This window comes from Saimiri boliviensis, chromosome 2, assembly GCF_048565385.1.
Source record: "Saimiri boliviensis isolate mSaiBol1 chromosome 2, mSaiBol1.pri, whole genome shotgun sequence".
In the NCBI taxonomy this organism is placed as follows: Eukaryota; Metazoa; Chordata; class Mammalia; order Primates; family Cebidae; genus Saimiri; species Saimiri boliviensis.
The window spans coordinates 143,107,391-143,389,752 of NC_133450.1; the positions used below are offsets into that span (position 1 = coordinate 143,107,391).

General features: G+C 49.5%; 5 protein-coding genes, 2 long non-coding RNA genes, 2 other non-coding genes and 1 pseudogene across 56 annotated transcripts in view; 5 read left to right on the forward strand and 5 right to left on the reverse strand.

Moving 5' to 3' along the window:
* Window positions 1-19,879: 19,879 nt before the first annotated feature.
* RAPGEF1 (Rap guanine nucleotide exchange factor 1) lies at window positions 19,880-177,689 on the forward strand. 21 transcript variants are annotated; one of them, XM_039461291.2, is made up of 27 exons: window positions 19,880-20,141; window positions 104,478-104,617; window positions 105,189-105,302; window positions 112,011-112,189; window positions 116,712-116,868; window positions 124,863-124,951; window positions 125,929-126,081; window positions 126,500-126,623; window positions 127,095-127,278; window positions 128,964-129,464; window positions 133,699-133,901; window positions 136,424-136,582; window positions 150,549-150,806; window positions 151,604-151,696; window positions 153,474-153,562; window positions 156,746-156,857; window positions 158,750-158,825; window positions 162,831-162,915; window positions 165,555-165,647; window positions 166,531-166,716; window positions 167,540-167,624; window positions 167,713-167,807; window positions 169,496-169,574; window positions 170,209-170,310; window positions 171,892-171,989; window positions 174,156-174,284; window positions 174,886-177,689. In XM_039461291.2, exons 1-27 carry the CDS (start codon window positions 20,081-20,083, stop codon window positions 175,034-175,036), a joined length of 3,795 nt encoding a protein of 1,264 aa, XP_039317225.1. In that variant the 5' UTR covers window positions 19,880-20,080; the 3' UTR covers window positions 175,037-177,689. The 21 variants fall into 21 exon arrangements, with proteins under 21 accessions (XP_039317225.1, XP_039317226.1, XP_039317230.1 ...); XM_039461292.2 differs by having other exon boundaries at window positions 136,427-136,582; XM_039461290.2 differs by lacking the exon at window positions 19,880-20,141 and adding an exon at window positions 20,203-20,541 and having other exon boundaries at window positions 136,427-136,582.
* Window positions 47,885-72,698, forward strand: LOC141583705 (uncharacterized). Its single transcript, XR_012516506.1, has 2 exons — window positions 47,885-69,244; window positions 70,050-72,698. It is a non-coding gene; the product is annotated as an uncharacterized LOC141583705 (long non-coding RNA).
* Window positions 177,690-187,779: 10,090 nt separating the features above from the next.
* Window positions 187,780-197,010, reverse strand: PRRT1B (proline rich transmembrane protein 1B). 2 transcript variants are annotated; one of them, XM_039461424.2, is made up of 4 exons: window positions 196,795-197,006; window positions 190,944-191,452; window positions 190,270-190,413; window positions 187,780-188,958 (listed from the first exon to the last, which is right to left on the reverse strand). In XM_039461424.2, the coding sequence occupies exons 1-4, from the start codon at window positions 196,832-196,834 to the stop codon at window positions 188,809-188,811; spliced, it is 843 nt and encodes a 280-aa protein (XP_039317358.1). In that variant the 5' UTR covers window positions 196,835-197,006; the 3' UTR covers window positions 187,780-188,808. The 2 variants fall into 2 exon arrangements, with proteins under 2 accessions (XP_039317358.1, XP_074250696.1); XM_074394595.1 differs by lacking the exon at window positions 187,780-188,958 and having other exon boundaries at window positions 189,653-190,413; window positions 196,795-197,010.
* On the forward strand, window positions 191,429-199,291 carry LOC141583706 (uncharacterized). The gene is made up of 2 exons (XR_012516507.1): window positions 191,429-195,918; window positions 196,165-199,291. It is a non-coding gene; the product is annotated as an uncharacterized LOC141583706 (long non-coding RNA).
* Window positions 199,292-206,416: 7,125 nt separating this feature from the next.
* UCK1 (uridine-cytidine kinase 1) lies at window positions 206,417-216,026 on the forward strand. Of its 2 annotated transcripts, none has more exons than XR_012516509.1 (7): window positions 206,417-208,855; window positions 209,336-209,495; window positions 210,391-210,487; window positions 210,693-210,835; window positions 210,925-211,019; window positions 212,772-213,462; window positions 213,883-213,931. XR_012516509.1 is itself a non-coding variant. In XM_003920885.4 (7 exons), the coding sequence occupies exons 1-7, from the start codon at window positions 208,748-208,750 to the stop codon at window positions 214,796-214,798; spliced, it is 834 nt and encodes a 277-aa protein (XP_003920934.1). In that variant the 5' UTR covers window positions 207,470-208,747; the 3' UTR covers window positions 214,799-216,026. The 2 variants fall into 2 exon arrangements, 1 of the variants encoding a protein (XP_003920934.1); XM_003920885.4 differs by lacking the exon at window positions 212,772-213,462 and adding an exon at window positions 214,617-216,026 and having other exon boundaries at window positions 207,470-208,855.
* Window positions 216,015-237,578, reverse strand: POMT1 (protein O-mannosyltransferase 1). 8 transcript variants are annotated; one of them, XM_003920879.4, is made up of 20 exons: window positions 237,417-237,578; window positions 235,970-236,121; window positions 234,428-234,534; window positions 234,192-234,242; window positions 232,522-232,668; window positions 231,187-231,298; window positions 229,797-229,862; window positions 229,613-229,706; window positions 229,199-229,354; window positions 228,151-228,281; window positions 227,478-227,573; window positions 226,327-226,419; window positions 224,186-224,282; window positions 221,215-221,307; window positions 220,796-220,916; window positions 220,268-220,365; window positions 219,569-219,682; window positions 218,329-218,455; window positions 217,596-217,773; window positions 216,015-216,927 (listed from the first exon to the last, which is right to left on the reverse strand). In XM_003920879.4, exons 2-20 carry the CDS (start codon window positions 236,089-236,091, stop codon window positions 216,753-216,755), a joined length of 2,178 nt encoding a protein of 725 aa, XP_003920928.2. In that variant the 5' UTR covers window positions 236,092-236,121; window positions 237,417-237,578; the 3' UTR covers window positions 216,015-216,752. The 8 variants fall into 8 exon arrangements, 7 of the variants coding, with proteins under 7 accessions (XP_003920928.2, XP_074250699.1, XP_010339827.2 ...); XM_074394598.1 differs by lacking the exon at window positions 237,417-237,578 and adding an exon at window positions 236,850-237,394; XM_010341525.3 differs by having other exon boundaries at window positions 216,921-217,773; window positions 237,417-237,547.
* Window positions 237,579-240,554: 2,976 nt separating this feature from the next.
* Window positions 240,555-282,362, reverse strand: part of PRRC2B (proline rich coiled-coil 2B) — a 118,527-nt gene continuing 76,719 nt past the window's right edge. For 6 of the 19 annotated variants that reach the window (XM_010341451.3, XM_074394603.1, XM_039461244.2 and 3 more), the window contains 23 exons: window positions 281,169-281,361; window positions 276,001-276,316; window positions 273,643-273,866; window positions 270,784-270,979; window positions 265,944-266,160; window positions 263,175-265,256; window positions 261,755-261,960; window positions 261,081-261,226; window positions 260,314-260,455; window positions 258,243-258,325; window positions 257,472-257,663; window positions 257,154-257,351; window positions 256,297-256,383; window positions 255,467-255,541; window positions 254,955-255,059; window positions 254,608-254,800; window positions 253,601-253,698; window positions 252,451-252,578; window positions 251,662-251,902; window positions 249,152-249,310; window positions 248,483-248,574; window positions 246,294-246,375; window positions 240,555-245,064 (listed from right to left, as the gene is read on the reverse strand). In XM_010341451.3, coding sequence (XP_010339753.2) covers window positions 244,930-245,064; window positions 246,294-246,375; window positions 248,483-248,574; window positions 249,152-249,310; window positions 251,662-251,902; window positions 252,451-252,578; window positions 253,601-253,698; window positions 254,608-254,800; window positions 254,955-255,059; window positions 255,467-255,541; window positions 256,297-256,383; window positions 257,154-257,351; window positions 257,472-257,663; window positions 258,243-258,325; window positions 260,314-260,455; window positions 261,081-261,226; window positions 261,755-261,960; window positions 263,175-265,256; window positions 265,944-266,160; window positions 270,784-270,979; window positions 273,643-273,866; window positions 276,001-276,316; window positions 281,169-281,361 — 5,590 coding nt within the window. In that variant the 3' untranslated portion in view covers window positions 240,555-244,929. The remainder of the gene's footprint in view (window positions 245,065-246,293; window positions 246,376-248,482; window positions 248,575-249,151; window positions 249,311-251,661; window positions 251,903-252,450; window positions 252,579-253,600; window positions 253,699-254,607; window positions 254,801-254,954; window positions 255,060-255,466; window positions 255,542-256,296; window positions 256,384-257,153; window positions 257,352-257,471; window positions 257,664-258,242; window positions 258,326-260,313; window positions 260,456-261,080; window positions 261,227-261,754; window positions 261,961-263,174; window positions 265,257-265,943; window positions 266,161-270,783; window positions 270,980-273,642; window positions 273,867-276,000; window positions 276,317-281,168; window positions 281,362-282,362) is intronic. The other 13 variants (XM_074394607.1, XM_074394606.1, XM_074394605.1 and 10 more) reach the window with 13 other exon arrangements.
* LOC104651831 (uncharacterized) lies at window positions 240,622-241,355 on the forward strand (annotated as a pseudogene).
* Window positions 250,113-250,198, reverse strand: LOC120360746 (small nucleolar RNA SNORD62). The gene has a single exon (XR_005577172.1). It is a non-coding gene; the product is annotated as a small nucleolar RNA SNORD62 (small nucleolar RNA).
* Window positions 254,007-254,092, reverse strand: LOC120360747 (small nucleolar RNA SNORD62). The gene has a single exon (XR_005577173.1). It is a non-coding gene; the product is annotated as a small nucleolar RNA SNORD62 (small nucleolar RNA).

The following is a 282,362-nucleotide window of genomic DNA, read 5'->3' on the forward strand; positions in this document are numbered from 1 at the left end:
CACGGCAGGACTCCGCCAGTAGCCAGGCCCGCCAGAGGGCCAAGCGCCCTTGACCGCCACTGTTCCCCTCCTCACCCTAGAGCTGCGGACACCGCATGTCGTCCACACGAAGGCCCCTGCCCCACTCAGAAGAGATGGCAGCCATTGCCCGAGCAGCCTACAGGCCTTGCCAGGCACCAGGGCCACGGCGAAACCAGTGCCACCCTCCCAGCGGTTGGGTCAAGGGGCAACATGGAATTCCCACTTAGGTGCCTTGGCCCAAGTGTGCAAGGGTGCATGAGTGTGTATGAGTGCATGTGAGTGTGTGTGTGTGCACATGCGTGTGTGTTCCCGCATCGGGACCCTTCGAAGGTGGCATAAATAGGTAAGAAGGAAAACAGAAAGGCGGGATTCCAGGCAAACTGTGTACCCTGTCACCTGCAAATTCAGTGCCACACTGAGCAGGGATTTAAGGAACTGTTGGGACTCTTTCCTGGTGTATGTCTTGCAGCTACCAACATCATCATTGCACGTTTTTAAAGCCAAGGAAACACACAGGAGTGGAAATTGGTACTACTCAGGAAATGTTTGGCGGCTAAAGTGAAATATACATGTGCCCTGAGACCCAGCAGCTCCATGCCTGGGTGCACATACGGAAATCTGGACACACACACACACACACACACACACACACACTCTTAGACAGGCATGGGGATGTTCATTGTGGCTGTATTAGTAATGACCCAAAGCTGGAAACAACCCAAATGCTCATCAACAGTAGAATGGGCCAGGCATGGTGGCTCATGCATCTAATTCCAGCCCTTCAGAAGGTGTAGGTGGAGGCTCACTTAAACCCAGCAGGTGGAAACTGTACTGAACCAAGATCTCACCACTGCACTCCAGTCTGGACAACAGAGAAAGACCCTGTCTCAAAGGAAAAAAAAGAGTAGATTGGAAGATAGGAAGAACAAATTATGGTAGTCATAGACAGTTCATATAATGAACTATTACACTGCAGTGAAAAAGAACTACATATTGCCCACATGCAGTGGCTCATTCCTGTAATCCCAGCACTTTGGGAGACTCAGGTGGGAGAATCACCTGAGGCAAGGAGTTTAAGACCTACCTGGCAACCTAGTGACAGCCTATCTCTTAAAAAAAAAAAAAAAAAAAAAGATTCTAATTAGCCAGGTGTGGTGACATGCACATGTGGTCCCAGCTAGTCAGGAGGCTGAGGTGGGAGGAAGTGCTGGAGCCCAGGAGATCAAGGCTGCAGTAAGCTATGATTGCACCACTGCACTCCAATCTGGGCAACAGAACAAGACCCTACCCGCACCCCCCAACCTCACCACCAAAAAAAAAAAAAAAAAAAAAAATCAGGCCAGACACAGCGGCATAAGCCTGTAATCCCATCACTTTGGAAGGCCTAGGTGGGTGGATCACAAGGTCAGGAGTTCTAGACCAGCCTGGCCATTACGGTGAAAACCCGTCTCCACTAAAAATACAAAAATTAGCCAGGCATGTTTTTGTGCACCTGTAATCCCATCTACTCGGGAGACTGAGGCAGGAGAATCGCCTGAACCCGGAAGGCAGAGGTTGCAGTGAGCTGAGATCACGCCATTGCATTCCACGCTGGGCGACAGAGCAAGACTTCATCTTGAAAAAAAGAAAATCAAAGAAAAACTTTAAAAACCTTCTAGAGGGCCGGGCACAGTGGCTCAAGCCTGTAATCCCAGCACTTTGGGAGGCCGAGGCGGGTGGATCACAAGGTCAAGAGATCGAGACCAGCCTGGTCAACATGGTGAAACCCCGTCTCTACTAAAAATACAAAAAGGTAACTGGGCATGGTGGCGCGTGCCTGTAATCCCAGCTACTCAGGAGGCTGAAGCAGGAGAATTGCCTGAACCCAGGAGGCGGAGGTTGCGGTGAGCCGAGATCGCGCCATTGCACTCCAGCCTGGGTAACAAGAGCAAAACTCCGCCTCAAAAAAAAAAACCTTCTAGAAATAAAAGAAAAGCCCAGAGACAATGAAAGAAGGCGGGGCGGGTAGCGGAGTGTGCTGGGCTCATTGCTGGCAGCAGCTCTGAGCAAAGGGGACTTAGGTTTGTGATCAGGTGGAGTTAAGGTCGCTGCAGGGTCTCGCAAAGATAATGCTGGTGAAGCAGGTGAAGTATAGGCACAGAGGAGTCCCAGGCATACTGGCTTCTGCTCATTGTTTACGAAACCCCAGAGGGTGCTCCTAGAGATCTTCCTTTTATGAAACATACTTAATTTCCTAGTTCAAAGCTACAGAATAAGATTGTAGCTTCCCCACTTCCTCCCTTCTTTTTGCTTTTTGCTTGTCTGTATTTTTGCATTTTCTATAATAAATGTGTTACAACTTTTGTGATATGAAAAAAGCTGTGTGTGCAGATTCCGATTTGTGGAGTTTGCAGAAAAGCAGACACTAAGAGCATTAAGGTTATTTGAGTCGGGGAAAGAGTGGGGGGTTTTGAGCTTTTGGCCAAAGCTGCCTCTGCCTGCTTCTCCTGTCTAGGAGATAGCAGCCTTTTTATTGATACAAATGCAAGAGCAGCTACCTCCATGAATCATCAGATTGTGCCCTCCCTTAATTGCTTACTCAACTAAGTGCTTTGCAGACTTTTCCTTCTCTGCTTTGTAACAGGTTAGAAGACAGGTACTACTATCAATTTCATTTAGAAGAGGAGGCAACTGAAACATGGTGTGGTGCACGCCACACGGTTAGTAAATGCCTGGCTTAGAATGGCTTTGGTGACAGTGGCTTAGATGGCTGGCAGGCTCCACTGTCCAGTCCTGACCCTTCTCTTGCCTGGATGTTCTGTAGACCCCCACCTCTACCTGGCTTATCCTTCCTGGAAGCTGTAATAAAAGCAAATATTAGTGCCTTACAAAATCAATCACTTATTATCCCCATTTTACACTCAAAAGCACAGATTTAAGAACATTTAAATAACTTCCCCAAGACCCCCTAACCCATAAATGGCAGTGCAGAAAGTTACAGCCAGAACCTCCTTCTCTAGAACACAGCTCTCACCATGGAGCTCATGCCTCCCTTGGCATTGACTGTTCAAGTTCTTTTGTTCTAAGCTGGCACATTAGACTGTGAAAATCAACTTTTTCCTCCCTAGGAAATAAGAGGTTACAGAGTTTATTTTTCAGAGCAGTGGAATCAAGGATAGAAAGTATTTCAAGAAGGCTTCTTTTAGATGAAGATTAAAAGAAATGTTACAGCAAAACTAGGCATGGTTGATCTTTTTAAGTCTACAGCATTGTCTTTTCATCATTAAAAAAAAGTCTGTGTGATGAGTTGATGTATTTGTGTTTTAGAAATTCAGTAAATAAGGAAACTATGCCTTTGTTTCCCGTTCTGACTCCCTGGTTTGTATGTGATACTACAGAGAAAGGTTTATCCAAGATTTTTACTGGTTACCCTTTCTAATTTAAAGTGCGGATTAGTGGGGAAGAAAAGTATTAATATCTTGTTAGAGTCAGAAGACAAACCACTCAGGGAAAGTGTAAATTGATACAATCTTTGTAGAGGACAATATGGCAACATGTATCAACATTTCAACATTTCACACATGCATATTTCTCCACCCAGAAATCTCACTTCTAGCAAAGATATATACAAGGATGCTCATAATAACACAGTTTGTAATGGTGAAAATTAGGAACAACCTAAACATCTAACAATATGGAATTCATCCAATAAAATATGGCACAGCCACCCAGAGAAAAACAGCACAGCTTTCAGAAGCAAGGACGCAGAAATTGAGCACGGTGGTTGCTCCCACAGAGGGTAAGAAATGTACTTTTCATCATCTAAATAATTTTGTAATTTAAAAAAAAAAAAGCTTTACTTTGACATCATTGTAGATTCACATGCAATTGCAAGAAATAATAGAGAGAGATCCCTGGTACCCCTTACCCAGTGGTAACATCTTGCAAAACAATAGAAAGCTATCTCACCCAGGTTATTGGCACTGATACAGTCAAGATCCAAAACATTCAATCACCACAACTATCCTCCCTGGTTTCCTTTTCTAGCCACGCCCACTTCTCTCCCACTCCCGCCCCCTCTTTAGCTGCTGGCAACCACTAACTAATCTGTTTTCCATTTCTACAATTTTATCATTTCAAGAATTATATATAAACGGAAAAGTACAGGGTATTACCTTTACAGGATGACTTTTTCCACTCAGCATAATTCTCTGAAGATTCATCAGATTGTTTCATGTATCAATAGATCATAGTTCATTCCTTTTTATTGCTTTTTTTTTTTTTTTTTGAGACAGGGTCTCACTGTGTCACCCAGGCTGGAGTGCAGTGGTGCAATCTCGGTTCACTGCAAGCTCCGCCTCCTGGACTTAAGTGATCCCTCAACTTCAGCCTCCCGACAGCTGGGTCTCCAGGTGCATGCCATTACACCCAGCTAACTTTTTGTATTTTTTATTTTTTAGTAGAGATGGGATTTCACCATGTTGTCCAGGCTGGTCCTGAACTCTCCTGGGCTCAAGTAATCCCTTGCTTCGGCCTCCAGAGTGCTGGGATTATAGGCATGAGCCACGTTATTGCATTCTTTTTGCATCATTGCCAACGAATGAGTTGGGCATAGTTGGAATCTCTTTCTGGGTCTGCATGTACTATCAAAAATTCATTTAAAATCTATACTGATGATATACAGCTATACTTATTAATATGAAAAAAATGCCAATATATTAAGTAGAAAAAATCTTACAAGAGGGTTATTTGGTATATTCTATTTTTTGTAAAACTTTTTTTTTTTTTTTTTGAGATGGTGTCTCGCTCTGTCATCTAGGCTGGAGTGCAGTGGCAAGATCTCAGCTCACTGCAACCCCCGCCTCCCAGGTTCAAGCGATTCTCCTGCCTCAGCCTCCCAAGTAGCTGGGATTACAGGTGTGCACTGCCACGCCTGACTAATTTTGTTTTTCATATTTTTGTTAGAGACAGGGTTTTGCCATGTTGGCCAGATGGGTCTCGAACTCCTGACCTCAGGTGATCCACCCTCCTCAGCCTCCCAAAGTGCTAGGATTACAGACACGAGCCACCATGCCCAACCAAAACATTTTTTTTTAAAGAATGTGCTTTTGTGCATATACATGGGGTCAACTCATAGCAAATAACATTTTCCAAGCTGCACTCCCAGGGGTTCCCCCGAAGGATTCTGAGGGAGTCACTGATTTGGACAAAGCTGAACTCTGTGCCTTTGCTTTGCTGATGTGTGATGCTCAGTGAGACGAATGAGATATTTTGACTAAGGAATCCCCCACGTTTTCCCCCTGAGGAGCATTTCTCAGGGCTGGTATTCAAGGGAACATACTCTGGGAAACTGGTCGGGAAGTCTCTCTGCCAAGATGTTAACAGTGGTCATCACATAACTGTGGGATTCGGAGTGGGTTTTACTTTCTCCTTCTAACTTTTTCTGTTAACTGAAAAAAATCCATAACAATGTTATTCAATTAAAAAACTAAAAAAGGCTGGGTGCGGTGGGCCATGCTTGTAATCCCAGTTCTTTGGGAGGCCAAGCAGGGTGGCTGGCTTGAATCCAGGAGTTTGATACCAGCTGGGGCAACATAGTGAAACCTTGTCTCTACAAAAAATACAAAAATTAGTCAGGTGTGGTGACGTGAACCTGTAGACAGGAGGATCACTTGAGCCCCAGAGTTCGAGTCCAGCCTGGACAACATAGCAAGACCCATCTCTAAAAAACAAACAAAAGAAGTAACGCAGTAACAAGTGTTTCTGTGACAGGGAGAGGGTGGGGGTGGGGGCCGCAAGGTGCCAGAGGATAGAGAGGCGGCATAGGAGCAGGAAAAAAAAAAAAAAAAAGCCCAGCTGGCCAGAATCCCCGGGAGAAGGGGAGAAGCAGAAAACACACAGCACCCGCAGCTCATTCACAGGAGGGGACGTGAGGAAAGCAGGGACCAAGAAGCAACACAGGGCTCCACAGCGCTACCTGGTGACGGCGAAGGCTTCATCCACAGCACTCAGTAAGACCTTACTGTACTGCCAGGGAAGGCAGCAGGGTTCCAGGGAGGAAGAGCTGGTCGGGGGGTGAGAAAGAAGGGATGTGAAGTCACTGTAAGGCTGTTGGTGGTTACATCCTGGAGACTTCAAAGAGATTTTTTATTAAGTCAACGTATAGAAGAGACTAGTTACATCCACAGACGGCAATGGCACGATCATGGCTCATTACAGCTTTGACTTCCTGGGCTCAGATGATCCTCCCATCTCAGTTTCCCAAGTAGCTGGGACTACAGGCGCACTTCACCACATCTGCCTAGTTTTCTGTATTTTTAGTAGAGAAGGGGTTTCACCATGTTACCCAGGCTGGTCTTGAACTCCTAGGCTCGAGCAATCTTCCTGCCTCGACTTCCCAAAGGGTTGGGATTACAGGTGTGAGCCACTGTGCCCAGCCTGCTCTTTTGTCAATTTCTCATTTATTTATTTATACCCTCCTTGTTCTGGGAGAAGTAAAACAATTAAGCATGTCTCACAAGCGCTCATAAAAATAAGACAAGAGAGTATAAAATTAAAAGCAGTTGGCAGAAGAGAGCAAGGCTGGGTGCCAACCAGAGGCAGCAACCAGGCATCTTCTCACCCCTCCTCGATATCCAGGTGAGCAAGAGGCCTTGTTCTGGAATTCCCAGTGGTGGGGGCAGGGAGAGGAATGAAGCAGGAGCTGGGGTCAGCAGGCAGCGCCCCAGCCGGGTGGTCCAGAACAGGCTCTCAGATACATCAAGTAAACGCATATTTAACACTGAAAAGTCCAGATGGCCCCAGGTTTCCACTGATAACTCTCAGGCTAAGGAATTGCTGTTGAGACAGAGCTGAGATTTCCAGTATTGAGATTTGTGTGACTTAAGGGACCAGGGTTCTTGGGGAAGGAGACCCTGCAGAGGTAAAAAGCCAGTCCTCAGAAGCCGGCTTTCCCTCATATCCATTAGGATAGCTATTATCAAAAAGCAGAAAACAGGCTGGGCACGGTCACTCACACCTGTAATCCCGGCACTTTGGGAGGCTGTGGTGGATAGATCACTTGAGGTCAGGAGTTCGAGACCAGCCTGGCCAACTTGGTGAAACCCTGTTTCTACTAAAAATACAAAAAATAGCTGGGCATGGTGACATACGCTTGTAGTCCCAGCCATTCAGGAGGCTGAAGCAGGAGAATCCTTTGAAACCAGGAGGCAAAGATTACAGTGAGCTGAGATCACATTACTGAACTCCAGCCTGGGTGAGAGAGAGAGACACTGTCTAGAAAAAAAAAAAAAAAAAAGCAGAAAATAAAGTGTTGAGGATGTGGAGAAAATGAAACCCTTATGCACTGTTGATGGAAATATAAATTGGTGCAGCCACTGAGAAAACAGTACTGTGGTTTCTCAAATAATTAAAAATAGAATAATCTGCCAGACGTGGTGGCTCATGCCTGTAATCTCATCACTTCAGGAGGTCAAGGTGGAAGGATCACCTGAGCCCAGAAGGCTGAGACCCAGCCCGGGCAACATAGCGAGACCCTGTCTTTGTAAAAAAATTTAAAAGTTAGCTGGGTGTGGTGGCACATGCCTGTAGTCAGTCCTAGCTACTCAGGAGGCTGAGGCAAGAGGATCACTTGAGGCCAGGAGGTTGAGGTTACAATGAACCAGGATCACGCCACTGCCTTCCAGCCTGAGCAACAGAGTGAGAACCTGCCTCAATTAATTAATTAAGGCTGGGCATGGTGGCTCACACCTGTAATCCCAGTACTTTGGGAGGTGGAGGTGAATGGATCACTTGAGGTCAGGAGTTCAAGACCAGCCTGACCAACATGGCAAAACCCCATCTCCGCTAAATACAAAAAATTAGCCAAGTGTGGTGGAGCCTGTAATCCCAGCTACTTGGCAGGCTGAGGCAGGAAAGTTGCTTGAACCTTGGAGGCAGAGTTTGCAGTGAGCTGCGATCATGCCAGTGCACTCCAGCCTGGGCAACAAGAGCGAAACGCTACCTCAAAAATAATTAATTAATTAAAAATAGAATTATCATATGATCCGGAATTCCACTTCTGTGTGTGTAGTCAAAAGAATTGAAAGTTAGGCCGGGCGCGGTGGCTCAAGCCTGTAATCCCAGCACTTTGGGAGGCCGAGGCGGGTGGATCACGAGGTCGAGAGATCGAGACCATCCTGGTCAACCTGGTGAAACCCCGTCTCTACTAAAAATACAAAAAATTAGCTGGGCATGATGGCACATGCCTGTAGTCCCAGCTACTCAGGAGGCTGAGGCTGGAGAATTGCCTGAACCCAGGAGGCGGAGGTTGCAGTGAGCCGAGATCGCACCATTGCACTCCAGCCTGGGTAACGAGCGAAACTCCGTCTCAAAAAAAAAAAAAAAAAAAAAAAGAATTGAAAGTTAATTCTCAAAAATATATTTGTACATCCATGTTCATAACAGGATTATTTACAGTGGCCAAAAGGTGAAATAACTGAGTGTTCATTGATGGACACATTGATAAACAAACTGTGATCCATCCATCCATGCAAAGGAATATTATGCAGCCTTGAAAAGGGAAGGGCACTGTGACCCATGCTGTGACAGGGAAGAACATTGTGGATGTGTGTTGAGTGAAATAAACCAGTCTCAAAAGGACAAATACTGGATGATCCCACTGAGATGAGGTACTAGAGTAGTCAAATTTGTAGACACAGGATATAGAATGCCGGTTGCCAGGAACCAGGGAAGGGGAAAATGAGGAGTCAGTGTTTCATGGGGGCAGTCTCCATTTAAGATGATGAAAACATTCTGGAGATGGATGGTGGTGATGATTGCATAACAATATTAGTGTACTTAATGCCACTGGACTGTACACTTAAAAATGATTAAAATAGCCAGGCACGGCTGCACGTGCCTGTAATCCCAGCTCTTCTAGAGACTGAGCCAGGAGGATCACTTGAGCCTAGAAGTTTGAGGCTGCAGTGAGCTATGACCACATCACTGGGTGACAGAGAGAGACCCTGCCTCTTCAGAAAAACAGAGGGTTCGCCAGGCGCGGTGGCTCACGTCTGTAATCCCAGCACTTTAGGAGGCCGTGGTGGGTGGATCACAAGGTCAGGAGATGGAGACCATTCTGGTCAACATGGTGAAACCTCATCTCTAAAAAAAGAGGCGGGGGTCAAGATTGTAAACTTTGGGGGTTTTTTGAGACAGAGTTTCACTCTCGTCACCCAGGCTGGAGTGCAATGGTGCAATCTCAGCTCACTGAAGCCTCTGCCTTCCGATTTCAAGTGATTCTCCTGCCTCAGCCTCTCAAGTAGCTGAGATTACAGGCACCTGCCACCATGCCCAGCTAATTTTTGTATTTTTAATAGAGATGGGGTTTCACCACGTTGGCCAGGCTGGTCTCGAAATCCTGACCTTATGATCCACCTGCCTCGCCCTCCCAAAGTGCTGGGATTACAGGTGTGAGCCACCGTACCTGGCCTAAGATAGTAAATTTTATGTTGCGTGTACTTTATCACAGGGAAAATTTTTTTTTAATTAAAAAAGTGGTTGATTTTCAAAAGGGTGCCTCGTGCTGAGAACTGTGAGCCTAGCAGCTGTTACGGGGTATGAGTGGGAGCGGAAGCCTGGGCTTCCAGTCATACTAGACCCCTGAAACAAGGATGTCCAAGAAGACACCGTTTGTTTGGTTTGGTTTGGTTTGGTTTTTGAGACAAGGTCTTTATCTGTCACCCAGGTTGGAGTGCAGTGGCGTGATCACAGCTCACTGCAGCCTTGACCTTCTGGGCTCAAGTGACCCTCCTGCTTCAGCTTCCTGAGCAGCTAGGACTACAGGTATGTACCACTACACTTAGCTAATTTTAAAACATTTTTGTAGGACAGGTTGCCTCCAGGTTGCCCAGGTTGGTCTCAAACTCCTGGGCTGAAGCAACTCTCCCATTTCAACCTCCCAAAGTGCTGGGATTACAAGGTGACCCATATGACCCGGCCAGAAGGCACTCTTCTGCTAGCAAGTGCTTTGTCTCTTAGCTTGCTATAAAGATCTCCCTGATCCAAATAGCTCCTGCCCCAGATAAACTGAGTGAGTATTTACGAATTCACTCAACATGTGTTCACTGAGCAGATACTATGTGCCAGGCACTGTGCACAAATGTGCATATGACAGACACTGTCCTTGCGTATCTTTTTTTTTTTTTTTTTTTTTTTTTTTGAGACGGAGTCTTGCTCTCTCGCCAGGCTGGAGTGCAGTGGCGTGATCTCGGCTCACTGCAACCTCCGCCTCCTGGGTTTAAGCGATTCTCTTGCCTCCGCTTCCTGAGTAGCTGGGACTACAGGCACACACCACCATGCCCAGCTAATTTTTGTATTTTTAGTAGAAATGTGGTTTCACCATGTTGGCCAGGATGGTCTTGATCCCTTGACACTATGCTGGGGGAGATACTCAACCCAAGAAATTCTAGACCAGGCTCAGTGGGTCACACCTGTAATCCCAGCACTTTGGGAAGCCAAGGCAGGTGGATCACGTGAGGTCAGGAGTTCAAGACCAGTTTGGCCAACATGGTGAAACTCCACCTCTACCAAAAATGCCAAAATTAGCCAGGCGTGGTGGTACACATCTGTGGTCCCAGCTACCCAAAAGCCTGAGGCAGGAGAATTCCTTGAACCCGGGAGGTAGAGGCTGCAGTGAGCCAAGATCTCACCACTGCACTCAAGCCTGGGTGGCAGAGTGAGACTCTGTCTCAAAAAAAAAAAAAAAAAAAAAAAAAATTCTAAAATGGAGATATGACCAAAAAAGAGCACACCTGGATGATTCCACATTATCACATTCTAAAAGATGCAAACTCATCTAGAATGCCAGAAAACACGGTCGTGGTTGTCTGGGGCTGGTGGAGGAGGAAGTTTAGGGACCCAAAGACAAGAGGAGACCCTTGGGGGAATGAAATGTTCTACATCTTGACAGTCAGCCATGGTTTCATCCGTGTAGACATCCGTCAAAATGCATCACGTTGTATATTTACAACGGATGCTGTTTACTGGCCATAAATTAGACTCCGCTTGATAAAAGATTGTTTTGGTTGAGTGATGAGCTAAAGTGATAGGTTTCTCAAAGGTCACCTTTAAAGTGAGCCCTGGCCAGGCACAGTAGCTCATGCCTGTAATCCCAGCACTTTGGGAGGCCGAGGCGGGTGGATCACAAGGTCAAGGGATCAAGACCATCCTGGCCAACATGGTGAAACCACATTTCTACTAAAAATACCAAAATTAGCTGGGCATGGTGGTGTGTGCCTGTAGTCCCAGCTACTCAGGAAGCTGAGGCAAGAGAATCGCTTAAACCCAGGAGGGGGAGGTTGCAGTGAGCCGAGATCATGCCACTGCACTCCAGCCTGGCGACAGAGCAAGACTCCATCTCAAAAAAAAAAAAAAAAAAAAAAAAAAAAAAAAAAAAAGTGAGCCCTATGGGAAGAGAAGGGACCATCCAGACAATGACGGAAGATGGGAAAGAGGTGCTGGGGGTGGGCCAGCTCAGAGAGCTCCACTGGTGGAGCATGAGCAGGAGGAAGAGCGGAAGCCTCCTGAAGTTGGAGTGGGAGAGGAGGCTGAAGACCACCATGGGGCTGGGCTCCGTGCTGTGAAGATGGAGAGCATCTGAAGGCTCTTTAACCTGGACATACCACTCTCGGTTAGCGTGAAGACCCCTCTGGCTGCAATATGGAGAAGACATTGTGAGAAGGCAAGAGGGAGTTGGAGCCACATTAGGAGTGACTCTGATAGAAGATCACAGGGGCCCGATATGCAAGGAGAGTAGAGGTAGGGCTGGAGGGAAGACCAATGGCTTGAGGCATTGGTGACAGAGTAGATCCATGCCCAGGCTGCTGAATTGAGCAATGTGGAAGGAGGTGCATTTCCTGAGAGAAAACCCCAGAGGGGAACTCCTCCCGTGTCAAAACGATTCTTGTGCCTCAGACTCCCAGATAGCTGGGATTACAGGCATGCGACACCACACCTGGCTAATTTCTGTGTTAAATATTTTTAGTAGAGATGGGGTTTCATCATGTTGGCTAAGCTGATCTTGAACTCCTGATCTCAAGTGATTTGCCTGCCTCGGCCTCCCAAAGTGCTGCGACTGTGGGACTAAGCCACCAGGCCCAGCCCCAAAAAACTTTTTTAAAAATTAACTGGGTGTGGTGGCACACATCTGTGGTTACGCTCCAGCCTGGTGCCAGAGCAAGACTCCACAGGCTGAGATGGGAGGATTGCTTGAGCCCAGGAGTTTAGGATAAGTATCCATCAAGAAGAGAATGAGAGACTGGGCGCAGTGGCTCACACCTGTAATCCCAGCACTTTGGGAGGCTGAGGCAGGTGGATCATTTGAGGTCAGGAGTTCCAGACCAGTCTGGCCAACATGGTAAAACCCTATCTCTACTAAAAATACAAAATTTAACCAGGCATGGTGGTGTGCACGTGTAATCCCAGCTACTGGGGAGGCTGAGGCAGGAGAATAGCTTGAACCCAGGAAGTAGAGGTTGTAGTAAGCCGAGGTTGCACCACTGCACTCCAGCCTAGGTGAAAGAGTGAGACTCAGTCTCAAAAAAAAAGAAGAAGACAATGATTAAATACATTTTTATACATTCATACATTTGAATAACTTAAAACATCCAACAGATTTATATGCACTAGGATAAAAGATGTTCAATATATTAATATATTTAATGAAAAATGCAAGTTGTAGATTGCACTGGACAGGGTAGGTGAGCTGCTATAACAAATTCAGTTAAGCTACATTTCTTTCTGATGTCACAGCCCAAAGCAGGTCTATTGGGAGGGGCAGCTCTGCTCCATATGGTCATACGGAGGCCCAGGCTCCCTCCTTCTCCACACATCATCAAAGCAGAAAGAGAAAGGAAAATGTCAGCGATCAGGTGTTGGAGAAATTTATGTGTGGGGCATGGAAGTGGCGATCATTATTTTATCCACATTCTATTGTTCAGAGCACCTGGCCACACCTACCTGGGAGAGGAGTCCAGCTGTGTGCCCCAAAAATAGGTTTGATGAGCATTTAGCCAGCCTCTGTCTCGAAAACTGATGTGTACCATTTAAACCCATTCATACAAAATGCCATAAGTGTGTCCATGGGGCTGGGCACGGTGGCTCACGCCTGTAATCCCAGCACTTTGGGAGGCTGGGAAAAGAAGATCACCTTGAGTGCAGGAGTTTGAAACCAGCCTGGGCAACATAGTGGGACCCCCTCTCTACAAAAAATTTAAAAATTAGCTGGGCAGGGTGGCGCACACCTGTAGTCCCAGCTACTCAAGAGGCTGAGATCGGAGGATCGCTTGAGCCTAGGAGGTCGAGGGTGCAGTGAGCCAAGATCGCACCACTGCACTCCAGCCTGGGAGACAGAGAAGACCCTGTTTCAAAGGAAAAAAAAAGTGTACATGGATATATTTTTAATGGAGAAAAATCTGGAAGGATGTACATTAAACTGTTAATTCTCATGAGTGAAAGTGGGACTTCCAGTTTTTATATTATATATGTATTTGATTTTATTTTTTAAATAATGAGCACATATTTCCTGTGATATTCAACAACTTAAAGAATTGTAGAATGACACTACATTGCAATTTTCTTTAGACTTTAAGCAAATAGAGTTTAGAATTCTGAACGCTCACTAGGGGGCAGAAGAGATGTGTGTATGTGTGTGCTCGCTGTTTGCTTCTCACTCTTTACCAGGTTACTAGCATGACTTCCCCACCCATCAGATCATCTGTAAGGCTTACAGACTTCTTTAAGGAAATGACAGCATCCAAGCCTCTCACACTAGTAGACATCAGCTGTGGACCCAACAGTCTCATATTTTCCCCAATTTTTGTTTACTGTGGTAAAATACATACTACATAACATTCGCCATCTGAGGCTTTTCATTTGTTTGTTTGTTTGGTAGTGATGGAATTCCACTGTATTGCCCAGGATGGCCTTGAACTCCTGGGCTCAAAGGATTCTCTTGCCTCAGTCTCCTAATTAGCTGGAACTACAGGTGTGCACCACCCCCAGGTTACCTTAGTCATTTTTTGTTTGTTTGTTTGTTTCTTTTTTGAGACAGAGTCTTGCTCTGTCACCCAGGCTGAGGTGCAGTGGCACAATCTCAGCTCACAGCAACCTCCGCCTCCCAAGTTCAAGCAATTCTTCTGCTTCAGCCTCCCGAGAAGCTGGGACTACAGGTGCCTGCCACCAGGTGCGGCTAATTTTTGTGTGTTTTGGGGGTTTCACCACATTGGTCAGGCTGGTCTCAAACTCCTGACCTCAGGTGATCCACCCTCCTCGGCCTCCCAAAGTGCTGGGATTACAGGTGTGAGCCACCATGCCCGGCCTACCTTCGTCATTTTTAAATGTATAGTTCTGTAGTATTAAGTGCACTCGTGTTGTACAACCATCACCACTATCCATCTCTGGAACTCTTCATATCTTGTAAAATTGAAACTCTGCCCCTATTAGCTAGTCCCTCACCATAGTCCCACGCCCCCAGCCCTGGACAACTACGGAGTTACTTTCTGTCTCTCTATAGGAATGGGGTAGAATATGTGACCCCCAGCCTTGGACATAACTACAATATTACTTTCTCTCTCCATGAATTTGATTATCCATTTTAACCTGACCCTCAAGGTTCTGCGGTTGCCTTATGGGTCATTATCAAAAATGTGTCTGTTTCATACCGGCTTTTGAGCACACAGAAATCTAAGAGGTCTTCTAATTGGCCTGAATCCCTGCTTGTGAGAAAAAAGGCCAAAGCTACCATGAAGTTGATCTGCTGCCTGTTCTGCTGGAGTCAGCCTGAAAGATCCCACATATAGATAGTGGAGAGATGACCCAGACATCTGTCCTGGTCTTTCCTTTCTGTGTGTGTGTGTGTGTGTGTGTGTGTGTGTGTGTGTGTGTGTGTTTAATTTTACAAAGCTACCGCAAATCAATTTTTTTTGTTTTGTTTTAATTTTACAATGTCCTGGCCTTTCCAAGGCTCTCTGTGGACATCTCCCCAATTTCATGGACACGGACACCAAATCAGGATTTAGCTGTTTGGAGGCCAAAGCAGGAGGAATGTGGTGGCCTCATACTCTCCGTAATAAACAATGAGCAAAATCTCCATAAAAACATAACATTGGTCAGGTATAGTGGCTCATACCTATAATCCCAGCATTTTGGGAGCCTGAGGTGGGTGGATCACCTGCAGTCAGGAGTTCGAGGCCAGCCTGGCTAACATGGTGAAACCCTGTCTCTACCAAAAATACAAAAATGACCTGGGCATTGTGGTGCATACCTGTAATCTCAGCTACTTGGGAGGCTGAGGCAGGAGAATCACTTGAACCCTGGAGGCAAAAGTACAGTGAGTCAAGATCGTGCCACTGCACTCCAGCCTGGAAGTAGAGGTTGTAGTAAGGTGAGGTTGCACCACTGCACTCCAGCCTGGGCGATAGAGTGAGACTCAGTCTCAAATAAAGAAGAAGATAATGATTAAATACAACTATCTGGCGACAGAGTGAGATTTTGTTTGAAGCAAACAAACAAAATGACATCACTGATCCTAATTAAAGCCACTGAAACTTTTGTCCCCTCTATTTGAACCTGCCTGGTGCTCCAAGTTGAAATGAATACCTGCACACTCAGACAGCACGGCAGGAACCCCCCTCTGGAACATTCCTCATAGCTGGTTTCCTGGAAGAGTTGGTTGAGACTTGAAAGCTCTGCCCGCAAACCCCCCTAAAGCTCTTGGAGACCAGCATGTAGGTCTTATTGTCTTTCTCATGAGGTCCAGCACACTAAAGACATACAATCTATGCAGATTGAATTGAATTGAACCCAAGATCAAGCATATATGTAAAACACTGTTGGGAGAGGGTATAAGGAGAAGTTTGAGCTGGAGAATTTGTAGTACACTGGTCAAAACACGAGCTTGGAGTGGGCTGAGCCATGTGAGTTCCAGCCCCACCACTTACTAGAAATGTGTCTTCATGTCTCCCACTCATCCACGTGGAGTTAATATGAGCCATGGAGGATGCAGGTGTACGCCCAGGCTAAGCCCTCCTGTGCTGAGAACTGGACCTGCAAGTGTAGACTCTAGAAGTTGTGTTTGTACTGTGTAACCCCACCCACCTAGCCAGACCCGATTGGACCGGGGTGGACCACTGACCCCAACTGGGCCAATCAGCTCATCTCTCCCGGAACCTAGGTTTGGATGGAGCATCCTTAGCGGATCTGGTCTGACGGCTGAGCTGGGGGGAGGAAGCAGCCTGGGGGTGTGTGGGAAAGTGATTGTTGTGTGCAGTTCAGCTTCCGGCAAGGTGTTAAACTTCCTGCCCTTTGGTTCTACGTAGGAGACATTTGTCTGTTTTCCAATAAATTCCTCTTCGCCAACATTAAGTAGTTATCTACAACACGTGACCAAACAAACACTCTCTTATCTAGACCCCGCCCTCCCAGGATTCTAGTAAGGACTGAGGCAGTGACTGAGCAGGGGTCAGCCACAGGCAGCCCTCCAGAAGCATCAGCTCTCATTCCCATGACTCCTGTTAGTAATGGATTCACCTCTCTCTCTGATCTACAATGGTAATATAATGAAGCAATACTCTCCGTTCACAGGGAACGGGCAGTGGTGTCTAGCAGTTCAGTCAGGTGCATGCTAACAGATCCTATCAATCCAAGCTGAGGTGGGCCCGGGACCACCAGCCTCACTCTGGCTGTTTTCTACCCTAGTCTCGTGGAATTCCTGTTGTCTGAATAGCTGAGTGTTGCCTGCAAATGCAAGAAGACGACGTGGTGCTGTTTGTAAGGGCACTATCTAAAACAGGCTCTGTGAGCAGGCTCAGGCCCACCTTGCTGTTTCCTCCACCTTCCGCCGTGGAGTCTGATGACCCCGTGGAGGGGTCACCCGGCTCACCCCATCCTTCCCTGGAATGTTGGGAGAAAGGCTGACAGCACCTGGCCAAGTGTTGACTGAGCCCCTTCCCTCTGCTGGAGTTGGTGCTGCTCCAGTACAAGAGCCCAGCATGACCCCTTGTATTAATAGGGTTTCATTTTCTGTGTCCTATGATTTATTTTGGTTTTAGATACAGCTTTCATTCGATTGCCCAGGCTGGAGTGCAGTAGCGATTCGTAGGTGTGATCACAGCACACTACAGGCTTGAATGGCCAGGCTCAAGTGAGTCTCTTGTCTCAGCTTCCGTAGTAGCTAGGTGGTTCCACAGCCTCTGCTCCTAAGCTTTCTTACAATTGGCACAATTCCTAGGCTGGCCAAGTTACATGTTCTTTTTTTTTTTTTTTTTTTTTTTTTTTGTCTTCTTCTTTTTTTTTGAGACAGAGTCTTGCTCTGTCCAGGCTGGAGTGCAGTGGTGCAATCTCAGCTCTCTGCAACCTCTGCCTCCCGGGTTCAAGTGATTCTCCTGCCTCAGCCTCCTGAGTAGCTGGGATTACAGGTGTGCACCACCACATCCAGCTAATTTTTGTATTTTTAGTAAAGGCAGGGTTTCACCACATTGATCAGGCTGGTCTCAAACTCCTGACCTTGACATTCACCTGCCTCAGCCTCCCAAAGTGCTGGGATTACAGGCTTGAGCCACTGCATCCCGCCCCCAAGTCACATATTTTACCCCATTTCTGCAGTCATTGGCTCGGGGATAGATGTGTGACTCAAACTGAGCTAAATTAGAGCCTGCCATGGAACAATGAGGAAAGAGATCCTCTTTGTCCACTGGGGTTGTCAAGCAGGCAGGTAACAGGCCCAGGAATGCTGGTGCCCAGCTTCACCTTTTGCCACCTTGTAGAGAGAGAGAGATGGCCTGAGGATAGAAACAACACAGAAGACCAACGGGCTTGTTTCAGAGCCTGGGATTAGCTGCATTTGGACCTGGCTGTATACCTAGTTTATTAATTTTTTTTTTTTTTTTTTTTTGAGACGGAGTTTCGCTCTTATTACCCAGGCTGGAGTGCAATGGCACGATCTCGGCTCACCGCAGCCTCTGCCTCCTGGGTTCAGGCAATTCTTCTGCCTCAGCCTCCTGAGTAGCTGGGATTAGAGGCACGCACCACCATGCCCAGCTAATTTTTTGTATTTTTTTTAATAGAGACGGGGTTTCACCATGTTGACCAGGATGGTCTCGATCTCTTGACCTCATGATCCACCCCCCTCGGCCTCCCAAAGTGCTGGGATTATAGGCTTGAGCCTCCGTGCCCGGCCTACCTGGTTTACTAATTATGATCTTCCAAAAATTCCTTTCTTGCTCTAACCAAGCAGGGCTAGCTTTCTGAGAGTGAAATCAAGCATCCTAACCAGTACAGGAAGCTGGTCCTGCTGGGGCATGTCAGGGAAGAATTCTCCATAGAAGTGACAGTGAAACTGGAAAGTGAAAGATGGCTGGGACCAGCCAGGTGGAGAGAAGGGGAGAGAACATTCTAGACAGTGGGAGCAGCTCATGAGAAGGCTCCAAGTTGTCAAGAACTGGGCTTTTGGAATCCATTTTCTTCATTACCTTGTGTGTGTTCTACTATAGCTATAAACATCTTTTGTGAATAGCCTTTATTAAATAAGATCTGTGACCCTGATTTACCATAATGTCCATTTGCAAAGTACTTTATTGTTTGCAAATCTCTTGTCATTGGATGTCATAATTTATTAAATATATTTAACTTTGTTCTTACAAACCCCTGACTGCCTTAGTATTCATGCAGTCTAATTTTCTACTTTTCACCCAGGATTTTGGACTTAAAATATTGGCTCTTCTCGGCTCAGAAGCCTAGAAGGATTGGGGGCAGCACTGAAAGTGTTTCGGAGTTGGGCCTCAGGCCAGGGGCCAGTTTTGCCTGGTGATGCAGCTGCCAAGAGGGCAACAGGGCCACCCTTGCTCAGAGCATCCATTCATCAGCTGGAAGAGGGAAATGAATTTGGCCTCCCGAGTAGCTGGGACTACGGGCACGTGCCACCACGCCCAGCTAATTTTTGTATTTTTAGTAGAGACAGGGTTTCACCATGTTGGCCAGGATGGACTCGATCTCTTCACCTCATGACCGGCCCGCCTCGGCCTCCCAAAGTGCTAGGATTACAGGCATGAGCCACCGCGCCCAGACCACACCCTTCTTAACTGGAGACCCCACACCAGGGCCTGGGAGTGGCCTCATAGCACCTCCTGCCAGCCCAGAGACTACAGGCCGGGTAATGACTCCACTCTGGCATCAAAGCCCTCTGCGGGCCCAGGGCCCATGCCAAGGAGGAGGATGCATTCCCCACCTCCCCACCCCCGCCCCATGCCGGTGGCCGGGGCACAATCCCATCAGGGGAAAAAAAAGGGGGGGGGTGCTGCTGGTTTGGGGGGGAGAGTCAGGACAGCCAGCAGAGCTTGTTGAGTGCTGGTGAGGGTGAGCTCCTTGGAGTGGAGACTCTGGCCCACAGGGGATGCTGGGCCCGGGATGATGGGAGGATGGGGTAGGCGTCCGTTCCACGTCTTGGGGTGGAAAATCTGGCCCAGCAGGGGTCTCTGTGTCTCGGGTGAGGGGACAGGCCAGGCTCTGGGCAACCGAGGAACCTGGGTTGGAGCTGTCAAGTCGCAGGCCTGGAGCTGGTGACTGGTCCCAACAGCAGAGGAATGCGGAGTCCCGGGTGGAGTCGGTCCCGGGTGGAGTCGGCCCCAGGCCCCGGCGTGAGGACTCCGGCTCGGCAGGGGGCGCTGCGTCTCGCGCCTCGCGCGCGCGAGGCTCGGGCGGCTCCGGGCGGACAGGGGGCGCTGTGGCAGCGCGGCGGGAGCCCCGGCAGGTGGCGCTGTGGGCCGTGGCCGCGGCCGGGGCCCGGCGGGCGGGCGGCGGCGCGGCGCTGCGGCCGGCTCGCGGGCCGGGGGAACGGCGGCGGGCGCGCGGGAGGCGGAGCGGCGGCGGCGGGCGCGGCGGGAGCGGCTGGGCCCGGGCGGGCTGGAGCGCGGTCGCCGAGCGCAGGGCCGCGGCCGCGCGGAGCCCGCCATGCCGGCGCGGGTCTGAGGCGTGGCGAGCCAGGGCCGAGGCGAGCGGCGGGCGCGCCGCCCCTGTCGCCCCGCGGCGGCCCGGCCCGGGCCCGATGAGCGGCGGCCTCGGCCTCCGGCGCAGCCCGGAAATGTCCGGCAAGATCGAGAAAGCAGGTGAGGAGCGGGCGCGGGGCGGCTCCCTCCGGCCGGGCGGGGCTCGCGGGCTCCGCCGCTCCCCGGCCGAGCGCGAACCCCCCGGGATGCGCGGCCCTGCGTGCGCCGGGGCGGGGTGAGGCCACCGAGGCCTCGCCGGGGCGCCTGGCAGCGGCTCCTCCAGGCCCATTCCCGGCCGGGCGCGGGGGAAGCGGCCGCTGCGGGGGCGTCAGGGGCCGGGCCGGGCGGGGCCCTGTGACCCGGGGTCGGGCGCGCAAGCCGCTCCGCGGTCCCCGGGAACTTCCGAAAATGGCTCGAGCCCCGGGCAGGGGAAGAACCGCCCGGGCCGCGTGCTGCGGCGGCTGCGGAGGCTGCGGAGGCTGCGGAGAGCCGTGCCCGGCCTGGGCTCGGCGCTCGGAAGGTGAGCCGCGCCGAGCTGTAAAATGTGTCATTTCTAATGAGCCCCGAGTTTAAATTTAACCAGAAGCGTCCAGTTCGGTTGCTTCAAAGGAAGCAGGCTGGATGTGTGGGGGCGTTTCGAGGACGCAGTCAAGTTTCCCCCCAACCCTGATCAAGCTCAGACGGGCAAGGAGGGCAGGTGGGGGACCGGTGGGTGTGAGTAGATAAATCTTGATGCAGACCTTATCTCTTTGTGTGTTCCTAGAAATCTCGGGGAGTTACCTTCTGAGTCCCTGGGTTTGCCTGTCCTGGGAATAGAGTCTCCAAAGAGTCAATGACTGTCGTGCATATGAGACCTCGGGCTTCATTAGCCTGCGGCACCTTTGGAGTCCAGATGCGAACCCTTGGGTGTTAGGTGAAGTGGGCGGGTGTTCCGGGGGTCCTGTACTGAGGGCATGGCCTGTGGTCATAACCCAGGTACCAGGTTAGCTTGGCGGCTGACTTAGGGAAAGTAGATTTTTAGAGAGCTGCCAGGGAGGTCTGTGGCTTTGATTGTGGAAACTGCTTATGTTTCCCGGGTTGAGTATGGGATATTTCTGTGGGCTGCACCCCTGCAGCGTACCCACGAGGCAATGTGACATTTGCAGGCTGTGGCTGAAGCACAGAAGGACGTATTTGTAGGCTTTATTGAGGGGTTACTATATATCTGACTCTTAGTACCTAAAATGCATTGCTTCTTAAATTTTTGAAGCTCATCTGTGGGAAAGAATATGGTCCCAGTTTTACAGGCTCACAGAGGTTCCGTGAGTTCCAGCTGTCCAGACAGCAAGAGGGTAGCAGGTGGGGTATTGATTCCTGGGCCCTCTGACCGGAAGCCGGGGTGCTTTTCTCAGGGGCAGGACGCTTGGGTGCAGGTGCCATTTCTTGGGTATTTTTCTCACTGATCTTGAGTGCCCACAGTCTTGCCCAGTGACCATGAGTCGCTATCCTGTACACCTGCTGCTCCAGAAATATCTTGGGTTCATCCGTGCAGCATTTCTCAGGAACTTCTTGTACAGTGTCTCATCAGAATGTACTGTTGGGAAACTTGGATAATTTATTTTATCCAGTTATACTGCGCTCTTTGATTCTAAGAATATTCGACGTTCATTGTCAAAACTTGGAAAACATGGAAAAGTAAAATGAACTGGATTGAAATATCATCTGTGAGCCCAGCACAGTGGCTCATGACTGTGATCCCTGCATTTTGGGAGGCTGAAGCAGGAGGAATGCTTGAGCCCAGGAGTTTGAAAAAGGCCTGGGCAAAATGGCGAGACCTCATCACTACTTAAAACAAAAGAAAATTCTGTTTTTTAAACAAGGAAAAAGTTATCTGTCATCCCATAAGCTGCTTTCCCCAGCCCAAACCGCTGGGAGGGAAACGACTCTTGATTTGAGTTCTCTGCTATTGGGAGAAAGACCTGAGGCCAGTTCATTTCAGCGTAGGTTGTCCTTGGGCCTTCTCTAGCCACCGCCTTCTGCTAGGTGTTGTGGATGCAAGTGCCTGCTCCCAGAGAAGCCTGTCCGGCCTAGCACAGTTCCTAGGCCACCCCAGGCTCCAGACCTAGTGACTGTGCTGCCGTGGACACAGGTGAGAGAGGGGCGTCATCAGTGCAGGAACGAGGAAGACTTTGGAGGGGGCAGTGTTTGTGCTAGGCTCTGAAGAGAGGGCTGAGTTACCCCTGGTGGAGACAGAAGAAAGAGGAGAGAGGGGAAGGGGCTGACCAGGGGCTGTGAAAAGTGTGGAAGGAAGATGTGTTTTGTGAGAAGCAGAAAAAGTAAGTTCTGAGATTGTCAAGGCCAGGGTCGGGACCTCACCTGGAGATTGGGCATCACAGATGTGCAGCTGGCCAGAGGTCCAGCCTCCTAAAGGTCTTTTGCTGTGGCTCATAGGAATTATAGCAAAATATTACTCCAACTGCCAAGGAGGACTGGAATCCTCCTGGAGTGAGGATGACCTTTCCTGGTGGTCTCTGCTGGTCATTCGGAGTCAACTTCCCTCTACATTTTAGAGGGAAACCTAATGACAAGATTTCATTAGGTTTCTGTTGGAGTTTTTTAAATGGACCTCCCACAATTAAATCTCCAGGGGAATATTTGATTCAGAGGGGAGGCCCTTAGGTGAAGTGGTGACAGAGTCTAACACCTGGCAGACAATTGTGATTAGAGTTTGACTGTCTTCTGTTGTCTCAAAGCAACAGAAATGTTGCTTAAATATGTTCATAATCTTTTCTCCCTGAAAGTAGAAGGACCACGTTTTTAGTTCTCAGTGCTTAAGGCATCCAAGATTTTTTGGGTGAACAGGAAACCCCTTCACATCCTATATGGTGTGCGGGTCTGGCCTGTTCCTAACCCCTCCCCCTTGCCTTGCCTGATGTCTCCTTGGTGTGCAGGGCTCTCCTTAGCCTCTGGGGGAGATCTTTTGAGTCATTGCTGCTTTTTGGGATGGGTGTGCTCTTTCTCATGCAGCGGTGCCTGGCTGGGGCAGGCCCTTGAGAGGTTCATCCATACCTATGTACATCCTCAGAGGACACACCAGGTCATAGGCCTCACGTTCCATGGTCCCAAGTGCCTTGGGGAATCAAGACAGTCTGGGCCAGAGGGCAGCACAGGGACAACCTGCTGGGCTGGTGGGGACCTGTCAAGTGAGGCCTGGTGGAGAAGGGTTGAATTTGGAGGGCCAGGAAGAAGCTGGGGTGCCGGAGAGGCTTTTCTAAACTCCACAGCACTTCCAGAGATGATGAGAAGGTGGGGAGTAGAACAGAGCTGGGTAGATTAGGGAGCGCCCGGGATGAGCTTGTGAGCAGGCCTGCCCAGAAGAGGCTCTTCCCTAGGAGCTGAGAGGGACTTGTTCTGGAAGACCAATGGGAGATGGGAAATGGATGCAGCTGTTTGGAGGCTGCTTTGGAGAACAGATGAACGTGGTTCTGCTTGTTCCAGCAGTCCTGTGCTTCTGTTTGCTCACGTGTCTTTCAGTAAAGACATTGAGTGAGGAGAGTTGATACCCTCATGTTTCTGGAGATTACATGCAAACTGGTCGCTGCGTGCTAGATTCAGTCTGCAGATATATTGGGTTGGACCTGCATGTGTTCTTGAGGAAAAAATAAAAAGAGTCGATGGTCAATATTGAAAAATCAGGAAGTTACTCAGAAATCTCAAAAACCAGGTTCCTGGTTCCCTTGAAAAATAAGAATCTCTGATAACCCTGAGCCCTTGTCCCTGCACACAAGGCAGCTACCGGCAGGAGTCAGGTGGCGGCCACTCCCACAGCCAGCCACACCTCCGACTGCCTGCTTGGACTTTTGACCTCCGTGTTTGCGTCCCCTCCTCGGAGAATTGATTCACGTTTGTATGTTTTTATCTGGACTTGGAAACCTTTGCCCCATCCCTTCATTGACTCTTTACTCCATCCCTCAATCATCAGGGATTGAGCACCAGCTCCGTCAGGCTCCATTCAAGGCTCTGGGAACTCAGTGGTGAACTCAGCAGATGTCTCGCTGCTTGACCTGAATACAGGCGTCCTCTGTGTGTCACAGGGTGGGCAGGAAGGTTGCCAGGGATCAGATATGTAGTGGGGAGGGATGGTCCGGAAACTCCTATGCTCCTCTGACGAGTTGGAACTTAAGGTGAGAGGCAAACTATGGCTTCAGTTAGCTGGGCACAGGCAGTGGGGTAGGGAGTCTCCTGGGGTGGGAGCAGACTGAGGCCGCCTCAGCTGGAGGGAAGGAGGTCCTTCAACTGCACATGTCAGTCAGTCTCGCTCATTCCTTTGTTCCTTCAGTGGCTTCGCTTATCACCTGCTTCACGGAGCAACCTCCTGAGGGCCTGGAGTTGTTCTAGTTCTTGAGACACAGCAAAGATCCCCGCCTCTTGGGCCGTACCTTCTAACTGGGCCAACTGTAAATGAAGCAGTTTTGTATATATATTTTTAAAGTCCCTTGCCTCTCCCCCTGTGCTCCCAGCAAATCCCAGGCTGTCTGGGAGTTTCATCATTTACCGGACCCTCCTGCCAGCACTGTAGCTCCCACTGCTTTGGAGCCGTTCACTGGGGCTGGTAAAGTGGCTGCAGGCTTGCCCAGCGCGCTACCTGAAGACAGAAGAAATATGGTGTCTCACACTCAGTGTGCTGTGGGTTCAAATGTGTGAAGCTGCTTTTATTGTAAATTGAAAAGAAATTTACAATGACTGCATTCGTAGTGACGTTTCTGTCATGATATATTTTCTCAGAACAGATACTGAGAGTACAAGTCCTATCATGTGGGGCTGCACATTTTTGTGGCCTAAGAAAGAGGTCCTCTTAGATTGGCAGTCACTTATTTCAGTGAATTTTAAACTCTTCAAATGTGTGCTTCCTTTTCCCCCCATAGTTAGGAATTTCTGTGGTCAGAGTGTACTCAGTCAAGCAGTGCCACACTTTGATGGCACCTGCTCCTCCTCCATTTGCTCACCTGTTTTAACACTTACTGAATACCACCTCATTGGCAAACACCAACCGATGCCTTGTGTCAGGGAGCCGGCAGGAACCTGTCTCTGGAGGCCACAGTCCAGGGGTAGAATCAAAACAATCTTGAACATTTCTGCAGTTTCCGGTGGTTTTCAGAATGCATTTATAGACTACCTCATTTGATTTCATCCTCAGGACAGCCCGGGGGTGAGGGCAGGGGTGAGTATCCCTCTTTTGCCCCTGAGGGCAGCTAAGGCCCAGGGAAATTTAGTTGCTTGACCAAGGTCACGCCCTGGAGAAGTGGAATGGGGAACCAGCCCCCTTTCTTGCCTTTACAGAGCACTGGTCAAAACCTCCCTGGTTGCTGGAGACCCAGTAGCTTTCTATCTTAATTCGTCTTCAGGCTTCTCAATCTCTTTTCTGATCTTTGAAAAAAAGATCTACCAGCTAAATTAAGGGAGGCCCACTACAGTCTTTAGGCTGCATGTGATACTCATAATGCTAATCATATTAACAGTGCTGGAGAGAGATAAGAAATAGCACTAACGCCAGTTAAATGTGTTTTTAGAAAAAATCAACCACAGCAACCCCAAATGTTTCCTGGTCTCCAGAGCAGCTGTTGGCAAAGCCAGTTTGAATGGGATTCCTTGTAGCCAAGAGACCTTGTAGGAGGTCTGCAGAGATGAGTCATGTGTGAGCTTGCAGAAAAATCATCTCCCAAAGTAGCCCAGATCAGAGATTGCCTTGAGTGCCAGGCTGGGTCTTACCTCAGTCGAGCTGATCGTGTTCCCCGTAGCTAGGATAAGATCACGCTCTGGAAAGAGGAGAGGCCTGACGACCTGCTGCCTGCCCCACCCCGCAGCCGCCTCGCCGCCGGGCCAGGTGTTCCTCTGACTCCTCACCCATCTTGCCCCAAAGGCTGTTTTATGAGTAAATAAATAAAACCCACCATTTGTGAATTATTAAGGGATCTGTCATCCAGCAGGCAGTCATCTTAGTTTCTGGTCATGTGTTTGAGACTGTCTGAGTTGTGTCCTTGGGTGATTCGTCCCCTTTCCTGGGGATTACTTTCTTTATCAGTGCCAGGAAGGAAGGAGTGGGACTCTCAAGTTAGTGCTCCTCTGTGTTTTTAGGCTCCAGACCCCCGGCCCCTTTTTAAAATTTTAAGTTCTGGAATACATGTGCTGAAAGTGCAGTTTTGTTACATAAGCATCACATGTGCCGTGGTGGTTTGCTGCACTTATCAACCCATCATCTAGATTTTAAGCGCATGCCTGACTGCAGGCCCTTTTTTATACACAAGAAGGCCATTAGGTAACCACCCATAGGGAAGCCACTTTGAGCGCAGTCCTTCCTGCTTAGCTGTGGCCCGAGACTCTTCCTTGGACCCTCCGCCCCAAACAGTGTGAAAACCCACTTCCTGGATGCTCTCACAGGCTCCTCTATCAAAACCAACTTCCTCTGGGCTCTTTGTGCCTTCTCTTCCTCTAACAGAGAGTAAACTCCATGGAAATGCCCCAGATCGGTGCTTGAGTAGAATGTTTAACTCATTGAAAATTAAAGCCCTAGTTTCCTTTCTGCAAGTTAAAAATCAACAAGTGTTAAACAGATCATTAGCTTAGTGAGGGAGTGTGCCTGTCTACCACTGTGGTGCCATTACGGTGCCCTGAACACTGTAGGTGCTCAAAAAATATTCACTAAAAGAATGAGTGAATCGAGTTAATATTATCATAGAACGAATTTCAGTTTCTGGTTCCGTATCTCAGCTTATCTTTGGATGTAGCTTATTCTGGTTTTAAACAGCCAGTTAGGACGTTTCGTGGTGCATGAATCGGACCAATATCTGATCAGTGGTGCTCAGTTATTTGGGGGTTCTGTGTTCACGATACACCTTGCTCAGTGTTTTCCTGTAGTCCTCTGAAAATTAATGAGGTTAGGATCAAATTCCCAGAACACCGTTGGGAGAATGCCGGGACACCATGAAGGCTAAGCCGCCACTTGGCTCTGACACTGCATCTGTTGGTCAGTTGATGTTCTTTGAGCTTTCGCTTACATGACTGCCTGGTTCTGTGGCACGCGCAGGAGCAAAGCGCTCTTAGGCAATGCTTATTTTACCCTGTGTTTACAAACCAAGTCACATGCCACCTCTGCTCAGCCTGACACCTATAATGAGCACCATCCCAGGAATCCCGCTCCCTACTTGTTATTTTGTTTTTTTCAATTGGCCTTTGAATGTGATTTAGGACTAGCTTCCTGCAGCATTACTCTCTTCCCGGAATGACTGTGCGGTGTGTGCTGTCGGGGCCTGGGGCACTGGCTGTTGTGTGCCTCTGGCTCCCCCTTCGTTCTTTGTCAAGAGGCATGGGCAGTCTTTCTTTCTACCTCCCCCTCCTTCGTGAGCTAAGATACAGGGGAGAGGCTCACCTGAGTGTATTAGAAATCTGCTGTCTGCTGGTCACAATGCCTCTTTCTCCTGCTTTCTTCTTCCAGGCTGTAGTTTGAAAGACAAGTGACAATTCTTTGAACCCACGTCCCACCCTGCAGTCTGGACTGCTGCTTCCCGGAACACCATGACTCCTGTAACAGCTTAGACCTCTGTCCCCATCAGTCTCTTAGCAGCAGGCCTTCTCTTTGCTTTTCACTGGCTTGCTGGAACCACACAGTGACTTGACTGCATGTTAAGTTTTGCGCTCAGGCAATTCTGCAGTGTTTTTAAAGCATAGAAATGGAGCACCAAGCACAGGATGCTGTGTGGTTTGCCCAGGGCTGGGTTCAGAGGCGTGGATTTCAGGCATTTGCCCTATAGTTTTTTAAAATTTGTGCCATTGGTGTGGACCTGACAGATGCAATTCCCAGCCACACACTATTGTTAAAAATGGAGCAGGAGGCCATGCGCGGTGGCTCATGCCTGTGATCCCAGCACTTGGGGAGGCTGAGGTGGGCGGATCACCTGAGGTTAAGAGTTTGAGACCAGCCTGACCAACATGTAGAAACCCCGTCTCTACTAAAAATACAAAATTAGCCAGGCGCAGTGGCGCATGCCTGTAATCCCAGCTATTTGGGAGGCTGAGGCCGGAGAATTGCTTGAACTAGGGAGGTGGAGGCTGCGGTGATCCGAAATCATGCCATTGCACTCCAGTCTGGGCAACAAGAGCGAAATTCTGTCTCAAAAAAGAAAAAAAAATGGAGCAGGAGTGTGAGGCTGGCAGTATTTGAGAGAAGGGAGGACATGGAATTTGAAGAGAGGACAGCTGACATCAAGTGGAATGTGACCATGTTAAATAGCCACTTAGCTGACCCCAAACAACCAAACAAACAGAACGCCTGGTTGGAAACAGTGGTTGTATTTATTTGCTGGTTATCACATGCACCCATCCTCCGTCAAGTGATGGTTCTAAGTAAACAGATGGATGATTGTGCATGGGGCATGGAACTGGCTACTCGCAACCTCTCCTTTAATCATAAAAATAATAGCAGTAGCTGATGTTCATTAGGCACTTACCACGTTCTGTACCAGGCTCCTTTCTGTGCATTTTACACTAGTGGTTGCATTAATCCTTACAATAGGAGAAAGGTACTGTTACTGTCCTCGTTCTACAGAGGAGGAAACTTAAGACACAGAGCTTTTCTGGGAGATCTGAAAGAGTTAACATTTGCCCACAGTCATATACTGAGTTGGGGCAAAGTTAGGACTAAAGCCTATCTGACTATTCCCCACGCATCTATATTTTCGTTGATTCTGATAGTATTCTCTTGGCTATGTGCCTTGAGTGAAAATGAGCCTCTGCATTTTTTTCAGGGACCCCTCTGCCACAGAGATGGCTGCTGCACTAACAGGACACCCCATCATCCTGAGGGGTCCTTGGGAAGACTGCTCTCCTCCTGTCTGTTCTGCTGGAGCTCACCGACGGCTCCAGAAGTCTGGCTTCTGGCTTTGACCATGGGCAAATTGCTTATTTCTCTGAGCCTCAGGTGCCTTTGTTGTAACTTGGTGGGGTAGATCAACCCACCCCAGAGCCCTTTCTAATGCTGGTTCTTTGTGAGTCTAGATTGTAGTACGTGGGGTGGACATATTAAGTGTTGTTTTGTTGATGGTTTTTAATGGCAGTAAATGTTGGACAGCACTTTACTCATCATCAGAGTAGCTTTTGAAACACTTTTGTACACAGTTTCTTTGTTGTTTTGGGCTTTGCTAATTTGTTTCTTATCATAAGGTATTGGAGTTGCACAAGAGTTTTCCCAGATGAAGACAATGGCAGTTCACATGTATTATTTCCCGTGTGCCAGATCCATGTGTGATTTAATTAATTCTGTTCTTATAAAGGGTCAGCAGTGGCAGGTATTGTGCCCATTTGACAGTTGAGGAAAGGGAGGCGGGGAGAGGGAAGTGACTCGCAGGGTTGGGTGGTGTCTTGCTGAGAATTGGAGTTTCACTTCTCTTCCCTTCCTGGGGTCTAGGGCTGACTCGCAGTACCACCACTGCCTTGGAATGTACTCTGGGGTTCCCCTGGGGCTTTCCAGCCTCTGGTTTCTCCATTATCGAAGTGGCTTAAAAAGTACATTTGCTGAAAATATAGCATGAGAATCTGCTTTGGAGAAACCTTTCACAGATGGCACAACAGTGGGAAGTGGCCCCTACAAATTAAAACAGTTCCATCCACCCACCCAACACTGGCTGTCACTGAGTGTCAAGCAGCCTGCCAGGGCAGGAGAGGGTACTGAGAGGGCTGAGGCATCAGTGCCCTTAGGGAGCTGACAGTCAGCCACCACCTGTGTTGTATACAGGAAACTTTTGATCTTGGCTCTCACACCCTCACCCATGTTAGAGATGGCATGAGGCTGAGCTGGGAGGTGGGAGACCTGCCTCATGGTCCCCAGGTCTGGACCAACCCTGTCTCTCCACATGTGCAGAGAGCTTGTACAGAGCAGTGACTGAACGCCTGTGCTTTGGGTCCTCTCGCTGGGGCTTTAGATACCAGTCCTCCTGTGTCATTGTTGCGGGATCTTGGGCATGTTACCCTGTCTTGTCTAAGCCTCAGTTCCTTATCTGTAAAATGGCAAAAATCCTAACAGCACCTACCTTATGGTATCGAGGGAGAATTAAATGAGATGATGTACATAAAGCACTTTATCAGAGTCAGGACACACAAGTGATCGATAAACCTTAGCTTTTGTTCTCTCCTCAGACCTCCTTCTGCTCTAAAGTAACCATTTCTTTGAAAATGGTAATCTGGTAACTAAAATTCAAACCTCAGCACTCACAGAGAAGGGGAGGTCCCTGGCTATTGAGGTGTTTCCTTTTAGACTGATTTGTTCTTTCTCTCTCTCTCTCTCTCTCTCTCTCTAAGAAGGCTGAAGTCCAGGGAGAAGGTTTCTACAATTAAGTAATAAACGTTTGAACAGATCACTCATAGGAAGAGTAGAGGGCAATTCATTTCAGCTATATGTGTCCCAGTGCATGCAGATAGATCAGGAGGCCCTGATTTTAATTTGAGTCTCTCTCGAAGGAATGGGCCTGTGCTTGCAGTCTGTGGTGTATGTCAGAGCCACAGCAGGGCTGATCCACCAACAGGAATATTTTTAGACCTGTCCCAAGAGACACCTCCCCAGTTTCTCCTTGCAGGGTGACTCTTGGGGATTAATTAAATCATCTCCATTCAGCTCTGGGGGTGAAATGATCACAGGGTTGCTTTTGTGACAGTTAAAACACCGTAAGACATTCAAGGTACTCGTGTATAAGTAACTTACAAATTGCATTGAGTGCTGGAAGCAGGGGCATTTCGTACCCTTTATTTTTCTTCGTTGATTAACTTTCACAGTTAAGATAAATTCAGAAATTCTGTTGTGGTGTTCTGAGTCTTCCTTAACCCCTGCTCCCCTGGGAATTTCTGATACGTGAAAGTAAATGTGTGTAGTCTCCTTGCAAATTTGTCAGTGCAGCTAGCATGAAGCACAGTGCTATTTGTAGAGAGACCAAAGCCCAGTCAACCCTCTTCGCTTTCTGTAGTCATTTGGTCCTGGAGCTACACAACCTCTCAATTAGCATAACCACGCTAATTTGTGCTTCTGCCTCAGCTTGTCAAGAGTGCCTTACAAATATTAATTCTCTGAGCTCATCAGAAAACCAAAGGCACAGATCAAAAGCATGCTTTTCTGCATGATCTGTCCTTGTTTTTTCTGTTCATGAGGAGCTTTCTCTATTAATTACCCTAAGTATGCAAGGTTATAGAATGAAGCTTTTATATTTGCACAAGATAAGAATTGGGCTAAGGACCTGGATTACAGGGACTCAGGCTAGGGATTGCCCATGCTGCAGGGTGCCAAGTACCCTGGCCTCAGCTTGGCAGAAGAAATGCATTTACTGCTGGAGGAAATTCTGTAGGCGAAAGTCATGGGGAGCGTGTGAGTCATGATCTCCCGAAATGCTTGGACCTGTGGCATCTTTGGGCAATGAAGAGGGAACCAGCTTGGCACTGCCACAGAAATACCGTGTCCCCTGGAGCAAGCCAGGATTCCTTCCTGGACCTCTGAACCCCACTCCATAATTTGAGGGCCTTGAACTGGAACGGAGGTTCCTGAGCTTTTTCAGATCATAGGTCTCCCAAGAGTCTGATGGAAGCTCTGTGGACCTTGTCCGCAGGGAGAAAGATTTATTATGTATGGACATGTTTCTGCCAAGCCGTAAATTCCCACTACTGTGTGATAAATGAGAATTTGCAAATAACCGGGGTCTTGGAAAGATCAAATAGAATTTTTGTTGTCTGAAACAATCAGGGCTTAGTTCAGTCAGATCTGAGCCCGAGTGATAATTGTGCATTCCCGGAGTTTGGTGAGGATTCTGTGAAATGGGGCTTGTTAGTTGCTGGGTATAATGCCTGCATGGATAAAAGGAGAACCTTCCCCTTATGGGTGAGGTTTAAAATTTTACATAGAGTAAAATTGATGTTTTGGGGATATATAGTTCTATTTTTTGTTTTTAATTTGTGATGGGGTCACACTGTCACTCAGGCTAGAGTGCAGGATGCAGTCACAGCTCACTGCAGCCTCGACCTCCTGAGCCCAAGTAGTCTTCCCACTCAGCCGCTTGAGTAGCTGGGACTTAGGTGCACACCACCATGACCTGTTCATTTTAAAAATTTATTTTCATAGGGACAGGATCTCCCTATGTTTTCCAGCTAGTGGGGTATAAAGTTTTGCGCATTTTAATACGTGTAGATTTGTATAGCCACTGCTACATTCAGAATACAGGCCAATTCCATCACTCTAGGGAAAAAAGCCTTCTTGCTGCCCCTTTGTAGTCATACCCTTCTGCCACCCTGGCAGCATGGATCTGCTTGCTTGCCTTTTTTTTTTTTTTTTTTTTTTTTTTTTTGGTGAGACAGAGTCTTGCTCTGTTGCCCAGGCTGGAGGGCAGCAGTGCCGTCTCGGCTCATTGCAACCTCCCCTTCCCAGGCTGAAGCAATTCTCCTGCTTCAGCATCCCAAGCTGGGATTATAGCACCTGCCACCACCCCCTGGCTAATTTTTGTATTATTAGTAGAGACAGGATTTCACCGTGTTGGCCGGGCTGGTCTTGAATGCCTGACCTCAAGTGATCTGCCCACCTCAGCCTCCCAAAGTGCTGGGATTACAGATGTGAGCCACCGTGCCCAACCAGCATTGATCTGTTTTCTGTCTATATCTATAGATTTGCATTTTCCAGAATACCATGTAAATACAACCATAGAATATGTGTGATTGGCCTTTTTACTCTGTACTGACTGAGAGATTCATCAAGTTGTTCTTTTGATCACTGGTTCATTCCTTTTTATTGCTAAGTAGTACTCTATTGCGTGGACAATAACTGCTTATCTGCGGGAGAGATTGACCTTGGCTAACTGTATGTCCGTTTGCTAGAAATAGACAAAGATGGCACAAGACCAACAAAAAACAACTCAATTTTTAAAATGGGCAAAGGACTTGAATAAGCATTTCTCCAAAGGAGATATACAAATGGCTAATAAACATGTCAAAATGTACTCAACACCACTGATCACTAGGGAAGTGCCAGTCAAAGCTATAGACAGAGCTGGGTGCAGTGGTGCATGCCTGCAGTCCCAGCCAACGGAAGGCTGAGGTGTGAGGACTGCTTTAGCCCGAAAGGTCAAGACTGCAGTGAATTCTGATTGCATTGCTGCACTCTGGCCTGGGTAACAGAGTGAGACCCCAAAAAAGAAAATTAGCCAGGCACAGTGGGGCAAGCCTGCAGTCCCAGCTACTTGGGAGACTGAAGCAGGAGGATTGCTTGAGCCCAGGCGTTCTGGGCTATAGTGCACTGTGCCTACTGGGTGTCTGTACTAAGCTCAGCACCAATATGGTGACCTCTGGGACTACCAAGTTGCTTAACGAGGGGTGAACTGGCACAGGCTAGAAGTGGAGTAGGTCAAAACTCCTGTGCTGATCAGCAGTGGGATCACACCTGTGAATAGCTGCTGCACTACAGCCTGGGCAAAATAGACCTCATCTCATTCATTCACACATGCATATAATAAGTACGTAACCTACCTACCACAGGGAGATACCACCTCACACCCATGAGGATGGCTGTTTTCAAAAACAGAGAAAATAGAGCTTGCGGATAGCTGAGCAGGTGGAGGCTTCTGAAGGTGGCACACCCAGGGAGGGCTTGGAAGCTCCGCACCCCTTCTCGCAGGGCCTGCCCAGTGCGTCTCTTCATCTGTGTCCTTTGTAATATCCTTTATAATAAATGGGTAAACACGGGGCAGATGGAATTAACAGACTGTGGCTGCTGTTTTTAAACCATGTTGGCCAATATCTGTGTGTCTCTTCAGAGGATGGGCTGTCTTTCTGCAACAAGGGAGAACAGAATCACAAAATCTTTTGAAGGGACCTTGATATTTCCTGTGGCAGATTTCAGTATTGCTGGTCAGAACTCATTTCATCCGTCAGGGTTGCTATGGGCTTTTCTAATTATCTTTAGTCTTCCTTGGATTTACCAGGCCGTGGAAGCTGAAAATAACAATCCTGGTGTTTTAGGAGAGGAGTGGACTTTTTTCCCATGAACTCTATGGGCAGTCTGCTACTTCATATGTGTATATGGCCTTCCTGAAAGCATGTGTGAAAATTGAATATCAAACCTGTATCTTAACAATACACACTCACTGGACACTCACTCAACTGGACACTCACACAGTCGGATGAGTTATCTGAGTAAGGATGAAGATCTATACTTTTGGCATGTCCACTGAACTCTGTCTTCTCTCGGCAGTAGGATTTTATGAAACATGTTTTTCACTAGTGTCAGCTATTCCATTTTCTCACTTTCGCTACTTTTTATAAAATATTAACGGCAAACTATAACAAAGCAGTCAGACTCTTTCCACAACAATCACTGACACCACAACAAAAACAACCCACAGAAAATAAGTGTTGTTGAGGATGTGGGGAAATCTGAATACTTGTGTGCTATTGGCAGGACTGTAAAATGGTGCAGCTCTGTGGAAAACAGATGGCATCTCGCCAAAAAACTAAAAATAGAATTACCACGCGATCCAGCAAAGTATATCCCTATGGGTGTATACACAAAAGAAGTGAAAGCGGGGTCTGGAGGGGATGTTCCTACACCATCTTGGTAGCAGCATCATTCACAACAGCCAAAAGATGGAAGCGACCCAGGTGTCCATGGGTGGGTGAATGGATAAAGAAAACGTGGTCTATTCATACATGGAATATTATTCAGCCTTCAAAAGGAAGGATGTTCTGACTTATGTTCCAACGTGGATGGACCTTGAGGACATTATTCTAAGTAAAATAAGCCAGTACAAAAAGACTGATTGATTTCGGACCAGATGATTTCACTAGATAGTGAGGTGTGTACACTAGGCAAAATTACAGCAACTGAAAGGCGCTGAGGTGGCTGCCAGGGGCTGTGTGGAGGGAGTAATGGAGACTTTCAGTTTTGTATGGTAGAAAAGTTCTGCAGATGGCTGCTGCTGCTGCTGGTGGCACATTATGAGTGTTACTTATTACCATTGGAGTGTACACTTTAAAATGATTACGATGACAAGTCTTATGTGTATTTTACCATAATTTTAAGAATTTTCTGTGGATTCCGAATATTTTTCAGTGTTTATATAATTACATTATTTAATCTAAAGTATCTTTTCAAAATTTTTGTTTATTTATTTGAGATGGAGTCTCACTCTGTTACCCAGTCTGGAGTGCAGTGGTGTGATCTTGGCTCGCTGCAGCCTCTCTCTTCCGCGTTCAAGTGATTCTCCTGCCTCAGCCTCCTGAGTAGCTGGGGCTACGGGCATGTACCACCATGCCTGGCTAGTTTTTGTATTTTTAGTAGAGATGGGGTTTAACTATGTTGATCAGGCTGGTCTTGAACTCCTAACGTCCAGTGATCTGCCAGCCTCAGCCTCCCAAAGTGCTGGTATTACAGGCATGAGCCACCATGCCCGCCCTCCTCCTTTTTAAATAGAGATATAATTTTGCTTTGTTATCCAGTCTGGAGTACAGTGGTGTGATCATGGCTCACTGCAGCCTCAAACTCCCGGGCTTAAGGAATCCTCCCGCCTCAGCCTCCCAAAGTGCTGGGATTACGGGTGGGAGCTGCTGCACCCAGCCCATGAAGCTTTTAATCCAGGGCAGATCTCACACCTCTGGGTGGGAACCCAGTCATCTTGGACCTGGGCTTTTCAGCTCGGCTGGGTCCCTGCTGTCCCCTGGCAAGCTTCCATTCCCATCAGGGACTAATGGAAGTCTCTGAGAGCCTAAATGTCTAGTCGAGCTCCAGCCCCTGGTGCTGATGTAGCTTGGCACATAGTTAGTGCTTGACTCACGTCGCTGTTAGTAAAGACTCTCAGGCTGTGCTGTGGCTTTCCTCTGAGGGCTCTGCCTGGATCCGTCAGCGGCACTTACTCTCTCCGAGTTGACAACACAGATGGCACTTATTCCAGCGCTGTTTGGCAGGATTCCAGGCTATCGCCACATTCTTGAGAAGGTATCACTGGCTTGGGGGAAGGGAAAAGAGAGGGTGATCTAGGCAAAAGCGAGATCAAGTCCCTCTCTGAGAATTTTCCTGCCTGGTAGGCCCTGTTAGGTGGTATGGTGCCGCTGTGTGAGTGGGAGTGCCACCTGGAGATGGCCATGATAGGGTCGCTGTTCCCACAGAGTCATTAACACATCTCTGTACGAATCTGGGTGATAACCAATTACCTTGGGGTTTTTTGACACTAAGGTACCAACACATGTAAGACGTGTTATTGATTTAATGTCTCTCAGGAAACAAAGGAGAAAATACACTAGCGAGTGGGTTATAAAACACAACTTGATTTCAAAATCGAAGCTGTGAAAAACTACAGTACCCAACAGAGAATGATTTTGAGACCCCTGGCGGATACCAAAATCCACAGATGCTCAAGTCCCTGATACAAAATGACATAGTACTTGCAGATAACCTATGTACCTCCTCCTGTATACTTTAAATTATCTCCAGATTACTTGCAATGCCTAATACAGTGTAAATGCTACATAAATAGGTGCTATATCATCTTATTTAGGGCATATTGACAAGAAAAAAGTCTGTACCTGTTTAGTTGTAGACACAACCATCCATTTTTTTTTCCTGAGTATTTTCAGTCAGTTGGTTGAATCCACAGATGCAGAACCATGGCTACAGAGGGCCAACTGTATGTGACTCAGAATCAGGGAGACACTGACCCATCTTCGAGCTGATTTCTTAGGCACCTCCTATATACAGTCAGTGGCAATAGATGCTTGGAACATGGATATAGAAGTCAGGGCTCCTGCCCTCGTGGAGCTCAATGTGACTGGGTCCAAGTGCACCCCTCCAAATGAGACTTAGCCATTGACTAAAGGACTCTGGACTTTGGCTTGTAAATGCACCTCTATTCTGGCCTCTCAGTTAGATATCTGGACACTAGAGGAAAATTACTATGAGGATCACCGTGCTGACAGAGCGCGTGACAGATGGAGTGATGATCACACTTCCCGGTTTCCGCCTGCTCTCCTGGCATCATTATTAATAGAGCCCTCCCTGCCCCATTCGAAGTGTCCTGGTTTGGGTGAGAAAACACTGAGGGGGAGTGATTATTGATATCTATCACATTCCACAAATTTGTATGGGAGAGGGTCTGGGTTTGCAAAGAGAGAACTGCCCCAGGTCCACAGCCTGTTCTAACGCAGGTCAAGCCCATGGAGTCTGCGGGAGGGTCGGTGGGGTTTGGCTGGAGCTCCGTTCTTCCATGGGCATCTGCTACTTGGCATGTTCCAATCACTCAGCTCCCAGAAGCATCAAAATCTGGGATGGTTTGGTTCAAGAAGCATAAACATGCACATACAGCAACCAGAGCACAATTTTATCCTAAGGTAAAAATCAGATCAACCAAATCTCAAATTGGCATTTTTTGGAATGGGCGGAAAGGATATGAGTATTTTTGTCAATTTAAGTTTTATGGAGAAAGTTGGAAAATAATTATATAGGGATATTAGTCTTGGTTAACTTGGACAGAAATTTTTTTTTCTGTTGCTATGGAAAAGGTACAGGCATAGGATTTTTCTCAGAAGTTTCATTTTTTATACAAGTGATATATTGTGGAAGGAGGTTAAAGGAAACAGCCAGAAAGACAGGTAGGAAACTTTATGTTTGTCACAGATTGATAACTTTCTACCTGTGATGGCAGGTGTTTCTGACAGGGTCATCAGGGGCCAAACAGTCACTGTCCTGAGGACCTGCCGGGTACCCAGAATGCTGCCTGCCTGTTTGGTGGCTCTCAGTCATTAGCACCTGGAGGTTGCTGGGCTCCAGTGCCTGGTTTCTGATTCAGTAGGTCTGTGGTTGGGCTGAGAATGGGCATCTCTAGCAAGTTCCCAGGTGACACTGCTGGTGGAGGTGGGGGTATCTTTGGAACCACCACTCAAAGTCTAGAGAGGAATTGGAAGGATCCTACAGACTTGACCTATGAGATAAAAGGTTGCCCTTATAGTGATGATGATGATGACAACGATGACATTAACAAAAAATTTCTGTGCATTAATGACAGGTGCTGTGATACATGTATTTAATCCTCCCAGCAGCACTGGAAGGAGGTAACAGTAGCCTCATTTTACAGATGAGAAAACTAAGGCCTAAGGCTAGACATGGTGGCTCACGCCTGTAATCCCAGCACTTTGGGAAGCCGAGGCAGGCAGATCACCTGAGATTAGGAGTTTGAGACCAGCTGGGCCAATACGTTGAAACCTTGTCTCTACTAAAAATACAAAAATTAGCTGGGTGTGGTGGCCCATGCCTGTAGTCCAGCTACTCGGGAGGCTGAGGTGGGAGAATCACTTGAACCCAGGAGGCAGAGGTTGCAGTGAGCCAAGATCACGCCGCTGCACTTCAGCCTGGGGTGGAGTGGGGGGACAGAGTAAGACTCTTGTCTCAGAAAAAAATAAAAGGAAAGAAGAAAATATAGATGCATGGGGAATCATCAAATGGGCTATTCCCCTAACTGCCTCAACTCAGTATATGACTATGTGCAAATATTAACTCTTTTAGGTCTCAAAGAAATGCTCTGTGTCTTAGTTTTCTCCTCTGTGGAATGAAAACAGTAACAGTACCTACCTCTTCCTGTGAGGATTTAGTGCAACCACAAGTGTAAAATACACAGAAGGGAGCCTGGTACTGCACATGCAAAGGACCTAATGAACATCAGCTACTACTGTCTCTCTGGGCAACAGAGCGAGACTTTGTCTCAGAAAATAAAAAAGGAAAAAGCCCTGAAGGGTTTATGTGACTTATCCGTCTAGGATGAAGAGCTAGGTTAGGAGAGCTAGGTTGAAGTCACTGCCCAGTATTGAAACAAACACTTACCAAATGGAGAAGTAGCTTAATAATATTCCCAAAAAGACATCGCAAACTGAAGATGATTCTGGTTCACATGTATAAGTACATGTGAACAAGAAAATGTTGACCCTTCTGCTTCCAGTTCATGCTTTTTGTTGGCAGTATCAACAGGGGAAAAAAAAAAACAGCGATCTAATGGGCCCTGACAAGAGATGGCCAGAAGCCGAGCAGCAGGAAGAAACTCTTCCGTGAATCTCACTCTGAATGTATATTGTGCCTTGGGATATTAGGTGATTAATTTGGGTGATACACTAGACATCATGATAAGCAAGACATGTACAAACGAAACATCTAGAACGTGAAGACAAAAATAAAATTTTGCCAGGCTCTGTGGCATGTGCCTATTGTTCTAGCTACTCTGGTGGCTGAGGTGGGGGGAGGATCACGTGAACCCAGGAGTTCAAGTCCAGCCTATGCAACATGGTGCAACCTTGTCTAAAAAAAAAAAAAAAAAAAAAAACCCACAGCCTCTAAAATTTAAATTTTATCTGAAGTCATGCTGTACTTTCGTGAGTCATTTCAGAGCATAAAGTATAATTGCTCTTACAGAGCTTCATCTCAGCCCTCTTTTCGAGGCTCTTTTCTCTCCTGAATTCTCCATTTGGGAACAGGCAATCTAGTCCCGTGGGTCGAAGCCAGCTAGCTCAACACTGGTCATTCTCAAACGCATGTTTCCAGCCCCTCTTTAGGACTTTGTGTGCCTGAACAAGAGCTCTTGATTCTCCACCTCACTCTCTCCCTGGTGACTCCTCTCGGGTTCCCCCATTACAGTAAATAATGCCATTTTTGACCCAGTTGTTCAGGCTCAGAAATCTTGGTTTGGATGAGAAAACAAGAGAGTGTCCTTGCCTCCTTCTCCCAGCACACATCCAGTCCCTCAGTAATCCCCTGCGATTTACTTTCGTAAATCCTGACCAGCCCCTCTCGGCACCTCCTCTGCTGACCCCTTACTCTAGGCCACCACCATTTCTCTCTAGACTGCCCGCTACCCTCCTAACTGGCTTCTTGGTTTCTGCTCCCGACTCACAGCCATCCATTCCGCATTCCGCATTCTGCATTCCACAGCCAAAGCGTGAACTGGATCACATGGATCCTGTTTATGATGATCGCCCAGGGCTTCCCTAAACATTTGGAGAGATCCGAGGTCCTCGGTATGGCCTGTGTGCGCCCTGTCCCCTGGCCCTTGGCTCAGTCCCCGACACCCCTCTCCCCTGTTGCTGTGTCCCAGCCACACTGGCTTGTATGCTCGTCTTCCAGGTGTTATTTGGCCTCAGAGCCTTGGCACTTGACATTCTCTTACTGGAACATTCATTCCCCAGGTATTGTAGGACACCTGCTGAGAAGCCATGAACAAGATTCAAAGGCTACTGGTGCCACCGTTTGCTTATCATGTGACCTTGGGAAAAGTTGCTTACCCACCTCCTTTTAAAAATGAGTTTCTTATTGATAAGATGGATCCCGTGGCAGGGTTGTGGTGAGTTCGTGCCGGGCAGTACTGGATCATAAGCACTGGGGAAGCATGAGCTACTCTTCCTGTGTCCTTTGCTTTCTAACTCCCTCATGTCTCTGTTCAGATGCCACCCAGAGAGGTCAGCCCTACCCACTGGGCCCAGAATAGCAAACAGGGCTGCCATCACTTTCTGTCCTTCACCCTGCTCTTTTCCCCCCTTTAAATGTAGCATTTATTTGCTTGTTTTTGTTTTTGTTTTTTTGGAGACAGAGTCTTGCTCTGTTGACCCAGGCCGGAGTGCAGTGGTGCAGTGTCGGCTCACTGCAACCTCTGCACCCGGGTTCAAGCGATTCTCCTGCCTCAGCCTCCCGAGTAGCTGGGACTACAGGCAGACGCCACCATGCCTGGCACTAATATCTTGTGTTTTTAGTAGAGATGGGTTTTCACCATGTTGTCCAGACTGTTCTCACACTCCTGAGCTCAGGCAGTCTGCCTGCCTTGGCCTCCCAGAGTGCTCGGATTACAGGTGTCAGCCACCGCGCCTGGCCTATTTGCTGTTTTTTATGATTTTCTCCCTCATTGGTAGGTAAGCTCCCTGTGATGCTCACTAATTTTTGTTGAATGGATAGTGAGTATCCATTGGGTATGGAGTCCAGACCTCTTAAGGGAGACGGGTACATTTTACAAGCTTGAGGAGCACAGCCAGAGTCCAGGCTGTGACCGTGTTTACACTTGTGCAGCTCAGTGCAGAGGGCCATCGGCAGTGAGTGGCTCGGTCAAGTTCTTCTGGAGGCGGGGAGTTGTAAAGGGCAGGAGGCATCACAGCCTGGAGACTGAGGCTGGCAGCGTCGGAAGGGAGAGGGGCTGGAGTCTTCCCCAGAGCAGGCATGGCCTCTTCCAGTACTGTCATGGTCCAAGTGAAGCAGAGGCTGTGGGACCCTCAACACTTGTCTTTGAGAGTCCACTGGATGTTGGCTGTTAGGTTCCATTTGACTCTGTGGAGAGGAGGGATGCAAGCTACAGCACAGGCAGGCAGTTGCAGGGCTGTGCACAGTGTCCGGTCTTGTGAGAAAGTGGGAGATGAAGGTGGGAGAGGTAGTTTGGGGCCAGACTCCAAAAGGCTTTGAGTGCCAATCTATGCACTTAGGACTTCCACCTTTAGTGTTATAGGAAGCATCAAGGAGTTTTTATTTTATATATATGTTTTTGAGACAGGGCCTGCCTCTTGTCGCTCAGGCTGGAGTGCAGTGGTGCAGTCTTGGGTCACTGCAACATCTGTCTGCCAGACTTAAGCCGTTCTCCCACCTCAGCACCCACCACGCCCTGAGTAGCTGGGACTACGGATACATGCACCACCATGCTTAGCTAATTATGTTTTACTTTGTTTTTTAGGGACAGAGTCTTTTGCCATGTTGTCTAGGCAGGTCTCAAACTCCTGGGCTCAAGTGATCTACCCCCCTCTGCCTCCTAAAGTGCTGGAATTACAGGCATGAGCCACAGTGCCTGACCATATCAGGGATTTGGGGAGCATTCTCTGTACATATTTAGACTTTCCTCCAAGTCTTCCACATTGCTCCCTTTCCTATACGGAGGGCTATGTTTACTTCCTGGCCAAGTCCTGACTTTGTAAAGAACAACAAGTAAACAGCCTCTTCAGAAGGCTGGATGCTGAGCCCTGATTGCCCTTCAGTGAACCAGCCTCATCCATGAAGGTCCTCAAGCTGTCTCATTGGGGGTCCTTGATATTTGAAGCAAGGGACAGGTTCTGAGCCCCTGTGTTTTGCAGATTAGGTTAGCCCAAGAAAGATGGGTTGGGTGTCTTTGCAGTTCATTTCTATAGAGTGTCATTCTAGGTCTGCCTGGATAGAGAAACGAAGCAGCCTCATGTGGCATCCATCAGCATTGGCCAGTGGGAGTCAGCATTTGTAGTTATTGACACATCTCCTGCAGAATTGGGGCGGTGGGCTAGCTGTGGGAGAGCACTGCACTGGGAGTCAGTGTCTTGGGGCCTCTAGCCTCCTGTGAAAGGTCTTTTTTCTCTGGACTTCAGTTTCTCCATTTTGTTATAATGAGCTGGGCTAGCTCAGTAGTTCTTAACCTCTTGACCTCCTTAAGTTCTTAACCTCCTTAAGACTTTCATGAAAGCCATAAAGCCGTAGACCTCTATTCCTAGAAAAATGAACACACATGGTTTGCCAACACCTTAGGAACCCCCAAAGCCCACGACACAAAACCCTGGATCTGTAAGGCCCTGTCCCATCCAACCGCCGGCCTTCCCCTGGGCATGTACCTCCAGCTACACAGGGCCTTCATTCACGCTGCCCTTTGCCTGGTCCAGCTCTGCTCACCCTTCAAGTCTCACCCTTACCTGATTTCCCAGATTAGATTAGGTCACCCTGCTAAACATGCATCTCCCACGCTGAATTTAGCGCTGATCACAGTGATAAATAAGCGATTCTTCGTGCACGTTATCTGACCCTCCCCATGCTCCATGTTGGTATTTGTTGAGTAAATCTCTGAGGCCCCTCCAGATATGAGGTTCTGAGACTGATCTGTGAGTTTGCAGATGTATCATAAGAGAGTCCCTGAGCTTGTATTTCCTGACACTTGACACGTGTTGGCCTTTTCCTTCCATGATTTCCTCCTGGACTGGACAGGAGAGTCACTTCAAAGCAGTCTAGGCCAGACTCAGTGGCTCATACCTATAATCCTAGGACTTTGGGAGGCTGAGGCTTGAGGATCACTTGAGACCATGGGTTTGAGACCAACCTAGCAACCAAGTAAGATACTGTCTCTACAAAAGATAATTTTAAAAATTAGCCAGCCGTGGTGGCAAGTGTATATATTCACAGCTAGTCAGGAGGCTGAGGCTGGAGGATCACTTGAGCTCAGCAGTTGGAGGCTGCAGTGAGCTGTGATTGCATCACTGCACTCCAACCTGAACAACCGAGGCTCTGTCTCAAAAAAAAAAAAAAAAGAAAAAAAGCAGAGTCTAGAGGACCCAGAAGATAGAGAGTCTAACCCAGACTTTCTGCCTCAGTGCTCTGCTGGGCCTGACCTCCAGGCTGGTCATCGCCTTGTTTATGTTCTGGGCTGAGCTGAAACTCCTACTTGGAACATTCCCACAGTGCTTGGCGCTTCCTCTTATTGTTGTATTTTTCTCCAGGAGGGAAGTGACCAACATCAGACTTTCCTCCCAGCAGACAAATTCCATACACAAAGCTTTGTGTCAGCTACCGGGTACCCGCCTGAGAGCCCAGCCTCTGTTTCTTTGGTTCTGGGTGGGTGAATGTCCACCTTACAGGGATCCACCAGCCCTTCCCTTCTGAGCCATTTCTATCTTAAAAAAAAAAAAAAATCGCCTTCAAGAAGTGAGCAGCGCCGTGAAGGATTCTGACTTAGATCAGAGTTTGTCTGAAGCCAACAGCATCTTGCATGTAGGGGCAGGCGTTCCTTTAAATGTTTCATACTTCAGTGGCTGCAGTATTACCTCTCTGGCTTATGTCATGTGCCACAATCAAAATATCATTCCTTCTGTAGTCCAGCTACCTGGGAGTCTGAGGCAGGAGGATCACTTGAGCCCAGTAGTTCGAGGCCAGCTGGGTAATAAAAGGAGGCCCTGTCTCTTAAAAAAAAAAAAAAAAAAATTCTGAGGTACAGATGTTTGTAAGATAAATTTTATTTTAATTATACTAAGAGAATGAATTATTCAGTAGAATAAACATCTTTATTTATTTTATTTTTTTAAAGATGGGGGTCTCGCCCTGTGGCCCAAACTGGAGTGCAGTGTGCAGTCACAAATCACTGCAGTCCTGACCTTCTGGGCTCAAATGATTCTCCTGTCTCAACCTCCCACATCAGCCTCCCGAGTCTAAATATCTTATTTAACCTTTAAACTGCCCTATGAAGTAGATAGCGTAATTGTACACATGAACATATGTGAAAATAGGTGCAGAGAGGTGAAGATTCTATCCCAAAGTTGCTCAGCTAGGAAGTGCCCACAGAATCAAACCAGGCCAGAGGGCCTTCAAAGCTAGTTCCTTCACACTGCCCTCCTGCCTCCTCTGGTCATGGGGAAATGGGCAGCAGAGGTTTTCCTAGCCAAGCGTAAAGATTTGGGAGCTGGATCTGGCCTTCAAACTAAATGCCCAGCCTTGATCCCTACCCATTTCTGAGGAGTCTGTGAAATGGAGGATTGGCTAGTTTGGAGGAGATGATCTTGTAAATCTGCTTGGGTTTTACAGAGATGTGCGGCTTGTGGCAGTCATACGTGAAGGAGTGACCTTGATAATACATGGTCAAGTCGGGTCTTATTGAAGGCAATTCATACAGCCACAGCATTCTCTACATATTTGTGCAAGGCTTGGAAACTCAATCACAGTGGCTGTGCAATCAGCCTTCTGCTTCTGCTAACAGCTCACTTTTGATTCTTCCCATTTGTGAAGCATCAAAAAAGTCTTGTGTTGTCTCCCTGAAATGTGGGCTGGAGATGGGTCACTTGCCCATCTTCGATTGCAAGCATATTAGTCTTGAGGGATGGCTCAATTTTGTTTTTTTGATTGTTTGTTTGTTTGTTTTGCTTAGTCGGTACATTGCAGAAGGGATGACTATAAAAGACACTTTCTGAACTGGGGATTAGAGAGGAGTTCTTAAGATTAGATTATTCTGTTCCTCTCCCCTTGAACAATTCCCATTGGAATAAGTGTGTGGGTGAGGGGAGGGCGTGATCACCTGAGAAGTGGTTGGACCACAGGGGTCTTGTTTCAGAGCTGTTCTTTCAGGGAAATGTCCAGTTCATGCTAAAGGTTCATTCATAGTTAGTTGTTTGGAACCTAGGATACGTTTTCTCCTGGAAACACCGTTACGAACGTGTTGGCCCCTAGCTAAGAAACAACAGAGCACACACCAGAGCCCAGGTTCTGTAACTGTGACCCATTGTTCTGTGTGTGCATAGACGCCGAGAGGAGCTGCCCCAGACATGGCTCCTGACTTCAGGGGCTTCGCACACTGATAGGGAGGAAACTCCAGGGCTGGGAACACCCTCTGACTCTTGCTTGGAGAGGAGAGTTTACTTATGGATTACTTGGTTAACACATTCCAGGGGGTGGGGACAATCAGTGTGTGTATGTTGGGGATAATTCTCATTGGTTTATTTCATCACCTATCCACCCATTTGTTCAACAGAGTTAGTAAGTACCTACTGTGTACTTGGTATTCTGCTGTACAACTGTTAGGTTTCACAGGACCCCTCTTGGTGTGGTGGGGGTTCCCTGTGCTTTGTTCCAGTTTGTGGCTGCAGTTTAATCTGGGGAGGAGCTTGGGGGCTCTGTGAGGGAAATGGGGAGCCTCTGCATGCGTGCTGTTTCCTGCTGCCTCACTGGTGACAGTGCAACAGACACGTGCTATTTTCTTTGCCAAGTTTGGAATCTCTGACTGTGATTTTGCAAAAATTATCTCTGATTGGTAGATCAAAATAGGAAGCCTTTCCTAAGTGAAATATTTCATATTTTCATATGAAAATAGGTGGAGTACAGTGGCTCACATCTGTAATCCCAGGACTTTGGGAGGCTGAGGCAGGAGGGTCACTTGAGGCCAGGAGTTTGAGATCAGCCTGGACAACATAGGGAGACCCTGTTTCTACAAGAAACTTTAAAAATTAGGTGAGTTGGCATGCACCTGTAGTCCTAGCTCCTTGGGAGGCTCAGGCAGGAGGATTGCTTGGGCCTGGGAGGTTGAGGTTGCAGTGAGCCATGATTGTGCCACCACACTTCAGCCTAGGTGACACAGCAAGACCCTGTCTTCAAAAAAAAAAAAAAAAAAAAAAAGATAAATATTCACCAAGGATTTCCTGAGTTTCAGGCAGCATGCTAAATACTTTACAAATGTTCTTACAGCTGAGGAGGTAGAATTGGACTTATGCCCAGTTAACAGATAAGGAAACTGAGGCTGCTGTGCTCAGTTGGCAGAGCCAAGGGCAGAGCCAGGATTTGCACCCAGGTGTTTGGGCTCCAGAGCTTGCGTTCTTTTTTTATTTTTATTTTCCTTGGAGACATAGTCTCGCTCTGCCACCCAGGCTGGAGTGCAGTGACGTGATCTCGGCTTACTGCAACCTCCGCCTCCTGGGTTCAAGTGATTCTCCTGCGTTCAAGTGATTCTCCTGCCTCAGCCCCCGCCCCTTCCCCCCCATGTAGCTTGGATTACAGCTTAGTGCCACCATGCCTGGCTAATTTTTGTATTGTTTGTAGAGACAGGGTTTCACCATGTTGACCAGTCTGGTTTTGAACTCCCAGCCTCAAGTGATCCACCCACCTCGGCCTCCCAAAGTGCTGGGATTACAGGCATGAGTCACCTAGCCCGGCCCAGAGCCTGCATTCTTACCTATATTATGCTACGGGGATTCTTTAGGAGTTTTTATAACCTCAAACTCTGGGATTGAAATAAATGAAATCTTTTCATCTACCTCGGCGTTGTCTTCCTTTTTACCAAGAATATATGATTGATTTCATTCCCTTCTTTTCTTCCAGAAAACCCATTGTTCAGAATTTATGTAGTGTAGCCCTTTCTCCAGCAAAATTGTTCCCAAAGTGCAGTGGAAGTCTGGAACTTGAGGTTATAAATTCTTAGCTGTGTTTGTCCCCATGGTGTTTTCTTCTTTGGAGACTGAGGTGTAGCATGTGTTTTGATGTTTTGTTTTGTTTTGTGTTTCCCTTGGAAACACAGTATTAGTGAAATCAGCTTGTTTTCTCTGACAGTACTTGTTGCGTGGTGCACACTGGTCTGAGCATGGGACTCTGAAATAGAAGGTGTGGCATAAGGGACTGTGTGAAAATATTTCTCCTGGCATGCCGCAGAATGGTTCATTTATGACTTTCAGCTTTTTGATCACCTGATTCCCCACTTCTCCCCTGGGGAAAAGTGGTATTAAAAGTATTTGGAAATAAAATTCACCCTCCAAGCCGCTACTATGCTGATGAGCAATAAAGTGTCAAAAGAATGCTGAGGAACAGCTTCTTAATATAGACCATTACTGAGACGCACCGGTAGGGCGATAACAAGCCTTTTCTTCTGATTTCCTCCCTGGAGCCAAAGGGATTTTGAAAGGCAAAGACTGTTTAGAGTGAAATTCCTCAAGCTTCTCTTGTGAGGGCTGCATGGGCTCTGGCGCTGGGTGGTTTGGGATGTCCAAGAGATGATCCCCTTTCAGCCAGTGACTCGGCCCTCAATTGCCATTCAGGAAAGACGCCGGGCTCGGGAGGGCCCTGTGATCCTCTGGCTTTAAAATGGGCAATGCTATTGAAAAACAGAAGCCCTTGAAACGAGGCCATCTGTACCCCTGGAAACAAGGTAAGAAAGCCCTGGGCTTCCTTTCCAGGAAGAAGCAAGGAGGCAGTCTTCTCTGAGAGACTGGCCGAGCACCAGAGCCGAAGTGCCTGGGGAATCACCTTCCAAAGCAGAAAGCACTGGCAGTCCGACATGGTTTCAAGGAAATTCACAGTTCTCCTAAGGAATAAGGTGATTCCTCTCTCAATATGATGGCTTGGTTTGGCTGAGGGTTTAGTTCAGCTTGAGATGTTTCATTCAGGGCAGTATGTGTCTACTGAAAATTTTTACTTTTTATGAAATATTCCAAGTCAGCCACGTAACGGGGCTCACATCTGTAATCCCAGCACTTTGGGAAACTAAGGCGGGTGGATCACTTGAGGTCAGGAGTTTGAGTCCAGCCTGGACAACATGGCGAAACCCCATCTCTACTAATAATACAAAAATTAGTCGGGCATGGTGGTGGGTGCGTTTAGACCCAGCTACTCAGGAGGCCGAAACAGGAGAATTGCTTGAACCTGGAATTTGGAGGTTGCAATAGCTGAGATCATGTCACTGCACTTGAGCCTGGGTGACAGATTGAAACTGTCTCAAAAAAATGAAATAAAGTAAAATAAATATTCCAAGTCAAAGCTTTGGTATCTAGGAGTTTGAGACTTTTGTGGTATTTTTGGTTTAGAGAATGTTATTAACAGCTTTTAAGTATATAGCACTTCCAAAAGTTCCAAAGTAGTTCCAAAGTACTTTCAAAGTACTTTCTGTAAAATCTTACATTTATCCATCCTGGACACCCAGAAAGTGGGACAGCAGCCTCTCCTAACACCTGCTCTGTCTCTCTAGGGCTTGGGGTCATGTCAGCTGGAGGAGGAGGAAGTTGGCAGTGGTACATTTGAAAATCCAGGACCTTTAATAGTGTCTCTGTGCAGGGCAGTCTTCTGACCCACTCAGCGGCCTTTTTTCATAGTTATTGACTTACTGACCCAGGAGGCTGGCCGGCCAGCAGGCATGCCAGAGATGACGTGGGAAACTTCACCAGGTCTTTGCCTCCTCTCGCCAGAAGAAGTTGCAGTAGCATTTGATCTGTAGCAAGACAGTTTGTTCACAGCTGCATATATTATGGATGTGTTTATGAAAAGAAAAACTAGCTGGAAGAAAATTCATGGAAATGTTAAGAGCAGTTGTTGTTTTGTCAAATAATAGATCTTTTTCTTTTAAAAAGAAGGTAGGTTGGATGCTAATTTACTGTCAGGTTCAAGCCCTTCTGACTGTCCTCGAGTCATTCTTTTGTCTGACCTGTTACTTTGGAAAGGGTGCCCCTTGGCATTCCTTGATTAGATCCTGATTTGAACAATTAAAGACAATGGGGGACAGTTTGGAAAATTTGAATATGAACTCCATGGTGGATTAGAATGAGGAACTGTTGCTCATGTGATTTTGTGTGATATGGTGCTGAGTCATGTAGGAGTATGTGCTTTTTTTGAAGAGTCATGCTGAAATATTTAGGAGTGAAGAGCTATGCTGTCTATCATTTACTCTCTAAAATCATAATCATTCTCTGGCTTTCTCTGTGTACACCTTAATAAATCTGTATGCCTTTTCTCCAATTAAAAACAATACTGTAATCTTAGCACTTTGGGAGGCCGAGGCAGGCAGATCACATGAGGCCAGGAGTTTAAGACCAACCTGGCCAACATGGTAAAACCCTGTCTCTACTAAAATACAAAAATTAGCTGGGCTTGGTGGTGCTCATCTGTAATCCCAGCTACTCGAGAGGCTGAGCCCTCACACAAGAGAATTGCTTGAGCCCAGGAGGCGGAGTTGCAGTGAGCTAAGGTCATGCCACTGCACTTCAGCCTGGGCAACAGAGTGAGACTCTGTCTTGAAAAAGAAAAAAATAAAATGGTTCAGCAAAATATACTGTATAGATAAATGGGGACCTAAGATAAGCAAAATGGGATAAGTTTAACAAGTGTTAGAGTCCAGGTCATCAATATATGAGATTTGTTCCACTTTTAGTATTTTTACACATTAAAATAAAGAACCAGGCAGGGCCTGGTGGCTCATGCCTGTAATCCCAGCACTTTGAATAGTCATGCTAAAATAGTAGTACCAGCTACTCAGGAGACTGAGGTGGGAGGATTGCTTGAACCTGGGAGGCAGAAGTTGCAGTGAGTTGAGATTGCACCATTGCACTCGAGCCTGGTGACAGAGCAAAACCCCCATTTCAAAAAAAAAAAAAAAAAGAATCCCAGGCCACCAGCATGATCCTCCCAAGCACTTTGGGAGGCTGAGGCGGACGGATCACGAGGTCAGGAGTTCAAGACCAACCTGGCCAACATGGTGAAACTCCGTCTCTACCAAAAAAATGCAAAAAAGTTAGCCACCTGTAATCCTAGCTACTCAGGAGGCTGAGGCAGGAGAATTGCTCGAACCTGGGAGGCAGAGGTTACAGTCAGCTGAGATTGCACCACTGCACTCTAGCCTGGGCAACAGAGCAAGACTCTGTCTCAAAAATAAATAAATAACCAGTTCTGACTTAGTCATAGTACTGTGTCCTTCAGAATGAGGCTCAGCAGACACTAGTATTTACTGAAGCCAACCAAGAGGCAGTACGCTTCTGAGTTGAGCACTGTGTGGGCCGGTATCTCCAGCCACCCAGGAGAAAATCAGCATTAATCCAGCTACTTAAAAGTACCACTTTTCGGATAGAAATTTAATATATTTATTTACTTTTGGATTGTCTCTGGTTCTCCTTAGAAAACCAAGAGTTAAAACATCTGAAAATTTTCATTGGAAGCGGCCGGGTGTACAGACAAAAAGAAAGGTTTTTTGTTTAGTTTAGTTGTGTTCAGTAATTTAAATGAGAGGAGTGATAGGACCACTGTTGGTGATTTCAAGATCCCCAGTGAACTGCAGATTAAAAAAAAGAAGAAGAAGAAGAACAGAACAACTCATGGCCCATGGTTTTTTAAATCTTCACAGGTCCCGTTAACCAGGCGCACATCTTTGGCACATAGTGTTTATTTGTTTATTTATTTATTTATTTGTTTATTTGGGCTGATAGACCCAGGGACTGAGTTTGTCTCCCCAGTTCAAAGTCTGTCTCAGAAGGAAAAGCCATTTTCATATCGTACCATGCTCTGCTGAGGAGTCGAAATAATAGGGCTGGGGAGTGGGTCCTTCACAGTTGTTCTGTTTGTCTTTGTCTTGAGAGGTTGCTTATGTTTTGGAAATGGGATTATAAAATAGTGTTTAGGAACTGGAATTAAAGATTCCCAGTAAGGCTGGGTGTGGTGGCTCACACTTGTAATCCCAGCACTTTGGGAGGCTGAGGCAGGCAGATCACTTGAGCTCAAGAGTTTGAGACCAAGACCAGCCTAGGCAACATGGCAAAAACCCCACCTCTACCAGAAATACAAAATATTAGCCAGGCATGGTGGCATACATATGTAGTCCCAGCTACTCAGGAGGCTGAGGTGTGAGGATTGCTTGAACCTAGGAGACAGGGGGTGGCAGTGAGTTGAGATTGCACCACTGCACTCGAGCCTGGTGACAGAGCAAAACCTCCATTTAAAAAAAAAAAAAAAAAAAGAATCCCAGGCCACCAGCATGACCCTGATCTGCATACCACATTCAACGTGGTTGTGAAATCTTAGTGGATGAATGATCGCCCCAGGTTTTAGGGCAAGTAGCACTCTCTAGTTTAGGGACAAGTAAATGGGAACCCCGGGCATATCATGTGGATTTGCTACAGGCAGTTGGGGCAGCCCAGGCCAGCCCCTGATTTCTGCCCACCTGTGTTAGGTGCTCCGGAGAATAAGACTTTAACCAGAGCCAAAAATGATCATTAGGAAGGGCAGGCCCACAGTGCATTCCAGAGGCAAATTTAAAGGAAACTGTTAACTGCCATTTAGGTCATTTACGTGTGCTTCCATGTCATACACCTGGGGGGTTGAAAAGCCACAGAGGCAGAACGCCAGTGTGAAAAACGTGAATCTCACAGCCTCTACCTGCGGTCGCCCTACAGAGCACTTTATGCCTGCTAGAGAAACTTCTCTAGTGATACGAGACAGTGCAGGACTTGTACCCAATGAGGGGACCATTATACTGTCTGACTTGTGGTTCTGGTTTTTGTTTTTTGATAGCTCTCAGGACAAACCCCAAACATAAGAAAATATTTTTTACAATAATGGATGCTTTTCGTAGTCAAGAAATCTGACTCATTTGCATTACCATAGTGAGTTTTAGCAGGCCCCAAACAAAAAAAAAAATAATAAGATGAGAAGTGGGATGAGGCAGTGGCTCAAGTGTGATCCTGAGAGTTTCAGCCAGAGTTCTGTCCCAGCCTGCTTTCTGACCTTGAACAAAGGCATTTTCTAATGCCGAATGCTCTCACTTTCCTTGTCCACAGTGGCCTGTTCCAAATGACTGCATCATATTGTGTTGTTTAATTCACATCCATGGGATTTTTTTTATTGATCTGTTTACCACTTGATTGTAAACCACCTAAGGGCTGGCAGTTGTGGGGTTCATTGTTTTGTCCTCAGCACGTGCACAGTGCCTGGCACATGTGCTCTCTGTGAGTGCTCCCTGGCTGCAGTGTCGCCGCTGGTATAAAGGAGGGTAGGCATATGCAGGGCGTGGTGGTTCCTGGTGCACAGTGCACAGTGGACATGCAATAAATAGTAGTTACCAGTGCCAGCAGGTGGATTTGGGACTTGGAAGGTGGCAGGTGGTTATTTGGGACCTGGAAATGTTTATTCTTAGCCTTTCACTGCCCAAAGTAGAAATACTGGAGAATGAAAATAGGTATACTATACCTTTCTCTTTCCCACAGCAATTCTGAGTTTGCAAACAGTAAATGTATTGATGATTGTTCAGTTGCAAATATTACTTCACAAAAGCCCCTCTTTTTTTGAGACGGAGTTTCGCTCTTGTTGCCCAGGCTGGAGTGCAATGGCGTGATCTCGGCTCACCGCAACCTCCGTCTCCTGGGTTCAGGCAGTTCTCCTGCCTCAGCCTCCTGAGTAGCTGGGATTACAGGCACGCGCCACCATGCCCAGCTAATTTTTAGTATTTTTAGTAGAGACGGGGTTTCACCATGTTGACCAGGATGGTCTCGATCTCTTGACCTCGTGTTCCACCCGCCTCGGCCTCCCAAAGTGCTGGGATTACAGGCTTGAGCCACTGCGCCTGGCCAAAAGCCCCTCTTAAAGAGTCAACATTTAGTTGTTGATTCAGACAGCTGGGGGAAACTGAAATTTAGAGCTAAATTAAACTTCTCTGAAATAGGCTTATAATCCTGCCCTCCCAGAGGCAGGCAGGCGGGTGGGCAGGCAGGTGGGCAGGTGGGCGGGCAACCTGGCTCTTTTCCTTCCTTTCTTTCCTTTTGTTCCTTCCTTTTTTCTCTTTTTCTCTCTTTCAACATAATTTGGAGAGTTGCTCACAGTATTCATTTTGGCTCATGGGAGTACACCACTGACAGAAGTTTCCTTGGGAATTAAAAATTGCAGCAGTAATTGCAAATTGAATTGTTATCTCCTTTAAAAATCCCAACAGCTCGGGGCCATACTAGCCTGGTAAATGGAAATGTTAATGATTTGCGTGTTTGTACACAGTGTGGGTGTGAGCGAATAAAATTAACACCCTTAGTAGAAGAGCTGACTATAAAAAGCTTCAGCCCGCAGACCTTGGAGGACTGTGGGGTTTGCTGTGCTGGCAGCAGATTGGCAGGCCCAGGTGGGACTGGGGGCGGGAGGGTGAGCTGAGGATTTGCCTCACTTCTGAATGCCAGTGTTTGCTCTGCCATAGGGGCAAATTTAGAAATGTTTGGATTCCAGTCAGCAAAGGTGTTTAGACTCGCCTCTGCACGCTAGATAGTGAAGTAGCATCTGGGGCAGCTGGATGCTCGTGTGCTAGCTAATTAATATTGATCTGGAATGCATACGGGCTGGGTGCTGCAATAACCACAGGCTCAGTGCCTTCTAGCTAATAAGTAAGGCAAGACAAATTACTTCACATTTCCAGGCCTGTTTCCTGATCTCTAAATGAGATTAATAATAATGCGTACTCTGAAGGACTATTGTGAGCACTAAATGAGATAATTCACATAAAGGGATTACAGTCCTTAGCGTACGGTGCACATTTAATGAATAATAGTGATTCTTGTTATCATGCATTACATAGTAGAGAGAACTCTGGATTTACCAGGTCCACGAACATAGATCACAGGACTGGCTTCATCGCAATCCCAGTGGCTGTGTGAGTTTGGGTAACTGTCCACCTGTTTCCTTCTCTCAGTTTAAGGTATCACATGCCTGTGGTCTTGAAGGACCCCTGGCGGGCCATGCATCAGTGACCGTCAGCATTGGTCACTGCCTTTCATATCTGCAAGCTCCTGGAGCATTCAATACCTGCTTAGATGGCATCAGTTTGGTGGCTGAGCTGAAGGATCACAGAGTGCTTTTAATTGTATTGAATTTCTTTGAAAATTTCTTTTGGACTCTGAAGCCCAGATGCCAGGGTGGAGTGTTTGTTCTCCCACTTTCTAGTTGGCTGATCTTGGGCAAGTTACTTAATTTCTGGGCCTCAATTTCCTTATCTGCAAATAGTGCCCACCTCATAGGGTGATGTGGGTGAGGATGAAGGAGTCTGTATGTGTGCAGTGTTAGAACAGTGCCCGGCATGCAGTAAGTATTCAGTAAATGTTTATTATTGTTACTACTATTAGGTCACATATAGAGAAGTTACGTTTAATTTTGGTTGAAATGATGTTACATTATTAAAGAAGAACATTGCAACAAATGGACAAAATGCAGACACGAAAATGCATGTTGAGTGGCTAAGCCTAAAAGACGGGCATGATGGCTCACACCTGTAACCACAGCACTTTGGGAGACTGAGGTGGGAGGATCAATTGAGCTCAGGAGTTCAAGACCAGCCTGGACAACATAGTGAGACTCTGTCTACAGAAAATTTTTTAAAATTAAATAAAACTAACTGGGTGTGGTGGCACACATGCAGTAGCATGATCACGACTCACTACAGCCTCTGCCTCGTGGCCTCAGGTGCTCCTCCCTGCATTCCAGCCTGGGCAAAGCGAGACCCTGTCTTAAAGTAAATGAATGAAAGAATGACCTAAAACATAGTGAGCCAGCAAAAGTGTTAGTAGGTGTCATCATTATTTTTCAGAGCTGCTGCACATTATGCGTATTTTTCTAGAGTTGTCATGTGCAAATAATTTTGTTTTCTTCTAATTTTATGTCTCTGTGTGGTCTTAATAGCTGCACTGACTGTGACATTCCGTCATGTTACTGTTCCATAACTTATGAAATCATTTACCTGCTGTTGAATATTGAAATTATTTCCACTTTTTGCTGTTACAGGTCAGATAGCAGTAAGTAGCTTCATTAATACAGTTTTGTGATTCTGTTGGATGATTTCCTTATGATAAGTTCCCAGTGTAAAGTTCCCAAGCCGGGAACATAGAAATAGCTTTAAGGATCTTGCCTTGTTGTTTTCCAAAAGCAGTGCATTTCATGAGTGATGCATGAATTTACCAGTTAGTCACAAGCACATCAGCATTTGAAATATTACCATTTTGAAATAATTCCTCTTGTCAAACTTAAACTACACTTACAAACACCGTTTTGATGAATTATCTGATGGCATGGGACTCAGAGAAGCAGTATGAGAAGTTCAAAAGCCATTATCAGTGTTAAGAATCCCATTTTGTTATAAAATTCTAATTTCCCATAGTCATTTGCTTTGAGTTTGACTCAATCTCATTCAAGTGCTGAGTTTCATAGAAAAGAGAAATGAGCCTTTATTTAAGTGTACCCAATTACCATCACAACTTTTATCTTCTGCCTCCCAGAGAGCAATGATTATTAAATACTTGAATTTCTTCACATGAAAGAGACAGAGTGAGCCGAGAAGTGTTATTAACATTGTTAATGTAATGCTTACTTTAGGCAGCGTGACTAATGACCCAACAATCCCTCTTTGGCGCACTTCTGTAGAGGGCTAACTCGTCACGATTTCCCCACCTGCTTATGTATGACTAGAGCACCAGTTTGGTTGTTAGGAAAATAGAGACATTAAACAGCTTGCTGGGAGGGCTGTTTGAATCAAGTGCAGAGTGTCAGGATGTCGGAGTGAATGTAATGGACAAGGCCATTGGTTCATCAGTGAGGTTAGAAGCCATATTGGGATGTAATCATAAACTGGTTCAGGGTGGGAGAGAAAGGTAAACAAAAGATTATTTAATGTGACTTTGGAATCACAGACACCTTGAGCTAGAAAAGAAGAGTAAACATCTCACATTATTCCCTAATTTTGCCAGTGAAGACACTGAGGCTTATAGAAGTGAAGTAACTTGTCTGAAGCCCTGAAGCTAGTGTGTGGCTTTGTGTCTCCTAAGTTAGGATAGCAATATAACAGTGATATAATAATGCGTGTAATAATATAAAACCATACAACATACTGTATATATTATGATTTTATATTTATATTTACATGTTACAGAATATTCAGTACATTGTATATGCAATCCATTATGTATTGTATCATATATAATAAGTGACATGATACAATAATATATGTAACAAGGATACAGTCATGACATTGGGATACAATATTATGATGCCAGTGGCTTCCTGTTTGCTAGGCATGCCACTGAAAGGTCTGTGTATATTAGGAGCTTCCGTTTGGGAGCAGTTTTGACATTACTGTAACTAAAGTGTCCCAGAAATTGTTTTTTCTTAAGTGAATGATCAGATGTTAGAAACTCCAAGTGTGACAGAATTTTTCTCATGAGAAGTGTGGGTGTAGCTTTGGGTGTGGGTAAGAAAAGGGAAGGAAACTTCATTCTGTCATCAGATATCTCCAAATTTAGAACAATATCTATCCTTAGCCATTGGCTTTCAGATATGCTTTGCCCTGGGAACATGCGTAAAATACATTTCCGTGTATGGCTATTTCTTTCCCAGCTGTATAGAGAGTATCACCATTATTTTAGATAATAACCATGGCCAGTGGCCACTTTATCTCTAATTACTTTTCCAATCGCTTTTTGCTGACATACCTGGGTAACTGTTTCAGGGGGTCTCGTAGACTACCAAGGAGTTTGCCCCCAGGGGTTGGTAAACTTCTACAAGCGCCAAGTCATGAACATTTTATGCTTTGCAGGGCTAAGAACCAAAATTAAGGCTATTATGTAGATACCCATAAAATCATTTAAAGTGAAATCATTTAAAAATATGAAAACCATTCTTTACTTGCAGGCTACGAACAGGCAGTCTACACAGACAGGTGCTGGTGGACTTGGGCTGTGGGCAGAAGTTTGCCAACCCCTGACCTGCAGTGTGTCTTTGGTGTTCTCTGCGGTCATTCCTACCCTGGAAACCAGGAGCAGGTCACTCATCAGTTTAAAAAGGTTGAAGAATCTTGTGATTTTCAGGCCAGACAGGACTGAACCGTGGCTCCCCGACTACCTTGTGTTTGATTGGGGTTGCTCAGCACACCTTTCAGCTTGGCCATCACACACACATTCAGGTCTCCATCTATGCAAATGGAGACCTCCTTCTCCTTCTCACCACCGTAATAAGGAGAAAACAGACGGTGGAAGGTTTGTAGAACCTCATGATTGACTATAGAGGCTTTCAGTATTTTTCCTTTACCATTAAATGGGACACTACTAAAAAAATTGTTGTTTCTATATTTGTTCGTTTATCGATTGGATGTTCATTCATCCAACAAATGTTTATTGAACAGGTCCTATGTCACCACTGTTCTGGGCATGGGGGATACCTTAATGAGGAAAATAAGACATCTCTGCCCTCTGGAGTTTTTAGTATACATATAAACATGTACAATATGTAGGCTTTTGGATGATAGGCATCATATAGAGGAGGCAGGGAAGGGGACAGGATGTCCAGGGCCTGGGAAGATGGTTGTTTGTTCTGTGTGTGATGCAAAGGGAGGGTGATCAGAAATAAGGAGCAGAAGCCTGCGTTGCAAATGTCTGGGCAGCAGCACTCCAGAGAAGGAAGGGCTGGCGCAGAGTTCCTGAGCTGAGAGTGTGTGATTAGGGCAGAGGACACTGGAGACCCCTGGCAGATGAGTTCAGGCCTTGAGGTGACTGTAAGGACTTGGAAGGGAGAGCCAGTGGGATTTCCTGAGGGGTTGAGTATGGGGTACAAGAGAGAAAGAGGAGTCTAGAACGACCCCAGTGGTTTTGGCCTGAGCGTTCGAAGGTTGGCTTTAGAAGCAGAAGAGCTCCAATGGCACAGGTTGCGGGGGACGATTGGGGGCTGTGTGGGTACAGAGTAAGTTTCAGGTGCCTGTCAGAGATCTACAAGGAGATGGCTGTTAGGCCATTAAAATCTGGAGTTCAGAAAAGAAGTGTGGGCTTTTTTGAGAGTCATTGACATAAAGATGGTGTTTAAAGCTATGAGACCGGGTGACATTGCCAGCAAATAAGTCAGAGAAGAGCAGGGGCCAAGGCCAGAGCCCCAGAGCACTCCAGTGTTAGGAGGTGGAGGAGATGAGGGAGCAGCAGCAGAAACCTGGAAAGACCTTCCGGGAAGGTAGCAGGGAAGCAGGAGATGGTGTCCAGAAGCGAACTGCAGAAAGTGTTACAGAGAGGGAGCTGCGGTGGCACGTGATATTAACTGGGTCAAGTCACATGAGGACCAAGACTTGACTTTGGGATTCAGTAACATAGTGGTCACTGGAGACCTTGACAAGACATGTCAGTGGAGGGTTGGGTGTGAAAGTGTAAAACAATGAGTGGAGAATTGACCACAGGGAGCCTGGACCACTCTTTGAGTTTTGCTGGAAGTGGGAGTGAAGACACGAGGTGGTAGTTGTTGAGGGTATTGGTGTCAAGGGAAAGTATTCAGTAAAGGGTGAAATAATGGCAGGATTGAATGCTGATGGGAATGACCTGGTAGAGAAGGAAACATGGCTCAAGACCAGAAGAATTGCTGAACAAGAGAGAAGTCCTGATTATCAGCTGCAGTTCATTGAGTATTACTCCTGTCATTGCTGGCAGATCACCCCGGTATTTAGGGAGCTTAAATAGCAACTGGGCACATAGTTTACACTTCTGCAGCTGGCAGTTCAGGCTGGGCTGCTGGGCTCCTGGGCTCCTGGTCTTGCCTACGGTCCCTCAAGTGTCTACCATTAGCTGCTGGGAGGGCTTATCCCTGTGCCTCCAGCAGGCTAGCCCAGGGTCCCTCCCTTGGTGGGGTTGTTCACCTGAAGGCCAGCAGGTTTCCCAGGGAGCAGGAGCCATGCAGGCCCCAGGTCAGAAGCAGCACAGTCACCTCCACTTCATTTCATTGGCTAAAGCAGGCCACCGGCCAGCCCAGATTTAAGGAGAAGGAAGAGAGAGAGACCTGCCCCCTCCCACCTATGGCCCTCCTAACAGGAGAGAGCAAAGTCATCTTGCCAAGCTGTGGATATGAGGAGCAGGGGATCGTTTGGCCATTACCATAAACAATCTAGTACAGCTGTTTGTGAGCTAAGCATGTAGCTTTTGATTGTCACAAGAGTTCTTTGGGGTAGGTGTATGATTTTGATTTCACAGATGAGAAAACCAGGTCACTGAGCATCCAGTAACTTGCTCAAGATCTTGCAGCTAGTAAATGGCAGAATTGGGACCTAAACCTGGTCTCTGACGTCAAAGCCCCTTTCTTCCCTGTTCTCCCTTCCTGTGAGTGTCTGTTTACAACGGCAGACTAGAAGGCCCTTCCTCCCTTTGCTTGTTAAGCATGGGAATAATGTTTTTATAGATGATTATTATCTCAATCAGGGTGGACTGAGGGAGGTGATCATCTTGTTGTGGCTTGCATGTTTACTGTGTGGGGATTGGACAACTGTATTTATCGGAATTCCATTGAGGTCACAGTGGTGTGTTTAATTAGGGCTTTATTGACACAGATTCATGTCTCTGGTCTCAGCTGGTCCCTCGGTGCTTTTTGACAGTGTTTGCCCTTGTCCTTGGTCAGCTGACTCTCCTGTCCAGTTAGTCACACATGTTCCCCTTCACGCACCACTTTGTTCCAGGCCTCTGACTTCCTGTCTTCCTTTACCCTGGCCCCTCTCTTTCTGTCCCTGACACAGGGACACTCAGCCTCTAGTCCAGGTTCCCTCTGCTCAGGTCCTCTTCCCTCCAGAACCTGTCATAATCAACTGTCTTTTCAACCAACTGGACTTCATGCTTTCCAAGAGCAGAACCCAAAATGTGGAACCATTTGAATTAGCATCAGGGAACTTTGTGCCACTGGTTGTATAGCCTTGAGCAAGTCCTGTACCCTCAGGTTCATGAATCTGTGAAGAGTGGGCACATTGAGCCATCTCCAAGACCATTCAGGGAGAGTTGAGGTCTCTTTATGTCCACCTAGGAAACCCTGGGCTGAGAGCTCAGTTTTGTGTGCGGTAGCTGCGGCGTGTCCTGGGTGTAGAACTGACAACCCTGCAGTTTGCTGCAAGAGCTGCAGCCTTCTCTCTGCTCTCTCCTAATTCAGGTGTCAAAACCTTGCTTCCCCCAGAGCTACAGCAGCTGCCAGCCACTTACTCATTTAGGAAAGCAGGAGGCAGGTACTGTGCTGAGTCCACAATCTTAGCGAAGACCTCAGTGAAGGTGTGTTTTAAAACTCTGGATAGAGGGAGCAGATCAGTGAGTAATTAGGTTCAATCACCCATTTCAAGTCTCTTTGACCTTTCTTATATAGGGAACCTGGAGCCATGCCCTTCTTGGAGTTCCTGGGTTGGGATCCCAGCAGGCTGAGTGGGAGGGAAGGAGGGAAGGAGAAGGGATGGAGGAGAAACCTGGCCCAGTGGAGGGCGGCTGTCCCTGCTGCGCTTGCAGCAAGCTGATCTCAGGCATGACATTCAGGATGCAGAGTTGCTCTTTATTTTTTTTATGTAGTTTGCTGAGAGAAAATCGTCATGCTACTTATGTATCATGTAATCTTGGGGAGATTGCTTAATTTCTGTCAGCTTAAATTTGCTCATCTGTAAAACGAAGGCAACTAATTCCACCTGCCTCAGTGTGTGAGGCGTGAATGCAAGAATACTTGACAATACTTGGTATAGAGTTAGCCCTCGAAAAATTTCAGCTATCATTGCTGTAAATTATAACACATTCATATTTTGTTTTGTTTAAATTGTAAATCGTTGGTTAAAGTTTTTTGGTTTTTTTTTTTTGAGACAGAATCTTGCTCTGTTGCCCAGGCTGGAGTGAAGTGGTGCAGCCTTCGTTCACTGCAACCTCCACCTCCCAGGTTCAAGTGATTCTTCTACTTCAGCCTCCCAAGTAGCTGGGATTACAGGTGCACGCCACTACGCCTGGCTAATTTTTGTATTTTTAGTAAAGACGGGGTTTCACCATATTGGCCAGCTGTTCTCGAACTACTGACCTCAGGTGATCCACTTGCCTCTGCTTCCCAAGTGCTAGGATTACAGACATGAGCCACCGTGCCCAGCCAGTTAAAGATATTTTTATTGTCATGATAGCTCCATACTTTTTTTTTTTTGCTTCTTCCAAATTCATGTTGAAATCCTAAGATATTTTTATTGTCATCATAGCTCCATACTTTGAAGATGCGTCCTTGTAGTATTTCTTATTCATTTAGTCATTCACTGAGTTTATATTTATCAATCATCTACTTATACACAAGGAACTGTTGATTATTATCTTTCTGTTCAGGTTATGATGAGTTGTTCATTTCTTAGCATTTGCCACTATAATATTCAGAGCTACAGTTTGCTGAGCACCTGTCTCAATAGAGTTGTTCATTGGGAGATAGATTCTAAAGTCAGAGCATAAAGGGAACATTGTACAGAGTCAGAATTAGCCTTGAAAGATCCCTTAAATCATCTGCAAGTACAGTGTACATCAGAGGTAATCAAACTTTCTCTGTAAAGACCATATAATAAATACTTTAGGCTTTGAGGCCACTCACATATGCTTCTTTATTTTCCTTTTTATAATCCTTTAAGATGTAAAAACCTTTTGTTGGCTCTGGGCCCTTCAAAAATAGGCCTTGGTCTACACAGACTGTGGTATGTATGTCTTCTCAGGGATGGCGCAGGGGTCGCCACCTCCTAGTATTCACACGCAGATGTCATTCTCTCCCTCTCTGGATCAGGGCTGGTCCCGTGACCAGTAGAATACAGCAGAAGTCATACGAGATGTTGGGGCTTCTGCCAGCCTGTCTCTCTTAGATCCCCTGCTCTAGGGGAGACCAGCTGTCCTGTGGTGAGGCAAGGCCACAGGTGAGGATCTGTGGCTCCAGCCAGCAGTCCACAGGGAAGGGAAGCAGCTCTTACAGCCCCAGTCAGGTCTCGGGTGACTGCTGCTTCATGAGACATCCTCCTGAGCCAGAACTACCCAGCTCACGTCAGTCACTCTGCCTTTCAGGTCATTATAAAATCTGCAGCAGAGAACGGGGGCACGGTGAGGAAGTCTAAAGAATGCCTACTTGCCTGCAGAGTTACATTGATTTTTTATTTTTTATTATTATTAAATGTCTGTGCTATTTATACTTGTCAACAAATCTGTTTATGGAGAGGACAAGATGGGCACGCGTCATTCATGGGTGTTCTCAATATCATGCATTTCTTGGAGTTTCCATCATTCCAGCCAGAGAGAGAACATTTCCCATTCAGCAGATGGCTGCATGCGGACGTTTTAAGTTTCCTGAAGGAGTGATGCACCTCTTCTGGTGAGCCAGACATTGAGGTACACCACTCAGTTCCAGCAGCAGCCCTCACTAAGGTCAGGATTGGGCACGAAACGTCCAGCTTGATCCAACTCGTTCCTGCTTCCACTGATACCCAGTGTGGCCTCTGCTGTAACAAAACAGTGTGCTTGCGATCTGGGGAGAGCTTTTGCTTCCACATATGAATAGCTCCTGATGGCTTTGCTCTTTTTTGGTTATGCCGAGAGGCCCTTCTGCATGAAATGGCTCATCCATGGGCAGCTGCTATTGATCTCTGTCGCATGGCCTGCTTTGGGAAGATGAGCTGGGTCAACTGGTTCTGCTTCAGGAATTTGAACGAGGACTCAGAGGCGTTCTAATTATTGGCAGGCATTTGAGCTAAAGTCTTACAGAATTGGAGCCAGGCAGTCTCTTTGTGCTTCCAAATTATGAGAGAGTAGTAACTCAGAAGAAGCATGTTCGTGCATTTAGCTAATAAATATTGATTAGGCACCTGCTGCATGCCGAGCATTGTTCTAGCCACTTGGGTTACAGATATCCTCATGAAACCTATATTCCTAGTAGGGGAAAATAGGCAAACAATCAACATTATCCACTGATGAATTGCATATAAAGAATGTGTGACGGTAATAAGTGCTGTAGGAAGGAGGATTAGGGGGCATCAGGAGTACCAGGATTAAGGAATCAGGTTGCAGAGTTAAAATAGGATGTCCAGCATGGCCTCATTGAAAGGTGAGAGCTGTGTCAAGTCTTAGAAGGTGAGGGAGTTGGCCAAGCAGTTACCTAGGGCACAGGCATGCTAGGCAGGGGGACCAGCTGGGTATTGAAGGAATAGTATGAGGCTGGAGTGACTGGAGCAGAGTGAGCAAGAGCGTGCCAGCCTTGGGGGTCATTGCAAGATTACATTTCTGTTTCAGTTTAACTCAACAAACCTTTGAGCACCTACTCTGTGTCAAGTTGTATTTGGCACAAAGCTTTTCAAACCTGGGTTCCCCATCTGAACCACAGAACACAGAACTCTGTGACTTTTTGCTAAGCTCTTCCAAGACTGGGACACAGCTGGTACTGTTCTGGATGTGTGGGAGAGAAGTTCATTCAGTACATCCAGTGCATGCCCTAGGGTATTAGGCCTCATTCTCTGCTGGAACCATGATTGAAAAAGGCAGAATTCATCTACCCCCAACCCCTGCCCCATAATTACAGACTAGTAAATACTGTGAAAGATCAGAGCTGAGATCTGAGGGATAAATCAGAGTTAACTAGGTGAAATGTGAGGTGGGCCCTTGGGAATGGATAGGATACTGTCTAGGGGAGAAAACAGTGGGAAGAGACCTGAGGCAGAGGTGGGAGAAGGGGTGAGATGCCTGAGTTTAAGAGCCTGCCAAAGCCTTGAGTTTAAAAGCACTTAAACTTGGCCTGGCGCCGTGGCTCAAGCCTGTAATCCCAGCACTTTGGGAGGCCGAGGCGGGTGGATCACGAGGTCAAGAGATCGAGACCATCCTGGTCAACATGGTGAAACCCCGTCTCTACTAAAAATACAAAAAAATTAGCTGGGCATGGTGGCGCGTGCCTGTAATCCCAGCTACTCAGGAGGCTGAGGCAGGAGAATTGCCTGAACCCAGGAGGCGGAGGTTGCCGAGAGCCGAGATCGCGCCATTGCACTCCAGCCTGGGTAAAAGAGCGAAACGCCGTCTCAAAAAAAAAAAAAAAAAAAAAAAAAAAAAGAAATGTTTATAAAGGGGCCGGGCACGGTGGCTCAAGCCTGTAATCCCAGCACTTTGGGAGGCCGAGGCGGGTGGATCACAAGGTCAATAGATCAAGACCACCCTGGTCAACATGGGGAAACCCCGTCTCTACAAAAATACAAAAAAATCAGCTGGGCATGGTGGCGCGTGCCTGTAATCCCAGCTACACAGGAGGCTGAGACAGGAGAATTGCCTGAACCCAGGAGGCGGAGGTTGCGGTGAGCCGAGATCGCGCCATTGCACTCCAGCCTGGGTAACAAGAGCGAAACTCCGTCTCAAAAAAAAAAAAAAGCACTTAAACTCAACCTCAATAAGCTAAATAGCCATTAAGCGTTTTAAGTGTGGGGAGAGAGAGAGAGAGAGAGAGAGATTGAGATTGAGAGGATATGAGATCTGTGCTTTGAAAAATTGATGAGATTGTCCTGGCTGCAGTGGGAGAATGCCTTGGAAAGGCAAGAGTAGAATTCATAGGCTTCCTTGTATTTGCAAGCAGATGATGGCAGCTTGGATAAGGGTGGTGGCAGTGGGACAGAGTCCCTGGATATTTGGAAGGTAAAATAGAAAGAGGATATGGGGGCCGGGCGCGGTGGCTCAAGCCTGTAATCCCAGCACTTTGGGAGGCCGAGGCAGGTGGATCACGAGGTCGAGAGATCGAGACCATCCTGGTCAACATGGTGAAACCCCGTCTCTACTAAAGATACAAAAAATTAGCTGGGCATGGTGGCACGTGCCTGTAATCCCAGCTACTCAGGAGGCTGAGGCAGGAGAATTGCCTGAGCCCAGGAGGCGGAGGTTGCGGTGAGCCGAGATCGCGCCATTGCACTCCAGCCTGGGTAACAAGAGCGAAACTCCGTCTCAAAAAAAAAAAACAAAAAAAAAACAAAAAAAAAAATTAGCTGGGCATGGTGGCACGTGCCCGTAATCCCAGCTACTCAGGAGGCTGAGGCAGGAGAATTGCCTGAACCCGGGAGGCGGAGGTTGCGGTGAGCTGAGATTGCGCCATTGCACTCCAGCCTGGGTAACAAGAGCGAAACTCTGTCTCAAAAAACAAAAAAAAAAACAAAAAAAAAAGAGGATATGGGAATGGATGGGATCTGGGGTTTGAAAAGGTATTGTCAAAAGACAACATTACAACAAATTTAAAGATCTTAATTGGCTTTTACCTGTGATTCTAGAATTGGGCAACACTGGAATAGAGTGAGTGTTCTGATGGGCCAGCAGAGGAGGTTGGTTTCATAGAAAGAAAAGGACTGGGGGAAGCAGAAACATAAAATAAAAAGCAGATTGGTTGTTTCAGCGTTACTTCCCTTAGAAAGGTTAAAGCAGAGGGGACTTTCTTATTATGTGAGCTACAACTGGCCTGTTTGGGGATTTGGCTGTTCTCTCTTCTGATTTCTCAGAAGGTCAAATAAAAATCTTATTTTGGCTTAGTGCTATGGAACTTCAGCTTGAGTGACGCCATTTTGGTTTGGTCTATTGGGCTTATTGCAGGAGCTCAGTTCGAACCAATAACCTCCTCTAAAATGAATTTAACGATCTTTCCCTTTTGGTCATGCTCTCACCTAGGAGACAGCATGACCAAAACTTAGGGCATTAGCACTACTCTCTCATTATTTTGGGGTTTGAGTCTTAACATATAATTCACAGGTGTCCTCATTATCATGCATTTCTTGGAGTTTCCATCATTACAGCTAGAGAGAGAACATTTACCGTTCAGCAGATGGCTGCATGTACACATTTAAGACTTTTTTGAGAGAGACAGTGCACCAGGGAGAAAACTATTGTGGCTGATGACCATGAGGATGATGATACCAACAGTTTAGAGTATGCCTCTTAGCCAGGGTCCCCCTGAACCAAACTGAAATCATTTAGATCAAATAATGAGCCAGATGGGGAATCTACCTGTTTTAGCCAAGCAGCCTGTTTCTTCTGTTTATCCATGTGCAACAAGAAGCATGAGCAACTGTGCAGATTATTTCCTGTTCAGCTAGAAGGTAGCATTTCTGTTACCTACCATCCCGTGGCTAGGTTTGGCCTGACAGATCCGTTGTTTCGTCAGGTCTCTATAGGAGCTACTGATTGTGCAGTTCAGCAATATAGTTTATTCTGCCGAGTGAAAAGGGTAGGCATAAGCAAGGAATAATTAAGAGGAGTAAGAGTCTCATTATGATAAAGAATCTTGTTTTGATGTCTTGGGAAAAGCTGTCCACAGCATGAAGTTGTCAGCTTCTTGTCCTGGTTTGCAGTTTGAGTGCATCTGATTGTAACATCGGATATTTGGGTGAACTCTGTGTGGCCCACGTATCAGGTATGAGGCTTGCCCCTTGTAATATACATGGAGTCGTCAAGCTGTAGCTTATAGGGCTTTGGGGCCAGAGCGGTTCTTGTTCATATTTGGAGAGTTGTAGCCAGATGATGTTTCCAGATAGGAAAGTAGAAGAATTCCAGATCCAGTCCAGTCTACAAATAGTAAAAACTCAAAAACAGCGAACAGGGCTACAATCTAATAACAGGTATACTGTAAATTTTCTTCTGAAACATAATTTTTCTCTCTACAGTTACCTTCATTTCTACTAAAGATAATCAAAGCAAGCTGAATTCTTTTTTGCAAAATAAGCTTAGTCTTGTCAAATTTGACCTAATTATTTACACAACTGCAGTAAGACGAGTGATTGGTCACAGAGTTTGCTTTGCTGGAACTTTGGATAAGAAATCTCATATTGGACTTTTAAAGATAAATATTTCTATTTTTGTTCATAGGAGTACAACTTTACCAAATCGCTGAAAGCTAATACAAAGAAAAATGATTTTTTTTTCAGTCTAAGAAATAAAACACCAGCAATGTGTTCAATTAAAAAACATAAAAACCCGTAATTATTATTTATCATTTTATTCAGTCTTATGTAATTAATTTTTGTTCTGCTTGATCCTGGTCAGTAGTTTCACAAGCCTATCAATTTCTTTGTTAGAGTTCTGGAAATTTTTACCCAGTCTGATGATATGATCTTAAAGTTTTCAGAGACCTCTTCTTGTCAGAGTCCTTTCCATCCTTTCCATGAATCTCCTTGAAAACACAACATTTTGGGCCGGGTATGGTGGCTCATGCCTGTAATCCCAGCACTTTGGGAGGCTGAGGCAAGTGGATCACGAGGTCAGGTGTTCAAGACCAGCCTGTCCAACATGGTGAAACCCCATCTCTACTAAAAATACAAAAATTAGCCAAGCATAGTGGCACATGCCTGTAATCCCAGCTGCTCAGGAGGCTGAGGCAGGAGAATTGCTTGAACCCAAGAGGTGAGGTTGCAGTGAGCCAGGATCACACCACTGCACTCCAGCCTGGGCAACAGAGTGAGACTTAATCTCAAAAACAGAAAGAAAGAAAGAAAGAGAGAGAGAGAGAAAGAAAGAAAGAGAAAGAAAGAAAGAAAGAAAGAAAAGAAGAGAAAGAAAAGAAGAGAAAACACGACATTTTAGGATTATAGTCGCTTGCAAAGAACATTGAGAAAAGCATCAGAATAAAGCAATTAACTGGATAACAAGACTTAAAGCAACCATGATTAGAGATCTGATGAGGGTTCATTAAAATAATGATTCAGTTGACAAGGAAATTTGGTTGTTTCTGTGGCATACAACAATTTAATATGATAACCAAAATTATGGCTGACAACATATCAGATGATCAGATAAGCCTAATCAGAGTAATGTCTTTCTTTTTCAAGGTGAGAGACTTATCCTTTGTTGTTTTCTATGCTAGCCAAACTGAGAAACCTTAATGTGAATTTGAGGTCAGAGAGACTTAATCTAAAATTTGATTTTGGGAAGTTGTAAAAAAAAAAAATTTTCAAAAAGTTTAAAACTTTTAATTAAAATAGTATCACAGGTCATTGCAGAAATAACAGTTGTTCAGTTAACCAGTAATAATTAAAAGACTTTAGAAGCAAAGTAAGTTACATAGTTGTCAAAGGCAAGTAAAGTAAGTTACATAGTTGTCAAAGGCAAATAAAGTAAGTTACATAGTTGTCAGCCAAAATTTAGCTCTTTTAATATTAAGAAGACACACTTTTCTTAAGTAATCAAAGGCCTAAAAAAACACAAAGCACAAGAAATTGTCTTGATAAAACACAAAATCTTTATTTCCTAAGCCAATTACCCAGAAGGAAAGAAAAAGCTTCACTATTTCTTATTAAGCATAAATCAATACTCCAAGAAAGTGTCGAGAAAAACATCAGAATAAAGGAGTTAACCATAGATAGCAAGACTTAAAACAACCGTGATAACTTCGTGTTAACAGAGAGAACCAAATTCTATTTTGCATTAGCATCTTTTTATTTTACTTACTTATTTTTTTGAGACAGGGTCTTGCTTTGTCAGCCAGGCTAGAGTGCAGTGCACAGTCTTGGCTTACTGCAACCTCCACCTCCCAGGCTCCTACCTCTGCCTTCTGAGTAGCTAGGACTAAGGTGTGCACCACCATGCCTGACTAATTTTGTATACTTTTTTTTGGTATAGTTGAGATTCTGTCACGCTGCCCAGACGGGTCTCCAACTCCCAGGCTCAAGCGATCTGCCTTCCTTGGCCTCCCAAAGTGCTGGGATTACAGACGTTAGGCACAATGCCTGGCCCATCAGTGTACTTTTGATATTAATGCTCAATTTTTAGGGGGAAAAAAAAGTTTTAGGAAAAAGTGGACTTTACAAATGATTTTTTAAAATTATAGCTTGATCAAACATAAACTTCTTTTCACAAGATTAATCTTCCACAAACCTTTTATAATTTCCTGATCTATTCCATTTTTGTCCTTTAATGTTCGTCTTTCTCATTTTGGAACAACCATCACTCTACTTTAGAGAGAAAAAAATTACTTTCTCTTTCCCTTAACAAAAATCTCATGCTTTATAACTTCCTATTTAAAACATATCTTATTTCCCTCACATACAGAGTTATTTCCTTTCTTCTAGTTTTAATGGTCATCTATTAATTAGACTTTTTAACTCTTAGTAACCTTAATTTTTTTTAATTTTTTTATTTTTTTATTTTTATTTTTTTGAGACGGAGTTTCACTCTTTGTTACCCAGGCTGGAGTGCAATGGCGTGATCTCGGCTCACTGCAACCTCTGCCTCCTGGGTTCAGGCAATTCTCCTGCCTCAGCCTCCTAAGTAGCTGGGATTACAGGCACGCGCCACCATGCCCGGCTAATTTTTGTATTTTTAGTAGAGACGAGGTTTCACGGCGTTGACCAGGATGGTCTCGATCTCTTGACCTCGTGATCCACCCGCCTCGGCCTCCCAAAGTGCTGAGATTACAGGCTTGAGCCACCGTGCCCCCCCGTAACCTTAATTTCTAGTAAAACTAGGGAGTGAGTAAATTTAAACTGTTTTATATCAGCACTTTGTACATGAGCACCATTTCTTAACTTTTAGGAACATGTGTCCTAATAATACAGTTTTTTCATGTTTATTCACAGACCCACAAGACCTACATGTACTTAATTTATACCATATAAAAACAAGATGCCAAAATACATATACTTTACATTTATATTCAGCAATTAATGTTTCGGTATTTTAACTTATTTAGAAATAACTCAGACATTTCATAACTATTACTTAATTTAACATGACTCTGAGATTTCAAGTTACTGAAAAGGATTTTCAAAACTGTGATTTAGCCCAGCCACAGTGGCTCACACCTGTAATCCCAGCAACTTTGGGAGGCCAAGGCAGGCGAATCGTGAGGTCAGGAGATTGAGACCATCCTGGCACATGGTGAAACCCCATCTCTACTAAAAAATACAAAAAAATTAGCTGGGCATGGTGGCGCACGCCTGTAGTCCCAGCTACTCGGAAGGCTGAGGCAGAATAATTCCTTGAACCCAGGAGGCAGAGATTGCAGTGAGCCGAGATTGTGCCGTTACATACAGCCTGGGCGAAAGTGTGAGACTCCATCTCAAAAAGTAAAAAAGAAAGAAAGAAAGAAAAGAAACAGTATTTAATTCATCTATAAACCTTTATCCCATTTACATTCACCTAATTTATTATTAATATTTCTGCTGAAATGCTTCTTAAAACGAATCAGTGAAGGAGTTCAGGAAATGCCATTCCAAAATATGTCGCAGTAGTATATTGATCACTTCCAGCTGCATGTGCTTGAAGTATAACAAATGCAAGGAGAGGCATTCTCTGAACTCCTCTTCCCTGCCCACAGATTTTCCAGAAGAACTCAGCTGTCATTAGTCCCTCCTCTGCCCCATCATCTTACATTATTTTACTTTTGTTGACAAACAAGACAGGTATTTAAAAAATCACAGAAGCAAAGAAATAGAAGTTAAACATTTTTTTTAAACTTATTTCAAACTATTAATCTTTTCATTTTCTGTTCCATCACCCTAAGCAGTTGTTAGCTAGGCAACCCTGAATCTGTCCTTCCAAAAAGATGACCCTTGGATGAAATGAGGATAAAAATTGATGTCTCAGAGACATAGAATTAAACACCGTTACTTGTCAAGACAAAGAAAGGGGTGAGGTAGGAAGCGCAGTTAAGACACAGTGGCCCAAGGTGAGGCTTATTATTTCTTTATTTTAATTTTTATTTTGAGACAGAGTTTTGCACTCCCAGGCTGGAGTGCAGTGGTGTGATCTTGGCTCACTTCAACCTCCACCTTCCAGGTTCAATTGATTCTCCTGCCTCAGCCTCCCGAGTAGCTGGGATTATACCACACCCGGCTGATTTTTATATTTTTGGTAGAGACAGAATTTTGCCATATTGCCCAGGCTGGTCTCGAACTCCTGGCCTCAAGTGATCAGCCCACCTCGGCCTCCCAAAGTGTTGGGATTACAGGCATGAGCCACCATGCCCAGCCACAGGCTTGTTATTTAGATTTGAGTCTTGCCTTCTTCATTGTAATAGTTTCTAGTGATTCAGGGTGCAGAGAGGCAGAGCCCTTACAAAATGGAGATTTCCTTTATAGATGTAAATTTCTTACAGAGTTTCAAAATAGCCAGCTGAATACCAGAAATGTAGCCTCTTGTAGCCACATTTTATTTATAAAGTGAGTCAAGGATGCCACCAGGTTTCTTGCTTATGTTAATGGGTAGTTAACATCCACTGAGATCAGAAATACAGACGGACACTTGTTGCTGTTTATTTGGGTTTATGTGTAAACAGTGAACTGTGGTTCTTTTAGGGCTTTTTCTATTTTTATTAACCACAAGAGTTTAAACCATTGACTGGAGGTGTTCACTGACTCAGAATAATTGACTTCAGTTCTTCCCAAAGTTTTTAACTTGTTGGATTTGGGGTCTTTTAAAGGGAGTGGCTTGGAGGGACAATTCTGCATCTTGAGAGAGGTCTCCCTTTTGTCTGGCACAGCAGTAACTGTGCACAAACTCACCTTGGAAATGAGCTGTGGCTAATTTTTCTTTCTTTTCTTGGGTACTTGGGCTCCTAATGAAAATGCTTCTCATTCAGAGGCTCCAGGAAGCCTCCATCCATGAGCAACTCCCATGATTTCCAGAGAACTGCTGTGCTGTGTATCTTCATGTGGGTAGCACACAGCCTGCAGGGTTTTTTTTATTAAGCTATTGGGACCCATGTGATGGTAGAGTATCAAGACTGACAGATTAAGTTTCCATTTATATAGAAAATTAGATGAAAATTGATTTTTTAAGGCATGAGGGTAGAGGATCCTGGAATGTGTGGCATGGAGGGAGAGAAGATGGAGCATTAAGTGTTTGTCAACTACATGTAAACTTGTCCTCCTTGGCACCAACCTAGGGGCTGCTCTGAGTTCTAAAGGAATCACAGGAGGCTGGTTGTACAAGTGGTTGCAATGCCTCCATGCGTTTCCTTTGCTTCTTCCAATTAAAAGCCAAGGATCATCTCACTCTTGAGGCATTTTAAAAACTGAAATCTAAGGAAAACATACTCAGTTGAGAACAGACTTCTGGGGAGGAGTGAATGGAAATTCTATGCAAGGCTGAGTGTGGTGACTTGTGCCTGTAATCCCAACACCCCAGCACTTTAGAAGGCCAAGGTGTGTGGATCACTTGAGGTCAGGAGTTCAAGGCCAGCCTGGCCAACATGGTGAAACCCCATCTCTACTAAAAATACAAAAAATTAGCCAGGCGTGGTGGCGTGTGCCTGTAATCCCAGCTACTTAGGAGGCTCAGGCAGGAGAAATGCTTGAACCTGGAGGTGGAGGGTGAAATGAGCTGAGATGTCCCTGCCACTGCACTCCAGCCTGGGCGACAGAGCAAGACTCTGTCAGAAAGAGAGAGAGAGAGAGAGAATGCGAATGAATATGAATAAATAAATTCTATGCAAGTTACTTGATTGACCACTTAGAAACATTACTGATTAATTATTAATTGAGTCTGTTGTCCAGGCTTGCCTTCTCAAATTTTCCAGTATTGTCAAGAAGCCAGAGGCTGGTATTGATTTGATTTAACATAATATTTGATTTAATATAATGGATCCTATAGGTATTTTATTATCTTTTTTTTTTTTTTTTAAGCTGGGGAAAAAATAGAGTAAAAGCACAGCAAATCAAAGAATTATTTTAGATAGGGTGGTCCCCCTGAGGAGGTAACGTTTGAACAGAGACCTGAATGATGTGAGGAAATGGGGCATAAGAGTATCTGTGGAACCAGTATTTTTAAAGTAAACAAGTATTAAGGTCCAGAGGCAGCAATGTGCTTGGCATATGTTTGAGAAACATCAATGAAGCCAGTATGGCTGACGTACAAAAAAAGGGAGGGGAGAAAGGAAGGCTATAAGGTCAGAATGTAGCAAGAGGCCAGATCATGAAGGCCTTGCAGATTGTGGAAAGAATTTTATTTTATTTTATTTTATTTTATTTTTATTTTTATTTTTTTATAAGAAAAAGAATAAAGAAGAGGAAGAAAGAGAAAGAGGAAGAGAGAGAGAGGATGGGGGTATTGCTTTATTGCCCGGGCTAGAATGCAATCTAAATATGGGTATGCCTATAATTGTCCTTAATAATGGAGATATAAAAGAAAATGAGGGAAGAGAATAACAAACAAGGAGCCAACCAACATTTCGTTTAAACTTCTAAGTTGATATGATGTGGTACTGAGAAGAGTGTATATTTTGTATATTTAAAGTGGAGAGTTCTATAAATGTTTATTACATTTACTTGTTCCAGATCTGAGTTCAAGTCCTGAGTATGGTTGTTAATTTTCTGTCTCATTGATCTGTCTAATATTAATGTTGAAGTCTCCCACTATTATTATGTGGGAGTCTAAGTCTCTTTATAAGTCTTGTATGTCTGCGTATTCCTGTATTGGGTGCGTATATATTTAGGATCTTTAGCTCTTCTTGTTGTTGCATTGATCCTTTTATCATTATATAATGTCCTTCTTTGCTTCTTTTGATCTTTGTTGCTTAATTGTAACTTCTGCTTTTTATTTATTTATTTTAGCTCTCTGTTTGGTTGGTAAATCTTTCTCCATCCCTTGTTTTGAGTCTTTGTGTATCCTTGAATGTGAGATGGGTCTGGATGCAGCATACTGATGGGTTTTAGTTTTTTATTCAAATTGCCTGTCTTTGGATTGGGGGATTTAGTCAATTTAAATTTAGAATTAATAATAATATATGTGAGTTTAATACTGCCATTAGCTGGCTATTTTGTCCATTAGTTGATGTAAATTCTTCATTATATTGATGCTCTTTTTGATATTTTTTTTAGAAAGGCTGATACTGTTTGTTCCTTTCTATGTGTAGTGGTTCTTTCAGAAGCTCTTGTAAAGCAGGCCTGGTGGTGATGAAATCTCTGAGTGCTTGCTTATTCACAAAAAACTTTATTTTTCCTTCACTTGTGAAGCTTAGTTTGGCTGGATGTGAAATTCTGGGTTGAAAGTTCTTTTCTTTAAGGATGTTGAATATTGGCCCCAACTCTCTTCTGATTTGTAGGGTTTCTGCTGAGAGATCTGCTGTAAGTCTGATAGGCTTCCCTTTTTGGGTAACCTGACCTTTCTCTCTGGCTGCCCTTAGTATTTTCTCCTTCATTTCAACCCTGGTGAATCTGACGATTATGTACCTTGGAGTTGCTCTTCTTGAGGAATATCTCTGAGGTGTTCTCTGTATTACCTGGAGTTGAATATTATCCTGCCTTACTAGGCTGGGAAAATTTTCCTGAATAATATCCTGAAGCGTATTTTCCAGCTTGGATTCATTCTCTTCGTCACATTCAGGTACACCTATCAAGCGTAGATTAGGTCTTTTCACATAGTCCCATATTTCTTGGAGACTTTGCTCATTCCTTTTTATCCTTTTTTCTCTAATCTTGTCTTCTTGTTTTATTTCATTGAGTTGGTCTTCGACCTCTGATATCCTTTCTTCTGCTTGATCAATTCGGCTGTTAAAACTTGTGCATACTTCACGAAGTTCTCCTATTGTGTTTTTCAGCTCCATCAATTCACTTATATTCCTCTCTAAATTGTGTATTCTTGTTAACATTTCGTCAAATCTTTTTTCAAAGTTCTTAGTTACTTTAGATTGGGTTAAAACAAGTTCTTTTAATTCACAGAAGTTTCTCATTATCCACATTTTGAAGCCTGCTTCTGTAATTGGAACACACTCATTCTCCATCAAGCCTTGTTCCGTTGCTGATGAGGAACTGTGATCCCCCGCTGAGGGAGAGGCGTTCTGATCTTGGGCATTCTCAGCCTTTTTTGGCCGTTTTCCTCCTTTCGTTATAAATTTATCCATCTGTGGTCCTTGTATTCACCGTCTTTGTAATTGGGTTTCTGAGTGGACGTCCAACTTACTGATTCTCAGCGCCGAAATCTGAGCAACCCACTGCACCGACCAAATCAGCGGCGTTAAGATTGATGGTGCTTTTCCGACTCTGCACCAAGAACCGTCGCTCCAAGGCGCCGGCAAAACCGCCTCGCCGGTCACAAGAGTCGCGCTGGCGACCCGTGGGGCTCCTCCGCTGGGAATCTCCTGGTGCGTGAGCAAGAAGAATTCATGTGAAGGTGTGGCGTCCTCTCATTCTTTGCGCTTTCACTGGGAGCTACAATCCTGAGCTGCTAGTGATCAGCCATCTTGGATCTCTCTCCGGCGGTATTTTATTATCTTTGCATGGTTTTTATTACTTTGCAAGCACCTCAACAGTTGTAATGTTCACCTTGTTTTAGATCTTCCCCTTCATCAGAACTCCATCATAGTTCAACTAAATCATTGTAGTATGAATATGTAGTTACATTTAAGTATTATGAATGTAAAGTACTTGGGGCCTGAGAAAACATACTCTGAAACCTGGTTTCCTACTTCATCAGCACATGTTAATGAGGACTTTCTAAGTCTTCAGCACTCTGCTAGGCATTGGGGATACAGCAGTGAGCCAAATGGAGGCTTTGCCTGCCTTTTCCAGGAGGCATCCTCTCAGTGCCTGGTGGAAAACAAAGGCGGTAAATGTAACCTGCAGTACAGAGAGGTGAGTGCTGTGCAGAAAGCTCTGGCCTAATTACCCAGTTTAGGAGGTCAAGGAAGGTCTGTGGGAGAACCAGAGAGGGAACCCAGCATCTTGTGGACGGCCTGAATGGTGACTTTGTGTTGATTTCTGCAACTTCTTATGTGGCTGCCCAGTTGTGTAGTGGAGCTGCATTCCGTACAGGTGGTAGTAGCAGGGTGGGTCTGCAAAGTCCACGCAGCACCAATTGCCGATAGTCAAAATCACACGGAGAATCCCTGTCGGAGACCAGCAAAGCCACTTGTCATTTCAGTGTTGGAACAGCATGCTGTTTCTTAAAAGCGAGGCTAGCAAACTGGCCAAATCCAGCTGGCTGACTGTTTTTGTAAATAAAGTTTTGTTGGAACACAGCCATGCCTCTTTAGTTACATATTATTGGTGCTGCTTTCTCACCTAAATGGCAGAGTTGAATAGTTGCAACAGATTGTATGGCCCACGAAGTCCAGTGATTTTTTTCTCTTGCCCTTCAAGGAAAGTTTGCTGCCCTCTGCTTTGGAGCAAATGAAGGAATTGGTTTTATATTCAGGTACTATGTTGTAAAAAGAAAATCGTTATTTTTAAACACCATAGTCCAATCAGTGAGGTGAGATATTCACACCCCAGAATGCATGAAGGAACTGAGGAAGCAGTCGTGTCACCTCTCCATCTGACTCTCACCTAGGATCATAAGCTCTCTGACTAAATCGGAGAGTGATTTCGCTAAAAATGTGTCTCCTTCCTCCTTTTGCTGCCCTCTGTCTCTCTGTCCAAATGGGCGCAACTGAATTCACCTGAATTTACTCCATACTCCACTGTATGCTCCTCCTCCTCCTTTAATTGCAGTGGGCAGGTTGATAAGAAAAACAGAGGTAAGCTTCATTATGTGGATGAGGCACTTCTGCCAACGGAAAGCTACAACAATGTCTAGTGACTCAATAGAAAAAAGTGGTGAGAGAATGAGTTGTCACTGTGACACACAGTTAAGCATATTGAACCCCCATATAACTTTAAGTCTCCGATACTGGATTCACACTGGAACTGACTGTGCAGTCTCAAGAAGACATTGTCCTTATCGTCCATCAATTAGCATTGTTAGTCAAAATTTGGGGATGAGAGTTAGTTTGAATTGTGTTTAGTTATATCTGTGGTTTGATTTTATAGTTGTAAAGGGGCTGGATGCATATGGCAGACTTTAAGGTGACCCCTAAGATTCTTGCCTCCTGCAGTTGACACTTCTGTCTTATTGTCTCCCCTGGAGTTGGATGTGGCCTGTGATTCAGCTTCTAACTCCTCTTGCCAGCTGACCCCCTCTGGGCCATTCTTCCTGGCTAGCTCTGAGGAAGAGGCCCCTGTGGCAGGGAGCTGAAGGTGGCCTCCTGCCTACATCCAGCAAGAAGCTGGGAGACCTTAGTCCAACAGCTTAGAGGAAATCAGTTCTTCTGCCCACACCCCAAGTGGGCAACTTGAATGAAGACCCTTCCCTGCTGTGCAGTACCCTCATTGCAGCCTTGCGGGGACCCACGTGAGCTATGCTTGGACTCCTGACCCACAGAAGCTAGGAGAGGATAAATGTGTGTTGGAAGCCATTCAGTTTGTGGACCTCGTTATGCGGCAATACGAAACATTTAAGGACTTACACAAGTTGTTACCGGTACTTATTTCATGTTATTAAAATCCAAGCCAAGTTAGATCACATTAGGATGGGAACATCCGAATCAGCCTTGGTGAGCGTCTAATCCACTGTTCCCTTTTTCTTCCTATCAGGTAAAGCCAAAAGTGGCTCCTGGGGTCCTTTTTGTAGCACTGACAGTTTCCTTGGTCATAGCGGAAGAGAGGGGTATCCCACATCATTTGGCCCAGTGTTCTTTTACAGAAGGATACTGGAGGACAGGGGCTGGCCCCTTGGGCTTGTCTTCCTTGAAATCAGCTGCAGCTTCCAAGGAGGCAGCATCTTGAGATATGGTATAATCCATCCTTTATACAGCTACTTATGGGCCCCCCACCGCTTGTCAATAATGAGTTCCCCACTGGGAGCCTGATTTCCTCGTGTGAGTTTCCAGCACCCTGGGGCCATATTTGTCCTAGGATTCTCATCATGTCTTCCCACCGCTAGTCACTGCTGCCTCTTAGCCTTTGCTTCTCTGGGCTGAGGAGCTCCTGCGTTTTTTATCTGTCCTGCTCCTGCAGGCCTGTTTTGTCTAGCTACTGCCCTTCTAAACCATATCCAGTTTCACTCATAAAAAGCAGGGAGAAATGGTCAAACCAAACCCTCCAGCCTCCGCTGTGCAGCCCTGGCTCCCTTTTCATTGTTGGTTCTCTAAAGAAAGGTGCTCTGAGGAGGGAGAGGGCTGCCTGTGCCCCCGGCACTGCCCCCCATCGCAGAGGCTGGCCTCTTGGTATGTTATTTGATTGGGTGTCCTTTTGCACCCTGAAGTCCTGCTAGTACTTGCAGTGCCGACAGTCCCCGTGGGCAGGGGTGTGTGTCACGCCTTAGTCATCAGCACTTCAGCCACTCTGAGAGGCAAACACTGGGCCTCAGAGCTCAGTGTTGATGTGACTGCCATCTATCTCACTTCTGCCAAAAATAGATGGGGAAGAATATATTTCTGTTAAGTTCTTGAAGGGTTATATCTATATTAAGTTAGCGCTCCTGAAAACGACACACTGGGCCAGGCGTCCCCAAACTATGGCCCGTGGGCCGCATGCGGCCCCCCACCGCACTTCAGGAAGGGGCACCTCTTTCCTTGGTGGTCAGTGAGAGGAGCACAGTATGTGGCGGCCCCCCAACAGTCTGAGGGACAGTGAACTGGCCCCCTGTATAAAAAGTTTGGGGACGCCTGCACTGGGCTATATCAGTGGTTTAGATTCTCTAAGAAATACATATTGATATTAAGTTATCAGACTTGATTTTTTTATAGAGCACACATATTAACTCGTTATTTGAAGAACATCATAGATCTTGTAAAAGCAAAGTTGAAGACCAGATTCACAGTTACTTTACATACTTCTTGAAATTGCTTCTGGGATGTTATGCTAGGAAAAGTCCCTCTTCTGGTGAGTTTATTTACTTTCTTTTAATGGACAAAATTAACCCATCTTATTTAGCTTTTTACCTTTGCCACTAGGAAACTTAGAGCCAAATGAATACAACTCCGTTGTAGTAAATCTTGAGTTCTGAGCTTCTGACTCTGTTTGCTTTTAAAGTGTCTTATTCTGTGTGTTTAGTGTTGCCTAAATAAATACCTACTATTACGGGAGGGATTGCATTGTAACTTTGCACGTTAGTAGCTCTGTGGTTTGCATTGACCTCAATTCTAAGCAGAAACAGCTGTGTGTATTAGGTGAGTTGTTTTAACTAGTGCAGAGAAGAGTTTGTTGACCTGTGCTCTCGATGAGAACTCTGATTTCTGCTTCTACTCGAAAGGATCTAATCCCATGATGTAGTTTTTGGGAGAATTTAGTTTTGGCTTGGAATGAATCTTTGCGGGCTTGGTGCAGACCGAGACTCTTGTTAACGTGGAGCTTTGCAGCAGCTGGCCGCTTGTTTGTCTTCTGAGCCTGTTTCATTTGCCCTCACTGGTCTGCTTGGGCAGAGGAGAGAGGAAGAAAAGCTGTTGGCAGATGTTTTTAGCAAGACCTTTAAGCGTAAGGGAGGAAGCTAATTTTAGTCCTGTTTTGAATATTATGGTAGTTTGGTTGCGTCTTTCCTCTTAGGGTAGAGCATTTTAGCTTTTGTTTTTGCTTTTGCATTTCCTGTGTGTATGTCCTGAAGCAAAATGGACTGCTAAAAATGTCACTTGGTGTTTGTTATTTTGTGCCTAGAATAACATTCAAGACCTGTGAGCACTGAGAGTCACTAAAATAGTTTTAGGAGAAAGGAATGTTATCTATGTTACTCTTCTATATTTCCTTCTAGAAATTTTCCAGTTGACTTTCTGTGCTTCTGTTAATTGGAAATAAATAATCTCTTTCTTTCATCAACAGCAATACAGTAACATTTTATTTACTAGCACATTGCATCTCTACTTGTTTTTTTTTTTTTTTTGGAGATGAAGTTTCGCTCTTGTTACCCAGGCTGGAGTGCAATGGCGCGATCTCGGCTCACCGCAACCACCGCCTCCTGGGTTCAGACAGTTGTCCTGCCTCAGCCTCCTGAGTAGCTGGGACTACAGGCACGCGCCACCATGCCCAGCTAAGTTTTTGTATTTTTAGTAGAGATGGGGTTTCACCGTGTTGACCAGGATGGGCTTGATCTCTTGACCTTGTGATCTGCCCGCCTTGGCCTCCCAAAGTGCTGGGATTACAGGCTTGAGCCACCGCGCCTGGCCGCATCTCTACTTGTATGCAGAGCTCTTTAATTTTAAAAGTACAGTAAGTTTTGGGAGATCATGGCTAAAGAGGAAAGTTGCTGGAAAATACAGTTGTGCTGTTAACTCAGTCAACAACCAGCCAGCAAGCTATGTACACATTCATTGTGTCGAGTGCTTAAACACAAAGCAGACATGAGTTTATTCCCCTGGTGTCCCCAGTTCCTAGCACATAGTAGAAACTTTGTAAATACGTGTTGAATAAATGAAGTCAGCATCACAGATAGGAGACGGTATGGAAGGATGGTTTATAAAACAATCAAAAGAGACATTAGCTAGGCCAGTGATCTTCCAACTTCGTGTGTATTAGAATCACTGGGAGAGCTTGTTAAAACAGATTGCTGGGACTACCCCCAGAGTGTCTGCTTCTGTAGGCATGGCATGGGGCCCAAGAATTTGCATTTCTAAGAAGTCTCTGGTTGAGGCTGCCACCAATGCTGGTTCAGGACCACACTTTGAGAACCACTGACTAGGCTAATGCCTGTGGAAGAGAAGAGAGGCTTGGAAAAATGGTGTTTTGCCTAAGTGACAAAACCAATTAGTGGCTGAACCAACACAAAAGGCCAGTTCCTCTCACTTCCTAACTTGGGGACAGAGAAATGTATTCTGATGTCCCAACTGGCAGTCTGCTATGGTAGTGATCACATGCCCCGGTTTCTTTCTTGGGATTTCATCCCAGCCTGACAACCTTGGGACAGAACAAAAGGACAGGAGATTTGTTCCAGGTATGTGTTAGCTACACCAGCCACCCTTTGTGACTGGATGGCATCTGCTGCCTATCAAAGGAAGTGGTTGGATTGGGAGCCAAGTTAAGTCTTCTCGTTGTTTGGCAGTTGTGTCCCCAGATTTTCTTGTCCGTCTCGGAGATCTTAGCACAGCCAGGGTGCTTGGGGTTCAGCTGCCTTGAAGGGGAGTCAGTCCCTCACACAGGTGTTTTCCATGTCCCATGGTGGGCACTGAGATTGGGGTAAGGGGAGCACATTGAGGGACACTTCGTTTCCTCACTGACCTTGCCCCTTTCTTGAGGTTGCGCTGGGAAGAACCCCCAGCAGGTGCCCATGCCTACCTCAGAAGATGCTCCATTTGGGCAGAAGGTTCTTATGGCTGCCTCCTGTCCACGTTTTTCTTTTCTATCCCTTCTATTGCACTGTTGCTGTCCACCTCCCCATTCTAAAAGACATGGCCACTGTCTCCACTTAAGGAAGGCACTTTAGGGTCATGATTAAGACTGTGAGGCTAGCCTATAATTCCAACATTTTGGGAGGCTGAGGTGGAAGGATCACTTGAGCCCAGGAGTTTGAGGCTGTAGTGAGCTACGACCACACCACTACACTCCAGCCTGGGCCACAGAGCAAGATAAAAAAAGACTGAGTTTGTTGTCAAACTGAGCAGTCCAAGTTCAGGCTGTTTCCCAGTCACACTGACTTTACACTTAAGTTCTTTTCTCTGAGCTTTAGTTTCTTCATCTGCAAAATGGCAATTAAAATAATGTCTGCCTGTCAGGGCTGGCGTATAGTAAGTGCTCAGTAAATTACAGGCTATCTTTCGAGGGGCAAGAGGTAGACTAGCTCCTGACTAACCCTTGCCTTAAATTCCTCTTCTCTACCCTCACTTCCCAAGGACTCTCCTGATACTGGGCAGGATAATGGTACGTGCATACTTTGGGTTTTGCCTTGTGGCAAGTTACTGTAACACAAGGTTGGGGGAGTTCATTTTTATCTAAACGTCAGGACTACCGTACATTAGTTATTTGTCCCTTAGCGGAAGGTGGCTTGTGGGTGGTTGGCTTCTCAGCCTGTTGGGGACCATTTTTACATTTATGAATTAATCCTTTCTCATGGCTGGTGAAAACACATTGTGAACCCTGTGGACGGCAGGTCCCAGCACCCGCAGGAAGCCTCCGGACTCTCTGCTCCTGCAGAGCCCTCCTCCACATCCCCGCCCAGCCCCTGGCTCTTGCCCTCCCCAAGTCAAGTCCTTTGTCAGCTGATGCTGCTGGGCTGGGGCCTTCCAGACGTGCTTATCCCTCGGTCCACACCTCACCCCCACCAGAAATACAGTGCAAATCCAGCCAAGTGCAGCAACTCTTACCAGCTTCCATTTCAGCCAGTTTCCTCCTGGCGATAGCTCAGTTGCCACCACCCTCTGTGGAAAGGGCTGGAAAGGGCTGTGACGCTTGCCTTCTCTGCACTCCCTCCCTCCCAGCTGCTTCTCTGCAACCCCCAGTGTCCCTGCACCTCCCAGGAGTCTGCTTTGGGGAACCCGACCAAGGTTTAAGCATTCACCTTGGGAAGGCCACCCCCGCCCCTCTCTCCAGACTTGGTTAAGGGTCTTTGGCCTCACTCGTGTAGCGATGCTTCAGGTCTGCTTTCCCAGCGTCTCCACAGGGTTTCTTGTTCTCTGAGGAGTTGAGGGGACGGGACACAGGCGTTTCCTCAGCAGGCAGCCAGCTCAGATTGGACTTTTCTTCTAGGGATCTCTCTTCAGACTGGGATGGTGGGAAGGCAGGAAGGCCATCTGAACTGGAGCAGGTGAGCTGTGTCAGGGAGGCAGTCACCAGACTGGACTCTACCCCCAGTTCCCACCCCCACGTGCCCACCAGGCCCAAGCAGCCAGAGCTATAGCCCTGGCCAGCGAAAATGATGCAGGGGAACAGATTTTTTCTGAGCCAAGTGCAGAGACCTAGATCTCCTTGTATCTGAGGGAGAGAGACCACAGTGGTGGCTTCTCACACGTTGGGGAGCTGGACCAGGGCCCGTTCATAACATAGACGTCTGAGCTCCTTTTCATTTCAGGCTGACTGCTTTGGGTAAGAGGCCAGAATTTTAAAGCAAGACAGTGCTCTGCAAGCCGCCTATTGCAGCATTTCGGACTGGTCTTTTCGTAGGTGATATTGGCTCATTGCCGTCAGAATGAATGTTGAAAGTGGCAAGTCCATTTGAAGCAGCCCAGATTTTAACCAAGCTTCAGGACACATAGTTCTGTGCTAACATTTTTGTTTTGATGAAAAATTTTAAAACACTGCTCTCAACCCTCACCACAAAGAACATGAAAATATTATTATAAAGAAACTAGATATTTCTCAATCCCTGCTCTGTGGTGGTGCTGCAATTTGTAAAGCAAGTTAGAACCCAAAATGCTTTAAAAGGTGACTTCAAACAATATACATAACTTTCTGCCCCCATAATTCTGCTTTTTACAGACTCTTTTATAGATTCTGTCCACGGATTGTCATGCATTTGCAAACACATCTACTAGCTCTCCGAGTTCCATATTTTTATTATCAAGGGACCCTTAGATCTAAGCACATGGGGACTGGCAGACACCAGCTACAGAACACAACTGTCTTTTAGGAAACAGGCCGTGATGAGTACACAGTGGGCCCTTCTGCCTGGTGGAAAATGAAGCGGCATGTTTTTCTTCATGGTCACTTTGTGGCTCTTGGCAGTTTCTGACTCAACACCGCTGGGCTTTCTGCTGGCCCCTCCTTCCTTCTGTGAGGGAGGGGCTTTTGCAGCCCCACATAGATGGAGCTGATAGGAATGTCCTGCATACTAACCGTCTGGGGAGGACCTGTGCTTTAGGTCCCAGGGTTTTTAGCAAATTCCTTTCTCTTCAAATCGATTTACAATTAGTTTTCCTGTTTAGAAAATTCCAGGTCCATCTTAAATGTAAAAGGTGATTATCATCTTAGAATGTCCTCAGAGAACTTTAAAGATACTGCTTTCCACTGAGGACACGGTTCATCCACAGGGCAGGGTCAGCAGTGCAGTTGGGACCCCAGCCTCTCGCTTTTGGGCCTGCTCCTAGCAGAGCCAGCCCCTTAGGCCAAGTGGCATGGTGCCTTTTCACCCAGTCCTGATTTGGGACACACTGATGTTTCAGCCTGTCCCTCTTAGAAAGTCTGATTTGAAAATCACTGTATCTACTCTGTATTCCAGTGAGAGAGACAAAAATATTTTGTTCAGATTTGCTTTCTTCTGATTATAAATAGAAACATGTGTGGGGTTTTTGGTGGGGGGGTGGGTGTGTGCTTTCTCGGACCAGACACCAGGTCATTCTGACCCACCACCCTCCTCTCCTGAGAATCACTGACTTAGAGCAGTTATTTGAGGGCAAAAAGCACTTTTTTTTTTTTTTGAGGCGGAGTGTCACTCTGCCACCCAGGCTGGAGTGCAGTGGTGAGATCTTGGCTCGCTGCAACCTCTTCTCCCAGGTTCAAGCAATTCTCCTGTCTCAGCCTTCTGAGTAGCTGGGACCACAGGTGCACACCACCACGCCCAGCTAAGTTTTGTAGTTTTGTTTTGTTTTGTTTTTTAATAGAGATGGGATTTCACCCTGTTGGCCAGGATGGTCTCGATTTCTTGACCTCCTGATCCACCTGCCTAGGCCTCCCAAAGCGCTGGGATTACAGGCGTGAGCCACCATACCCAGCCAAAAAGCACATTTGTTCCCAGTACAAAGTAGGTGCTACACAGTCTACAGCCAAATATAAACAAGCAAGCCCTGAAGCAGAAGAGCAGGGGTGGGTGGTGGCATTGGCCCCCTGGTTCTTATGCCTGTCACTCCACCCATGCAGTAGGGCTTCATGAGATACTGGCTGACTGGTGCTCTGAGCCTTATACCAAAAGAGCCTGATTCAGCTAAATTTCCTTGGTAGGGGTGACTGCTTAGTTGGAATTTGGTGGCTGGAACTGGTGATCACCCCCGTCCCCCTACGTGGGTTGTTTCCGGGTTCAGCATTTACAGATTTGTTTCCCAATCAGGAGGGACTTATCCTGAGGAATGTTCTGATCTGAAATGAGATTAGAACTTCCTCTGCTGTCGAAGTCAAAGGGTCCTACCTGCCTGTCACTTCCCATGTGCCCTTGGCTCTGCCGGGCTTGCCGTCAGCCCCTCCCTGTCTTTGGCCCGAGATGTGGAAAATCTTAATAGCTCAACCTGCTCCCTCAGACCTTTGTCTTCAGAAACTGCTTCTTATACTCTAGCGCTGCAGGGCCACCAGGGGGACTTGTTAAAGCCCGGTGTCCTGGGCCCCTTCCCCAAAGACCCCAGTTCATCAGATTCATTAGGTTTGGACCAGGCTAAAGAGCTGGCATCCAGACCCCTCCCACATGATGCTGATGCCACCATCCAATGCCCAGTCCTCTCTTCTTAGCTGAACAAAGGATGAAGACACTATGTTTTCCTAAATTCTCCCTTTCAGTGAAATAGCAAACAGTGGAAAAGTAAAATAGAATTTAAATCTTTAGATTTTTTATATATTTTGGGTACTTGGTTGTATAAAATATGTTTCTTACCGGGGTCAAAAAGGTTTTAAGCCTCTGCCTTAACTACTTCTCCTTCTCTGAAATGGTCCACCTGTGTCTTTGCACCTGTGCATGGTCCTTAGTTCCAGGCTCAGGAGGGGAGGCTAACTAGTGTCTTGGCAGCTTTTGGCTAAGGGCTAGGTTTGTGGTCTTGACCACCATACATGACCCCTAATCTACAGCAGCACCTATTGGCCCAGTGAGGGGGTTTCTGCACCCCACACTCCAGGGAAAAAGGTCTTCAGTGTTTCAAGTTGGTTGTGACTGCAGTAAGTTTCATGAAACGATATTAGGCTTAATGCATGGCCTCTGAGATTTTCTGTTTCATGTTTTCATCTATGACATTAATTTGGGGAACTGCTGAATGGGTTGTGCATTGTAAATGTCAGCAATGGGAATAATCCACAAATCCACCCTCTAAGTGGCCAGAACCAGTTCCCACAACTCTCCAGGGCGCTGACCTCCCCCAGCTCACCTGCCCTACATTTTTCACAGCCAGACCCTATGCCGTCTACCAGACTCGCTTTTGGGGCCTCCACTCATGAACTTTTCCTGCATCTCTCAAAGTGACCCCTGTATGTCCCCAGCATTCGACTCACCCCACAGTGTGCCAGAGCTCTGGGTTTGTGGCCTGACTTCCTTGGCAGCTGCAGACCACCTGAATGCAGGGCCTGCTTTTCTGTGTCTCCCAGAACCCCCATGGCAGCAAAGGCTTTGCATTGTCAGGCTGGTTGGAGGCGCTCAGCCACATTGAACCCCAGTCTTGCAGGTGGACCTAGAGCCTGGACTTGGTTTTTAATTGGAAACAATTGACTTGGAAAAGACAGATCTCTGCTTTGCCTCTCCGCCGTGTGGCCAGTGCCTCCTCCCTGGCGGGCTGAGATGTAGGCCTTCAGACAGACGGCAGGAGGCTGCCTCCTGTGGGAGGATTTGGGCCTTTAAAATAGAACTTCCTTTCCAGGAGACTTAAAGGATACAGCTGCTGAGGGAGAGCAATGGAAAGTGAGATTCCCTCTTGAAAAACAAGCATGGTTTCTTGCTCTGAAGATTCTAGAATGAAGCAACTGAGTTTTTTTTTGTTTTGTTTTGTTTTGTTTTTAGAAAGAAAAAAAGAATAAAGAAGAGAGAGAAAGAGGAAGAGGGAGAGAGAATGGGGGTATTGCTTTATTGCCTGGGCTAGAATGCAGTCTAAATATGGGTATGCCTATAATTGTCCTTAATAATGGAGACATGAAAGAAAATGAGGGCAGAGAATAACAAACAAGGAGCCAACCAACATTTTGTTTAAACTTCTAAGTTGATATGATGTGGTACTGAGAAGAGTGTATATTTTGTGTATTTAAAGTGGAGAGTTCTATAAATGTTAATTACGTTTACTTGTTCCAGATCTGAGTTCAAGTCCTGGATGTCGTTGTTAATTTTCTGCCTCATTAATCTGTCTAATATTAATGTTGAAGTCTCCCACTATTATTGTGTGGGAGTCTAAGTCTCTTTATTAGTTTTGTATGTCTGGGTATTCCTGTATTGGGTGCGTATATATTTAGGATCATTAGCTCTTCTTGTTGTTGCATTGATCCTTTTATCATTATATAATGTCCTTCTTTTTTTCTTTTGATCTTTGTTGCTTTAACGACTATTTTATCAGAGGCAAAAATTGTAACCTCTGCTTTTTATTTATTTATTTTAGCTCTCTGGTTGGTTGGTAAATCTTTCTCCATCCCTTGGTTTGAGTCTTTGTGTATCCTTGAATGTGAGATGGGTCTGGATGCAGCATACTGATGGGTTTTAGTTTTTTTATCCAAATTACCTGTCTGTCTTTGGATTGGGGGATTTAGTCAATTTAAATTTAGAATTAATAATGATATATGTGAGTTTAATACTGCCATTTAATATTAGCTGGCTGTTTTGCCCATTACTTGATGTAAATTCTTCATTATATTGATGCTCTTTACTTTCTGGTATTTTTTAGAAAGGCTGATACTGTTTGTTCCTTTCTATGTGTAGTGGTTCTTTCAGAAGCTCTTGTAAAGCAGGCCTGGTGGTGATGAAATCTCTGAGTGCTTGCTTGTTCACAAAAAACTTTATTTTTCCTTCACTTATGAAGCTTAGTTTGGCTGAATGTGAAATTCTTGGTTGAAGGTTCTTTTCTTTAAGGATGTTGAATATTGGTCCCCACTCTCTTCTGGCTTGTAGGGTTTCTGCTGAGAGATGTGCTGTAAGTCTGATAGGCTTCCCTTTTTGGGTAACCTGACCTTTCTCTCTGGCTGCCCTTAGCATTTTCTCCTTCATTTCAACCCTGGTTAATCTGATGATTATGTGCCTTGGAGTTGCTCTTGAGGAATATCTTTGTGGTGTTCTCTGTATTACCTGGAGTTGAATATTATCCTGCCTTACTAGGTTGGGAAAATTTTCCTGAATAATATCCTGAAGCGTATTTTCCAGCTTGGATTCATTCTCTTCATCACATTCAGGTACATCTATCAAGCGTAGATTAGGTCTTTTCACATAGTCCCATATTTCTTGGAGACTTTGCTCGTTCCTTTTTATCCTGTTTTCTCTAATCTTGTCTTCTTGTTTTATTTCATTGAGTTGGTCTTCGACCTCTGATATCCTTTCTTCTGCTTGATCAATTCGGCTGTTAAAACTTGTGCATACTTCACGTAGTTCTCATATTGTGTTTTTTAGCTCCATCAATTCACTTATTTTCCTCTCTAAATTGTGTATTCTTGTTAACATTTCGTCAAACCTTTTTTCAAAGTTCTTAGTTTCTTTGGATTGGGTTAGAACAAGTTCTTTTAATTCACAGAAGTTTCTCATTATCCACATTTTGAAGCCTGCTTCTGTAATTGGAACACACTCGTTCTCCATCAAGCCTTGTTCCGTTGCTGATGAGGAACTGTGATCCCCTGCTGAGGGAGAGGCGTTCTGATCTTGGGTATTCTCAGCCTTTTTTGTCTGTTTTCTTCCCTTCGTTGTAGATTTATCCATCTGTGGTCTTTATAATTACCGTCTTTGTAATTGGGTTTCTGAGTGGACGTCCAACTTACTGATTCTCAGCGCCGAAATCTGAGCAACCCACTGCGCCGACTAAATCAGAGGCGTTAAGATTGATGGTGCTTTTCTGACTCTGCACCAAGAACCGACGCTCCAAGGCGCCGGCAAAACCGCCTCGCCGGTCACAAGAGTCGCGCTGGCAACCTGTGGGGCTCCTCTGCTGGGAATCTCCTGGTGCGTGATCAACAAGAATTCATGTGAAGGTGTGGCGTCCTCTCGTTCTTTGCGCTTTCACTGGGAGCTACAATCCCGAGCTGCTACTGATCAGTCATCTTGGATCTCTCCACAACTGAGTTTTTAAAGTTAGGTTGCCCCTAATTTTTCCTAAGGGTACTCCCTGGATAGTGTGGGGTTTAGAGAGTGTTAAATGAGAGAGGTAATTTGGAGGGAATCAGAGGAATGCTATTTGGCTGAGTGCAAGATCCAGGGAAGGGCGTGGCTGTCTTTTAAAAGCACTTGGTTGAGGAGCCTCTGTAATCAATATGGCGAGGCCATTTTGTAACTGATCACAGACTGCTAAGGCATAAAGGCCGTGAGAACAGGAGGCCTTTCTGACTTAGGAAGATGCCCTTCCCCACTTTCTAGCCAAATGTCGGCAGTTCCAGGCATCACTGAAATATATGTTCCTCCCCAACCCATAATTTTTGGGGCTGTTTAAAAATAGTGTCTTGGTTCCACTCATAATCTCACCTCCCAAGTTGAGTGAGCCAGTGTGGCCTCTTCCCTGAGGCCAGGAAACTGTCCCGAGGTTTTGCACTGAGAGTATTTTTAGCCCAGGTACTATCGCAGCCACAGCTGGAGGTCTTTGATGTGCGCCTGCTGTGAACCAGCCATCTTGGTCCTGGGCTTTTCCAGAAGGGTGTGATTCACTTTTACAAGCAGTGCTGGCCAGAAAGTCTTGTCTTCTGCTCTTGCAGTGACTTGCTCCCCTGGCGATCAAGGTTGTGAACACGCTTAATAAACAGCGTATTTGCTAGGCTTTGGCTTCAAAAGGGGGAAGAGGAGCCTACCCCAAGATTGTGGCATCTGCGTGACATCTGCGTCGGAAGCCAGGGTGGGGACAGGGTGGTGGTGACCCTAGCCAAGCCCAGTGTCCCGTGCTGAGTGGGTGCTGACTTAAGTGGAACACTGACCTGAGGAAATAAGAAAATTCCGCCGGGCGCGGTGGCTCACGCCTGTAATCCCAGCACTTTGGGAGGCCGAGGCGGGTGGATCACGAGGTCAAGAGATCGAGACCATCTTGGTCAGCAAGGTGAAACTCCGTCTCTACTAAAAATACAAAAATTAGCCGGGCATGGTGGTGCGTGCCTGTAATCCCAGCTGCTCGGGAGGCTGAGGCAGGAGAATTGCTTGAACCCAGGAGGCGGAGGTTGCGGTGAGCCAAGATTGTGCCATTGCACTCCAGCCTGGGTAACAACAGCAAAACTCCGTCTCAAAAAAAAAAAAAATTCCCCCAGGGACAAGAGCAGACATGAGCCCTCTTTCCTCTGAACTTGGCTTCTGCTTTGTTTTAACCATCCTTAGGGTACTTATTCACCCCTCCCTCTGCTAAATTAGACTGTGTGGCTGGTGTGTGAAGCAGAACTGATTCAAATCTAGGGTCTGTCACTTCCTGTCTGTGGCATGAAGACAGTGGTACCTGTATTGGAGGGTCCCTGGGAGGCTTCAGTGAGACACGAGACCTGTTCAGCGCCTGCCGTGGGTTCTGGGTGCTCCCTGCACAAGAAGGCGTCCTAGTTGTGGCTGTATGGACATTGTCATTGCTGCCAGCTCCACGTGAACAGGGCCTTGTATTATTCAGCACCTGATACAACCCCCTATAGTATAGTGGGGGCCAATACATTCGACTGGACATGAAGTGTATTGAATTTTAGGCCCTAAACCATTGAAATTCTGGTTTTGCCTAAATGAGCAGGACCTTTGATTTTAGTCCCAGAACCTCAAGGGCCCTCAGGAGCCTCCCGTGGGGATTAGGCCAGTAGCTCCATAGTAAGAGTTGGCGGGTATCAGTAGCATTGTGGTGAGCTCTTCTATCCTGACCCTCTGCACGCTTGGGTGTCATGTCAGAGCTGACTCAGGAGGAGAAAGGGTTGGGGGAGGCAAGTTGACGCTTTCTCAGCCAGTTCGGAGGAAGGAGCCTGGACTGCCCTCGTTTTGGGGGTGGGGGGCGGTGCTGGGTGGTAAACTGGGCTTCCTTCTGATCCTGACACCTTGCGAGTACTCAGCGTGGAAATGTTTATGAAGTGAAGGGGTGGATGAATGAGGATGCCGCACAGTGCCTGCCCTGCACTGTCTGGTGCAGCCTGCCTCCCTAAAGTGATAGGGAGGGAAGGGACTTTTCAGGTGACTCCTGTCCCTTCACTGTCTTCTTTCTCTGCCCATCAGCTCCTGCTGCAGTGTCCCAGGCTGCTGGGGATATGGCTGCCAGCTCCTTTACATGTTGTCTGGGAGATAAATACATGAATATGTGCTCACTGACAAGTGAAAATGTTGTTTTTCCTCTGGAGGCCCAGAGGATGGTCTGACGGATTGTGAGTTCTCAGAGTCTCTGAGCAGGGCTAGTGCAGCAGAGGTGGGCTGATAACCATTTGCTGCTGCCTCCTGCCCACCATCCCACAGGGCTCCATCGCTGTGGCCCAGACCCAGCTAAATAGGCCTTCCCGCCCCCAGACTAGCTGCTTTGCTGGTGGCACCGCACCGGAGAGCAGGAGACTGTGTCCCCAGCGGAGCACCGTTGGAGTGCTGAGATGGCGTGCTGCCTCCACCTGTCCCTCCCAGGCTGGCAGCCGTCCTTAACATGCAGGTTCCTCTGAGCCAGGAGGCTGCCCCAAACAACTCCATCTAAAAGATCAAGGCCAGGTGTGGTCTCTGCCTCCAGGAGATGAGATGTGCCCTGGCCTCTGCTCTGTGGTTTACTCAGAGCAAACTGTATTTTACCATCACTCGTTTTTTCATTTTGTCACTGGAAGTAAAGCTGAGAGATGACTAACTCACATCTCGGGAAGCCTGTGAAGGCTGTGGTTTTCATCTCTAGGTCAACGCCTAACGGTGATGGAAAAGAAACGCTTCCTTGGGAATAGGCCACCATGGACACAGGCTGCCGTGAGTGGTACTGGACACCTGCTGGGGCCACAGTCATCTCATCTGTGAAAATGGGAGGGAAGGGAAGGTTTAAACTTAACCCTGTGAGCGTGGCCAAGGTCCGTGACTCCCGTGTGACTCGGTCTCCTCATCTGTCGAGTGGTATGAGAATACCTCCCTCTGGTGTTAGCATGAGGACCGAGCATATGCCTAGAGCTCCCCACATGTTTAAAGCCCTACTCCTGGCTTAAATTGTAAGTTTTTAACAGTCTAAATTTTTATGTCTAATTAAAAAATTTCTGAGGGGAAGTTTAAAAACAGCCGCCGCTGATTTAACCACTTGATTGGGCTCTAGGAGGGAAGCCGCTTTGAGTCCCGAAGGCTTTCCTGGCAGGTAGGGAAGGGGCGCCCAGGATATCATCTTCAGACTTTGTTCACATGGAAAAGTTTACCTGACAGGGGCTATGGCTTCTGTTTCAATCATATGAGACGCTTAAGTTACTGGAATTTTTCTCTATGTTTAAAGCCAGTTGTGTTAAGAAATAACAGCTTTTTACTCAGAGTAAACTGTTATTTTACCATCTACTAAAGATGGTGGCATTTATCCCAAAGAGGGGTATATCTTTGAAATATCTGGTGGCGGCAGACGACATTTATAAATGTTTTAACTGAGTGCCAGGACTGGGCTAAGTGACTGTATGTACAGTACTGTATGATGTCCTCCCCACGGTCCAGCGAGGTAAGGATCACGCTCCCAGTTTACAGCAGAAAAACACGAGGTCCAGGGAGGCCAACTGACTCAGCGTCACACAAGATGAGGGCCTTTCCCTTCCATCTGAGACATGGGTGGGGCAGGAATACGTGGGTAGACTGTTCTAAGCCCAAACAGAGATGATGAGCACTGCTCCTATTTGCCACCATGTCATAGCCATAGGACGTGGCAGTACCACTTTGAACGATCATGGTCCCTGCCTTCAGAGAAAATCAGTTTGCATTGTTGGGAAGCTGTGATCGTAGAGATTTCTTCCCTTCAAACAACAGAAGACTGCCTCTTCTTCCATACATTCCATCTCCAGACCTTGCACAGTGACATTTCTTGAGGCCATTGCCCAGCAACCTCTGTCCCTGTACCAGCTGCCATGGAGGAGGAAAAGGGGTAACATGTCTGTGTAGGAAGATGGTCCCCTCCATAGCTTGGGACTGCAGTGCTGCCGTGAGGCCTGCCCAAGGTGAGCAGGAAGCCACCTGTGACTCAGTCTCCTCATCTGTTGAGTGGCAATAAGAATGCCTTGGCAGGCCGCAGTGGCTCACACCTGTAATCCCAGCACTTTGGAGGGTCAGGCGCGGTGGCTCATGCCTGTAATCCCAGCACTTTGGGAGGCTGAGGCGGGTGGATTATGAGGTCAAGAGATCGAGACCATCCTGGTCAACATGGTGAAACCTCGTCTCTACTGAAAATACAAAAAATTAGCTGGGCATGGTGGCGCGTGCCTGTAGTCCCAGCTACTCAGGAGGCTGAGGCAAGAGAATTACCTGAACCCAGGAGGCGGAGGTTGCGGTGAGCCAAGATCGCGCCATTGCACTCCAGCCTGGGTAACAAGAGTGAAACTCTGTCTCCAAAAAACAAAAAACAAAAAGAATTAACAGGAAAGGAATTGTAGACAGCATATATAACCTAGTCTTTCAAATGATTTTGCTATTTAGAGAAACAAATGTGGGAGTAACTGAAGGAGAAGGTGGGCTGAAAAGGATTTGGGTTTTTCAGATGGGGGAGATCTACCGTGTGTATGTGCAGACATGAAGGGACACACAGCAGAAGAAGACCTGGTGGTGGGGAGAAGAGAGAATGGCTGGTGTAATCTGTTGAGTAGGCCGGGTGGGTCGGGCCTCACTGCACAGATGAGATGCCCAAAGATTCACTGACTGAGTACTGGTTTTAATTCTTAGGTTAACCTCATGAAATTGATACTTTTGTTAAAAATATATTGATTCAATCTTGGTTAAACATAAAAAATTATAGGATTCGATTGTATTTATATTAAGTTCCTAGAATTTTTCATACAGTAAGGGAGAAGAGATGGAAAATGTTTACTTACTGGTGATTTGGGAGGCCGAGGCGGGTGGATCACAAGGTCAGGAGTTCAAGACCAGCCTGACCAAAATGTTGAAACACCGTCTCTACTAAAAATACAAAAATTAGCTGGGTGCGGTGGCACATGCCTGTAATCCCAGCTACTCAGGAGGCTGAGGCAGGAGAATCGCTTGAACCTAGGAGGCGGAGGTTGCAGTGAGCCGAGATCGTGCCATTGTACTCCAGCCTGGGTGACAGAGTGAGACTCTGTCTCCAAAAAAAAAAAGAATCTTAGACCTTTTTTTTTTTTTTTTTGAGACAGTCTCGCTCTGTCACCAGGCGCCAGGCTGGAGTGCAGTGATGCGATCTTGACTCACTGCAACCTCCACCTCCTGGGTTCAAGCAATTCTGCCTCAGCCTCCTGAGTAGCTGGAACTACAGGTGCACGCCACCGTGCCCAGCTAATTTTTGTATTTTAGTAGAGACGGGGTTTCACCATGTTGGCCAGAATGGTCTTGATCTCTTGACCTCGTTTTCCACCCGCCTTGGCCTCCCAAAGTGCTGGGATTACAGGCATGAGCTGCTGCGCCTGCAAGAACCTTAGACCTTTGTATCTAGTTTATTTCACCTTTTTATTAGAATATACTATACATCAGAAAGTGCATACACATATCTTGGCCAGGCTCGGTGGCTCATGCCCATAATCCCAGCACTTTGGAAGGCCAAGGCAGGCGGATCATCTGAGGTCAGGAGTTTGAGACCAGGCTGACAAACACGGAGAAACCCCATCTCTACTAAAAATACAAAATTAGCCGAGCGTGGTGGCACATGCCTGTAATCTCAGCTGCTTGGGAGGCTGAGGCAGCAGAACTGCTTGAACCTGGGAGGTGGATGTTGCGGTGAGCTGAGCTCACGCTATTATATTGCATCCTGGGCAACAAGAGTGAAATTCCATCTCAGGAAAAAAAAAAAAAAAAAAAAGGAAAAGAAAATACACACATATATCTTAAGTATATAGCTTACAGGATTTTCACAAGTTGAACACGCTGGTACAGCCAACTCCCAGATCAAGAAACAAGCCATAAACTATCACCTCAGAAGCCCACTGCCTCATGTCCCCTGCCACTTAACCACCCCACTACTCCCCATTTGAATCTGGCTTCTCTCTATATTCATGAGAACCATCCATGTCATGTGTGTAGATTGCATGGTATTCCACTGTGCGAAGGTGCCATGGTTCACCCATCCTGCTGTCAACAGGCATTCGCAGAGCGTTGCTGTGATATTCTGGTACGTGTCTGATGGTGAATTCACACAGGCGTTCTTTGGAGTGGAGTTACTGCGCTGGAGAGGAAGCATATGTTCAGCCATAGTGGGTGGCTGTCAGTCAGCAGCAGGGGAGAGAGCCCCCTTCTCTTCGTCCTCACCAATAGTGTTTCCTGTTTTTTATTTTATTTTATTTTATTTTATTTATTTATATTTTAAAGACGGGGTTTCACCATGTTGGTCAGGCTGGTCTTGAACTCCCGACCTCAGGTGATCCGCCCACCGTGGCCTCCAAAGTGCTTGGATTACAGGCATGAGCCTTTTTTAAAATTTTATTTTATTTTATTTATTTATTTTTTAGTGTTCCCTGTTTTGTTCCTTTTAATGTACTGCTTCCTGATGAAAATGTCATTGAGCACCTTGTTGTATGTTTATTGGCCACTTGAATGTTGCCTTTTGTGAGGTGTCCAATTCTGAATCTCTTTGTAATGCTTACCAGTTATACAAGTAAAATGTAAAGGGTGGCTCTGTCAGATCTGAACCCAAATCCAAGGCAAAGCTTGGTTTCCTGCATTAGCAAGTAGGCCCCGGGGCTCAGACTCCCTCCTGTGCCTCACCCCTTCTGCCACCATCCAGGACCCCACTCTTTGGGGCAGGTACTGCTGGCAGCATTCAGCTCAGTGCGGGGCAGTTGGACCATATCGCATCAAGCGCCCCGAGCTCATCCTCTGGACCTAACAACTCCATCCCTAGGAGTCTGTCTCATCTCATCATACAAGAGCGCAGACTGGCCAGCATTAGGGTGTTTGTCAATGCAGCATTGTTTGAAGAGCAGAAGTTAGAATCTATTCAGTTGGGGGCCTGACTGCCTAAATATACTGTGGTCGCCGTCCAGCAGAGCGTCATGCAACCATTAACTGCACTCACATGGGAAAATGCCCACAATGGCTTGTTGTTTAAAAAAACACAATGTGAAGGCCGGTCACAGTGACTCACGCCTGTAATCCCAATACTTTGGGAGGCCAAGGCGGGTCGATCATGAGGTCAGGAGTTTGAGACCAGCCTGGCCAACATGGTGAAACCCCATCTCTACTAAAAATACAAAGATTAGCCAGGTGTGGTGGTGGACGCCTGTAGTTCCAGCTACTCAGGAGGCTGAGGCAGAAGAATCACTTGAACCCGGGAGATAGAGGTTGCAGTGAGCCAAGACCATGCCATTAAACTCCGGCCTGGGTAACAGAATGAGACTCCATCAAAAAAAAAAAGGCGGCGGGGGGGGGGGGAGGAATAGTTCTACTGTATGTGGAGTTATGAGAAATTGTTACCTTCTGCATTATATATTTTTACAGTGCTTGGATTTTTATAATGAGATTGAAAAATTTTTTTAAAGATAGGCTTAATATTTCCATTAGCAGTGTCATAAATATCCAGCAGACTTCCTCAACAATTTGGTAGTAGGAACGGATTTTCATGGCAAAAGACCCTTTGGAATTGCAAAACTTCAAATATTGTTTTCCCTCTGTTTTAACAGGAATAGTTCTATATTAAGTAAGACAGGATCTTTTTAATGTGAAAGTCATTAGAAAAATATAACTCCAGTTTGCTTTTGGCTTGACTAGACTGGAGTTATTTTTAGCTTTTGCCTTTTTAAGTGTTGGCAGAGACCTGGTGAGATTATCTCATGACAATAGTAGCTGCCATTTATTAAGTATTTGCTATGTAGCAGGTCCTTGGCTACACGCTTTACACACCGGTCATGTTTAATCCCCATTAACCTACGGAAGGAGCTGGGTCTGTGGCTGTGCCTTTTCTCTAGGTGAGGAACCGAAGGCTCAGGTGAAAAGCTTGCCCAGGTTAGTGGCCAGGCTCAAGTTAAAACAAAGACACACAGACCTGGCGTGATGGCTCATGCCTGTAGTCTCAGTACTTTAGGAGGCTAAGGCAGGAGGATCACTTGAGCCCAGGAGTTCAAGACCAACCTAGGTAACATGGCCAAACCCTGTCTCTACCAAAAATATAAAAATTAGCCAGTCTCATAAACTGGTCTCAAGATAAATAGATTTAAAACAAAACAAAAACACCAAAAAACACAGACTTCAACTGTGCCGCCTGTCATGCCCACAGCCCTCTGTCTCCATCTTTATATTGCAGTCCACAAAATCCTAGACAAGTGAACTTTTAAAAAATCTGAAATTCTCATCTTTAAGAAAGCCCTTCCTAATGTCCCCAATCACACCACCACTCCGTTTGTCCTTTTTATGCGTTTGGAAAATGGAGACTGTGGATTAAGTAAGTGATCTCTAAATCCTTCCCATTGCCCTACTTCCGAGCCCAGTATAACATAGGGAGTGAGGAATTAAAAGCCACAGCGTTTCTCTAGATTGGCTGCCTCAAAGTTGTCCCTGTTGCCCTTGACTTTGTGATCCCATGTGTGGTTGATGTTTAGAGACCCACCCCCATCCCTGGTGAGAGATTAGGCTGAGACAGAAACCACTGCTAAGTTGGGATCCCAGCTGCTGCTACAAGTGACACAGAAAGAAGGCCAAGTGATAGCCACATTTGTCAGCAACAGGCAGAGACCATCGTTCAGCCTGGCCAAGGGGCAAGTTAAAAATCTAAGAATGAAATGTTGGCACTTGGCAGACCACTTTGGAAGAAATTGGGTTGGCTTTGGTGTATTTTTGTTCTGTTTGGTTTTCTGGTGTTCTGTGAGCAGGCTACATCCTCTCCTCCAGCTATCCTCTTTCTCTCGGTAGAGAAGGACATCCATCCGACAGCCAGATCTGCAGCCTGCGATGGTTACCCAAGAAAGTGGCCGCTGTTGGTAACATCACAGTCATTTATACAAAAATGGCTTGTGAGCTCATGTAAGCCACCCTTCCTCTGGAAGAAATGACTAGCAGATTAGTCATTGGGAGTCTCTGACCTTGGGGTAAATGCCACATAGAGCAAGAGTCTGAGGCTTCATGTCTGTAAGTTCAGGTGAACTGGAAGTTGCTCTCACGGATTGAATAGATCACAATAAAATACACCAGCTTATGGCATTTCCAGGTGAAGCAGGACTTTTGTGTCCTTGCTTAGACATGGCCATGTGGGAAAGTGTAAGCGTCTGGCAGCCCCAGGTGCTGGGAGGAATATGGAGTAATCTGGACTCTCCTAACCTTGCTAGTGGGACTGGAAAGTGGGAGAGCCACTTGGGAGAATCGTTTTGCAATATCTGTAAGAATAAATGTGGCATATGGCCTACAATGCAGCAATTCCACTCTTAGAGGACTCTTGGCATGTGTTCCAGGAGACATATATGAGACAGGTATGAACAGCATTGTTTATGAAAGCAAAAATGCTAGAAGCAACCCACTGTCCACTGACAGATCAGATATAAAGCTGGGATTATGAAATCTATGGAATTTCTCAGCATTGAAAATGAAAGCACTGCCTGCTATTGAGTAAAAAAACCAAGAGCGTGAGAATCTTTACAATATGCCATCACTTATGTAAAGTTCAGACTTAGGAATTACAGTGTATATGTCGATATAAACTATCCTGAAAAGTAAGGGATGGTGAGTCCGAAAGTCAGAGTCGGGCTACCCATAGGGAAGTGATGTGGCTGCAGAGGAGCACATGGTGGCACCAGTGGAATCCAGCTGCTTCTCAAGCGGCACTGTCCAGTATGCCAGTCATCAGCCCCGGAGACTGTTTAAATTACACAAGTTAACTCACAGTTTGGTGCCTCAGCCACAGCAGCCACAATCAGGCCTCAGTAGCTATCAGTGTCTGTTGTGTTAGACAGTGCAGGTACCAGCCACCTCCATTACTGCAGAAAGTTCTGTTTGATAGGCCAGGTGGTGGATGCATGGATTTTATTCATTCCCTGTAACTTGTATATGTGTTTGTATGAAATCTTTACATTTTTTGTTTTAATTTCAGTTCTAGAGAATTACTAAAAAGGCGCATACACAAAATCTGCAGTGTAACTCCCTAAGTGTGAAAAGCAGGGGAATAGCAAGAGAGTGGTCGGCGACACTGCCTGAGATGCTGGAGTCATGTGGGAGCACTCCCTTCGCATCCCCCTCCACCCCAGGTGGTTGGGGCAGGGAGACTACGTCTGTCTGTCTGTGTGTCTGGAGCTGTTAAGATTGCCCTAATAGGGCCGGGCGCAGTGGATCACGAGGTCAAGAGATCGAGACCATCCTGGTCAACATGGTGAAACCCCGTCTCTACTAAAAATACAAAAAATTAGCTGGGCATGGTGGCACGTGCCTGTAATCCCAGCTACTCAGGAGGCTGAGGCAGGAGAATTGCTTGAACCCAGGAGGCAGAGGTTGTGGTGAGCCGAGATTGCGCCATTGTACTCCAGCCTGGGTAAGAAGAGCGAAACTCCGTCTCAAAAAAAAAAAAAAAAAGATTTCCCTAATAGTGTTCATGTGAGGTCACTTGTTGTTTCCTCCCACCCTGCTATCACAAGGCATTAAAGAACTTCCTCAACACTCAGAGGCATAGTGTGAATGACTTTGAAAATCACCTGAAGCCTGTGCTGCTAACCCAAGGTTTCAAGAAGAAGGTGACAAACATACTGTTCTACTTAGTGCTGTCCTCAATTTCCATCGTTGAGAAGGTTGGTTGTCATTTGAAAGAATGTCTTCTCTCTGCCTGATTTATGGCGTCTTGTGCTAGATCTGGCTGTTCTGAGGCTGATACCCTGAGGAGGAAGATTTATTGGTAGGTGCTGACATGGTTTCCCAGCTGTGCCCAAGGCAGACTAGAATTGTGAGTGCAATAATAAACCTCCTGAGTTCCATCAACAGCCCATAGGCAGAGGTGCCCTTAATTGGTCCCTGCCCTTGCAAGAACTCGAAAGGGCTTTTTGGTAATCAACCTCCACACCTCAGTTGTCTACCCTAGTTCCACCCTGATCATGATGGTGCAGTTGTGAATCTTGCCAGCTCCTCAACCCCATGCCTGCCCAGACAGCATCTCATGTCGGCAGACAGTGGAGAAAGCGGAAGTTGGCTCACCAAGCCTGAAGATCTTTGACCACCAGAGAACTCGTGCATCCTGCCCAGACTTCCCCATTTGTTCTGCTTTACCTACTTTTGGGCTTACTTAACAGGGTAGAAGTCGCATGGATTAGAAAATTGCTCTGACAGCCCATCTGACTTGGGAACCTGCTTGGTGAGGGAAGAGGACACTGTGGGGCTGCTATCAGAAGACATGGGGTAGAGACAGCGGTAGGATCCATACACAAGGAGGCAAGTTAAACCCAAGAGGGAAATAGAGTAATAGGCTAAAGGCCAGATTGAGACTTCTGGTTCAGTGCCAAAGGAAGAGAAGAGTGGGCATTTATAAGGTCCTCATTTACTCACAATAGTGAGTTAAATGTTCAGTGCTGCAGAATAACTGGATGAAGTTCTGGAAGCAGTTGGGAAATAAGAATTAGAAACTGATGAACCTTGCTTTGCCTCCAAGCTCCTTATGTTGAGCAGGTGCCATGTGCCAGGCATTTTGTGAAATAACCTTACTGCATTATCCACAATCAGTATCTCATTTAATCTATATCACATCAACTGTCTCAAGAAGGAGAATGTTATCTCACCCATTTTTCAGACAAAGGAAAGATTTAGAGGGATGATGTCTAAATATTTTAATGTAAGCATTCTGACTCCAGTGCACACCCCTCTTTAAAAAACTTTTTTTGAGAGATGGGTTCTTGCTACGTTCCCCAGGCTAGTGTCTAGTGCAGGCGTCCCCAAACTACGGCCCGCTGGCTGCATGCGGCCCCCTGAGGCCATTTATCCGGCCCCTCGCCGCACTTCAGGAAGGGGCACCTCTTTGATTGGTGGTTAGTGAGAGGAGCACAGTATGTGGCGGCCCTCCAACGGTCTGAGGGGCAGTGAACTGGCCCCCTGTGTAAAAAGTTTGGGGACGCCTGATCTAGTGGCTGTTCATAGGCACGATGATAGCACACTACAGTCCTGAAATCCTGGACTCAAGCAGTCCTCCTGCCTCAGCCTCCCAGGTAGCTGGGACTACAGGCATATACCACCAAGCCTGGCTACCAGTGCACACACTCTTAAGCACCACATGAAGGATTAGACTGTTCACATAAGTGTGGAAGTATAAAGAAGAAAGTATAAACTGTAAATGGGACCCACCTTGCTTGGGTAGGGAGAGGAGAGCTGGAGAAGTCATGCCATCCCAGTTTACCTGAATGCCGGGGATGACTACTCACACAGGAGGGCTGCTGTTGAGAGCCTCCTGACCTGTTGAGTTGTTCCAGGTGAGCTAACCAGGTGCAGCAGCTTCCTGTTGATTTGCGGCCTCATTTGGGGACTAAGATAGGCTTTTTGCAGCTCTGCCCAGCACACAGCTGTGAAGCTGTTTGGTTTGACCACACGTGAATGCAGGTCAGGCCCTGGCTTTCTCTCCGGCGCAGAATGCAGTGGGTGCCTAGGTAATTTGGAAAGGGTAGATAGTTTACCTGATCCTGCCTGGCCACCTGGAAGGTCTTTAACAAAGGAATTGTACTTTGGCCTTGTTAAGTCACGTGCAGCAATAGTAGACACAGTGAGCGCCCTGTAGTACGAGGTGCTATGCTATTTATTCTGAGGGTTGTTTTGGTTTGTTTTGTTTCATTTTGTTCTATTAAATTGCTGAAAAAAACTTGACAGAGGGAGTGCTTTTTATTTTTTAAACTCCAGGTATTTATTTTTCCATTGAGTAGGACAGTGTTTTGTTCCTTAATTTTCTGCCAATTTCAAGTATTTTCTGCTGTTACTAAAAGAAGCCATCTTCTTCCTGGGATATTTTTGTTTTTGGTTGATTTGTTCATTTGTTGAATATGTGTTTACTGATTATCTTCTATGGGCCAGCTACCATGTCAGCACTGGGAAAACAGACATGAACAACACAGGTACAGTCCTCAGGGAACTTGCCCAACGCACCCCTCCCCGGCCCCCGCCACCTTTTTTTTTTTTTTTGAGACAGGGTCTCACTCTGTTGCCCAGGCTGGAGTGCACTGCTCACTGTAGCCTCTAACTCCTGGGCTCAAGCAGTCCTCCCGCCTTTTTGTCATTATTTGAGACAAATAAAAAAGTTAACTGTACCACAGCCTCTGGCAGGCCCTTTCAGAGGTGTTATAAAAGAAGGCATTGTTATTACGGGAGATGACAGCTTCTTGTATGTTACTGCCCTGAAGACTTTCCCGTGGGACAGATGGGGAGGTGTAAGATGATGATACTGATGATGCTGCCCCTGTAGACCTACGCTGATTAACGTCTTCTTTGTCTTTAATGAAAAGCTTTTAAAGTAAAAAAATAATTTTTAAAATAGAAAAAAGCTTAAAGAATAAGGACATAAAGAAAATATTTTTGCCAACCTGGACAATGTAATGAAACCTTATTGCTACAAAAAGTTTAAAAATGAGCCAGGCATTGTGGTGTTTGCATATAGTCCTAGGTACTCCAGAGGCTGAGGCAGGAGGATATCTGAGCCCAGGGATTCAAGGCTATGGTGAGCTGTGATCATACCACTGCACTCTAGTCTTAGCAGTAGAGTGACACCCTCTCTCAAAAAAAGAAATGAAAAATATTTTATACAGCTATAGTATGTGTGTATGTTTTAAGTTATTACAAAAGAATAAAAATGTTTTTTAAAAATTAAAAGTTTATAAGGTAAAAAAGTTACAGTAAACTAAGTTTAACTTAGTAACAAAGAAAATTTTTTTTTTTTTTTTTTTTTTTTTTTTTTTTTTTTTTTTTTTTTTTTTTTGAGACGGAGTTTCGCTCTTGTTACCCAGGCTGGAGTGCAATGGCGCGATCTCGGCTCACCGCAACCTCCGCCTCCTGGGCTCAGGCAATTCTCCTGCCTCAGCCTCCTAAGTAGCTGGGATTACAGGCACACGCCACCATGCCCAGGTAATTTTTTGCACCTTTAGTAGAGACGGGGTTTCACCATGTTGACCAGGATGGTCTCGATCTCTCGACCTCGTGATCCACCCGCCTCGGCCTCCCAAAGTGCTGGGATTACAGGCTTGAGCCACCGCGCCCGGCCAAGAAAATTTTTTAAATCCATTGAGTATAGGTTAAATCTGCCATAGTTAAGAAGTTTACCTTGGCATAGAGTAGTGTCCTAGACCTTTACATTCGCTCGCTCAATCTCTCAGAGCAGCTTCTAGACCTGAGGCCTCCATTCATGATAGTGCCCTTCACAGGTGGAATTTTTATCTTTTATACCGTATTTTTACTGTACCTTTTCTACATTTTGGTATGGTTGGATGCACAAATACTTACCATTGTATTACAGTTGCCTGCAGTACTCAGTACAGTACCATGCTGTACAGGTGTGTAGCCCAGGAGTAGTGCGCTATGCCATATAGCCTAGGTGTGTAGTAGGCTATCCCATCTAGGTTCATTTGAGTCTCTGTGACATTTGTACAAGCAAGTCGCCTAATGATGCATTTCTTAGAACTTGTTCCTGTCCTTGAGCAACGCGTGACTGTGTTTTCTTGCATCCTGTGGATTTGTTCACTTTTTTAGTAGTGGTATTTGCAGTTCAAAAGTTGTTAATTTTGATGAAGTTCAACTTTCTATTTTTTGTTTTGTCACTTGTGCTTTTGGTTTTGTATCTAAGAAAACGTAGTCAAATTCAAGGTCACAAAACTCCTGTTGTTTTCCGAGAGGTTTACAGTTTTAACTCTTACTAGGTCTGATCCAGTTCAATGTCAAATAGGAGTGGTGAGAACAGATGTCCTAGTCTTAATTCCTGATCTTTGGGGCGAGTCATTCAGTCTTTTACCACGGCCCAGAGGGTTTTGAACACCTTACTTCTAGTTCAGTCACCACGGCCAACTCTGGAGCCTTGCACATGTCACTTGTTGCAGTTTCCTAAATTAAAGAATGAAGAGGTTGATCCAAAAGGGCCTTCCTCGCAGGTTGTGGTGAGCCAAGGTTGCGCCATTGCACTCTGGCCTGGGCAATAAGAGCAAAACTCCATCTCAAAAAAAAAAGGCGGGGGGATGTTTCCTTCCCAGTTCTCACATCCTGCACAACTATGATTTGACTGGGTGTTTTTTATTCTTAGCCAGCTCCCTTGGATGTTTGTTAGATCATTACACAAACTCTGTAAGGACATTTGGGAATATTTGCAAGTTTTGTTTCCATATTTATTTGGACTGCCTTTGATTTCTACAATTCTCAGCAACCCAACCTTGCTGAAAATTGCAAAACTTGAAGCATATAAGCAAAAATGTTTTGTAATGGATCCATATGTCCCTTCCTTTGAAACTCCGAACAGCCAAGGAAAAAAAATGGGCTTGGGGACATTGCTCATTTCCACAAATGGTCAATGGGCCATGCGCGGTGGCTCACACCTGTAATCTAGCACTTTTTAGGAGGCTGAGATGGGCAGATGACGAGACCAGGCGATCAAGATCATCCTGACCAACATGGTGAAACCCTGTCTCTACTAAAAGTACATAAATTAGCTGGGCGTGGTGGCATGTGCCTGTAGTCCCAGGCTGAGGCAGGAGAATGGCTTGAACCTGAGAGGTGGAGATTGCAGTGAGTTGAGATCACGCCACTGCACTCCAGCCTGGCGACAGAGTGAGACTCCATCTCAAAAAAAAAAAAAAAAGGTCCATGAACCGTAGCTTCTTCCCACTCCTCTCTAACAGTCAGTACCCTCTTTGTTTTCAGACTCTCAACGTTCTCATCTCTCTTCCTTCACCATGAAGCTGATGGACAAATTCCACTCACCCAAAATCAAGAGAACACCATCGAAGAAGGGAAAACCAGCTGAGGTGTCCGTTAAGATTCCAGAGAAGCCTGTGAACAAAGTAAGCTGACTCTCGCTAGGTGTTCTGGCCTCACCTGCTTCGAGCAGTATGAGTTTGTGTGATTTGTATGTTCCCTCCCTGGGGATTCAGCTTTCAGTGCATCATTCCTACTTTGTAGCATTCCATGGGCAGGACCTTTGGTGTCCTTGTAAAATAAGAACCATTAGGATGGTGAGTGCTTGCCATGTTAGTCAGCGAAGCTCAGTTGGCTGGGACAGTTCTCCTTTTCCAGCTGTGTCATCCTCTGGGCATTTAAAACAGCTCAGCACATCATGTTCACACCCCAGGCTGCTGCTTCCCTGCCCTGCAGTTCCCTACGTTGCCTTGGCGCACACTCAAACACAGGGAGCTTTGTGATGTCCAGAACATCCATCATTCAGCTTTAAGGCCTGCGTTCTGAAACGTGCAAACCCCTTGAGACCCAGCCAAAGATGTCCTCAAGAGTTAGTGGCCTCAGCAGGGCCAGTCGAGCCAGATATGTTGAAATAGCTATTGATTTTCATCAACCCCTCCCTTCAGCCTCAAACAGCCATTTCAAGCTCTGTAGGAATCCAGGTTTCCTCTCTTCCAGGAGGCAACAGACAGATTTCTACCAGAGGGCTACCCTCTCCCCTTGGATCTGGAGCAGCAGGCAGTAGAATTTATGTCCACCAGTGCTGTGGCTTCCAGGTCTCAAAGGCAGAAGGTCAGTGTAACATTAAGAACAATTGGGTTTGCCTTGCCTTCTACTGCAGAATCCTGGTCCATGGTTTTGGGGATGGAAAAAAAAATCTCTTGCACTATTATTATGTTCAACTGGGTGGTGACCGTGGGCTGTTGTTCAGGAAAGAATCCAAGGGACCTTGGATAAAAGTGAGAGTTTATACAAGCTCCCTCCCATGATCTTTGGAGGAAGCTTTGTGGCAAAAGCTCAGGGATTCTTTCTGGGGTTGGTTTGGGTGTGCTGCTTGGGTCCAACGGGTTCCGGGCAATGTGGGCGAGTCTCATCTCAGGACCAGCTGTTCTTGAATTGCTAAGATGATCTGAATAGTTTAGAAGGGGAAAGGCTTCTGAAGCTTTAGAGTGCTTTCTTAGCCATCTCGCAAGGCTGGTGGAGTGCAGTGAGACCGCCACGTAACCAAGTGCCCTTCAGAGCCACAGACACCTGTGTCCCTAATATTTATTGAGCCTTTTCTTGGCCCAGTGCTGAGTGCTTCACACGTGTCCTCTGACTTATCTTCATAGCAACCCTGACATGTGAAATCTTATTTTGCCAAAAAAGAAACTGGATTTATAGAAATATTAAACATTTATCCAAAGTCACACAGCAAAAAGGTGGTGAAGTCAAGATTTGAATGCAGGCTATCCAGTGTCAGAGTCTGAATTCTCGAGATGCTACATTTCCTCCTTATGAAAGACAGAATTTTTATTTCACAAATTTAATTATTAATCCCAACTCATTACATAAAAATAAAACTAGGCCAGGTGTGGTGGTTCACACCTGTAATCCCAGCACTTTGGGAAGCCAAGGCGGGTGGATCACCTGAGGTCAGGAGCTCGGGACCAGCCTGGCCAACATGGCAAAACTCCATCTCTACTAAAAATACACACACACACACACACACACACACACACACACACAAATTACCCAGGCACGGTGGCAGGTGCCTATAGTCCCAGCTACTCAGGAGGCTGAGTCAGGAGAATCACTTGAACCCGGGAGGTGGAGGTTGCAGTGAGCCAAGATCGAACCACTGCCCTCCAGCCTGGATAACAGAGTGAGACTCCATCTCCAAAAAATTAATAAATAAAGCAAAAATAAACTTAACAGTGTAATAAAACAAACCTTATAGACAGATATTCTTAATTCTTTAAGTATAATTTATATGTAGCAGAACTACCATCACAGCCATCAATTTGATGCAGCCAGTAAACCCTAGCCTGTTATTTAAATATATAATTCTTGAATTTTGCAATTCAGCTATTTTTGGTTTTTATGTTGACCAGCATAATATCTTACAATTTTAGTTAAAAATAGAGGAAAATAAAGGTCTTAAATCCAAAAGTCTTTTTTTCAAAAATAACTTTTCCTGTCGCCTCTTTCAACAAAACGTGGCTGACAAGCAAGAGGGGAATAGTCAGTGTTTGCCAGATTGATCAAAATTCCAGATTGAAAAAGAGTAATACAGTAGATCTGGTCTGTGCCACCGTTATTGTTTATTACAATCTGTTTAGTAACCTCTTATAGCTGAGTTGAGTATTAACTACAAGGAGAGTGAAATTGTCATCCAACACTAGTCCAGGCAGTTTAGAATAAAATGATTTACTAACAACTTTGTTCTGCTAGTGAACTCTGCTATGAAACTGTTCAGCCCACTCCTTTGTTGTTGATGTTGTTATTGTTGGTGTTTTGTGGGTATTTTTTGTTGTTTTGTTGTTGTTGTTGTTGTTGTTGTTGTTTATTTTGAGACAGAGTCTCACTCTGTCGCCCAGGCTAGAGTGCAGTCGTGCAATCTCAGCTCACTGCAACCTCCGCCTCCCAGGCTCAAGCGATTCTCCTGCCTCAGCCTCCCAAGTAGCTGGGACTACAGGCAACCACCACCACGCCCAGCTAATTTTTGCATTTTTAGTAGAGACGGGGTTTTGCCATGTTGGACAGGCTGGTCTCGAACTCCTGACCTCAAGTGATCTGCCTGTCTCATCCTCTGAAAGTGCTGGGGTTACAGGCATGAGCCACTGCACCCAGCCGGGATTTTCTCTTTCTTTATTTTTCGAAGAGAGGTCATAGAGAAAAATTCAGTAAAGTACCCCTTATTTAGTGGGGTGCCTGTAAACCCCAGGGGCCATTTGGAGACATTTTTGGTTGTTGCCATAGGAAGGCAAAGCAGATGTCATTAGCTTCTAGTGGGTAGGAGTTGGGAGGCTGCTAAACATCCTACAGTACACAGGACAGACAGCTCCCCCACAACAAAGAATTCTCTGCCCCAAAATGTCAGTAGTGCCGAGGCTGAGAAACCTATTCTGTAGCAAGGAACTGTAGGTGTGATCTTTACCCAAGGAGGAATGTTAATCCCCTTTTTGCTCATTGCCCATTAGGAAGGGTTCGATGACTCTGCTCTGTCCCAAGCCACCTGCATGAGACAAGTAAATGCAAACCTGTGGCTTCATGGAGGCCCATGGACAGAACCAGAAGCATTGAGAAACCTGCCAGAGCATGTGGACTTAGAGGATTATGTCCAAGAAACCTTGCAGTGGGTCTGTCATCTGCTGCCCTCGTTTATTATTCATTAGCTCACTTACCACTTAAGAAGTGACCGCATCCATTCTTATTTTACTTTGGGTCATATGCCTGGTTTTCCCTGCTCAAATATGAAGGAAATGGAAGTGCCGGGAGATGAAAGTACAGATTCAGATTCGCTACCACTTCCCGAGGGGTCCTCCTGTCCCCAGCCCTGTCCTGGATGGTTTCACACATACTGTCTTACTCTTCACCATAACTGCGTGGGGAAGCTTTTATTATTCCCACTTTGCAGACAGTGTTGGCCCTGGTGCATATTTTCTTAATCAAAATCTGTTTTCCTCACTATATTCTGTTGTCTTCCCAGACTGATTCCATATTAGCAGTCTCTTGCATCTTCTTAGTGAATTTAAAAATTCAAAGTACATTGCGATGAACTTCTAAACTCTTTTGCAACCTTTTAACAAATCTAGCAGTGAGCTGCAGTGTTAAAGTGGTAGAGAAAATTTAGCCATATACTGGGAGTCCAAAGGTACAATTACAATTACAGCGAGCAGGGGGTCCTGGGATGTGTCAGTGCCTCATTTCTGAGGGCATTTGGACAGAGGTTGCATTCAAGGGCTCTTGAGTGGATTCCTGAAAGCCTTTTCCTTTCAGCTCTTCAGATCTTAGGATGAAATAGAAGCAGGGAGATGCTGCCACACAGCCTGGTGGCAGCTAGTGATTTGGAGTTCTCTTCTTACTAGGCCTCCCTATTCTGGTCTAATGGAGAGGAATAATGTTGCATTGCCATTTTTTTAAAATACTGCAATTATAGTTTTTTATTATACTGATTGTGACTTGCCCTCCCGCTCACTCCCCGGCTTAACCCAAATTTTCATGGTACGCTGTCCTATAGTGTGGCAATGAGGCTTGCATTACTGTGGAGAAGGGTGGCACCAGGGCTGCAGATGGGACAAGGAGTAACAGGGCAAGTTGAGGTGTCCCAGACGCTGCTCAGCTGTGGGAAGAGAAGTATCTGGAGAGGAGGGCCAGTTTTCCTCACCCTCTCCCCAGTCTTCTGTGGCAGCACATGGCTGTGGAGCCACAACCTGGGCATCAGAATGAGCATGGCCCACGGGGCGGAAAAGGCAGTGGGGGTTTTCTGTCCACCTCTGCCATCTGGGTCTTATTTTACTTGTATGTTAAATGAGATCTTTAGACCAGGGAATCTCATGTAAACTTTTTTATTTCAGCACATTTCTGATCTGGTCTTTCTTTCTTCTCCTCTCCGTCTCTCCAGGCTCTGGACTCAGATAAACCAAGTTCAGATTCCATTTCTGTACCTACCGCTGTGTGGCCTTGGGCAAGTTGCTTAACCTCCCCTGCATCCCGCCAAGCCTCAGTTTTCCCACCTGTGAAATAATAGTATCCACTTAACAGGATGGTTGTAACCTTTAAACAAAACAGCCTACATAAAATACCTAGCACAGTGGGCGCCTCAATGTCCCCAGTGAGTGACAGCTGTGATCTGGCTTTTCTCCGCTTTCAGATGTTTCCGTCCTAGGTCCTCTTTCTTTGTTTTGTTATTGGCAGGTATATGGTCTCCGCTGCTGCTCTAGTGCCTGGTAAATGTTTTGAACTACTCCCATGTGCATTCTCATTCAGTCCCCCCAGTTACCTCTTCAGTTACACGGGGAAGATGTTATTCTCCCCATTTTGTGGGTGACAAGCCCAAAGCCCAGCAGTTGGCCTTGTGTCTAAGCCATCCCTAGACACAGACAGCCCCATTAGTTTCCAGGCTTATGTGGACCAATGATGGCAACCCATCCTCCACAGCAGGATGGGTGCACAGGTGAACACACGTGCCCTCAGGTTATGCAACGAGACAGTTTCAGCAAAGCCAAATATGGAGTCCCCACTCTGAACCAGTGCTGGGTGTGGGTGTGTGGCTGTGAACTCTGACTGCTTGTTGCATTCACAAGGAGCCTGGTTTGACAGCTGAAGGGCTGGAGAATGCACAACACACAGAGGCCATTAATTCTGGGAGTGGAATCTCAGTTAATGAAGGCAACCAGGCTGTGCTACATTGTAGACTCCTTTAGGAGGAGCCCAGGGCAGCCTGACTCTTAAACGGCTGATGTGATCTCTCTGCAATGACAGAAAAACTCTATGCTCTAAAGTGCCTTGCTGGTTTCCAGTGCCTCCCATCTTCAGATTAGCCACTTTCTCCTCAGCAAACCTGATGACACATTTTCTTCAAATGTTTCCTGTTCCTCACCAAATTTCATCATTGCTGGCCTCCAACACTTTCTGATGTGCTAAGGTGGCAGTGTTACTGCCATAGCCTCATCTTGCCTGGCTAACCGTGGCTTTAGGCACATCTGATCTACATCTGATCTGTTGGCACCACGAACTCCTTCATACTCAGGTTCCTCCCTGCCCCAGGCAGGGGACATGAAGCAGAGAGCTCTTGTCCATGAGGTGGAGAAGGAAGCACCCAGCCTCTTGGAAACAAATCTGTCAGGTAGTGAAAAGAGAAATAAAGCCAGGGTGCAGGACCCAGGGATAGGGGTGAGGAAAGGGCACTTCCCCCACCACCAGAGGATTGTATCTTCTGGTGTGTAGGACACCTTCTGGGAAAGACCCGATGAAAGAAATGACTGGGTCTTTTGCACATTGTCTGACTAAAGTAGCTACTTACTTGGTGATACCATCCTTTTATATATTTTTCTTTTGATACTCCCATGAAATAAAAGCCTCCACTGTTTAACTTTTTTATATTTAAAATGATATTCTACACTTTTAAAACTTTATTTTTTTTAATTGAGACAGGATCTCAATATCTTGCCCAGGCTGGTCTTGACTCCTGGGCTCAAGTGATCCTTCCACCTTGGCCTCCCAAAGTGCTGGAATTATAGGTGTGAGCCACTGCACCTGGCCAACCTGTACTATTTTGGAAGAAAGGAGCTAGTGTTCAGAACCACAAGCACTTTTTATTAATTTGTTTGTATATGCATATTGTTTAAATCATCTTTTTCTAGAAGTGATCTTCTTGCCCTCAGTTGTTTCTGTTTACATCCTCTGGACCTCTGAGAGCCAGCAGGTGGCTATTTGCCTCATACACACCCCTCCTAATTTGCCCTGGACATGTAATCGACTGCTTGAGTACATTGTCCATTTGGGGATTTATCCATTCCGTACACTACTCCTTTTTTTTTTTTTTTTAAGGACAGCCTCCCAAACCAGAACAGTTCAGAGACTCCATTTCTTTAGATTACTCTGAGCCTCCTTCTGTCAGCCAGCTGAGACCAGGATCACTGACATCAGGGCAAGTCAAGGGGAAATTGGAGAAAAGAACGAAAGGGGTGTATAGACCCACCAACTGGATCCAGCGCCTCCTGTAGTCAGGGAGAAAAACCTGGGGCTGTGGCTTCACCACTGGAAAGTGCAGGGCTCTGTATTTTCTTTCTCTCAGGTGGGCTTCTCTCAGGAGCAGAGGGCCCATGAGTGCTGTTAGCACCCACTGCATGAGTAGTGATTGAATCTTGAGAATCACTGTCTCCTGCTCTGCCTTTTCCCCATTTTCTCCCCGAATTTCCTGCCCCTTCTAGCCCTGGGAGCTTCCAGGCCCTTTATGAGTAGCATATCATTTCCTTGAGTGGGGGCTTCATGGGGGTAAACAATCTGGGAACCTAGTGAGGAGTCCTGAGGGAATGGGTTTCGGCCCCTCATGGCCCGGACCGGTCTTACACAGTCTCGCAGATCTTCAAAACAAAAGCCTGGAGTTTCTGGATGTGATTTACAGGATCCAGATGGACCATGGGCCTTGACTGCTGCTTCTCCAAGTCATCAGCAAATTAGTCTTCATTCTACTTAACGGGGTTAGTGGTGGTATGTCAGTGTGGCTGATGAGGACAGACAAGAGGAGAAGTGGTTTCTAAGGCCTCAAGGTCCGGGAAGGGAATTGAGAAATTTTTGAATGACCTTTCTTGGTCCAAGCCCCCTTCTTCCTTCAGCTCTAGCCTCTGCCTCCTGATTACAGTCCTTAGAAAAATGATCTGGCTTGGTTTCTATAGCAAGAGCCTTTCTATTCCCCTCTAGCTCAGGCTGGTTTAAAGAAAATGTTCCTTTATTTTTTCAAAATGGCTCCCTTTCATCTCTCTCCTCCTCCTTATGCTTGACGTCTCCTTTCAGAACCTGAGCTGGCTGGAGGAGAAAGAGAAGGAAGTTGTCAGTGCCCTGCGCTACTTTAAGACCATTGTGGACAAAATGGCAATTGATAAGAAGGTACTGGAGATGCTTCCAGGGTCAGCCAGCAAGGTGCTGGAGGCCATCTTACCCCTGGTGCAGAGCGACCCTCGAATTCAGCACAGGTGAGTGGCTCTGAAGTCCTTGGCTGTGTCAGAGCAATGGAAGCCTTAGAGGCATCTTGGTTCAGGGGCACTGAAAACTCAAGGTTTCTAGGAACAGCCAGGAAAAAGACTCCATTACCCCTCCTCCTTCCCCCGACCAATCCCCCCACAGCTCTCCCTTGATGCCATCCCAAAATTGAGGTCACTGTTACTCCTGAAGCCCAGGACACATCTCTGCCATCCCTAGGGATGTGGCCACAGTGTAAGTTTATGGTCATTTCTTTGCTTTAGCTCATTGGCAGTAATCACATTGGTTTGGATTCATTTCTCATGATGCCCCTGAGTCACCTAACGTGTCCACTGGATCCTATCCGTGTCCAGCTGCTTAGATGATTAGGTCAAGAGAGGCAGGTAGGGAAGTCTCTGTTAGAGCGTGGGCAGCACAGCACTTAAGTGTGTCAAGCCAGGACACCTCCCAAACACGGAGCCTACATTCGCTGGGTGTGGCAGGAGCCTGTTTGGAATGAAACTCTTTGAGTTTCATTATCTATCAGGTGGAAGCTACTGTTTCCAGTCATCACCAGAGGCCCGGACTAAAGAGCACCAGCAGGGCCTCCACCTGTATGAGCCTCTTTGCAGGCTTCACTGTCAGGGACCGGATTACAGGCTGTAAAGTTAAGAGTTTTTTAGTACCTTAGACCTCGGGGATTACACAGCAGCCTGGAGGCCACACACTGAGGCGAGGAAGCACAAGCTGGGAGAGAGAAGGGACCCGATGGACCAGCACCGTTATTGGTGTTACTGGGTCCAAGCTAGCCTTATCCAAACAGGCCTCCTGCAGGGAGCTTTAATTGGTGGGTTTAAAGCAATCAGGCACGAGTTCAAGAGGCGAGGCCTGTGACTAAGAGGTGGTTACTTGAAGTTCTGAGGCAATTGGTCTGTTTAAAGGAGCAGTAGATAAACCAGGAGCCAGCCTACTAGCAGGGAGAAAGGCCTGTACGTTTCTGTCTCTGGCCACCAGCTAGAGCCAGTCGGGTGGGATGTAGTACTAGAAACCTTGTTGAGGGTTCGTGAGCCCTACTTCTGGTATGAGAAAGCTAAACATATTTCAAAACAGATGCTGAGGCAACATAAAATTACAGGCACTCCCTGCAGGGGACATGGAGCCAGCCTTTGCCCCAAGAAGCTTTTGTTGGGTAACGCTTTTATTGCTGGAGTGCACTTTCCTCTTAAAGGTTAGCTAGCAGCTTGTCCTGTGTTTATTGTTAAATACAAAAAGAAAAGCAGTACCAAATGTAATCTTAAATGAAAGCCTAGCAGGAGCTTTTTCTGAAGAGGCTGGCGCATTTTTTGTTTTTCTTCCATGGTACCTGTTCAGGATAAATGCTTCTCTGTCGCAATTCCCCAGGATAACTTAATGTTCATTTAGCCCCATGCGGCTAAGCTTTTATGAACTGCTTTCAGAACTTGGCAATGAAGTTCATAGTTTTTTTCTTCTGAGGGATAAAGCAAATAGTGTCTTTATTTATAAGAAACTCTCTCTACCCTGGGGCTTCCGCCCTGGAGTTTCAGCTGACCCGTGGAGATTGTGGCCTTCTGGCCAGAAGCTCGCTGGTGCTGGTTGGTGAGGAGTATGGAGCAGGGCGTGCCGGTCTTCACTCTGTCTTCCCCAGAGTCAGTCCAGGGAGCGAATGTGCCTGACATCCTGCGGCGGTCAGATACGTAGGTGGCCTGGTAGAAAATGTTCTTGTGGACCTAGTTTCAGGTGGTGATCTCTACCTTGGAAGAGTTAAAGCCTAGTTGAAACAAATCAGCTCCCTCTGTTCTATGATAAAGCACTTATTTTATGGTACAGAGAGGAAGCTCTGTTGGACTTTGAAGAAGGGAGAGTTAACGGGTGTTGGAGTTGGTCTGATGAAACCTCCTGAATGAGTAGTTACTGGAGCCCAACCTGAGGGAAAGGCAGTAATTGGATTGGCAGTGGAGGCAGGAGAACAAGAACAAAGGAACTGAGGCCACTGGGCCTGGTGTGTCCCACAGAGGGGAGGGCGGCCCTCATGGGCAGAGGGTACACGTCCTAGAGCGTGGACGAGACAGGGATCAGTGGGAATAGGGGACTGATCACTTCACCCTGCACCCTCAGGCACTGAGCCTCTTTGGGACAGAGTCCAGGAGTCTCCCCTGGACCCTCACATCCAGAGTATGTTGCTGCTAGGAGTGTTGCTTCCCGGAGCCAGTGCTCTGCTTGCAGGTCACCTGCAAACCCTGGGTGAGAATTGGTCAAGTCACATGATAATGGCAGGGTATTTTTTTGTCTGTCGAGGGGTGGCTTTTAATTGACATTGAATGTCTATAACTATTTCCTAGAGGAGAAAATGGGAAGTGCCTGGGTGTGGCTGTAAGGAACTGTGAAATATGGTTTGTTTTCTGGTAGTCCTTTAATCCCATTGAAGGGATTTTCCTTCTGAAATTCTTCCAGGCTAGCGGTGGTAGTTTTTTGATCTCCTGCAGTGATTGGAAAGACTTCCTCAGATGCTCCTTTTAAATGCTTTGCATTCTCTCTTTCCTTCCTAAGTGCAGTTTGTGAGCTGGAAGGTCCTGTCCTGTTTCTTAAGCAGGGCGGGTCCTCGCAAGCAGGCCCTTTGCTGCCCTAACCTGGATTCCTGGGACGGTGATAAGCTGACCTCAAACAAGCAGCTGGCTCTTAGCTTGAGGTGTGAATGGAGGATTCTCCTGGTTGAGGCACCACCCAAAGGCCCATGTGAGAGCAAGAGTCGCCGTCTTCACACACACAGGGCTTTGCTCCATTGTGGAAACGAGCCAGCAGCTGCGCCTCAGGTGGCATTTTTATAGTCCTCAACCCTCCTCCTTTCTTATATCTCAGCCCCTTGATACAGAAATACTCTGTTTCTAAGCTAATGACGGGAAGGCTGGACATAATCCTAGCACCTTCAGGGAAACATTAGCATCCAGTGCAGGTAGGAAGGAAGTAGTGAATGAAAGTGTTTTCCCGCTTTCACCCCACTGTTGCCAGCCCTGTAACGGTGAGGTGCTTTCTTCAGTGGAATCCTCCAACAGCACATCAGGGGAAGGCAGCAGGCTTCTTTCAAGAGGCCTCACCTGGCCTTGTGGGAAGCAGAGCGAGGTCCAGCTGTAGAAGCACATTCCTCTGCAGGATGAGGTCAGCTCTGGTCCAACCCCAGGAGAGACTGCAGGCTTTGTTTTCCCCCCTCCATCCTTTTTCCTAGGAGAAAAGTTCCAACAGCAAATGCTTTTCACCCATATCGTCTCCTGAAACAGCCCAATCCTGGCTTTCCCAGGGCTCCTTTGGGAATCTTGTTTGTTTGTTTCTGATGGGACTTGAGAAGTTTGCTTTCATTCCTGTCGACCCTCTTCTCCTGTTGGAACATGCAGAGTGGAACGCCTGGCTAAATGGAAACTTTAGATCCCTTGCAAAAATTGTTTCCTCCTTTCCTGATTCTGAAGAGCTTCTCATTAAAGCCCTGTTTGGTGCAGGTTTTTGTATTCAGTGGCTTTGTTTTTAGAACCTGTTTTAATCATACCATACAATAGTATACATTTTCCTCAAAGTTCTATCTTTGGCTCCTAAATGTCTGCATCATTTTGGGGTTTTGGGAGTTTTTTGGTGTAGAGGAGATTGCGGCACATAAATTTTCTATATTTTTGTTCTTCACCTGTTATGCATAATGTTTGAAATGGAAAAATAATCCTTTCCATTAATTCCTAAGGAAAATTATCTTTAGTTATTTAAAAATATGTGGAAGATGTAGAAATTCTCCATTTAGCTGCTACTGTGCAGTCGCTGAGGCACTCGGGGCTTCTGTTTGCATGTGCTGGCATCACAGTGTAGCTGGTAGTGTGGTGCCACACACACACAAACACACTCACCTGCATTCCCACCCTCATGTCCCCACCTCTGTTACGGGCCCCCTTGCCCCTGATTTGCTATTATCAAAATAGTCTTTATTCATGCGCTTCTGACATTTCATGGTTATAGTGTGGAGGATGATGAAAGTTGGGCTTGTGGCGGAGGAATTCTAATAAACTACAGACCTGTTTGAGCTCATGACTGTTAAAATTCCACAAACCTGTTGGCTCCTTGTGGCACATCTGAAATAGATTTTATTCTAATTCTTAACGATAAGTGTGCACTGCTTGGACCTAGCCTAGTGATAAGCAGCTAGAAGGAGAGGAAGATGGGTCACTCCTTGAGAGATGTGAACAGAATCCTGTAGTAGGATGTGAAGTTTGAAAAAGCATCTTAACTATCGTAGTAGAATTTTTGTCATGTTATATTTGGGAAATGAAACAAATTTTGTAATGCGGATTAGAATATAAAGCTCCACAAAATCTTTGTTGGATGTAAGGAAAAAGGCTCATGGGAGAAGCTTGCTTATTAAAAGGCAGTATAGATTTTGCAAAAAGAAAGAGGGAAAAGCACACCCTCGTCACCGAGAAGCTGGTTCTGTGCTAAGCGATGGTAATGCTTTAGATTTGTTTTCCATTCTTCTCTTTCCTGTAGCTCAGCCCTCTCTTCCTGCTATAGCCGAGTGTACCAAAGTCTCGCCAACCTCATTCGCTGGTCTGACCAAGTGATGCTGGAAGGTGTGAACTCAGAAGACAAGGAGATGGTGACGACTGTGAAGGGAGTCATCAAGGCTGTACTGGACGGAGTGAAGGTACCACTGCAGGTTCCAGACAGTCCCAGTCAGGAACTTAGAGCAGCCTGCTTCATGGTGCTTGTCACATAAGAGCTTGCTCCTAACCTTAAAACATTAGAATGTCTTTTGATGTCTCTGGTGTTGGTGTGCTCTATCCCGTGACTACTTACTTCTCTCAGGACTGGTGCAAATGGCTTTTATAGAAAAGCTGCCTAGAGCAGTCAGCTCTTACTGAGCATTGTATTAAATCTTCGGTGAGTCTTCGTAGCATCATGCTGGTGGGCATGCTTGCCAGCTAGACAAAATGCAATGGAGATCGTTTTCACAATGACTTTAAGCAAAGCTCCCAGCATGTCAGCGCTACCTCTTCATCTTCTGGAAACTTCTAGGATTCTTGGTAGAAAAGCAGGAGTGAGATGAGTAAGAAATAGAACTTTCTGTATTTACTTGATATCCGTGATGTGATCTGTGTGTTTGCTATCCAGAGAGGTCAGAAACAGCATAAGAAATTATGAATCACAGTTAAGATGGGAAGCAAAGGCCATAGAGGGTCTGGAATTGGGGTCAGGGGACAAATCCTAATAGAGAAAATAAGTCCTGGTGGATGAGGAGCAAGACAGAATGTTGGACATGAAACAGGTCTGGGTGTTTGGGTCAGGACCAGGACTGTGGGCAGCAGGACAGTGGGCACCAGGACCGTGCTGTTGTGTGTGGCCATGTAATGTAATAGAAAGGGGGCTGACCTCAGCCCCTGGCTAGATTTGAGTCCCAAGTTCACCACTTGCTAGTCTATGAACTTGAACAATTTACTCAACTGCTCTGCTCCTTAAGTAACTCATTCATAAAATAGGTATAATACTAGCATCGTGCATCACAGGGTTATAGGAAGGATTGAACTAGTCAATACACATAATGCTTCTAGAACAGCACCTGGCACATACAGAGCAGTCAGGCCTTAGCTGCTATTTATTATTAATTATGTGGTGCTAGATACATCTTTGTAAACAGATCTCTTGGCTTGAAAAACCTGTATCCCCCTCCTTTCTAGACCCCTCAGTCCAAAATCATAGCTGAGGTATTTACCCTAGGTCAAAAAAAAAAAATTCCTTCCCTACTCAACCAGGCTAACAAATTCCTGAAAGCCGCCTCCTTGGCCTAACATTCGCTAGCCACTCTGGAGAGTAGAATAAGGACCCTCAAAGGGCTTAAATTACAGGGAGAAGCTTAGAAAGCATTGCTCAGCATTGCAAATTGCTCCGGAATAAAATATGTGTTTGCTAGGACGTCTGGGTGGCCCTCCACCCCCAGCAGCATTTAGGGGGAGGCTGACGTGCCTGCTGGAGCCATGGAACTCATGTAAAGGGGGCTTGCCTAAATGACATCAGTATTTTCTTCCCAATGCCACCATATTCTCTTTTTTTTCTTTGAGACGGAGTCTCGCTCTGTCACCCAAAGCTGGAGTGCAGTGGCGCAATCTCAGCTCACTGCAACCTCTGCCTCCCGGGTTCAAGTGATTCTCCTGTCTCAGCCTCCCAAGATGCTGGGATTACAGGCACATATCACCACACCCAGTTAATTATATATTTTTAATAGAGATGGGGTTTCACTATGTTGACCAGGCTGGTCTTAAACTCCTGACCTCAGATGATCTGCCTGCCTCCACCTCTCAAAGTGCTGGGATTACGGGCGTAAGCTACCTCGCCCAGCCTCTCTTTGTTCCTGCATTCAAGAAAGTTACTAGTATCTCTTTAGGGCAGCGAGACTCAAGGGCATAGCCCAGGGTAGCTGTGGTGATCAGACCTGATGGCTCTTTCCAGAATTTGGAGGACAGACACATGTCATCCTGTCTGGTCCTCAGTAGCACATTGGCATCAGCAGAGCCTAGTGGGATGTGGCCTGGGGCTTTATCAGCAGCCCTGAGTCACTCTGGCTCACCCACTGCTGTTCCTGTCCAGGCTTCTGAAAATGCCATTATTGAAAATTGTTATTTTTCAGGTAACATGTTAAGGTTTCCTTCTATCAAATTGATTCCGATGAGATATTCACAACAAGTCAGAGCAGCCAAAAAAGAGGAGAGTGAGTTTCCACTCGTAAAGCTTTGTGACAGTCCCAAGTACATTCCCTCTCTGGAGTCATTGCAGCACCACTGTATTAGTTGAAAGGCATGTCTGAAAGAAAAATTTCCTTGATTTTTCAAAGTGACTGGGACAAAAAAAAAAGAGAGAGAGAAACCTTTAGATTATGAACCTGTCAATGTCAGAGCGAATAACTTTTCCATAATTGCATTAAAAATATTTTAGCTAGAACAGAGATTCTCTAGGTGAGAAGCTTTACAAATTCCATTTTGCTTCATTTATTCAAGAAGCATTTAGTGAGAACCTTCTATGTGCCAGACAGTGAGAGATAATCAGGAATATGAGCAAAGCTGGCACAGGCCCTGCCCTATAGAGCTTACAGTCTAAGTGGGAAAGGACTATAAACACAGAGGCACACCATGTGGTACAGCACTACCAAGGGAGCTGGCACATGGTGCGATGAGAGTGTGCGATGACCTTCCTTTTTCAGGGTGGTCAGAGACGTTTCCCCAAGGAAGAGACAGGCCAGTGTCTGGAGGATGGATAGGAGCTGCCTGTGGCTGGAAGCTTTTCCTGCTGGAGTCATTACAGGCAGCAAGAATGATTGAGACACTGTGATGTTGGTGTTCATTGTTGTTATCTGATAGTAATAACAGATAACATTTATTGGGTGCTTTTTATATGTTATCCGAACTTAATACTCAATGACAACCCTCCGTAGTAGGCATGAATGGCTGCCCCTTGCTCCTTTCATAGGTGTGGAGACTCAGAGACACGGGCTTAGGTAGACCAGGAGTCAGTGCCAAGGGTGTGTGGTTCCCACCCCTGCCTGCTGCCCCACTCCCAGCTCCTCCCTGAGCTGCCTCCCATGGGAGGACAGGATTCTCTGTGCTCCCACCTCCAAGCCAGCTGGCTCCCAGCCTTTCTCGCCATCTCCATCAGGCCTGAGACACCTTATAAGCCCATGCCCTGGTGGTGTGAGAGAGCCTCCCTCAGCTGGAAGGGACTGGAACTGTGCAGAAGAGAATGTACCCATGAAGATGTCGTCACCCCACTTGGAGGAGGGACATTGGACGTTCCTTTACACTGATGCACCATTGTTTAAGTAACTCATTCAGTTGTTCAAGAGAGTCTTGTCTTTTTTTTTTTTTTTTTTTTTTGGCTGAAAGATTGAAAACGTGTTCTAAAACGGGACAACTTTGGTTTTGTCCCTGAATGAGTAGTAGCATTTATCATTTAAACCCCCACATAAATGCCACTTGTTCAAGCTGTATAACCTTGGACACGTTCCTTCCCTGAGTTTCAAGTAGGTTTTATAATATTTATCCTGATGATCTGAGGAAAGACTCAGTAAGATAAAGTATGTAAAGTACCTGGTAAGAGCTAGGTGACCAGGAGGCCATGGGGAAACAGTGTTACCTAGAGAAGTGTTCATTGCTAACGGCTCACAGTGACCAGTTTTTGACAGTGATTATGGCTGTTTTCCAGGTAGTCTTATAATCTCAGATAAAAGATAGATGCCTGTCACCTCATCTGGCTCTGGGGCTCTTTTCTACCGGGAGCCTGTAGTTCAGAGCTGATTGAGGAAGGATGTCTGAGGAGTTTAAAGACTCTCACTTTTTTCTCTGAGAACCACACCCAGCCTAGCACCCATGCTGGGATGCTGAGCCACTCGAGGTCAAAGAGAGATCCCAGTATGACCTTTTAAAATCAGTTCCCCCACCTCTTCCCAACTTCACCAGTTAAATTTCCTCTCTTACGTGAGCACCAGAGCTGTATTTTAACTTGTCAATAGTCATTTAAGCCTTTCCTTCTCTATGTTCGTTTTCCTTTTTTTGGAGACAGAGTCTCGTTCTTGTTGCCCAGGCTGGAGTACAATGGCTGATCTTGGCTCACTGCAACCTCCACCTCCCAGGTTCAAGCAATTCTCCTGCCTCAGCCTCCCAAGCAGCTGGGATTACAGGCACATACCACCACGCCTGGCTAATTTTTATATTTTTAGTGGAGACAAGTTTTCACCATGTTGACCAGGCTGGTCTCAAACTCCTGACCTCAAGTGACCCACCCTCCTAGGCCTCCCAAAGTGCTGGGATTACAGGCGTGAACCATCGCGCCTGGCCTGTGATCATTTTCAATATGAATAAAATGAACGTGGAAATAAAGTATTACATATTTGGAGAGATACTTTTCTAAATACCATTTTCAACTTTTGAAAACTGATTTTCAGTGAACCTGTCAGCAGTTTACAGTCACTGCTGTAGACAGAGTCTAGAGTAGACTCTTCCAGTTTGTTTCGTTTTTTTTCCTTCTCTGAAACAGTCTCTCTCTATCACCCAGGCTAGACTGCAGCAATGGCACAACCTCTGCTCACTGCAACCTCCACCTCCTGGATTCAAGTGATCCTCCCACCTCAGCCTCCTGAGTAGCTGTGACCACATCCCACTATTGTGTGTGTGTGTGTGTGTGTGTGTGTGTATTTTTTGTAGAGGCAGGGTTTTGCCATGTTGCCCAGGCTGGTCTCAAATTCCTGGGCTCAAGTGATTCATTCACCTCAGCCTCCCGAAGTGCTAGTATTACAGGCACGAGCAGCCACATCTGGACTTTTTCAGTCTTTTCTAACTTGTGCTTCAAGACAATTAAAAAGTCTGACATCCCTCTCAAAAAAATTCTGCCTTCAGTAAGAGGTGTTGGGCTCATGCCAAGTTATATATGGTCAACTTTCAATGAGATTCAGGTGTTAGCACAGTAGCCAGATATGTGCACATTTTAAGATTTCTCCTCTGTAATAGTTAAGGCAAGTTGAGACTAAAGACCTTCTGTTTAGGCAGGAAAATGGGTGGTAAATTTAAAAAGCAGCCTGCCCCTTTTATACGCTTTACAAGCCTAGGCCGTGCGAGCTGGCATTAGGGAGCATCACTGGGATTGTGACGTTCTCTTTGAATTCGGGTGTGTGCCTGCCCATGTGTGCCTGTCATTCCAGGATTCTTTTGCCATCATTCATTAGTTGAGTTCACAGCTGCCTCTCCAGAAAGATGACGATCTAATTATAATTGCTCATGAATCAATGAAGAATCGGGAATGTTTTCCTGTATCAACAGATGTAAACAACGCAGACTTCTCTCTGTTCCTTTTGCCCTGCTCGTAAAGGAGAGTGAATCTGAAAGTGAGGTGTCCAGGGCGCTGTGTTCTGGTGCCCTTTAACTTGCTCCAAGTCTGTGATGCTCTTCTTTGGGGCCTGGTGTTGTGCTTTCAAGAAGAGCTGCCTCTCCCACCTTCCTCCTTCCTGCAGGCGATAGGGTGCAAGGGAGCTGCCTCCGTTCTAACTGCTGTCTTTGCTGATTGTGTGGTCTCTCATCCTCCATCTTGTCCTGTTTGTGATCATCAGCTAGATGGCTGCTCCTTAAATATTAACTTCTAAATTGCGCTAACATGCAAGTATTAAGGTTCTCCTTTCTTGCGAGTACTTGGCTCATAGAGATTTTGCTTCTCCACATTTCTTTGAGAATAGGCATTTGAATGGGGTAACAGCTGTCGCAGAGTGGGGTAACAACTGTCGCAGAGTGGCGTAACACTGAACCTGCTTCTGTGGATATGCCTGGCTGGGTGTGGTGGCTCACACCTGTAATCCCAGCACGTTGGGAGGCCACAGTGGAAGGATCACTTGAGCCCAGGAGGTTGATATATGCATTTAGTTTTGAATAACTATTATTTCAGAAGTAATATATGTTCATTTTAGAAAATTTAGAAAATAGAAGAAAAACAAGATAAAGATGTGTTTCATAGCCGTATTTTTTCTGTTGCATATGTTCTTGATTTGGCTTTGTTTATAAAACATGCAGTATGTACCAGCATATCACCTGAACTATTTTTCCACTGTATTATAGCATCTTTTCATGATGTATCGTGTATTTTTGTTGTGACTTTGTTTTTAATGACAATGTGATGGCCCGCCCATTGTCTGGTTCTATCATGACTTGTATAATCAGTACCTATTATCAAATATTTAATTGTGGGGTATTGGACTATTCAAAATTACCACATGAATGATACATAATCTTATGTATATTCTGTGATGACCATCTTCTGTGGCTTAATTTTTGCGTACATTCTTGACATTTTTCTTGGGCAAGATTCTTTTTTTAAGAGACAGAGTCTTAGTCTCTCGCCCAGGCTGGATGATGGTGGCATGATTACAGTTCACTGCAGGCTCAAATTCCTGGGCTCAAGCCATCCTTCTGCCTCAGCCTTCCAAAGCGCTAGGATATTATAGGCATGAGCCACTGCACCCAGTGGAAAATCCTCTTAATGCAAATATTTAAGGCTCTTGATGCATACTGATAAGTCATCCTCTAGAGAGGCTTTCTGAAGCAATATTCCCACACCATGTCTGGAAGTTTCTATTTTATTACCATCCCGGGTAGTGAATCTCTTAGTGACCACTGGTATCTAAATTTCTTGTTTGATCTTTTTTTTTTTTTTTTTGGCATGTTTATCTTTCTTCTAGTTTTTGTGTTTTCAAAAGAACTCTTGCACTAGGAAGGATGGTAACTGACTCTTTGCCTCATTTGCAGCATATGCTGCCATTTTTGTGTGTGGTGCTTTCTGAGTCTGGAGAGACTTGACAGCCTCTGGTTCAGGGTCTCTGGTTGCTGTGTTGCCCACTGGCATCTGTTGCCACCTCCTCTGTAACTTGAAACAGCTTCCTGCTGAAAGCCTGGAAGCCCCTCATCACACACACGCAGGCCCTGCCCAGATGTCCATTGACTGGAAGGTGGAGGGAGAAGTTGTGGCGCATCCACACGTGGGAACACTGCTGGCAGCGAGCAGCAGGAGCCTCTTCCACACAAAGCCACAGCTGTTATGCCGAGCTCAGGGGACGGAGCAGGCAAAGCTGTGTGGACAGGAAGTGGATTGGCGGTTGCCAAGGGCTGGGGGTCTAGGGGAATACAGAGAGTTTCCTTTTGGGGTGATGAGAAGTTCTAAAATTGGTTATGTTGTCACACAACTCTGTGAACAGACTAAAAACCACTGAATCATACACTTTAAATGGGTGAATTTGATGGCATATGAATTATATATCCATAAAGCTGTTTTTAAAAAGAAGATGGACACAAAAGTGTATGTATGATATGGTTCCATTTATATCCAGTTCTAGGACAGGCAGAAGTAGTCTATGATTAAAAAGCCATTGGGGTGGGGCAGACTGGCTGGAAAAGGTGATGGAAGTGTTTGTGTGTGTGTGTGTGTGTGTGTTTTTTTCTTTTAGTGCGCTTACTTGGGTATATGGGATTGTCAAAACTCATCAAACGAGGGGAAAATGTGCTCTATTATTTAAAAAAGAAACAAATGGGCCTTGATCCCTTCCTTTTTTTTTCTTTTGCTATGATTTGGAAAAGGCTGGGGTTTTTTTCTGTTTTTCTCAGTTAATAGTTCTAAAATTATTTCTTTGCTGGGTTATCTCACCTTAACTCCTTCTCCATTGACACGGATCCCAACCAGCCCCCACCAGCTAGCAGCTCCACCATACCTGAGGCCAGCTCGCCTTGGGAAACCACCCAGGGCCGTCACTGGCTTCAGAGAACTAAAAACAGAGTTCTTCCCCAGCAAACAGACTGGGAATCTGTTCTGCCGGATATTTTAATTTGCGTGAAAACAATCATTTTGAGACTGTGGGGTTTGCCATTTCCCCTTCCAAGAGGAAGTGCCTTTACGATTAAACTTCTTGACATGCCATGAAGGTACTTTTGGAGATCAGGGGACATTTGGAAAGTCATGCAGATAACCTCAGGCAAGTGATACTTGGTTTATGGTACATGGGGAATCTACAGACACAGAAATGAGACTCAGCAGTAGAGGAGAGACAGCACCTGCCTGCTTTCTTGTGGAAACTCAGTGGTGGTGGGAGCTTTGCTCATTGCCTTTTTCTTGTGGGGGTAGGAGCTGGTCAGGCTCACCATCGAGAAGCAGGGACGTCCGTCTCCGACGAGCCCCGTGAAGCCCAGTTCTCCTGCCGGCAAGCCTGATGGGTAGGTGCTGACTAACCCTCCCGATGTGGGGGTCACGCCCAGTGACAAAGTCTACACTTGACAAGGATAGGTCCTGGGGGGTGGGCAGCACAAGGGTGGGCTACTGGAGGCCCATTTTCTTTTTTCTGGGGTGAGCAGTGTGTGTCTGTTTCACACAGGCTTGAAGTATTACCCCATCTCAAGTTTCCTCTTCATCGTGATCATTTCCAAGGACCGTGTGTGAGCGCGTCCAGTGACATACCCCAGTGCTTTTGCTGGGCAGCTTCGTTTCATAATTACAAAGAACTTTAATGGCTTGGGCTTGGGGGCTTTGACTGGAGAGCACCCTTGCTTGATCAAGAGTAAACTGAGGGGGTGACGAGGATGCTTTTTAGAGTTTATATACATTTCTACTCCAACCTCCTAGTAAAAATAGAAAACATAAATTCGGAGCTGCTTTTTTTTTTTTTTTTTTTGAGACAGAGTCTCTGTTGGTCACGCTGGAGTGCAGTGGGGCAGTTTGGGCTCATTGTAATCTCCTCCTCTCAGGTTCAAGCGATTCTCCTGCCTCAGCCTTTGGGACTACAGGCATGTGCCACCATGCCCGGCTAATTTTTGTATTTTTAGTAGAGACATGGTTTTACCATGTTGGCCACACTGGTCTCAAACTCCTGACCTCAAGTGGTCTGCCCTCCTTGGCCTCCCAAAGTGCTGGGATTACAGGTGTGAGCCACCACTCCTGGCCTAGAGCATTTTAGAGAGTCCTTAGATCATCTTCAGATGAGGAAACTGAGTGCAAAGTTGGGGGCACAGCCAAGCACCAGTAGCTCATTAGGAACCAAACCAGGACCCCACAGCTCTGTATCCAGGGAGCCTGCTTCTCAGCCCCACCTCACCCATCGTGTTCTCCCTGGTCACATCTTCACCCTCTCAGGGCCTGTGTGTGTTCTGTCCCGTCTTTGACATTTCATAACCCCAAGTTCTTCCCAATTCTCCAGCCCAGCAGAGCTCCCCCTGACAGACCGAGAGGTAGAGATCCTAAACAAGACAACCGGCATGTCGCAGTCAACAGAGCTCCTCCCAGACGCCACGGATGAAGAGGTCGCACCCCCCAAGCCCCCTCTGCCTGGCATTCGGGTGGTTGATAATAGGTAATTACCTTCCTGTTTGTCTAGCGCCTCCATGGCAGAATGAGCAAGAAAGGGAGGAAGGTAGGGCTTGGGTCCTTGCTTCTTAGTGCTGGGGGCTTGGCCCTCCTTGGGAGGCTGCTCTGGAGGTATCCCCACGCTGCCTGGCCCTCTCTGGCCACACTGAGCTCTCCTGAAGGCTTCCTTGTGGCTTCAACCCAGGGACACCTGGTATGATTTATTGTGAAAGGAAAAGAAAGGGTTTTTCTCTTTGGTTCATTTGGTATTTACAGGTTTTATTTTGGTGGAGGGGAGTAGGCAAGAGTTGAAGTGTGAACATTGGATGTGGAGAATCTAGTAATGAAAGAACCCCACATCCTGTACCCTATTATCGCTTTGGTGAGTATGGTTTGGTCTGCCTGGACGTTTTGGTCTGTTTCAGTCCTCCACCAGCGTTGCCACCCAAGAAAAGACAGTCGGCGCCGTCCCCTACCCGAGTGGCTGTGGTGGCCCCCATGAGCCGAGCCACCAGTGGCTCCAGTTTGCCTGTTGGAATCAATAGGCAGGTAATGCAGCCCCTGTTCCCTGCATGGGAAGGCAGGGGAGGCGGTGGGGGTGTTCAGGGATTTGGCTCCTGAAGCTGAAAGAAACCCATGGTCTTCAGGCTGGTGTTTGTCACATCAGGGGTGTGAGACCTTGTACCCATCCTTCTCTCTCCGGCACATGGTCAGAGTTCCCATATGGGTATGAGGGTCAGCGCAGGGAGGCCAGAGGCAAAGGCATCTCCTGGGGACAGCTGGGCCACAGCTGACCCCAGCCCCAGTGCCTTCCCTGGCCACACCCCCCACAAACTCCAAATGGCTGCTTCTCAACTGTACATGTCCTTTGCTTGCTGACGTTAGAGGTGGTTTCTGAGCTGGCCTGGCAGTATTTCCTCCTCTAAGTAAATGCACTTAGATCAGGTGGTTGCCTCACCCCTGATCTCTGCCACTGGTTCTCAGAAATGACTTGGCTTTGTTTCTCTTTTTCCACTTGAGGATTTTGACATTGACTGTTACGCACAGAGGCGACTGTCAGGAGGCAGCCACTCGTACGGTGGAGAGTCGCCCCGCCTGTCACCCTGCAGCAGCATAGGCAAGCTCAGCAAGTCGGATGAACAGCTCTCTTCTCTGGACAGGGACAGTGGGCAGTGCTCCCGGAACACAAGCTGTGAAACACTAGGTGAGCCGCCAGCATCCTGTTCTGTCCTTCTCTGTGGCTTCTTTGGGGCCATACAGTCCTGGGTGGGAGTCCCAGGTCATGCGATCATTGACTGCGTGACTTTGGCCAACTCATTTGAAATCTGAGCCTCAGCTTCCTCATCTGCAAAACCAGGGTAACAGTACCTGCCTCCCAAGGAAGCTGTATAAATGAAATTACAATGTAAAACCACAGCCTGGATATTCAAGTGGTAACTGTTGTTACAGTTCATCTGTCGGTGTGTAATTTGACTCTCTTTACCAAAACTAATAGCCATTTGTGTCAAGAGCTTTAAACGAAGGGGTGGGAGGCCTGACAACACTTGACAGAGGCTGAAGGTGAGGAAGCTGCACCAGCTGGCCGTCTCGTTTCGGTGCTGAATGTCTGCTGGGCAGGGGGTTTAGAGAGCAGGAAGCTCTTTGTATCCTGTGAACTAGATATTTTCACTTCTGAGAATGTATCCTAGGAGCATAATCAGAGATTAATAGCAAGATTTCATTGGTAGGAAATCAGATGAATTATGGTACACTCATTTGCTGGAATAATCTGTAGCTATTAAAAATCACTCATATTGATAACTAGAATACGTATGAGACCATTTACATAGTATTCTCAATTGTTTCTCTTTCTTTTTTTTCTTTTTTTGATACAGAGTCTCACTGTGTCACCCAGGCTTGGGTACAGTGACGAAATCTGGGCTCACTGCAACCTCCACCTCCTGGGTTCAAGTGATTCTCCTGCCTCACCCTCCCAAGTAGCTGGGATTACAGGCATGCGCCACCTTATCCGGCTAATTCTTTTTTTTTTGTTTTGTTTTTTCTTTTTTTTGTTTTTAGTAGAGATGGGGTTTTACCATGTTGGCCAGGCTGGTCTCAAACTCCTGACCTCAGGTAATCTGCTTGCCTCAGCCTCCCAAAGTTCTGGGATTATAGGCGTGAGCCACTGCACCCAACCAATTTTTGTATTTTTAGTAGAGACAAGGTTTCGCCACATTGGCCAGGCTGGTCTCGAACTCCTGGCCTCAAGTGATCAGCCTGCCTCAGCCTTGCAAAGTGCTGGAATAACAGGCATGAACCACCACACCTGGCCCTCAGTTGGGCTTTTTTAAAAAGGAATCCCAAAGGCAAAAAGGGCATTTAAGGAAATACATCAAAATGTAAATAGGGGCTGGGCACAGTGGCTCATGGCTGTAATCCCAGCTACTTGGGAGGCCTGAGGCAGGAGAATTGTTTGGACCCAGGAGACAGGTTGCGGTGAGCCGAGGTTGCAGCACTGCAATCCAGCCTTGGCGACAGAGCGAGACACTGTCTCAAAAAAAAAAGGAAATAGAAAGTACAGTTAGAGTACAGGATTGTGAGTGATTTTTATTTTCCTGATGTAATTTGCCACGGCTTCTGTAATGGTTATGTATTTTCCTTTCTTTTTTTTTTTTTTTTTTAAGTAAGAAATGTAAAAAATACAGAAAAGTATAGCAAAACAGCCATATTCCCATCTGGTTTGCTTTTGTAATCAGGGAGAAGAATGAAGACTATAACATGTAAATATTAAACCCTGGATACAGGTCTTTGTCACGCACCCATGAGCCAGCCAGGGAGAGATGGGTGGGCCTGGCTGCTCCTGCAGGGCCTGTGGCTAACAGGTCTTTTTTTTCCTGTTTGTGACTGCAGACCACTATGATCCCGACTATGAATTCCTCCAGCAAGACCTCTCTAACGCAGACCAGATACCTCAGCAGACGGCCTGGAGCCTTAGCCCGTTGCCAGAGTCCTTGGGGGAGTCTGGGTCTCCATTTCTTGGCCATCCTTTCCAGCTGCCTCTTGGCAACCATCCCCAGCCAGACGGAGCACTGGCCCCAGGGCAGCAGACAGACACGCCGCCTGCTCTCCCCGAGAAGAAGCGCAGGAGCGCAGCCTCCCAGACAGCGGACAGCTCTGGCTGCAGGGTGTCTTTCGAGCGGCATCCCTCGCAGTATGACAACATCTCTGGGGAGGACCTGCAGAGCACAGCCCCAGTCCAGCCCGTCACCTATGCACCCTTCGCTGCTATTCTCCCCTTTCAGCATGGAGGTTCCTCAGCCCCTGTAGAATTTGTGGGTGACTTTACTGCTCCTGAATCAACGGGTGATCCAGAAAAACCGCCTCCTCTACCAGAGAAGAAAAACAAACACAGTAAGCTTTTGTTGCACCGTTGTCAGGAAGTGTATTTTATAGCCTGAAATGGCAGCATGTTTTATTTCAGCATTAGACCAAAGTCAAACCAGTGGCCTCATTATTTCATAAAAGATAGGCCAACCAGGTACGTAGACACTTCTGGGAGCCTGGTTTTGTCATTCCAGGTGATCATTTTTAAAGCCTGATCAGCTGACCTCTCCTTTACACTTTCTATAAAATCTCAGGCCTGGTCTCCACGAAGCCTGAGGGCTTCTCCTCTTTAGATGGCAGCAGTTGACCTTCTGGCCTGTTCTCGGTGACAGAGAACGAGTTTCCTGGTCTGCAGGACAGCCTTGCAGCCATATCTGCATGGAGTGAGGTGGACCTGTGAATTTCAGCAGAACTTACCTAGTGTCCAAGGAGTGATGTCTTAAAGATCTCTGTCTAGAGCACGCTGTCCTCTGTTCATGCTCTCAGAATGACTTGGGAGCTGAGATTGCCCTGCAGGAGTAATTGAGGACACTTCTTACATCAGACATTTTAATATGTGATATTATTGGAGCCCAGGAGTGGAGCTGAAATTTTGAATATTTTCCAACTGTAAATCTGCCGTAAAAGTACTAAGAAGAGTTCTAGCAATTGTTTTCTCCTCGCTCCCCTAACTGCTCCACACTTTCGTGAGTTGCCTGGCTTTCTCTGCCCCCGCCCTCTCCCCGCTTCACTAGCATAGTTCTGCTTCCATTTTCTTGGCAGCGCAGCTGTCACCGTTTCAATGTGTGTGGCCACATTAGCCACACAGCCCCAGGCTTCCCTGGCCTCAGTTGACACATCCAGCAGAGAACTTCTTTGAACTAGAAATGGAATCTCTACTCCAAATTCCCAAAATGAGAGCATCTGAGCCAGCCTCGAGCTGGGCCCTGTTCTCAAAGAACGGAAGACCTGACTTGGTTAAATCCAGCAAGGATAACCCTGAGGGCCGGCTGTGTGGGCCACAGAAGGCGGCTACAGTGGTGTCCTGCATTTCCCAGCTCCTGGGTGGGTGTTGCCCAGCTTGTGCAACTGCCTCAGCAGTGTGGCCCCCTAGCTAGAGGGGGAGCTGGCTCTGTGGGACTAATGATGTCATCCCCATCTGTCGTGTACATTTGCTCATCAGAAACCAGGGCTCCCGCAGAGGGGTGTGCAGTGGCAGTGCTAGAAGCATTTCCTTCTCTGCCCCTCCCTTTGCATGGACAAGTGTTTAAAGAGCTGTCGGCCTCCCCCTCCAACCCTGTTATCTTGGGCAGCATGCCATTCAGGCTCACCCCTGTCCTTCCCTAGGGGAGGGGTCCTCTGAGCTCAGACACTGGGCAGGATAGCATCCTTGCAAATGCAGCAGATGCCAGAGAGCCTTCCCCTTCCAGCCCCTAAAACAAGTGTGGGCGTTGATCCTCATGCAGGGTCTCTAGAGAGGAGAAGGAAAGGGAGGGGTAGCCATTGTTTCCTTTCGAGCAGTCTCAAGTGGCTGAAAATGCCTATTAATTTAGGCCACCATTTTGAGGCTTTCGCTCATTCATCAGTGTCTCCAGCACTAGAGACTGCAAACATCTAAGAAACTCCCGAGTTGCAGGTGTGGCCTGCCCTGAGCTAAAGCTGCACATGCCCCATCAAAGGTGGTCCTGACAGCCACCCGCTAGGCAGGCCCTATTAGGTCTGGTTTCATAGGCAGAGAAACTGGAGCATAGGTAGAGGAGCTGAGTATTGCCCAGAATCAACGAGCAAGTGGGGCACAGATCTGGGACTAAGAGCACAGCCTGAGTTGTACCAGCCTGTTACGCGTCCTCGAAGCCGAGGAGGAAGAAGGGATTTTGCCCTCCTTCCTTCAGATCCCATCCAGTTTTCAGTGTTGACCCCTATGCAGGGGGTGGTCTTCTCTGTACCCTCTGAAAGCCCCAAACTCAAGGCACCCTGAGCCTCAGTCCTCTGACTGCTCTTCACTCCCCGAGAGGACCCTCAAGTGACATTGTGGAAAATACCTCACAAAATTGCCTTGAGGGAAAGAAGGAAAGAATCTTCACCCTGGACATGTGGCTAATGCTGGCCTGAGTTCGTGCACATTCAGTCCCAGCGTCATGGCGTGTCCTCATCATTTGGGATGCACTGACATCACGAGAGTCCCCAAGCCTCCTGCCAGGGGCAGCCCCATGAGTCCCTTGAGCCAGACGAGCCTTGTGATCATTGTCTGCCACCTGAAATCCCCAGTCCCAGGCCCTAAGCACTGGCGGCTGAGCCTTCCCAGCAGTGCTGGCTGCCTGGTCTCTGGGCTGCCACCAGGCTGCTTTTGAAATGGACCAGGTCCTCCTCATTTCTAGAAGGCTAGGAACATCACTGCTATTCTGTGCTTGGCTAGCAGGTCTCTATAAGGACTTCAACATCAAGAGTTCAGAAAGCCCTCCTGAATAGAACACAGTTTCACAGAAGTCAGGCAGAGGTGGTTGTGTTTAGTCTTTTTTTCTTCTCCATAGTTCACTGCAGCCTTGAACTCCTGGGTTCAAGGGTTCCTCCCATCTCAGCCTCTTGAGTAGCTGAGACCATAGGCACATACCAACATTGTTAATTTTTTTCTTTTCTTTTTTCTCTTTAGAGATGGGGATCTCACTATGCTGCCCCGGCTGGTGTGGCCTCAAGTGACCCTACCGCCTCAGCCTCCCAAAGCACTGGGATTATAGGCATGAGCCACTGTGCCTGGCCATGTTTAGTCTTTTTAGGGAGCAATTTGTGAGTGCTTGGGATCACCTTCATAGGCTTGCCTCTTCCTCTGGAGCCTGGTGATGTTAGTTGTGCAGCATTAAAGAGGGAGTGTTGGGGTCGGCACGGTCGCTCACACCTATAATCCCAGCACTTTGGGAGGCTGAGCCAGGTGGATCACCTGAGGTCAGGAGTTCGAGACCAGCCTGACCAACATGGCGAAACCCTGTCTCTACTAAAAATACAAAAATTAGCTGGGCATGGTGGCGTGCATCTGTAATCCCAGCTGCTTGAGAGGCTGAGGCAGGTGAGTCACTTGAACCCAGGAGGCGGAGGTTGCAGTGAGCTGAGATCACGCCATTGCACTCCAGCCTGGGCAACAAGAGTGAAATCCCATCTCAAAAAAAATGAAGGGGCCGGGCACGGTGGCTCAAGCGTGTAATCCCAGCACTTTGGGAGGCCGAGGCAGGTGGATCACGAGGTCAAGAGATCGAGACCATCCTGGTCAACATGGTGAAACCCCGTCTCTACTAAAAAAAAATACAAAAAATAATCTGGACATGGTGGCGTGTGCCTGTAATCCCAGCTACTCTGGAGGCTGAGGCAGGAGAATTGCTCGAACCCAGGAGGCGGAGGTTGCGGTGAGCCGAGATCACGCCATTGCACTCCAGCCTGGGTAACAAGAGCGAAACTCTGTCTCATTAAAAAAAAAAAAGGAAGTGTGGGACAAGCTCAGGGGGCTGCGAGCTGCCCTTTCAGCAGCAGCAGCTGCCCCCAGGGGGAGGCATCTCTTCCTGTGCATCTTTTACAACCAAGTTCTGCTCGGTGCTTGTTGGAGCTAGTAACAAATTCTTACATATTCTTTTAAAATAAAAAGGTGACTTTTGAACCCTTTTCTTCAGTAACACCACTCTTCCCTGGAGAGGGAGCATCAGAAAGACACCCCTGGAGAGAGAGCATTTCCTATATACCTGGACCCCCAGTACAGCTCAGGGAAGAAATAAACTCCCTACCTCTGTGACTGTCTTCCTCAGCTCAGTGTCTGGCCTTCCTTGCTTTATTGACTAGTTTAGGTTTGCAGAGAAGCCTCTGGCTTTGTGCCTATTTGAAGATACAAAATTTAGCACTGCAGAGCTGCCAGGCCTTTTTCTGAGCGTCTGAATGTCAGCTCCACCTGGCAGGTGCTCATGGCACTTGTGACCTGCCCCGAGGGGAAAATGCCTGCTCAGGAGGAGGCTGAGACCTGCCGACCCTGTGCCCACCACGTGCTCTCACTCGAGTCCCGAGTTCGCCTTAGGGTTCCCCCTTGGTGTTGCGCATCTGCCAGTCTGGATGCGCCTCCTCTGTTAGCACAGCAGACAGAGTTTGATTTCACTGTCTGAGAAGTCCTCTGCACCCCACTCATTCATCCTTCCCTGAGGTGCTTTCAGTGGAAAGCCCCCTAGCTGCTGTGGGAAGAATGTGGGGTCGGGGCTCCCTGCCGGGACAGCCCCCAGCCCTACTGCAGCTTTGTCCCTCGGTTTCACAGTGCTGGCCTACATGCAGCTGCTGGAGGACTACTCAGAGCCGCAGCCCTCCATGTTCTACCAGACGCCGCAGAACGAGCACATCTACCAGCAGAAGAACAAGCTCCTCATGGAGGTGTATGGCTTCAGCGACTCCTTCACTGGGGCGGACTCTGTGCAGGAGCTGGCCCCACCGCCTGCCCTCCCCCCCAAGCAGCGGCAGCTGGTAAGTGGCACCCTCCTTTGTGACTAGAACTTCTGATCCTAGCGGATCTCTAGGAGCCAGAATGACCCTCCTCGGGGGCAGGGTTTACCATCCTCGCAGCTGTGGCAGGGCCCTGGGTTTGGGTATAGAAGGCACTGACTCCCACACAGATGCTTTCTTTTCCTCCTGAGATGCTCACCAGCAGCCCAGCTCCCACTCCGCCACCTCCCCACCCTGGGGTGCAGGGACCTTTCTTCTCCAGAGCAGCCCAACGCAGCAGGGACAGGCTTGTACTCAGGGTGTTTGCTCTCTCTGCTGACAGTCTCTTGTATTTTTTATTTCTTCTTTGGCTTCAACATAGACCTCCCAGAAAGGAGGGACTCAATCAAAGCACAGGGCATGGTCTGTGCACGGCCATCTGTGGAGTTGATTGGCATAATGGGCCTAACTGTGTAGAGTGACTTACATCCCAGCCCTGGCCGGGGAGGGCCCAAGGAAAACAAGCACCATTGAAGCAGAGGATGGCTTTAAACAGAGCCACTCTGTTCCAGACACATCACCTCCCTCTTCTAGAAAACACTCCTGTGCTGAGGACTCCCGTGCACGTAATGAAGCACGAGTCAGCACAGAAGGCAGGCTGTTCCACCGCGGGTACCCTGTGAGGCTCCGGAACTGCCCAGGCACTGGGCGGGTGGGCAGATTAGGGATGCCTGTGGCTTCTCTCTTTGCTGCCAGTTAATGAATGTGGAGGGCCCTAGTCAGGTTTGAGAATCTGAGCCTCCTGTCCAGCTGTGCTCCCCAGGAAGAGTGCACCCCACAGGGAGCTCCAGGCTTGTTCAGAGCTCCCTGGACTCCTGTGCTCTTGTGCTGGCCAGTCTGGTCGGTTCTACCAGGAGGGGACTGGTGTGCACTGGGCCGTCTTTTATCCATTGTGAGAGGACATCAGGGACCATCTGATTTTTCTGGAAGGCAGCTGCAGACTGGAGGACAAATGTTCCTGGGTTACTCCCTATACCTGAGCCTTCCTACACTCAGTAGGCTCTGGCTGACCAAGCAAGCTGTTTGGTTTCCACTCAAAAACCAACTCAGCCCCTTTAGAGGTGGCCATGTCCCGTAGAGGAAAGGCCAGGCTTGGAGTTGGGAGCCCTGGATTCCAGTCCTGACATTCATTAGCTGTGTCACACTTGATGCATTCAGGGTCTCAGATCTTCACCTGCCCTGCCCACCCCACAGACACAGTTGAGAATATGAATCTCACTTGCTCTGAAGACATCTCAAAAAGGGTTTCCACCACGGAAACATAAATGCCTCATTTAGAGACCCCTTGCCTAAAATGTTTGGTTAAAACCGTTGCCAAGTGCCAGGACTGGTGGTGGCACATGCCTGTATTCTCAGCTACTTGGGAGACTGAGGTAGGAGGATCACTTGACCCCAGGAGTTCAAGACCAGCCTGGACAACATAGCAAGACCCTATCTCAAAAAAAGAAAAAAACCATTGCTGCGCCAGATGTATTGAAAGTATTTTCAGCCCATTGCCCATCCTTGGGCATCTTCTACGTGCTGTGGAGTCCACAGGCTTCTGAATATTTGGGGAGACACCTCTAGTGAGTGCCCAGAATCAGAATCTATTCTACCATGCCTGCAGGGCAGTAGTGAGCTCGGCCCCTATAGGCCTGTTAGGAACACCTGTGTTGAACACCTCCCCAGGTAAGTACCAGGGCTCTCATCTGGCTCTGCATGGTCCTTGCCACAGCTCCTGGCATCCCCATTATAAATAAATTGAGGCTGACAGAGCCAAAGAGCCTTAATCCAAGCCTGCAGCTAGAAACAAAAGAGCTGGGAGCCTCACCTAGCCCTAACGGCAGCCCAGGCATACCACCTAACAGACCCTGCCAGCTGCTGGTCACACCCTCTCTCAAATGCAGATGCAGGAAGCATTATCCACACTTCACAGACAAAAATGTTGCTCATTATACACACCTGTTGGCCCATGTACAGTGTGGTAGGCAAGATTCCAGGTGCTTCACACATATCCCATTTCATTCTCCCAATAGTCCCATACAGGAGGCGCCAGGGTTACCCCTGTTTTACTGATGGAAAACCTGAGGCACGGAGACCTTTAAGTAGTGCCCAAGGCTAAACAGAAATGGCAGGGTCCAGACTCAAACCCAGGCAGCAGGAGCCCCATCTTGAGTTCTGAAGATGTGTGAATGACACATGGATCTGCTCCCCACAGAGGAGCAGCTCAGTCCAGAGTCAGCCCAGGTCTGTGTGGCCCCAGCCCCCTCACCTCCTCCTACCCAACCTGCTTCCAGTGGACACGATTTCAGGATACAGTGTAAGGAAGAGAAGGAGGGTGCCCTTTCATGCGGCTAGCCTTCGGCAGCTGGTTTAGTCCCTAAACTGAGCCCAGAAGCCATCCCTCTCCAGGACGTCCCTGCGCGATGTGGAGAGCAGCCTCCATGGCCTTTCCCTGCACATACCTGACTGTTCTCTGCTTCTCTCCCTCCTTCCCTGCCTTCTCTCTTCTCCCCTCTGTCCAGCAGGCCTCCTGTGCTGCTGCTTCCTTCTCCTCTGTCTCCTACTGTGTCCAGCAAACTAAAGTGGCCTTCACCCCCGAGGACGGCAGTGCCGCTCAGGGCCTCAGTGTGTCCGTCTCTAACTCCTTTCTCAGCCGGCATGGCAGCTTGCCTGTGCCCTCGGTGAGTCGCTTCCTGCTGTTCTTTACTTGGAAATGCTTGAACAGGGCCATTCCTTGGTCGCGTGTGCCTCAGCCATGTGTTCTGCTGTCCTTCTGCGGGTCCCTACATAGATGGGAAGGCTATAAATAGTTGGTCCTCTGGGGCCTTAAAGACCGTGAGACATGTCCGGGTGAGGCAATCGGCATGGGAAATGTTAGTGGCCACCGCTGGAGCATCACCAGTCTGGCATAAAGTGACAGAGACATTTTGGTCTCTCTATCTCAATCTCTCTTTGGGCCTTGGATTGGCCTGCTGTGTTCCAGGATTAAAAAGGAATATAGCCAGGTGTGATGGCACTCACCTATGGTCCCCCCTCCTCAGGAGGCTGAGGCAAGAGGATCGCTTGAGCCCAGGAGTTCAGGTCCAGCCTGGGCAACATAGTGAAACCCTGTCTCAAAATAAATAAATAGAAAGATTAGATGGGTATGGGTGGGTAGATAGATTAGATGGATGGGTAGATGTAGAAAGCCAGGTGAGGAGAGCAGGCTTCACCAGTGCGTGATGCTTTGACTTTGAGGGCTGCATTCATTTTCTTTTGCTGCATAACAAACCAGCCAAAACTTGGTGGTTTAATACAGTAGTGACCATTTGGTAGCAGGATGGTTGTCCTGTCCCAGACCTGGCTGATTTTGGCTGAACTCACTGACATCCCTGGGACCTGAGCTGGGACAATTGGGCTGATTTGCCTGTGATCCATGTGGTCCGTCACCTCCATCAGGCTGGGCTTGTTCACATGGCAGTTGGCAGGAATCCCCAAAAAGAAAACAAAAACAAATGGAAGCATACAAGGCCCCTTAGAGCCTGAGCTCAGAAGTGGTATGGTGCCTGTTCCATTGCAGTTGCGCAGCTAAGTGACAAGGCCAGCCCAGATTCAGGGAGCAGGGAAGCTGGTTCTGCCTCTTGATGGTAGTTGCTGCTAAGTCATGTTGCACAGGGACGTGGATCTAGGAATGGAAGGGGGCGCAGCCATTTGTGTAAACAGTTTACTGCTGAAGCCTAGGGCCACCGACCCTGAAGTAGGCACAGTCTTTCACTGGCATCTGCAAATTTCCAAGAACCTCAGTGGCCACCATTCTCCCTTTCATCTGTTAGAATGAAACTAAGCACAGGGGAAGGAACTCTAGAATGATATCGAGTCCCACTTGAAGGACGTTTGGCCTTGGGTGGTGCCCCATGGTCCCCCCATGGCCCCCGCCAAACCCACTTCAGCATCTTCCCTTTGGGACTGGATTTTACCTGCCTCATATTTTGTAATTGTGAAAATTAAGTAAAATTATGTGAAATGGCCAGATATGTAGTAATCTTTGAAAGCTTATTACTGTTCTTGAGCTCATTACCTTAGTAATAAGACTCCTGGAGTCTAGCCTTGTTCTGCTTCTAACTTTACACATGAGAGTTGGGCAAACGGCTTAACCTATTTGGCTTTTTCTCCCCCTCTGTAAATGATGACTTTGGACCAGGTAGCTTGTAAAGACTTATCCAGACTCAGGTTCCCAGTTTGGTTTTGTCCGGTTTCCATCTGTGCCCAGGGTGGACAGTCCACTGGGTACTGAGGCCTCACACCTTAGAGCCCCCAGCAGCCCTACTCATGCTGAGGAGACAGCCTCCCTCACCCTGCTCTGGCCACACAGAAGCCCCTCGTTTCCTCAGAGGCACCTCTGGCAAGCTCCTTTCACAGATCTTGAGAAACTTGGCCTTTGGACAATCCTAGCTCTTGACTGAGTTGGTTTTTGTTTTTGTTTTTGTTTTTCCCCCCTTAAAGTTTCTACAGTATCCCTTTTGAGCAGTTAGGGGTTAGAGGACTATGAATGAACTGGACTGTTTGCTACAAAATTAAATTTGAGAGCATTTCAATTAAGTTTGGTTAAGAATACGTCATAGTTTTTATCCCTGGGACATACAAGAGTCTTAAGACATCTTATATCTGAAATGCTGCATTCTTAACAACAAGTCCACCAAGGAGCCCGAGGGTAGGACCTAATAAGGTACTTTATATCATTAAAAGGAACATGCCTCAGGAACCATTAGTAATGGCCAAGTGTTTGGGACATTCGACATCCAGTATGCTTAAAGCCTCAGAGAAGTGATTTAGTATAATGCCAACATGTTCTTCATCTATCCTTTGGTTAAATTCTAAGATGAACCCCAGACACAGGGCTTTGGATTACTATAAGAGCAGAAATTATTCTTGAATTTCTTCATTCCATTGCTCCTGGGCCTGTGTCATTTGTCCAGCATGGAACTCTGAAGGATTGCCCCTTGGAAACACAGCAGTTGTCAAATCTGAAGACACCTCATCTGGTTCTTGGCACAGTGGACGGTTACTTCTACTAAGAGATTCTAACCATTGGAAACCTCTTGCCAAAGGAATTTATAGGGCATAAACCTGTGTTGAACAATTTAAATGGAAGTGGATACTGAGAAGTCTTCTCATTCAGTCCTCCCCTGATCCCTGGGATAGGTTTAACTCAGCAAGCCCAGCACATCAGCTTTTCCAGGTCAGGTTGCAAAGGGCATGCAGTTGAGGAAGATGGCCCGGCCAGAGCAGGGCTGCAGGTCAGCAGGTGGAGGAAGACAGGCACGCAGCCTGCTGCAGAACCAAAGAACGTTTGCGCACATGCATTTTAATTAATTTTGGGTCTGAGTACGTCATGGTTCTGTTGTTGTTGTTGTTTTGGCGGGTTTTTTTGGTGATGGGGTCTTGCTCTGTCACCCAGACTGTAGTTCAGTGGCGCCATCTCGGCTCACTGCAACATCCGCCTCCTGGGTTCAAGCGATTCTCCTGCCTCAGCCTCCAGAGTAACGGGGATTACAGGTGTGCACCCCCACACCCAGGTAATTTTTTATATTTTTAGTAGAGACAGGGTTTCACCACGTTGGCCAGGCTAGTCTTGAACTCCTGACCTCAGGTGATCCGCCCGCCTCAGCCTCCCAAAGTGCTTGGATTACAGGTGTGAGCCACTGTGCCCAGCCACATCGTAGTTTTTATCTGTGGAATATACGGGAGTATTAAGACATCTTGTATGGAAAATACAAGTTCACACCACGTTAAGGCACACATGACAAATGACATGAGAGTTGTAGTCATAGAAACCTTGTAGTTGGTGGAGCAAGGACACAGTTGTGGGGACTAGGGGTGGAGCTTGAGCTGTGGCTTGAAGGACAGTTGGGATTTTTAGGAGATAAAGGGGAGAGAAAGCAAATAAAAGATGTTCCAAGCAGAGGCACCTGCCAGAGGCATGGAGGCCAGAAAGTCCAGGGTCCATTCAGGGAGATCATCTCAAATATAAGCACTTAGAGTAAGGTCATGAGAGGGATGATGACAGCCAGCCCTCCCCTGTCTCCCCCAGAACCTCCGCTCCAGGGAAAGCCAGCCCTCCCCACCCACAGGCTCTGCCGGCCTTGAACTCTGCTGTTTCTTGGGCTTCTCTCTCATCAGCACCACACACAAGTTGGTCCCAGGGGGTCCTTCCTACCATCCCCTGCACAGGCTTCAGCCTGGTCTGCTTGGCCCTTCATTCACTGGAGGTGTTAGCTCCTGGTCCCGAGACTCCCCTCTTGCCTGACTTAGGCTGGGACCCCAGGAGACTTTAACACAAACAAGACTCCAAACCTTGGCACATGGTCTCGGGGGCTTTCAGACCACCTTGGTAAAAGAAAGATGTCAAGAAGAATATATGCATGACTGTGAGAAGGGAAAGATGTGGAGAGGAGGGTGCAGCCTTCACAGTGCCCCCAGGCTGTCTCTGCCCTCCTGATTGGGCCAGGCCCCGTGCCTGCCTGCTGTGTGGGGGTGTAGCTCTGTGTCTGAGTGACGGCCTCACTACCCCTCCCGGAAGTAGCTGCGCTGTCTGTGCTTTCTCCCTGGACTACTCTCCCGGCTCTTGCTCCCTGGGCTGACTCCCGTATTCTCACGGTGGCCCTGCCTGGTGGCTGCCCATCTCCCTTCTCTGCCCCACTCCTTCCCACCTTCCACAGCTGACTGCCACGGCCCTCTTCTCTGCATGTCCCTTCTCTGGCTTGCATTTTCTCTGCTTCTGCACATCTTGAAAGTTTTAGATGAGGTTTCTATTCACGGTGCCCTTGAATACAAGATATGCAGAATCCCTCAGTAACTATTAGGGCTGCCTGTGTCCTGCCAGTGCTGCAGGATTGGCATTGGAAGAAACACCTTCCTCCATTCCCCACACTACTTTCTTATATGTTCTTTTTTTGCTAACTGAAAGTTATGGGTACTTACTCTTACTAAGAGATCTATTTGGGTGCTAGAAATCTGTTGAAATATTTCTTTACCATCTTGGCTTCTGGATAATTAAAACTGCTAGCAGACCCAAGTTGTGAGTAGAAGTTATATTGAAATGCCTATAATAACTGTCATGTTTTTATAAATTTAAAAAAAAAACACACACACTTCAGGCTAAAAGAGTCAAGTGTATATCATCTTGAGGACTTTAATTTTTTGTAAAGGGTCTGCAGAGCAGCTGGCATCCCATTCTAGGCAAAACAGTCATTTTCTGAGATGGGCCCAGGTTTCTGTGCATCAGCACATGTGCTCTCAACAGAAGGCCTGAGCTTCGTGCAGATGCCTGGTCCCCGTGCCACAGCATCCCCTCACCGGGAAATGCCAGGCCAAGCTCCTCAGGACCCGTGGCAGCCTCCTAGCCACAAACTGTCCCCGAGGATGAGCCGTCACAGAGACTGTGGGCACGCTGATGGGCCTAAAGGCCAAACAGGAAAGAGGTGGAATGGAGAGAGGAGGAGGAAAATGGAGTGGCCCACGGGAGGGAAGTGGAAGATAGTCCCATGGGGCTCTCGGCACCTACTGGAAAAAATAAGTTTCTGCCATCCTGGCCTTTGTCCCTTGGTCCTCCCTGATGCCATCTTGTCTTACTGGCTTCCTGTCTTGGTCAGAGCTAGATCACACTGAGAGAAAAAGAGCAGAGAGCATCCGTGGCAGAACCCGGTAGCCAGGGGCAGGAGAAGCGTTTCTCAAGGCTGCCCCTCCCTGGGGGGTGTTGGTGCACAGGCTGGTCTGACCCCCTCCCCCTTGCACGGTCCGCATGGAATGCCCCTCTTTGGGGGAAAGGACAGTGCCCTGTCCCCATCTTACAAAGCCTCCATGAGGCCTCTTCCTCCCACTGGTGCATGTTCCTCCGTGACCTGGCATAGCTCAGTATTACCTGAGTGCTTCAGGCTATTTCACACTGCTGCCTCCTAGACTCTTCTCCATTCTTGAGGGTTTAGCAGCACAGTATAGTCTACATGTCTGTACCCTTAGTGGTGTGGTTTACCACTCCTTGCCCTTAGGGGTGTAGTCTACCAGTCCGTGCCCTTAGGGGTGTGGTCTATAGTCTGTGCCCTTAGGGGTGCAGTCTACCAGTCCATGCCCTTAGGATAGGGGTCTATTCTACAGTCCGTGCCCTTAGGGGTACAGTCGACCAGTCTGTGCCCTTAGGGATGTAGTTTCCCAGTCTGTACCCTTAGGGGTAGCATCTACCAGTCCGTACCCTTAGGGGAGAGTCTACAAGTTCATACCCTTGGAGGCAGAATCTGCAAGTCCAAGGCAGTCTCCACAGATCTCCAGCTATTTGCATGTAGGCTTCTCTCCTCACCAGACCCTGGGCTCCCTGAGGTCAGAAATTAGTCCCATGCCTTGCAGATCGGCAGGCGGTGCTCATTGACTCTTGTCCTGCCCTTCTTCTCCCCATCCCAGCATGTCCTGCTGATACCACACAGGGCATTAGCCTTGGGCAGCCTGTGGCCACCCACTTCCTCCCCACCCCCGTGTCTCACCTGGATGGCCACTGTGGCTCCTGACTGGCCTTCCTGCCTCTGCAGTCAGAGGCCCTCCCCGCTTCTCAACCCTGCAGCCAGACTAAAAGTGTCACCACATCCCTGCAGCACCAGGGCCAGCTTCCCTGGCGCTTCTGAGGCCCTTGCACTGCTCCTCCCTACCCTGCCACAAGCCTGTCCCCCGCATACCTCCACTGCCTTCCCTCATCCCCTCCCCACATACGAGTTTCTCCCTCTTGTACCCCCTCTTCCCCACCCTGTTTTCTCCTTACTTGCTGTATGAACCTAAGCACACCACCCCACCCCAGTGCCTTGGGCCTCCCTTTCCTCATCTGTGCAATGGGAGCGCAAGGTTGTCATAAGGACGAAAAACACACATGATGGAGTGTATGACGCACAGCCAGCATCTCATGAAAAGGGAGGCCTTAGCGTCAGATCTGTCACCACACGGGGGAGGCCGCTGCTTTCCTGTGTAGTGCTGCGGTGTCTTCTCAGGATTGCATTTCCTCTGAGGGCAGGGGCTGAGCTGTGAACTCACAGCTGTGGTGCGGCCTAGCCTCTGGTTCCCATGTAACAGACACGTTAGTCCCAGGCTCTGACTGAGAATCCATTTTCTTCCTCATTTTCCGTCTCTACTGACTGACCTGAGGCTCTGGCTGCTGTGTCTAGCTTTAGAGTTTCCCAGGTAGTTCCTGTCTGCAACACCCTTGAAATAGTTTGGCTCCTGCAGTGTGTTCCCCCTGCACTTCTCCACCCTTCCTGAAAGACCCAGTGCTGCTCTGAAGTGTGAAGGCTGGGTTAGAGCCCACTCAGTGTGACCAGGTCTTGTAGAAGGAGGTACATGCAGACCAGAGCCCTTTTCAGTTCCCTGCGACCCTCAGGGGATGATGTAGAGGAAGGTCCAGCTCTGGAGGAGATGAGGTTACCTCCTGAGCCCAGGAGCAAGCCTGCCTTGCCTTACTGTCGGCAGCAAGGAGTGCGCCCATCTCAAGAGCAGGAATGGCCACAGCCCTGACAGCAGGAAGAGAGCCTAACAGTGCCTTGCATTGGAGGCTTTCGAACGCAACCACTCGGATGCAGCTGTTTCCACCCCCTGGTTCTAGACTTGGAGAATCTTTATTGTTTACAGCCTGGCATTTTGGCTGGTCATTGCCCCGGACCAGCTTCAGGCACATTAGTGTCACTGTAGCACCTGGCCATGGCTGTACTTCTGACTCCATCTGTGACTGTCAAACTCTCAGGTACCAAAAGGACCCCCATTCCTTGTGAAGGTTGTACACTGACACGCACCCCAAGGCCCAATTCCACATCCAGTGCCTCTTGCCTTTACTTCCATGTCGGGCTGCTGTCTCCCTGTCGAGGGCCTTCCTTACTGCTCTGTGATTGAATGGTTCTAGAGACGGAGAAGCCAGGAGAGAAAAGCTGAGCCGTTTGTTCCAAGTTAAGCTAGAACCAGGGTGGAATCCAGATCCCCATCATGAAAAATACAGTGTTTAACATTTTCAAACTGCTTAATTATCAAATAAATTTTGAGACCTCATAAGGCTCAGTCAAAAGAAAAGTGAGTAGGCTGGACGTCAAGAGGCGTGTATTTGTCCTTCATGTTCTGACATGTTACGAAGTGTAGCTACAGGCTCTAAATAGAGTTCTAAGAATAAGTGTAAATTAGAGCCCCTGTCAGGCTGTTGAAATGCAAACTGAGTAAAAATAGTTGTCAGACTTCTAGAACTGAATTGGAATCATTTTTCAATCTGTACTAAATCTTTCTATAAAGGGTTGATGCTATTCAGATCAACACTTAGTGTATTATGGAGCGTCCTAGAATGTATTGGAAGTTTTTGCAAGAGTGTAATTTGCCATGAGGCCATTGGCCAAAATGTAGTATTTTCAAGGGAGATAATTGTGATTCAGGTTGCAAAAATATGTCACATGAGAAGGAACTTAATAAGGAACTTTTACATTCACCCGTCTTCTCCCAAGCAACACATTTTTGTTCTTTTACATCCATGTTCTCTTAGGATAATCAAGTGGTTTTAAAAAGTAAACTCCACTAAGAAGTTTATTTGAAAAGGAAGAAGACATTTTTGGACCCAACATAAGGCTAATGTGGCCCTTCTTTGATGAGAAGAATGCCATCTTATTCACACAGTGTGACCCACAGGACCGCCTCCTTACCGGGACCAAAGACAAGACAGTCTGTGGCAGATCTCAGTTCAGGTGCTGTGGCATTGGCCTCAGAACCTGCCACTTGGCTTTGGAGCTCATCTTTTGACACTATTTAAAGTGTAGTTATTGTTATAAATTAATACAAGGTCATCAAAGAAGAGGAGTTGCCCCTGGGCCTGAGGTAGACCCTACCAAAGGAAGGTAGACCCTGCTATCAACCAGTAGTTAATAGCACCATAAGGAAAGAGAAGACACAGCCAGAAGTCTCCCTAACAGTCTGCCAAATGGAGTCACAAGTAATGTCACCCAGTACCTTTCCTGGCGCCCGAGGGTGTCCTGAGAGAGGTCATACCTCATCTCTGTAAGAATCAAATCAGAATAGCTTTTCTCCCCAGGCAATCATGGGGGTGTCATCAGCAGTGAAAAGCTCAACTTCTTTCCAGAAGAGATAAATTAGGCCCCCACACAGTGGGGCTCACAGTCCCTGGTTGAAGGACATGTGTGCTCTGAGCCCAGCACCAGTGCTGAACTGTGGCTCCTGTTGATTCTCCACTGAGGAAGGAAGCCCAGACCACACTAGAAAAGCAGCTTCCCCTGAATGTGTTTTCTCACAAATGAGGGATAAAAATTTAAGCCTGCAAACCAGCTGTCCAATAGCTTATCTGTTTTGCTAAGTAGCATCCAAAAATTCTGAAGTCATAAGCCTTGCTTGAGCCAAGATTTTGCAGTAATGACCAATTTCTGGCAACTTCTTTTCTTCCCAAACACTTCACAATGCCAGTGAATCCATTCATTTACATGATCACATTTCCCTGTAACTGGTGGAGCTGACAGTTCTCCAGGGCTTGGAGCTCAAGTCACTATGGAACAGCAATTCTGATCAAGGTCCCTCGGCCTGTGTCCCTAACCTTCAGCTGCTGATGACCAGTCGGCCTCCTCTGGTACGCGGTCTTCCTGATCAGAGGAATGAAGTGGAATGGCTGTTATATTGAGGACTCAGAGCTGTTCCTTTAAAGATCTACTTTGCTGCAGTGGCTTACACATGTAATCATAGCACTTTGGGAGGCTGAGGCGGATCACTTGAGCCCAGGAGTTCGAGACCAGCCTGAGTGACACAGCAAGGATTGGACCTGGGTGACATGTGCCTGTAGTTCCCCCCATCTAAGAGACTGAGGCAAGAGAATCAGTTGAGCCCAGGAGGTCGAGGCTACAGTGACACATGACTGCACCACTGCACTCTAACCTAGGTGACAGAGTGAGATCCTGTCTCAAAAAAAAGGAAAAAAAAGATCCTTCCTGCTTTCTTGCCAAGGCAACACAGGGCCCATCCCCAGTCCTTTTTCCATGCCAGGACTATAAAAGAGAAGGTGTCACTGAAAACTGGTGCCTTTTCTAAGTATTTTACTTGTGAGGAAAAAAAAAAACTAATGCCTGGCCAGCTTCAAGTAGGTTTGCCTTTTAATGAATTGACCACACGCTCATAGATGAGGTCATCAGCCTCCCACATCGTTTGGACTCGGGCCTGGTAGCATTCAGGGGTATGTTTCCAAAGGAGCTGGTTGCTGATTCCACCTTTCCCCTGCCTGTCCTACAGCACTCTGGCCCATGTACCTCTGTCTGCGTCCTGGCCTGTGTATCAAGTCTCAGCTCATTGGGCTTTGCATTCCTGGCATCACAAAGCACTCAGCTAAGGAACTCTGAGCAGAATTGGCGAGGCTTTACCCTGCAGAGCTGTGGGATTGCATGGCTAGGGCCTGTCTCATGTCCAGGATACACCTCAGTATTTCAGAAAACATGAACTGGTTGTGATATCAGCCATCCCCACACCACCTCTTGCCAGCTGCGTTATTAGGCACATGGTCTCCCTGCCTAGCCTCAGTATTTTCATCAGTAATAAGCCTCATAAGGCATTGTGTGTAGGTGAGTTGATATGATCCATGCCCAGCAGGAAGGATACTGTAGGAGTAGTTGTTCTCGTCCTCATGAGCCAGTCCCTGCTGTGTTCTGACTCACTGTGTGACCAGGGCTGACACTGGGGGCCAGGCACTCCCTCTCCTAACTGGCACCCCTGGATCTTCTGCAGAAGTTTGCAAGTCTCAGACAGGCAGCCATTCCTGTTCTAAAATCCTCAGCCCAAACAGTCTTATTCTGGCTATAAATAAAAGTTCCTGCTGCACAGAGAGCAGCAGCTCGTCAGAAGCAAAGCCGGGCACGAGCCAGATCCTAAAATAAACTCCAGGCTGTGGTGAGGCGGTGTTTCTATGGAATGGCTCGCCCTGCCTTTCTTCTTGCCCTGTGGGTAAGTGTGATCATAAAGTGCTGGAAGTATTCCTCTAGGGAATCAGTAGAGACCGAGCCTGTTGAAAATGGTGTGACCTAAGCCCTGATGCAGCTCTTGGCATGTGCAGAACCCAAGGGGGCACAGCAGGGGCTTCGTGGTGATCAGAAGGCTTTCCCTGTGTCTCCCTGCCCCATGAAGGTACCTTTCCAGTTTGGCTTTTGTCCCAGCATGACTGCATAGCTTGAATACCAGAGCATGAGCTCAGAGCTGCAGAGGGAGGGTCACGGCAGGCCAGGCCAGGCCCCTTTGTCCAAGAGAGGCTGACTCTCCTTCTTTTCTCCTTGGTAACTGCCCCCTCCTTGGCAGTTCACACCCCTGGTCGTTTCCCTGAGCCTCCCTCCCCAGTGCCTAGATCTCAACCCATGCAGTGGGTAAAGTTTGTCTCTTACCTGTCCACACTCAAAACTGAGACACTGCTGTGGGTTGGGCAATATTCTAGGAACCTTAATTAATAATACGGTGCCTAGAATACGTATTAGGCCCCACTAAATGCCCAAGCTCTGTTATTTAGAGAGTTCCTGGATTGTTCGTAGGGCAGGGAAGGAGGACTGATGGTGCCCAAGAGGTCGCCCATACCAGCACCATGTGGAGGATTTGCATGTAGTGCCCAGCGTCTCACAGAACATCCACAGAAACCTTAAGAGAGAGGGGCTGTTGTTTTCATCCCCGTTTTTAAAGATGAAGAGCCTGAGCTGAGGCTCCAGAACTTCGGTGGCTTGTACTAGGGTGCACAGGCAGAGATGCCGTGAGAGGCACCTGGAGAGTGCTCACTCAGCAGCTACCCTGTGCCGTCTCCCAGAAGAGGCACCATGCTGTGGGAGTCTGCCTCTGACCTTGTTGAATTAAAACCTGCTAACCACACCATGTGATCGGTTGGGAGGACGCTTCTCCAGCTTGGTACGCTTTGTGATGACACAGAAGCCATTTGTGTATGTGTAAATCAGATGCTCAGTTATTGCAGGGCATGTGGAAGCACAAAGTGACTTTACATGGGGGCACTGATGAGGATGTGTCAAGACTTCAGAAGGAGTTGGCGCTGAGCATGCCTCTTAAACTAGGCGGTAGCAAGGCAAGGTGAGAGGGCTCTGTTGAGCAAATCTCCCAGCAGCATCTGGGCGTTGGGAACAAACATCTGGCAGATCTGAGAACTTGGGCTCCTGCAAAAGAGTGAGCCACTCCCTGAAACAGTCAAGGGTTCCCTGAAGGCAGCCTCCCGGCAGCACGCCATTCCAGCCCCCGGCCAGGGCATCCTGCTCGCTGTCCTCTGTGGACCTTCCCAGCCACTGAGGGAGTCTTGCTATGTGCAAGCATCCTCCAGAGATGCAGTGGAGAACCCAGAAAGCCAAGCCCTTCAGCCCAGTGCCATCCCAGGAAGGCCCAGAGTGAGCTCCCAAGCCTGCAGCGTCATCCTGGGTAATTGGTGTGAACCATTGAAGTGTTGCTTAGAGCCTGCTGTGAGGGCTTAGGTGAGGGTGGCAAGCCAGGGTGTCGAGCAGAATGTCTGCTCCCCGAGCTTCTCCTGAAGAAGGATATGAAGGGAACTTCACTTGTGGCAGGTACCCGAATGTTCAGTGCTGGTCACGTGTATGATACTTCCACCGATTCATTCAACCGTGGTCGAGGGTTGGCGTTGAGTTTGTAGGTTAGATGGGGTAAGCAGTCGTGTAAGTGGTAGTGAGTGCTTAGGGAAGATGTCATGGATCTGGTGTGAGATCCAGCAGCCACTGGAGCTGATAGGAGAGGAGGGAGGAGCTTGAAACTCTGGTCAGTGCGGCCAGGAAGGGCCACGGCTGTACATAACAGGTGGAAACGAGAGGGTTGTGTGTCCCTCGAGTTGTAGTAGCTCTTTGTACATGTTAAAGGGTAGCTTTGCCCACTGCTTAAGGGCCAGGCATGGTGACTCATGCCTGTAATCCCAGCGCTTTGGGAGGCTGATGCAGGCAGATCACTTGAGCTCAGGAGTTTAAGACGAGCCTAGACAACATAGCAAGACCCCGTTTCTACCCAAAAAAAAAATTTAAAAAAATTAGCCAGGTGTGGTGGCATGCACCTGTGGTCCCATCTACTCAGGAGCCTGAGGTGGAAGGATTGCTTAAACCCAGGAAGTCGAGGCTGCAGTGTACTGTGATCACACTACTATACTCGAGCCTGCGTGACAAAGTGAGGCCCTGTCTCAAAAGATAAAACAAAAAGCTACTTAAGGATGAATGGCTTTGACCCCTTGTTAGTTTAAAACTCCATTTTTCTTCCTTTTTCCTCTTTTCCGTGGGTTCTGAAAATCTCCTGCCACAGCAAACACAGAGAACGTTTGAGTGAGTGGCATGCACATTTGCATTGGGCTTGACTTTCCTCACGACCCGGTCCCTGTAGTGCGCCGGTGAGCCCAGCAAGGTCTTCGTTTTGTTTAATTTTGTGACTCATTCACTCACCCATATCTGCAAGGACTCTGGACGTGGCCGCCCACAGTGTGCTCTCCCGGCTCCCCTTGATGGTGTCAGCATGGTGGCAGGTCTTTGTAGGACACAATGACATCACCTCATTAGGTTCTCTCCATGTGGTGGTGGCTAACCAGCAGGCCTAGAGCTCCTCTGTCCCTCCCTCAGCAGCCGAGCCCCAGCCTGGGGTGCTCACTGGTCCTCAGAAGCCATGGGCATTTGCTGTCACTTTTCAGGACAGTGTCCGACTTTCCTCTCTGATGACAAATTGGGGGAGTATAGCCTTGTGGCTACAAGGTGGCATCAAAGGTGTTGTAAGATCAGATTTGCTTTTATTGTATTTTGTTTATTTGAGACAGGGCCTTGCTTTGTCACCCAGGCTGAAGTACAGTGACTCAAGCTCAAGCTCTCTTCCCATCTCAGCCTCCGGAGCAGCTGGAACTACAGGCACTTGCCACCCCCAGCTCATTTCTGTATTTTTTTGTAGAGATGGTTTTGCCGTGTTGCCAGGCTGGCCTCAAACTCCTGAGCTCAAGCCATCCACCTGCCTCAGCCTCCCAAAGTGTTGTGACTACAGGTGTGAGCCACCATGCTCAGCCTACTTCATTTGTTTAAAAAAAAGAAAAAAGATTGGGTCGGAGAGAAAGAGACTCAGACATCGTTAGCATGTAGGTAGTGCAGTTTTCCAACCATGCCTGGGGTTCGTGCCCCTCCTTTCCAAAAGCATTCAAGATGGATTTCAATGTTTAAAGGTTGTAGTGTTTGACTGTGAAGGAATAAAACCTGAAGATTCATGCAAAAGATTCAAAATGAGTAATTACAATGACGACATCGAATTTAGCCATGAGGCTCCTGAGCCGGCAATTCAGTGATGGGCCAGGCAGGCTTTATTTTCTGTCCCAGCGGAGCATGTGGCCCCTCAAGCCATTCTCTGTGTCGTGCAGTTTAGAAAACCCTGAGGACAGCGCTGTTCACTCTCCAGTCTCAGGGCCCTTCTCCAGGAAGGAGATGCTGGGTGTGGGTACCACAGTGGCCCGAGGACCAGGGGTTGCTTGGTGTGATTGGTGGCTCCTGTTAGAGTTACTGCAAATGGCCTGTCACTGCTTAGCTACTGCCAATCTAACTACTTTTTCTCTCTTCTGTTTTCTTCCCGTATTCTCGTTTTTGTTTGTTCTCCACCTGGATTCTGTAGTATAAGTCTGTGTTTAGGTCCTACTCCCAGGATTTCGTGCCTCACCACCAAGCTTCCGTTCCGCCTTTCCTTCCACCTACCTCCTCTTCCTCTCCACATTTCCCACCTGTCCACCAGTCCCAGAGCTCTGACTTAGCCGTGCCAACCATAGCCGGTCCACCTCCCAGCACCGTGGACGGGCCTCTCTCGGCTTCTCAGGAGAGCAGCTTTCATGGGAATACTGTCTGCCTTCCTTCCGAAACCTCTTTCACTGACTCGGTGAGAACTCTGCGCGCACACACACACACACACACACATCCCTGCACATGGGGCTACATGTTTTTTAAAAAGCAGTTTCACTGTTCCTGAAAGACACTGCCTCCCCTTCACTAGCGGTCAGGGATGCCGCTGGCACATTACTGCTGGCAGCGTGGCTGGACTGACAGCTACTGAGGGTCACAAGGTGCAATGGTAGCTCCTCTGTTTCCAGAACACAAGGAATCTTCTCTACAAAGTTTCATGAAACCAGGAATCTGATTTTCCACAAATGGATTAGTGGCCATTTAGAGAGGAAGTTCTCAGATACGTAAGACACAAAATGTTCCTAGCTTTCCCTTTAATTGTCTGTTTTTAGGGAAAGGTACAAACCCCTTTGTGAGTGTTGAGGTGACAGATTCGGGGCAAGTGTCTGTTGGGTTCCACGTGGTGTCAATGACAGAAGCCTGGTTTCCAGCCTATTAAAGTGCCCATAGTGCTTCATCTAACTTGGAGAAATGCTGCCCTGCAGATTGGAATGGACATACAGATGGGACAAAGGAAGTACAGGCAGCGGGACCCCTGGATCTCCACTGCCACGGGGCCGTCTCTCCAGGGTGGTTTGGCCCTGGACACTATGGGAGAAGCAGCAGTAGGAGACTCAGGTCCCTTCTAGCGCAAAGGCGAGAGCTGGACAAAGCAGCTTTGCTGTCTGTGCCTGGGGAGAGCAGAGTGCAGGCCGTGGTGTTCCCCTGGCCAGCTGTGAGGGCTGGCTGGAGGGCCTGGCCCATGTGTCTTTCCTCTCGTCCTGTCTCCCCCAGAGTGAAAACGCCAGTGAGGAAGCTGGTGAGGGTGAATATGTCAATCTGTATTCCTCTGGCCAGAGCAGCGAGGAGCTGGCTCCCCCTCGAGGAGTAAGTAACCTCGGGCGGCCTCCTGCATGTGGCCTGGCCTGGCGGGGCTTGGGCCCTGCCCTCCCGAGGCTGCTTCCCCCGCACCTGCTTCCACTGGGCTGAGCCCCTTCCTGGTTGCCAGCAGACTGGGCTCCCACAGCCTGGTGGGAGCCAGCTCAGCCCTTGGGAGAGGACGTGGCTTCCAGGTGGAAGTCTGCCCTTTGCTCCTGCTTCAGTGCGTGTGGTACTCATCAGAGTGTGGCCAGATGCGTCTTCTAGAAATCCTGGGAGCAGCATGGCGCGGGCCCCGACTGTGATTCCAGTTGCTTTTTCCAGGGTTCCTTCCTCCCTCTTCTGGCGTTGGCTTCATTTTCCATCCCTCATATAGAGGGAGGGACTCTTCTCCCCATGGGGCCTTTCAGACCCTCATCTCCCTCCTCCCCAGCATGTCCCATCGCTCTAACACTAACTGCTTCCGAGGAAGCAGTTCCATGGCTATGCACACCCCCTCCTGAGGGAGCCTCAAGGTACCCAACGTCAGCACCCTCGTGACAGTACCATCCCAGTTCCCAGCTGTCAAGGTACAGCGGTTCTATTGAGCAATCCACTTTCCAAGTTTTGCTTCAGCCAAACATGAGCAAATTCAAAAGCTTCACTCAAGTGGGACAAGTTCCTTGAAGGAGGCCCATGAGGGCTGGAAGACTCCCAGTGACCCACCAAGGCCGGACCCCGCCCATGAAGAGCTTGGTCACACCCGTTAAGGTGGTTCTCTCAGCAGGGTCCCTACAGGGGTTCAGAGGCCCACACAGAGCAAACCCTGTTTCAGGCATCAGTAAATTGTAGAACACTGAGGAGTGTTCACTCCAGTGGGATTTGCCCCTTGTCCGTGGGGGCTGTCCCCTCTGCTGACCTGTGCCTCTGGCACCACGCGGCTCAGCCTCCCCATGGTGAGTCCATGCCCAGGGAGAGGCTGGCTTTGCACAACTCTCTCCCTCCACCCGTGATGCTGCCAGGGCTCACTGGCTCACTGGCTCCTCACCTCGAAACACTCAACACTCTGTATTTGTGCTGCCCCAGTTCACCATCAGACCTCGGCAGCAGACCAGGGATGCTGGGCCATGTTGTCACTGAGCAGGGCCAGCCCAGGGACCCAAGAGGAAGCACGTCTGCTGGGGGAAGAGGAGACTGGCATCCCTGGGCCTGAGCAGCTGGCCTTGGGGTACTGAACCCGGTTGACCACTGCAGCCCTGAGGACTTCTTTAACTTTCAATTGGCAGAGTTTGGTTCATGACAGCAGGGCCCAGTGGTTAAGGGCACAGGCTTTGCAGGTAGATAGCCCTGGGTTCCGATCTAAGCTCTGCTGTTGACGAGCTGTGTGGTCTTGGGCAGGGTCCTTGACTTCTGGCCTCTGTGTGCATGGAGTGGGGAGACGATGGTGTTAGCTCACTGACGAAGTCAAGGAGAAGCAGGCAGACCTTGAGCCCAGCACCTGGCTGTGCTCTTGTGGAGTGGCTATGGTGACAGTCCTCTTTGAGGAGGTGGTTGAGGTGGCTTTGCCTAGGTTGGCAGCTAACAGATGTTCCAAATAGTGGCACCTTTCACTCTCTACAAAGGCCAGATGCTAGTCTCAAGGGCTTGTTTCCTGTGGTTAACGGCATTCATCGTTAATTCGTTCACATCTCAGATTGCTCCATAGGAACTTGCACTCCACAGCCACTTGCAGGCAGGAATGCTGGGAAGACAGAGCAGCCCCGCAGCGGGCCCCTGTCCAGAACTCAACACCCACTCCTCTTTCCAGGATCCACCGGCTGGGAAAGATGGACATCCCAGAGATCCCACGGCGGTCGGCAGCGTCCCTGGGAAGGATAGCAGAGACGGCAGTGAGAGGTAGGAAGTGGACCCAGAGGAGCTGGTCCCCCGAGAGCAGCACGTCCACTCAGTGAGGCCTGCCTGAGCGGCCCCTCCCAGCTGGCCCCTTGGCCTGAGGGTGTGTTTCAAGTTGAAACTCTTTCTTCCTTCTCTTGTCCCTTTTTTTCTTTTTTAGAGACAGGGTATTGATCAATCACCCAGGCTGGAGTGCAGCGGCACAGTCACAGCTCACTATAACCTTGAAATTCCTGGGCTCAAGCGATCCTCCCACCTCAGCCTCCCAGGTAGCTGGGACTACAGGCATGCACTACCACGCTTTTTGAGGTGGAGTCTCACTCTTGTTGCCCAGGCTGGAGTGCAATGGCGCAATCTCGGCTCACTGCAACCTCTGCCTCCCGGCTTCAAGTGATTCTCCTGCCTCAGCCTCCCAAATAGCTGGGATTATAGGCACCCGCCACCATGCCAGCTAATTTTTTGTATTTTTAGTAGAGACGGAGTTTCACTATGTTGCCTAGGCTAGTCACTAACTCCTGGCTTCAAGCAGTCCTCCCACATCAGCCTCCCAAAGTGCTGGGCTTACAGGCATGAGCCACTGTATCTGGCCCTCTTCCTTTTTTTTCCAGATTCTCAAATAATACATGCTCAGGGTAGAAACTGTTGAAAAGCATAGAAAACTGCAAAAAAGCAAGCAAAATCACTAATAATCCCACCCCTCAAAGGCCTTCACATCCAATTTGCCATTACTTCTTGATTGTTTGCACCTGTATCATCTGCCTTACAAACTACTCACGAGAGTCTTGTCTTTTTTTTCCCTTATTCTTGATTTTGGCCTCTTTCAAGTTGGTAGGAAATGTAAAAGATACCCCCCCTCCACCTACAAACTTATCGGGGACATTTCTGGATATATGTATGCATATTGCGTTGTAACAAAAATGTCTTGCATATCTTAATTTTTTGCAGCCAAGATCAGGAGCTGTGCATTGCATTTAGTCGTTATAGCTCTTTAGTGTCTTATAACATTTTTTTCAATATTAGCACAAACCAAACCTGGCCAAGTGTAGAAATATGTTAGTGAATTTCCCCAATATGCGCTTGTAAAATACGAACTGTGGGAGTTGCAAATCGGCCTTCCCACCTACAACTTCACATTGACTTCACTATGTTTCACATGTTCAAGCTTTTCTTCCTTCTTTAGGTCAAGCTTTAGCCACCTCTGGGGTCCTCGGTGACCTTAGAGCAAGGGTGTGCCCACCTGTCATCAGGGCTCAGCATGAATGCTTGAAGTGGCAGTTAATAAAGATAGCAAAACAAAGAAAAATAAATGAGGAAGAGTTGATGGGGACCTGTTGAAGAAGGCCACCTGCCCATCCTGCCTCCTGGCCACTCTCGTGCTCTCAGCTTTGTCTCTCTGACTTGTCTGCCCAGACTGAGGTTTCCCCAGGTGTGAAGCTAGGAATGATGAGGTTTCTAGGTTAATACCCGGAGCAGAGTGTGCGGGCCAAGCAAATGCAGCATGGGGGTGTGCCACCAGCTTCACTGGACCCCCAAGTGTCATCTTCAGAGTTCCAGATGGTTCTCGTGAAAGAGAAGGATGAACACTTTGACTGCTGAGAAACAATTATGGGATGTTGTCCTTCCACCAGGCTGGACATTGATGAGACGTGGAGCAAGGTTCTTCACAAGACTGGGCAAGGCCCACTCTGACCCATCCATGTGCTTTTACTCAAGGCACTTTTTTTTTTTTTTTTTTTTTTTTTTTTTTTTGAGACAGAGTCTCGCTCTGTTGCCCAGGCTGGAGTAGAGTGCTGCGATCTTGGCCCACTGCAGCCTCTGCCTCCCAGGTTCAAGCGATTCTTATGCCTCAGCCTCCAAGTAGCTGGGATTACAGGAGAGCACCACTATGCTCAGCTAGTTTTTGTATATTTAGTAGAGACTGGGTTTCATCATGTTGACCAGGCTCATCTCAAACTCCTTGACCTCAGGTGGTCTGCCCACCTCGGCCTCCCAAAGTGCTGGGATTACAGGCATGAGCCACCGTACCTAGCCTAAAGGCACATATTTTTGTATATCAGATACCTGGAGTTAAAATGTGACCTATGTAAGACTGGCCAGAATAAAAGAGGAATGTGGAAGAAAATGCCAGGGGAACACCAGGCATATCTATAGGCACAGCTTCCACTCCCCAGAACACCCGAAGCTTGGAAACACATCTTGGGCACCCCTGGTCATCCCACCTTCCCCTTTGTGCGGAATATCCTCTCCCAAACTTCAGCCAGCAGCTTGGGTTCAGTGCTGCAAGCCTCAGCTCACCATCCCATTCCAGAAGCCTCCCAGCCTTTAGACTAGGCCAGACCCCCTGCTTGTGCTCCTGGTACTCCTCTGGGCTTCCCCTCTCTCCGTGCTGCCATGATCATTTGTTTTAAATTCTGTCTCCAAAAAAAGAAAAAGACAGGCACAGTGGCTATAATCCTAACACTTTGGGAGGCCAAGGTGGGAGGATCACGTGAGTCAGGAGTCAAGACCAGCCTGAACAACATAGTGAGACCTTATCTCTACAACATGGACGGAATTACCCAGGCATGGTGGCTTGAGCCTGTAGTCCTCACTACTTGGGGGACTAAGATAGGAAGATGGCCTGAGCCCAGGAAGTCACTCCAGCCTGGGCTACAGAGGGAGATCCTTCTCAAAAAAACATACATAAATTCTGTCTCCTACTAGACTGAACCCTCAGGGACAAGAGGCTATGTCTGCTTGGTTCACAACTCTTTCTTAGTGCCAAGCAAAGGGTCCCGTGGTGAGTCGGTCCTTGGAGAAGACTTGGGGAGCAGCCTCAAGAACAATGCAGCTTGAGGCTTGCCCCTTTGCTTGCCCCTTTGCTCCTCCTCTCCCTAAATGCTGACTGTGCGGTGGACCTTGGCAGAAAGTGACTGAGACCATCACTCAAACAGTTTAATGGATCCTTTTTGTTTTCCCAGCGGAATCACTTCCGTGTACAGATGGGGCATCCGAGGCAGGAGGAAATGTCCTGTGTATGGCCACACAGCCAATCCGTAGCAGAGCTGAGGATCCAGTCCATAGTGATGTAGCTGCCATCGGGCAGGCTTGTTCGGGGAGCAGTTTCGAGCCCATGCACAGACCAGCACTGCCTTGGCCTCCAGGCCTCAGTTTGACACTTGCAACACAAACCACTTCTCCCTGCAGGGCCCCAAAGTCACCAGATGCTCTGGAGTCCGCTCAGTCAGAGGAGGAAGTGGATGAGCTGTCCCTCATCGACCACAGTGAAATTATGTCCAGGCTGACGCTCAAGCAGGAGGTGAGGACTTCACAGGCTGGGGTTTGGCAGCCTGGCCCCACAGAGGAGAGCACGTGGGGCTGAGGGGAATGTGATCTTGTCACAAGCAGAACAACCCCAAGAGGCTTCGAGACCAAGTCTCTCAATGCCCCTGCTGGGCCTCTGGGCTGTGGGCTCTGGAGGGGTAGTTTCCAGGGTAAGCATGCCATCTCCTTCTGATGCTTCTAGAAAGTGGTCTTACACAGGTCAAGTTCTGCAGCCTCTGTAGCCTCAGATGCCAGCACTCCTTAGCGGGTGGGGATGGAACCCATGTAAATGTTCTGCAGACAGAGCCTGTGGTCAGCCCTCACTAATGGGAAACTTTTTCTGTTGTTGAAAAAATAGCCCCACTGTAGCTTTAGCCTGGAAGACACCAGCTGGTGTCTCCCTGGGAGGCCAAGGCAGGGGAATGACTTGAGTCCAGGAGTTCAAGACCAGCCTGGGCAGCATAGCAAGACCCAGCTCTTTAAAAAAAAAGGAAAAAAGAAAAGAAAATTCAGGCCTGAATGCTGTGGATTCCCTGGTGCTATGTCTTGCCTGTAGAACCTTGTTGGTGAAAACAGGGCCCAAACCTGTGACAGTGAAGAGGAAGCTGGACCGGCAGTGCCCTGTCTCTCCCTCCTGCATGCAGTTCTAGAAGTGCAAAGAACAGCTTCATAAAGCAGCCTTGGCCTGCACCAGGAAGCAACTGTTTTGGGGCTTTGATTTGGTGACACGCAGACAAAAGGACAGATAGTGCCCTCTGCATACTCCGAGGCAAGGATATGCTGGCTCTGGCCGTGGCAGGGAGCAGCCTGGGAAGGTGTCTGCGCCTTGGGCTGTCACACACAGGCAGAGGAGGTGGTGGTGCTCACACGGCTGGGCCCTCTGCAGAGAGAAGTGTCATTTCATGATCCTTGCCATAAATTTCTTCCTTAAAATCAGGTCAGAGGCATTGCCCCAACTCCTAAGGGAAAACCCAAGACAATCTCAGACCTCTAGAGTCAGGAGATAAAATACCAAAACCTAAAAATAAAAATGTGGGTGAGTCTTGGAATGTGTGCCACAGCTGAGCAGACTGGTCCCGTCCAGCGTTACAGAGCAGGGAGCATTGAGGGGCCAGGGTGGAAACAGGCCTGGGGTGTTTTTCCTGGACCTCCTTTCCTGGCCCTGGTCACAGCTCTTTTTGGCTCTACACTGGGTGGCAGAAGCCTCTGTTTGCCCACCTGGAAGCAAGACTTGCTTCCTAATAGGTAGGTGGGTTGGTGGAAGGTGTGCAGTGTCAGATGTCATTAAACGTCTGTCTCTGTGATGCTGTGCTCTCCCCTAATGAAGGGTCTCGTGGGAGAACCAGTACCGATGCAAGAACTTCTGTTTCCACCTGGGGAGACAGATTTAGATTTAGGGCAGCTTGCCGCAGTTTTGGGGAACATGAGCATGCTTAGAAATAGTCCTGCTGCTGCCTCAACAGGCATCCTGGGCAAGGCTGAGGACTGTCTTGCCTCCCTCCCCGCCCTCCATGGAGTCCTACCTCGTCTCTGACTTGTGGTTTAGTGAGCAGGGAAAGATGGATGGTGCTATGTCCTCTGGCCCAAGTTGTGTGCTCAAAACAGTGACATGTCCTGGTGCCTTGGTGCCAGGGCAGCTTCCAGGCCATCCAGCTCCCAGACACGGTCCGATTTGTGCCTGTCACCAAGCACGAGGTGAGGTTGGAGGGCACCCCTGGCATTGCAGCTCAACCACACTGCTCCTGGGCCAAGGAGCACAGAAGGAGAGGGGACTTGGGGTCCCTGCAGTGCAGCATCTTGTCATCTCATTCCTGCCTGTTTCTTCCTAAACTGACTCTCTGAAGGCCATACTCTGCCTCATACCTTCCTGGGCTGTTTTCATTACAGGGTGATGACGGGCCAGACGTCCGCGGGGGATCTGGGGACATCTTATTGGTCCATGCTACTGAAACTGACAGGAAAGGTAGGGCGCCTTCACCACAGCGGCCTTTGTCTATGTCAGTGAGCTCACTAGATGGCTCATCCTGCCCCGGGTGCCACTCTGCCTCCTGTCCCCTCCTGGCAGCCAGCCCTGAGTAGGTCTGATCAGCAGTCCTGGTATGCCCGAGTCACAGCAGGGAGAGCCCACCTTGGGAGACAAGTAGATCGTGTTCAGCTCCAGGCATGTGTGGCGTCCATCCTCCACTGGACGTCTTGAATGATGGCATGTCACCCAGTACTACTAAACTTAAGATAACATGCAGGTACCTTTTGATTCCTTTCCTGACTGCTGAGTCACTCTGTTATTCCAGACTATTAGACTGGACTTCACTCACATACTCCACTAGAAAATTTTGGAAAGTTTGTTCTGTCCGGGAACCTTCAGTTCCATAGCAGCAGCATCACTTTCACAACACACAGCTGCCCCACCCCACCGCACATTCAGTGTGGTGACTGAGAGGGCTAGAAAAGCGGAGAGCGTCCCCTAATCCCTAAAATGTCCTGCTGGGTGGACTCAGCTGCCATTCCCAGTCATGTTCTGGAAAGGAGGTGCCAGTGACCTGGTAGGGTGTGGCCACCGCACCCTTCACTGCCTGCCCTCGAGAGGCCAGCGCCACCCAGCCGGCCAGCCTCTCCACATACTGCTTCTCTTTTTACATTAAAAAAAAAAATTATTTAGGGCCAGGTGCGGTGGCTCACACCATAATCCCAGCACTTTGGGAGGCCAAGGTGGGCAGATCACAAGGTCAGGAGTTCAAGACTAGCCTGGCCAACATGGTGAAGCCCCGTCTCTACTAAAAATACAAAAGTTAGCTGGGCTCGGTCGCAGGTGCCTGTAATTCCAGCTACTCAGAAGGCTGACGCCGGAGTCTCTTGAACCCAGGAGGCAGAGGTTGCAGTGAGCCGAGATGGCGGCATTGCACTCCAGCCTGGGTGACAGAGTGACATTCCATCTCAAAAAAAAAAAAAAAAAAATTATTTAAAAGATGATGTAAGAGCAATGGTGAGGTAAATTGTGGAGGGAATGAAAACACCCCCACCTTGAAATCCAAGCCCAGCCTGTTTCGTTTCTGTAAAGGACTCTGTCCCTGTGTTTCCACAGCAGGTTTCCCAAAACATGTGACCCAGGATGATTCGAGGAATTTCTGAATTATGAAACTAGTACTAAAAATACGTTTACATTACAAAAAATTAGAGAGAAAGAAGAGATGGCACTGTCCCACCCTCCCTTCACTGTCCCACCCTCCCTTCACTGTTCCCTCACCCTTTATGTGTTCCAGCCAGGGCGGGGCCCAGACCTGGAGATACTGCAGCCCAGCCGCAGCTGTGCGGTTGCAGGCTTGGAGGGCCCTGGGCTTCTCGTCCTGAGCCGACTCCACTTGGTGAAGCGGGGAGCGGTGCCCCTTGTGCAGATTACGTGCGGGAGCGCGAAACCTGCCCGGCATGTCAGCGGTGCTGGGTGTGTGATCAGCACCATCCGAAGCATAGCCCTTGCTTGGCTTCTCTGCAGTGAATACCCCTCTGTGCCTGACACACGGGGCTCCATCCTCAGCTGGGCACAGGAGCGACTTGCATTTCTTTTTTGTCCAGAGTGAAGGGCCGAAACGGGAGCTGGCTTCAGACCTCAGCTCCAAAGCGTGAACTCCACTGTCCTGTTGGGTGCAGCCACCTGTGCCCAAGACCAGAGCGGGCCCCGAGACAGGACAGCCCAAGAGGCTTCTGGCTTTTTTTGGAGTCTCACTCTGTTGCCAGGCTGGAATGCAGTGGCACAATCTCAGCTCACTGCATCCTCCACCTCCTGGGTTCAAGCAATTCTCCTGCGTCAGCTTCCCGAGAACCTGGGACTACAGGCATGCGCCACCATGCCCAGCTAATCTTTTGTACTTGTAGTAGAGACAGTGTTTCACCACGTTGGTTAGGATGGTCTCGATCTCTTGACCCTGTGATCCTCCCGTCTCGGCCTCTCAAAGTGCTGGGATTACAGGCGTGAGCCACCGTGCCTGGCCGGCTTCTGAACTTTGCTGGCTGGACCTGCTGAGAGGAGGCTCTGTGACGGCGGGAGGTTTGCGTGATTTGATTAGCAGAAGGGTTGGAGGCTGCACAGAACCAAGGTTGTACCTGGGAAGTATTATTGAGGCAGAAGCCATGGCTCCACTGGGAGGGGCGAACCACCTTGTGGCTGGTAACAAAGCTCCTTGGGTGGGTGCTTCCTACAAACCAGAGACTGCACCAGCAGCACAAGTGGCTGGGAGGCCCGCGGAGCCCAGCCTGCCGAGCAGGGCTTAGCAGGGAGAGGCCATGTGGGGGTGCTTTGTGGTCGCACAGCTCTGCTCTCAGGTATCAGGACCGCATGCGAGAGGGTCAGGTCAGCTTTGACCTCAGGCCTCAGCTTAGATCCTGTCTCTGCCTTGGCAGCTGTGTGCCAGACCTGTCACTTAGCCCCAGAGCTTCCGATTCCTTGGGAGGAAAAGGAGGGACAATTTGGGGGCTGACTTTTAGGGCTGTCAAAGAGACCAGGTGAGCCAGGGAACACAAAGTGCTCAGGGCTGTATTGAGAGTCATGTGAACACTAGAGGGATGGCACTGACTGCCTGTCCCAGAAGCCAAACTCTGACCCATCTGCCATAACCCAGGGCACAGCCGATGGGGGAGGGCTCTGGAATTGGGCAGATGTCGGCACAGACCCAGCCACACTGCATGCAGGCTGGGCCACACGTGGCCTCCTGCCTGGGCTCCTCCTCTCTCGGCGGGGTAACAGTCCTTTCTGTCTTCATGGCATTGCTCTGGGCATTGAAGGATGTGGCATGTGTTCAGGGCATGACCTAGTGCTCACCAGTGAGTCCCACAATGCACCCACAAAGGCCAGTCAACTTGGACCCTTTCTTCCAGAGGCAGGTGTGGGTCTGCGCTGGTCCTGTCTCTGCTTACTTGCCCAGACACTCTGAACAAAAATCCAAGCTTGACAGTTAACTGGATGGGTTTAGGAGCCCAGGAATGAGTCCAAGCATGGTGCAGATGGGCCCTGCTGTGATTCCCAGCCCTGAGCCTCTCACTGGCCCGGGCTGTACCTCTTCAGCCTATCCTTAGGACTCAAAACGTGGAATTGCCCCAGATTTTAGTGATTGGACCCTACCATTTAAAAGTCTGGCCAGGAGCAGCGGCAGTGTTGATAATCTCAACACTTCAGGGAGGCTGAGGTGGGTGAATCACTTGAGGCTAGGAGTTTGAGACCAGCCTGGCCAACATGGTGAAACCCCATCTCTACTAAAAATACAAAAATTAGCCAGGTGTGGTGGTATATGCCTGTAGTCCCAGCTACTCGGGAGGCTGAGGCAGGAGAATCGCTTAAACCTGGGAGGTGGAGGGTGCAGTGAGCCATGATCTCACCACTGCATTCCAGCCTGGGCAATAGAGTGAGACCCTATCTCAAAAAAAATTTTTTTTAAGTACTGCCTAGGATTTTCTTTCAGGATCCTGCTGACAAGTTTGAACAGATGATTTTCTTTGTGCCCGTGATGGCTAAGACCCTCCGAAGCATCAAGCCTTAGGACAGGCATTGCCTCTCAGAGTCTAATCCAGGGGTGGCTTCTACCTGGAACAGGCATGTCGCCAGGTTTTGATGTCTAAGGCAGGCATCACTTATCAGCCTAAGTGCCCTTTTCCACTGGGATCAGAGTTGGCCTCAGCTCCCACGGCACAGTTCCCCAGGTAGCACGTGGGTAGAAAGTGCCCATGAGATAAAACCCATTCGTGTTTCCCCTCTCTGACCTGCCATTCTGCTGTGAGAGATGGAGAGAGAGAACATGTGACTTCTCTGGGACATGCAGGCAGAGGCACCAGAGTGAGTTCCCGGGACCTTGGCCCCCTCACCCGTCGCACTCCTGTGCTGCCTCCTCTGCCTCTCTCAGAGCAAGGACTCAGATCCAGCCCAGCTCCCACCCCAGCCCTGTGCGCCCTGATGAGCAGCTTGCGTTGCTTTTCCCTCCAGATTTGGTGTTGTACTGCGAGGCCTTCCTGACCACCTACAGGACCTTCATCTCCCCAGAGGAGCTCATCAAGAAGCTGCAGTACAGATATCCTTTCCTGTTGACCCACAGCCCCTGCGCCACCAGCCTAGGAGAGAGAGGGGCCCTCTTGCCCCTTGGCCCTCATAGGGGAAGCCGAGCAGCATGTTGGGTGGCAGCGTGATTGAGGTGGGAACAGGAGCCCCATGCACCAAGGTTCCCACCCCTACCCTCCTGCATTCCAGCTTTGAGCTCAGGCAAGTTCTTCATCTCTGAAAGGGCTGAGTAAAACGATGTGAAAAGGCTGGAACGTAGTTGTGGTCATTGGATGATTCTAAAAAAGAATTAGGAAGAGGCCGGGCGCAGTGGCTCAAGCCTGTAATCCCAGCACTTTGGGAGGCCGAGGCGGGTGGATCACGAGGTCGAGAGATCAAGACCACCCTGGTCAACATGGTAAAACCCCGTCTCTACTAAAAATACAAAAAATTAGCTGGGCATGGTGGCGCGTGCCTGTAATCCCAGCTACTCAGGAGGCTGAGGCAGGAGAATTGCTTGAACCCAGGAGGCGGAGGTTGCGGTGAGCCAAGATTGTGCCATTGCACTCCCGCCTGGGTAACAAGAGCGAAACTCTGTCTCAAAAAAAAAAAAAAGAATTAGGAAGAACAGACATGCCCCAGAATGAGAGGGAGCGAGTGTGCCAGTCCTGCGGAAACCTCCGTGGTCCGCGCCTGCAGCTTCTCAGAGCTGAGCCCCAGGGCATTGGGCACAATGGGTACCAAGACTCAAATAGACAGCTCGGGGCTCAGCACAGCCCCTCCCCCGCAGCAGACCCTGCAGCCGCCACATCCACAACTGGAATGGGTTCCTGTCCCCAGATCTACCCCATGGGCCCATCCTCAGTAAATGTCACCCTCTGCAGTCATGGCTGAAGAGGACCCCAGGGGCTTGGAAGGACCCACTTGTAGTGCCCGTTGCCTCTTCAAGTCTGAACCTGCCCGCTGACCTGCAGCTGCTACTCCTGGAGGGCAGCCTGGGTCGGCCGCTCCTCAGCCACCTCTTAGCACATGGCCCACCGTTGCCATCTACTGGGCAACCGCCACCACCTGGGGCAGGAAGTCCGAGTCCTCCAGCGCCCCCACCCCTTCCTGTATGCCCAGAGCCTTCACTGCTTCTCCACTCGGGGTCTCCTGCAGACCTCCTGGCCTCCTGGTCTCCCCTCGTGGTGACTTTAGAACCCCTGATCTATCAAGATGAACGTGGACATCTTCCATTTGCGGAAACTTGGGTCCCTGGCAGGGTCTGTCACTCAGGGTGCCTGCTCAAAGGCCTGACTCAGTGAATAGCTGTCACTCACATGTGTCAAGGATTTGCTAGTCAGCTGCTCTATAACCATTTTGTAATACGTGTGTGTGTGTGTGTGTGTGTGTGTGTAAAATTACCATATTATACATGGGGCTACTGCTGTATAACTTCCTATTGTGTAATTGAGGAAACTGAGGCTCAGACACGGGAAGGATCTGACCCAAGTGACTGCTTGATGGGAGAGCGGCCATACGCCACTTGCCCCCCTGCTGCCAGTACTCAGGCTCTCAGCCTCTGCCCGGCTCAGCCATCGTGGAAATGTTGCAGCATCAAGGTCTAGGTCCGGCTGACTGGCAAACCTCCCAAGGTGTGAGCCAAGCCACTGTCCTGGTACGTTGCTCTGTCCTGAACCCCATGACATGGAAGGTCGTGGATCGCTAGAGAGTGAGGAGGAGAGTGTCGGAGAGGTCTGGAGTCACTGGTGAGCTCAACAGCCCGGCAGGAAACCCTGACTGCAAAACAGAGCCTGACCTTGGGGCATGAGCCAGAGATGGTTGGGTGCTTTAAGAGCTGCCCTGGACGCCGGGCGCGGTGGCTCAAGCCTGTAATCCCAGCACTTTGGGAGGCCGAGGCGGGTGGATCACAAGGTCAAGAGATCGAGACCATCCTGGTCAACATGGTGAAACCCAGTCTCTACTAAAAAATACAAAAAAAAAAATTAGCTGGGCATGGTGGTGCGTGCCTGTAATCCCAGCTACTCAGGAGGCTGAGGCAGGAGAATTGCCTGAACCCAGGAGGCGGAGGTTGCGGTGAGCCGAGATCGCGCCATTGCACTCCAGCCTGGGTAACAAGAGCGAAACTCCGTCTCAAAAAAAAAGAAAAAGAGCTGCCCTGGAGACAGGGAGCCGATGTGGAGCGTGCTGCAGCTTTGGGAAGAGAGGTCCAGCCCCGTGTCAAAGAGGCGACAGCTCTCCTGCAGAGCCCAGGGAGGCAGCCTCAGGATGGAAACTCACAGAAAGACTAGAGGGAGACACTTCTGGCCTGCACACCTGCCCCGGGGCCTGGGGTTTTGAGGGTGTTTGCTTTGGGCCCACCATTCTCTGCCTAAGGCTCAGCAAGGCATTCTCCACAGGTCCGTAATCTCACGGGCACTTCAGGGTCCTGGACAGTGCAGCAGAGATGGCCCAGCAGAAGAGGGCAGCAGTCAAGGGCATCCGAGTGCTCAAATCCTGGCTTTGCAGTTCTTCCACTGCACTAGTCCCATGCCCTCCTTTCTGGATCCCAGTGCTTCCCACACAGGGAGTCGGGCACATTGTAAGCACTCAGCAAGTGGTCGCCAGGAGGCAGCCCTCCACTCCCACCACCCCCAGCCAGCTATGTGGCTATTTCCTTAACCCGTGCTCCACATACGAGAAATTCTCTCCCTTTGCTGACACATTCAAGAAGCGCGTTAGCAAGAACACGTTCTTCGTGCTGGTGCGGGTGGTGGATGAGCTCTGGTGAGTGCTTCACCCTTGGGGTCCTGGGGCGGCCAGTGGGAAGGCAAAGGCTTCTTTCCACCTGCTTCTCCTGCCCACCAGCTCTGGGCAGAGCTGGCTCTTGCCTGCTTTATCTTGGTCCTTTGAGAGAATGGCCTATCAGCAATAGACCAAGGTGAGGTGGATGAGGTATCTCTCTAGCCCAGGCCCTGGATTTCCTCATGAGGTCCCTCCTGGACCCTCAGGAGAGAACCCACCCCACCCACCTGCTCCCATGGGTGTCTCAGGACCAGTCTTCAGCAGGCCATGCTCTCGACTGCCAGCCACGGTGGAGGCTGGAATGGGGGGGGCCGCCTCTCCCATATTCCTCAGCATTCCTGTGGCTGGCCATCTGATGGGCATGGCACTTGCCATATCCATTCTGCTAACAAGTCTCCATCAAGCGGGCTGCCTTCCTCCTGCTGGGGGAGATGACCATGGTCAGTGGCCGTGCAGCTGGGAGACGGCCACGTGTGGACAGTGCTTAGCAGGGCAGGTTGGGGAGCATCCTTCAGGCATCTAATCTGAGAGGCCAGGAAATCTTGGCATCTCATCACCCAATGGGAGCAATAGCTTCCCAGGGCGGGATTCATGTGGGATTTGTCTCTGCAGTTAAGCCCCAGCAGAGTCCCTGGTGCTTATCCACTCTGAGGCTCAGATGGCTGTTTAGTGCATGGCAGGAGCTTATGCCCTCCAAGAACACAGGCAGCCATCTCAGGCTCTCGTCTCCTGCCCTCTTCCCATGAGAAGTTTCCCAGTTCTGTGCTGGTCACAATCACATACGCTTTGTATATCCCGAGGCAAAGCCAGACTCTGCCTGGGCCTTGTATTCCTGCCCCTCACCTTGTGCCCTTTGGCCCTTCAGCCTGGTGGAGTTGACAGAAGAGATCCTGAAGCTGCTGATGGAACTGGTCTTCCGCCTGGTGTGCAATGGGGAGCTGAGCCTGGCCCGCGTGCTCCGGAAGAACATCCTGGACAAGGTGGACCAGAAGAAGCTGCTCAGGTGTGCCACCTCCGGCCAGCCCCTGGCGGCCCGGGGAGTAGCAGCCAGGTGAGGAGCCCTCCTCTCCAGCCCCGCCTCTTTCCCAGGAGCCATGCCTTTCTCTTTTTACCCTCCCTCACTGCCAGCCCCACAGCCCTATCCCGGTTCTGCACAGGCCCTTTGATGATGCCTTAGGGACAGCCCCATGAGTTCCTGGGGGCTGGGCCTCTTCTCCAGGAGGCACATACTGGGTGGTGATCCCCTTGTTGCCACGAAGTGGGCAGCAGGGCAGGGGGCTTCATAGGACAGGGCAGAGGTGCACACACCCAGGGCTGTGGTCACTTGTGGGTTGTCCCAGCACAAACATGGCCATGGTTGATGCTAGCCCAGCCGCCCTGGGCCACCCTGGCCATCCCTAAGAACCTGTGTAAATGTTCCTGTCTGTGGCCCATCCCCTCTACCTGACAGTGTCATTTGCAGCTACAGATGTCTGTTGAATAGTGAGCTTCTTCTCAGCTAAGTTTAGCCTTTGTTTCTCTGGCATCCTCTCTGTTCTTGCTGGCCACCCAGAAGCAAGGTCCAGCAGTGAGTGAGCATTCCCTGGCATCTCAGCTGTCCATAAGCTCACGAGGGAAACTCAGGCTCCTGATTCCAGAAGCTGCTGGACACACCCAGCAGAAATGGGTGAGAAAGGCAGACAGTGCCATCCCAGAGAGAAGCATGAGGCCCATAGGGTCCCAGAGAGCCCTTTGGGGCTTTCCCACCCCATAGCCTCCACTCTCCTGCTGTCCAGAGAGGCTCTCCTGCTCTGACACCTGCAGCCGGAGCCTGCTCAGCTCTCCCCACTGCCCTCCCCACCCCTGATGACTCTTCTCATGCCTCTGTCTTCCAGGCCGGGGACCTTGCATGACTTTCATAGCCATGAGATAGCAGAGCAGCTGACACTGCTGGATGCCGAGCTCTTCTATAAAATAGAGGTATTTTATAGTGGTCCCTGAATGAGAGAAACCCCCATCATGGGAAAGCCGGCGGCTCCACCTCCGTCTGGCTTCTTTCCTTTTGCAGATTCCTGAGGTTTTGCTTTGGGCAAAAGAGCAGAATGAGGAGAAGAGCCCCAACTTGACCCAGTTCACGGAGCACTTCAACAACATGTCCTACTGGTAAGAGGCGCCCAGCGCCAAGCCTGTTGCTCTGGATGGCGGCACGACTGGATGGGCTCTGCGTATTCTTCTGTGGGGAGCATGAATGGTAGGGGAAGGAGCTGCCTCTTTCATTCCTCTCAGCTCCTGGAGGCCCCGTGAGCATTCCCCATGAACGGTTGGCAGAGGAAGGGGTAGGGACGGGACAGGGCTTGCTGGAAGTGGCCACCTGGTCGAGGAGGCTCAGCGGGGAAGAGTGCCAGGGTCGAGGAGCGGTGTCTGCCGTAGGTGGTACTGGGAGGGGTGTCGAGTTTGCCCTTCTGCCCTTGTCACTGCCAGGCCATGTCAGGTTGACACTCACACTGGCTCTGCCTGACAGGGAACACTTAGCAAAGGAGTGGGTTCTGTTAATGTTTATATTTAGTCTTTATTTCTTAAAGCAAAATGAATCCCAGTAGTGTGTTTATAAACCAGAGCTCTTGTCTCTTCAAGAGGCGACAAAGCCCCCACAGCAGCTCAGCATCAGGCAGGACCTCTCAGAGCTCTGCAGCTGTGCCACCCCCACTAGCCCACTCTTGTTGCCGGGAGAATGGCTGATGTATTTTAAAGGCCCCGAGGTCATCTCCCCTTTACCTACCTTCCCCCCACAGCACACCATCCTGGGGAAAACATGTTTAGCTGTGGCAACCAGACATCCAGCGTAGGGTTTTACCCAACAGGATGTGGTTTCTGGGGCAGACGGAAGCTGCACATAGCCCCAGGCCTGGCTCTGACACCAGCCTCTGGCCTGGTGCAGGAAGCTCAGGGGCACACTCCACAGAGCCTGGCTGCCCAGAGGTGCAAGCGTGGTGGCTCATGCCTATAGTCCCAGGACTCTGGGAGGCCAAAGCAGGAAGATCACTTGAGCGTAGGAGTTCAAGACCAGCTGGGCAACATAGAGAGACCCCGTCTCTACAAAAAATTAAAATTAGCCAGGTACAGTGGTCCATGCCTATAGACTCAGCTACTTGGGAAGCTGGGGCAGGAGGATTAGTTCAGCCCAGGAGTTCAAGACTACGTGAGATATATTCACAGCCCTGGGCAATAGAACAAGACCCTGTCTCAAAAAAAGGAGGAAGCAGCCATGCAAAGTGCAGCATCTCCTCCAGGTGACCCTAGTGGTGGCCCCTGGGAAACCACAGGAAGTTGAGCCCAGCGTGGCGTCCCTGCTGCACACATGGCACAGATGACACTGGCCTTTGGCTTCAGTCTCAGCTTTTAGTTGCTACTAAGGTTCTGAGAGCTTCCTTCCCTCATGGCTGGCAAAGGTGACGGTGACATCTTACCTCATGTGCCAGCTGGTCTCCCCGAGCCAGTCCTGCACCACACAAGGAACTTTCCCAGCCCCATGGTACTTGGGGTCCGTGCTCATCAGGAAAAGCTCTGCTTTGATCCTCCCGCACTCACCTGCAGATTCAAAGTCCCCTTCAGGCCTTCACCAGATTTGTTGTCTCCGGATTTCCTTATGGTGTCTTATCTCTGTCCCCGGATGCTATGAGCTCCTGGAGAGCAGAAACTAGGTCTATACCTGGGGCAGCCTGCAGGTACTCAGTAGGGGTGGGCTCATGGCCACTGGCATGGGGGTCATATAGGTCCTGTCTCCACCAGGACCCCTGGGGCCTGCAGGGACCAGTCAGCTCAGCTGTTTCTTTTTCTCTTGCTCCATGCAGGGTCCGGTCAATAATCATGTTACAGGAAAAGGCCCAGGACAGGGAACGGCTGCTCTTGAAGTTCATCAAGATCATGAAGGTAATGGTGGCCAGGTCCTCCCCAGACCCCCGTCAGTCCCTGCACGGGGAGCTTGGGACTGGCCTGCCCTCCCTCCTGCCCTTCCCCCGGCCCTCCCTCTTGCCCTTCCCCTGCCCTCCCTCCTGCCTTCCCTCCTGCCTTCCCTCCTGCCCTCCCGCCTGCCCTTCCCCCTGCCCTCCCTCCTGCCCTTCCCCCTGCCCTCCCTCCTGCCCTTCCCCCTGCCCTCCCTCCTGCCCTTCCTCCTGCCCTTCCCCCTGCCCTCCCTCCTGCCCTTCCCCCTGCTCTCCCTGCTGCCCTCCCTCCTGCCTTTCCCCCTGCCCTCCCTCCTGCCCTTCCCCCTGCCCTCCCTCCTGCCCTTACCCCTGCCCTCCCTCCTGCCCTTACCCCTGCCCTCCCACCTGCCCTTACCCCTGCCCTCCCTCCTGCCCTCCTGCCTGCCCTTCCCCCTGCCCTCCCTCCTGCCTTCCCTCCTGCCCTTCCCCCGCCCTCCCTCCTGCCCTTCCCCCTGCCCTCCCTCCTGCCTTTCTCCCTGCCCTCCCTCCTGCCCTTCCCCCTGCCCTCCCTCCTGCCCGTCCCCCCTGCCCTTCCTCCTGCACTCCCGCCTGCGCTCACAGCACCGCCCCTCTCTCGGCAGCACTTGCGGAAGCTGAATAACTTCAACTCCTACTTGGCCATCCTCTCCGCCCTGGACTCAGCGCCCATCCGCAGGCTGGAATGGCAGAAGCAGACTTCAGAAGTGAGTGGCCTTGGGGCGTGGGTGGAGGGAAGCTGGTAAGGGAGCACCAGCCGTGGCAGAAGGTGCTCCAACTGGAGTGAAGGCTGGGGCCTAGGCCCCTGCTCTGCCACCAACTGCTGTGTGGCCAGGACAGCTGCCCTCCCACCTCAGTTTCCTGTCTCTGATCCTGTCTTCAGGCCCCACGAGGCTTCGAGGTTGGTTCTGGAGTGATCACGTTCTGGTGTTCTGCTGCCACCCAGCAGGCCCATCTCTAGGTTCCCGCTTCCCCTGCCCCTGCCTCTCTTCAGCCCATCCTTCTGAAGGGTCTGCTTCAGGCCAGGCCCCGCTGGTTAAGTGCGAAAAGAAGGGTGGGCAGGTTGGCCAGCCTGGAGGAAGTGTCACTCATGCCACCACCCATAGAGGAAGAGGAGTTTCCTGGGAAGGGAAGAGAATCAAAGGGGATAAAAGAATGCACAGCCAGAAGTAGGTGGGGGCTCAGCATCCCCAGAGACAGGAGGAGGCCAGGGGGCCACATCCCCGGGGCAGACCAGCTCTGGGTCACAAGAGCCTCAGGAGGCCTGGTGAGGCGTGGGACCTTTATCCTGTGGAGGGAAACAGTATTGCAAATGGGGGCAAAACCCATAGCTTTGAGTGTCAGCCAGGCCATCCAGGGGTCGTGTCAGGGACCCAAGTTCAGGCAGGCCACCCAGGGATTGTATCACGAACCCAGGTATGACCCAGGCCATTCAGAGGTTCTGTCAGGGACCCGAGTGTGACCCAGGCCACCCAGAGGTCATGTCGGGGACCCAGGCCACCCAGGGGTCATGCCAAGGTCCTGATTGTCAGCCAGGCCACCCAGGGGTTGTGCCGGAGACCCCAGTGTCAGCCAGGCTACCCAGGGTCTTCTCGCTCAAGCCCATGTTCAGGGATGGTTGTAAGCTAGTGTGTGTGGAGAGGTGGGAATTGACATGGCCTCTCTGCCTGGGGGTCCTGAGGAGGCAGCACTTCAGGGAGCGGCACCTAACAGGAGAAGAGGCTGGAGAGGGGCCTTCTGAGCAGGGGCAGGGCTGGCTGAGTCTCCTGGGTGGCAGCTCCCTGCCCCTGCAGGAGGAGAGAAGCCGCCCAGCTATGCAGAAGGCAAGGTTGCATGCTGTCTCTGGTTGGTCCCCCAAGTGCAGGGCAGAGCAAATGCAGCTCCGAGCCAGGAGTGACGCTACTCAGAGTATACCTGAGAGGCTCCTCTGGCTGCACTACCTAGTAGGGCCGGGCAGGAGCCCATCTTCCAGGACGTCATACACACATGGATGCTGGCTCCCCAGGCACAATGAGTACCATGGGGTGTTTCTCCACAAAAGGGCCTCAAGTCCCCCTGTGACCAGAGGTTGAGCTGACACTCATTGAAAAGGACAGAGTCCCTGCCAGCCAGGGCCTAGGCCCAGGCCTGCACCTGCCTGGGTGTTTGCGGGTGGTGGGGCCTGCGGGTGGTGGGGCCTGTGGAGGTGGACAGAGGGTGGGTGACTGTCCAGTTAGCGAGGAGGACCAGGGCTCTGCCCCAGCATTGCGCCGGCACTCGCTAACCCCTGTCCTGCCTTGTCCTGCCAGGGCCTGGCTGAGTACTGCACGCTGATCGACAGCTCGTCCTCCTTTCGAGCCTACCGGGCCGCCCTCTCGGAGGTGGAGCCTCCGTGCATCCCGTACCTGTGAGTAGCAGCCCTTCCAGGCCCCCAGCCCTGCCTGCGTTTGCCTCCATTGCTCTGGGGAAGATGTGTCAAGCTCCCACAGAGAAATCCTAATTTAGGGGTTCCCAACAGAAACATTTATACTTCCGTTTTACTTTAAGCTTTAACAGTAAAATGTACTTCTTGTAATATAATTTAAACAGAAAAGAAGGGCTCAGGTGAAGTATACAAGTTCTCCTTCCCCAGCCGCACTCTCATTTCCTTCTGTTACCTGCCCGTGAGCATGTGCCACCATGCTTGTGGCAGATGTGTGGCTCCTCTCCCTTCACATGGCATCACACGGTATTCCAGCGGTCCTCACACTTGGCTGAGCATTAGAACAACCTGAGGATCCACAGCCACCCAAGAACCTTGAGAGCCTTGGTGTAAAGAAGTTCAGAAAGTGCTTCCTGAGTGTGGACCATGGGATGGAGAGAAACGTGTTTCATAGAAAAGGAACGCAGCTGAATAACCAAAGCCAAACAGTGTCTGTTGCAGGATTTAGGAGAGCCTTTAGTCTACTAGTAAACTCTAAGACTCTCCAAGAGACCAAAAACTCAGCAGCATCCCAGGGCTGAGTGTTCAATGGCACATCCCTTATGGTTAGGGCTGCCCTCAAGGCCTCAACCCTGAGAGATACAGATCCCCAGACTTTCTGCTCCAAGCGCTAACAGTCTTTCCCACTTTGGCCCCACATCTGCTCCCTCAAGCTGAGTTCTCCCTGAGTGGAGGAACTGCCCCCGTCTTTTCTCGTCTGGCCTGAAGGCCTCTGCGGTCAGAAGCACCTATTAAGTTACTACACCTCGTTTGTTTGTTTGTGACCGAGTCTCACTCGGCTGGAGTGCAGTTCTCGGCATGATCTCGGTTCAGTGCAACCTCTGCCCCCTGAGTTCAAGCGATTCTCCCACCTCAGCCTTCTGGGTAGTAGCTGAGATTACAGGCGTGTGCTACCATGCCAGGCTAATTTTTTTTTTGTTTGTTTGTTTTTTGGTTTTTTTTTTAGTAGAGATAGGGTTTCACCATATTGGCCAGGCTGGTCTCGAACTCCTGACCTCAGGTAATCCACCTGCTTTGACCTCCCAAAGTGCTGGGGTAACACACATGAGCCACCGTGCCCGGCCTGTTTCTTTGTTTAATAAAGACAGGATCTTCTGTCACGCAGGCTGGAGTGCAATGGTGCAATCATAGCTCACTGCAGCCTTGAACTCGGGCCCAAGGAATCTTCCCACATCAGCTTCATTAGTAGTGGGGATTACAGGCACACACCACCATGCCCAGCTAATGTTTGTATTTTTCATAGGGATGAGGTCTTGCTATGTTGCCCAGGCTGGTTTCAGGTTTCAAACTCTTTTTTTTTTTTTTTTTTTTTTTTTTTTTGAGACGGAGTTTTGCTCTCGTCATCCAGGCTGGTGTGCAGTGGTGCAATCTTGGTTCACTGCAACCTCTGCCTCCCAGGTTCAAGTGATTGTCCTGCCTCAGCCTCCCTAGTAGCTGGAATTACAGGTGTGCAACACCATGCCTGGCTCATTTTTTTTTGTATTTTTAGTAGAGATGGAGTTTCACCATGTTGGCGAGGCTGATCTTGAACTCTTGACCTCAGGTGATCCTCCAGCCAGCCTCAGCCTCCCAAAGTGCTGGGATTACAGGTGTGAACCACTGCGCCTGGCCTAGCTGGTCTCAAGCTCTTGGGCTTAATCCTCCTGCCTCAGCCTCCTATAGTACTAGGATTACAGGCATGAGCCATCGCCCCCAGCCTACCACACCTGTTAATAAAAGGAGATCTCTGCCCCAGCCTCCTGGTTTGAGCTTTGTAATTTTTTTACTGCTCATTTGTTAATTTTGCTTTAGCAGCCCACAGCTCTGCCCATGTGGGTTGAGCCCTGGCAGCGATGTCTCCCTCAGGCTCCTCATCAGCTGCACTGGCTTCTGAGGGGCCCAGCAGCTGCTTGTGGAGCCAGAGGCCAGAGGCCGTGAGGCAGGAGCTCGTTCTAGGAAAGACAGACACCCCAGACTGGCTCTTTGGTTTGCTCTGGGGTGTTGAAGCAGCAAGGGCTGGAGTCATGTGTCAGGTGCTAGGACTTGCAGTGAGGAGCTGCCAAACCAACCCCTCTCCATAGCAGTAACGGGCTTCCTCACCCATCCTCCCAGGGGGCTGATCCTACAGGACCTGACCTTCGTCCACCTGGGAAACCCCGACTACATCGACGGGAAAGTGAACTTCTCCAAGCGGTGGCAGCAGTTCAACATCCTTGACAGCATGCGGCGCTTCCAGCAGGCGTGAGTACCATGTGGGGAGGGCTGGGCAGGGCTGAGCCCCAGGTCACATACAAGGAGGGACAGCCTGGGACGCCGGGGGAGGGGGAACCACAGAGGACCCAGGGCCCTCCCACCTGCTGAGTCCTGGCCCTTACAGTTTCGGCCAGGATGACTTGAGAACATGCCCACCAGGCTCTGTGCCCTGGCTGGCCCTGGGCCTGGGCCCCGTGATAGCACAGCACATCCTCCCATTTTACACACCAGAAGCTGGTGCCCCCCTTGCTGTGAGAAGGGCCTGACAAACCCTGGCCTGCCTGACTCAGGCACCAGAGCTCCCCCAGATCGGTCCCAGGCATGCATTGTTGAGGGCAGTGGGGTCACCTGGGGCCCCTTCACTGTGAGTAGCTCAGCCTTAGGGCCCTGTTTGTGCTCCATGTGCTGGTGGTACCATCTCTGAGTGCTGGTGTCCCCCTCTGTCACACCGGGTGACAGCAGCCACTGCAGCATCCATTTGCTTCGAGGCTGTGGGGATGGTCCCCACGGCACCATCCAGGAGGGCAGCGCCATCGGGCCGTGCAGCCCACACAGCTGCTCACTGACTGCTCCCCATCCCCTGCACCAGGCACTATGACATCCGGAGGAATGACGACATCATCAACTTCTTCAATGACTTCAGTGACCACCTGGCTGAGGAGGCCCTATGGGAACTCTCTCTGAAAATTAAACCCAGGAACATAACAAGGAGAAAAACAGACCGGGAAGAAAAGACCTAGGAGCAGGCACCGGGATCTAGGAGAACGCTCGAGGGGCATGGGGGCGGCTCCCAGACCGGACAGGACCTTGGACCTGTTAGGCACACGGCAGGAGTCCCGGCCTCAGAGCCACGAGGCTGGCCAGGCCTCAGCGGTGCAGTGCCAGGCCGGAGCCGGAGCCTGCTGGCCGCTTCCTGCCTCCTCCTCTGTGGGAGCAGACCCGTGGGCCTCAGTACAGCCAGTAGGCAGGTCTTGTTGCCGATTTGCAAACCGGTGGTTTTCTGGTTTGGTTTTGTTTTCTGCTTTCACTTCCATCTCTCCCCGCTTGCCCTCCTACCCACTCCCCTCCAGGGGGAGAGCAGCAGAGACCTCATCAGCAGACCAAGGAAGTGGCGAGTCCTCCCCCTCCCTAAGCTTCAGGGTCCTTGAATCTTCTAAAATGGCAAATGAATGGAGGCCTTCCAGGGTAGGCTGTCCTCCAGGGGCCCTGGAATCGGAGAAGCAGCTGTGTGGACAGAAAGCAGAGTAGACTTCGGGAGGGTCTTTTCACTTTCCGTTTCCACTTCCAATGCATGGAGGATGGTGTGAGCTTTACAGCAGACCCGGAAAGGTACGCAGGTGACGCCGTAGCAGCTCCGCAGCTAGTGCTCTGCACTGAGATACTGGCGCCAGCAGGGCCTCCCTTGCCCACCTGTGAGCAGCAGTGTCTGTCATCTTGTGGCCCCTTAACCTCCCACCCCACCACTGCACCTCTCCCACACCATCTAGGGAGCTGAGGAGGCTGGAGTAAGGGAGGACTTGATCATCCAAGAAATACTTTTTATTGCTGGGAGTCTTCTGAACCTCACCAAACTGAGGCCAGAGCTGAGCTCCTGGGGGAGTTAATCCAGAGGGGAGGGGCCAGCCACTCCCTCCTCTATTGCTCGCTGTGTGCCTTAAACTCCATCTCTTGTCCCTCCTCATCCCATGGCCTTCACTCCCTCCTTGCCCCATCCTGGGCTGGCCCTCGGGGCTCCTCCTCTGGCTCTTTCAGCCAGTGCTGTTAGTGCCCCTGGGAGGGAAAGGCATCCCTGAGGCACCGGAATGGTGCAGGCACTCCTCGGGGTCCAGGGAGGCAGAGGCCTGGCCAAGGAGTGGCCTCCTAAGGTGGCAGCTGCAGCAGGCGGCCCTCCCCGCATGCTGGACCATCTAACGGAGCAGATGCTCTTTCCACCCTCCTTGTCAAAACCATTCTCACTGCTGAGGTTGACAATCTGGGCAAGGCTTGTGGGGTGCTTGGCAAACAGAACCTGCCCTGTGCCACCGGCTCCGTGGCCTACAGCCTGGGCCTGCGGGCAGGGCACTGCGGGAACCCAGGCGTGCTGCCCTAGCCCATGCCTCCGGGTCTGCTTTGCATGAGAGTGTGCGCTTGTCCCTGGTTTGGGATGTGGTCAAGTGAAGAGCAGGGTCTAACTGCGTACTTAGCCTAGTTCAAACGGAACAAAGGAAAAGCGCAGAAAGCAACATCTGTTGATCATTAAGGTTTTCTTTAAAACAACCATGTCACTTTTGAGTCCATGGGTTTTTGAACAGCATTTATCAAGAAGAAAATGTGGGCTTCTTCCCCTCTTCCGTGTTTCGTTTGTCCTGTAGATGGAGGGAGGAGAGCTGTGATGCATCAGGCGGGACCCCCTCTGGCAGCGGCCCTGCAGGGCCAGCCGGGACCTGTCACTTTATTATTTAAGGAGTGTGTGTGTAGAGTCGCTGGCTTATTAACAGTATTGTGTGTGGGTTGGTTTTTTAGTTTGTTCCTTCTTTTAAAAGTCCCTTCATTTCAATCCTTGCCTCTCTCTCCCCTCCCTTGCCCAGCTCTGTTGAATGCTGCTGTGCGCGTGTGAGGGCCACTCTGCACACAGGGCCCTTGGGTTGTGCGAACTGAAATTCTCCCTGTATTTGTGAGTCTCCTGCAAATCCCCCTCTGTAGCACAGGCAATGCCAGTGCCAAGCTGCAGCCTCTAGAACCAGGCCTCTCACCCCAGCAGCAGGCGGGTCCGCGCCTGTGGTCAGGTGCTGTCCACAGTTCTGTCTGCCTTGTTCTCGGGCTTGAGCCAGACGGAAGCGGGTTCACCTTCCCTGAATTCAGAACAGACCCTGTGCCCGGCCCTGGTGTGCCCACTCAACTCCCCAGGCCCTTGTTGGGAGCCCTTGGTGGTCTGAGCGGCAGGGCCCAGGCAGCACGTGGGCAGTGCCCAGGGGCTCCCTGCGTGAGGACAGCGAAGTGTGTCTAAGACTTATTGATGACAGGCGCCCCCCTGTGCCCGGCCCTGGTTGTTGCTGAGCCCTGTGCTCAGTGCTACGGCCTGGCCATGGCTCTTCTGCTCCTTGGGGGGGGCCGGGTGTGTTGTGGGCATCAGTCTTCACAGACAGACATAAGCCAGGCAGAGGACTCGTTCCCTGCAGAGGTCAGTCCTCACCTGCAGGTGTCGGGGGAGGGGGGCCGAGGAGGGACAGGCACACACCGTATCTGACCTGAACCTGATTCTGAGGTGTCTCCCGCTCCAGCCCCATGACCTCTACAGGGTTATATTGTAATATATGTGCCCCAGCTAACCTGTCTGATGGGTGGCATCTTCCTGCAGACGTTTCAAACATGTAACTTTTATATGAAAAAAATAAATGGATGAAAGCTGCCCAATGCCATGTCTGCCCCGCAGCTGCGTGTGTGCAATTCCAGCGACAGCCCAGGCTGCTCCGGGCTGGCCTCGCTGCACAGGCAGGGCTCCTGGGAGGCTGAGGGTCATTCAGCACCATTCCCAAGCCCTCTGGCTGCCGTTGGGATAGTTGTGGCTGAGTGAAATGGACGTCACCAGAACCTTCCCTCCTAGGCCTTGTGCCCTAGAAGCATTCAGCTGGGCAAAGAATTGCTCATGCCTGGAGGTGGGTTCATACCCAAGAGCCCCTCACCCCAGTGTCCTGGCGAAAAGGCATTCCTTGGGTGGGATGCAGGGGCACAGGCCCTAGAGCTACTCGTCAGGGCCCAGAAGCACTGTCTTTACAGCGTGCCTTTTGCGATGTGTCTTCTGCCACCCAGGAGGCAGTGCACAGACTCAGGCCCAGCCCCGGTGGGAAGCAGCAGAGCCTCTGCACCTACAAGGACTGAGTGAGGAGACCCTGGGGATTCCAGTCCCTTCTCTGCCCTGACGTATGCTGTGTCCCCTCCATAAAGCACGGGGCCCAACGGCTCTGGGAGGCCATTCACCATCTCCCTGTCTTCCTCGTCCTCCAAGAGCCACCCTACACCACCGCCCACCCATGCCCCAGGGTTTCCAACCTAGCACCTGAGACCGAGCACCCAGGCATAGCCACCCAGGGATGGTGGGAGTTGGGCCCAGCCGTCATATTCACCCTGGTCCCCAGTCTCCAGCTTTCGGCTCCACTTGAGCACCTGGGGAAGCCCAGGAGTTCTGCATCTCTACCTGGTTGTGCAGAGGTGGGACCTGGTGAGGAGGAGGCATCTCCCCTCATACACCCCAAAGGGCAGCAGCTTGAGTCTGTCCCTTTAAAGGGAGGGGGCCAAGTATTCCTGGGCTGATCACAAGATCTGATAGAAGGGACCCCAGCATCAGGTAAGCATCCACCGCCCCTCAGCTTTGGGCTGAGCACCTGGGTGCCAGGCAGCACCTGAAGCTTCCATGAACCTCCAGGGTGATGGAAGCCCAGGTTCTCCCCTTTGTTCCTCACGTCCTCAGTGCTCAACCACTCATGCCTCAGGCTCCTTGTTATCGCTGTTGTTCGGTTTGACAAGTGAGCACGCAGAGGCCTGAGAGCGACCAGTCCACTCCTGAGTCCTCCACCCCATCCCACTCCCCTGCCAGCAACACCAGGAACCTGGTCTGGCCCCAACAACCCCAAAGAGCAGGAGGTGACGTGCTGGGTATGACCTCAGGCCTCAGCCTTCCCACCAGGGCTGCAGGGCAGCAGCTGCTGCGACCCACCCTGGTCTTTGGTGACCAGCAGACCTCAAGATTCACCAGGGAGCCACCATGGTCACCGAGGAAACACCTTGACTTCCACCCCACCCCAGAGCATCCCCAACCAGAGCCTGAGTATGCATGCTTAGCCAGGCTGGAGAATGGGGTACGATGGCTGCTCATTGTTACCCCAGAGGGGTGAGAGGCAGGCCCAGCATTCATTCAAACCATATTTTTCATTCATTCACTAGGGGTGCTTTATTTAGGAAGCAGTCAAGGTGGGGCTTGGGCCACTGGACTCCCTCAGTGACCGGCAGCAGTCTGGGTGAATATGGCCTTGGCTGCAAAGGGCTGTGTCCTGACTCTGCAGCTGATGAGCAAAGGACCCTGGGTAAGTGCTCCTCTCTGTTTCCCAGTTTCCCCAGCCGGAAAAAGGGTAGTAATAGCCTCTACTTCCTAAGGTCTCACAAAGTGTCTGGTGAGCATTTTTGCGTACCAAGCCCTTTGAGACTGCTTTACCTCATTCAATTCTCTTAATTGAAAAATCACACAAGCCGGTGCTATGACTCTTGCCTGTAATCCCAGCACTTTGGGAGGCCAAGGTGGGCAGATCACTTGAGGTCAGGAGTTCAAGGCCAGCCTGGCCAACATGATGAAACCCTGTTTCTACTAAAAACACAAAAATTAACTGGGTGTGGTGGTGGGTGCTTATAATCCCAGCTACTCACTCAGGAGGCTGAGGCAGGAGAATTGCTTGAACGTGGGTGATGGGTTGCAGTGAGCTGAGACTGCACCACTGCTCTCCAGCCTGGGTGACAGAGGGAAGACTGTCTCCAAAAAAAAAAAAAGGAAAGAAATAGGGGAGGCCGGGCGCAGTGGCTCACACCTGTAATTCCAGCACTTTGGGAGGCCAAGGCGGGTGGATCATGAGGTCAAGAGATCGAGACCATTCTGGTCAACGTGGTGAAACCCCGGCTCTACTAAAAATACAAAAAATTAGCTGGGCATGGTGGCGCATGCCTGTAGTCCCAGCTACTCGGGAGGCTGAGACAGGAGAATTGCTTGAACCCAGGAGGCGGAGGTTGCTGTGAGCCGAGATCGTGCCATTGCACTCCAGCCTGGGTAACAAGAGTGAAACTCCGTCTCAAAAAAAAAAAAAAAGATAGGGGAAACAACTTGTTTTATAAACAGAATATAACCTTGGCATTGAATCAAGACAAGAACAGTACAAGGTAATTACAAGTCAGTCTAATCTGTGAATGCTGATACAAAACTTAAAAAATCATCTTAGCAACCCCAAACCAGCAATGCATAACAGTTCTTCCTGACCAAGTTAAGCTTATCTCAAAAATGCAAGGATGGAATAATTTCAACCAGTTAATGGATGTCACTGATGCCATGCCAAATGCTGCTGCTCCACACGTCTGGTTTGCATCTCCTTCCTAGGCACACAGGACTACACTTCCCAGCCACCTGCCTGAGATCTGAGAGGCAAACACGTGTCACTGTGCCGTGGGCATTTAAGGACTGTTGTGCAGGTTCATACTTACTCTTTCCTGCCCCCAGTACCCCTGGGGTCTGGGTGTTGAGATGGCAGAGCCCCAAGCAGGGGAAGACTGGACAGGGACCACCGCATTCATCCTGGCTGTGTTTGCTTGATGTGAATGAAGAAATGAAGCCATGGAGACTTCAGGGTTTATTTTCACAGCATGACCTTACTTCCCCCAAATGTACCACATTAACAAATTAAAGGAAGAAAGCCATAGAATCACTGCAGTAGTCACAGAACAGCCTTTGTTAAAATCCATCCATTATTTTTATTATGAATAATAAAAATGGGTTTCGCTCTTGTCACCTAGGCTGGAGTGCAGTGGCACAATCTTGGCTCACTGCAACCTCCACCTCCCAGGCTCAAGCGATCCACCTCAGCCTCCCGAGTAGCTGAGACTATAGACATATACCACTACACTCAGCTAATTTTCGTATTTTTTGTAGAGACCGGGTTTTACCATGTTGGACAGGCTGGTCTCGAACTCTTGAGCTCAAGCGGTCTACCCACCTTGCCCTCCCAAAGTGTAGCGATTACAGGTGCAAGACACCCAGGCCAGCCAAAAAAAAAAAAAAAAAAAACCCTTTTGTTAACTAGAAATAGAAAGTCTCTTTAATCTGATAAAGGTTACCTTCCAAAATCCTATACAGACATGCATAATTGTGAAATATTCATAATGCTTCTTTTGAAATCAGAAACAAGAGAAAGATCCCACTAACACCTTGTCTATTCATTGTACTGGGGATCCTTGCCAACGTTGTAAGAAAAAAGATGAGAGATAAACAAGAAAATCTATCAAGGTCGCTAGCTATACAACCAGATAAAGAGTTAAACATATTCCTGGCCAGGTGCAGTGGCTCATGCCTGTAATCCTAGCACTTTGGGAGGCTGAGGCAGGTGAATCACGAGGTCAGGAGTTCGAGATCAGCCTGCCCAACATGGTAAAACTCCATTTCTATTAAAAATACAGAAAACTAGCTGGGCGTAGTGGTGGGCGCCTGTAATCCCAGCTACTTGGGAGGCTGAGGCAGGAGCATTGCTTGAACTTGGGAGGCAGAGGTTGCAGTGAGTTCAATCACACCACTGCACTCCAGCCTGGGCCACAGAGTGAGACCCTGTCTCAAAAAAAAAAAAAAAAAGACATATTCCTGTATACAATCAATAAGCAGTCGAAAAACATAATCCTTTTTTGTTTGTTTTTTGAGGATTTTGGTTTGTTTTCTCTGTTGCCCAGGCTGGAGTGCAGAGATGTGATCATAGCTCACTGCAGCCTCAAACTTTTGAGCTCAGGCAGTCCTCCCACCTGAACCTCCCAAGTAACTCAGATTACAGGCACGTGCCACCACACCCAGCTGCAAAAAATGTAATTTTTTTTTTTTTTTTTTTTTTTTTGTGACGGAGTTTCGCTCTTGTTACCTAGGCTGGAGTGCAATGGTGTGATCTCGGCTCACCACAACGTCTGCCTCCTGAGTTCAGGCAATTCTCCTGCCTCAGCCTCCTGAGTAGCTGGAATTACAGGCACGCGCCACCATGCCCAGCTAATTTTTTGTATTTTTAGTAGAGACGGGGTTTCACCATGTTGACCAGGATGGTCTCAATCTCTTGACCTTGTGATCCACCTGCCTCGGCCTCCCAAAGTGCTGGGATTACAGGCGTGAGCCACCGCGCCCGGCCTAAAAATTGTAATTCTTAAAGGCCTCTGTTTATACTAGCATCACAAATCTTAAGGTCCTAGACTTAAGACCAGCAAAATATTTATGAAACCTTTATAGGAAAAATGGTAAGATTGTATTAAAAAGCGTTAAAAAAAAAAAAAAAAAAAAAAAAAAAAAAAAAAACCTTAATAGATTGAGAGATGTGAATGTGGATAGGAAATTTAACTTTCTGGGAGTTTTTCTGGTGGTTTTCTTTGTTTGTTAGTTTTTTGAGACAGGGTCTCACTCCCATCACTCAGGCTGCAGTACAGTGGTGCGATCTTGGCTCAACTGCAGCCTCAAATTCCTGGGCTCAGGCGATACTCCCACCTCAGCCTCCCCAGTAGCTGGGACTACAGGTGCATGGCACCATGTCCAGCTAACTTTTTTTTTTTTTTGTATTTTTAGTAGAGACAGGGTCTTGCCATGTTGCCCAGGCTGGTTTCAGACTCCTGGGCTCGAGTAATCCACCTGCCTTGGCCTCCCAAAGTGCTGGGATTACAGGGCATGAGCCACCATGCCCAGCCAACTTCTGTAAAGATGTCACTTCTCCCCCAAGATAATGTATAAATTCAAAACTATTCCAAAGGAAATCCCAGAAGGACTGTGTGGTCCTTGATGAAGTTAATTCTAAAATATGTTAAGAAAGAATTTCCACTCTGGTAATGGCAGATGAGTCAATTCCACCAGTCGCCTGTCCCAGCACTTTGGGAGGCCGAGGTGGGCAGAGGGCAGATCTCAAGAGATCAAGATCAGCCTGGCCAACATGGTGAAACCCCGTCTCTACTAAAATACAAAAAGTAGCTGGGTGTGGTGGCACACACCTGTAGTCCCAGCTACTCCGGAGGCTGAGGCAGGAGAACTGCTTGAACCCAGGAGGCGGAGGTTGCAGTGAGCCGAGATTGCGCCACTGCACTCCAGCCTGGCACCTGGTGACAGAGCAAGACTCTGTCTCAAAAAAAAAAAAAAAAAAAAACAGTGATGAAAATGTCTGGCCACGGTGGCTCACACCTGTAACCTCAACACTGGGAGGCTGGGGCAGGTGCATCACTTGAGCCCAGGAGTCCAAGACCAGCCTGGGCAACATGGCAAAACCCCATCTCTACAAGAAATAGAAGTGGTGAGTGCCTGTAGTCCCAGAGCTACTGGGTAGGCTGAGGTAGGAGGATCACCCAAACCTGGGAAGTCCAGGCTGCAGTGAGCCATGATCGCCACCACTGCACTCTAGCCTGGGCAACAGAGTGAGACCCTGTCTCTAAAGAAATAAATATTAAGTTACAAGTACAATAAAGTTGAAAGTAAAATTTTAGAAAAAGATATACCCTGCAAATAGGACCACGAAAAAAACCCAAAGCATATCTCTTAATATCAGAAAAAGCAGACTTTAAGGCCAAAGGCATTGCTAGAGTTACAAAGGGAACACTTTGTAAAGATACAAATTATGCTCAACAGATTTAACAATTTCTAAATTTGTATATACCTAGTTAATTACATGTCCTCAAAACATATAAAGCAAAAGCTGACAGTATTAGCAGGAGAAATGGATAAAACCTTTGCTCCTAGTGGGAAGTGCTAACACACCTCTCTCCCAAACATCTGAGGAATAGAAAATGTCAAATCTTACACAACACTTCCAAAGACAAAAATGAGAATCATTTTCAACTTTTGTGATGAGACCAACGTAACCAGGACACCGAAACCGTAACAACAAAAATTGCAGCCGGGCGCAGTGGCTCAAGCCTGTAATCCCAGCACTTTGGGAGGCCGAGGCGGGTGGATCACGAGGTCGAGAGATCGAGACCATCCTGGTCAACATGGTGAAACCCCGTCTCTACTAAAAATACAAAAAATTAGCTGGGCATGGTGGCGCTTGCCTGTAATCCCAGCTACTCAGGAGGCTGAGGCAGGAGAATTGCTTGAACCCAGGAGGCGGAGGTTGCGGTGAGCCGAGACCGTGCCATTGCCCTCCAGCCTGGGTAACAAGAGCGAAACTCTGTCTCAAAAAAAAAAAAAAAAAAAATTGCAGTCCAATTTCACTCGTGAACATAGTGCAAAAGTCCTAAGCAAAATTTTAGCAAACTGAATCACGTGATATATAGAAAGTACGATAATACATGCTCATCAAGATGAATTTATTCCAGGAATGAAAAGCTATTTTAATATTTGAAAATCAACATGTTACCATATTAATGGAATAAGTTTGATAATTTTCTCAGTATACATGAAAATAAAATTCAATATCCATGCATAATTTTTTTAAACTCTCTGTAAAGTAGGAATAGAAGGGTACTTCCATAACCTGAAAAACAAATCTGTTTTCTAATAAGGTGAAATGTTGAAAGCCTTCGTTTTGAGGCTGGGAAAACGACAAGGTTGCCTTCTGTCAGCACTCCTATTCAGCATTACACTAGGGGTCCCAGCTAGTGCAATAAGGCAAGAAAAATACCCAAGGTGGGCAAGAATTGAAAAAGGAAGACAAGGCCAGGTGCGGTGGCTCATGCCTATAATCCCAGCACTTTGGGAGGCCAAGTCAAGTAGATCACAAGGTCAGGAGTTCAAGACCAGCCTGGCCAACATGGTGAAACCTGGTTTCTACTAAACACACACACACACACACACAAAATTAGCTGAGGCAGGAGAATCCCTTGAACCTGCGAGGCGGAGGTTGCAGTGAGCCTAGATGGCACCATTGCACTCCAGCCTGGGCAACAGAGCAAGAGTCAATCTCAAAAAAAAGGAAGACAAAAAACTCATTATAAAGAGATAACATTATGTATATAGAAAACCCAGGCCGGGCGCAGTGGCTCAAGCCTGTAATCCCAGCACTTTGGGAGGCCGAGGCGGGTGGATCACAAGGTCAAGAGATCGAGACCATCCTGGTCAACATGGTGAAACCCCGTCTCTACTAAAAATACAAAAAATTAGCTGGGCATGGTGGCGCGCGCCTGTAATCCCAGCTATTCAGGAGGCTGAGGCAGGAGAATTGCCTGAACCCAGGAGGCGGAGGTTGCGGTGAGCCGAGATCGTGCCATTGCACTCCAGCCTGGGTAACAAGAGCGAAACTCCATCTCAAAAAAAAAAAAAGAAAAAGTGCAAACATTTTAAATTTCTTCCTCTCATATACGTACTTTTTTTTTTTTTTTAGATAGGCTCTTGCTCTGTCACTTGGGCTGGAATGCAGATGATCACAGCTCACTGCAACCTTGACATCGGATTCGAGCGATCCTCCCACCCAGTCACCTCTGTAGCTGGGACTACAGGCCCATGCCACCATACCTGCCTTTTTTTTTTTTTTTTTTTTTTTTTATGTAGAGAGGATCTCACCATATTTCCCAGGCTGGTCTCAAACTCCTGGACTCAGGCGCTCCTCCCACCTCGGTCTCCCAAAGTGCTAGGATTACAGGCATGAGCCACCAGGCCTAGCCCACACATACATTAGTAACAGATACTATCAGTCCCCTTTCCATTAAGATCATGGCAATACGTATCCACCAGTAATAAATGTGAGAGTCAACAATCCCTCTGCAACTCCAGATGTGTTCAACTTTTCTAATTCTTTTTTTTTTTTTTTTTTTAAAGATGGGATTTCTCCATGATGGCCAGGCTCGTCTTGAACTCCTGACCTCGAGCGATCCACCCACCTCGGCCTCCCAAAGTGCTAGGATTACAGGCATGAGCCACCATGCCCGGCCTTAACTTTTCTAATTCTTTCACTGTCCAGTGTGTAAAAATCATATCTCATGATTTTTTTTTTTTTTTTTTTTTTTTTTTTTTTTTTGGAGACGGAGTTTCTGTCTTGTTACCCAGGCTGGAGTGCAATGGCGCGATCTCGGCTCACCGCAACCTCCGCCTCCTGGGTTCAGGCAATTCTCCTGCCTCAGCCTCCTGAGTAGCTGGGATTACAGGCACACGCCACCTTGCCCAGCTAATTTTTAGTATTTTTAGTAGAGACGGGGTTTCACCATGTTGACCAGGATGGTCTCGATCTCTTAACCTCGTGATCCACCCACCTCGGCCTCCCAAAGTGCTGGGATTACAGGCTTGAGCCACCGCGCCCGGCATATCTCATGATTTAAATCTGCATGTTCCTGATGTATAGGACTCAAATCAATCAATCTTTCCCTCTATGGTTTTCCAGATTTTAACAGGCCTCACATTTCCATACGGCCCCAGCACGCTGAAGTTACACAAATATTTTCCTAAGCTTTCTTCTATTATGATTAGGGCTTCATTTTATACTTAGCTCTTTAATCCATTAATCCATCTTGAATTTATTTTTGCATACAATATTAGAATAATTATTTTTTTCCAACCAGATAGCAACTCTGCTTATTAGGAATCTTCTTTTACTCAATTAAAATGCCATTTTTAGCAAGTGTCAATTTTCCACATATACTTGTAATGTTTTCTAGATTTTCAATAATTTTTCACTGATTTAACTCTGTGGCAATGCTGCCATTTTGATTATTATAGCTTTATGGTAAGTTTTAATATCTGGTGAAGAAAGTTCCCTCTTGGCCAGGCGCGGCGGCTCACGCCTGTAATTGCAACACTTTGGGAGGCCAAGGTTGGTGGATTATCTGAGGTCAGGAGTTCAAGACCAGCCTGGCCATCATGGTGAAACCCCATCTTTAAAAAAAAAAAAAAAAGAGAAAGTCCCCTCTCATTCAACTTGGGGGAATTAAAAACATTAGCAGTCTTTGCGTATTTTTCCTTCCAATTAAAATTTAAAATCATTTTTGTCATTTTTTTAAAGCTTGGTTTTCTTGCCAGAATTGTATTAAATCTATCTAAAATATTTATTAAAAATAGATATTTTTATGTCTTCTACCCAGATATTTTGTTCAGGTTTTTTTTGGTTGGGGGGGGGGTCCTTTTGGTATTTTTTAAAATTTTATTTATTTTGAGACAGAGTCTCACTCAGCCACCCAGGTTGGAGTGCAGTGGTGTGATCTCAGCTCACTGCAACCTCTGCCTCCAAAGTTCAAGCAATTCTCCTGCCTCAGCCTCCCAAGTAGCTAGGATTACAGGCATGTACCACCATGCCAAGATACTTTTTGTATTTTTAGTAGAGACGGGGTTTCACGAGGTTGGCCAGGCTGGTTTTGAACTCCTGACCTCCAGTGATCCACCTGCCTCAGCTTCCCAAATTTCTGGGATTACAGGCATGAGCCACCACACCTGGCCTTTTGGTAACTTTAAAAAATCATTTTCTTAATTTGGTTTCCAGACATTTTTGCTAAGTTATTCCTAAATTTTAGTGTTATCACTTATAAGTTGAATTTCAAATTTTTCCGAGTTTACATGGTTATTACTACAATTGCTTTTGTGTATTTATTTTATATCCAACCACTTTACTGAGTTATCTCTCTTAACTATTCCATGTTTTTTAATTGACTTTTGGATAGTCTAGCTAGGTAAATCATTTTTTGTCCCTTCTTTTTTTTTTTTTGAGACGGAGTTTCGCTCTTGTTACCCAGGCTGGAGTGCAATGGCACGATCTCGGCTCACCGCAACCTCCACCTCCTGGGCTCAGGCAGTTCTCCTGCCTCAGCCTCCTAAGTAGCTGGGATTACAGGCACGCGCCACCCCGTCTCTACTTAAAATACAAAAAATTAGCTGGGCATGGTGGCACGTGCCTGTAATCCCAGCTACTCAGGAGGCTGAGGCAGGAGAACTGCCTGAACCCAGGAGGCGGAGGTTGCGGTGAGCCGAGATTGTGCCATTGCACTCCAGCCTGGGTAACGAGCGAAATTCTGGAATCCACAGTCTCCAGGCTGCTCATCACTTACTTCCTCATGCCTGCCTCTCCAGCTTTCTGGAGGAGGGGCTGGGCTGAGCTGGCCCATTCTGTTTCAGCCCCTGGTGCCCCTGGGTTGTAAGCAGCACATCATGGATGCTCTGAAAGCAACTGATTTAGCTTGAGCTGTCAATCTTGTGTGGCTCAGCTAGGGGTCCCCTTCCTCCTCTCTGTCTGCAATCGTTTCTTTTATTTGTTTGTTTTTGAGACAGAGTCTCACTCTGTCACCCAGGCTGGAGTACAGTGCTGTGATCTCAACTCACTGCAAGCTCCGCCCACGGATGGGGAAGGGGTAGGGAAACAACCAGGCAGGAGCCACCATGCTCCACTCTCCCTAAGGGAAAGATAATACTGACAGCCCTATCGCCTAAGCTGGGCTGGAGGTTGTGGGAAGGCAGAGGTTGCAACGTCCTTCCAGATGGCTCTGAAGACAGTGAAGGCTTTGGTCCCTACAAGGGCCTCCCAGGGGCACAGATGAAGGTAAGTGTCTAAAGAAGGCCTTGAGAGGAGGTGCCTCTGGTGGCCCCCTGTCCCACGACTGGGGCTGGGCTCTGGAGATACCTCGGATTAGGACAGGGACTGAGCTCCAGTGGGCCACCTGTGGAGGCTGAGGAGGCTTAGGCCCAGCCACAAGTCCGCTGAGGGTTGCCAAGCCCGCCCTCCTCCAGCCCTGGATCCCCTCTGCAGGCGAGAACTGGCCACCCGCAGGGATCCAAGTCCAGAGAAAGGGTCTGGCCCAGCCAATTATCCCTGGGCATCCCAGCATCCTGGCATCCGACATCCTGGTGGGAGCCACAGCCTCAGGGAAGGTAGAGTGCCACCACCACGTAGATGACCCAGCTGGTGGACACGAAGACCCCAAAGAGCAGGCTGAAGAGCACCAGCGAGCGGGCCTTCCTCGAGGCTGCCTCAGCCTGGGCCAGGTCACCCCTCCCCAGGGCTGCACGGGTCTGCAATGAGACAGGGTGGGAGAGGGTGGTAGGACAACCAGGGAGCTCCCACTCCCTCCCAGTGTGACTGAGGCCCAGTTCTGCAAACTGAAACACTGACACACTGAGAGGTTCAGGGGCCTACCAGGCCCACAGCTCGAAAGGCGGCAGGAGTGATGGCAGTGGCGGCTGCCAGCTCTTGGGTGCTTGTTATGCCCAGCACTGACGCATGCCCTCAGCTTCAACCTCTGCCATCCTCGCAGCAGCCCTGAGGCTGACCCCACTTTGCAGATATGGAAACAAAGGCTCAGAGAGGTAAAGTGACCTACCCAGGTCACACCACTAGTGGTGGAGCCAGAATTCACCAACAGGTGAGTCCCACCTCTGAGCTGTCCTGAGAGCTGTCTTCTGCTTATGGCTGGGGGCTTGAGCAACAGAGTAAAGCCAGGCCCGAGACCAGGTCCGCCCTCAGCACAGGTCTCCAGGGGCTTACTTGCTTTTTTTTTTTTTTTTTTTTTTCCTTGAGTTGGAGTCTTGAGCTGTCTCCCAGGCTGGAGTGCACTGGCACAATCTCAGCTCACTGCAACCTCTGCCTCCCAGGTTCAAGTGATTCTCAGCTGGTGGTGGGCACCCTCATCTCTCTCTCTCCATCCATCCATCCCTCTATTCATTCATCTCTTTATTAGGCCCTGGGGATTCAAAGATGCCAATGTGATGACACTCTTAATAGAGGCAGAGGCAGGGCCAGGCCTGGTGGCTCACACCTGTAATCTCAGCACTTTGGGAGACCCAGGCTGGTGGATCACAAGGTCAAGAGATCAAGACCAGCCCAGCCAACATGGTGAAACCCCATCTCTACTAAAAATCCAAAAATTAGCTGGGCATGGTGGCACATGCCTGTAGTCCCAGCTGCTTGGGAGGCTGAAGGAGGAGAATTTCTTGAACCCAGGAGGCAGAGGTTGCACTGAGCCAAGATCGCGCCACTCTGTACTCCAGCCTGGGTGACAGAGTGAGACTCGTCCGAAAAAAAAAACAAAAACCCACAAGCCCCCATTGGAATGGGCAGCACGTTTGGCCACGTCAGTCATTCACACCTTTACTGTAAATTGTTTCAGCCAAACTTCCCACAGCACATTTTGAGTAGTTGGAGGCAGAGACAGGAGGGGCAAGGACCCCACAAACAACTGGGCTCTGACTTCCCAATTCCCACCGCTCTCCAGAGGAAGAAACACCAAAGACTGTGTGGCTGGAAGAGGGGCTCTGTGGACCCCTACCTGGGCACCAGTGGCTGCGCGCCAGGAGAGGCTGTGCCAGCGCCACCCCCATACCTACCTCGTGGGAGTACACAATGGCGATGAGGCCAGTGAGCAGGCAGCAGAACAGGGTCACCAGCACTGACTCCATCATGTAGTCTTTGGGCAGGGGTCTGTGCTCGACTGTGGCAGGGCCTGGCACGCCAGCCATGGGGCCATTGTACTGTGGGGGCAGAGCCACAGTGGTGAGGGAGCCGACCCAGCCTCGGGACAGCAGAGGGGGTGAGAAGGCCAGCCAGGCCGTGCAAGCTCAGTCACTGGGTCCTCCCAATCCCCACCCAGTTAGGCTGCAAATCACAGAAGGGTCGGGTCAGGGTGCCCCTCTGCCCTCTCGCCGCTCAGCCCCCGCCGCCGCCGCTCAGCCCCCGCCGCCACCTCCCCGCCCCCGCGGAATTCTTCAGTCCTGCCCTCTACAATTGGCTCCACCAAGCCAAACAGGCCTTACCATCCCCAGAACACCCAGTCTCGGCCCCTCCGCGCCTGTGCGGCGCCGTCTGCCCAGGGTGCCCGTCCTTCTCTTTCCTTAGCCCTCCTATTCATCCTCCAGAACCCTGCCCAAATGCCCCCAACTCCAAGGAGCCCCCGGATTCGCCCGCCCCCAGGACAGAAGTGACCTCTCGGCCTCCGCACGGGCGCCGGCAACCAGGCGCAGACAGCATGGAGGGGAGCGCGCCCAGGGCGGCGGCCACTCACCACGGGGAAGGGGAAGGCGGCCCCGGCGGGCGACGGGAAGAGCGCGGGCGGCGTGGGCGCGGCCGGGTAGAGCGGGGCGGGCGGCGGGAAGAGCGCGGACGCCGCGGGCTGCAGGAGCACGGGCACCTGCGGGAAAGGTGGGTACAGCAGCGGCGTGGCCTTGGGGTCCGGCGGCGCGTAGGGCGGGGGCTCCTCCACGAAGCCGATGTGGGGGGCGCCTCCGGCTGCTGCCTTGGAACCCGGCCCCGCCTCGCCCGCCGCCTGGGCCGGGGCGTCCTCCGGGGCGGGCTCGCTGCCCCCCGCGGCCCCATCCTCGCTGGGTGCTCCTTCCTCGTCCAGGGGCCGCGGGCGGCGTGGGAGCTGCGGGAGCGCGGGGTGAGCTGGAATCCGGGGGTCCTCAGGTACGGCGGGCTGCGCGGGAATCCGGGGGTCTTCGGGGGCGGCGGGCTGCGTGGCGCCCCGGGGGTTTTCGGGGGTGGCGGGGCTGCCGCCCCCTTTCGTGTCTGATCCTAGAAAAAAATGAGTCTGCCGTGAGCAGGTGACCACCAAGCTAGGTGGGACTCCTTCCCTACCCCAAACAGATCTTCGAAGGACTTCGCTGGTTCCAAAGCTCCCACGAATCAAGAGCCCAGGCCTCTGCAGCTGGGCCTCATAGGATATTGACCCAAGGGGACTAGAAAACAGGCCCAGAGGGGCCACCTGCCTTGCTGGGGTCACACGGACCGGACCGAGCAGCCCATTTGGGTGGGAACCCAGGCTGCTGGCCCCGCCCCTCCCCGCGCTGCCCCGCCCCCTTTCATGCAGATGGCCGCTACTGGGAGGTAGTTTGGCCCCCAGCTAAGGCCCTTATGTCAATACGAATTGGACCAGAGAAGGAGAATCAGCCCAGGGAAGCCCCTGATTGGCTGTCCTGAGATAGACCTCCAACTGTGGGTGGCTGACCTAAGGAGATAAGCTGAACCAACTATATTCTTGGCTTGGAGTTGTAGGAGAGGGCTGAGGTGCCCAGCAGCTGCCAAACTAAAGCTAGAGTAACATGGTGGAGACAGGAGGTCACCCTGAGGCACCAAGAGAATGGACACCAGAATATACGGGGCCCAGCAGCTTGAAGCCAGGGCTCAGAGCCCCAAAGCTGCCCAGCTGCCTTGCTCCCAACGCAGGCCCTGGCCAACAGCACCCACAGATGAGCCCTGGTGGTGCCTGGTCAGGTCCCGCCAAGTCCTTAAGGTCCCCAGCACCTCCTGAGAGCATCCCGACCAGCTGAGCACCCAAGGGCCTCGGGCAAGGGTGCAAGGAAGGCCGTGGAAGAGAATCGCAGGGTGGGCTCCTCTGACCTGGGTGGGCATTCAGGCCTCACCACAGGAGTGGGCAGCCCAGAGCCAGGGGTCTGGCTTTGGAGGTCCATTTCCTAAGTGTCCTTAAGGGTTATAGAAGGCAGAGGGATGACTGAAACAGACATCACAAGGACATCTCAGTGGGGGTGAGAGGACCCTTGCTGAAGTCCCCCATGGGTGGAAGCAGGTATCCTTGCCAGGGGTATCCTAGTGGCAGGGAATGCAGAGCCCCTGGGTGCTTCCTGCCTCAACCCCCTCCCAGAAGCCAGGGGCTCACTGATGGCCCCTGCTCCCCATACACCTGCCATGCCGTTTATACCGACACACCTTTATTTGTGACGTTCCCGCTGTTCCTCCACCCCCTGGATCTGGGCTTGGCCATGTGACTTGCTTTGGACAATGAAACATTGACAAACATTTTGTAAGCAGATGCTTTAAAAACCTTTCTCTCCAGGTTAACAGGGGCTGGGGCTGGAGAGTTAGTGTTTCATGGGTGTAGAGTTTCTGTTTGGGAAGATGGAAAAACGTCTGGAGGTGGATGGTGGTGATGATCGCACAACAATGTGAGTATACTTCATGACACTGATTTACACTTAGAAGTGGCTAAAATGGTAAATTGTATGTTATGCTTATTTAGCACAATTTCTAAAAGTCTTTCTCTCCAGATGATGACAACTGAGAAGTCCAGACAAAATACAAAAAACAACCATCTAACCGGGAGCGGTGGTTCACACCTGTAATCCCAGCACTTTGGGAGGCTGAAGCAACCGGATCACCTGAGGTCAGGAGATCAAGACTAGCCTTGCCAACATGGAGAAACCCCATCTCTTCTAAAAATACAAAAAAAAAAAAAATACAAAAAATACAAAAAATGCCACTGCACTGCAACAGGGTGAGACTCCATCTCAGAAACCAAACCAAAACAAAAAAAAAACTTAGAGAAATGGACTTCAAGGGGGTGAGTTTTCTGCTTTTCCTCTCTCATTGCCCTTGAAGCTCAGAGCACCAGCACTGGACCACACTGGAGCAGCAGAACAGGAAACTAAAAGTTCAGTAGAAACCCTGTCAGCTGGGCACAGTGGCTCACACCTGAAATCCCAATACTTTGGGAGGCCAAGACAGGCAGATTGCGAGGTCAGGAGTTCAAGACCAGCCTGGCCAACATGGTGAAACCATGTCTCAAAATACAAAAATTAGCCTGGCATGGTGGCGTGCACCTGTAGTCCCAGATACTCAGGAGGCTGAGAAAGGAGAATCGCTTGAACTCGGGAGGTGGAGGTTGCAATGAGCTGAGATCCTGCCACTGCACTCCAGCTTGGACAACAGAGAAAGACTTCATCTCAAGAAAAAAAAAGGTCAGGTGCGGTGGCTGAAGCCTGTAATCCCAGCACTTTGGGAGGCTGAGGCGGGTGGATCACAAGGTCAAGAGATCGAGACCATCCTGGTCAACATGGTGAAACCCAGTCTCTACTAAAAATACAAAAATTAGCTGGGCGTGGTGGCGCGTGCCTGTAATCCCAACTCGGGAGGCTGAGGCAGGAGAATTGCCTGAACCCAGGAGGCGGAGGTTGCGGTGAGCCGAGATCGCGCCATTGCATGCCAGCCTGGGTAACAAGAGCGAAACTCCGTCTCAAAAAAAAAAAAAAAAGAAGAAAGAAAAGAAACCCTGTCATTCCAACCAGATGGACCAGGAAAGGAAAGGGCTCCGCACTCTCTGAGGAGAAGAGGGGGGGCAGTCCTAGAAGAAACAGAGCTAGAGAAGGGGGTCCCTGATTCTATGTGTGACCTGGGGTGACCATCATATCACTGTCTGCCCAGGACTTTCTCGGATTTACTATTGAAACTCTCACATCCTGGGAAACTCCTTAGTCCCAAACTGGGACGGTTGGACTCCCTAGAATGAATTCACACAAGTCTTGGGCTCCCCATTGAACTGCATGTGCAGGAGACAAACCCAGACCAGCCTAACAAAAACTCTGAAAACTGACCCAAGTTTGGAAATGCCACTCATAGGAGGTGAAACAGAACTTGTGGTCTGAAACCAACCAGCCTGATTGCCAGCTGAAATCAAACCAACCCACCTTCTCTGTGGAATTGTTAACAGGACTTAGAATCTACACAACCTACTATTCACAATGTCCAGGATCTGAGATCGTTACCATACAAATGTGGAAATGTGACCAATGCTCAAAGGAAAAGACAGTCAACAGATGCCAACCCTGAGATGACCCGATATTGGAATTTTCGGAAAAAGCAGCCGTTATAACTATACTCCATGAGGTCAAGATAAACACACTTGGCCAGACGTGGTGGCCTCTTCACAGGAGGGGGCAGTGAGCTGTGATCCAACCACTGCACTCCAGCCTGGGCTGCAGAGTTAGACCCTGTCCTCCCCAAAAGGGAGGGGTGGCATGTGACAAACTTTCTGTGCCTCCATTTCCTCATCTGTAAAGTGAAGATAAATCACAGTCATAATCATTTTTAAAGAGGCAAACATGGCAGGGCACAGTAGCTCACACGTGTAATCCCAGCACTTTGGGAGGCCAAGGTGGGTGGATCACTTAAGGTCAGGAGTTCCAGGCCAGCCTGGCCAACACAGTGAAACCCATCTCTGCTAAAAATACAAAAATGGGCCGGTGTGGTGGCGAGCGCCTGTAATCCCAGCGACTTGGTAGGCTGAGGGAAGAGAATCCCTTAAACCTGGGAGGAGGAGGTTGCAGTGAGCCGAGATCGAACCACTGCACTCCAGCCTGGGCAATAAATAGAGCAAGACTCAGTCTCCAAAAAAAAAAAAGGGCTGGGCGGGGTGGCTCATGCCTGTAATCCCAGCACTTGGGAGGCTGAGACCGGCAGATCACGAGGTCAGGAGATTGAGACCATCCTGGCCAACATGGTGAAACCCCTTCTCTACTAAAAATACAAAAAAAAAAAAAAAAAAAAAAAAAATTAGTTGGGCGTGGTGGTGAGTGCCTGTAGTCTCAGCTACTGGGGAGGCTGAGGCAGGAGAGAATTGCTTGAACTCAGGAGGTGGAGATTGTAGTGAGCCGAGATCTTGCCACTGCACTACAGCCTGGGCGACAGTGCGAGACTCCATCTCAAAAAAAAAAAAAAAAGGTGAACATGGGGCCAGGCTCTGTCCTGAGAGCTTTGCTTCCTTAAACCGGGTCATCCTCAGTCGCGCTTTTGTTTTTATGCTCCCCATTTTACAGATGAGGGAACAGAGGCTCCCAGCAGAAAACCTGGGTCTCAGTGAGTCAGCTCTCCACTCGAGACAGGTCTCTCAGGGATGCTGTCCTGCCCCAGCTATCATAACAAAAACCGCAGTTTCCCTGGGTCCAGCCAGGGCAAATACCTGGCCCGATGGCGCGGAGATAGGGCCGCAGAGTAAATAAATCTGCTGGCGGCGCCGTCTGGGGGCCTCGGGTGGGTTCTCAGGTTCTCAGGCTTTTGACACCTGAGTCTCTCCCAGGCATTCCAGCTGGGAAATGGGGTCCGGGCTGCCCGCTGGGGCAAATGCTTGAGGGTCTGGGGGAAATCCTAAGGAAACTTTGAAGTGGGGCTGCGGGGAGGGGTCAGCACCCCAACGTCTCCTGGAGCTGCTTGCAGATGGGACAGGGTGCCCCGATTCCCGGGCTCTCGATGTAAGCCGGGCTGGGGAATGCAGGGGCGGGAGTGCGAGGGACCGTGCAGGGGTCCCACTGCCACCGCCCTACCGCCCCCTGCCAGCCCGAGACTCCCAGGGCAGAGACGAGGTCTGGGTTCCCTGCCCCCCCCACACCTTCCAGCGCCTGGCTCCTGGGGGTGGGGGACGTCGGGTTGGTGGAAGCCTTGGCCTGAACCTCTCCCCAGCTCTGCCCCACCCAAATTCTCTCGGTCCCTGTCCCCAGCTCTCCCATTACAGGCTCTGTCTCCATCCCACCCTGGCCAGGGTCGCCCACTCCCCTGCTGCGAGGACTTCAGCCTGGCGAGGACGGTGAGTGGAACTGCCAGAGCAGGGACCCGGCGGGAGGGGGCAAAATGCTCAGAGAATGAAGGGCCGCGGCCCCCTCCCCGACTTGCTCGCAGGGGCGCCCCCAGAGCTCCCAAACTTTCTACAACAGCTCCCTGGCCCTTCCCAGCCTGGCTCAGGTGGGGTGCCATGGGTGGGCCGGGCATTCTCCCCCATCTTGCTGCCGCTGGCCTCCTGGGAACCACAACCCAGGGCCTGGGCCCGCCACGCCTATCCCTGTCCCTCCAGCACCTACCCCGCAGGTATCTCCCCCTACATTCCCTCCAGCACCCGGCCCTCCAGCACCGGTCCCGCCGCTATCTTCCCCCTACACCCCCTCCAGCACCTGCCCCGCCGGTATCAACCCCCTACACTCCCTACACCCCCTCCAGTACCGGACCCGCCTGCGCCTGCCCCTCCAGCATCTGCCCCTCCAGTACTCGCCTCACCTGCGCCTGCCCCGCTTGCACCTGGTCGCCCAGCACCTGCCCCACCTGCACCTGCCCGGCAGGCATCTGCCCCGCCATACCTGCCCCTCCGGCACCTGCGCCTCCAGCTCCTGCCTCCATGGCCCGAACCCGCGGCAGCTGCAGAAGCTGCGCGGCTCCCTGGCCCTGCGCCCCCCGTCGGGCCGGCTCGGCTTGCGCCGCGGGCTCGGGTTTCCTGGTGCCTGCCGCGCGGCCGGTTAATAATTGACTGCCTTGTTTGTCCACGGCTGGGTCAACAGTAGCTCCCTGGCGCCCTGCGCGCCGCGGACCTGCCTCTCCTCCTGGCAGGGGGAGACTCTGCGGGGTTGTGCAGTGCTGGAGGGGTTGGGGTAGGAGGGGGGAGCCAGCCAGGCAGGACTAGAGAAGTCAGGGTGGCACCTGAGAGGGCCCGAAAGGCCAGCCAGCCAGCGTCAGACAATGAGGAGTGGTGGGGGCCTGGACACCTGGACAGCACAGCTGGACGGATGTGACCCGCACAGAGGCGGAGTCACAGTGGCTGTAGCTTTCTTTTAATTTTCCGGCAAAAGAAGCCAGAAATGTAGGTTTCTGTGTGGAATCTCTTTTGTTGTTGTTTTGAGTCGGAGTCTTGCCCAGGCTGGAGTGCAGTGGCGAGATCTTAGCTCACTGCAACGTTCACCTCCTGGGTTCAAGAGATTCCACTGCCTCAGCCTCCCTAGCAGCTGGGATTACAGATGCTTGCCACCACGCCCAGCTAATTTTTTATATTTTTGCCGGAGACAGGGTTTCACCATGTTGGCCAGGCTGGTCTTGAACTCCTGACCTCAAGTGACCCAAACCCCCCCCACCCCCGCCTCAGCCTCCCAAAGTACTGGTATTAGGGGTTTGAGTCACTGCACTCAGCCATGAAATCTCTTGAGTTTTTGTTGTTGTTTGTTTTTGAGGCGGAGTTTCGCTCTTGTTGCCCAGGCTGGAGTGCAATGGTGGGATCTCAGCTCACTGCAGCCTTCACCTCCAAGGTTCAAGCAATTCTCCTGCCTCAGCCTCCCAAATAACTGGAATTACAGGCGCCCACCACCACGCCTGGCAAATTTTATATTTTTAGTAGAGACGAGATTTCGCCACTTTGGCCAGGCTGGTCTCGAACTCCTGACAAGTGATCCACCTGCCTCGGCCTCCCAAAGTGCTGAGGTTACAGGCATGAGCCACCTCACCTGGCCAAAATCTCTTCAGTTTTAAAAACATTTGTGTGGGATTTCTATCCTCTCCAACTGGAGAATCTGAGGCAGGTCCCAACCCAACCACCTGGAAATGCTAGAGACACAGCACCAGCATGCCAGGCACCAGCATGCCAGGCATGTTTGTAGCTGAGCTCCCAGTTAGCCAGAAGAATCTTCAGGGACTAGCAATAAAGAGGGAGGGACAGAGATGCCCAGGAAGTGTGTGCCCCCAGGGGCTTTGCTCTCAGTGTCTAGGGCTTGAGTTTTCCATCCAGATACCGACAGGAGGTGAAGCCTCTGTGAAAGGGAGTTAGGATGAAAGAGATGAACAGAAAACAAAATCTGCCCATGGCTCACAGAGGTGACAAGGAAGCTGGTGTGACCCAGTCTGGAGTCTGATTGTGGAAATAAAATCTCCCTGGGAGTTGTAGCCCTGGGCCTGTTCCTCACATGAATATGGGGTTCAAATTCTGCCTATCTGGTAGTCTAGATGCCCCTGCACTAAAAATTGTCATTTAATTGGATACGTCTTTGTAGCAAAAAGAAAAAAAAAATTGTCATTTAAAAAACAATTGGCTCTAGGAAAGAGCTCTGGTCCAAAGCAAATGTAAAACTACTCTGGTGGGACATGACCCTCATCAGGCTGACAAGATTCCCACAGAGGCCCAGCACTGTGGCTCATGCCTGTAATCTCAGTACTTTGGGAGGCCAAGGTGGGTGGATAGCTTGAGCCCAGGAGTTCAAGATTAGCCTGGCCAACATGACGAAACCCTGTGTCTACAAAAAATACAAAAATTAACCAGGTGTGGTGACGCACGCTTGTAATTCTAGCTATTTGGTTGACTGAGGCATGAGAACTCCTTGAACCCAAGAGGTGGAGGTTGCAGTGAGCTGAGACCATGCCACTGCATTCCAGCCTGGGTGTCAGAGCAAGACTCTGTCTCAAAAAAAAAGAAAAAGAAAAAAGAAAAAAAAAAGAACCCAAGAAAATTTCCCAGAACTAAAGGACACAAATCTTCAGAAAGAGGTCAGTGAGGGCCCAGCATAATGGGGAAAATACCCTCCAAAGGGACATGATTGTGAAATTGCAAGATTCTAGGAGCAAAGAAAGATTCTATAAATGTCCACAGGAAACAAAGTCAGTTTTCTCCACCAGATCAAGAATCAGAACGAAATGGAATTATCAATGGGAATACTGAGGCCGGGTGTGATGGCTCACCCACCAAAGTGGCAATCTCAGCACTTTGGGAGGCTGAGGCAAGAGAAGTGCTCAAGCCCAGGAGCTCGAAACCAGCCTGGACCACATAGTGAGACCACATCTCTACAAAAAGTAAAAAAAAAAAAAAAAAAAAAAAAAAAATAGCTAGATGTGATGATGTAATTCTTTTTTGAAAAGAAAAATAATTTCTCATCCAAAATAAGCAAAAACAACAGAGGAAGTTCATTCAGGCAGAATACATTTAAAAAACTAAAGCAAAGGCCAGGCACAGTGGCTCATGCCTGTAATCCTAGCACTTTGGGAAGCCAAGGTAGCCAGATCACTTGAGGTCAGGAGTTCGAAACCAGCCTGGCCAATATGATGAAAACCCATCTTTTCTAAAAATAAAAAAAAAGAAAAAAAGAAAAAAAGAAAATTAGCCAGGCATGGTGGCAGGTGCCTATAATCCCAGGAGGCTGAGGAAGGCGAATCGCTTGAACTCAGGAGGCAGAGGTTGTAGTGAGCCGAGATCATGCCACTGCACTCCAGCCTGGGTGGCAGAGCAGGACTCTGTCTCAAACAACAACAACAAAAACTAAAGCAAAAATAGGAATTTATCTATAGCATACTACAAAATAGATTAGGCCAGGCACAGTGGCTCACGCCTATAATCCCAACACTTTGGGAGGCCGGTTGGATTACTTGAACTCATGAGTTCAAGACCAGCCTGGGCAACATGGCAAAACTTCGTCTCTACAAAAAATACAAAAATTAGCTGGGCTTGGTGGTGTGTGCCTAAGGTCCCAGCTACTCAGGAGGCTGAACTGGGAGTATCACCTGAGCATGGGAGGCAGAGGCTGCAGTGAGGTGAGATCACACTGACCCACTGCACTGCAGCCTGGGAGACAGAGTCAGACCATGTTCCAAAAATCGATTCACTCATTAATTATGTGAAGCAACAGAACAAGTGGGGGAGGAATTGTCAATGTACTGCTCTAAAGCCCTTATCCTGTGCACTGGCAACAGAACAGTATTCGAAGATAAATTGATTAATTCAATACATATGTTGTAAACCCTGGGGCAATCACTAGATTTTTATTGAAAAGATAATAACAATAATAGTAATAGAAGAGATAAATGGAACCATAAACAATTTTCTTTTCTTTTTTTCTTTTTTTTTTTTTTTTTTGAGACCCGAGTCTTGTTCTGTTGCCAGGCTGGAGCACAGTGGCACAGTCTCAGCTCACTGCAACCTCCGCCTCCCAGGTTTAAGCAATTCTTCCGCCTCAGTCTCCCAAGTAGCTGGGACTACAGGCACGTGCCAAACGCCCGGCTAATTTTTGTATTTTTAGTAGAGACTGGGTTTCACCATGTTGGTCAGGATGGTCTCGATCTCTTGACCTCGTGATCCACCCGCCTCAGCCTCCCAAAGTGTTGGGATTACAGGCGTGAGCCACTGCGCCTGGCTTTTTTTTTTTTTTTTAAAGACAGAGTCTCTGTCACCCAGGTTGGAATGAGTCCATCCTAGCTCACTGCATCCTTGAACTGCTGGGCTTAACTCCTAGGAGTTAAGTCCCACCTCAGCCTCCCTAGTAAGTGGGACTATAGGTATGTGCCACCACCACACCTGCCTGTTGTTTTGTTTTGTTTGGTTGGTTTTTGTTTTGTAAAGACAAGGTCTCACTGGCCAGGCATGGTGGCTCACACCTGTAATTCTAGCACTTTGGGAGGCCGGTTGAGCTGGGCAGATCACGTGAGGTCAGGACCAGCCTGGCCAACATGGCAAAACCTCATCTCTACAAATACAAAAATTAGCTGGGCCTTGTGGCACACACCTGTAATCCCAGCTACTTGGAAGGCTGAGGCAGGCGAAACAGTTGAACCCAGGAGGTGGAGCTGCAGTGAGCTGAGATCACGACACTGCACTCCAGCCTGGGTGACAGAGTGAGACTCCAGCTCAAAAAAAAAAAAAAAAGACACAGTCTCACTATGTTGCCCAGGCTAGTCTTGAACTCTTGGCCTCAAGCAATCCTCCCACCTTGGCCTCCCAAAGTACTGGGTTTACAGGTGTGCACCACCGTGCCTTTCCTGAACCATTTTTATGTCAGTTTGTTACCTGGGCGTTTCTGTCCCCTGTGGGTGGCCCAGGTGTAGCACAGGCCCCAGCTTCCACTTTCTTAGAGATGACTCTGTTTACCAGAGCTTGTGTGCTGCAATGGTTTCTCCAGCTGTCTGCAGAAGGCCAGTTCCAGAACCTCCTGCCGTGTGTCAGGCTGCGGCTTTGATTCCCACAGCTAAGACACGCACCTGGTCCTGGACCCTTCATGGGCAACTCAGCTTCCAACCGCTGGCAATGGCCAAGGACCTAGCTCCCATGCTTCCCCGTCTTGTCTTTGAACAGGGAGACGGTGCCGTTCTGTGTGTGTGTGAAGCGTGTATGTGTAGATATGTACATTGGCTTACTACACTTGCTGGCTCAGCCAACTTGACTGCAAGCCTTGGGCTAGCCATATACTCTCTCTGTGCTTCAATTTACCCATCAGGAAAATGGGGTCACAATGGTACCCATATCACAGGGTGGTTGTGAGGCTTTAATGCTATTTAAAATACATTAGCCAGCCGGGCGCAGTGGCTCACACCTGTAATCCCAGCACTCTGGGAGGCCGAGGGGGGCAGATCACCTAAAGTCAGGAGTTCAAGAACAGTCTGGCCAACATGGTGAAACCCTGTCTCTATTAAAAATACAAAAATTAGCCAGGCATAGTGGTAGCACCTGTAATCCCAGGTATTCGGGAGACTGAGGCAGGAGAATTGTTTGAACCCAGGAGGTGGAGGTTGCAGTGTGCCAAGATTGTGCCATTGCACTCCAGCCTGGGTGACAGAGCGAGATTACATCTCAAAAAAAAAAAAAAAAAAAAAAAAAAAAAAAAAAGATACACCACCAAACCTTGTTAAGTCTCTTATTCCTGTTATCTGTAACAGCGGTATCAGACAAGAGAGCAGATCCCAGAACTCAAAACCATGCTTTTCCCTGGGTGAGGAATTAGGGGTAGTTCTAGTTTTGGTTGTGTGTTTGTGTGTATACATTTTCGGCAATCAACAGGAGTTACTTTTATGATTAGAGGGAAAGTGGCAATCAGTACTTAAAACAGCAGGCACCTGCTTAATTCTTTAGGCCCTGACAGCCAGCTAGTGTTCAGTAAAAGCTTCAGGACGTGCTTGGTATGAGCTGACATTTTTGCAGAGGTCAGGCTGGCTTGGGGGAGGAGGAAGGCAGCCATGGAGAGCGGCATTTCCTGTGCCCGAGTGGGTTTGAGGGGGTAGGGGAAACAGTTTCAGTTCACAGAAAAATTGAGCAGAAACCGCAGATTTCCCACATACTCCCTGCTCCCCACACGCACAGCCTCCCCCATTTTCAACATCCCACATGAGATTGTAGGTAAGAGAGCAAATCCACAGGGTAGATAGCAGTCACTCTTAGGAGTCTACATCAGCTGGCTCTGGCAAACTCTGAGGGCTCTAAGCCTCCACCCAACTCTCCCACTTACCCCCACCTCCCAATTCAGCAACAGCACTTTTTTTTTTTTTTTTTTTTTGAGACAGAGTGTTTCTCTGTCACCCAGGCTAGAGTGCAGTGGCACAATTTCTGCTCACTTCAACCTCTGCCCCTTGAGCTCAAGCATTTCTCGTACCTCTCAGCCTCCCCAGTAGCTGGGACCACAGGCCTATGCCACCAACCCCAGCTAGTTTTTTTTTTTTCAAGACAGGGTCTCACTCTGTTGCCCAGGCTGGAGTGCAGTGGTGTGATCTTGGCTCACTGCAACCTCCACCTCCTGGGTTCAAGTGATTCTCCTGCCTCAGCCTCCTGAGTAGCTGGGATTACAGGCATGTGCCACCACACTTGGCTAACTTTTTTATTTTTAGTAGAGACGAGGGTTTCACCATGAAAGCCAGGCTGGTCTCGAAGTCCTGACCTCAGGTGATCCGCCTGCTTCAGCCTCCCAAAGTGCTGAAATTATAGGCATGAGCCACCAGGCCTAGCCTAATTTTTAAATTTTTTGTAGAGACAGTCTTGCTATATTGCCCAGGATGGTCTCAAACTCCTGAGCTCAAATGATCCTTCCACCTTGGCCTCCCAAAGTGCTGGGATCACAGGTGTGAGCCACTGTGCCCACTTACGCATTTAGGCACGGCAGAGACTTTGCTGTGTGGGCAGCCACAGCCCTGCCTGCTTGGTGCTTCGAGGCTCAGGGCAGCCATCAAACAGGCGACTGCAGAATCATCTACTGTACTGCCTCTGTGTTAGTGGCTTCGGTGACAAAGGGTTGGGATGGGAGGATCCCTGCGGATAGGCAGGCATCCTGGCCGGGGCTTAGTGGACCTGAGGAGGTGAGCGCAGGCTGGGAGGCAGGAGCAGCCCTGGGAGACTCCTTGGCCCTGTTGCCTCCATCTCCATGACCCCCAGTGTGTCTTGTGCAGGGCCAGGCCTCTGCACATGACCATAAAGGTCCAACAAACCCTCGAACGCAGCAGGAATTCCTTCCATCCACTCACGCTTCTTTCTTTTTTCCAGACGGAGTCTCACCCTGTCGCCCAGGCTGGAGTGCAGTGGCGCGATCTCGGCTCACTGCAACCTCCACCTTCCAAGTTCAAGTGATTCTCCTGCTTCAGCTTCCTGAGCAGCTGAGACTACCGGCATGCACCACCATGCCTGGCTAACTTTTTTTTTTTTTTTTTTTTTTTTTTTTTTTTAATAAAGAAGAGGAAGAAAGAGAAAGAGGAAGAGGGAGAGAGGATGGGGGTATTGCTTTATTGCCCAGGCTAGAATGCAGTCTAAATATGGGTATGCCTACAATTGTCCTCAATAATGGTGACATGAAAGAAAATGAGGGAAGAGAATAACAAACAAGGAGCCAACCAAGATTTCATTTAAACCTCTAAATTGATATGATGTGGTACTGATGAGAGTGTATATTTTGTATATTTAAAGTGGAGAGTTCTATAAATGTTAATTACATTTACTTGTTCCAGATCTGAGTTCAAGACCTGAATATCGTTGTTAATTTTCTGTCTCATTGATCTGTCTAATATTAATGTTGAAGTCTCCCACTATTATTATGTGGGAGTCTAAGTCTCTTTATAAGTCCTGTATGTCTAGGTATTCCTGTATTGGGTGCATATATGTTTAGGATCTTTAGCTCTTCTTGTTGTTGCATTGATCCTTTTATCATTATGTAATGTCCTTCTTTGCTTCTTTTGATCTTTGTTGCTTAATTGTAACTTCTATTTTTTATTTATTTATTTTAGCTCTCTGGTTGGTAAATCTTTCTCCATCCCTTGTTTAGAGTCTTTGTGTATCCTTGAATGTGAGATGGATCTGGATGCAGCATACTGATGGGTTTTAATTTTTTATTCAAATTGCCTGTCTTTGGATTGGGGGATTTAGTCAATTTAAATTTGGAATTAATAATAATATATGTGAGTTTAATACTGTCATTAGCTGGCTATTTTGTCCATTAGTTGATATAAATTCTTCATTATACTGATGCTCTTTTTGATAATTTTTTTAGAAAGGCTGATACTGTTTGTTCCTTTCATATGTGTAGTGGTTCTTTCAGAAGCTCTTGCAAAGCAGGCCTGGTGGTGATGAAATCTCTGAGTGCTTGCTTATTCACAAAAAACTTTATTTTTCCTTCGCATGTGAAGCTTAGCTTGGCTGGATGTGATATTCTGGGTTGAAAGTTCTTTTCTTTAAGGATGTTGAATATTGGCCCCCACTCTCTTCTGGCTTGTAGGGTTTCTGCTGAGAGATCTGCTATGAGTCTGATAGGCTTCCCTTTGTGGGTAACCTGACCTTTCTCTCTGGCTGCCCTTAGTATTTTCTCCTTCATTTCAACCCTGGTGAATCTGACGATTATGTGCCTTGGAGTTGCTCTTCTTAAGGAATATCTCTGTGGTGTTCTCTGTATTACCTGGAGTTGAATATTATCCTGCCTTACTAGGCTGGGAAAATTTTCCTGAATAATGTCCTGAAGCGTATTTTCCAGCTTGGATTCATTCTCTTCGTCACATTCAGGTACACCTATCAAGCGTAGATTAGGTCTTTTCACATAGTCCCATATTTCTTGGAGACTTTGCTCGTTCCTTTTTATCCTTTTTTCTCTCGTCTTGTCTTCTTGTTTTATTTCAATGAGTTGATCTTCGACCTCTGATATCCTTTCTTCTGCTTGATGAATTCGGCTGTTAAAACTTGTGCATACTTCACGTAGTTCTCGTATTGTGTTTTTCAGCTCCATCAATTCACTTATTTTCCTCTCTAAATTTTGTATTCTTGTTGACATTTCGTCAAACCTTTTTTCAAAGTTCTTAGTTTCTTTAGATTGTGTTATAACAAGTTCTTTTAATTCACTGAAGTTTCTTATTATCCACGTTTTGAAGCCTGCTTCTGTAATTGGAACCCACTCGTTCTCCATCAAGCCTTGTTTCGTTGCTGATGAGGAATTGGGATCCCCTGCTGAGGAAGAGGCGTTCTGATCTTGGGTATTCTCAGCCTTTTTTGACCGTTTTCTTCCCTTCGTTGTAGATTCATCCATCTGTAGTCTTTATAATCACCGTCTTTGTAATTGGGTTTCTGAGTGGACGTCCGACTTACTGATTCTCAGCGCCGAAATCTGAGCAACCCACTGCACCGACTAAATCAGCGGCGTTAAGATTGAGGGTGCTTTTCCAACTCTGCACCGAGAACCGACGCTCCGAGGCGCCGGCAAAACCGCCTCGCCGGTCACAAGAGTCGCGCTGGCGACCCGTGGGGCTCCTCCGCTGGGAATCTCCTGGTGCGTAAGCAACAAGAATTCATGTGAAGGTGTGGCGTCCTCTCCTTCTTTGCGCTTTCAGTGGGAGCTACAATCCCGAGCTGCTAGTTATCAGCCATCTTGGATCTCTCTCCTCCGCCTGGCTAACTTTTTGTATTTTTAGTAGAGATAGGGTTTCGCCATATTAGCCAGGATGGTGTCCATCTCCTGACCACGTGATCTGCCCACCTAAGCCTCCCAAAGTGCTGGGATTACAGGCATGAGCCACCGTACCAGGCCTCACCCACACTTCTTTAAGGTCACTCTTCAGCTGGGCGCAGTGGCTCACGCCTGTAATCCCAGCACTTTGGGAAGCCGAGGCAGGTGGCTCAGCTGAGGTCAGGAGTTCGAGACCATCCTGGGCAACATGGCGAAAACCCGTCTCTACTAAAAATACAAAAAATTAGCTGTCTGTGGTGGCAGGCACCTGTAGTACCAGCTACTCAGGGAGGTGGAGGCAGGAGAATCGCTTGAACTTGGGAGGCGAAGGTTGCAGTGAGCCAAGATCGCACCACTTCACTCCAGCCTCTGCAACAGAGTAAGACTCTGTCTCAACAACAACAATGAAAAAAGTCACTCTTCTTTACAATATGGGGAGGTGGAGACCAGCTAGAGGTTTGGGGCTGGCCCTCTGCTTGGTGGTGGTTGGGATGGTCCCAGAGGGGAGCCACTACAGCCAGAGGCCTGAGCTGTGTGGACTGGGGTCTTGCTTCCTGGACTGTGGGATTCCTGGGCTCTGGGCCTGCTCTCAGGGACTGGCTCCTCCCTAAACTGTCCCTTTGCCTTAGGAAAAGAACCAGGCCATAGCCTGACTGGCCCTGACAGCTCGTGCCTTGTGTCTAGTCCCCAGAGATGGCACATGAGACAGAGGCCAGGAGTATCAGGGACAGCCCCTGGTCAGACTCTGCTAGTTTCCCTCCTGCCTTTCACTATGTGGCTGGACCATAGGGGAAGAAATGGCAAGAAACCGTGTCTAAGTCTCCCCTGACACAAATTCAGAGCTGGCTTGGGGCATGGCCACCTCTTGGACACACACCTAGACAGATCTAAGCCAGCAGTGTGGCTGTTTGCTAGACAATGGTCTGTGCCTGGGGTTTAATTTACAGATGTATGGCTGAGTGACATCGAGGTGAGACCAAAGCCCTCGCAAGGTTGATTGCCTTTTCCGAGAGAAGGGGCACCCATGGCGCGCAGGACCTGTAGGGAGCCCCAGGTTTGGTCAGGAGGCAGAAGCAGGAGCAGGGGAGAGCCCAGCCCCAAGACTTTCTCCAGGTTTTCATGGGGAAGGCCTGGCAGTGCAGGGAAAGAGTTTAAAACTGGCTAGTTTGAGTAATCCTAGTGGGATCTGGGCTGCAGAGTGGTCTCTGGTGGCCTGACGCCTGGCCCTGGGTGATTTAGGGCAGGGAGAATCTTGGCTACCAGGGTGAGAATTAGATCAGGAGGTGCTGGGACTGTAGACTTGGGTTGGCTGTTTCGTATATGAAAAGCATGCTCCGCCCTGGGCCTTTGCTATGTCTTAGAATTGGCTAACCCTGCGCCCAAATGCCAGAGCACCAAGGATACAGAAAATAAGAAAATGTAGTTAATAGAACCGGCCCCGTGATGAATGGATGCCAAATAGACAAATACAGAATCTAAGAAAACACAGACCAGACACTGCCTCTCGGGTGGGCCCTGGCTAAGCCCTCTCTCTGTGTGCTATAGGGCAGGGAAGTCTCACCACGCCATTTTCCCTACACTGGAAGTGGAAAAACATGAGTGATCATGTCACCGCCCAAGGTCACCTGGCTCCTAACCTGCCACGGTTTTTCCCCGGTGTAGGGGACTGCTTTCCCTGGCAAGCCAAGCGTACCCAGTGCCCCTTCAGGGAGCTTCCAGCTGTCCATGTCCACAGGGCTCCGGGAGCCCAGTCCCCTCCCGCTGATCACCGGGAGCTGCCTGTAGCCCCTCCTGGGATGGATGAATACCCGCAAAGTGACAGAAACCAAGATTTCTCACGCCTGCAGGTTACTCTAGCCCCGCCAGGATGATATTTCAGCATCATCAAATATTTAGGGAGTGCTTGGCTGTTTTGGGAGCTGGACTTTTAAACAGTCTTTACACCTTGGGGAACTCCACAATTTGCATGGATCAGAATTTGCCTGTCACCTTCTCTGTGCCAGGCACGGAGCGGGGAAGGGGTGGAACCCGGCACACGGGCCTCTGCCTCCTTGGCGCGCATAGCCCGAGGGGCGCGAGCCTAAAGTCATCAGGTGACAGCCCCCGCCACGTTCTGGGGCGCCCCGACGGCTCCGGCAGAGGGTGGGGTAGGAGGCGTCCGGACTGTGTCCAGAGGCCGTGAGGAGCCTGGGGTGGAGGGAGCCGAGGTGTGGCTGTGGCTGGGGTAGGGCCTGGGACTGGGGCAGAGGCAACGTGAGGCGGAGGTACGCACACGGCCGGCGGTGCAACCACAGCCTCCGGGTGCGGACCAGGCACCTTCCCGGCCACCTGCGTCTGTGACCTTGCAGCTGGCTCGAGGCCGGGGCGCAGCTGTCCCTGCCAGCCAGCATTCAGCGCAAGGGGCCTCACGCGCCCCAGGTGTGCTCACTCCGAGCCCGTCTACAACACGCACGCGCGACCCCACTGCGTGGACTAAAACTCCCGACGTGCCTCGCGCGTCTCCCGGAAGTGGTCTCCCGGGTCGCCTCCGACCAATGCGCCGGGCGAGCGCGCCGGGCCTGGGGAAGGGGCGGGCGCGGGAACCTGATGTCGGGGAGCGGAGGCCGAGATGGCTTCTGCAGGAGGCGACGACTGCCAGGGCGCCGCGCCGGAGGTCGACCGTCCGCACCAACGACCCTTTCTAATTGGGGTGAGCGGCGGCACTGCCAGCGGCAAGGTAAGGGGCCGGGCAGGCCGGGGTCTTGCCTCTCGCTGGTGCCTCGGGACGGCCCAGTCAGGCCGGGGTCCAGAGAGGAGACTCCAGCCCCGGCCGAGGGATCCTCTCTTAGGCGGAGGCAGGGTGCGGGAGCGAAGGGGCGAAGGGGCGAAGGGGAGAAGGGGCTGCGGGCCGCGGTGGGCTGGGGCGGGCTGGGGCGGGCAAGGGGTTGGAGCTTCGGCCCTCGGGGGTCCCCCACAGCCTCTCTGCCGGCCGGGCCCCTCGGAGCCCGCAGTCCATGCTGACCCTGTTGGGCCGCCGCGGCCCTCCCACTGAGACCATCCACACCTGTTGGTGTCCTCCCCCTCCCGGGCATCCCCGCAGGGAACAGGTGGGTCAGTGTCTCCAGAAGCCAGCCCTGTGCAGAAGCCCCCAGGAGGGGCCCCGTGCCTGTCGTAGGATCAGAGGTTCCAGGAGGGAATCCCGCTTCTGTGTTCCTAGTCGACAGTGTGTGAGAAGATCATGGAGCTGCTGGGGCAGAATGAGGTGGAGCAGCGGCAGCGGAAGGTGGTTATCCTGAGCCAGGACAGGTTCTACAAGGTCCTGACGGCAGAGCAGAAGGCCAAGGCTTTGAAGGGACAGTACAATTTCGACCACCCAGGTACGTGGAGCGCCCAGCGGTGGGGGCAGACCCCAGGCTGGGTGTCCGCTGACCAGCTGCGCTTGGGCCCAGGGTTGGATGGATACGGACGGCTTGAGCTGTTCCCCATGCGGACTACAGTGGAGTTGGCTGCGCTGTGAAGTCAGGGGAACTTTGCTGAGTTCTCTGGGCTCTGAGTGCCCCCATGGGAGTATGGTTGGAGCCAGTCAGGAAGCCTGTCGCACGATGGGGAGCCCTGCCCTGCCCTGCCCTGCCCTGCCCAAACCATGACCCTGGAGAAATCCTCCCAAATTCCCTTCCCACGTTGTGGCCTTTAGGGCCCTCTGCAGAAGCTCTGCCCACTGTGGCCCTTCATTTCCCTCCCCTGCCTTGAGACAAAGTCCTCAGAGAGGCCAGTGTGGGAGGCAGTGGGTAAACCGGCGCTGGTGGCCTGAAGCTCTGGGCCAGGTAAAGGGGCAGATGCGGCAGGGAGACACCTGCCACTACTGGAAGATTCCACCCTGGCTGGGTGGCATGATCAGCCTTTCCAAAGGACTTGTGGGAAGAAGTCCTGCAAACCCGCAGTCTAACCAGTTAGTCCCAAAAAGAGAGAGAAGCGGAGACCCAGCCTACTCACCCCGCACAAGAGCTGATCAGAAAACCCCTGTGTTTGACATCCCAGTGGCACAGAGCGTGGGCCGGAGAACAGCAAGGGCAGGGTCATCCTGTAGTCTGCAGGGCTGCAGAGGGCTCTGTTGCTACCAGATGCAAACTGTGGGCAGGCCTTAGTCTACCTGTGCTAGGGTCCCCGGTGTCCCCAGCACCCAGCCCTGCTGGCCCCAGAGCAGAGAGGGTTCCCTGCCATCCGCTGCACGAGGGCAGCCGGCTTGTCTCGCCTCTGTCTCCATCCCTGCAGATGCCTTTGATAATGATTTGATGCACAGGACTCTAAAGAACATTGTGGAGGGCAAAACTGTGGAGGTGCCGACCTATGATTTTGTGACACACTCAAGGTAAGCAGGTGGTTCTTGGGAGGGCCGAGGAGAGGGGCCAGCTAGGACGTCCCCTCTGGGCCAGTTGGTGTCTGTGGGTTGAAGCCTTGGCCTTCTGCTCTGCTGTACCCCCTCCCTCGGAGTCAGTGTTCCAGGAACGGAAGCTGTGCGCGTGGCCCCGGAGACGCTGTGTCTGCAGCAGGGCCTTTTCCGGTCCCCTTCTCAGGTTACCGGAGACCACAGTGGTGTACCCTGCGGACGTGGTGCTGTTTGAGGGCATCTTGGTGTTCTACAGCCAGGAGATCCGGGACATGTTCCACCTGCGCCTCTTCGTGGACACCGACTCCGACGTCAGGCTGTCTCGAAGAGGTAAGGTGGCCCAGGGGCTCCCTTCCTGCCTGGCCGAGGCTGGCGGCGGGCCCTGAGGTCTGATGTGCGCCTGGCTCTGGCCGCTGCAGTTCTCCGGGACGTGCGCCGAGGGAGGGACCTGGAGCAGATTCTGACGCAGTACACCACCTTCGTGAAGCCGGCCTTCGAGGAGTTCTGCCTGCCGGTACCTGCACTCGCTGCTAAGAGCCCGCTTTCCCCTTTCACAAGGACACGTGGGACCCAGCACTGTGAGAGGGCCGAGTGCTGGGTAACAGTGATCTTCTTGAAAAAAAAAGGAGAAGAATTTAGCTCAGTACAGCCACATACCCTGGGAGGAATTCTTAGCTCTAAAAACATTTCTCTGTCTGCTCCTCCCTCTGCCTAGAAAAGCCCCGTATCTCCCCCACATCCACACTGGCCACTTCCTCCCTGCCCCAGGCCCTTGTCCAGCATCCCCGTTCAATGCTGAAAACCCTCTGCACCCAGTGCCAGCCTCTCTGCCTGCTTCCTCCTTCTGGGGCACTTACCATCGGACACATCCTGGGTACTTTCCTTATTCCCTGCAGAGTGGGAACCCCAGGAGCCCCTGAGTCTGCTCACTGTCAAGACCGGGATCTGTCCCTTGGAGGGTGCATGATAGCTGCTTCTCCAGGGCCTGTGTCCCCAGGCTGCTGCCAGCCAGTGATCTGAGGTCTCAGAGCGAGCCCTGCACCCAGATCCCAGCTGGCTGGCGGAGAGAAGGGACTCCCCGCTGTGCCTCCACCTGTTTTTTCCCTCATTTCTGCATCTTGTGTTTCTGACTTGATGGGGCTTGTGACTCTGCTCAGATTGGGGTGTTTTAAAGACAGCATTGGTGGGTTAAGGTAAAAATACAGCACAAAGGAACTGAAACCAAGATTCCTGCCTTTGATACATAGGACAAGTAAGTTCTATCTGCTGATAGAGTCGCTTTCTGTCACCCAGGCTGGAGTGTAGTGGTGCGATCTCGGCTCATGGCAACCTCCACCTCCTGGGTTCAAGTGATTCTCCTGCCTCAGCCTCCTGAGTAGCTGGGACTACAGGCGTGTGCCACCACACCCAGCTAATTTTTGTATTTTTAGTAGAGATATAGTTTTGCCATGTTGTCCAGGCTGGTCTCGAACTCCTGGCCTCAAGTGACCCACCCGTCCAGCCTCCCAAAATCCTGGGATTGAGCCACCGTGCCTGGGCTTTTTTTTTTTTCAAATGAGGCAGTCTCACTCTGTTGCCCAGGCTGGAGTACAGTGGTGGCGATCACAGCTCACTGCAGCCTTGACCTCCTAAGCTCAAGCGATCTTCCGCCTCAGCAACCCGAGAAGCTGGGATCACCAGGCTTGGTTAATTTTTAAATTTTTGTAGAGATGGAGTCTCCCTATGTTGCCCAGGCTGGCCTCCATCTCCTGGGATGTAGTGGCCCTCCCACCTCAGCTTTCCAAACTGCTGAGATTACAGGTGTGAGCCACTATGCCTGGCCGATCTGCTGCTATTTAAAAAAAAAAAAACTTTTTTTTTTTTTTTGTATTCATGTCTCTGAAATTTCTAAAATATAATTTTTAAAGTAAAGTAACTTGTTATAGTCTCTCTCTCTCATTCACAGAAAGACATTTGGCAAAAACTAGGTGATTTGCAGTAAAACTCTGGATATCAAATCTGACCCAGCGACCTGGATAGAGGAAGTGCTGTCACCTGCCATATCCCGGGCTGAAGCCCCAGACCTTTTTTTTGTTTTTTGAGACAGGGTCTCACACTGCCACGCAGGCCCAAGTGCAATGGTGAGATCCGGGCTCACTGTAGCCTCCACCTCCCACACTCAGGTGATCCTCCCACCTCAGGCTCCTGAGTAGTTGGAGACTACAGGTATGCATCACCACATCTGGCTAATTTTTCCTTTCCTTTTTTTTTTTTTTTTTTTTCCCAGAGATGGGGTTTCACCGTGTTGGCCAGGCTGGTCTCAAACTTCTGGCCTCAAGCAATCCACCTACCTCAGCCTCCCAAAGTGGTGGGATCGCCAGCGTGAGCTACCACGCCCGGCCCCTGGCCCCCCCTAGAGCTGTTCTTGAGCCTCCTTTTCCTTCTCCTTCATGTTGAGTCGCTTGTGCTGTCCTCTCCCAGGACCTCGTAGGTCTTTCCCAGCTGTATTCAGGCCCAGCCCTGCTGACAGTTAAGACTGTCAGCTCTCCCGGACTCTCCCGCCCGTCAGACAATCGGACCAAAATGGAAACCAGCCCTTGCCTGTGCGCTCATGCTTTTGTGAGATGAGGCTCCAGCAGCTGCAGACACAGCTGTCCCAGGACCCGTCCCTGTCTGCCTCTTGCGGCTCATCTCTTCTGCCGCCTCCTTGGCCCAAATCCACACGCCGGCAGCACCAGCCATTCCAAGTTCCATCCCTAGGCCCAGGCCCTGCCCTCCCTCTTCCCTCAGCTTCGCTGGATTCAGGCTTGTTCTCTGGGCAGCTTCCCTCTCCCTGGAGCGCCCCACCGTCTGGCTGCAGTGTCTCCCCAGCAGCCCTGCATTTCCTGGTGTATCTCCATCCCCGTCCTTAGCAGCAGAGCGTCTGACAGGGAGTGAGAGTCAGTCAGCACTGAACACCTGAGCGGATGGATGAGGGAGTAAGGCGCCCTCGCTGTCTCTGCCTGCAGTGCTTATGCATGGTGGTGGCTGTCCCGTGGCTATGCCAGGGTGTTCGCAGACGCTTCGTAATTCCGGAGGAGCAGTGTCACACTTGTAGAACTGCCGCACTTAGCTTGGCCCAGTGAATTAAGCCGTCAGCGTAGTCAGCTGTCCCCTCTAATGGAACAGGAACGCTGGAAGGGGCAGTTCTTTTGGCTGCTTCAGCTGCACTTTCTGCCTTGGATCATGGCATTTCACACCTGGCTGCTGACTTGAGTCCCTGTTCCCCATCTGCCGATAACACCAGTAACTCTGAGCACCTCAGGGCCACCCCTCCTGCGGTTGCATCAGTTTCTGAGCAGCTTAAAACCACCTTTGAAGGAGAAGTCCTCACGAGAACCCCCCCTTGTGCCTTACAGACAAAGAAGTATGCTGACGTGATCATCCCTCGAGGAGTGGACAATATGGGTAAGAAGCTGGCCTGCTGGGCTTTCCTCCACCCCTCCCAGAGCCTGAGGCAGGGAGAGTTCCACCAGCGGGTAGTTAACTGAGCACTCCCCTGTGCACGAGGCCTGTACCGTTGATCTGTAGCACAGGGTTAAAATATGCTTGAAAATTTATGTAGCTGGGTGTGGTGGCTCATGCCTGTAATCCCAGCACCTTGGGAGGCTGAGGCAGGGGGATCACTTGAGCCCAGAAATTCAAGATCAGCCTGGGGAACATAGCCAGACCCCATCTCTACAGAAAATAAGAAAATTAGTTGGGCATGGTGGCATGCCTCTGGTCCCAGCTACTTGGGAGGCTGAGGTGGGAGGATTGCTTGAGCCTGGGGGGTCAAAGCTGCAGTGAGCTGTGATGGGGCCACTGCACTCTGCCCTAGGCACTAAAGTAAGGCACTATTTCTTAAAACACACATATATATATATATTCCAAACTGTTAGCAGAAAGTATTTTAAACAGACTCTTAATGTAAATCCCTGGAAGACCAAGCTAAGAGTCTTATTTTGCTGTGTCCCGATGCGTGTTTCTGTCTGCTGAGATTTGATCCGACCAGTGCCCTGGCACGCAGACCTGTGCCTCAGGGCAGAGGGAGGGGCGGCCTCCAGGGAGGGTGGACGCAGCTGACCTGCTGCTTGTGTGTCTCTCGGCGCAGTTGCCATCAACCTGATCGTGCAGCACATTCAGGACATTCTGAATGGTGACATCTGCAAATGGCACCGAGGAGGGTCCAATGGGCGGAGCTACAAGAGGACCTTTTCTGAGCCAGGGGACCAGCCTGGGATGCTGACCTCTGGCAAACGGTCACACTTGGAGTCCAGCAGCAGACCCCACTGAGGGGCTGCCTTGCTGCGCTGAGCATTGGGGCCAGGTCTCCTGCCCCACATGTGTGTTCAGGGACCGAGCCAGGGGATGCCCACCCACACACACTGCTTCCACCCCAGGGTGGCGTTAGGAGCGAGGCCTTCGTCACTTAGGAATGGAAACTTGGGTGTGTCCCTCAGCCTCCACTTGCGGGGACACCGACGTGTTCCTGAGGTTCTCAGCCACTTCCTCAGGCTCGCTATGGTTTAAAGCTCTCTCTCTAGGCCACCGAGAAATTACAGAATGTTCAGGAAGCTTGGGAGGCTTCTGGAGGAATATGAGGCACAATATTGGGGAGATTGAGGAAATAGCTTGGATACTATGGCTAGCCTGGTGTTCTTTTGACGGTGAACCCTCACAGATTTTTTTTCCAGTCTGATCTGATTCTTAAACAGTCACACAACTCAAGTTTTGTGAGTATATACGTTCCGTTTTTGTTACGCATCCTCGTGTTTTGTTCTGTTTTTTGTAACACAGGCTGGTGGTGGCCTACAAACTGAATTTCTTGACCCACCAGCGGTTTGCAGTCCAGCGTGGCCTACATGGGTGTGGGGAGCCTTGGAGGGATGTCGTTCCCCCCTTGCCTGTGCCTTAAAGGCAGTGAAGCGAGGCGGACGTCCCGGGAGCACCCAGCAGCACACAGGCTCTCGTGGGGGTCAGGCTGGTAGCCCATGCAGCAGGGTAGACGGCAGCGGAGGCCAGGTCTGTCCCTGCTGGCAGGACAGTGTCCATGCGTAGTCCTGCCTGGGGTTGGGCCCTCGCTGATCCTCATAGGAGCTCCCAAGCCCAAGATGCTGTCTAGACAGGCTGTCCCACTCTGGGGTGGCTGGTGACCAGGTCCAGGGAGTGGCGCCTCTGGCTGTGGCATACACTGGATCACCTAGGTGCCACCAGACATGACTGCCCGAAGCCAACGAGCCTCCTTTGTGCCATGTGGAGCTTGTGGCCTCACGTGAGCACCCATGTCTGTGTTACCTGGTTCTCCCTCTTGCGTGGTGGCTGCCCCTGTCTCTGTAAAGTGTCCCCTACTGCTGCCACAGGCAGTCCCAGCCCCCTTCCGTCCAGGCTCGGCCACAGTAGTGACACAGATGTGCCGTGGTGAACTGAGCTGAGCCCCCCGTAGCTCTAAAGGTTTTGTTGAGTGTAGGCCCCTTTGGAGGAGGAATCAATAAACACCACCAACTACAAATGCCAGTTTGTCCCTTTTTTAATTACATTAAAAAAGGCAAAGTGGGGGCAAGGAGCTGTATGGATGACACAGACCTTGGCCATGGGGGAGGAAGGTGCTACTCAGCCACGTCTCAGTGGCATCTCGGGTGGGAGGGTTTCCCCACGGCGCAGTGCGGAGGGCTAGCCTCAGTGCTGTCAGAAAATGCCACGCAAGCCCAGCCTGGCTCCCATGCAGGCAGCTCTTCTGGCAAGGAGCTGTCCAGGGATGCCTGCCGGGCTCGCTGAGGGCCGGGGTGGGACTTGCTCCCACTGGCGGGCATTCAGGGCATTCACGAAGAAGACTGGGCCACCAGATCAAACTCCACCCTGCAGCGGTTATCGAGGACCGGGCATCGGTCTGGTGAGGCTGTCACTTGCTCCACTGACCATCTCCTCCACTGGGTTCTCAGCTGTTTTCCTCAATGACTCCTACGCTGGCCGCTGAAATACGCCCTGTGTCTTAGTCCAGGGCCTCGCAGGAGTGAGGACACAGAGGGAACATGTTCTTCATTGTCGAGAAAAAATTAACTGCACAAAAGGAGGTGCTCGTAAGAGGCTTTTCAGGAACGAGACCACCACGCGTTCCAGTGCAGTCCCTACTGAGCCCGGCCCACGTCCTCCAGGCGTGGGGGCACCCTGCTCATTAACCTGCTCACTGACCAAAACCCTTCGACCTCATCTAGACTCCAGCAAGGGCATTCTCTGCCACACTCCTGTTCTAGTGTTTTCGGATCAAGATGTCCCAGCTGTCTTTCCAGCGAAGGGCCTCGAGTTCTTCTGGCGAGAGTGACTTGTCCCCATAGGTGAGTGGGCGCAGCGTGTTGGACACGTGGCATGCAGAGGAGTACCAGGCCACCACCAGGGCACCGAAGACACTCCTCTGGAGCTGGGACCTGCAAAGGTCAGAGCAGTGTTGGGGAGGATGGCGGCCACTGCGGCTTCCCTGCCTGGCCCCCTCTTGGCATCTGCTGTCCACATGGTCGCCTCCCGAGGCCGGGGGTTCTGCGTTCAGGTTTCTGTTTCTTGTCTCCCACCACCCATGACCATCTCCTGCCTGGATGCACTGAGAGGGGCTCCCCTGACTATTCCTCAGACTTCCTCAGTGCTAGGCCACCCCCACGCAGATGCCAGAGGACTGGTCCTGAGGCCGGGAGGCCCTCACCTGCACTCCAGCCTCCAAACACACCCCGGTTTCGCTTTCTTGGGTTCTCTCTAGCACACCACACAACCCGCCTGTATGCAGCTGCCCCTCCTGACCCCCCAGCCTCCCGGGCCTTGCTCCCTGCTCCCGCACCCTCCGGGCCACCCACACCTCTTCATCCCTCCCCCATCTTCCCACCCACACCGCTTTCATCTCTGTCAACCTCGACTTCTCCCTCTGGGTTCCTGTGGGGCCTCATCTGGACCTCTTCTGAACCTCCTGCATTCCGCAGAGGGGCCAGGAGAATGTGAGTTAGGGTGAAAGGGGTGAGGCTGTCTGCACCCCATGTGTCTGCTGCTCTGGGGCATTCCAGCAGAGCGCCGCTGCCCGACCCAGCCACTGGTGACACAGCCCCCACACCTGCACAGATGGTCGCTGATGTGCTGCAGGACCACAGGGAGCAGAAGGATCTGGAAGGTGAGCGCGGGCAGGTAGTGGTAGAGGAAGAGTGTCTTCTCCATCAGGAAGAACGGGAGGTAGTTCACGGCCCAGCCACCAGCACACAGCGCCCCTGCCAGCACCCAGCGCAGCCACGCATCTGCGGGAGAGGGTCTGAGCTACAGCGGCTCTGCTGCTCCCACAGGCCTTTATAGAGACAGGGGTCTCACTACCTTGCCCAGGCAGGTTTTGAACTCCTGGCCTCCCAAAGAGCTGGGATTACAAGTGTGAGCCACTGCACCCGGCCCGGCTGCCCATTTTATCCAGCCATTTCCTGCGCATACGGGCAGCATGGGACCCAGAAGGCAATTCCTGCCCGCCACGCTGCACTTCACTGGATTCACCGCTGACGCAATGTGGGAACGTCACTGCAACATTTTGTCTCTTGGGAGACAAACATAATTTGAGGCTGCCTTAAGGGTTGGTTTCTATAAACTTGGTTTGTCACCTGAAGCAGTGAACTCTCAGCAGCAGAAGGAAGAGACACACAAATGAGCTGTGGGCCGGGCACACTGGCACACACCTGTCATCCCAGCACTGGGAGGCCGAGGCAGGAGGATCCCTTGAGCTCAGGAGTTCAAGACCAGCCTGGGCACCATAGCAAGACGCTATCTCTGTAGTAAAAAGAAAAAAGCCATGTGGGAGGTGTACTAACCCTGGGGGAGGTCATGGACGTTTCTTCGCCGTCGGAGCAGGTACCACAAGAACAGCAGCGTGTAGACGGCCAGGGCGAGGCTGCCCGAAACCCAGATCACTATGTTTCCGAGTAGGTGGATCTGAGCCTAAAGGCACACAGGAGACACTGTTAGCCGCCTGCCCTCTGCTCAGGGAGGGAAAAGGACACATGAAAGGCACTGAGATGCACACGCTACTTCAGCAGAGTTAAAAATACGCCCTGGCATAGCCGCCATCCACCAGGCCTCACGACTGCTGTGGACAGGTCTGCTGCTACTCAGACCCTTCATTAATAGCACTGATGCAGGCTGGGTGTGGTGGCTCACGCCTGTAATCCCAGCACTTTGGGAGGCTGAGGTGGGCAGATCACCTGAGGTCGGGAGTTTGAGACCAGCCTGGCCAACATGGTAAAACCCCATCTCTACTAAAAATACAAAAATTAGCTGGGCATGGTGGTGGGCACCTGAGAATTGTTTGGACCTGGGAGGCAGAGGTTGCAGCGAGCTGAGATTGGGCCACTGTACTCCAGCCTGGGCGATGAAGCCAGGCTTTGTCAAAAAAAAACAAAAAAACAAAAAAACATTATGCTCTCAATTTTGTAATTAGAAACTGAAAACTGGGAGCAGATGACTCCACTTTGCTACGGCCGCTGTCCACTGAGGAGAATGCAAAGTGGGCTCGGGGCTGGTGGCGGGGCCGGGGTGGACCTCTGGGCCTGTGCCTCTGCCCTCAGTGCGTGTGCTGAGCCAACCTACCCGCCTCTGAGGGAGGAGGGAAAAGGCGGGCATTTCCAGCATCTGCCCGTTCAGTGAATATTTATGGGGCACTGATGACGTGCCCGGCCTGCCGAGGCTTTCACCCTGCCAGGTGGAGAGAGACGGTACACACACCAACAAAGCACCAGCCAGCTCCACCAGCAAGTGCCATGCAGAAGATGGAACGTGAGTATCTTCAAAGCACTTTCGCCAGGAAAAGGGGAACGATGTGTCCCCACAAAAGTAATCAAGCCAGGTTTCCTTCAGCAACAAGCACACAGGCCACGCCCATACTCCTGGCCCCACGTTGCCAGAGAGTTTAGAGCAAAGCGAGTCACAGGCCTTTGTCAGGAAAAGCTCTGGGGAAACCCAGCACACTCTAGGGCAACATGGCTGCTCTAATGCCATAATTCTCAAGAAACAGAATGCGTCTCTGACCGTCAGCTGTCAGCATCGCGCGCTTACGCTGGTCCTGGGGTGCAGCCAGTAGGCGATATTGGTGTCCAGGGTGACCCACTCCAGCGGGCTGGAGCTGTACTTGTGTTCTGAGTCATCGCTTCTCAGCACCAGCATCCTCCACTGGAACAAAGCAGAGGCCTCTGAGATTGAGAGGAAGGGGGATGCCTCCCGCTGCACATCGATCTGGCCAAGGAGCACACTGCTGCCCCTCACACGTGGACTGTCCCACCTCAAGTTCATTTGGCTCATGCATCAGAGGCAGCATGATCAGAACCGGGATCCTATCCCCGGCTGTGGCCTTGGGAGGGTCGCCCCACCCCATGTGCTCCAGTCACCTCCTCTGTAGACTAAGTGATGGGGCTGAATGCTCTCTAAGGTCATGTTCAGATTTGTGACCCTCAGTTTCTGATTCTGACTTCTCTTGGGCTCTGTTGAATGTGGCCCATGTCATTGTCCGGGGGCCTTAAGACACCTGGCGATGTTGCAGAACCTCCTGGGCCCCTATTCCTGACCACAGGGTCACAAGGTGTGGGCCAGGGGTGTCACCCAGTCCCTTACACTGGAGACAGGAGACACTCGTCCTGTGGTGAGCCTGTGGCCCAGCATCAAGGCCTCGCTCTGGTTTGAGCCTATGCAGCCCCCAGGTCTCCTGGTGAGGAATCAGTGCTCGGCGAGCAAGGCCTGCCTCCCCTGGCCGCTCATCACCTGCAGCTCTGAGAATCTGGCCATGAAGCTCAGGTTCCTGCTGGCGTCCACCTGCACAGGTGAGTTCAGCTCCCACTCCCGCTCTTTCTGCTCCTGGCCTGGCAGAACATACATGGGCACAACAGACAGGAGCAGCACAAGGTCAGGAGCTTAGCGCAGAAGCTGTCAGCGCAGCCAAAAGCTGGCTTCCTGCCTTTCCAGCAACCCACAAAGACCCCTCCTTGAATGGGATCATTCAACGTCGTCTTCCCCCCACACCCAGGACCACCCGGTCAAATGAGGCTGCCTCCACCCTGAGAAGGCCCCACTGGCATGGGGATAAACTGGCCGTCTTCCAGCAACACCTCGGAATAAGCGTCTTAAGATGCTACAGCCACAGCTGAGTGCGGGCTGCAAGGAGGGAGATGACCGGCCACTGAGCATGGAGAATGTGCTTGGTTCCCTTCCCACCAAAACGAGAACTCTGCTTTGGGTGTTACCAAAATCTCGAGCATGTCCCCAGAGCGGCGGAGCCGTGCGCGGACTCACTCGTGCCGTAGCGGTGCTCCTCCACGTTCCACACCGTGCTCTCGTGGTAGCCCCGGGACAGTTTCTCCCCGACGATCTCCAGCTGCCGAAACCCCCAGTCGGGGAGGTGAGCCCCGCTCAGCTGGTGACATCGCGGGAAAGAAAAGGGCATGATGGGAAGGCTGCGGCTCCCACGCCCACTCGGGTTGGAAGGGGAACCGCTACCCAGGGCGCGGTGGCAGCAGGTGGCCCTGTGGGAGCTTCACATTAGGATTCCATCCCAGTAAGGTACAAAAGCCCCCCTCCCTCAGTGTAAAGTAAACGTATGATGACTTGAATCAAGCGTTCCGCCTGCAGAGAGGCAGTGTAGCCTGAGGGACTCAGGGAACAGACCGGAGCCCACAGCTCAGGACAGGCCAAGCCACGGACAGCGTCCCTACCTTTAAGACAGCGGAAGTGTTCACGTGCACAAAGCGGACCTCTGAGAGGATGGTTTTCCAGACCTCTGTGTCGGATCTTCTGTTCACAATTTCCTGCAAAAAGAGACCTCGAGGATTATTTCATTCCTTTTCAAATTCCCTTCAATGGAAAAATAAAGACCTGTCAGCAAACAATGATACTGACTCGAGCCTGGGATAAAGAGACAAGCCCCCAGGTGACAGGAGCGACAAGAGGCTGGTGCTGGGCTTCCTTCCCAATGCCCATGGCACCTGGGCTGGAGCAGAACCAGGATCCTAGCCCCGGCTGTGGCCTTGGGAGGGTCGCCCCACCCCATGTGCTCCAGTCACCTCCTCTGTAGACTAAGTGATTGGGCTGAATGCTCTCTAAGGTCACGTTCAGATTTGTGACCCTCAGTTACTGATTCTGACTTCTCTTGGGCTCTGTTGAGCGTGGCCCATGTCACTGCCTGAGGGCTTTAAGACACCTGGCGATGTTGCAGAACCTCCCGGGCCTCTGACTATTCCGAGGTTCTGTGGGGAAGCACACCCTCCTCCGTGCCAAGGCTGCACAAGATGCCTCCCCAGAAAATACAAAGCCTAATGTTCTTCACGCCTCTCCGCAAAGCCTGTTCACTGAGAGGGCTCAGAGCAATGGCCAAAAAGCGAGCATGTCTTACATGGCAGGACTGGAGGACAGCTCAAATGAAGGCCACTGTGCCTGCAAGAGACAGCTTAGAGATGGCGCGTATCGAGTCATGAAAAAGATAATGTCTGAACGGCACTTTGCCTTGTGACAGCCTAATACACCGGAGCCTCACAATGACCCCATGATGTCACGTGGCTGTCATTTCCCCATTTTATCGTCAACAACCAGAGAACCCGAGAAGCTGGCAGGAGCAGGCATGAGGAGGCTTGGCCGGAGTCCACACTGCGGGCCAGGCGCGCACACCCCATGCATGCGTCTTCCTTGTTCCATGAACTTCAGTTACTTGAAATGTGGGCTCCTGGTGCCAAAGGGGCCATCAGAAAGGACAGAGAAGGGTGTCTGTGAGAAGCGGCGGGTGCATAGCACTCACGTCAGGGAAGGATTACAGAGGAGGGGAGGGAGTGTGGAACACACACAGGTATGCAGAGCGCAGAGAAGGCAAGCGGGGCAGAGGGGCGTACTCTGCATGGAAATGGAACAGCTAGCTAGGAGCGGCGGCTCACACTTGTTATCCCAGTGACTCTGGGAGGCTGAAGTGGGAGGACGGCTTGAGCCCAGGAGTTCAAGACCAGCCTGGACAACACAGCAAGACCCCATCTCTACAAAAAAGTTAAAAAATCAGACTGTCTTGGAATAGAATAAAAACTAAAAAAATTAAATACTAAAAAATTAACTGGGGGCCAGGTGTGGTGGCTCACGCCTGTAATCCCAGCTCTTTGGGAGGCCGAGGCAGGCAATCACTTGAGGTCAGGAGTTTGAGACTAGCTTGGCCAACACAGTGAAACCCCATCTCTACTAAAAATAAAAAAATTAGCTGAGCATGGTGATGGGCACCTGTAGTCCCAGCTACTTGGGAGGCTGAGGCAGGAGAATCACTTGAACCCAGGCGGCAGAGATTGCAGTGAGCTGAGATCACACCACTGCACTCCTGCCTGGGCGACAGAGCAAGATTCTCTCAAAAATAAAAAAAAAACAATTTCGTTGGGCATGTTGGTGCATGCCTGTAGTCTCAGCTATTCAGGAGGCAGAGGTGGGAGGATCACCTGAGCTTGGGAGGCCAACATTGTGGTAAGCCATGATCACACCACTGCACTCTACCCTGGGCAACAGAGACCCAGTCTCAAAGGGGAGGGGAGGGGACGGTGGGGTGGAAAGCTTTGCTGTGAGGGCTGCCATGAGGACATGGTGCGCACTCTATCGAGACCCAAAACAGGCTGGGCCTGTGTAAGCAGCAACTGCTGAAGCCAGCGGGAAGCTAGGAGTAGGGGTGTGACTTCAAATAAGCCCAGCGCCGTTACTGTGGTCTCGGGGCGGGAACGCATTTTGCACTCACATCCTTGGATTCAGATGGCAACATGGTTCAGTAATAGAACACTTTTTATGGAACCTTTCCCAGGAGACCCAATTCTGTAAGAGGAGCAGGTGGCCCTGGTCACTCGAAGGAAAGGTGACCACAGACCCAGCACCTCGGGAACATCCCACACACTCATGGCTAAGCCTGTCCCAGGGAAATCCTGAGAAACGGAATTTCTCCTGGACCATCGTAGCAGGGCGGGTGGCCAGAGCTCTTGTCTCATGTTCAGGACCTGCTCCTGAGGCTGAACTGGTTGGGAGCACTTTCACCTAACAGAGCCACCAGAGCAGCTGGCGCCCAACCTGGAGCAAACACAGAGCGTTTAGAATCTGAGTGAATGCAGGCCTCTGATGCAGGAAACCACCAGGTTCCCCAGTTCCACAGAGAACGACGCATCTGTTCCCTGTGAGAGCATCTGGGACTTTACGTATGAATAAAAGTTACGTAACTTGACATCTGAATCAGAATTATTCTAAATATCCAGCCTCAACTGAGGGCACTGAAAGCAAAGAAAAATAATTATTCCCAATGGCAGTTTCAAACATTCTGTTAGGAAGCTCTCCATCTCAGAAAATGCTCCGTGTGAGGGAGTGCTCCGTATGAGGGAATGCTCAAGGGAGTCCTCCGTGTCAGGGAGTGCTCCATGTGAGGGACTGCTCTGTGCCAGGAAGCAGTCTGTGTGAGGGAGCACTCTGTGTGAGGAAGTGCTCCGAGTGAGGGAGCGCTCTGGGAAGGAGCCCTCCATGTGAGGGAGCCCTCTGTGTGAGGGGGCGCTCCATGTGAGGGAGTGCTCCCTGTGAGGAAGTGCTCCGAGGGAGCACTCTGGGAGGGAGCCCTCCGTGTGAGGGAGTGCTCCGTGTGAGGGAGCGCTCATTACTGACAGCCACTGCTCTAGCCACGGCCTTACTCACCAATCTCCAGAGGTTCTGGGCAGGCATGGAGATGTTATAGTCGATGTAGCAGGAGACCTCCTGTGAATGGGGACTCATGGGGGCCGCAACATCATGCCTGGAAAACCCAGACAGAGATTTCAGAAGGAATTCCTGGAACTCCTTTCAAAGGCAGTCACTAAATCTTTTGGGGGAAAAAGTTGCTTTTCAGAAACAAAGCTGGCTCAGCCAGAAGGCGTGGCCTGATCTCGTGGCTGCAGCTCCTGAGGCTCGCCGATGAACGGATGCTGAACAGGCAGGAGACCCTGCGGGAATATTTCCAGGGGAAAAGGACACTCTGCTGTGGAACCTTCCACCTGTTAGACGAGCACACCAAGTTTCAGAGGCAGGAACTGCAAGCCCAGGCCCGACCCGGTCCGGCTGCGATGCCGGCAGGCAGCACTGATGCCGGAGCGCGCAGCCGCCTGCCCGGGACCCAGCAGTTATGCTGCAGGAAAGGCTGCCCCCCGTGCTATCAACCTCAATGTTCAGGAACACCCACTTCTTTTTTTTTTTTTTTTTTTGAGACAGAGTCTCATTCCTGTTGCCCAGGCTGAAGTGCAATGGCAAAATCTTGGCTCACTGCAACCCCCACCTCCCAGGTTCAAGTGATTCTCCCATCTCGGCCTCTCAAGTAGCTGGGATTACAAGCATATGCTACCACACCGAGCTGATTTTTGTAGTTTTTAGTAGAGACAGGGTTTCACCATGTTAGCCAGGCTGATCTTGAACTCCTGACCTCAAGTGATCTGCTCATTTTGGCCTCCAAAAGTGCTGGGATTACAGGTGTGAGCCACCGAGCCCGGCCAGGAACACCCACTTCCTCTTAATCCACACACTCAGTAACCATGTTGTACCGCACCAAGCACCTGGCACCGTCCAGGAGCAGCCACCCAGCTGTGAACAAGACGAGGCCTCTGGGGAACAGCCATCATGCTGTGGGCAGGGTGTGCAGCCGTGGGAGTGCCACTAGTAAAACAAATAGGGGACAGCACACAGGAGATGCCTTTTGACGCAGTGACATCCCAGTAGACACCTATATAGAGTGGGCCATGGAAGGGCCAAGTCCAAGAACATTCCCACAGAGGGAGCAAGTGTGAAGGCCCCGTGGGGGCTGTGGGTGGTCATTTCAGGGCTGAGGGGGAGCCGGGGTGGCAGAGGTGAAACATGACAGGGTCACCAGGGGCCTCAGTGGGAGAACCCAGCGTGACGGGTGTCACTGAGCACAGAGGTGCAGCGCGAGCAGGCTGCGCGTGGTCCCCAGGCCGGCTGGGCTGCTGCGAGGCAGGGAGGTCAGGCCCTGGGAGGTGGGAGTGGAGGGAGAAGGAAGGACCGCCGCCCAAGGCTGGCTCTGAAGGCTGGGCAACAGGATCTCCCAACGGAATCCACGTGTGACGGGAGAGGAGGGGAAGCAGCCAGGTGATGCCTTGGCCACTGGGCCTTTTCCAGGGAGGACTAGAAGAGCCAGAGCCAGTGACCAGCCCTGTGGAGCTGGGAGTCACGGAGCTTGGGTGAGTGCTGGGCAGCCAGGTGGAGGTGCAGGACGGGCAGCCTGGGACTGGGGCCGAGCAGAGGCGGCAAAGCCGGAGAACCCTCAGAGACTGAGAGCAGCGGAGGAAGAGGTGGCGGCGGAGAGGGCAGCCAGGGAGGGAGGATGAGGGTGTGAGCCACGGTGCCCAGCGCCGCAGAAAGGCAAGATGGACAAGGACGAAGGAGCAACAGGGAAGAAGGCTTCCAGGCTCCACTCGTGCCCAAACTTCTAGGCCTCTTGGACTCACTCATACTTAAAACTTCAGCACTTCGTGGTGGAGCGCCCAAACCCCATTCTCCGCATAGAAAGCACGTCGACATTCGCAGCCCGTCCTTGCCCACTCATCCACGGACCTCTAGCTCTCCCAGGACGGGTCGTGCCTCCCGGAGCCTCTGCTTCCTCTTAACCCCCTCCCTTCCATGCCAGGCCTGGGCCCCCTTCTGGCATCAAAATGTAGGTCTAAGAGCTACTACACACGCAGGTGAGGGGGAGACAGGAGGTGGTAGCCCAAGGCAGGGCTCACGTTTTGCTCGGAACAGAGAACCACAGAGGAAACCCACGGGTGCAGGCGAGCCGATGTGGGCACACTCACGTGTTCAGGGAGCGGGCGGTCATGCCGTGGACCAGCTGCACCATGTCCCCATGCCGCACGGGTCTCGGGGGGCTGCTCACCACCAGCTGGTGCCTGGAAGACGCAGTGCAGTTGGGACCACACAGAGCTGGTACCCTCAAGCTAACATCTGCACTAGAGGGGCACGAGCTCTGAATTCTCGTGGCCGAGGCTGCCTCCCAACCTGAGTGCCCCACACAAGGGGAACACAGGAAACCGAAGCACAGACTGATCGAGCTCTTTCTGAAACCAAAGGTCACTTTCCAAATGCGATTCCACCCGCAGTCATCACACCTGCATTGCTCTGAATTTCTCCACAAACACCACAGTGACAAATGTACCAGGACCACCAAGGAATCCTGAAGGCCATTCCACCAGTCAAAGTGTATGAGGGGGCCAGGCGGTGGCTCATGCCTGCAATTCCAGCACTGTGGGAGGCTGAGGAGGGCAGATCACCTGAGGTCGGGACTTTAAAACCAGCTGGCCAACATGGTGAAACCCGTCTCTACTAAAAATACAAAAATTTCCTGGGCGTGGTGGTGCTCCTGCAGTCCCAGCAACTCAGGAGGCTGAGGCAGGACAATCGCTTGAACTGGGAGGCAGGAGTTGCAGTGACCCAAGGTCACGCCACTGCACTCCAGCCTGGGTGAACAGAGCTAGACTCTGTCTCCAAAAATAAGGACAAAAAAGCCCACTCGGGCCACAGGTGCTGGAGTTGGGCAGGCAGCAATGGGAGGACGCCATCGGGAGATGGTGACCAGGACAGCTGGAAACCTTGTTTGGGGGCAGAATCCACAGGACTGGATGTGGGAGTGAGAGCAAGGGTCTGTGCAATGATGCCACTTTTGCAGTAGGGGTTTGTTTTTTTTTTTCAGGAAGGGAGGGGGCAGTGGGAGAGGCATTGAGGCTCACCCGGAACCTCCTCTGAGCACCTACTCAACAGGCTGCCCACCCAGGGTCTAATGATCTACTCCCCTGACCCTAGACTTAGCACTGAGCTGGCATTCAAGGCCATGATGGTGACTGGAGTCGGTGAGGGAGGGAAAGAAGGGGGTCCAGGACGGTGTCCCAGGGTGTCGCCAGCCAGGCCAGCAGGTGAGCTCTGCGCTCTGGAGTCGTGGACCTGCACTCACCTCCTGGGATCCTTTACAATCCACCAGTTATTGACGTCTTTGAAGGGGTAACAGGTCACCTGCTGCTGGTGGGAGCTGCCTCGGCCGTTCTCATATCTGTGTGAAGTCAACAAAGAGATGTGTCTGGCCCGGGCGCGGTGGCTCACGCCTGTAATCACAACACTTTGGGAGGCTGGGGCGGGAGAATTGTTTGAGCCCAGGAGTTTGAGACCAGCCTGGGCAACATAGTGAGACCCCATCTCTATTTGTGAAAAAAAGAAAAGAAAGGAAAAGAAACGTATCTGGAAGTGGGTCATCGATCAAGCCCACAGGTCTTTCTCCTCAAGTTTCTACAAAGGGAAGCAGATTTCAACAAACACTACGCAAGGGATTTCAGGGAAAATAAAGACACCACAAGGAGCTGAAATCAGATGATTTAGGCAGGCAGCGTGGAGATCAGCCACAGCCACAGAGCTGGGGTCCACCCTGAGCCCTGCCACATGCCAAGTCCCCTCGTGGTTCCCAGCAACACCCGGGAACCACGAAGCTCACTGACAATGGGACCTGGGCAGCTCAACTTCCTTCTGTCCTGTAAACAAACTTCCTCAAAGAAATGGAAAGTTGCTAACATAAGAAATCTGTGAGCAAATAAAGCCTTTAATCATCTTCAGAGTAAAACAGTCACTTTTCTTACATCATGGGGTAGGTGTTCTGGTGGGAGTGAAGCCAGCATGGCACAGGCTTGCCAAAGACGCTCCTCAGAGTGACCTGGGACCCGAAGGCCACCTCCAGCGGCTGGCCCTGGGTGATCCGAGCTAGTCCTCCCTGAGACAGAAGCAGAAGGTTGGTGAGTGAGAGACAGAAAAAATAATGACCCTAAGCCAGGCTTCCCGATGGCCACTCCTCCCTTGATGTTCATGGTAGTGGCCATTCTTCTAATAGTGGTAATGAACTACCATTTAATCATGTCACGTTACATTATAGAACCATAATTAGCGCCAAGTCTGATCAAATGCTGCCTCTGGGCCAAGCACTCAGTTCAGCCTTCCATGTGCACCCTATTCAGTTCTCACAAGCATCCTGTGAGGTGCAGCCATGATGATGTCTGTCTAAGAGATGAGAAACAAGACCAGGGGGAGCCTAACAACTCTCTGAAACACACAGCACTACAGCACTGGCCGTCGGCAGGCCTGGCTGACTTCAGGAACCACAGCCCTGACGGCCTCCACTGATACCTTCCAGCACTGCTGCGAGGTTCACAGGAAGGAAGGTCACAGTTGAATGTGGCCCTTAAGGCAGGTGAAACTGCTCAGGGTTTGTAGGACTTGACTTTAAAATGCTCCCAGGTGCCAGGCGCAGTGGCTCACTTTGGGAGGCTGAGGCAGGTGGATCACTTGAGGTCAGGAGATGCAGACCAGTCTGGCCAACATGGTGAAACACCATCTTTACTAAAAATACAAAAAATTAGTTGGGTGTGGTTGCAGGCGCTTGTAATCCCAGCTACTTGGGACACTGAGGCAGGAGGCTTGCTTGACTCCAGGAGGCAGAGTTTGGGTGACAGAGAAAGACTCTGCTGCCACCCGCCACCCCCGCCCCCGCTAAAAAAAAAAAAAGAAAAGAAACACTGACGTGGATTCCTCATTTCTTGATTCAAGTGCTAATGTGCACTGGATGCGTTCATAAGAAAACTCTGGGCCCACTATCATCTTCCTTCTCAAGTGGCCACGACGCCCACTGCTCACCTCTAAGCTGGCCTGGAAGGCGCTGGACATGATTTGGTCATGGGGCCCAGAGCGGAAGAGCACAATCAAGTGGATGTAGAAAAACAGTAAGTACAGGACGGCCGGGATGACCAGCAAAGCCACTGCTCGTGCGAGCAAGTGACAGAACACACGGACCTGCCAGAGATTCACAGAAAAGTCATGTTCTACTACATGGAAAGGTGCACTCTCCTCCAGACACTGTGAGCTTAGAAAAAGTGACAGAAACTCCAGCCTCCCGTACAGAGGCACCTGCAGAAGCTGACAGGCGAGGCTGCCCAGGCTTGCCTGCTTCTGAAGCATGGGGGAATTGAGTCTTTTCACAAGTACCCACTGCACCATCCCCATCTGCCCCACATAGGCCGGCCTAACGCAGCACTCCACATCAGCACCTACATTGGACAAAGTCTGGTCTCCAATCAGATGCCAGGCATGGACGGCTGCGACAACCAGCATGAGCAGGTACGTGAACACACCCATGTACTTGACGCTGCAAAGACATGATTGCGATGGAGTTAACATGAGACAGGAAACACGAGGAGGAAGAGGACACCACCCACGACCAGAGGCTCAAACTCACCCCACTGCACAGGAACAAGCAACCCCTGTCAGTGTTAGCCAGAACCACCAGCTCAGAGAAAAAGGGCTGGAATAAAAACAGAGCAGATGGAGATAGGAATCATTCAGACACTGTTTTGTTTTGTTTTGTTTTGTTTTTTTGAGACGGAGTCTTGCTCTGTCACCCAGGCTGGAGTGCAATGGCATGATCTTGGCTCACTGCAACCTCTGCCTTCCAGGTTCAAGTGATTCTCCTGCCTCAGCCTCCTGACTAGCTGGGATTATAGGCACATGCCACCACACCTGGCCAATTTTTTGGGTTTTTTAGTAGAGATGGGGTTTCACAGTGTTAGCCAGGATGGTCTCAATTTCCTGACCTTGTGATCTGCCTGTCTCAGCCTCCCAAAGTGCTGGGATTACAGGCGTGAGCCACCGCACTCAGCCAACACTATTAGCAAAAGGCTAGAGAAGCTCCACATTCCTCAGAGAAATCTTTCTGGGTCGGCTGGCCGTGCTGAGCCCCAGGTGCAATAAGAAAGAATTCCCATCTCCCAAAGTATCTGTCCCAGGAGGATTTTTCTTTTTGCTCAAAAAATTTTGTCCAGCTGGTTTAAATTATAGGCGGTGGCTCACGCCTGTAATCCCAGCACTTTGGGAGGCCAAGGCGGGTGGATCACAAGGTCAAGAGATCGAGACCATCCTGGTCAACACGGTGAAACCCCGTCTCTACTAAAAATACAAAAAATCAGCTGGGCATGGTGGTGCACGCCTGTAATCCTGTAATCCCAGCTACTCGGGAGGCTGAGGCAGGAGAATTGCCTGAACCCAGGAGGCGGAGGTTTCGATGAGCCGAGATCACACCATTGCACTTCAGCCTGGGTAACAAGAGCAAAACTCCGTCTCCAAAAAAAAAAAAAAAAAGAAAAATGAGGATGTATTTATGAAGTCACAAGTCAGGGCCCAACCCCCAAAAAACTAGGGGACCAAAAGATATTTAGTGCTTGGCGCAGAGGTTCACACCTGTAATCCCAGCACTTTGGGAAGCCGAGGCAGGTGGATCACCTGTTGTCAGGAGCCCGAGACTAGCCTGGCCAATATGGTGAAACCCAGTCTCTACTAAAATACAAAAATTAGCCAGGCACGGTGGCGCATGCCTATAATCCCAGCTACTCGGGAGGCTAAGGCTGGACAATCAATTGAACCTGGGAATTGGAGGTTGCAGTGAGCTGAGATTACACCATTGCACTCCAGCCTGGGTGACAGAGACTCTGTCTCAAAAAAAAAAAAAAAAAAAAAAGATATTAAGCAAGCAACTCCTCAAATTGAAAAGGTACCAGACCACCTCAGGTCAACAAACCACCCAGATTCTCTGTTCTCACTGACAAGGAAGATAGATACCCCATTTTCCATACCTTAGCTTTTGGCAGTTGAAGAACTTCAGGTAGGACAACACGGCCAATAGGTTAAAAAATATCAACACTGATTCCAAAAGCATTAGCCTTGACTGAGTGATGAGAGCATTCTCTGTTACAAAGAGGAAATACGTGTCAGTTTTAAGGTAGCAAGGGCAAATGTCTAAAGATGAAAAACATTTACGGAAAAAGGCAGACTTCAGAAGTAATACGGCTGTGTAAGGCTGCTGTGAATGTGAAAAAGAGCCGTACACAGTCATCACCTAATACACATCTCTTTTTCTCCTGTGGTTTTTTTTTTTTTTGACTCAGGGTCTTGCTTTGTTTCCCAGGCTGGAGTGCAGTGGCACGATCATGGCTCAATACAGTGTTGACCACCTGGGCTCAAGGGATCCTCCTGCCTCAGGCTCCTGAGTAGCTGGGACTACAGGCTCATGCCACCACACCTGGCTAATTTTTAAAATTTTTATTGTTTTATTTTTTGAGATGGTGTCTCGCTCTGTTGTCCATGCTGGAGTGCAGTGGTGCAGTCTCAGCTCACTGCAACCTCCACCTCCCGCGTTCAAGTGATTCTCCTGCTTCAGCCTCCTAACTAGCTGGGATTACAGGCACCTGCCACCAGGCCCGGCTAATTTTCTGTATTTTTAGTAGAGCCAGGGTTTCCCCATGTTGGTCAGGCTTAAACCATGTTGGTCAGGTCTTAAACTCCCGACCTCGTGATCTGCCCACCTGGGCCTCCCAAAGTGCTGGGATTACATGAATGAGCCACTGCACCTGGCCCTTTTTAAATTTTTTGTAGAGACACAGTCTCACTATCTTGCCTAGGCTGGTCTCAAACTCATGGGCTCAAGGGACCCACCTGCCTCAGTCTCCCAGCGTTGTGGGATTATAGGTGCGAGTCACCTCACCCAGCCTAATCTAATTTTTCATCTGATTTAATTTCATCTGCTCATAAACATGAGCTGGAAGACCCTCTCTGAAGAGGACCCACTGACTCAGGAGTCCATCTCTACTGGCCAAGGCCTGGGAGGTGGTGGAACGAGGGGAAGTTGTCATTTGGTCACAGGCTTGCATGGAGATGGAAGTGCCCACATGTGCATGGACTTTGCAGCATCATCTGGGCAGTTTTCTACTGCCATAGTCCCACTGCTGATAACAGTCTGATCCCACAGTTCAGCAATCCCACAGCCACAGGGTCAGCCTCGCAGCATCAAATCTGGATGAACCAGACGCACTTTCCAGGGCAGCCTGCCCACTAAGCCCACGTGATCTTCTGGGCCAAAGGCTCGGTTCTTCCCTGCATGACAGCAAGAGCAGGTGGGGGCCCAGTCTTACCGATAAGCATCAACAGAGCAGCTCCCACGGCGGCACAATGAGAAAAGCGAAGCTCCAACACTATCTGGTAGGCCATGGGGACCGACAAGGCCCCAGCGAGGGCCGGTAGCAGGCGCAGAGACCACACAGGCACATTGCTAGTGTATTCTGGAAAAGCAACCACACTGTTGAGCTGACTGTACCGTGCACACACCATCTCCATGTGCTGCAGGTGTGTTTGTTTTTTATTTTTTTAGACGGAATCTCACACTGTTGCCTGGGCTGGTGTGCAGTGGCATGATCTCAGCCGGCTGCAACCTCCGCCTCCCAGGTTCAAGCGATTCTCCCACCTCAGCCTCCCGAGTAGCTAGGATCATAGGCACGCACCACCACGCCTGGCTAATTTTTTGTATTTTTTTGGTAGAGATGGGGTTTCACTATGTTGGCCAGGCTGATCTTGAACTCCTGACCTTGTGATCTGCCAGCCTCAGCCGCCCAAAGCACAGGGATTACAAGCATAAGCCACCGCGCCTGGCCTGCAGGTGTGTTTTCACATAACACCATCATGTTCACAGACTCTAAAATGCACGTTTGTAAAACTGGAAACTGCCAGGCGCGGTGGCTCAAGCCTGTAATCCCAGCACTTTGGGAGGCCGAGGCGGGTGGATCACAAGGTCAAGAAATCGAGACCATCCTGGTCAGCATAGTGAAACCCCGTCTCTACTAAAAATACAAAACTTAGCTGGGCATGGTGGCGCATGCCTGTAATCCCAGCTCCTCAGGAGGCTGAGGCAGGAGAATTGCTTGAACCCAGGAGGCGGAGGATGCGGTGAGCCGAGATCGCGCCATTGCACTCCAGCCTGGGTAACAAGAGCGAAACTCCGTCTCAAAAAAAAAAAAAAAACTGGAAACCGTATCAGCGGCGGAGTGGGTAAACTATGGGTGAAGGCTTTGAAATTAGCTTTGCACAGGCACAGAACCTGATCTCAGGAGGTAAAGGAAGAGTGACTAAGGATTCAAAAATTACCATTTTACTTGTACATTTACCCTACCTATTTTCTTTTTTTTTTTTTTTTTGAGACAGAGTTTCGCTCTTGTTACCCAGGCTGGAGTGCAATGGCGCGATCTCGGCTCACCGCAACCTCCGCCTCCTGGGCTCAGGCAATTCTCCTGCCTCAGCTTCCTGAGCAGCTGGGATTACAGGCACGTGCCACCATGCCCAGCTAATTTTTTTGTATTTTTAGTAGAGGCGGGGTTTCACCATGTTGACCAGGATGGTCTCGATCTCTTGACCTCGTGATCCACCCGCCTCGGCCTCCCAAAGTGCTGGGATTACAGGCTTGAGCCACCGCGCCCGGCTACCCTACCTATTTTCAAAAACATTGAGGCAATGTACAAAGTTTACATGTACAAAGATTATTGCAATGAGATGCTACGTAATACATGTACCAAAAACAAGGGATAAAATAAGGACCATAAATACACGCTAAGGTTTTTACCAGACTTTTCAAGTCTTTCACTTGCATCCAACCCATTTATTATTTCCTGGACTCAGATTAATAAACCACAGTTTCTGCAGGACTAGGTATAAAAGGGAAAAAAAAAGCCACAGTTGTTAATCCCTGTGAAAGCCACAATATCTCCATTCTAACCTGTGCACATTTATAAGGGAAATGAAAATTATCTTTTACCTGCTCCAATTCTGTTCCACAAAAAATTGCCATCGAATCCTCCTAAATAACCTGAAACAGAAGATTAATCAGTAACCATTCTATTCAGCAAACGTTTCTAGAGTACTGTGGCAAGCAATAAACAAGATGCATCAATAATAAGACCTGGTTTCTGCCCTTAAGAAATTCACTGATAAGTTTAAATACGTTTCGGGTCCTGACGGGCAGGGGCTACTCTCCTAACTGATGACGCCTACCTCCCAAGGCCAGCACCATATGGCCAAATGGTGGTCCACTGTCGTCCAAGAAGAAGATTCGTTTCATGTAAAAAGAGATGTACTGCCCATAATATACTTCGTCAAAACTGGAAAAAAAAAACCCACACATTGTATTCAATTAGAATCTTAACTGTAAACAAAGTGTGAGGATAAATGTCTGTGTGTTTCCAAATGACTCTGGGTGGGTGGTCAGCAAAGGGTGGATCGTTTGCCCCAATTGTTTCCCATCCCCAAACATTAAGACACATACAGCATCATCCACCTACAGAGACATGGGAATTCACCAAGCACAGCTGGCACTCAGCCTGCCTGCCCCATACAGATTCCATCTCTCCCTCAAATTTGATTTAGGTGGGTACTACGAGCCAACCTGCTGAAAGACCTCCCAGGACACGAGGCTAATCTTTCCTATCCACCCACCTCCGCCCCCAACAGAAGCACGTCTGTGGCTAGGGATCAGACCTGATGACCCATTGAAACGGTTGCAAGTATGAAGGGAAAATGTGGGAATCAACTGCAATAACATGTTTTCAATCAGGGAAATGTGAGGATAACTGAGCAGTCAATTTCTCAGGCATCACAATGCAACCGTGGTTATGTGATTTTTGAATCCTCCGCCAGGCGAGGTAGCTCACACTTGTAATACCAGCACGGCTGAGGCGGGCGGATCACCTGAGGTTAGGAGTTTGAGACCAGCCTGGCCAACATGGTGGTACCCTATCCCTACTAAAGATAGCAAAATTAGCCATGCGTGGTGGCAGGCACCTGTAATCCCAGTTACTCAGAAGGCTGAGGCAGGAGAATTGCTTGAAGCCAGGAGGTGGAGGTCACAGTGAGCTGAGATCGCACCATTGTACTACTGCCCAGGTGGCAGAGCAAGACTCTGTCTCAATAATAATAATAATCATCATCATCATCCTCATCTTTTGCAGATACACTGAATTATCTATGAATACAACATGTCTAGGATTTGTTTCAGAGTTTCACTGCAGGGAGGGGGCTGGCTATGAACTGATAGAGGTGAAGCTGAGTAATGAATATACTGGTGTGGGGGGGGCATTCATTATACTCGTCTCCCTGCTTTTGTGTATGTTTGACATTTTCCATAATAAAAAGTTAAACAAAAAAGAACATGCATGAATCAGTTAATAAACAGCCCTTCAATACTAACAGCAATCACTTCCCATTATGACAAAAAAACACATTCTGAGTGCAGTCAACAGTGAAGACTCACTTCCAAATCCATCAGTCCTCTGCCATCCAGACTTTAAAACTGTTATCTAAGGCTGGCAACCATCTAATGGGCCAGATTTCACCTTCCACAGACCCAGAAGGCAAGACCTAAAAGATGTACTCTGCTGGGGCTGTCCTGGGGACAGACTGGTCTCTCCTCTCACTGCCAAAAACATCTATCACGAAGAGGCCAGGATTTCACTTTCCTATTTATGCTGTTCAGTAAGGCCCCTCCTGTCACAAAGCACAATTCTCAATTCACGCTGGGAATGCAGTCATTTTGCTTACACCACAGCCCGAGGGTAGGTGAGTTGCCACAGCCGGCTCAGTAACCCCATCCCAGTCAGGGCCACAAGGTGCAAGTTGATGTCAGCAGTCACCACTAAAGGGCGCTTCAAAAATCCCCACATCTTGTAGAAAAGCAGGCTCAGGCAGATGCCCTAGAAAAGAGGGGAGGCGCCGTGGTCAATGAGGTCTCACAGGAAGCTACAGAAGAAATCCGAAGCCCCCACCCCCGCCCCGCCCCGCCCAACTCCCAGATGCACAGAGGGAACCACAGCCCAGCTGGGCTGCTGAAAAAGGCAGTTGTTCATGGAGCCTCAGTTCAGGTAGACGTGTGGGGTGAGGGGCACTAGCAGTGAACTCGGGTGGGACTTCAGGCATCTCAGGACTGGACATTCACTCCCTTCAACAACGCATTCCATAAAACCTGCTGAGGACGTCTTGGGAGCAAGAACACTGCTAAGGAATGCCAGGCTTCCTCCCCTCCCTCCCCAACGACCAGGAGCTCACACGGTGGCCACGGCTCCCAGACCCTGAGCAGCTCCTGGGTGCCATCTCAGCTGCTTATGCCCCGGGACCTCAACCCGCCCGAGCCTCAGGGCCTCCTCATCTCTCCTTAAGGATGCATCTGCCTCCAGTGCCTCCGTGCCTTCTCTCCCAAGGGCACATCACCTCAAGGGTGCTCCCTTTCTCGCCTGGAAGGTGCATTTGCACTGAGCCCCCCTTTCTCACCTGGAGGGTGCATTTGCACTCTGAGCCCCCCCTTTCTCACCTGGAAGGTGCATTTGCACTGAGCCCCCCTTTCTCACCTGGAGGGTGCATTTGCACTCTGAGCCCCCCCTTTCTCACCTGGAAGGTGCATTTGCACTGAGCCCCCCCTTCTCACCTGGAGGGTGCATTTGCATCCTGAGCCCCTAAGTTCTCCATCAGGCTTCATCTTCCCTTGAGCTCTGCTTCTCTTGAAGCTGCATCAGCCTTGGGGTCCCTGTCTCACAACACAGCTGCATCTGGCCGCTGGCACCCCGCTGACATCCCCAGGCCCCATCTACCCTGGACGAGCTCTGGCTCTTCCCTCCCTGAGCTGCATCTGCCCTGAGCACCTTCCTCCCAAGAGGACCATCCGTCCTGGAAGTGCCTCCTCTCCCCTTGCAGACTGCATCTCCCTGGCCGGCCCTTCTTCCCCACAGGCCACACCTGTCCCGACCACCAACTCCGGAGGCTGCACCCGGGGCACGCCCCTCCTCCCTAGTGCAGCACGTGCCGCGGAGTTCTTACTTCGGGGCTCGGTCCGCCCCTGCCGCCTCACCTGCCAGGGCCAGAACCCCGCTCCCGGCTCCGGCAACACGGGGACGCCCCTGGCCCCAGCCGGTCCACAGACCGCTCACTCGCGTCCCGCACTGATGGACTCCCTGAGTCCGGGCTGGGCCCTCATCCCCGGTGTTCCTAAACGTACCCGCGTTTCTCTGAGACCAGGCAGAGTCGCGCACCGCGCACCGCGTCTGGCAAGGCCTCGGAACCGTCGGCTCAGTCCGGCGGTTGGGAGCAAGGCGCTTCGGCACTCCGCACCGCCCACCGCCCTCTCGGCTTTCGATTCACCGCGCCTGCGGGACCCGACGGGCAGCAGCGCGCGTGCGCACTGGGCGGTGACGCGCGTGCGCAGCAGGCGAGGGCGCCGGGCCCCGGGGAGAAGCAAGTGTCAAACGCGGGGGACCTCCCCTCCCTCGGGTGCTACTGCTTTGTGTGCCAGGTTTTTTGTGTACTCTAAGCAAACGTGCAGCTTTTTAAAAACGCAGTGGGCTCCCACCCATCTTCTCCTTGCTTTTTCACTCCATCTGGCGTGGATATCTTAATTCTGCGGCTGCACAGCGGCGAGCCAGTTTGCTCCTAGATTTTTTTAATTAATTAATTAATTAATTAATTAATTTGGTTTTGAGACGGAGTTTCGCTCCTGTTGTCCAGGCTGTAGGGTAATGGCGCGATCTCGGCTTACCGCAACCTTCGCCTTGAGGGTTCAAGCTATTTTGCTGCTTCAGCCTCCCGAGTAGCTGGGATTGCAGGCGCCCGCCACCACCACGGCTAAGTTTGTGTTTCTAGTAGAGACCGGTTTCTCAATGTTGGTCAGGCTAGTCTCGAACTCCTGACATCAAATGACCCGCCCGTCTCGGCTTCCCAAAGTGCTGTGATTACAGGCGTGAGCCATGGCGCCTGGCTTTAATTTTTTGAGACAGGGTCTCGCTCTTTCGTCCAGGCTGAAGTGGTGTCAGGACCACAGCTTGCTGCAGCCTCGACCTCCCTGCCCCACGCGATCCTCCCGCCTCGGCCTCCCGAGCAGCTGGGACCACAGTCCCACGCCCCCACGCCCCTAGTTTTCTTACCAAAAAACATCGCTGCCGCGAACCTGCTTGCACATACATCTAGCAGAGGAGGGGCTGAGGGTACGTGCATTTAAAAGGGACCTAGGGCCGGGCGTGGTGGCTGATGCCTGTGACCCCAGCACTTTGGGTAGCCGAGGCAGGAGGATCGAGTGAGCCTGCTTGAGTTTCAGAAGAGCCTGGGCAACATAGCAAGAACCGGTATGTACGAAAAAATACAAAAATTAGCCGGGTCTGTTGGTGTCTGTCTACGGTCTCAGCTACAAGGGAGGCTGAGGTAGGAAGATCGCTTGGGGCAGGGAAGTCAAGGCTGCAGTCAGCTGTGGTCACACCTGTCTCAAAACAAAAAACCCAAAAAAACCCTGACATGGTGGGGGCTGCAAGACCACCAGAGGCTCCAGTGGGGGTATCTCTCTTAAACTCCCCGACAGCCGGGCACGGTGGCTCACGACTGTAATCCCAGCACTTTGGGAGGCCGAGACGGGTGGATCACGAGGTCAAGAGATCAAGACCATCCTGGTCAACATGGTGAAACCCCGTCTCTACTAAAAATACAAAAATTAGCTGGGCATGGTGGTGCACGCCTGTAATCCCAGCTACTCAGGAGGCTGAGGCAGGAGAATTGCTTGAACCCAGGAGACGGAGGTTACGGTGAGCCGAGATCACGCCATTGGACTTCAGCCTGAGTAACAAGAGTGAAACTCTGTCTCAAAACAAACAAACAAACACTCCCTGGCATAAGACTGGACGCTTCTTCCTCCCTTCCCAGGGCTCCTCCTCCTCATCCATCAGCCTCTCCAGCCCCCTCTGCTCAGAGCCAAGAGCCTTCCCAAAGACCTACTTTGGGGCTGACATGGTACCTATGGTTGACTGCACCCCTTCCCATATTTTGCCTGGATGGGCACGGAGCATGTAACTGACAGCAATGCAACCAGGCTAATGAATCACTCTTCTCGGCCTCACCCCTTCTTGATCTCCTGGTCTATTTGTATGTTAATCTACAGAGACCAAATGGGCACACTGTGGGGTTCCCCCCCGCCCCCCGGCCACTGCTCTTGTCTACACTATTAAGGGTTTAATAACCTTAATAATCTTGGCTGTCTACAAGATTTTTTTTTTTCCATGTCCGTCAACACAGCATTGGGTGACACCAGTTGCGAACGTAGTGGTTACTTCTTTATGGCTTACCCATGAGGGGTTATGTGACTCACCCAAGATCCCACAGAGAGGGAAGGAGGGGGGCTCACCTGGGTTTGTGGCCCCAGAGCCTGCAGACAACCATGTTTACAGTGGGCAGGGAGGGTTCCCTGGGCCCCAGGAGGGAGTGGGGCTGGGCCGCTGAGCTTTGGTGCATGCTATGCTAAGACAGTGGTGGTGCCTCAGGAGTTAGAGCTCCATCTTGCAGGCCCTCAACCTCAGGACTAGCCTCCTTTGGGGCTGGCTGTGAGCCACCTGTCCCTAGGGAGCAGTGAATCAGGGCACTGAGTGTAGTTGGTTGAAGCTGAGATGCCTGTGCCCAGGTCCCCAACTCTCATCCATACTCAAAAGGCTTAGAAGGAAGTTGAGGTTGAGGTTCCTCATGGAAACAGCATTTTATTTCTTGGGAGGTAATTAAGTTTTCTGAGCTGGTTCTAGGCACTAAGCCAAAAGCTACTAGTGACCTCTTTGAATCCACACTACCCCATGAAGTTGATAGTATTACCACCTACATTTTATGGTTAAGGAGACTGTGACCCAGGTGGTGAAAGATCTTTCCCCAGGACACACAGTGAGGCAATGGCAAAACCGAGAACTGCTGTCTCAACCCATTCTGAACTATTACCCTTCGCTACCCCAGGCCTGGTCTGCTCCTTTCCCACCCCAGAACACAGCGTCATCCTCTACTTCTTGCAAAAGCACTACTAGAAGTGGCAACACAACACGCCACATGAAATGCTTACCTCCTGTGACCAACCCATTTCTCACTCCAAGTGGTGGGGTTGCAGGCTGGCACCGCGCACAGCCAGATGCCATCTGTGGGAAGAGAGTTGAGAGCGCTTGATGCTGCTGCATTTTGAAGATGCTCCTTAACCATGGGTTCCAATCCCTTCTCTACCCATACAGCTTCTGTTAAGGTGTGTCGGCCGCGCCACTCCTGATTTCTGTGAACTCTGTAAAATTAGAAGTTTTGATTTGTAGGTCTCTCCAGTCAGATGACTGAAAAACGAGGGACATACAACCTGGGAAAGCATGTTCAGCTTTATTTTTTTTTAACTTTTTTTATTTAAATAAGGAGAATTCTTTCATATGGAAAGAGCTAGTACAATCACATATTTGAAAGGAGAAACAATAGGTACTGAACCGGAGGGAAAGGGCGAGGGTGAGTGTGCCAGCACCGGCCTGGTGAATCCACAATTCCATTCCCCATCCAAGGTAAGTTTCCCGAAATTATACTGTATAAACACGCTGCACATTACACCTCTAGCCATCGTCTGCCCTTTCAAATATCTGGTCTACATGAAAAGACAAAGAGGAAAGGCCAAAACATAAACAAAAGGAAACAAAAACAAAACGCAACCCTCTTTAAGAACCAAACAAAAAACCCCCAAATCCTTTTTTACTACACAAGGCATGAGGTCAAAAGCTTGAGTACAGCGTCCCCTTTAGACCATGGGAGAAAGGCGTCCACACAGAACCTTAGCAGGAATTTCCACTCCGAGGTTTCAGAACATGCTGGATATGGGGCTCTGGGGGTGCCACTACCATCCTGGAGGCCACCAACTGGGGTGAACTGGTGAACAGCAGGTCTCATGTGCCTGAAGATCCCCAGCCCAACAGGCACTGGTGGCACTGGTGGAGCATGGCTGGGCCAGTGTCCATCCCCAACAGTGAGCCACTTCTGTCCTGGATGACTTCCTGTGTAGGTCCGTCACATTTCAGAGGAGAGCTGGCTTTCTGGAAGCCTACATTCCCATTCACGACAGAGCACACATATCCTGGTATCATTGGTCTTCAAAGGCCATTTCCAACAGACCCTCTAACCCAGGCCTGCTCTGCAGGAAGCGAGAAGGGACAAATAAAGATCTGAGGGGCAGCCTGCAGCTACTTGGCAGAGGGGAACCAATGGCAGGGAGGAGCTCCACCAGAGCTATACTGTCGCAGCAGACCAGGCCACAGCATGGCCTTGCACCTGTGTGCTCCCCGCTTCCAGAAGGCATCACTGACCGTCCTGAAGGCAGATCCAGAAGATAGGAGGGCGACAGCACAGCTGGAGAGCACTGATGTCAACGTTTAACAAGGTAACCCAGGGTCCCTAGAAGTGTCTGGAAGGACCATAGCTTTGAACTGAACCGATTTTCTTAAATGTGAAATAATAAAATTATCCTTTGATTTTCCCTTAAGGAACCTAGAGCCAGAGTGTCTATGAATTCCAAGTTTGAAAACAAATGTTTAAAAAATGTTTAAAAAAAAAAAAAGAGAGAGAGAGAGAGAAAGACGGGAGAGAGCCAACAGTTAAGAAAACCAAACCAAATGATGCAGCTGGCAGAGAAGTCCCCAGTGGGTGGATGAGCATTTCAGACGTACACCCACACTCTGGACTTCATCCCACTCTAGTGGACGGTGGACAGGTTATCACCACAAGGTCACTGGTTGCTGAGCAATGGGCCACACCCCCGATGGCCAAGGCAGAGCTGCCAGCATAGGGAGGGTGACTTTAGCAGGCAAAGGTGAAGGAGTTCTGACCCTCTACTCCCCACCTGAGCAGCAAAAAAGGGAAGTGCTGGTCTCCGCCTGTTCCCACCAAGGCCCCACGGTATCCTGACAGAAACCTCTGCATGTTATCTACGCTCTGAGGATGGACGGGGGCTTGAAAATGAAATGACCCTATGTCCTATTACCTTGAGCTTGGCTCTAAAACCACGTGAAAGGAAGAGATATATTGCACCTTAAAACGTCTCTGCACTAAGAACTGCATTTAATCAGACCAAGGAAGGGGGTGGGGCATTGGGAGGCCCGAGGCCTGCCCTTAGCCCGCGGAGTCCCATTTAAAATCTGCAGCTCAGCAAAGAGACTACAGCTCGGGTCACACAGAGGTGGTGACTGCACCGCACTTCACATGCAATTTCCTGGCCTTTCCTGCACAAAATTCAGACATGATATATAAATAGAGCAGTGAAACATTTACTTCTTTCACCTAGACCTACAACATCAATACATATAAATAAATTCTAGTTTTTTTGTTTTGTTTTTATTTGGGGTGAGGGAGGAGAAAGGAAGGAAATACCGGGTAAGAGAAAAGGGCTGGAGAACAGGTGACCTTTTTTGTTTTTATTTTTTCTCAAACAGCAATTACTGTGGGTCTGATGCCAGGTTCACCTGAAGGATACATCTTGAGTTTTTAACAGCATCCAGGAGGCCTTTTCTTTCGACAAATCACACACACCACCGCGTCAGGTGGAAGGGGTCTGGCCATATGGCTCAAGTGTCCAGGTGGAGATGAATGTGTGGCTCCTGCAGGCCTGCGCTCACCCAGGGAACGGCTTGGCAAGGGGGTCACATGGGGACAGAGAGGGCTCACCCCAGGCCCACAAGCAGCCGCTTGCAGTGGGAGAAGGAAAAGCAGACAAGCGCAGGTAGGAAACGAGCGGAACTGCCAGGTGGGCCGCCCCTCGGGAAGGGACTCGAGTAAAGACTCTGGATGAAGAGCGAAAGACAACGTGAGGGCAGGAGGGGAGCTGCTCAAAGACACAGTTAACAGTAAAACGTCTTTCAGTGAAAATGCCCCTTCCCAGGCAGCTCCGGGGTTGGTGCTGTTCGTAGGAGGCCATTCTCCCACTTCCTTAGACTTGGGAGAGCACCCAGAAGTAACTTCCAACAGTTCCTAAGATGCTCCTTCCCATGTTCCACACTAGACATAGCTTAGAGCCCAAACCCAAATGGCTGTCCTGTGCCCATGAGACACTGGGGGCAGCCTCTGGGCGGGTGTGTCCCCAGTCCTCTCCACACTGTGTTCTGAGCCAGCCTCCTCTGGAGGAGAAGGTAGACGCTCAGTGATCCCTAAGAACAGCTGAGAAACGTGAACTGCCCCACCCCTCCCCTTTTCCTTGGAATGACAGAATCCGGGACGATTTCCTTCTTACGTAAAAAACAAGCCCAGCACACCATGGCTCACACAAGCCTCTGGTTCGAGACAGCCCTACAGCCTGGAGGTGCTGCCCTCCGGGAGGCTGTGCAGACCCTTTCAACTGCGGTCAGCCCTGCACCCAGCCTCACCCTGGCCCCGCCCAGCTGTCTGAAGACTTGAGACTGAGGCCTGCTGCTTAGCTCAGGCCCTCCTGTCCCGACAACCTGGGTCTGCTGCTGGGAGTGAAACAAAGGAGAAGGATCAACTCCCAGTGGCCTTGCTTGGGGACCACATGCGTGTCCACTCCCTCCATCAACAAGTGGTGTTCACGATGAGCCGTGTGGGAGGTGGAGACGGGTCCAGAGAAAGCAGTAGGCTCCGGAAAAGGAAGGAAGGAAAATGACAGGTTACAGAAGGCTTCAAGGAAAGAAGTGCGTGACAAACACTGCACCCCTGAGGGGCAGGGTGTGGAGCCTCAGAAGCAGAGCCCACGGGGCCTGGGATGGACCTGTGGTGCGTTAGCTTACCCAATCTGGGCCAACCTGGGAGCCACCAGCAGCCACCTCCATGATTTGTCCCTGGTGCCCAGCACATCCACTGGCTTTCGAAGAGCCCAGGACAGGGACACTGTGTGATTCTCTTGTCAAAACCGTCATCAACTTCATGGGCTGCCTGTAAACGCCCTGGGCTCATCAGACCAGGAGTTGGAACCCAAATGCAACCCCCAACATGCCTACTGCTCTGTGCACCCCATTGCTTCCCAGGCGGGGAGCCAGGCACTAGAATGCTTGCAATGGATGCCCTCAAGAACCTTCATTTTCTTTTTGCAAATAACTTCGAAAGTGAACCAGCTGGGAAATCAGGAGGGGATGCATTCTTAAGAGTCATCTCTTAAGGTATTGAAGTGACGTATCAAATTAAACGGGACAGAGGCAAAAGGAAACCACTGGAGATGGAAGGGAGGGGAGGGGCTGGCGAGGAACGTAGAAAAGTTCAGCTATACAGACGGAGCTTGCGTTTTCTTTTTCTTTTCCTTTGCCCTTTGTAAAAACCTTGGCTACTTTTAAAACAAAAAGCCTCAAAGTAAAATGACCCTGCTGCCAAACCACAGTGCCTAGGGATGGGCTGCTGGGCTGGAAGCACTGCTGAGAAGGCGCCCTGGCTGTGCGGCAGGACAGGGAGGAGCAGGGAGGGCGGATCTGCACTGCACAGGAGGCAAGTCACTCCACGGTCACGGTGGGAGGAGATGGGATGAAGGAGTCATTTGCTTTTTTGTTTCATAATCAAAGCAAGCGGGTCAATGCCACATATCCACGGGTGCAAGCTGGTTGATGACAGAGCTTTCGGGAGTGGAGAGAGGAGGGAGGTCTCTCAGTCCAGGCCAGGCGTTTGGACGGTGGATCTGGTGAGGCTCCCGAGTGTCAGCTGTGTCGAGGCCGCGTGGCGGCACCGTCCCCAGTGGGGCGAGGCGAGGTGGCAGCCAGGCACCATCAGGCCTTACTCTCCTCCACTTTGACAGCCCGAGGCTTGATCGCTCCAGTTCGCTTCATCTGGGAGGCAGCTGAGGGGGCCTCCTGCAGCTTCACGGCTCCCAGGCTGGGTTTCTCATCCACTCGTTGTTTAGCCTTTGGACAGATGAACGGGAAAAACAAAGTGACCCTGATGCTGAAACGTCTGTTTGGATACATAGCTCCCACCACTCCCTTCCTGCTCCTGAATGCAGGGAAAGCTCCCCTAAGTCATCCATCCCTTGGATGAAGGACCAGACTTACAAATGCCCCTCCTAGTAAGGAGAGTGGCGCAACTGCCGTCCCTGTTCCCTGTGAGCCCCAAGTGCAGTGATTCGGAGAGGCAGGAAGACACCGAGTCCTCCACAAGGAATTCCGCGATGGCACATCCAGGGCGGAAGCAGTTCTAGTCCCAAGGCCAACTGGAAGAACCTTTTCAAATCAGTGCACCTCCTGCCCCACAAGCAAAAAGCCCCTTCGAGTAGATCCAAGTGCCCCCTGCACGTCTTGGAGGCCCCGACTGTCTGCTGGGGCTCTAGGCAGACTTGCCCCCCCGCCCCAGATCTTTGGCCTCGATTCAGCCACAACTCCAACTCTACAACCTTTCCCTGGGGCCCCATTCCCAGTCAGGGCTCCCCTGGTGTGTGGCTCTACATGGGGGTGGGATGGGGAAGTCACAGAGCAGCCATCTGCCCCCGCCCAAGTCTGAACTCTGGAAGAAAGCTTTAGAAGCTTATTCCACACAATTCTCATGACCCCCAGGGGAACCAATGAGAGCAATCAGTTCCCACCTCTACCAGCCAGGCACAGTGACTGATGAAACACCCAGGTCTGAGGGGCCTAAGCTCTGGGCCCCAGCACGTTTTAGAGACTAGTGAAGAGAATAGTGCCTGCGGGGAAAGACACTGAGATGTACTTTTCATTATCAAATGGGAAAACTTAATTTCACCTATGATCCCACCCAGCCAAGACAAAGACGAGACACACCACTGACTTGTGCACCCCGGGCTCCTAGAGCTGACCCCCAAACCTAACCAAGTCTCCCAGAGCGCCTCACAGCCCCGACCTGCCAGGGCTGGTCCACCTTCCAGCGTCACCTCCTCAGAGGAATCGGCATCCTCCCTTCTCTGCAGGACAAGGAAGGATCCAGACGCCCGTCAAAAGGAGAAATGCCTTCGCCAGGAGGGACACGGGTGGCCCAGCTCCTGGTTCCGTGCTCTAACCGCTAGGGCATGGCTCTCTTTAGACAAGGAGCACTCATATAGGTTGGACAGTCCCTTCTCTTTTGGCGCTTGGAGACGGGCCTAAATGTCCAGGGCTGAAGGGTCTGGAAAGCCATCTTCTACCTGTTGCACGTAGTGTCCCTGCACAGAGCCCATGTTAACTGCTGATCCAGAGGGCTTCCCACTGGGGCTAGCAGAGCTAGGCCTGAAAAAACCAAAGGCAGGGGTTGAGAATACACAACGTGTCACCACAGAAATGGAGTCAAAGCCTAGCACATGGAAGAGGCGCGAGGAAGGAAGGGCCTGGGCCAGAGGTGCTCTCTCTGAACAGTTTGTGGACCTCTTGATGGGACAAAAAAACCACAGACCTAAGACAGCCAAGAACGCAGCAAGGAGAGGGAGTGGCTGTCACCAACCACTGAGGCACCTCCAGGACAGAGCTCAAGGAGACACACCACAAGAGAGGGAGGCTGAGGCCCTGTGCAGGTGGGCACGGCTGTCCTGCTGTGCAGAAAGGGACACTGGCCGTCTCAGGCTCTGGACCAACACGGTGCAGTGCCCCAGACAAAAGGCCTAGAAGCCTGACACTCGGCCAGAACCGTGTTATTGCTCTAGTCTTAGCTTTTCAGAAGAGGGGGTGGAGGAACAAAAATGTACGACATACTTCTAAATGTGTTCCACTGACCACTAGTTCCCAGGGATGTTAATTAGGGGCTATGTGGGGAAAAAATTCTGCCGTCAAAAAGCCTAAGTGCCGTGGGCACAGAGTTCAACAGGACTCTCCACCCAGGCCTGCTCAGCCTCTGTGCTGGCAACTGCCTCTCCCGGCAGGCCGCCCCAGAGACAGCACAACCCTGAGGACCTGACCAAGGAAACTTTTTTTGCAGGGCACATCTCAGCAGCTCTAGTTCCAGAAAACGTTGGGAAACATTGCTTTACACAATTACAGCAATTTCCCCAACCCTCCTAAAACACCATCGAAACAAAGCTACTAGTTAAGGCTTCCACTTTCTAAGTATTCTCCAAAGAATAATCTGCTGCCATTCCTACATCTACATAGACACAGGCAATTCTTGTCCCATGAGCTTCTGTTCTCTAGGTTTTTGCCTCTTTGAGGAAGGCTCTGTAGCCAGAGGGCAGCGGCAGGACAGCATGTGCTCAGACCTGCGGCCGCCTTCCTCCTCCCAGCTCCGCTCCGTGGTGGGTGTTGCTGTCCAGCTATCTTTTTCACACAGTCCTGATGTTTTGGTCTATGTGAAAGACATGGCAGGGAAACAAATACTAAAAACAGAAATAAATGAAGCCAGGAGAGTGAAAGAAAGAATAGAAAAGATGGAATGGGAGGAAAATCCACAAAAACCCCTTTCTCTGGAAATGGAGGAACAAGAGTGGAATGCCATGATGGAGGCGGTGGCCTGACAGGCAAAGGGCAGTGGGGCAGAGGGGTGCAGCCGGAGCAACTCGCAACCACAGAGGCCCGGCTTGCAGAGCGCTCCTCAGGCCCGCAAGTACCTGTGTATTCATGGGGTCACCTCGTGGCGCATGCAGTAAGGGTGTTAACCTCTCACAGGGTACCATGGGTCAGGCACATCTGTTTTACTCATTTTGCAAACACAAAGCGGTCTCAGGAATCTCCCACATGTAACAAGGGTCAACTGACTATACAAACCCTCAGAGCCCAGGGCCAGAGTGTGCTGCCTTCACATCTACACAGAGGGAGCAGTGGGACCAGATTCTCTTGCCAGCATCCGACAGAGCCACCTGTGTATCCCGCTGAGGGGACCTGGGATGGTTACCGGGGATGGAGACAGATACAAAGGAAGCAAAAAGCAGGTGCTGGTTTGTAGTGTGGAAGGAATGACCCCACAAGCCCAGTAATAAAAGTCCCCTGGCAGAGGTCAGAGGGCAAATCCGAGGAAAGAGACGCCGGGAAAGGCCATGCTCCTCCCCTTGCTGGGATGCAGCCCTGTGGCCAGTGGGTCTTGTTTTTAGGATCTGATGGGAAGTCACATCAGTCCTGATGCCTACTAAATGTCAGCAGTTCCTTTTCCTACCTTTCCAGAAAGCTCCCCAATCCAGAGCATCTTACTGTAATGATTAAAACCCAAATCACTCTCCTGATTGTTCATTCTCCCATGTTTAACTGCAACACCAGTGCATCCAGTGCCGAAACGCCACAGTGACGCAAGGCGCACACAGGGACCAGGGTGCTGACAGCTCTCCCTGGGCCCAGAGATTCTTCTGAGCCACTGGGCTGCAGCTCTAGCAACAGCTCAGCTATGCAGCACACAGTCACCAGGGAGTGGCTTTACCTGTAGGTCTGTGGCGATGGCATGGGGCCTCCTGAAGGGACATTCTGTTTACTGTCGGCAAAGTGGAAGCCTTTCATCTCCATCTGAGAGGGCTAAAGAGATGGAACAGCAACACGCTGTCATCCGACGCCCTGGAGACAGTAGACCACCCAGACTCACTGAACCATACCCAGGGCAGAGGTGGCAAGGGCCGTGGGACTAGAGCAGTGGTTTTTGACACCAGGGCCCAGTTTCATGGAAGACGATTTTTCCACAGACCAGTACAGGTCTGCAGGCCAGGGGCTGGGACCCCTGTTCTGGAGGAATCTGCAAGCCCCTCCCCTCCAAGCCAGAAAAGAAGGCTTCTTCTTAGGAGCAGGAACCATCACAAATTTTATTCTTTTTAAAGTGAGGTGGGAGAGCCAATGAAGCATGGCCACCCAGAGCAGGGCCCCCTGGGGAACTGGGGAGGAATGCCGATTCCTGGCCCTCAGCCCTTGACACGTTCAGAGTCCCCAGGACCTGCCCCTTGATGGCCCCCCACACAGTCACATTCCTTTCTGCCCTGGCAGTCCTGCACATACCCAAGCCACCGGCTCTTTCTACCACACAGGGGTTCTTGGCTGGCTAGAAAAGGTTTGTGAGGCAAGGCCCCTTCCCCAGGGTCACGGGCAGATGGGGTCCCCTTACCTCTCTGCTGGTGTTCAGGACTGGCGGCTGGGACCCGGGTGGAGGAATCCTTCTGGGGGCCCCAACAGAGAGGCTCTGCCCAGGCGGCAGCTGAATGGACTGGGGCAGGATCAGCGGCTGCTGCCCAGAGCCGTACCGAGGCAGTGGCATGGTCAGCTGCTGGGCGACAAGGACAGTCAGGAGGAGAAACGGATGCTACAGAGAAACCCCAAACACACACCAAAGAGCGACTGCACAGGTACTTCAGATTCATTCACTATAGAAGAACTCAAGCAAGAAGAACTGCACACAGCAGGACAGGTTCTGATTTCTACTGTGGGATGGGAGAGATCGCCCAGGATTTTACACGTTCGACGCCAGGGGCCTGTCTTCTTGCTGGAATGGAGTAGGTGGTGAGAAAATGGGGAAGACTAAGCTGGCTGCAGGCACAGGAGCTAACAGCATACGTGTGTCTCATGCACATCTCTGCAAAGGGCTGGGTCTATCTTCAGCCCTTTCTGCCTTTGTCCAGCAAGTGCTCACTGAAAGCATACAATGGGCCGGGGAGGCCCTGTCCAACACGGGCCTGGGCACTGCCAGGGCAGTGTGTGACACACTGGACACTCTGGGTGCAGAGTAGCACAGGACCCTCTGGGTGCAGAGTAGCACAGGATCTGTGGGTACACACAGGGTGGGGGCAGGCAAGGAGATGAGTGAGGAAAGTCGAAGTAATGGCTAAGCCAAGTCCCGAAAGATGAAAGCTGCATTGGACATGTATCTCTGCATTCCTTTGTACAGCACCAACACTGAAGACTCTTACTGTTTTGCATCAAGACGTGATTCCAGGCTGTGAGAATCCTTTGAAGCATGCCATGACAGAAGAGAGTGGCTGCAAGGCCTAACTGACTAGAACAAGATTGGCGAGGAGGATGTGGGCCTGGAGACTTAAGGGTATAGGATGGCAGGGCTGGGCCACTTTTGGTCTCTCAGTCACTGTCCTCTTCATCTCCCTGCTATTGAGTCCACAGTGGAGGGTCAGAAGGATCTATTGGAATTACATCATTGAGACTTGTGGTGGCCAGAGCCGCAAAGCACCACGCTCCTCCTTGGAGCACCAACACGGTGCAGGATGAAGACGAGGGGGATACACTGCCATTTTTAGAGTGCTGACTTGGGGTATGATCTGACTTGCAGAGAGGCCAGGTAGGAGCCCTCGCAGGAGCTGGACAGTGTGGTGTGGTATGGTTTGGTGTGGTGTGGTGTGGTGTGGTAGAGGGGATGAGAAACAGCTGGATTCTGAATTCTTCCTTTTAAAGGCAGAGCCGACAGACCTGCTGAAGGATCAGGGGCGAGGTGAGGAAGAGCAGGGAACAAAGGAGGACATGGACTGGACAAGCAGAAGGATCGTGAGATGCCACAAGACACCACAGCACAGATGCTAGAAAGTTGACTGGATTTGAGATTCAATTCCAGGGACAGATCTGAGCTGAGTATGTCCATTTGGGAGTAAGGAGAAGATGGTAGGGATTTGGAGCCATGACTGTTGAAAGATACCAAAGCAGGGCCCAGGCGCATGCCGAGCATTACAGAAGGAGGGGTCAGCAAAGGAGACTGAGGCAGCCTGAAGCAGCCGAAAAGCCAGGAGTGACGGCCTGGAAACTGGGTGAAGAACATGGTTTGATGGGCATAGGGGGTGGGGGGCAGGATCATGGGGTCAGCAGTGCAGCTCATTTGTGTAATGACAGTAAGGACTACCTGATGCACAAAAGAGAGGGAGACTTGCTGGGGCGGGCCCCCAGGGGCACAGGCAGCACCCAGGCAGGGATGTGGCCAAGGGGGCTCAGATTAATCACTGCTTCTGTTTCCTGGGTGACACAGGAAGGGAGGTCATGGGTGGGAGAGAGGGGCAAGATGCAAATCTGAAAAACTGGTAAGAGGGTGGGGGTTGACAGGGAGCCATAGCTTGGGTGAAATGCAAAGGCCACGTGGCTTGATGGATCTGCCGATAGGGAGGAAGAAGCCAGGCCAAGGGAAGGATGACAAAAACATGGGTGATAGAGACTGGGCTCAGTGGCTCATGCCTGTAATCCCAGCACTTTGGGAGGCTGAGGTGGGTGGATCACTTGAGGTTAGGAGTTCAAGACCAGCCTGGCCGACATGGCAAAACCCTGTCTCTACTAAAAATACAAAAATTAGCCGGGCATGGTGGCACATGCCTGTTATCCCCGCTACTCGGGAGGCTGAAGCAGGAGAATTGCTTGAATGTGGGAGGCAGAGGTTGCAGTACCCGAGATCATGCCATTGTACTCCAGCCTGGGCGACAGAGCGAGACTCTGTCTCGGGGAAAAAAAAAAAAAAAAAAGGCAACAGGGCTACTCAGAAGAGGCTGACTTGCTGCATGCCAAGGAATGGGCACAGTGGCTATCAACAGCATGACAGGCCAGCACACACTGAGAGGCAGGTGAAAAGAAAAGGCAAAGCTGTGAAAGAAAGAAGCCTAGGGCTTTGGGTGGAGTGACTGAATTCCTGACCTGTGGGAGCTGAGAGTCCAACATCTGGGAAGCACCCAGGCCGGCAGCCTGGCCGAGCTGGCCCTCGTAGACCAGGGCTTGGTTCCCGCTCATGGGCTGGTAGGGGGAGCCAGACTGCGGCTTCACCATCTCCAAGGGCTGAATGCCTGGAAACGCTGAGTACGGAGGCTTCAAGGCTGTGCCCCCAGAAAGGATCATGGTGCTGGGCGGTGACAGGCTGGGGTGCATGTACACCTGAGATCTGCAAAAGCCAGACAGAAGGTCAGGGTCAGGTGGGTGAGCACTGCCATGCATCCGGCCCCACACCTCAGAGATCCCCTGTAGAGCTTGCTAAAACAGAGATCCCCGGTCCTACCCCAAGAGTGCAACTCTTGCGGGATCAGGATAAGGCCCGAGAACAAGCTGCTAGATGGCCCAGATGCTGCTGGATTAAACAAGCGAACACATCCAGGCTGTACCAGGCACAGGACATCAGCCACACTGGCAGCCACAGTGAAGGAGCAGCCAGCGGTGGGGAGGATGCAGGGAGTCAAGGGGAGAGGAAGAGGAAGGAGCAAGGGAAGGAGGCAAGATGACATGGAAAAGCAAAACCAGGCCACTGCGTATCAGCCCGGCCCAGGCCTCTCCTAGAGCACAGCTAGTAACAGACCGAAGAGTGATCCAGATCAACACCCCTGCCCCACCGGGCCCAAAGCAGAGAAGTACCAAACAGCTGCAGGACAGAGGCAGCACACAGGGCCGAGGCCTGACTGTGAGCTGCCAGCTCTGCGCACTGGTACATGAGCTCACCTGAAGGGCTGTAAGGAGCTGAAGATCTCCTGGGACTGGGACACAGGAAGCCCACCCCTCAGTCCAAGCTGAGCTTGTGCCTGCAGAGATGTGTGAAGGGAGATCGGGATCTGCTGGGCAGCGGCAGCCTGCAAATGGGAAGCCGGGGTGGGGGGAGGTAACCGCAAGGCCCATCCAGGTGGTTCCTCACCTCCCATCTCCCTCCTCCCCACTCCCCAGCCCCTCTCCACATAGCTGTTGGGACACTTCCCAAAATTCCAATTCCAGCATGTCATTCCTGGGCTTCCCTTGCTATTGGGATAAAGCCTATAATGAAAAACTGGTAGCAACCCCAAACCACAGCATAGCCCTACCCTGGAATTCTATACAGCAACAAAAATGGATGCTAGCACACACGTCCAGAGATGAGTTCCAGAAACATAATGTTGAATTTAACAATGTACAAAAAGATACATGCAGTCTGACCCAGTTATGCAAGAACAAAAATCTTGAAAATCAATATGCAAGAACAAAAATCTTGAAAATCAAACAAGATACAGCAGTTAAGAACATGTTTTTAAAAAGAGGTCAGCAGAGGCCATGTCCTCCACTGGCAAGTCTGCACTTGGAACAGATTCTGCCTGGAAGTCCACTGTTGTGGCTGTGCAGGGATATGGGTCTGAGGGGTGGCTGAACCATCCCAAAGGCCCAGCACCAGCGTTAGGAGGGAGACTTCCAAAAATCACCCCTTGGCAGCACAGAAAGTATGCCAGTCCTGCATAAAAAGAAACGCCTGCTCATTTCTAAGACTACCTCTTTCTAACGCATCCATGCCTGGGAGTTTAGGCCTTTCTTCTCTTCATCAGAAGGATACCTGATCACCAAAGAAAATTCCATTTTAGCTAATTCCTCGGCTAGGACACAAGGAGGGAGAACTTTGAGAAAAGAAAACTGAGCAGAGTGGGGAGCAGTCAGCTCCACTCCTCTTCCCTATCTCTCATTATTTACTTAACAAATATCTTCTGGCTGCCGTGATGGGCCAGGTGCCGGCCATCACATGTGAGGGGATGGAAAATGAGACAGACAATGAGCAAATAGATGAGCAAGCCAATTCCGCCTTGCACTGGCTCCCTCCCTGCCCCCACCAGGCCACCCGGCTTGCTGCTGTCACCTGTTGGTAACTCTGCTGCTGAGGTATCGTTTGAGGAACCAGCCGCGGCTGGCTTGCAAACACATGGCCATCCAGGTACAGGGGTGGGAGGTGGCTGCCTGGAAACAGAGCAAGAGAAGGTAGGTAGAAGAGGATCAAGCCTACTACATCTGAATGTCCCTGAGGGACACAGTCTACAGGTCTACCAGGGGATTCAGTAGGGATGATGCCATGTGTACAGAGGCTGCTCAGTTCCCAGTGTGCCTGCAGCACACGCCTGCTCACAAGACACCTGGGATACACCTCAAGAAACCCAGGGAGGGTGCAGCGTCAGGCCTAGGAGGAAGGAGGTGGGCTCTGGCCTTACCACTCACCAACTGCCCCAGACAGTCGGAGGGGGATTCTACTTTAACTAGGGCTGCCTTGGCCTCTCATTCACTGTCCTCTTCATCTCCCTGCTATTGAGTCCACAGTGGAGGGTCAGAAGGATCTATTGGAATTACATTACTGAGATTGGCAGCTGGGCCCTCAAAACCCCAACACTTTCCCTTGGGTGCATGGACACATGACAAAGATGGCAGCAGTCAGGACAAAAACAGCTACCAGTGACTGAGGGCTCTGTTGATACGAAGCCCTTTCCAGGTAAGACCTGGCTTCACAGGTGTCGCCACCCCACGGAGCAAGGTCACTGCCCTGTTTCACTTAAGAGGGGAGGATGAGGCAGCTCAGGGAGCACAGCTCCAGCATGTGACCCAGGTCTGACTCAGAGCCAAGCCTTGGCTCGCTCCTCTCACCAGGAGGCAGGAGTGCTTGGCCGTTGTCCCCCAGTTCTTTCTCCCAGCATGGGGAGGCAGGATGTGCACATTACCTGCAGCACATGGAGACCTGCAACCACTCAGCCTGAAAACAAGTTGCTACTTCTACGTGTACTCAAGCCAAGGCCAGGAGGTGGCATTCGGGGCTGTTAATCCGTTTCTCTCGATAATAAATGGAGAAGGCCCCAAGGCCTGGCTCAGGGGATGAGATACCTGGCATAGAAGCAGAAGGTGCTACAGAGGCCACAGGCATGGGTGGCATGGACACTCCACCGAAGGAGCTGTAGTTGACCCCGCTGGAGGCACCCACAGAGGATGGAGGCTGGATGCCTGAGCCAGTGCCACCTGGAGAGCTCTGCTCCGGCAAACTGGGGGAGTTTTCCCAAGCCTTGCGCGCAGACTCCATCTTCAGAAGCAAGCGGGGGAGGGATGAAAATTACTATCACGACGGCAGTGGGCAGCACCGATCTAAGCTTTGGGGGTTGGGGGAATCCTCCCTTCTGCCTCTTCATAAACTGAGGTACTGGGTTGGGGCTCATCTAGCTCAGGGCTGGTGTTACCTTCAGAGTGAGGTCGGCGGTGGGGAAGGACATTGGGGAGAGACCGATGGCTCTCTGGATGTGATGATCCCGCCGCAGGATGGGGATACTCTGTGTTAACCCTGCCTGGAGAGAAGGATAAGGAAACCATGGAACGCAAAGAGAAGCAGAGATGGCTCTGCCCAAACCCATCCACGGCTTGCCTGAGCACATCCAAGGCTTGTCCAAATGCATCTATGACTTGTCCAAATGCATCCATGGCTTTGCCCAAAACCACCTACAGTCCCCAATAGCATCTATGATTTGTCCACATGCATCTTCAGTTTTGGCCACATGTACCCAAGAGCACTAAGTAATGAAACTGATGGCAGCCATGACCATGACTAATATCCTTGAGATGGTTGCCTTCATCTGTTTCCTCAACACAAGTCTGCAGAGAGCCACCCCATGTATCACACTCCACGGTGCCCTTCAGACAGAGAGAGCCATGTCCCAGCAGTATAGACACGAACTGGCTGCTAGCACACAAGCACCTGGTTCAGAAGACAACTGCCAACCGGCCTGGAGATGTCTTGGGCCAGACAGGGAAGGCTGTGCCCCTCAGCAAACTGTGAAAAAGAGGGCTCTAGTAACAGAGGCTGGACATGCAATAGTGCCCCACCATCTCCTGCAGATCCCCGGCATCCATCTGCACATCAGAGACTGCAGACTCTCAGAGTATAAAGAACCTTGCAGAGCCTAGCACTTCCAGGATATTTTTTTTCATTTGACACCTATGAATATTGTATAGCACTCACATTCCTTGGAATCCTCTGGGAAATGCTGTCCAAATGATACTCATTCATTCAGCACATGCACTAGCACCCACCCCAGCAGGTGGTAAGGACAGAGCAGTGAACCAGATGCCGCAGCTCCCGGTGGCCACAACAGATGCAACTGCCAGCCCCTGGGCCTGTGGTAGGCACCAGGAGATTTTCTGGATTACAGCAGTTAGATCACAGGTGGCCAAGACCCTTGGACGGTGAGATGGGGCCTCCCAAGGAGGCTTCTCCTACTCAATCTGTGCCCCTTACCCCCTGGCCACTGAAAAGGCAACCTGAGTCTGGGCTCGAACTTGGCATAGAAGAGACATGGAACCAAAGAGAGCCAAATAAAGCAGACCTTAGGAACTGTACAATCTCCACTGGAAGGTCACAAAACCTGGGCAGAACATTTAAGCATCTTTTAAGGACATGGAGCTGCTAGTGACTGAGTCACGTGCCAGCCCAGGTCAGCCTGACTCCAATACATGCGCTGTCTCCTTCGCCCAGGACCTGCCAGCCCCAGGTGGTAAGCAGAGCCAGAGGTAAAAGTGTGAACTTACATTACTGGCCAAGGCATCCTGAAGTTTGACAACTGGACTCCCGGCAGGACCAGACGCAGAACCAGGTGCCAAGCTGAAGTCGGAGTCCTGAAAAAAAGGCCACAGAGCCCACTGAGATCTCCTGGCTCTACATTCCCCGGAGGCACACGTTAAAGTGATGCAGTTACTGCGACTCAAAAACTCCACTAAGGGGCATTCACTGGGCCGTGTATGAGCAAGATGGCCAGATGTTTCCCCACGGCACAGGAGACAGGACACCAGCCTCACTCTCTCCCGGTCCCTTAGGTGATCTGATAGAGACAGGGAAGATCACTGGCCTGTCTGTCCCGAGAGCCTGGCCAGTGTCAGTGAGGCAAACTTTTGAGGTGGAATTTCACTCTGTCACCCAGGCTGGAGTGCAGTGGCATGGTCTAGGCTCACTGCAACCTCCACCTCCTGAGGCAGGAGGTTCAAGCGATTCTCCTGCCTCAGCCTCCCAAGTAGCTGGGATTACAGGCGCCCGCCACGAAGCCCGGCTAATTTTTGTATTTTTAGTAGAGATAGGGTTTTACCATGTTGGTCAGGCTGGTCTCAAACTCCTGACCTCAGGTGATCTGCCCACCTTGGCCTCTCAAAATGCTGGGATTACAGGTGTGAGCCACTGTGCCCGGCCCAGTGAGGCAATCTTTAAAGCAACTCAACAGAGCACTGGCCACGTGCAGGACTCCAAGCAAACACTCTAGTCACTGCATACTGCTTGGCTCCCATCCATCTATTCTTTCTAGGAGACAATCCTGTCTGAGTCCCCTCCCCAACCTCTCCAAGTACCAAAAATAAAAAGTAAAAAAAACAAGCAAGAAAACAAATCAAACCCTCACTTTTGGACTGACTCCAAATTCAATGGGTGGCACAGGCAGCACGGAGTCCACGTGAATCTCTACCCCATTCACAGGCGGAACAACAGCCCCTTGCAGCCGCTCGGCTCCCTCTGAGCCCTTTCTGTTTTTCAGAGAACGCTCGTTGCCGATGGGTCCTGGTCTGTGCTCCTTGCTCTGTCCAGAGCCTTGTTCTGAATCCTTGATAAGAAAAAAGCAGAGAGGTGGAGATATAGACTGGAATGACCACACTCTCCAGCTTCGACTGTCCCAAGAATTTGGGGAAGACAACGAGACAGTGGCTCTTTCCACCTAGGTTACCTTCTGCTCAGATGGCTTTGGAGCCTGCTCCTTGTGGCTGTCAGCCTTGGGTTCTGCCAGGCCAGGCCCACTCATCTCCTCTGGCTTCAGAGTCCCATAGGGGGAACTGCGCTGCGAGGAGGTCGCAGATGACTCCCGAGACTCCGCGCTCAAGTCAACGCCACTATCTCCCTGGCTGCTCTTAAAACCCTGCTGTGCAGAGCACAAAATGGGTTAGAGCCTCAAACTCCAACTTGATTTTCCAGACAGTAAAACTGCGTGTGGCACTGAGACTCATCTACCCCAGCTGCCTGCCCCTTGCCAAGTGTGGTGCTGATCTTGGTCCTGCTATGCCAAGGATGCCTCACAACTTATATGTGGCCAAATACACCAACCCCGATAGAGCTCACGACCACAGAATCTTCCACAGGCCCCAGACTGAGGCTGCCAAACCCATCTCACTTATGACCCCAACCAGACTATGTGACTGCGGACACCACTTCAGGGGAAGCCCTCAATCCCTCCTCCCACCCAGCGTTGGGTCCTTCCTTGTTATCCCTTTTCTCTTTCTCCTACTCATGCAGGCCCCATGCACAGGCCAGACTCCCGGCAGGGGTCAAGAGGGAAAACCACTGATGAGCTTGGGCTCATGACAACAACCAAATTCCCAGCTTGGCTGCTGTGGCAGGCGCTTGGGTGGGCTGGGACGCAGGGATCCACAGTAAGCTGGCCGTGTGGATGGTGAGCACGTACTCATCCCAGGAGCAGCATGTGGGCAGTGGCCACACTCACCTCCGCAGAGCCAGGCTCAGTGCTGCTGAAGGCAGTGACAGCTTTCCTCCAGGAGTCACTGGCTGGGGCCTGCATAGGGAGAGCTGCCAGGGGACGGAGACAGGGTCAGGGCATGAAACAGAAACCCATCTAGAAAAACACGAGTTTATGAGCTCTTGAAGAACAAGCACAGGCATAGCCTGCAGAAATCCAACTCCCCTCCCCTGCCTCCCCTACATGGCCCCCCCTCCCCTCCCGCAGCTCCTATACATGACATCTGGTCAACAGCTCTGACATGGAAGAGCTGCTCTGACAGCCTTACCTAACTTTCCACACCCTCACCCAATGTGTTTCTCAGCATCTCACTGATACGAAAGACAATGAGCACGGCAGAAGCTGTCATTCCTGCTGATCTGGATTCTCTGTTGCTATTTCCGCTATGCCAATGCTTCCTTTCACTTAGGCTACTTCTAAAAGTTGGCAGGTTTTTTTTTTTTAATTTAAAAATATATACTTTTTCTTTTTTTGTTTTAAACAATAGAGACAGGGTCTCGCTTTTGCCCAGGCTGGTCATGAATCCCTGGCCTCAAGTGATCTTCATGCCTTGGCCTCCCAAAGTGCTGGGATTGTAGGTGTGAGCTACCACTTCTGGCCAAAGTTGGCAGCTTCTACAGAGTCTCTGAAAGATCCAAGTGGGTATTACTAAAATTTGTTCAGCTCACAGACCATTTCTTGAGTGGCCACAGATCCTGAGCCCAGAAAAATAGATATGCATACAAAAGTTTACATGCTAGAGTAGGGTGGGGGGCGCACACCTGTAATCCCAGCTACTCAGGAGGCTAAGGCAGGACTGTGTGAACCCAGGAGTTCAAGTCCAGCCTGGGCAACATAGTAAGATCCCATCTTTTTAAAACAAAAACGCTTTCTCGTGCTATTTTAATAACCAAGGGCCCTCTGAAAGCCATCCATGGACATTGCAATCCCTGGTCTGAGCAACCAATGAGACCCTGCAGAATTCTAGAGGAAAAGATCTGACAGAAGGGGATGACTCACACCTGGCAGCTCAACCAATCTGGCAGCTGGGCATTTTTGGACATCAATACCATGACACCTATCACTTAGCCACTACCAAATCTAGTGCTATTGATGTTTTCTCAAATGACTGTGCTTTCTTTCCATCAAAGTTGGGCATGTTGAATGTTATTTTGTAGTTTGCTAGAACCAAAGTTTTCACCAAGCACATGAGGACAGGCAATGTGGAGACAGTGGAAGATTCAAGGCCCAGAACTCAGTGCCTTGGGTGCTTGTCCTATGACCCTGGAGTCAAGTCCCTTCCCTCTAGAAGCCTCAGCTGCTTTGCAGAAAAATGAACAAGCACTAGGTGACCTCTCCAAGCTCCCTTTATGGGCCTGAGCTGTTAAATGTCACATGACCTATGCACCCTCTGGGCTAACAATGCAAGACCCTGCCTAGGAAGCTTCAAGAAGAACCTATTCTATGAAAATAGTTTTCTATTTTAAAAGGAAAAGTTACTAGAAAAATCACATTCCATACAGAATTTTTTTAAAAAAACTTTTTCAGGGAAACAAATTTTCCAAAAAGTAGCATATACCCTCTTTCTGGTCTCAGTTTGCCTTTCCAGAAGAGCATTCAGGGCAGAGCTTCCAGAGCCTTCCCCATGTTAAGAAAGGGTGCAGAGCACAGAAGAGAGTTGCTGAACTCCTGCGGCTGGTCTGTCAGTCACTTGATGCTCTTCCGTAAGTTAGTGGGAGAACACGATGACTGACGAGCAAAGGCCAATCCCATTGCTGCACAGTCTCAGCTCAAGGGGCCACTGATTTCCAGATCACTGGACATAATGAATGCTCTGCTCTTCTACCAAATTTTAGGCAAGGAAAATTGTGTATCTGTTTGGAGGCTGTAGCAGCAAATCGTTCAGATGGCATTCAACACTAGCTCAGCAGTGGAACCCTGCAAATGGGTACTGTTCCAACTATGTCTGTAGCTCAAAAGCAGGATCCTCCCTAAGACACAAACCCGGTCTGTGATGTGACCTTGGGAGCCACGGCTGGGGTCACAACCCCCAACTCACCCTGGCTGCTGCTCTCCCAGATCTCAGTGCCCAGGTTGCTGCCAGGCGCGGTCATGTCACCTTGCTCCAGACATAAGTTGTTCTGCTTTTTCGCAAATCGAGGAGGAATACGGGAGGAAAGGCCTCGACCTTTGACAGGCACCTGAGGGGAAGAAAGGGTGCTGTAATCTAGTCTAAGGCACAATGACTGACAAATTCTTCCCAGGGCAAGTATCCCAGGTACCAAAATGACACCACCTGAAAATGTTTCAGACATACGTGGAATGCTGGTCTCCCAAGACCTCAAGGAGAATGAACTGTGAGGCCAAGCCAAGCACTCCCCAGGGAAGACCTGAAAGGCCAATGGACCGTGATCTGTGTGCGGGTCTAGCCCTGTCTCCGTTTGAGTATACGGTTCACTAACCACATGACTTCAGAGAGACAAATCTTATTCCGCTCAGGAATGAGGAGTGGGGAGCGGGGAGGAGCTGGGAGCTGACCGAGGTCTGCATCTTGGCTTGGACACATTTCCGCTGTTACCACCCTAGACAAATCACCCTCTTCAAGACTCAGTTTCTTCCTCTGCAGAACAATGATGCCACCACCTATTCTTACTTTGATGGAAGGGCCTTGATAATAGCAGGCACAGGGAGACAATGTATGCTTACTAAATACTCCTTCCTTACCCTCTGCCACCTTAAGCTTGCTTGAGAACTCCCTTACCTGGCTCTAGGTTGGCTAGGCATCTGCCAGGATGCCCTCCTGCCCCACACGCTCCGGCCCCTCACCTGCACAGCCTGCTCCTTCTTTCTTCTCTCTTCCTCCAGCAGGCGGCGCTGCTTCTTGGTCAGGACTTCAATGAAGCCTTCGCCTACCATAGAACCCACCTCACTCTCCTCTCCCGGGCTGGACCCGCAATTTTCGATGATGGCACCTGAACCAAGATTTCATGAGAAGGAACAGTCTTTCCATTCACCAGAAGGCAAGAACAACACAATTTAACAGGCGTCTGAGATCTAGCATCAGGCTGGACAGAAACCTGGATGGGACTTTTGCGTCTTTCTCAGGCTGTCTCTGATCTAACATACTGTTATCATAAACAAAAGAGGCCCGAGGGCACAAGTGAGAGAACACTCAAAGGGCACACTTAAACCCCACCTCTGCTCCTAGCCAGCTGTGAGACCTTGGACATGCCACCCAACGCCTCTGGGTCCCCGGCTTCCCCCCTTTAAAGCGTGGAAACTCCAAGATGTCACAGGGATCCAATGGCCTGTGAGCAATAGCTGGTAGGAATCCTGCCTACTGTGCTCACCTCCACAGCCCCAGAACCCAGCCCAGTGCCTGCCCAGGCTATTCTGAGAGCTAAGGCACTCAGTGCAAGGGCAAACTCGGCAGCTCTGAGGACTGCACGGCCCCTGGTTCCACCTGAGCTCTTTGCCCTGAAGATGTGAGGGCAACTTACTTCCATAGTTCAGGTCAAACTGTTTCATGGCCTCTCCCTGTTCGCCTGCCCTCTGAGCAGCCAACTTGGCCTCTTTCTCTGCCTTCTTACTGGAGGCTTCGGGAAGGTCAGCATTGGCATGGGCTGCCCGCTCCAGGGCATAGGGGGAGTGGCCACTCCCACTGCTGCAGCCACTAAGACCTCCAGGCAAGGCCTCATCTGGGGATCTGTAAGGGAAAGAGCATGGTGTTAACCAGAGGCTGGAGAAGGAGGGAAACGCGGCACATGCACACAGCCTGCACACAAGCCAGGCGCCCTGCTCTAGGCCTGCTTCTTCTCGCTGACCCTTCGGGTGAGGAGAAGCGGCTCGTGGCAGCAGTGCATCCGTGTCTGTGTGCACACACACACGGAAGGCTGCCCCCGCCGGCTCTGCCTGTTCCTGAGGAAAGTGGTGGTTTCCTGCTGCTCCCCAGGGCTTTCCCACATGCTACATTCAGAAAGAGTAGGGTGAGAGAGACAAGGGGAATACGCTTGGAACAGAGCCACCAGCATTTCTGCTCCTCTCCAGGAGTCGCTGACCAGAACGGCGCCCAGGCCTTGCCCTGCCACAGGGCCCTCAGGGCAGAAAATGGAGATGAAACTGAGGGTCAGCCTCTGGAGCCTGGGAAGTGAGGTTAAACGCCACCTGAGAAAGTCGGCGTTCTCTGTGGCTTCTTCTCTGGGAGGTGACGTGCCTCGAATCCTAAGGAGGGTGGAGGTGTGAAGCTGTCTGCCTCAGTGTGCTGAGGACAGGGAAGGCCTCAGCAGCCCCTGCACCTCCCTGTCCACGGCACGAGCCAAGTGCTGACTGTGCAGGGGACCCTCTCCCAGGCCCTCACCCGAATGCCCCTGGCTGTGGAAGAGGCACTCGCCGGGCCATGGGCAGCCTGCTCCCCTCTGCTGGGTTCCTGCCATGCTGAGGTGGCAGCCCCACTGTGGGACCACATCTCCTCACCATGGAGCAACAGAGCCACCTGGGAAGAGCCACTTCTAAGCAGCCACAAGGCCAACGATGCCCCCTAGGACGCCACCTGGCAGCAACTCCGGAGCAGAGGACTCTGGTGGGCCGACCGGGGCCTGGCACTGTGCACAGGCAAAGCTCCTCACTGCGGCAGCCCTTGGCAGGGCTCCAGGGACACACGCAGGGACACACGCCTGGATTCCCAGACCAGGCGCTGGACAGCGGCCACAAGAGCACCGCTTTTGGGTAGGGGGCCTCTAGCCACAACATCACCACGAGAGAAGCAGACAAGCAACGCGGGGCAGGCAATGAAGACGCGCACACACAAGGGCCTGGGGGCAGGTCCCCAGCCCCGACACATGGCGGCATGCATGCGTGAACTCAGTGCTGCTGAGAACAGAACACAACAACAAAAAGAGCCTGGGTGGTGTCTAGTTTTACCTTTTGGCTTTCAAAGACGTCCCATTCTCTTGGCTCTCATAGCAGGGGGAGGTGTCACCACCACCTGGCCTAACGGGCTTCTCCCCAAACCCTCCCGGCTCCAGCTTTCGGCTCTGTCTGTCAACCAAGGGTCTCTGACTGGAGAAGCTCCTCTTGGCCAATTCCTTCTTCTCACCCAAACCGGCTCCCGACAGGCCACCATCCACCTGGGAGTCGGGCTCGGACCCGGGGCCTTCCCGCCGCTCCCGCCGTTCACTGAAGTCGCTGCTCTCAGAGGCTGTCTCCCACTCCTCGTTGGCGTGATCGGAGGAGTTCTGGTACGAGAGTTCTGGGGACCGGCGGCCCACAGTGCCACTCTTGTCCCCAGAACACAGTTTGGGCCTGCCTGGCCACTGACCTGCCAGCAGGTGGGGCTCCTCCTCAGGTCCCCACAGGCCCAGGGACTCCCGTTCTTGCCGGAGGCGCCGGAAGCGAGGGGGCTTATCTTGGCGTGGGGGGCGCCTTCTCCTGAAGGGCCGGTTCTCTGCATTTTCAGAATCCACCACGTGGTCATCTTGGAAAAAGGACCTCTTGTCCTCTGAGCGGTTATCCTCGAAGCCCCTGCCACCAAACACATCAGGGTGTCTGTAGGAATCTGGAACATAGTCTCTGTCTGCAGATCGCCGGGATCCACATGTGTCAGAAGGGCCATATTCCTGCCAAGAGCTGCTAGGACTTTTGCTCTGCCAGTGGGGTGACTCTTTGGAAGCGAAGGTTCTCCGTCCATACCCGCAATTGCTCAGCCGCGGAGGGAGGGCGCGCCCAAAGGCCCGAGGGCCTCGGCTCTTGGCATCTAGACCGTTATGGTCCTCGGAGCACACCTTGTTGGACCGCCAAGAATCTCTGCAGTCGCCTTTCTTCAAGGTGCTCTCCTCCCTCTCCAGGAGCGAGCCTTCATTCCCGTTCTCGGAGCCCCTCTGCCGGCGCCGCTTGGGAAGTTCTTCATACTCTGAGCCCTCGCTGTGGGTTTCACTGGCAACTCTCCGCCTGGGCTTGGCTCTGGGGCAGTCCTCTGGCCGAGCAAACTCTCGTAGGCCCCGGCCCCGGCCACTGCGCTGGTTGCTGCAGTAGATGCTGCGGGCTCCCAGGACCCCCCCGCCACAGAGGCTGCTTCCGTTGCCGCCAGCAGGCCGACCACGAAAAGTGAACTCTCTGAAACCACGGCCCCGGCCCCGGGCCTGCCCTCTGACCCCAAAGGCTTGCTCCTCATCAATAAAGATCCAGTTATTTCTCTTCGTGGGGGGAACTTCGCTGGACTCTCGTGGGGGTCTGGTTTCCCAGGCCTTGTCAGGTTTCTCCTCCTCTTCAAATTTGGTGGCCTCATGGTCAAAAGTGGTGTGGGCAGGGCCCTTGTCCTCCAAAGTGGCAGCAGAGGAGTTGGCCAGAGAGGCATTGTTCTCTTCATCCTCGTCCTTTTCTGCCGTAGGGCTCTGCTCCTTCTCCTTGGCCAGCCGGGCGCTCTCCTCCCCTAGCTCCTGCTTAATCTTCTCGAGCTCCTTCTCCTTGTCTTCCACCTTGAGGGCTTTTAGAACTGGTTTCTTGATGGGTCCCGACCTCCGGGTCCTGCCCATCTGCTCCGGGTGCTGGCTGCTGGAGCTCCGGGGCTCAGGAGTCCATTCGGGCTCCGAGGACGGCTGTTTGTTGGGGCTCCCCTTCTTGTCCCAGGAGGAGATGTTAAAGGCTGTCCCCTCCCGGGGTGCCTCCCGCTCGACACCATGGTCTGTGTCAGCGGTCTTTGCCTGGTGGCTAACGTCCCAACTGCCACACTCTGGCTTTTTCTCATCTGGGGCAAAGTCAGGCCCCAATGGGGAACACCTGAGGTTTTGGGTGTGACCCCCAGGAGTACCTGCTTCCTTAATATTTTCTTGGGGTGGAAACAAAAGCTCCTGGCCTATTCTTTGAGAAGAGATACAGCTGTCAAAGTCTGCTTGGGCCTTCTTGTCAAAAGCACTCAAGTACTCCTCCCCTCTCTCCTCAAAGAGATCGCGCTGGGCACTTACGCCCCCTGACCTTCCGAGTGAGGCAGAGAAAGAGCTTTCATTCCTGAAAAGGAACCAGAAAAATCAGTCAATGTGATTGGAGCCTGGTTCCTGTTTTCCATGCTGAACACAGAGCTTAGTTTTAAAAAGAAAAAAAAAAATTTTTTTTAAGATAGTTAAAAAAAAAAAAAAAAACATATGCAACAACATTTGCTCTATCTTTAAACATGTCTCAGAAATGCCAGGCCATGAATTGGTTGGTGGCCCCTGGAGTCCATGACAGTGAAGAGTGTCGTGGCTGCTGGGTGGACGTGGCCTGCCCCCTGGAGACAGAGGAGCCGAGCAATCCTCCGTGTCAAAGAGCAAGCTGGAGCCTGGGAGGCTGTGAAGAGTCTGGGGCCAGGGGGCGGCAGGGCTAACTATTTACTTCCACAGAAAAGAGCCAAGACCCACACTCTGGACCCCAACTGCCTTGTGAAGCCCCCACCCACCTGCCCTGTACCCAGGGCTTGATGACCCTCCCCCGCCCAGGACTTCTCCTTCACCTTAAGTCTCACCATCAGAAAAGGGCCTCTTGCCCAAAGCATTCAAGCAATCCTCCTCATACTCTCCTTCCCCAGAGGGGCTCCTTCAAAGAAGCCCATCTCCCATGGGCAGCGTCTCCTAAGGTGGTAGCTCAGCCCACAGCCCTCTTGATTAGGACCTGAGTCTTCCTTCAGTGGCAAGGCAGCAGGACCAGGCTTCATCTCACCTGACACGCATGTCCATAGCCAAGGTGTCGCTCGACTTTGGGTGTGGGAGCGGGTAGCCCTTGCTCTGCAATGCCATGTAGCCCTCTGGGCTCCACACAGGGGTTGGATCAATTGGGGTCACTTTTCTTTCTTGGAGTGAGGGCACACAGTTCTGATCCTCAGAGCGACAGCCGGTCCCATTGAGGGATTCTTGGGGCATCATGGGCTTCATCAGTCCTGAAGAAGGCAAAGACTGATCTACGTCATCTCATTTAGAAAGCCCCACTCCAATCTGAGGATTAATCAAAGGCCCAAAGAAGACAACCGTCAAGTGGATACAGAACCCCACCCACCTAAACATCACAGGGCTCTTAATCTCTTTCCTGACCTGAGGACCTCTGAAGGCACACATGCATGCACCCTGATTGGTTCAAAGACCTGTGAAGCCCAAGGAAGCGGGGGGCAAGAAAAGCACATTTGTCAGTTATGGGCTTGGTCCTTAACACTCACAGGACAGGGGATGAAGCCTTTCTATACAGGGCAGGGAAATATAACTGTTTAAAACAAAGACCCAAAAGGGCCACACCCTCAAACGGCACATTAGACAGATGTAAGCGCTTTACTACTGGGAAGAGATCGGGGTGGGGGGGGTCTGTCTGTCTGGCCTGAACTGGGGCAGGGAAACAACTGCCCTCTTCCAGGAATTCAGACGCACATGCTTGCTTTCATAGGGGTTTAAGGGATGGAGACCAGATTTCTACCTTCCCAAATGGTCCAGAAACCTCGTAAGTTAATATAAAAGGTGGTTCTAGGCTGTCAGAAGGAAACAAAAACACTCTGAAGGAACACAGCCTCAACCCGAACAATCCTGGATCACCACAGATAAAATGCTATTGAAACTTGAGTTCTCAGTCCCAAATTATCAGAACATATGGGAAAGGTAACCCACCACGAATTGATGGTGAGCCCACAGGATCAGATGCCTCCCCAAGAACTTCAATTAACAGAACAATCTGTTAAATATCAGAAAATTATCTTTTAAATCATTAAAAGCATAAAAGGAGAAATAAAAACTTTAGAAAAAATGAGACTTGCTCAACAAACTCAAGTAATAAAAACATACAGTCCCTGGGCCAGGAGCAGTGGCTCATGCCTGTAATCCCAGCACTTTGGGAGCCAAAGGCAGGAAGATCACTTGAGATCAGGAGTTCGAGACCAGCCTAGACAACATGGTCAAGCCCCGTATCTACTAAAAACATAAGAATTAGCTGGGTGTGGTGGTGCAGGCCTATAATCCCAGCTACTCAGGAGGCTGAGGCAGGAGAATCGTTTGAACTCAGAAGGCAGAAGTTGCACTGTGCTACTGCACTCTGGCCTAGGTGACAGAGCAAGAATGTGTCTCCAAAAAAAAAAAAGGGGGGGGGGGGAGTGTGTGTGTGTGTGAGTGTGAGTGAGAGAGAGAGAGAGAGAGTGTGTGTGTGTGTGTGTGTGTGTGTGTGTGTGTGTGTATGTATATATATTTTTTATACAGTTACTAAAATTAAAAGCCCGTTGGGAACATTAGAAAGCAGGTAAGACACAGCAGGGGAGATAACTGGAAAATAGCCCTGAGGCAATTTCCCAGAAGGCCAACACAGAAAGAACCTATCTCTCACATTTTCTAAGACATTTGGGAAACAGAATGAGAATGGACAAAATAAACCTAATGGAAGCCCTAGAAAGAATGAGGAAGTGGCAATATTTGAAGTGATAATTAGAAGAAAAATTTCCAAAAATAATTAAAGACAAACATTTTTAGATTCAAGCACAATGAATATTAAGCAGAATAAAATATAGATGTACCCCTAGACACCATACATTGAGACAGAACTATAGGACACCAAAAACAAAGAGAAGATTTTTAAAGTACCCAGAGAGAAAACGGAGTATCCAAAAATGATGCTCTACTGTTTCCATTTCAGCAGCAAGAGGAGCCAAAAGAAATGGAATTAGCCAGGCATGGTGGTATTCACCTATAATCTCAGCTACTCAGGAGGCTAAGGCAGGAGGATCACCTCAGCCTAGGTGGTAGAGGCTTCAGTGAGCTGAGATTATGCCACTACACTCCAGACTAGGTGAGAGAGTAAGACTCTGTCTCGAAAAAGAAAAAGAAAATTCACCTTCACAGCATTGAAAGAAAACAACAATCAACCCAGAATTCTATACCCAGCTACACTAGCATTCAGGGTGATATAAAGAGTTTTTAGACATAGACTTTTTGGCAATAGATAATCTATTGCCAAAACCTTTAAGAACTCAAAAACGTGTCCAGGTACAGTGGCTCACGTCAGTAAACCCAAAACTTTGGGAGGCCGAGGTGGGTGGATCACGAGGTAACGAGTCTAGAGACCAGCCTGGCCAATACGGTGAAATCCCGTCTCTACTAAGAACGCAAAAATTAGCCAGGCGTGGTGGCAAGCGCCTGTAGTCCCAGCTACTCAGGAGGCTGAGGCAGGAGAATCACTTGAACTCGGGTGAGTGGAGGGTGCAGTGAACTGAAATTGCACCACTGCACTACAGCCTGCACAACAGAGCGTGACTCAGTTTCAAGCAAACAAAGCAAAACAAACAAAAGAACTGAAGAGCATAAAGAATGTACTTTGTGAAGTAGTAAAATGAATCCCAGAGGGGAAAAAAGATAAAACAAGGAAAAAGCAGTAAGAAAACTCTTTAAGTATATAGGCACATTGGAACAATCACAGACTGGATTAAAAAACAAATATAGGGCCGGGCGCAGTGGCTCAAGCCTGTAATCCCAACACTTTGGGAGGCCGAGGCGGGTGGATCACGAGGTCAAGAGATCAAGACCATCCTGGTCAGCAAGGTGAAACCCCGTCTCTACTAAAAATACAAAAAGTTAGCTGGGCATGGTGGCGTGTGCCTGTAATCCCAGCTACTCAGGAGGCTGAGACAGGAGAATTGCCTGAACCCAGGAGGAGGAGGTTGCGGTGAGCCGAGATCGCGCCATTGCACTCCAGCCTGGGTAACAAGAGCGAAACTCTGTCTCAAGAAAAAAAAAAAAAACCAAAAAAAAACAAATATAGGATTAAAAAACAAATATAGGCCAGGCGTGGTGGCTCATGCCTGTAGTCCCAGCACTTTGGGAGGCCAAAGCAGGCAGATCACTTGAGGTCAGGAGTTTGAGACCAGCCTGGCCAACACAGTAAAATCCTGTCTCTACTAAAAATACAAAAAAGTCAGCCGGGCATGGTGGCGGGTGCCTGTAATCCCAGCTACTCCAGAGATAAAGGCAGGAGAATCACTTGAACCTGGGAGGCAGAGGTGGCAGTGAGCCGGTATCACACCACTGCACTCCTGCCTGGGTGACAGAGTAAGACCCTGTTTCAAAAACAAAAAAAAAAAACACAAAAATTAGCTGGGCATGGTGGTGGGCACCTGTAATCCCAGCTACTTGGGAGGCTGAGGCAGGAGAATTGCTTGAACCCGGGAGGCAGAGGATTCAGTGAGCTGGAATAGCACCACTGCACTCTAACCTGTGCCACAGAGTAAGACTCTGTCTCAAATGATAATAATCCCAATAAATCTCAAGGGACCAACTTTTACAGTTAAAAGTCATAGGCTTTCGGAGTGATAAAACCACACACATCTTGTAGATACAAAAATACCCCAAAAATCAAGGTTCAAAGAGGCTAATAGTAAAAATTGGAACAAAAGATTTCAAATAAGTACTAATCAACAGAAAACTAGAATAATTATATTACTATCAGACAAAGTAGACAATAAATATAGAAAGCACAATTAATGATAACAAGGGTGCTATATAAGGATAGAAGGAACAGGTATGCCTCCAGATAGACAAAGCAAAAACTGAAAGACTCCCAAAGAAGATCTGACAAATCCATAATCATAGTGGGACATTTTAAAACACTTTTTAGTAGCTGGTAAAAGAGAAAAAAATTTACAACAATGAAGATATTTGCACAACACAATTAGCATGCTCAATTTAATGGACTATATCCAACCAGAGAATACAACCTTTTCAGGCAAATATAAAATGTTAAAAAAGAATCTCCATGTAAGAGGCTACAGAGGAAATCCAACAAATGTCAAGCAACCTAAGTCAGGAGTTGGTCAGCAATTACAGCCATTAAACAAAACTCAGCCTGCTGCCGTTTTTACAAGCAACGTTTTATGGAGAAACAACCATGCTCATTCACTTACCATCGATTGTTTGTGGCCGCTTTTGTCCTACAACACCAGAACTGACTACTTGATCCAGGCCTAACAGACTTACTATCTGGTCATTTGTAGAAGTCTGCTGACCCCTGGTCTATGTCACATAGACCATATTATCTGACCAAAAAGCAGCTGCATTAGAAATTAATACCACAAAGAGAACAATAAAGCCAAAAATTAATAAACTAAGCATGTAATATTTTAAAGGCACTAATAAAAGAAAAAGCAGACATTATTAAAATAAAACCCAAGTAAGAGAGAGGAATGAGGAAACCCAAAAACTTGATTTTAAAAAGGCACTAGACAAACCTTGGGAAAGATTAATCAAGGAAAAAAGAAAAAGCACAAAGAATGTTAAGAATGAGAAGAGGGACAAAACGACACAGCAGAAATCCAAAATTAATTAAAGCAATTTATGATACATGATGTTCATGACTTTTCCAACAATTCTTTATGAAAGAACTATCACTGTACCTACACTCTGCAAGTCAGTACTTTGAAACTCAGACCAGTTCTGTACTTGACAAAGAACCAGACCAAAATCCAGGTGTGTTAAGATGACACCCTTGACCACTGAGCTATCCTGCGTGCTACAGGTATGAACCATCAGACCACAGTGCTTACCTGAGGGATGCAGGGCGGAGGGGTAGAAGTCCACTGGGGTCCGAGTGGGCGTGATGCGTGGGTCCATGTAGGAAGGCATCATCATCCACCTGGGATCGAAGCCCAGCATCTGGGGGTGGTGTGGATAAAAGGTGCGTTGGGGGTGGGAGGGTGCGGGGTACACCGGCTGCCAGTGCTGCATCTTGTAGAGCTGCTCCTGCCCAGGCAGAAAGAGAGACTTGGTCAGGCAGGTTCGGCAGGGGCAGAGATGCTACCTAACACGCCCTTCCAGCTTTCCAGCAGGCAGTACAGAAAGCCCACCCAAAACAGAAGACCAAGGAGGGGAGGGATGAGCAGCTGCTCAAGGGGGAGCCCCCAGTGTGTTACAGCTTGCAAGCTGAGGTCCCTGTCCAAGGCTGGTGGACAGCCATACCATTATCACAATGGAGGCCCATGTGCACCTGTGCTACATGAGACAGGCTAGGTTTTCACTTAGATCAGACACTCCTGGAACCCACCAGCAGCCTCCCACAGAACGTCTGGACGCTGGCCACTTCTCCCCTTCTGTAGCTACCACCTGAGAGGAGTCAGCATCCCTTCCCTGCTCCCTCCTGGCCCCTTCAATCCATCTCCATCTGCAATGAGGGTGATCTTTTCACATACACGCACCCCACCCCCAATATATCGACCCCTGTCAAAAGACCCTTCAGTGGTTCTCCACTGCTCTCCGACTGACAGCCCAAATCCTACGAGGCTACTCGTGACCTGCGGGGTTAAGATGAGGGCTGGGTCCCGTGTGGCCTTGCCCAGTGTTCTCTAGCTTTGCCTCGCACAACTGGCCCTCCGCTTTCTGCTCCAGTCCTGACACCCACTTCAGGCCATGGGAACACACTGGGGCCCCTAGGTAAGCACCTCTTTCCACCATCACTAAATACAGGTTTCCAGCTTAAACACATCCTCTAGGAAGCCTGTCATAACCCCCAGACTACACCAGGTCCCTGGTTCTCTGTTCCCACAGAACGGCCAGTGCTCTTTTGTTGTACTCACAGCAGTTGATGGTTTTTCCTGGTGGCAACCCTCACCAAACCCTAAGAGACTCCCTGTGCACCCTTACCACCAGCACCACACTTGGGATACAGAACATTTGCACAAATGGGTAAACAGAAACCATCAGTGAACTACTCGAAATCAGGGCCCTTCCTGATTTCAGACCCTGCTTCTTATCCCATCAGTGACCTTGGGCACTAATTTCTAAAGGAACCCTGAATTGGCCTTGAGGCCAGGACTCACTGCTGCATCACACTCTGAGGACACCCAAGTGGCCTACAGCACATACCCTTCCATTCCACAAACAGAAAGGCCGCCAACCCTCCTGGCAGTCTATAGCACATCCTCAGCTGATTCTCTGGACAGTTCTGTTGGCGCTCCTATCACCTATTAAGAGCACTCAATAAATACAGCTCATCAATCAAGAGACTTGAGTCACTCACTGTCTCAGTCCACAGAGAAGGCTGTGGGCCTCCATCTCCCACCTCCTCGTCCTGTCTAGACCCTAGGTCCCCAGGGAACATGACCAGACAGGCTGTCTTCGTGCTTTCAGACCTTCTCTTCTTAAGGAAGGAATTACCCATCACTTCCCTTCACACCTCAATTGCCCAGAGCAATTGTCACTGCTAGGTTTGGCACATATAATTCCAGAGATCTCCCCAGTCAGTAATTCTATACCCCACGAACATGAGTAACTGTGCAGTGCCTGCCTATACTACCATGCGCTAAAAGCAATTAAAGGCAGTGCCTGGAATGCTCCCAGGGGCCTAGAGGAGAGAAGAGGCTGGGGAGAGAAGTTTAAAGGTAATTAAGTGAGATACTGGGAAAAACCTTAAGACCTTGGTTTGTTTCTCCACGGCACATGCGTTTTGAAACATTTTCAGTTTGCTTTAGTAATAATTTACTGCACACCTTGCTGTTGGGTGTGCACTAGGTAACATCTATGTATCATCTCAGTTTCCCACCAAAATGTACTATTCCTCAGCAATGACTACTGGGTTCCTTTACTTTATTACTACTCTAGTAGGCACGATTGCTGATGAGTGCTTCAAGACTATCAGGACTAGGAGAGACTGGTGGAATTACAAACATTATTCACATGATCTTTAGGACAAAAAGTAGGTCCCTTATAGAGTTCTCATGAAAAAAATAAATAAATAAAGTTTATAAAAAGCCAACAATGGTAACACCAATAAACCAGTTCATAGGCGTTATGGTATGAAACGCTCTGCCATGTTAAAAGGCAGGTATTCGTTCTTCCTGGTTTACACATGAAGAAGTATGGGTGAGAGGGGCATGACTGACCCGTCCAAGGCCATGCACAACTAGTTCAGCAGCACCATCAGGAAGGGAGCCCAAGCTGTGCAACCTGAAACTTCCAAACCTACGTCCTTAACCCAAAGGTGGCATGCCTCTCTGTGACAGCTCTTAACTCACAGGCCTCCCTTACACCTTGGGAGGACCCCAGGGCGGGACCCACTGTCCTCTAAGGAATGTCCAAGGTGTATTGCTCTGAAATAAGCAACCGCCCTGCACACAAGAAAAATGGAGTTCATTATATACAGCACAAAATAGGTTCCTTTCCAATATTAGAAAACAAGGTCAATAAACCACAACAAGGAACCTCCACCACCTGGAGACATAAATAACGGCCAGGGGCTGATCTACCAAGGTCACACGTTTTGGGGTGCAACTCCCGATGTCTCCACTGTTCTTGGGAGCACAGAAGGGGTATTCTGATCTAAGCTGGAGGTGGGCATGGGGATGGTGGGAGGACATCTGCTCGGCACTCAGGCCCATTTGTCACAGACTTTTATCATCTCATCTGTTTACCTGCTGCTGCTGCTGCTGCTGCTGCTGCTGCTGCTGCTGTTGCTGCTGCTGGCGCTGGAATCGGGGAGGAAGGGACTTCTGATACTTGCTGAACTCCTGTGCAGGGGACCCCGCCTCTCTGGCCTCTTCCTCACTGCTGCTGCTCTGTGCCACTGCTGGGGACGCTGTGGGTGCCTCTGCTGGGAATGTGGTGGGGGTCTCCTGGGCAGGAAATTCTGGGGAGTCTAGAGAATATACCAGCAGAGAAATACCACAGTGAGCTCACAGGAGCTCAGCCAACCAAGTGTTTACCAGCAAGTACTTCTTCCTGTTGGCACAAACACTCTATGGCTAGAACAGTCACGTCCCTGAACCCTGGCCCTACGCCGAACGCAGCACATGCACGAGCTCAGGGACTCCCCACAACACACGTGAGGAGTCTTCACCTGCTGTCACCTTACAGACTAGGATACTAAGAGTCAAGAAATTAGATGATGTCTAATCTGATTTCAGGTGAAAAATGTTTTATTAAAAACGACTAATAAGGCCAGGCATGGTGGCTCAAACTCGTGATCCCAGCACTTTGGGAGGCCAAGGCAGTGGATCACTTGAGGTCAGGAGTCCAAGACCAGCCTGGCTAACATGGTGAAACCCCATCTCTTCTGAAAATACAAAAATTAGCTAGGCATGGTGGGTCCACACCTATAATCCCAGCTACGTGGGAGGCTGAGGTTGCAGTCAGATTGCACCATTGTACTCCAGCCTGGGTGATGGAGCAAGACTCCAACTCGAGAAAAAAAAAAAAAAAAAAAAAAAAGGACTGATAAAATAAAGAACAGCTAGGAACTCAGTGACAGCTCACATATCCCACATCTGAACAGCAGAAATCCAACATATGGAAAGCCCGTTATGACTTCCTGCTGGCAAGGATATAAAAAACAATTTTTTAAAAAAAGAAAAAAACAAAAACAAGAGAAAGGTTGTGCTACCTGAGCACATTTTCCAGGCTCTCCTTGGCCATTTCTTCATCTGCAAATAAGAATAACCACCATACGTACACCCAGGGCTTCTGTGAGAATTAAATTAAGTATAGATTTATGCTGAAGACAGTGCCTGACAAGCAGAAAATGCTCAGTGTAACTTCGCCATAGGACTGGCACAGCCCTCACTCAATCTTTAATAAAAGGAGATCAGAAGGAAAACTAGAGATGAATTCCCTGACCAAAAGGGCACTAGGACTCTCAGGTGACCAATCACCTGAGAAGCTTTCAGAGCTTCAAACATCCCCTTGTCTTTTAACAAGAGCTGATCTGAGTTTATTTTTAAGTATTAGAAAGGAAACAGCTAATTATATTCTTTAAAACTGCGACACTCTGCTTAATATAGCACTGTTTAATCACTCTTAAACAGGGCCATGTCAGCCAGACACGGTGGCTCATGCCTATAATCCCAGCACTATGGGAGGCCAAGGCAGGTGGATCACTTGAGGTCTGGAGCTCCAAACCAGCCTGACCAACATGATGAAACCCTGTCTCTACTAAAAATACAATAATTAGCTGGATGTGGTGGCGCGTGCCTGTAATCCCAGCTGCTCTGGAGGCTGAGGCCAGAGAATAGCTTGAACCTGGCAGGGGACGGTTGCAGTGAGCCTAGATCCCACCACTCCAGCCTGGGTAAGAGTGAAACCCTCTCTCTCTCTCTCTCTCTCTCTCTCTCTCTCTCTCACACACACACACACACACACACACAAAGGGCCACGTGATCCATTTCTCTTAGAATCAACAACAGGAGCAACGGGGCTTATTTTTTTATTCTAGGTTAAAGGATCTGAGGTTTTATTGAAGTCCTGGGGCACTCGTGACTTTGGTTGGGCAGGGACAGTGGTAACAATTGTGACGATGAGTATCATCAGCGAGCAGATGCATTTCTATGTCCCAGAAACTGGAGCATGCTATACACCCCTCAGCATGATGTGTACTCATTCCATTTCACAGACAAAGAAACAGGCTCCAGAGAGGTGAGCTGCTCTCCAGCTAGTTTAAGACGTTCAGAGGGAGAAGGAAAAAGGGCTGAAAAACTACCTACTGGGCACTATGCTCACTACCTGGGTGACAGGGTCATTTGTATCCCAAACTTCAGCATCACACAATGTACACCCTTAATAATCTAAAATAACAGTTGAAATTATTAAAAAGTTCAAATAGGATCAGGACCCCAGGCATTTGACCCAGGCCTATGCTTTTAACAACTGATGCTTCCCAGTACGATCTCGTCATAAGCCATAGGTTCTGCTAGCTCAGGAGGAAGGCAGGTGCAAGTAACAAGCCGGTGACAACAGGCCAGGGTTTCCACTTGGTGGAAAGAGGGCCCAGCTCTTACCTTTGCAGAGAGCAGGGCCGTTTTCCTGGGGCGATGCCTTCTCAGCACTTGGAGACCGGGGCACTTCCTTCTCTGCCTGCTTCCGGGCCTCACCTGCCTTCCGCGCCTGCTTGCACTTCTGGTCCAGCTGCTTGAGTTTGGCGGCACAGGCAGCCAGCCTCTCTTCCCGGGCTCGGCGCTCCTCTTCTTCCCGGCGCTTTCGGGCTCGCTCCACCGCCTCAGACATCTCTGACTGAATGAACTTCTGCCTCGGTGGGGGCTTTTCCTCCTTGTCCTCGATGGACTGTTGCCGGAACACGCTGCTGATTGAGGACTTCTGCCAAGAGAACGTCTCTGAGATAAGGAGGCAGGTCCCAGACCCGGGATATAGGGACCACTCCCATTTTAGGATCACTTCTCCTCCCATAATCCTCAAGCACCTTCAAGAGGCAGTGCAGGCGTGTGACAGACAGAGAGCTAGATTCAAATCCTGCTCTGGCCTCTGCTGTATGTGGAATGGGGTTTAGGCCAAATGTCAACTCTCCACACCTCACTTCCTCACTTCCTTGTTTTTAAAATGGGGACAACAAAGCAAGCTCTTATGATTGTGAAGGTGAAACCATGTTTGCAAAGCACTCTACACTGCGACCACACACGGGAAACACTCCTATCACTGCTGATGGGCATACAAGCTAAGGGCCTCCATGGCTAATGAACTGCCAACAGGAAGCCACACACTGATTATTCCTGGGTCAGGAAACCGCTACTCCTGCCTGCACGAAAATACATAAACCCCTGGACTCCTGGAGAGAAAGAGCCAGAGGAAAATAAAATTCACTGTCAGACATAAAGCTTCAAAGTGCTCTTTATAGAGAAAGGCATGTCTAGCCAAGTGCGGTGGCTCATGCCTATAATTCCTGCACTTTGGGGGGCCAACATGGGGACTGCATGAGCCTAGGAGCTTGAGATTATCCTGGGCAATATGGTGAGACCCTGTATTTACAAAAATAAAAATTACAAAAATTAGCTGGGCGTGGGTACATGCCTATATGGTCCCAGCTACTCAGGAGGCTGAGGCAGGAAGGATCACTTGAGCCCAGCAGGCTGCAGTGAGCCGAGATCACACCACTGTACTACAGCCAGGGAACAGAGCCAGACCCCGTCAAAATAAAACAAAAAAGCATGTATAAAAAAAAAATCTCTTTTGGATATTTATCCATTTCTGAGCTTCTTGATGGTTGCCAGTTACTGGATAACCACAGTGCCAAAATGCAGAGTGAAAAGTTCTTAACTCGGATGCTTTCTCACTGGTCTGCAGGGGTAAAGCTGCATGCAGACCTTGCTACAGCACAAATGATGGACAGGTGGCACCTGAGTTCCAGCCACTGAAATTCTAATAAGATCTGACTATCAGAAAAAGGCAGGACTTCCTGTTTTGAATACTAATGACACAGATGTATATAATTGTCAAAAATCAAACCAAAGAAACAGGATTTAGGCCTTTTCTTGTAGGTTAATAGTACTTTAGTAAACGAAATATACAAAAACTTACTGCAGTCAAGGAATTTCCTAACAATTAACTTCTCATAAGCCAGAGGTAAGTATTGCAATCTTAAGATTATAAATTTCTAATTTAGAAGCATGAAGGTAAATTTACATATTATCATTGAAGCCGAAGTGTGCACTTTCCTTTCTCTTTGCCATTGAGCATGAGTGTCTGTCTATACCTTTCTAATGGCTGTGTGTTGATCAGTTCATGGCTCATACCATAAACTGCCTAACTGCCTTTATCCCATGGGATTCAATACACTACTGCACATCAGCCTTCATGCCTAACCCCGATTACTTCCTTCAGATAATTTCCTAGAAAGGAAATAACAGACCCAGAGGGCACAGGTACAGTCAAGACCTTTGATGTGCCTTCCTACACTGCCCTGAAATTATGATCACTTTACAGACTAAATATTCTGCAAAGTAATTTGAAATAAGACCATTTTTTAAGAAATTTGGTCAGAAGAGCCTGGGGGCAGTGGTTTAAACCTATTAATACCAGTGCTTTAGGAGGCCAAGGCAGGTGGACTCCCTGAAGTCAGGAGTTCAAGACCAGCCTAGGCAACATGGTGAAACCCCATCTCTGCTAAAAATACAAAAATTAGCTGGGTGTGGTGGCACACACCTGTAATCCCAGCTACAGGTGAGATTACAGGTGAGAGGCTGAGGCAGGAGGATTGTCTGAACCTGGGAGGCGGAGTTGTAGTGAGCTGAGACTGCACCACTGCACTCCAGCCTGGGTGACAGAGTGAGACTCTATTTCAAAAATAAAGAAATTTGGTCAGAAGATTCCTTGGATACATAAATTAAGTATATAGATTTCATCACTATTGATGTTTAGTTAATTTATAATGCTGTTGTAAGTACCTTAAAGTGAAACCTTTTGAATACTGATAAGCACTACTTCTTGGCTGGTGAAAAGGAAAAAAATAGGGAATACTGAGCAATCTCAACATGTAAATGAAAATGTGGATTAACTGCAGAATAATTTCCAAGAGCAGTGGCACTGTGTCTATTTTGTTTCATTTTGTGTCTCTTGTACCCAGCACTTATGTATGTGCCTATACGTGTATATAATAGGTATTCAATTAGCAGACTGCAGCTTAAGGGCATTTTCCTTTTCTAAGAATGTAGAATAGGAGCCTTTTAAATATTAAGCAAGAAGCAGGATGGGCATGGTGGCTCACGCCTGTAATCCCAGCACTTTGGGAGGCCAAGGCAAGCGGATCAGGAGTTTGATATTAGCCTGGCCAACATGGTGAAACCCTGTCTCTACTAAAAATACAAAAATAGCCAGGCGTGGTGATGCATGCCTGTAATCCCAGCTATACAGGAGGCTGAGGCAGGAGAATCACTTGAACCTGGGAGGCTGAGGTTGCAGTGAGCCAAGATTACGCCAATGCACTCCAGCCTGGGTGACAGAGCAAGACTCCGTCTCCAAAAACAAATAATAAAAAATAAATAGCAAAGAGCACTGAAAATAGCAGGCTTTACCAAGTGTATTCAAAGTCATGACTCTCCCTTCCCCAGCCCTCCCACTCCTGAACAGTCTAGTCCCAGTGTCATCAGGTGTAGCAAGGCAAGCCAGGCACCTGGTACCAAGGAGTCTTGGAGGCTCACTGCACTCCAAATGGTCAGAGTCCAGGCAAGGAGAGGAGGGCATGCCCGTGAAGGTGTGGAGCTAGAGCCCAAGCTGGATGAGGGGGACATTCATAGGCAGAGTTGGCCCAGCAGGGACACTGAGGTCCAGGAGTGGGGACAATGACACCTGAGTGGGCAAGGAGGGCATCTGTGCAAGGGAGAGAGCATAGCAGCAGAAATAAGATTGGTTACACACAGGGATACTGAGCAAGTGAGTATAAGTACGAGGAACAGCTCACTGTTAGAGAAAGGAAGTGCAAACATGCACTGGGAGGAACAGGAATGGAGTCTGTGGAACTGGAGGTATCAATGAGAACACAGAGTTCTCAACCTGGATAGATACAGAAATAATACAGGTATGAATGTATTTGTGCACACATGTATATACCTAAATACATCCCCTGCAAATGTCCGCTGAGGAGGTCCAGGAGCAGTGACACCCCAATGGCAAGGAGCCTGCTGGGGCTCAGACACTGGTTTCTAAATATCATCCTGCACTAAAAAGAAATAGGACTTCGTGGAGAAAGGACTGATCCCAGACAAGACAGGTCAAGAACAAGATGAGTCCAGGAAAGATAAAGGGCTCCATAAAAGGATGAAGACAGTTAAAAAGGACACGCACTGGCCTGACAGGGCTCCCGATGGCCAACCGGGTGACAGCAGCAGATTATCACCCACTGATGTAAATAAAAAAACAAACCGAAAGCTTGATCAGAAATGGGATATTCAGTCTCAAAGTTTCCCCCAACAAAATTATTATCAACTACAAATAGAGAAAAGAGTTAACTCTACAATATGAAATCTGGCAGGGACCCTGTTAATCAAGAGACGGAAGTGGACATAGCCAGAGGGAGATAGGGTGAAGGCGTGGTTGCCTTGGTGGGATGCAATGAGAAAAGTCAGGTCTTGTCGGAGAGATCCCTGCCAAGGATGGCAATCTTGGACCTCTTCACAATAAAGATGATAATAAACCCAATTTGAGGGGCAATCCACTGCTTTGTCATGTTCCAAAGCCTCAAAGTCATGAAAGTTAAGGAAAGGCTGAGGAACTGATCCAGACTGAAGAAAACTAAAGGCATGTGATTCTGAACTGGATTCTTTCAGTAAGGACATTAATGGGACAACTGGTAAAAGGTGAATGGTGTCTGCACATTAAATGGCAATCAATGATCAAGGTTAATTTCCTGGAAGTCACTGTGGTTACCTGGGTGGAATTTCACTGTCTTGGTAGGAAATAAGCATCACATTACGTGTAAAGAGACTCATCAGGGTGACAACTTACTCAATTAGTTCAGAAAAAGCATCGTTTGTACTGTACTTCCAACTTTTTCTATCACTTTGAGGCTATTTTAATGATTTCTTTTCTTTTTTTTTTTTGGAGATACGAGTTTCACTGTGTTGGCCAGGATGGTCTTGAACTTCTGGTCTCAAGTGATCCTCCTGCCTCAGCCTCGCAAAGTGTGAGAGCCACCATGCCCAGCTGTTTTAATTTTTTAAAATGAAAACAATAGGACAAACACAATGGCTTATGCCTATAATCTCAGCACTTTGGGAGACTGAGGCAGGAGGATCTGTTGAGCCCAGGAGTTCAAGACCAGCCTTGGCAACATAGTAAGACCTCATCTCTACAAAAAATGAATGAAATGAGCCAGGAGTGGTGACACACCAGTGGTCCTAAGCTACTCAGGTGGCTGAGATGGGAGGATGGCTTGAGGGTGAGAGGTGGAGGATAGAGCAAGACCTTATCTCAAAAAAATAATAAAAATAGCCAGGCATGGTGGCTCACATCTGTAATCCTAGCACATTGTATCGCTTGAGCTGGAGTTTGAGACCAGCCTGGGCAACACAGTGAGACCCTGCCTCTACGAAGAGATTATTTTTTAAAAAAGAAGAAATCTAAAAACAAAAAGGAAATGTCCACCCCGGACTTTTTCAGAAACCCAGCCACTGAACTCAGAGAAGTTCAAATACATAGGCCAGCCAAGGGCCCTTGGTACCTGGTAGTCAGGGCCTGCTGCCCAGCCATGAAGCTTCCTGGATGGTGGCTGAGGGTCTGGTGGCTTTCGGACAACACGGGATGCACCCACCGCTTCAGCCCAGTCCTTCCCTTCCTCTTGAGTCCGCTTGGCGTCCACACTGTCCGCAGAGCTCACTGACAACTGCCGCTGCCTCCTAGGGTCCCAGCTGTTCCTAGGACAAAGCACATTTGCTATTAAGTTTATGCAGTCAGGTCAAGCAGGTCTGATCTCAATGGTCAGAGGTCTTGGGAATTGCAAAGTTAGCTGTCCGTATCATTTCCTTCATCAGAATGGACTACCACTCCCACCAAGTCCGTGTGACTTCCACAATTCAGAACTGCCGTTTACCAAGTCACTCTCATGAACAGAGCTCCAGGCAGGACGTGTCACACTCATTATTTCACTGACGCAAAATAAGTCCTCATGACCCTCACTTTAAAGCAAACTTGTCCAACCCACAGCTTAAGGGCCACATGTGGCCCAGGATGGCCTTGGGCTTTGGATGCAGCTCAACACAAATTTGCCAACTTTCTTAAAACATTATGAGAGGGTGGGTGCAGTGGCTCACACCTGTAACTCTAGCACTTTAGGAGGCTAAGCCAGGCCAATTACTTTAGGTCAGGAGTTCTAGACCAGCCAGGCCAACCTGGTGAAACCAAGTCTCTACTAAAAGTACAAAAATAAGCCAGGTGTGGTAGCGTACACCTGTAATCCTAACTACTCAAGAGGCTGAGGCAGGAGAATTGCTTTAACCCCAGAGGTCAAGGTTGCAGTGAGCCAAGATTACGCCAGTACCCTCGAGCCTGGACAACAGAATGAGACTCTGTTTCGGGGGAAAAACCAAACCAAACCAAACCACGTTATGAGATTTTTTTTTCCTGACTTTTTGACTTACCAGCTATCATTAGTGTATTTTAAGTGTGGCCCAAGACAACTCTTCCGACGTGGCCCAGGGAAGCCAAATGATTGGACACCCTTGTTTTGAAAAGACAGAAGCTGGGCCTGGTGTGGTGGCTCATGACTGTAATCTTAGCACTTTGGGAGGCAGAGGTGGGCGGATCACAAGGTCAAGAGTTCAAAGCCAGTCTGACCAACATGGTGAAACCGTCTCTACTAAAAATACAAAAATTGGTGCGTGCCTATAATCCCACCTACTCAAGAGGCCAAGGCAGC

Coding starts and splice junctions, on each gene's coding strand:
- RAPGEF1 (XM_039461289.2), top strand. CDS start 20,430: ATGGCTCGAGCCCCGGGCAGGGGAAGAACCGCCCGGGCCGCGTGCTGC. Junction 156,858..158,749: donor GGCTGACGCTCAAGCAGGAG/GTGAGGACTTCA, acceptor TTTTCATTACAG/GGTGATGACGGGCCAGACGT. Junction 165,648..166,530: donor CGGGTGGTGGATGAGCTCTG/GTGAGTGCTTCA, acceptor TTGGCCCTTCAG/CCTGGTGGAGTTGACAGAAG.
- PRRT1B (XM_074394595.1), bottom strand. CDS start 196,834: ATGGAGGCAGGAGCTGGAGGCGCAGGTGCCGGAGGGGCAG. Junction 191,453..196,794: donor CGCAGGTGCCGGAGGGGCAG/GTATGGCGGGGC, acceptor ATTTTTTTCTAG/GATCAGACACGAAAGGGGGC. Junction 190,414..190,943: donor CCGCCTTCCCCTTCCCCGTG/GTGAGTGGCCGC, acceptor CTGCCCCCACAG/TACAATGGCCCCATGGCTGG.
- UCK1 (XM_003920885.4), top strand. CDS start 208,748: ATGGCTTCTGCAGGAGGCGACGACTGCCAGGGCGCCGCGCCGGAGGTC. Junction 210,488..210,692: donor GATTTTGTGACACACTCAAG/GTAAGCAGGTGG, acceptor TCCCCTTCTCAG/GTTACCGGAGACCACAGTGG. Junction 211,020..213,882: donor TCGAGGAGTTCTGCCTGCCG/GTACCTGCACTC, acceptor TGTGCCTTACAG/ACAAAGAAGTATGCTGACGT.
- POMT1 (XM_074394597.1), bottom strand. CDS start 236,900: ATGAAGCCTGATGGAGAACTTAGGGGCTCAGGATGCAAATGCACCCTC. Junction 228,282..229,198: donor CCTTCCAGGCCAGCTTAGAG/GTGAGCAGTGGG, acceptor CTTCTGTCTCAG/GGAGGACTAGCTCGGATCAC. Junction 224,283..226,326: donor ACCGCCCGCTCCCTGAACAC/GTGAGTGTGCCC, acceptor TGGGTTTTCCAG/GCATGATGTTGCGGCCCCCA.